Raw genomic sequence first — 288,358 nt, forward strand, 5'->3', positions numbered from 1 at the left:
GAAGTTATTCTGATACCCATACGCCAAGTGGATGTGTCAAGTTTGCTTGGCAAATATCACTTGATGATTTTTTTTGTTGTTGTTACTGGGCATCTAAGACTGAAATCATACTCCTTTCTCATACCTTTTATAGGCCTAGGTCTAAATAGAAAAGATTGAGTTAGGTGGGCATTTGCTAAAGGACTCAGACTTCACACTCAGACTATGAGGTGTTTCTCAGGGTCTGTGCCATGTCTGATTTGATGAGCTAACTCCCAAATCAGTATTCCTTAGTTTGGTTTAAGAGATACAAGTTAGACCTTAACAGCATGCTACAGGAATTTAATGCTTTTTATTTTAAAAAAAAATTATTTGTCTGTTGACAGACCAGATCTATACTATCAGATAAGCACTAGTATGAAGAAGAAAAAAATCTGCAGCCCCTAGGACCAATACAAAATGGTGAGACCATAAAAATCAGCTGCCCATTACAGCTCTATGGTAAAGGAATATTAATCATTTTTTTCATTAGAGTAGTTCTATAAATTAGTGTCTGAAATAATCCTTTTGTAATGAAGACTGCAAAAACATTACCAACAAGGAAAGTCAAATTGCCAAAGTAAAACTAAGGCATGAACTTTAGTTTCTTGAAGTTAAACATGTGAACGGGTTGGGCTTTCCAGCATGAACAAGCACTTCCAGTGAAGTGAAGATTTCCTCAGATGCCTTATGTTACATGGCTAAAGACACCAAAAAAAAGAGAAGATCACTTCTGAGCAGTCTTACACAGCTCCCATATGTTGCCTTTTTAAATCCTTCACGTACACTCATACTTGTCTTTTGCAAGCTTCAGAGATATTTCCACTTAAAAGTCTTAATTTCTACTTTAAAATCAACAGATCAGGAGATGATAACTTTTCAAAAGCATGTGGAAGTTCTTTCTGTGCCCATCACTCCCATTTAACATGAACACGTACAGTTAAGCAGAAAAAGTTCATCCCTACTGCAGTACAACTCCCGTACATCCTATTGCACCATGGGTTGGACAAGCAGATTCATAAACCCCACATTTGGCCAAGAATTTTTTTTTTCCCTGCTGGGGAACTATGGGCCTCATCCTTCTTATGCGCCTCACCCTCCCCACCCAGTGGTGTATAATTCATGAAGCAGTTTAAAGCACTTACCAATTATTGTTGATACGTCACAGGTCCTTAGGGATCCTAAGCAAGGAAGTACCTTATCACAAGATGGAGAACTTGACGTATGCTGACTGGTTAAAAATAGAATAAAATGAAGCGGAAGGGTTAAGCATTATTGAACAGGCTCCAGAACCAGCACACTAGTAGCAAAAGGAAAGCCCTTCAGTTCTGTGCATCTGTATCGGTGAGAAACTGTTTGCACTCTTCTGTGTAGCAAAGACCATATATGAAGTCCAGGTGACAGCCCCTGGTTTACATATCATAAAACCCAGGAAAGTGAAAGTTAGCATACCGACTATTAGGGCTTTCAGTGGTCCTTTCAGGCTTATAAGTAGGACCAGGACAGCACCTTAAGACTCCTTGGTTCTGCACTGAAACACCAACTCACAAACAGTATATGACTGAACTCTCTAGGTCATATCACAATGTGATCAACAGACTGAATCACTGCTCTGTCAGTTTACTGGAGCAAAAATATACATCACGTAAACTAATTACATCAAGTGTTGCTGACTGCCAGACCATGTTTCTTCTGCACTCACTGTAGAACCAAGCCTATTTTCTGTAGTTTGTTGCATATGCTTAGTTTTATGCACTTGAAGCAGCCACAAACACGTCAGCAAAATTACCCACGTGAAGTTCAGCACCTGCTTAAGCAAAAAAACCAAAGCTTGATCAATATATTAGCAGCTGTGCTTAAAACGCTTGAACTGGCATATAGCTTTCACCTGTACCCAGCAGCCAAAGCTTAAACCCAGCTTAGAAAATCAGGTTTTGGATTACCTAAGGAAAACCTGATGTTTTAACCAATTCTAATTACCTTTCTGAAACAGCAGTTATCACAAGGAACCCCAGTAACCACCCTCTTCCCCCTCTCCAACCTCCCAGGGAAAGAAGTCTGCTACTTAACAAAAGATATGTATACAGGGTAAAGAGTGGCTCAGGAAGAAAAAGCTATAATACTATTTCTCAGGGATAAACTGAGAAGAAAGAAAAGTTCCCTACTGCTTACTAGAGAAAGAAAAGATCTTTATCTCCCCAACCTGAGATTATTCTCCACACAACATGCTTTACTAACAGAACTCACCTACACTGCTGAGAAGCCCCAAACTACTCATTAAAAAAAGCTGCTTATGGAAAAGGCACAGTTATTTAGTTGACAACAAAAGAAACCAAAGGGCTTAGCAACATGACCACTACCAACCAGAGACCTCCTGTAAAGCTCTCCATACTGCCTAAAACCAACGGTGAGGTACCACCCACAACTCTTAAGCATCTCTGTAGGCTTTTAGACACCTAGCTCGCTGCTCGCTGCTCCCTAGCCCCTTTTGTTAATTAAACAAAACAACTTTTGAGTTAAAACTCCATCACCTTTCCAGAATTAAGCTACAGCCTACCCCTCCCAACCCCATTATCATGCAAACTCTCTCATACAAGCAAAAATCCTTCCACATGCAGACTTTATGGTAATTGTGCCTAACACCTGCTTGGTCACATATGGGGGAAGGGCTCAGATTGCTTGGGTGCATAATGGTGGCTCTTGTTTGTTCCTTACGAGAGAGTTGTAGAGTAGAAGGTGTTTTGTTGCTAATTTTGTGTTAAATGGTGGGGTAGGTTGTGTTCATTAGCTTTTTTAATATATTGAAGAAATTTTTTCTTTTTTTAAAGTCTTTGACTTTTGTCTTATTCAATTCACTAGCAATTTTGGCATTTTGATTTTATTCTTTTAATTTTGTTTATTTTGTGTTAGTTCACAATACAGAAGACTGAAGCTGTTCTGTATTTCTTGTGGAAAAGGTATTGTAGGCGAATGGCTCATCCAGTGTTGTGGTTTGATGAATACGTTCCAAAGATATGTTGTGTTATTAACTGATATCAGGCTTCAGTTATAGAGGAAAAGAGGCTACTTTTAATCATGACTTATAATATCTTCGATATTTCTAGCTGTTTTGCTTACCTTTTTCTAACTCCTTACTTATGCCTGCAAGAGGCTTACAGAACTGATAAATGGCTTGTTAACCATTTATAAAGTGAAATGTTTTCCAGAGGACTGAATTTATGTGTTTGCTTAAAATAAAAGTAATAACTGACTAAACTTGTTCTCAAAATTAGTCTCTGAAATACTTCAGTTCCTACAATATTTCCCTTCATAATTCTAGTTTCCTAGTTGAAAATATTATAAAAGGTGTTAATTGAGGCTTCAATGAAGGCTGATACTTTCCAATGCTGAGAAATTTATGGACAGGAAAAAGATTCTAAAACTTGGGTTTATCTGGCACTATGGAAGGAGATTTTTCTGACTGTAGGCAATGCTATGTTTAAAACCATAATTTTATTAATTTTCTTGAAGGTTTTAAATTTCTTTAGCCTAGATGCTGGTCTTAATAGTAATTGAAATGGCTCATAAGGGTTAATGATAATTAACTGGGGAAAATTTTAGTACTATTTGAACCTTCTGAAAGGATCAGTTTGAGCATCTCCAGATCTACATGGGCAAGCTGTAGACAACAATTTGGTACAAAGTCAGGTTTTTTTTAATTACATTTGTTGTTTAAAAAAGTACTGGAGGAGGTTTAAATTCAGGTAATAGTGTCCTGCTCTATAACCTCCTTGCTATATACACGTTGCTTAATTTCTAGTTTGACCAGAATAATAGGATAAAAAAAAAGCTTTCAGCAGCTAGTAATACATGTGGTTTCTTAGTTACAGTATCTCTGGTTCTTTTATGTTTTAAACATTAAACAGCATTCTTTTGGAATGTGAAAGTGAGAAGGATTGAAACTATTGGGCAGATCTTGGTTGACTCTCTTCTGCTTGAATGAGAATCCCACTTCTGGTAGCCTAAAAATGATGATGCTTTGCCAAATGTTGTATCTCTAACCTGGCGTGTCAGTGCAATGTGATTTCCAGTTTGCTGGCAGCCTGTCTTGCTCAGAGTAGTTGTAAACAGTGATGCTGGTATTTTTATTGGCTAATTTTACAAGCTGGCATCTGCTGTCAGCAGCTTCATGTAAACACACTCCTGCCACAGCATCTGTTCTGTGGCATATTCCCCTTACCCTAACACTTGCATGGAGCTGGGGAGGGATTGATAAAGCTCTGTTCTGGAAACAGGTATGTGTTGAAAAATGGGAGCTGAACAAAGAGCTCAGACCTTCTCTTGGGACTAAATTTCTGGAAATTGACTACTTGAGCCAGGTCAGGGATAGTGTTTTCTAAATGGCTTTGAAGCCTCCACTTAAGAGTCCAACCCTGTTTAGTGTGTGAGCAAGTACACTCTTTGTTAACATGGAGTCAGGAAACGTGACAGTGATCAGAACAGTGGACTTCTGAATAGAATGGAAGATGATTTTTTGTAGAGGAATGAAGGCGGGTTAATTAACATTGACAATATACAGCTGTGGGCTGGCTTCAGGGGTGTCGGGTTGGCTGATGTAGATAAGGTGCAGCTGTGGCTGGTTCTGTTAAGGTGTTGGGCAGCCAATGAAGAGGGAGCAGCTGAGGAAGAGAGAGGAGGAAGAAGCAGAGAGAAAGGAATGAGTGTTGGTCCTGGAAGAGGAGAGACTACGAGAGGGCAGCAGAGGGACCGGCATGAAGAGCTTGCTGGTATGTGATGGTAAAAGTCCTTGTTGCAGCCGGCTAGTTTGGAAAGTGCTGTGACAATTTTTTTTTTTTGTGGACAGCTGAGATGGCAAGACTGAGGTGCTAGCCAAATGCAGTTAAGCTAAGATTGATCTTGTGGAACCCAGGTATAACCTGGGTACGGGTATCAGGAGAGAACGCATCCCAGTCAAAGCAGGGACTGCTGTGCAAGGAGCCAGGTATATACATGGAGACAAACCTTTGGAGAAGGTAAGAAGTAACTGTGATATGCAGTTTTCCAATGGATTATTAATCTATTTACGTATATTTTAAGACCAGAGCAAATCAGTGGTGATGACACAGGAAGTCTGGCTTGTCTTGGTGTCAGGACAAAGAAAGAATGGACCTAAGTAAAAACTGAATAATTGGATTCAATATAGTATGTTATGACATATTACCATGTTTAAGTGACCTCATCCATCTCCCACTGCTTCTAGTGTAAACATAGCTGCTTTGAGCATGTATTTTTTTTTTCTGTGCTTGTCGCTACTAGTTTCCCTTCCAGCAGAGCACTGAGAGCTGATTCATATATGGATGGTACAGAAAGCAATGACAGAAGTTGGCCTTGTAGTTTCATTGGGAGGTGTTGATGTTTTTTGGCTTTTGAAGTTCACATAAGGTCTTGGATCAGTCCTAGGAAAAAGGTCAGTTGCAGAGTGGAGAGTGTTGTATTGTTTTTTAAACTTGGCCTAGGAAGTAGGAGTCTTTTTCTCCAATGTTCAACAGTGCCCAAGTGAGATCTTATGGCTGGTGTAGCTCTCCTGTCAATTTTTTCTAGTCAGTAAGTTTTTCTGCCCCCAGTGTTTGTGGGGGATGACACCCAAATACTGAGAAAGCAGCTACTAATCTAAAAACAAACTAAGCTTGCTCTGTTCTCCTGGAGGTGTGTGCATACCTTCAGCAGCTTCTTTTCCATGGATGCTGATGCGATGTGAATGTGCTCCCACCTTCCAGATTAAAGGCAAACACTAAACTCGGAACAGGTACCTGATGTGAAGGTGCCCAGGTCCTAGGGCAGTGGTTGTGAAGAAAGTTAGTGGGACAGAGTTTGCTGCAAACAAAATTGGGAGAGCTTGGTATGGAGGAAATTAATTCACAACACCCACCAGCAACAAAGCAGCAGAGAGCAGAAGCAGCTGCTACCCTGTGCAATGATCGGCACCTTTGCTTGTGCTGGCCAGGGGATAATGCTTGGTGCAAATCCCGGTGTCTCTACTAGATGCTTATCTGCAGCTCTGAGGTGCTCGTGTTTTCCTGTACAATCGCTTTTGGCTAGATGACTTGTCCAGAAGGGAGGGACTGTAGATTTTAAGCTTCCCTTGAAGCACAGAGAAAGTTTATTTAGCGTTCAAACGTTTGGTGTGGAATAGTCCTACCTAAATTGTTTGAGAAAGATGAAACATGTAAATGACTGGTCAACTAGTTAGGTTAGCAAGACAGACAGGTGGATTTTCACCTCCTCTTGACTGGACTCTTCCTTCCCCTGTAAATGTTGGTTTTATCTCTCTTTTTTTTTTTTTTTTTTTTTTTCTCCTGTGGGCAGCGTCATGGTTGTCACTTGAAATACGACAAGTTAGCTTGTCATATTAAAACACAACTTGCTTGTTAGTGTTTAAGTGGTTTCGAGCATGTGCAAAACCATGTGTAGCCCCACAAAAATATGATGTTATATTTTAATGCTACATTGAGATGTGAGAGGTATCTGGATACTATGAATATGAAATGGGAGTGAAAATACTGATTCTTGGTTTAATTTACTTAAATTGCAGAGGACAATCTATGCCTAAGATAGGATATGTTTTGAGATGGTTGTTGGTCAATGCATTATCCATATCCATGACAAGAACTAGTCACTGAACAAGAGCCATACTAAGGGTGAATTTTCAGTAAATCTTTATGTAAATGGCCTGATAATGATTTCTGTTCACTTTGCTTATTTTATTATTCACTTCTCTATGTAGCTTCACTGTCCAAAGGAGTTATGCAATCAGTGCATCTGTAATGTTTTTATTAAAGTTTAAATGTTTATACCAGGCTCAGTATTTCCTGAAGTAAATGTCTTTGGGTGACTGTTGCACTCTGGGTAAAATGTCTATTATGTGCCCTAGACCAGAGACCCATTATAAATTCACGTTATGAAGTATTCTGCTCTAGGCTATAGCTGTAATCTGATTGCCACTCCTTTCTTGACTTGCTGTGCATGTGCCCCCATCTCCTTCACCTCCTGATTGAATGAAATTGTAATCACCTACTTCTCTGTTTAGCTGGGGGTGGAATTAAAGGCAGAAAACAGAGGCAGCCAGAAGTGTCTGTGAGTGCAGACATGGGAAGGCAGAACTTACCAAAAGGTGAACTGAGTGGAGGTTGAGCAAAGGTGCCACGGCCCAGAAGATCTTACAAGCGACAGAAAGGGGCATGAAGCTGAGAGCAAGAAGGAGAAGCTATAAAAGGAGAAATAACAGGTAACAAGCCACCAGTTCTCATTTACAGCCATGTCATGATGCACGGTGTGTTTACACCCCAGTACTGTCCAGTGCGCTAGTAATACCTCAGTGGAATCTTTGAGAAATACAAACAGACCATCTGAGCATGCAGAGATGATGTTAGAAAAGCCAGCATCCAGCTGGAATTGGATCTGGCAAGGGATGTCAAAAGTAATGAGAAGGTCTTCTATGAGGAGGTGGGTGACAAGTAGGCATGGCCAAGGGTTAAGTTAAAAGGCAGCCCTGCTTGAAAGAGAAGGCAAAGGGTGTCTGGCAAGGGAATGGGCAGACTCGTAAGAACAGGCAGGTGAAGTAAGGCACACCAATGGCTGCAAGCATTGGATTTGGCTTGTCTGGTTCCCAGGACTACTGCTTATACCACACTGCCAATGAACAGCAATGTGAAAATGCTACTGTGATAGTGATGGTGCAAGAGCCAGGCTGGATGGTAACTCCCTTCAGCCTCACGTCAGGTGTCATGCTGAGCCTTTGAAGCACATCTTTAACAGGACTTAACTTGCACTTATTTGGGACCCTTCACTGAGCACTGAGTAAAGGGATAATCTCAACAGAAAAATAGTTTCCTCAGGATCACTCAGGATGTCTGTTGAAAGCAAAACTTAACGCACCTAAGTCTTGCAGCTTGATTGCAGTACCACCTAACTGCTTCAGCTCTTCTGCTATGGAAAGAACAGTTTTCCCTAGAAATGAGCAGAAGCCTGTCTGGAAGGCTTGCCTCTTTATGGTAGCTAGACCCTGAATTTGTGAAGTTTGTGTATAAAAGGCAGCTGCTGAATTCTTTGCTTTTTCTTTTAATTTTTCAAAATCTAGCACAGGTAAGCTCTTTTGAGTAGTTTTTTGTTTGTAACTCGTGGATGGGATAGGGGAAGAAACACTAAAATCTATGACTGACAGTGGGGAAACACATGGATTATATATCACTGGGCAATATTTGTGTCAGAATTTGTCACATGAGGCAGTCTGTCCCAGAAAGCTGGCCCTGATCCTGCCTTGTCACTCTGTTGTTTAAAAATTACTTAAAACGCATGCCAAAAAAATTTATACTTGCTGAAGCACTTTTCTGAGTAACACTAGAGTTTTGCAAGCTAAGTATTTCTGAGTTTGCAACACAAGGCCTACCTAAAGGCACAACTTGAACACTGCAACGGAAGGAGAGGAATAAATATGCTCCTGCATTTCAAAAACAGTTGCAATTAGCTGATGGAAAGGACTCAAAGACTATAGCTGTGATCCAGATGCCATCTCACAAGAACATAAATGAATGTGTTGGCAGCTGAAATTGCTAAGCATTTGTAAGTATTTGAGACACGAAATGACTGACAATGATGTGATTTATTTAGGAAATCATTAGGGGTAGGTTGAAATGGAGAAGTCTATATCAAACAGCTCTGCCTGGAGGAGTGAGTTGAGACGAAATAGATTTGCTTTCCTCAAACAAAAGGAGAATAGACACGGTTTGCTTTGGTGTGGAATACAAGGCAGTAGCTCGAGTTAAGGAAACTAGTCTATCTATAATCAACAAAATTCGGGGTAGACATCCAGACTGCCCTTTAGAAATTAAAGAAGGCACCACTGACCTTATGAAACATAGTTCAGAAAGGAACTGCGGTCTGGACAGTACTGTGTGCAGGAGATTAATGTACTTCACTGTTAAATCATATCCTAATATAGTGATTTTCATCATTATATCCATTATTGTGTTTGTACCTTGAAAGAATGTGCATTTAATGAGGGAAGTCCTGAATGTGAACCCTTGCACTACAGTAATGTCCACATTTGCTGGCGTAGATCTTGATCCAAAATGACATGCTGGAAAAGGAAAAGTGAGAATGAAAAGCAAACGGATGCTCTAATAGCTTTTGAGTTTGATTCGGGTCTGCCACACACCTTCTGTGTGACCTTGAGCAAGTTACTCAAAGGCCAGGTTTTCACAAAGCACTCGACATGCATATGTACTCAAGTCACTTGCCGAGCTTGTGCAGGGTCTGCTAAAGCTCATGGCTGAATTTCTTGAGGAAATAAACCAGTTCCTCTTAATATCTGCTGATTTTTATTCTAATACAAGAACAAGATTATTTCATTAATATTTTAAGAATATTGTCCCTGATCTACAGGAGCCATAACGAATTCAGTAAGTTTTTTCTGGATCTTTAACATCTCTGCTTCTGTCAATCTGTGCAGGAGCTGTAAAGCTCCCCTTCCTCACAAGGGTGGGCTGGAAAGACTGATCCAAGAGTGTGAGGTGCTGAGCTATTGCAGTTAGTGGGTTCATGTAAACAGTTTACTGTGAGAAATGTGGAAGCAAGTCCGCTATTAAATTTATACAGGGCTAGCAATGTAATCAAATTAGCCTTTGCACTTTCTCCTGTGCTCCACTTTCTGCATTAGAAAATCTCCATAAATCTCTGCAAAGCCATTTCATTTGTTCCCTTTAATGCTCTCTGCTGTGATGCAAAGAATCACCTCAATTCTTACAAAGTAGCGAGTGGGCTGCAAGTACTGCCAGCTTTATCTGCTGCTATTCTGGTGCTCGCCAGTGTGTACTTCCATGTCTGAAGTGGGTTATTTTGCTCATCAGTCTAATCCAGATTGGCACTTGAAGTGGTACGGGTTGAGCCCTCTGGGCTAGGGACCACTCCTTTGCTTGCAGATGGACAGTGGGGTTTTAACACCTGGGATCTGGCTCCATGGGGTCACTACAGGGCAGTGAGAGAGAGAGAAGCAGTGACACAGCACTTGCAAATGGGAGAGCATGCTGCCAGGTCAGGGACCTTTGGAAGAAGTGTTAACAGGACCGAGGGCTGGTAGCAAAGTGCTCCAAAATGTCAGGCTGAAATGGCACGCTTTTCTCTAAGCCTTTTCTGACTGCTACAAATATTCATGCTTTACCCATGGATTTTCACCACTTTGGATCTAGTTTCAGGGTGTAATGGAAGTGAGCAGATTTTCCCCAGTGCACAGTTGCCGGTAGCTCCTGTGTTTTGTGGGGGTGGCAAAAGACAAATCGGTGCTGAGACCATACAGGTGGCTGGGTTGTGAACTTGCACAGGCAACGCTTTATTTACCGCTTGCTCATTTTTCTTCGTGCTAATACTGGTTCATTGGTTAACGTCTTTCTCCACACTGAAGTATGAAGATTTCAGCAGTGACTGAGGACCACAATCACTGATATACCTCGTCTGGCCAAGTGGTGGCCCACCTGCACCTGATGTTTAACTCTCCTGTCCCCGCTGGCTCTTGGTAGAGATTTTTCTGTTGTCTGCTGGGGCTCTGACTACTGTTTTCTGTAGTCCTACGCAGGCGACACTGAACACAATCATTTTGTGTTAAAATTGTAGTTGCATTCATGGTACAATTCCAAATATATCTACTATGCAAAGCTGCTTAGCTGCTCCCAGGTTGCTTTTGCTTTTAATATGCATTTACTTTTTGAACAGAAGGTAATTCTTCTGTTTCAAAGGGCTTGTGGGGGGAAAAACCAAAAAAAAATCACTAAATTTCATGAGGATATTCCTTAAAGGTGTCACCTTCTTTGACCCTTTTGAAAGAAAAGGACTTTTCAAAGGAAAATGGAAATGCTTATATGCATAACTAATTAAACTGTTGCATTACAATGGGGCTTCTATTAATGCAATGAAGGCATGGCTTTAGTGGGAATGTTTACACTTAAATTTAAAACTATGAAACTGAGTCTTTTCACAGATGGTGGCCCTATTGAATACGGAGATGCAATAAGTATTACGCCCTTACGCTTCAGTAAAGGGTAATGATACAGGGAATGGATTTGGTTGGCTGTTTTTTGTTCCCCCAAAAATCTGAAGGATGGACTCATTTATTGTCCAAATGTATCCTGTTGGTGATAGGGTAAGCAGCACGCTAATGAAATGAATTGGCAATGCAGAACTAAAAGCTAGTCAGAACAGAAATTATATGAAGGGAACTACATACACGGGAGAGAAATTAAATTAAACTTGGAAAAATAAGCTTTGAGATACTGCATCTGAAATCCAGTAACTCAAAAGATGTCTGGTTTAATAAATAGTTTAAAATATTTGCTGACAGCAACTTAGATGTAAAGTGGCAAGTTACACAGTACAAAGCTGTCGTTTCAGTTTCAGACCCTACATGCAAAAGCATTTTAGAGATAGTTGTTTGTTATGGCTTTAGTATGATTACACTTCTGGGCAAACTGTTATGAGGGAGATGTTGGGGAAACTGGAAGGAATTTGGAGTGTAACAGCATTACTAACACTGTAGGAATGACTCATGAGAAAGATATAAAGGATGAAATGCAGATCTTAACTGAGCGATGATTAAGAAGGAATACTGTTTGCATAGGTGAAAAGGCATAAATGTAAGGGGAATAAATGAATTAATGATGTGCAAGAAGAAACATTTGAAAGTAACACAAAATACAGGCTGTATATGGGGAGAAATGGCATGAGCCTGAGACGATTCCGGTTCCTGAATAGTTTGCGACACACACCTTATGACTCTTACAGTGAATTTACCCAGGAACAATAAAAGATACACTCTTTGGTGGAAGATAGGAAGGCATCCCATCAGATTGTTCAGCTTCTCGCTGATTACCCATCAAGGCTACCAGGAATGCTGCAGCACTTTGCTAAAATTTCTGTCCTCTCTTTAGGAGCTCCCTGGGTGCACTGATGAAGCAAAGGGTGGGAGAGAATCACTTTCCGCGTATTACTAATAATATTGGTGGTAAAACCAGAAGGAGAATTAAAGACTGAGCCTCCACCAAATAGGATCCACTAGACTGTGCATAAGGTTCCAGTACCCTCCATCTGGGGATAAGGCAATAACCCTTTTATAAGGTTGTATTGAGGTTTTTGTTAGTACTTTTGTTAGTCCTGAGAGATGAGATTGGGACACTTCCTGTGGCACAGACAGGGTGGAGAACAAACTGAATGTCTTGGAATAAGATCTGGTTTCCTGCAGGAAAAAAGGCAGCCAGGATAAAACCTACAGCACAGTGGCTATTCCTAAACAGTTTATGAATCATGTGAAGCTCATCTCTGTGTTTCCTAGAAAATGAAGATGTCACTAACATGTCATCTGAAATGCCTTTAAATTATAAGTCTGGCAGTCCAAACAGCAGTTAGTGACTGTCAAATAGCAGCTGAAAATCGGGAGCAAACAAGTCTGACATGAGATTGTGATAAGAGACTTATCTAGCTACAGCAGTCTGGCCCCTCGGCCAGCGGAGGCTTGCATCCAGCTTGGCATTTTACTTGTTGTTTGCCACCTGATCTTTTTTCCTATGCTAGTAAGCACAAAACTGTGCTGTTTCTGGTGATGTTTTCCTGCATTGCCCTGTTTCTGGGTGGCAAAACTTGCCATCTATAGAAGCAGCGTTAAATGCCTAGAAATTAGAACACCACATGGTGCTACTCCCGTCCTAAATCTGATGCAGGGCTTGAGTTGGATACTCTCAGCTGTGATTTATCGCAGCTGAGGATCTAGCCATGCAGCTTTATGTGGGGGTGGTCTGATGGCAAACCATAGTGCCTTTTTCACTACAAACTAGCAGGGTATTTGAATAGTGAAAATCTGATGCACTGCTGTAAAGAGACACATGCTAATGCTTTTTATTTGGCTAGTGACTTTACTGATGTACCTTATGTTGTAAAGCAAAGCCCCTTCCTTGTCCTCCTGGTGGCAGTAAAAATGTTAAATAGCTTGAGGTAGAAAATCCTCTTGCAAAAGGAGGAAATGCTTTTGAAAATAATACGCATGCACAGCTCAGGAATGTGTCTATATTTTGGTGGTAGCTGAGGTCTGTATACGGTGCAAGCGCACAGAGAAAGACATTGTCCAGCTAATTATGAATAAAAAATGAGTAACAGTGGTGTAGAGAACTGTGTTATTGGCAGTCCACTGGTTGAAGACTACTCATCCTCTTAAAATTGGCTTTGAGGATTTTGTAACTTTTAATTGTAACTCGTTTGGAGCCCTGGTCCTGAGCCTTGTCCTCTGAAGAGACAGCCTTTTGCAGGTGCTCAACCTTCCATTCCTGCTTTTATAATATAAATGAACAGGCCAAAATCGTGGCAGTGGAGTGAAATGGAGGAAGCAGCACCAGGTGAGCAGGGTTTTGGTCAGACTTGGATTGCTGCTGGTGCACCTGCAAGGCTGGCTTTTGTCTTAATTGGCTTATCTGGAGGTAGGCTCCTCAGGAGAGGATCTGTTATAGGCGAGTAAACCTCCAGGAATTAATTTCTGATACACTTGGGATTTGGGGTTTTTTGTTCGCGGTTTTGGTTGGTGGGGGGTTTTTTTGTATGTGTGTGTGGTTTTTGTTGTTTGGAAGATGAAGTGGGTGAAAGCTAGTGAGGGGTGAAAACCCTCTGTGAAAACTTCTGTGAAACTAGGTATCAGAGCTGGATTCAAAGGTGTGCTCTGGTGGTGACCTAAGGTAAAACACACCTGAGAACCATCGTTCTCTTGGCCCCGTTAGGCGGTTTCTGGCACCGATGCTTCCCTGGCCAGGGACGAGCCGCCTTCATGCTCGCCCGCCCTGTGAAACCGCGGCTGCCCCGGCTGCGTGGGCTGGGAGCGGGGCGGCGGGGGGGGGGGGGGTCGGGACCGCGACCGGTGGCGGCTGCGGGGAGCACTGGGGCTGCCCACCCCCTGCGGGCTCCTCGGGCCTGGGGGGGGGGGTCCCGCTGAGCGGCCATTTTAGGTGCGGTCCCCGCTGCGCCCCGGGGTGCCCGGAGGGGCGGCGGACGCCGCTCCCCGCACGGGATGGCGGCGGCAGCGGCGACGACGGCGGCGGGTCCGCCCCGTCGGGGGCGTCTCCGCAGCGGCGCGGGGCCTCCTCCCCCATCCCCGCCCCCCGACTCCCCAGTCGCGTCGGCGGCTGGACGGGAGCGGAGCGGCGCCGCGCTGCTAGCCCGCCCCGTCCTGCGCCGACCCGAGCGGGCACCGCCGGGGGCAGCGGCCGCCCCATGCGCTGAGGGGCGGCGGGATGGGGCCGCGGGGCGCCGGCGGCTGGGCCGGCCGCGCCGGGGCGCCGGCTCCCGGTTGGACGTGCCTCCTGCCGCTGCTGCTGTGCGCTGCGCTCCGGAGTCTGCTGGCCAGCCCCGGCAGCGAGGGTGAGCGGGGACGGGGCGGCCGGGCCGTCGGGGCAGCGCCCGCCGAGGAGGGGGCCTGCCCGCGGGTGCGCTGCGCCGAGCTCGTCAGGCTGGGATTTGGAGCACTTTGAGGGAGGAGGAGGGGGGCTGCGCCGCGGGGAGGTGGGTTCCGCGCCGGAGGGAGCGGGTGACACTGGCCGGTGGGGCTGGGGGCGTCCCGGGGAAGGGGAGGCTCGGGGCGCGGGCAGGCTCGCACGGGTGGGATTGCACAGATGCCCTGGCACGGGCGCGTTTTGCGGTGTTTGGGGTTTTTTTTGGGGGGGGGTGTGGTGGGGGTGGTGATGCTGCATAGGTACCTTTACGCTCGGACGTTTGGGTTGGCACGGCACGCTTCCCAGCGGTTTGCACCGGGAGAGGCGCGCGGGTGGGTTTGCGGGCTGTACCTGCCGGTCTGTGCGGGGGGCTTGCGGGATGCGCGCAGGCGGAGCGGGGCCGGGGCGGGCTGGAGCAGGCTCCCGGCGGGGAGCCCTGCAAGCGCTGACCGCAGTGCGCTTACTTCGTGGCTTAAAATACACACGTAAAAAGGAGGGGAAGCCGCGGAGGTGCCGCTATTTAACCCGCAACGCAGCGGAGCGCGGCCGCTGGGGACGGATTGTTGTGTAATATGTTTGATCGTGTGAGGCTAATAGCCAAAAACGTGTCCAGGTTGCTTGTCTAGCAGAGTACTTCCAGGTTTTCAAACTGGACTGTTGTTTTTTTTTTATTTGGTGTTTTTTGTTGTTTTGTTTTTGTTTGGTTTGTAGTTTTTTTGTGTGTGTTTTGTGGTTGTTTTTTTTTTTGTTGTTGGTGGTGGGTTTTTTTTATATATATATATATACGTGCTGTGGGCACTGCTTGGGGCTTTTTCGTGTTGTTTGTGGATGCGCGGGCAGGCTGTGCTGTGAAAGCATGGGTGGGGAAGTTCGGCATCCGAAGGGAATGCCGGCGGCTCGTAGCAGGCTGGCTTCGTGATGCACCATAATTATTTGTGAAACTCCTTTAGAGGGAGGAGGTATGCAGGGGCTGGGGAAGAAAAACCGTACCAGAATTTCAAAGATGTGGCCTGAGGTGACCAGCTAGCTTTAATTTATTTTGCAGAGTGAAAATAATGTGAGTAGCAGTTTTCTGTTCTTTTCTTTTTTTGTTGTTTGTTTTGTTGTTTAAAGTGCAGAGAAAGGGGAAAATGCAGTTCCTCTGTGTGTGAAGATATCGGATGTTTGGGAGGTGCATTGGTTTGGGGGATGATGGCAATGGCTTTGGCTTTGCCTTGGTTAGGTAACGGTGGGCCCAATCCTTCAGCTCCCACGCGATTTCGGGTGGTTTCACCCTTGGGAGCGGTGCTGGGGAGGTGGCATGGTGCCTTCGAGGGGCTGTCCCTGTGCTCCCCCGCCCCTGGGGAGCCACGCCGTCCTGGCGCTGCGGTGCGGGGCCGGGAAGCCGGCAGGTGCTCCCAGCCCCGTCCCGGGCATCCTTGCCAGATCTTGGAAAATCTGGTGCCGGCGGAGCCAACGGGACTGTTCGCCGAGGGCAGAGGTGTCTCCGTGTGAACGGGAGCTGCAGCGTAGGGCTGTCGCACGGTGGGAAGCGGTGCGGGAGGGGGTTAATGAAGGTGCCTTAGCGAAGGGGCTCAGCGGTGCCGTCACGGGGAGGTTGCAGGGTGATGATGAGCAGCGTGAGCGCTCGCCTCGCCGTCTCTCTGCCCCTACTTCCCTGGCTGCTGCTGCTCTGTAATTTCTGTCTCTTCAGTAAATGCAAAGCTATAAAAGACTGCTGGTGGGAGGGGTCTGACCGTGGACCTGAACTTATTCAATAACCGCTGTCCTTTGCTGCTAGGAGATTTATTTGTAAACAAGCATTATTTGACAAGTGCTTCTCACAGCATGTCTCCTCTGCCAATTACTCCTGAGCAGCTCTGCTCCTGGGAACAGCTCACCCTGCGGTGTGTGAAGCCTAATGCATGAGAACCCTCAGATGCTGGAGCCCGCCTGCCTAGCCGTATGCTGCTGACACTTGTCACCGGGTTTGGTTTGAAAAGTTCAGTTTGGCTGCTTCTGGGCTCTGGTGAGAGAGATCCTCCCCTGGGGTTAGTTGTCATATTCAGCTGGTTAGGAACTTTTCTTCTGCTCAGAGGGAGGTAGCCATCTTAGACCTGAGAATAATATTTTCAGAAGTTGCTGGTGTTGGTTTTTCTGGGTTTTGTTCTTTATTATCTTTCATCTCACCACAGTTAAACTACTAGCTGATACCCTGTGCTGTGTAGGTAGGTAACGTATGTAGTTGCATAGAGAATGACAAATTCGCGTAGTTATGATTTTTCTTTAACCCTGCATCATATTTTTTTTGTTTCTGTAAATCTTTGTCATACACAGTGAGTTCGTAGGATAAGATATATGCAGTTAAGAACTCACAACGCCTGACTTTCTGTTTTACCCTCTAGTGGAGGGACACGTAGGGGGAAAATGCTTTAAAAATCTAGGTTAAGATTTGGAAGAAAAAAAAAAATAAATTCAGTGTTTGGTCTCCTTAGCATGGAAATAGGTTTTTGCAAGGGCAGCTGAGTTTCAGAAGCTCCTGCCATTTTTATGGGGAAGTATCAAGTGCCCAGTATGTATCATAAACCTGGTCACCTTCATAGATACCTCCAGTTATGTACTGAAGGATATACATCAGGAGAACAGAATTAGCGTTTTTTTTCAGGTTTTCCTATAATAGGGAAATAAAAGAGATTTAGACTTCAATCACCTTTGCTCAGTTTATATATTAAAAGCAAAACATGTAGTGAAGGATGAAGACTCAGTGCTATTTTATGCATATGCACATATTGGTTAGCCGATATTTTTAACTCTTTAGCAGAGTTTATTGATTAGAACCAGTGATTTCCTTCTTCCCTTTGACTACTTTTACAATTCAGAAATGAGTCATAAAGAAAATCTTCCAAAGAGTACAGCAAAGGTATTGCACAGTTTTGAAGTGCTGGTATTTCAGAAGTGCATTCTCTATGAGAACAGGGTGTGAGAGGCAGCCCTGCAGTATGTGACAAGGCTTCCTGCACCTCCTGTAGTTTAAAAATGCATGTGCTTTGAATCTTTGTAAGTACTGGGGTTTGGGAAGTGGCTTATGTAAATTATTTATGTAAACCACGGAATGAACGAAGGAATTGTTTAAAGATTCCCCCGTCCACCCTGAAGTTCATGATTTTGTGATGTATTGCCTGTGGGTTTGGGTTGGTTTGCAGATCTCATTTGGACGTCACCCAGATGACCCTAAAAAGTGTTATGCAGGAAAATTATTAAAATAATGGAGTATATTACATCTGATTGCTTGTAACGGTAACTCCACAATGTACTTGCATAATTGTCATTAAATACAAAGTATATCTCACTTTAGGGCTTTTCAGCCGAAGTAAGTGCCGATCAGGCAGTGCTGTATCTATGAAGTATATTGTTAAATCAAAAGAAATAGTTTGAAATAACAACGTTGACTTAGACAAAGGAGAGGAACACGAAATGAGTCTTTGTAACGCATTGTATTTGTTTTTAGACTAGAAGGGTATTATTCTTTAGTTACAAACTCCTGCGTTTGGTCCTCTTCATCTTAATTCTTCCGGGGTTTTTTGAAGCTCACTTCATCTTAATGTATCATTTTTAATTTGAGTGAATGAATAAATGAGCACAATTAAAGGGGTGGGTCTAGTGCATGCAAAAATAAAGGAAGGTTGTAATTTGCAGATTATTCATGCCAGAGCCTGGAGCCTACCTGTTCTCAGTGTGTTGACTTGTGTGGTGTTTCATACTGACATATAATTTGTGTCATGGCACACTGGATAAATGCATATTTAGGTATAACATCACAACATTTATCTTCAATCAGTGAATTAAGTCTTTTTAAGGGATTTTTTTTGTGTTATTTAGTAGAAGCAGGTGTGAAAATAGTCTTAATTTTCATATAATTTTATTTCAGTTAGCCTAATGCTTTGGGTAAAAATACACACAATCAGAACATTTTGCTTATTAGGTTGCCCTTAATGGCTTGGCTTCATATATCATGCGTTCACACAGCTACTGCATTTTGTGTATTTCTGTAGGTATTATGTACTGCCAGCATTCCTTTACCTTGTGTATGCAGAACGAGTAAGTGTGGACGCATTTCGGTCTGCTCACAGTGCTTTGTAAGGAGGCTTTGAGGAGTTATCTGTTCTTTATTTCATGTATTGGAATGGTTCCCCGTGTGCTTTCCATGATAGCAGAGCATAACCTCAGTGCTGTGTGTTTATTTTACTCGCAGGAGTAATCCTATTAACTTTTAGATTTACTGCAGTGGAATTACTGGTATGAGGAAGGACAGCTCACGTCTAATGGTCTTTTTGGGATCAGTCTGATGTGTGATGTATGGCTTTTCAGGAGGTTTAGAATGACTCAATTATGGCTTTAAAATGGAAACTACCATCCTTTTGACAGTAAAACAATATTTGAAATGCAGCACTTTTAAGTATATGACTAAAAGCATTGCTGCCTAATGACATGTTTAAAAAAAAAAAAGGAAATAAACAATAGCAAAGATTGACTCCAAGATAGTACCTGCTTCCTTTTGAAGCTTATATTAAAAATTGTAATAAATAGTGGAAAACAGGCAAACTGTCTTAAATGGAACCACTGTCAGACCATCTGCTTATAGTATCTTAAATGTTGACACCATAATTTGATGTATAAAGCAGCTATTTGCACATCAATTTACAGATGGGTAAACTGGCAGGTACCATGGGAGAAAGGGAAGAGTTAGTGGGCTTGTCTGACAGCTTCTTCCCCTCCACCGTTAACTCTCCCACCACTACCTCCCTTTCTAGCTCCAGTGTACGTTCCATCTCCACGTCTGCTGTTCTCCTTCTGTAAAATAAGAAAAATCTTCCCCATGAAGAGATGTTTATTCTTTGTGCTAAAATGCAAAGTGTTTTGCAGCAGGTTCTGGGGGGAGAGGTGGGAGCAGGATTTCATAAAATCTGGCAGAAATTGCAAAGCCAGGACCGTTTATTATGTGTGGTGCCTTGCTCTGTGATCTCACTGGTTTTAGCTTTATTGTTCCAGGGAATTCTGTGCTGCTTCTGCAGGAATCCCTGTTTCTAGCAACATGCGGGGTGAGCGCAGAACCCTTGACCTGGGGAAGTACAGCTGAGCAATCTCAGCTGAGTGATGGTGTTCATGGTGGCTTTAGGGTCTTGAGCAGAAGTGGGGCTGTTGGATCTCCCCAGCCTTTCTAATTTGGAGCTACGTTTTCAGTGGTCTGTTTCTGTAAGTGTGCAGGTAATGTATATTCTTGAATAGAGATGAGCTTTAAACATAGCTTGGGGATGTCAGGGAAGTGACACGCAGCCCAAAATAAAAAGAAAACAGATTTTTTTTTGGCAATTTTTTTTAACATTCTCACTTCCTCTTTAGGAAATCTAAATCTGTACATGGGTCAAAGGCAAAATGAGATGTAAAAAAAAAAAATGCACACCAATCAGTTGCCTTGTAGAATCACTGAATTTCTTAGTTAATAAGTGCTCATTTCTGTGGAGGAAAGAGTATTCAGTGCAGCTTTCAGCGGATACTCAGCCTAGTATCCATTAAAAACATTAAAAAAAAATAGTCTTGTGCTTATAGTAAAACATCTAAACACAGAATTGAAATACGTGTTGTAAATGCAGCTTTCTCACTGACCATAAGTGCTGGTGGGAGATGGGGCCTCATTTCAACCAGAATGGACTTGAGCTGGGTATTTTTCTTTACTCTGAGAATGTTGCAGAATGATTGCATTGGAATGAACAATTTTTTTAATAACTTTTTACTAAAATGATTTGCTTTGATATCTGTTGTAAAATTGCTGCATATGTTAAAAGCTAGTAGAATATTTTTTTTGCCTTTGAAAATATATTTTGTTCTTAAGATGTCCCTGGTTTTTGGCATAGGCTGAACAGAGATATGGATTGTCCTCTGTGTTCATGTCACGCCTGTCCCTCAGTCTGCTCTGTGACTGGTTGTACATTGAGGTGACAGGTTTTGCTGAGGTGAACAACTGCCCCAGTTGCTTTCACAGCCACACAGTTGCTTTCTATATTGGCAAACTCGAGCACTGGCTTTCAGTAGCTTAGGTCTGTCTAGGGATTTGTTACCCTTTTAGTTGTCTCTTTGACCTATTATATCTCTTACAGTCTCAGTTTTGGTATTTGCTGTGGCTTTGGTCAGTGCAGTATCTGAGCCTCTCTGAAGGCTTAAAGTGCTTATCCTTTTGGAGGCAGAAAGCAATTATCCCTGTCTTCTGCAAGGAAGCTAGTTGAGAGGGGATGGTCTGGAGGTGTAAGCACTGTGATTTGCGGCACTTCTGGGTGTGGGAGGTGATGTGTGGTGGTTTGCAGAGGTCCAGTGGCAAGTTGCCTGCTGTGGACAAGGGTTCTGGGACCTGCTGGCTGCCCTGGGATGCACATACGAGCACAGCCTTCCTGTCTGATTTGCAAAGGGGACTGGAGATGCTTTGGGCCAGAATAATTGCCGTGGGAACATTCAGTGCATGCTGGGGCTGCCTCACTGGGGGTGTTGGTGGTGGGAAACACCTTCCTTTTCTCTCCCTCTTCCCTTGTATTTGAGTTGTGCTGGAGGTACATTAGGACTTTGACCAGATAGAGCTGCTCAGGTGACTGCTAGCTGGAAAGATGAGAGATGCCTCCTGGAGGAGGAGACATAGCATGTACTATCACAGCAGATGGGGGAATACCTGCTTGAGCTGGTCTGGCAGCCCTGAGGGAGAAGGTGACTCCTGTCCCTTGGCTTCCCCTCTGGTAAGCTTCCAAGCATCAGTGGGGGTTCAGCTGGTGTGCTCCAGAGCAAACTGTGCCGTGGGGGTGTGCAAGGAATGGAAGCAGTCCCCTGCAGAAGTGGAGAGCTTCTAGGTTTGGGTGGCTGTGTAGCAGGTATTGAGGCTGTAGGAGAGAGGGTAGGACCCTGGGCTTGCAGGCTTTCCTGCTAGCTACTTCATTTCGGTGCACAAAGAAGTACTTGCAAGACAGGAGTGTCTTGCCAGGGTATTAAATCCGGGCTTCACTAACCTGCATCACTTAATGTTAGAAACAGGTCAGAACAACCAGTTTGAACTTTGTAACTCTTTGAGGGGATAGAGAAACACCTGGGAGGAACTTAATTATTCAGCATCAGTAATATGCATTTCACAATGTTTTTGGGTGGACTTGTATCACTCCGTAATTTTTTTTGCGTGTCCCAAACCAGTAAAACTGCATGGGGAAATTTTGTGCATAATTGCCTTTAAGTTAATTTGTCAAAAAAACCCCATTTTGGTTTATCCATCTTTGCTTTACTAATGTTCGCATGCAATTTCTTCCTAAAGTGCATTGGCAATGTGCTGTTCCCACTAGCAACCTCTTCCCTCAACAGAAATAGAAGAGATAGACTGTCAACCCCTTCTGAAAAGCCAATGGACCATCTTAATGCTTAGATAGGATTTGGGAGGAGGGAAAAAAATATGTTTATGTCAATTCCTTCCCCCACACACACCCCCCTTGAGTGAGCTCATTGGCAGCAGAGCAGTCATTATTGTCAACAGGAAGGCTTTATTGGTGCTGGACAGTGAGGTCTTGTGAGTCCACTGGTAGCTGACAGCCTTGACAGCTCTGGATGTGTCTGTGCAGAGTTTCTTTCCTTTTGTTGAGTTTAGGTTTATGCATAACGGAATTTGATATCTGTGTCTTTTAGGACACCTTTTAGAAACGGAGGCCATATTGCTTTCAGTTGGTAATGCTCTGATTTAGGGAAGGTGGTGAGATTTCATCTCGGCACTGCCAGCAGGTGTTTTGATTGCATTGGGAAGCTGTTGGGATTTTAGGGCTTGACTTTAAGTGTGTGCTTAATAAGGTTCTTGCTTTAATTAGAGTCTTGAAGAAACTGTCTGCCTCCTTCAATGGCTTGCAGATGCCTTGGCAGTGGCTGGAGACCCACTGTCTGTGGGCTGTCAACAGGCAGCACTGGTGGTTTGTTTCTCCACACAGGCTGGTTGACAGATTGCTGGTTGCAGGTGCTACTTGTATCTTACCTTCAGTGGAAGCTTCTTTTTCCTTCCTAATGGCAGGGTGATACTTGCCCAGATAACCATCCCCCAAAGATACGTGCTGCAGCCAGCTTGGAGGTCTGCTATCGTGCTGGTACAGTGTTATTTCCTAGTGGATCTTATGAGTGGGGCTGGAAGCATTTTATTGACTTTATTCACAGTGAATAAATCCTTTTCAATTAAATGGTGATTTTGATGGAAATGAGAGTGTTTGCCATTAAGAAAATAAAGCAAACCATACTGGAGTTCTTAAGTTTCCAGGCACTTTGGGGTCAAGCTAAGAATCTCCTGACTACTTCACTTCTTTTATGTATGGTGGGAAGAACAAATGACTGCCTCTTGTCTTGAGTGCAAGTCATTGTAACAAAAAAACCCCTGTGGTTTCCTGTTTGTTTTAGTGGGTCCGGTTATCGAACTGAGCTTTGGGTCCCGCTCCCTGGTGCCACAGCTAGCACTGTGCCTGTGGGGGAGAAGGTGCAGCCGACCTGAAGAACTTTGTCAAAGGGTGATATCACACCCCTCAAAGAGTGTGTTCAAACAAATTACCGATGTAATGCAGAAATTACTGGGTAAAATTCTCTGGCTGATGTTATGATTGCAGTTGTCCATCTGGCCTTGAAAACCTATGAATCTGTGATGCAGATCCTAGTGTTTTGGCTCTTGCTATAAAGGGAATCATGAGAAGACTTGGAGCAGAATGAAGCCAACATAATAAAATATAAATCTGCAGTTAATATTAGTTTGCGAGTTCATTAAGTAGTGTATATTTTCTTCCTCCAGTGGGCTATAAATAATAGGTACTGCTACAGCTTGCACTCTGCTGTAGCTTGTTTCTACTGATGGAAATATTTCAGAGGTTCTTGCTTGTGTGTGTTTTGTCCCAGCTCTATGTAGCTAATTAATTCAAAACATCTGCTCCCTGATGACTTTGATTTCTTTAAAGAGTTTATCTTTTTCATTTGTTTTTGCTTTCTTGGATTATTTTTGACTGTCACTTGTTGGAGTGCCTTGGATTGATACTTCTTGAAGAAATACTTGGCACAACAAGGAAAACAGTTGGAAACTGAATGGCGACAATACTGCAATAAAACCAGTGAAGATACATGAAGCGGGAAAACTTTGACTCATGATGATGATTTCTCAGCAGTCACGGTGTCTTGGTGGTGCTGTGAACTCCAGGGTTGCGCGGGAAGGATTGGGGGGTATGCAGCGTAAAGAGAAACGAGCTCTGCTGTTTAGCAGCTATACCCCCTGCCTTAGGCAGGGGGGTGAGGAGAGCAGAGGTGTGAAGCCTGGTGGAAAGCCTGTGATACTGTTCAGGAGACCTCTTGATGAGGGTTTGATGCAAAGTGCTACGGTTGCATCTTATTGTGTACCTTGACCTCCATCCAGCAGAGTGTTTCACTTCATGTTTAATTGACAGTGTGTGAGTATTCCCATGAGAGGCTTCTCACAAGTATTTTATGTGTAATTGCTCCCACAAGCTCTAAGTGTTGGGTCAGAGCTGGGGCTACGTTGGTGTAGCTCCGACCTTTCCATGGGTGGCTGCATCCTGTAGAGTGCTGTTCAGAGGGGGTCGGGAGCTGCCGGAGGAGCCTTCAGGGGGGATGTAGGAGCACTTGATTCACACCTTGTTTCATGTGAGAGTTCAGATTCAGGCTACCCAAAACAGTGTTCCAATTGCTGTTCGATTTGTAACAAATGTATTGGAGAAATTCTTGCTTCGGTTGTTTAAAACAAAACATTTTCATTCCAATGGTACTGTTTAAAAATGTGCTACTTGAGAAATTGCGTGAGGTTTTGAAATACTTACGCGGGCTTTAAGGAAGGTTTCTTTACCACTCTTTTGGGAATGAAACTGTAGTTAAAAGGTTTTCATCTGGTCAAAGAGGATGTTCTTTTCCTCCTGCTTTAGGTGTATTTCAGTGAAACAAACAAAAATTCTTATGGCTCTACAGTTTCATGGCATAAACACCATCAGCTTTTGCTATCCTGACTGTTTTGCCTGCTCTACAGCGATTTGTCAGGGTAAATTTTGGTAGAGTATGCCCTGTAAGTCTTAGCTTGCAAATGGTGCAACTGAAGAGCAGGACTACTCTGGTGTATAAGAACTTAATTTTTTAAAGAATTTTATACAAAATCAGCTCAAAGACCATGGCAACCCAGAAAAGTTCAGTCTTGTATGCCTGCAGAGTCTGCCCTGGTGTGAGCAATAAAGGTTTTTCTGGAAGATCCTTAGATTCTGAAATGGCAGCAGGATGTGTGGCAGGTAGGATCAGAAATAAATGTTCAGTGTTTTACCCTGTTAATGGGGGATTTTTGTCTTCTTGGCTTGTTTTTTTTCCCATTTGAAATTGGAGTGAAGAAAATGAAGCTGATCCTGCTCTAGAACAGAGCCAGAGTAGCCATCTCACTTCAGCAGTGTCACAAAAAAACCCAAAAAAAGTACCTATGGATTGGTAGCTGCTTCTTCAGTCATGACAGACCTGTCCTGCTTTTGCCTGGGCAAGCTGATGCTGCGACATGTCACTGGTTTAGGTGGCTGTGTCGGATGGGGTGCTCTGCTCTGTGGGCAGCGATGTTGCTTTAGGTCAGTGTTGAATGCCATCAGCCCTGGTATTTCTTGTGCTTCCTTCCAGCCACAATCCCTGTGTAGCCATGGTGAAGCTGCCGAATGCCAGCTGTGTGAATGTGACGGGGACATTTGAGTCAGAAGCTGTATCTGGTCTCCCTGTCAGAGATTGCTGAGTGAGAAAATATTGTTAATTCACCAACTAGAGTTCAGGGCAAAGGTTTAGATTACTTTGGTTTTATTCTAACTTGATTGCTCACCTGTAGTAACCAGCCTGTCTGAGAATAAGAGCGTATGCAAATTCCCTGGGCTGCTATTCTGTATTAAAAGGAGGGGGGGTCAGAAAAAAAGGCTGTGGTATGACTTTAGACTTAATCATCATTTATCCTACCCTGAAGGCATGGAAGTTAATGATGATATAGATCAGTGCGGTTTTGTGTTCCCCTTGACTGAGCATTAGAAATAATTAGGGCTTGTGGGATGGATGCACTGACGGTGGAGATGAGCAGAAAACATTTTTGAATGTATGCACCTCTTCCAAGTTTGCTGGCAAAGATGCAGGTGCTAAGTGCGTGCTTACGGGCTCTGAGGTTTCTTGCTTGTTCTTTGAGACATAGCTAGCTGGTGCTGAGGAGAAAGGAAGTGGGAATAAATGAGTTCTGTTATTTTGGGGGCTTTTAAGACTACGGGCCAAGCAGAGATGCCAGTGGTTTCTGGAGAGAGTTCTTCAGTGGGGTAAGCTTTCCTGCATCCCAGTTGCTGCTGAATGCAGCTCTGGGTTATGCCAGTGGAGTATCTACAGCACTGGGGCTAGTCCAGGAGTCCTAAGCTAATGCAGGAGATGGCACTAGACTTTTTGAAGTACGGAAGCCTTAAGCATGCAGTTGGAGGCTTTCTGGAATTATTTCCTTCAGTGGCCTGAGTGTTTGGGTTAACTAGTTATTAGACAGCCAGGGCTGAGTGCATTCTGATGGTTGTCACAGGCTGGATGGAGAAGAACTGGTTGTGCTGGTCTGGAGAAGACCTCTGGTCTCTTTCTTGCTGTGGGTCAAACCAAAGGTAGTTTCAGGGGTCCTATTCAAGTGTAAAAAAACTTCATCTCTTCCTAGGTAGCCACACATTGAATTATGGAAGCATCTGTTTGGGATGGTGGCTGCCCTTCTATAAAGTCTCTGCTGAAATGGTTTCCTGAGTGTTGCAGGTACCTACTTGATCTGATGTTTGCTCACTGTTTCATCCCCAACCTGCAGTTCTTTGATGAAAGCCATTTTAGCAAAAATAATGTACTTGCCACCAGGCTGGAAGATGATGGGAAGAGAGGTGCTGCTGAGCCTGTATGGACTTGTGTAGTGGGACTGCGTGCTGGTGGCCTCTCCAGCAGTGTGAGACAGGAGGGCTGTTGTGGTAGCTCTGTTACCCTGTGCTGGGGGGCTTTTGCGGCTGGGATGTTGGAGGAGCCACCCTCTTGCAGAGAGGATGCCAGGGCTCCGGATTGGTTCAAGGCTGAATTGGGGTGGCGTTGGGACCTGACAATGGTGCAAGTAAAAGACAGATGTACTGAAAATGGCTGGGTAGGGTGGTGGTGGGGAAGATGCAGATACCTTGTGTCTAGATGGATCTAGACAAGTGCTAACTTGTGTTTATACCAGAATTCTGGGGATTCTCAAAGCAAAACATTTCTGTCCTTGCAGGCAATTTAGAATAACTACTGGCTAAATGTATTTTTCAGACCAGATTGATGTAGTGCAGTACTTTAGAAGATGTACTGTGAAAGCAGTCCTGGGCAGAAGCTGGTGGGGCAGCCAGAGAGTCTGCTGTGCCTTAGCAGCCACTCACAGCTGTCTGAACTGGTGCTGGGAGCCCCTCTCATCTCCAGAGCAGCCCAGGCACAGGGGGAGCTTAAAGTCACTTGTTGCTTTTTGTCTTCCTGGCGTGTGAATTTTGGGTTTCTGTGTGGTGCCTGTCAAAAGGTGTATCCCATCCTCTCCTATTTATTTTGCTCTGTGCATAATTCCACTAAAGTAAGGGAGGAATAGAGTCTTCTCTAACTGGAGATTTAGTATTCAGCTCTGCCGGCTGACTCACCGGTAGGAAAATTCCCACTGACTTGAGTTAGAGTTGAATGAGTTGTATTATCTTTTCATATGCAGAAAATGATTTTGAAATTGAAGTTAATAACAGCAATTTAAACATTGTCATTGATAGAAAGATAATACAATATTTAGTTGTAGTGTGTTCTTTTTATGATCTGATGTTCAAATAAAAGCACTTTTTCTCCTTTTTTCCTTAATTAGCATGTCATGAAGAAGTTTGTGGCATCAAACACACCATCTAATTACATTCATTAGTAGCATCTCCAGGACAAATTTTAATTAAGTTGTACAATGTAGATCAATACTTGTTTTGCATCCATTGCAACTTAGACCAGGAATATACTGTTCTGCACAGTTTAATTAGTGATTGTAATAGAAGGAATTTGAGTAAACCTGCCATTTTGGCAACTGCACTTCGGTATCTTGCTTTTATAACTCTCTCTTCCTTTTATAGTATGGGACGTGTTATTTATGTGTGTCCTATTTTGATGAATGTTTTAAGGTCTCTCTTTTTATCCCATTAAAAAGAAAATGTAGTGCAGTTCAGGGGCATTTGGGTACTAGTGCTTGACTTCAGCTGCAGCAGGAGAAATTAATGAGCATCTTACCTGACTACTTCAGGAGTGGAAAGGCTGGCCATCACTGGGTGACATATCTAGTGGTAGATGATAGCGATACTTTTATTTCGCATAGACTGTGGGGTGGGAAGCCACCTAATTGTATGTTTACTTACTGTGAATGTAGTTCAGTGTAGTTTGAGTATTGCTTCCACCAAATGTCCTGTAGTTTGGTAGCATTGCCAGCTCCCAACTGTTTTCTGTTTTGGCAGGAGAAAGCAATCCAGACATGAAAACCCTGAGATACCAAATGTTTTTGCTCAACATCACAAAAATGCACTTGACCATGCAGAACACTTATATGCCTTATGATAATATCCTGCCTTAATACTTGCAGACATTGTGTAAATGACTGGATAGACAGTTTTTTATATTTTTTTTAGGTGTTTGATGCCAGAGCTGAGATATGATATATTTTATTTTTTTTCCCCCTACCTCAGTGTTGTATTTTTGTGTTTTGGGCTGGTTTTGTGTACAAGGAACTACAGCAGTCAGTACAGTACAGTGATTAAGACCAAGCCTACTCAGAGAACTTTGTTTTTGCAAACTAAATCTACTGCTTAATTTATTTTTTAAATACTCTTAAAGATTTTAAAGGACCATGACTTTTAGCAGAGTGTACTTCTGGTTTTTTTTACTATGCCTCTGTAAATAATGTGATCCTGTTACCTGAGGTACTCCGTTGGCAGCATTTTTAATTTTGTCTGCAGTGCCCTGCAGCAGAGTGTCCTGGGCTGGTGGAAGGACGGACGGACGGAAGGAAGGGAGGAAGGGTGTCTTGGGCTGGTGGAAGGACGGACAGACGGAAGGAAGGGAGGGTGTCCTGGGCTGGAGGAAGGATGGATGGACGGATGGAAGGAAGGAAGGAAGGGTGTCCTGGGCCGGAGGAAGGATGGACGGACAGAAGGATGGAAGGAAGGGTGTCCTGGGCCGGTGGAAGGATGGATGGATGGACGGACGGAAGGAAGGAAGGGTGTCCTGGGCCGGTGGAAGGACGGACGGACAGAAGGAAGGAAGGAAGGGTGTCCTGGGCCGGTGGAAGGATGGAAGGAAGGGTGTCCTGGGCCGGTGGAAGGATGGACGGATGGATGGAAGGAAGGGAGGAAGGGTGTCCTGGGCCAGTGGAAGGATGGACGGACGGAAGGATGGAAGGAAGGGTGTCCTGGGCCGGTGGAAGGATGGACGGACGGACGGACGGAAGGATGGAAGGAAGGGTGTCCTGGGCCGGTGGAAGGACGGACGGACGGAAGGATGGAAGGAAGGGTGTCCTGGGCTGGTGGAAGGATGGACGGACGGACGGAAGGATGGAAGGAAGGGTGTCCTGGGCCGGTGGAAGGATGGACGGACGGACGGAAGGATGGAAGGAAGGGTGTCCTGGGCCGGTGGAAGGATGGACGGACGGACGGAAGGATGGAAGGAAGGGTGTCCTGGGCCGGTGGAAGAATGGACGGACGGACGGAAGGATGGAAGGAAGGGTGTCCTGGGCCGGTGGAAGGATGGACGGACGGACGGACGGAAGGATGGAAGGAAGGGTGTCCTGGGCCGGTGGAAGGATGGACGGACGGACGGAAGGATGGAAGGAAGGGTGTCCTGGGCCGGTGGAAGGATGGACGGACGGACGGAAGGATGGAAGGAAGGGTGTCCTGGGCCGGTGGAAGGATGGACGGACGGGCGGACGGAAGGATGGAAGGAAGGGTGTCCTGGGCCGGTGGAAGGATGGACGGACGGGCGGACGGAAGGATGGAAGGAAGGGTGTCCTGGGCCGGTGGAAGGACGGACGGACGGAAGGATGGAAGGAAGGGTGTCCGGGGCCGGTGGAAGGACGGACGGACGGAAGGAGGGCAGGAAGGAAGGGTGTCAGGGGCCGGTGGAAGGACGGATGGACGGACGGAAGGAAGGAAGGGTGTCAGGGGCCGGTGGAAGGACGGATGGACGGACGGAAGGAAGGAAGGGTGTCCTGGGCCGGTGGAAGGACGGACGGACGGAAGGAAGGAAGGGTGTCCTGGGCCGGTGGAAGGACGGACGGACGGACGGAAGGAAGGAAGGGTGTCCTGGGCCGGTGGAAGGACGGACGGACGGAAGGAAGGAAGGAAGGGTGTCCTGGGCCGGTGGAAGGACGGACGGACGGAAGGAAGGAAGGGTGTCCGGGGCCGGTGGAAGGACGGACGGACGGAAGGAAGGAAGGGTGTCCGGGGCCGGTGGAAGGACGGACGGACGGAAGGAAGGAAGGGTGTCCGGGGCCGGTGGAAGGACGGACGGAAGGGTGTCCGGGGCCGGTGGAAGGACGGACGGAAAGAGGGACGGAAGGAAGGAAGGAAGGGTGTCCGGGGCCGGTGGAAAGAGGGACGGCAGGATTGAAGGGATGGTGTCCTGGGCCGGAGGAAGGATGGACGGAAGGACGGAAGGATGGAAAGAAGGGTGTCCGGGGCCGCTGGAAGGACGGACGGCAGGAAGGAAGGGTGCCCTGGGCTGGTAGGTGTTTGCACTGGTATATTTGGCTGTGCAGGGGTAGCTCATCAGCCTGATACAACTACTAGGGGTGACATTATGATACTCGCATCATTTGTGCTTTTACATGCAACCTGTTTTGTTTCTCCTTTGTAGCAACCTTTGAGTACCTGCATGTTTGCATTTCTAACGTAGCAAGCGCTAAGCCTCCTTCGTCCATTTCAAGCTTGTTATTGGTCTAAATCATCATGGACTGGAAAGTATTGTAAGTCCAATTGTGGAAACTTCCAGTGGGATTTTTAAAGACCGCATAGAGTGAAGTTCAGGAGTTGAAGACCCAGGGAACTTTATACTTCTGCCCTTCCTGAAAAGGAAGCAAAACTGAGGTATTATTATGCAGACAAGTATACTGTAAGGTGTGCTGTAATCTGAAGAGAAGGAAGCTTGTATTTAAAGTAGAAGAAAGTTCCTCCTAGGCTGAGGCTTTGGATGACAGCTGTTGATTCAGAGACAGCTTTTAACTTGGAGATTTAAAGCCCTGGGTACAGGAGGTGAGAGCTCAGCACCAGAAGCTGCTGTAATTTTTCTTAGCTGATTTAAGTGTGTGTAGAATTAATTACTTCACACTTTTTACTCAGTATTTCAGGCAACGTGAGGGGGAAAAATATTATAAGCTTGGGAATAGTTTTTAGCTATTTAATGTAAATTGTTGATTGCTTATGTGAATTAACAAAGCTATTCTGAATTTTTCTGTGTGGGGATGAAAAGATCCCTTTGATATCTTGTAATGAAGTGTCAAAGGCTTGGGGAAAAATGTGAGAGAGGGAAAAAAGATTTGTGATAACAGTGATAGTGTAATACTTGCTTGTAAAATACTTTAAAAATTGAATTAATGATAATTGGGAAACTCTGCATGTTGTTTCTTCTTTCATTTTTGTCTTGAAGGCCTGATTATGCTAAAAACATGCCACCTTGGAAGAAATGTGTGTATTACACACATACACTCACAAATATCTGTGTGTTATCTATATACTGTAGGTCTTACATGTACACATAGACACACAGCGTGCATTATGTATTTTTTCCTCCCAAAAGACCAGATCCTAAGAACGTGAAGGATCTGGCTCTTACAGAAGTTTAGTGCTTTTGCAGCTTGGTTTTAGTGGCAGATCTCAAAGGAATAAAGTAATGCGTGCGTACAGTTGTTTTCAGCATATGTCGTCATTGTTAGAGGAGTTATTGCGTTGTTATTCTGCTTTTACAAAAATCCCAACTTCCTTGGCTAATGAAAACCAACCTGTTTACTATAGCCACCCAAACCTTGACGTATGTACTGAAATTTGTAATGCATCCACCCTCCTTAACAGTTTTTTCTCTCTTATTTTCAGTGAATTTACTGGACTCACGCACGGTGATGGGGGATCTAGGATGGATAGCCTACCCAAAAAACGGGGTAAGTCTGTGTTGTTGTTTGCTTTCTCTCTCATAAATTATACTAATCGTTTCTATTTGGAAGGTAGACTACTGGGTTTAAAAACTCCCTGGAGTGATTTGTCGGCAATGGAGGGGAAAAAAATAAATAAAACAACAAGCTGTGACTGGAAAAATGGAGCAGTGTGGCTAGGGGATTAATTTATTTATGCAGCAGAGCCAGCCACAAGTATTTAAAAAAACTAAGTGTCAGCCTCCTTACTCTTCCCCTCACCAAGAAAATCCAGGACGTTATTTAAATATTTTTAAAAATATAAATTCCTGTATTTTTCTTCTTGAACCTTTGGAGTGAATGTACAACACAATTTTCTGTGAGTTTTCTTCTGAAACACAGTGCCTGGGACATTGCTGTTAGCTTTAAATGAACAGAGCTGTTCAGAAATACTTCCCAGGCTAACAATAAAATTTTGGGAGCTAATAACACTGGAACAGGAGCTGAGTTTTAAGCACTTTGAAGAGCCTCTGTCCCTTACCATTACCTATACTGAGAACTGAAAGAACCTGGCCTCCTAATTTCATAGCTGAAATAAGTGCTGGAGTTTAGATGCATTAATAACTGCCAGTGTGTCTGCTTGGCCTGACTGCGTCATGCAAGTGGTTATTGCTGTGGCTTTTGGTCTTTGTGTGGGGCATCCTCCATGCTGAACTGTAACAGAACTTTGGTACAGTCTCAAAAGGTTGACTTCTGTGTGGCGCCAAGTATTCCTGTTAGTTCCCGTGAGGCAAGAAAGCATCCCAAGACAGAAATGCTGCACAACTGAGCCCTCCAACAGAGCAGCTCTCAGGAATGCGTTATTCCAGCACTTTAGTCACTGGCTGAAATGGGCTACAGAATTATTTTGGACTCCAGTTGGATTGTAAAAAAAAAAAAAAAACAACTTTTTTTTTTTCCTTTTTGAACACACCTTGTTGTTTTTCCTATGGTATGAAGTAGAGTTACTGCATATCCCAATGTCCTTACGGGAATATCAGTAGAAAAATTAGTAGGACTGAGGAGTTCAGAAGACTTCTGAGTCTGTATGTGTAGGTGAGTAAATGAAAAGCTAAATATCCTATGCATAAGCCTCAGTTGTGTCTTTTCATTATTTAGAGAGACCTTTCTATATTTACAAGCTTAGTTTCCAGGCAGCACCTGGAAGTGCATTCATGAATGCCAAATTAGCAGTTACTAAATCAACAGGGAGATTTTTTTTTCCTTAAATTGACTTCTGCAAATAAAAAGTGAATCGGGCAGTTGGCTTTTGAATTTCTGGAAATGTCGTCTTAATCTTTGTTTTCATGGGACATCATAAAGATTCAGGTTAGTCCAATTGTCTCTTTTTCGGCCTAATATATTTACAGTATTTTACAAGTAGTGAGAAAAGCCTTTCCAGACTTACTTCTCTGCCTTATCTGCTCTGGGATCAGCTATGCTGCAGTTATACTCTGTTTGCTTAAGTTTTTTGAAAGATCTACCCTGTATAAATATTTTAAGCAACTCTCACTTCAGGGTTTGAGTTTGGAAAAGGAGGGAGCTTTAACTGAGGTCAGAAACATGCAAGCTGATGTTTTTTCAGGTATGCTCATACAAATTTGATACCTCGGGATGTCCTCTTAGGGAAGATTTTGGAAGGTCCTTGTATCTGTCTGTGCAGTTCCCCATCAAGGAAAGGAGCAGAAATGTCCTGATGTGTCATAGTTTGCAACGCTACAGTGTGTAGATACCGACCACATGCTGAATTGAGTTTTCTGATGCATGGGATTTTATTGTTGCTATTAACAGTATCCTGTAGAGTCTAGTGACTTTTCAAGTACTTGGTAGCAGTTTCAATGCTGATATAGTTCCGACTGAATATATGTTAGTTTTTGAAGCAGCCTTCAGCTCTTCCAGTGTTGCTGCTTCTCCACTTGATTTTTATTATGAATCTTAAGGAAACCTCTTTTTTGTAGAACCACATCTGCTAGAAGTAGGAGATTGCACAGAGGGCACACCTGTTGTTAAAGAAAGCAAGTGTTTAGTCTTTGTAGTTGTATGGGAATGCTTGGGAGAAGTTACCTATGCATCACGAAGGCTCAAGCTGGTAGGTTTTGAAAAAAATGTCCACATTTATTAAAAAAAAAACAACAAAAAAAACCCAAAACAAACCAAAAACAACAAAACCCAAGCCAAACACAAACAAAAAAAAAATCCCACCAAAACAATGGAGGTAAGAGGTCCAGTCAAGCCAAATGAACTTGCTTTTGGCAGATCCTTTGTAGGTGTCATAGTCTAAATTTTTATTATAGCTGTGTGCCATGGTAATTCTTGTGTATTAAAACTTTAAGATATTCCATGTTCCAGGGAGGTCCAGCTGCCTGCCTGCGGCTCACCTCGTTTTTGCTGAACACAACAGGAAAGTGTGATCTAACTTGGGAAATGAAACCAGCGATAGGTGGGAAGGAGACTGGACCCTCCAGTCTAGAGACAGATTAGACTTAGAGGTAGGCCTGTTTCAAGTCTGTAATTCCAAATAAAGCACTGCAGATACTTTGGTCCCCACAAGGTCGGACCTTGGTCCACTGCTAAACAGTGTGCACCAGCTCTTCTTGTGAGTAATGGGGTTTAGGGGAAGAGAGACGCACCTTAGCCAAGGGTTGCCTCTACAGAGCTTTGTCTAGCTAGGTGTGTTTACTTGGTACAGGGCTTGGTCACGTCCAGTATCCTTGCAGCCTGGCTGGCCTTCGTTTCCCCATTCACAAAGAAGGTAAGAAAAATCCCTCTCTTCCTTCATATGGAATATTGAGGGACCAGTGGAAATGATGTGACTGAAATGTTGTGGCCAAGCAGGGGTTGAAAAAATGTGTCGCAGTGTGAAGAACCGGTTGTTGTCCAGGAGAAGGTGCTTTCTTCTTTCTGCTGCTTTGCTATGAAGGATTAATGAATTGTGGTAGTGTGGCTTCCTGGCTGCCCCGGGAGGCCTTCCCCGGCTGTGTGGGTTCAGCAGCTTGCAGCAGTTGTGCAGTCAGCTCTTAAACCTGCAGTTGTATCTGTCAGAGCATGAGCAGAGTCCTTGTGAGGTCCGCAAGACCATGGAGCTCAGAAAGGGGACTCTCTCGCTACCCGTGGAGCATGGTCAGTGTGGAGATGTTGTCCCTTTCACCGCTCAAGTCAGGAACTGATCCTGTTACTACATGCCAAAGGGATAACTTGGACTTTTTTTTTGCAGCTTATGTAAACTTACTTTAATCTGAAGGAGGTTATTGGAATTACCAGAGGCTGTAAGAGAAAAGCCTGGTCCCCCTTACGTAGTAGGAAGCCCTCCAAGCACATCAACTAAAGCAGTCAGGTTTTGTTGCGCGCTTTTTTTTTTTTAAAAAAAAATTAAAGTCTATGCTTGTACAGCAGGTCTGCAAAGTCTTTTACCTCCAGACTGATTCCTGGGGTGCTGCTTAAGGCTACCCAAACTGAGCACATCAGAGGTTCACACATGCATTATATATGGCTGTGACACCAACTAGGTCTGACCTACAGAAACGGATTGCACTGGCCCGTGATAAACATACATTTTTGTCATATGGAAGCTGACAGAAGTAGGTCCAATGGTAGGTGCTGTGAGAGAAATAGCTGGGTCAGGCTAGGCAGTGTTTGTATTTTCTCCTCTTCTCCCTTGATTTGGCTTGTTCAGTTTTATTTGGTCTGGCCAAGTCAAAATGCAGCCACTTTGAACAATATCCAGGTAACAGCAAAAGTTGCTGATTAAAAGAAATGTTTTCTTTTAGCTGGTTTGATTTATTCAGTGATTATGTCTGATTTTTGGTTTAGTGGCTGTAATAGTGCTGATTTACTTGTCTCAGACCCTCCCTTCTTTCAGGGTTTATTTAAAAAATTATTTCTTTACAGCTTAGAAGTACTCTTCTCTGTCCAAATCAGTGCCGCACACCTGCTTTGCTTTTGTCTAATGGGTCCTCTCCCATCTCCACCACCTCCCGTTGATTTCCCTGACCTTCCTGTAACACAGAACAGGAAAGCCTCTGTGATCCTTGGGGTTTTGGCTCTGTGCTGTGGCTCATTGCACAGCTCCATGTGCTGGGATTATTTTTTTTTATTTATTCTCAGACAGGAAAATAAACATGTACCAAGGAACCTGGTCCTGTGGAGATGTTCGTAATTCTTTATTTGTTGCAGAAAATGAGAGAGCTAGATGACTTCTTCCATGTGAATGACAAGAGGGAAAGCAATTGCCCATGCTTTTGCTCGGTAATAAGGCCAAATACTGAAAGTTGGGTGGTAAATTCAGCCAGATTGATTCTGCAAGTTGCTTCTCATCTATGTAGGACACTGGTGGATTTGACTGTTAATTTTTTTTTATAGTAGCATTTCTGGCGCATTCTTTTGAGCACAGGTACCCTAGGGTGACTCTTTGAAGTTAAAAATAACAGTGGTTTAGATTACTCAGCATGGCTTGTGAATAGATTCATGTTGCTCTCTGTCGATCTTGGTTCAGATAAAGATTTTATACAGGAATCCTGGATTGAAGGCAGTGTTTGCCCTCGGGGATAGAAATAAAATAAAGGGGGAGGGGGTAGTGAAAGGAGGAGGAGGATTCTTGGCACCATTGAGCTGTGTCATGTAGCTATGATTATAATTGGCATTTTCAGGGCAGTACTTTTGGCAGCCTGTAGGGTTTTTTTTTCCTGCAAGTACTGCTACTCAGCTGTGACCAGTGTAGAAGAGGAGTTGGGGGGGATATGATATGGTGGTTTAACCCCAGCTGGCAACTAAGCACCACACAGCTGCTTGCTCACTCCCCCTCAGTGGGATGGGGAACAGAATCAGAATGGTAAAAGTGAGAAAACTCGTGGGTTGAGATAAAGGCAGTTTAACAGGAAAGGCAAAAGCTGCATGTGCAAGGAAAGCAAACCAAGGAATTCATTCACTGCTTCCCATCGGCAGGCAGGTGTTTGGCCATCTCCAAGAGCAGGACTCCATCACATGTAACGGTTACTTGGGGAGACAAATGCTGCAATTGCGAATGTCACTGCCTTCCTTCTTTCCCAGCTTTTTATTGCTGAGAATGACACCATATGATATGGAATATCCCTTCAGTTAGTTGGGATCAGCTGTCCCAGCTCTGTCCCCTGCCAATTTCTTGTGCCCCCCCCCCCAGCCTGCTCACTGGCAGGGTGGTGGGAGAGGGAGAAAAAGCCTTGGCTCTGTGCAAGCGCTGCTCAGCAGTAGCGAAAACATCACTGTATTAACACTGATTTCAGCACAAATCCAAAACATAGCTCCATACTAGCTACTCTAAAGCCAATTAACTCTATACCAGCCAAAATCAGCATGTTCTCCACCCCTTATTCCATACCATTTACATCATACTCAGATCCTGCGCTATGCAATAAATCCTCATTATCCACCGGTCCCCTTCTGTCTTTTGATATAATACACAGATACTGTTCCCTTAGTTTATGGACCACCCTTGTAAAATGTCCACAGAAATGGTTTAGTCCAGGACTTTGGGCTCAGTCTGTTGTGGTGGTCACTCAGGGCAGGAGAGGTGGCGTTATGTGGTATGATTGGGCACCAGAGGCAGCTCAGGTTGGGTCAGTGCTGCACTTCCACTGCTTCTTGTAAAGCTTGTTCTCCATTGGTTCAGGTGGTGCCTGCTACAGTAATTCCTATAATGTGGAACGAAAATCTAAAAGTCTTTCCATTACTATCTCCACCCCTGGTCCCTTTGGACCAGACCACAGGGTTTAAGGTTACAGTGAACTCCTTCCCTTGCCCCTGCTCCGGCCTGGATTTATCCCCAGATTGCAGTCCCTTAGGGTTGTACCTGCTCCAAGTGATGCCTTGTCTCTGAGCCATGGTTTTTTTCAGGGGTGCACCTGCTGTGGCATAGACTTATCCACACCTACAGTCACTTTGAAGTGCACCTGCTCTAGTGTGGCATTATCCATGGGTCACAATGCCTTCAGAGATACACCTGCTCCAGTGTGGACTTACCCACAGTTATAGCCCCTTTAGGAGTGAGCCTGTTTGAACGCTACCTTACTTGTAGCTGCAGTCCCTCCAGAGTTGTACCTGCTCTGTCATGGGCTTATCCATGGCTACATGCTTTGAGGTGCTCCAGCATAACCTCAGGCACAGCCACTGATCCTTCAAGGTGTACCTTCTGCAGTGTGGATTTGTCCTCAGTTCCTTCAGAGGTATACCTGCTGTGGCACAGACCATGGCCACAGACACTTCTAGATACATCTGCTTTGGTGTGGATTTGTCTGTGGCCATAAATGCTTTGGGGCGTCCTGCTCCCACATGGACTCATCCACAGGTCACAGTCCCTTCAGCTCGAGCTCACACTGGAGCTCCAGCCTGTGCAGTACGGCAGCACAGGAACAGCAGCGATGCCCTGGCCACCTGCCAGCCCAGGCACATCGCCATCGCTGTTATCAGAGTGTTCCCGGGCACAGCGCAGTAAGATAAGCAGTACAACAAGCAGCAAAAGAAAAAAGCAGCCACTAACGAGCACTGGACTCTAATGCACAGCAAGGCAAGCAAGCCCCATGGCCAGCACAGAAACCTGCCCTTTAATAGCTGAACAGCAATAACAGCTAGAAATTCCAACTAGCACATTCCAATGAAACCTGTTGTTATCTTGAACCCTCTGAGCCCTGTGTTGGGTGCCAAAAAGGACTGTTGTGGTTTAACCTCGGCCAGGAGCTAAGCCCTGTGCAGCTGCTTGCCTACCTCCCCTTTGTGGGGTGGGGGAGAGAATCAGAAGGATAAAAGTGAGAAAACCCATGGGTTGACATAAAGGCGGTTGCATAGGAAAGGCAAAAGCTGTGCACACAAGAAAAACAAACTAAGGAATTCATTCACTGCTTCCTGTTGGCAGGCAGGTGTTCAGGCATCTCCGGGAAAGCAGGGCTCCATCACACATAATGGTTACTTGGGGAGGCAAATACTGTAACTCTGAATGTCCCTGCCTTCTTTCCCAGCATTTTATTGCTGAGCATGACATCATATGATACGGAATATCCCTTTGGTCAGTTGGGGTCAGTTGTCCCAGTTGTGTCCCCTGCCAAATTCTTGTGTACTGCCAGCCTACTTGCTGGCAGGGTGGTGTGAGGGGGAGAAAAGCGCTGCTCAGCAGTAATGAAAACATCCCTGTATTATTACAAATCCAAAACATAGCTCCATGCAAGCTACTATGAAGAAAATTATCCCAGCCAAAACCTGCACGTATGCTAACGCGGCAAGAATGCAATTGATACTGCAGCAGGGAGCATAACGGAAATAAGTAGTACCTGAGTAGGTGAAGAATGTATTAATGACACCCTAATCCCCTGCAATTTGGCTGATTTGTTTATATGTACATGTACTAGGATTCCTTAAGGTAAAATGCAGTATCTGTGTATATGTAACCTTCTGTCCTGTGTGACCTTACCCCTGGTTCTTTGCGTGCTTACATGGTCTTCTTTGCTCATAGCCCATGGGGCCACAATGGTGTGTTTTCTTTTCGTTATGCTGCCTGTTGTAGTGTGCCAGGGTGATTCATGTATGCTTGTATAGGATAATTATAACAAAAGAGCTTGAGATTTGGGTCTGAAAAGACATCAGAGGTTAAAAACACAGTTGTGCAGGACCCTTCTGGGAACTGAAGTAAACTGTGTTTTAAAGTAGTCCTGAGTTCATATTTCAAAGTCTGAAAGCCCTGGGGTGAGACTCAAGTTGCTGGAGTTGATGCAAGTAGAGGCACTGCCATGAGAGCTGAATTCGGCCAGCTGACTACTGTTCAAATTGGTGGATTTCCCTGGTGAGTTGGTGGCCTTGCCAGTGCTTGGAGAGCTGCATTTGTTCACAGAGCTTGAATATATCAGTCAAAATCTAAACATATCAGCTCTGCAATGGAGATGTGTCTTGTACGGAAAGGCAAATGGAGCTGGGTGTAGCACGGAGTGCTGGACTCGTCCACAACCACCTTGAGGGATGCAGAGAAGAAAGGAATAACATCTTGTCCAGGTTTGCAATGTGTAGAATGAGAAAAATGGGATTTCGTTCAGATAGGCTGATTCAGGTTAAATTTGATGGAAGGTACTTTCTACTGGTGTATCCTTGGGGCAGGTGTGGGGTTTCTTTCACAGGAGGTCTCTGACAGCAGGTCAGACCCTCATCTCTGTTAGTCTGGACAGGGAGAGCTCATCTCCTCTGAAGGAACAAACAAGGTCATCTGTTGTGAACTTTTCTATCCCTGGAAGTTCTGCTGTCTGAAAACTTGTCCTGCGTCCATCTAGGGTGGATCTGTTTTTGTTTCTCTCTGAGCTCTCTGGTTTTTATCTTACCTTGCTTAAAAACCACATTGCTGTTGCTCATCTGACACCCTGTATTTAAGATCCACTCCTCTGATACCTGCAGTGTGTTAGCTATGGCACGTAGGTGCTTCTAAACCGGAGTGCCTCATGCTAGACAACAGTTCTCATTGAATAGCCTCACCATTTTATTCATGTCCTTTCTCGTATCTTCTTTCCTATCTGAAGTTGAATCTTCTCGCTGCATTTGAGAACGCTCTTAAACTTGTTGTCCTGGACTGTCAGCTAGCTGCCCTGTGGTTTTTATGCTGTTGACATGAATCAAACCTTTATTTGGGAGCAGCATCTGGCGAGGCATAAGTCTTATTAAAGATCTAAAATGCCTGGAGTACTCAAAGGTACTGTAAAATAAATTAATACTAGTAAGATTAAGAATAAAGCAAATCTTTATCTCAGCTAGAACTTTATTACTGGAATAATAGGTTACTACCCTGGTCTTGAAAATCCACCACAGGAAAAAACAAAGGCTGATCCTTCAGTATATCGTTTTGTAAATACAGTTGTCAGCATTGAGTTCCTCCGCACAGGCTCATTGGGCAAACAATAATCTCCTTTCATGTGAAAAAGTCTTTTTTTTTTTTTTTTTTTTTCTCTCTAGTGTCTAGGAATTACATTGGGGGATAAAAGAGCTTTGAAGAGCTTTATCTTCTAAAACCGTTGTTTTCTCTGTTACTTTTGTGCCAATTTCAGAAATACTGGTATCCAACAGTTAGTAACCCTACAATTAAAATGTATAAACGTAGTGCTGTCGTGGAGAATCTGAAACTTTGCAGAATAAAATATTATCAGTACAGAATGCATACACAACAGCCCAGGGTTTATAAAACATGCATTAGGATTTTATAGCTTATGTTGATGAATTTTTGTAGTATATTACTTACTACTTCGTATGCTAAATATATGTATCAGTGGGTTACTTATCACTTAATTGCATAATCCTTTTATAAGAGTTAAAATGCATTGGTCTTGCTCTTGCCTCATTTGACAGCATATGTTTTTGTTCAGGTTAATGGCTTTTTGGGGAACTAAATTCAAGAATGCAGTCCTGTTTGGTTTTCTTTTCACGTTACTTATTCAGGAAAGCCAGCTCAAAAAAACATGAAATAAAATGAATGCTGGTTTCAGAAAGGGAAACACATTGTAGGTTTGTGTAGAACATTGTAAATGCAAAATTGCTGAAAATAGTGTTAAGATGGAAGCTGCTGTTTTGTCTTCGTGACCAGTGGTTGCCTTATGTGTTGCACAGTGAATGAAAACAAAAATTAGAGGGCTTTTTTGAAGATACATCACCTAGCTTATAACCAGTAAGGAGAGCATTCTGTTTGACTGGTGTTTTACTGCAAAGTCCTGATATGTGGCTATTCAAGAAACAGTTCAGCAGGTGAACATCTGAAACTGTTAGAACAAACTTGTATCCATTTTTCAAGTTATTAATCAGAATGGTTCAGGATTTTCAGAGATTGAAAATGGTGGCATCATGATGTTTGTTTGCTTGTCCTGGTAGTGAAAATGGGGTGGTTTTCAGTCGTTGAAGGCTGCATGCACATAAGAAAGGGGAAAGTGGGACAGGAGTTTGGCTATGGAAAGAAATTACCAGTATTTTAGTTGGAAGATCTTTTTGCCTCAAAATGTTTTGGTTTTTATAGTCTTAAGATAAATTAAGAAGTCTTAACTTTGGGGGGAAAAGCATGCTGAGTTACATGATTTAGTGTGTTTGACTAAACGAGGCAGTAATCATGAGGCCCGTGCATTTTAATATTGAAGCTACTGTGGCAAAACAGATCAGAGATGAAGTACTGGGAGTACACACGGGTGCAAATACATCCTTTCAGGGGTTGTGTGTTAACTTTTCTTCAAAGAGAAGTGGAAGCTCCTCTTACTAGCTTTTAGGGTCTTCCCAACATGAATGATGAGGCGCTATTGGAGGGAATGTGGGTGATACCCGGCTATCGGTCATCTCCGCGTTACCGCTGTGACATTGTACGCTGCCAAGTGCTGTGATCGATTGTCTGTACCCCGTGAGCTGAACAGTGAATATAAAAGAATTGCAGAACGTTGGCTGCTGCTTCCCCTGCCTGGTTAGAGGGTTTAGGGAGAAAAAAATACCCAAACCCCCTCAAAAAAATAAAGACCCTGCTGTGCTGTGGGGAGTTGTGAGCATTTAAGGAAGAGAGAAAATACTGTTCCTTATTTCTGTTTCAAGATGGTTTACTGAAAGCACATCAGTGATGTAGCAGCGATTTAGGAGGGAGTGACACTTGCATGTTAGTTTAATCCTCACCTACCCCTGTATGATCTTAGTCATCATGGTAAGGAATAATCTGTGGATGAGTTGATGAGTTGCCAGGTTACTGCAGGAAGGGCAGGATCAGGCCCGGGGGGGTGGTAGGAGGCAGCTTTCCCCTCCGCCCCCAACTGTGGGGGCTGTGCATCAGTGTGTTGATGAAGGAGGACAAGGAATTGCCTGCTGAGCTGTGCATCTCTGGGGCAGCTCCCAGGAGACAGGTGGTGATGGTGAGGAGTAGATTGCAATGGCTGTCTGAAAACTGCATCTGCCAGACCAGGCTGAAACACCCCCAGCACAGCCCTTGACTTGCCTCCTTTTGCTGCTTTCCAAGAAGGAAAGTATTATTAGATACCTGTTTCTTGCCAGAATGTTCTCATAAGCATTTTATTTGTGTATTTTTCTTATTTCTCTTTTGTGTTTATTACTCCAGCAAGTGCCAGGTCACTGCTTTGATTATATTAAATAAATTGATTATATTAAATATAAAAATAAATCTAACAAAATGAACAGTAGGAAAAAGAATTTCGATTTTAAGCAAATGTGTTTAAATTGTTAGAAAAGTTATCCATTCCTGAAGCCTGGCTTTACATTAACACTTGTGCATCTTATTGATTTTGGTGTATATGAACTACCTATATATAGAAACACAGAAAATAGTGTCCTGTAGATCTGTTACTGTTCTGAAATAAGATAAACCAGAATCTTGTAAAGATGTGTGCCTTCTGTGGATAATTACCCTCCTTGGGATGCTTTCTTGCAGTATCAAAGATGAGAAATTTTGGCTTTGAAATGGGGGAAGGACTGAGCCTTTATGCTGCAAAAATTTTCATTTGACTTCAGCAAAAATATTTTGGGGCAAGTGAGCTGGCCCTCATCTTCAAAGGTCTTCCCATAAAAGCAATGATTCCTCCTGTAATACTGGCAGTCCATAATGCTGTACAGAAGTTGCAGTGGGCAGGAGAAGATAGTGTGGATTATTTCTTAATGTGATTTGAGATGTTGCACCGTTAATCCATTTGCGGTTCTGGTTGCGAGGAAGACCTGCAGGCTTGGTGTTATTCTTGTCCAACTCAGGCTTGGCCCTGCCTTTGGCTCTGAGTTAGGCTAAGAACTGGTGAGTGAAGGCAGGGTGGGAGAGGCGGTGATGGCAGGACTTTGTAGTTTAAATATTTAGTTATTGAAAGTGATCTTTCAGAATAAATTGATTTTTATTTAGGTGTTTAAATTGATGCATGTGTGCCACTCTTAAGGAGTGATCCTGCTGGGATGATATCCCCAAGACCCAGCTCTACCCAGCAGATATCAAGTGGCATGGGAAAATGGTCTCTTTCTGAAAAGGAGGACTTAAAACTTGCTATTTTTTCTTCCAGCCGTTTATAAAAACCAGCAGCTTCTCCATGTGCTGGCAGTCTTCTTCATTGGGACTTTTTTTTTTTTTTTTTTTTTTTTTTGTGGGGGTGGGGCGGGGGGAGTGGTGGTGGTGTGATGTATGGTGTGGTATGTCTGCATATTCAGCCTGCAGACTTGCAGTTATGGTACTGATGATGTGATTCTCCTGGTTGCCGGCTGGAGCCTGGTAGTCATTCCTGGAGTTTGTCACTTCATGTTGAAGGCCATCAAAGTGGCTTCTGCTCTGTGTGACTTTTGATCAGCATTGCTTGCTCTTGGTTTCAGTCAGCAGTAACGGACACCAAAAATGGGGTCTTTGGACTTCTGTTCAGAAACCTTGGGGATGTTCAGTTTTGTCTTATTTTAACATTATTTTCTTCAAAAATTAGGAAGATTCACACAGAGAACTTTGCTGTGGTTTCAAACCTCCAGACTTTGGATGGACAGCTGTTGGGAGCTCCTTGCAAGACATAATTTGAAGCGCTGTCACAAATTGTGGGGCACGCACTGACTGTTTTAGTTGATTGCAATGTAAATGTGTAGTAAGCCCGTAAATCGTAGCCAGTGCTGTGATTACAAATCATTACAATAATGTGAGATTATTCAGTTTGTTGCAAATCCTTCTAGACTACACAATTAAAGTCATAACTACAAGTATAATCTTGTGAGATAAAGTCACTTGATTATACAATCTCCTTCTGGTTTACTGTTTGCTTTATTTTGGTGCCAGATTGAATAACTGAATGTTCCCCTGTAGTTAACTTCAATGGCAGCATATATGCTTTTTGTGTCTTGTTAATTCTGGAGCTTATTTTACATCCTTAAAAACACGGATATTGATTAATACAATAGTTGGGCAAGGCCCTGATGATTTCGGTTCTAGTGCTGGGAAGATCAACCTAAAAATGATTAAGTTTTGGAAAAGAATTGCTAGTTCTGTCAATCACTATAGATGTCTTGTCAGAGGATCAGAAAATAAATGAGTTGTGGTCGTTGATATGTGGTGTTAGGTGATGGGATAGGTGACTGCGAGCAGGTTGGTGCTGATACCAGAGGAATTTTACCAGTGCGCTTAACTGTAAAAGTTGCAACTAGGTATCCATGACACCTCCAAGCTGTACCACCCTGTGTGCTCGTAGAACACTGCGTTGTATAGTTTAGCTACTAAGTTGCTAAGATCTGGTCCGAAACCAAGACATAAGCCAAGAATGCTGAAACAGGGCCAGAAGAAGAGAAGGTCATGAAAAGGATGAGAAGAGGAGGAAGATGATGATGAAGAGGATGAAGAAAGGATGACGATGTCCCAAACAACCACCAGAGGACCCCCGACCCATTAGGCCACACATGTGTAGTAAGAGTGTATATATGATAAGTAGTTCATGGAACAATAATGAATATGCTAATAGTTTCTCAGAAATTATGTTAATATGTATAAGTTGGCCATATAAAGATAAACAGAGAGCAAAGTCGGTGTGCACGTTGGGCAGAGCTTATCCCCTGTGCATCCCACACCGAAAATAAAGCACGCCTGCTTCCTAATGCTCCAACCCGGGTATTAGAGAGCTTTGTCTTCAATTGTTCAATATCAAATTGGCAACAGGGATGGGATTCTGTTTCTGAGCTCGGACTGAGTACAGGATCATGGGATGTCCAGCTGGCACCCAAGAGGATTTCTCAGGGACACCCTCATCCTGGCTCTGCCAGTCTCATAAGCGGAACCTCACTGGTAAGATAAAGGCATTCTTTTGATTTTGAACTTTGATTTGAAGTCCTACCTATAAGTTGAGGCATGGTATTTATTATAAGATGTCTCGCAGGGCAAGTTAGATGCATCTGTGAATTTGATAGAGTCTGTACCTGTGCTGGCGTGTGCAACACAGGTACCGGAATTAGACTCTCGTTTGTTTGTTTGAGTCTGTACCTGTGTTCATGTGGTGACACGGGTACCTGAATTAGACTCTTGTTTGTTACACGAGCACATGAGTTAGACTCTTGCCTCTTCGTTTGAATCTGTGCCTGCATTTGGGTGAGCAACACAAATACTTGAATTAGACTCCCAATCCGAGTCTGTGCCTGTGTTCTTTTCTCTTAGATTTGTGTTACATGGCTGTTACATTGTTATTTGTGATATTTGTATTCATGAATCTGGGTTGGATATAATACACTAAGATAAAATGGGATGCTACATGTCTAAGGTTGAGAATGATACACAATGTTGGAAAAAGATTACAGGTCCACTGGGAAGTAGTGCCAGGCGAGCAGACTTGATTAAATACTGTAATCAGTGGTGGCCGCTTTATAAGTTAGAAAACAACTTCAGATGGCCAAATAATGGAACCTTAGGTTATGATACTTTGTTATAATTGATGTTGTTTTAAAAAAAGGAAAGAAAATGGGATGAGGTAATATACACTGATAAGTTTTTCAACTTACAGAATCATCCTGAGTGACCAAAATAGTGTGGAATTAATTTGGCACCAAGTGATCCTTTAGTGCTGTCATTAGAGAAAGATGAGAAAATTTGTCAGGAGAGACCTCCAAGGAGGTGGTGTTGTTTTATAATATAGCACAGAGTGTTTAAAATCGAAAACTGGGAGAAGAAAAAGGAAGGGGGGGGGGGGGACGACACACGAACACATCCCACATTATGATGTTTGCCTTCCTGCATAACTGTTATGCGTGATGGAGCCCTGCTCTCCTGGAGATGGCTGAACACCTGCCTGCTGGTGGAAAGTAGTGAATGAATTCCTTGGTTTGCTTTGCTTGTGTGCGCAGCTTTTGCTTTACCTATTGTCTTTATCCTGACCCATGAGTTTTCTCACGTCTCTTCTGATCCTCTCCCACATCCCACTGTTGGGGAGTGAACAAATATCTGCATTGTGCTTAGTTGTTGGCCAGGATTAAACCACAACAGTCCTTTTTGGAGCCCAGTGGTGGGGCACGAAGGTTTTGAGATAACGACAGATTTGATTGGAATGTGTTAATTTGAATTTATAGTTATTATGGGTGTTTAGCTTTAAACTTCAAGTTTCTGTGTGATTTCTGTGCTTGCCATGAGGCTTGCTTGCTGTAGAGGCCAGTGCTCATTAGTGGCTGCTTTTTGCTTTCACTGCTTGCTGTACTGATTATCATCTTACTGTGCTGTGCTCGGTGACGTTCTGATAACAACGATGGTGATGCAACTGGGCTGACAAATGGCCAGGGCATTGCTGCTGTTTCTGTGCTGCTGTACTGGACAGGCTGGAGCTCCAGCATGACAGGAACTGCCTGAACCAGTGGGGGACAAACCTTACAAGAAGCAGTGCAAGTGCATCAGTGACCCAACCAGAGCTGACTTTGATACCCAATAACCCCATACAACACACCACCTCTCTGCTTCTGAGTGACTGCTTTAACAGATGGAGCCCAAAGTCATGGACTAAATGACGTTTTTGGATAGATGTTTTTACAGGGGTGGCCCACAGACTAGGGGAATGGTATCTGTGTGTTATATCAAAGGATGGGAAGGGTGGTGGTTGTTAGTGAGGTTATATTAGAAATGACATGATATAAATGGTATGGAATAAGGGGTGAATACTCTCCTGGTTTTGGCTGGAATGGAGTTAATTTTAGCTGATGCACTGCTGAGTTTTGGATTTGGTGTGAGAACAATTTAATAATATGAAATCAAGGACTTTCCAGTTTCTTGGGTCCTGTCGGCGAGAAGACTGGAGGGGCAGGGGAATCTGGGGGGGGACATGGCCAGGACAGGCGACCTGAACTAGCCAAAGGGATATTCCATACCATATGATGTCATGCAGAGTGTATAAGCTGGGGGAAGATCAAACAAAACTGAAGGTTTTGGTAGATTCTGGGGAAATGTATTCAGTAAACCACGGTATTTGAATTGTTGCTGCAACAGGGAAACCAAAGAAGCATTGTTCTTCAAACCAATATAATCTAAAATAGGAAAACAATGGGTAACTCATTGGGTTTTGTATTTGCCAGGAACCCCCAAACCTTTACAAACAACAATCAGATTTAAGGGTGAAGAAGTTAAAATGACTATTCCTGAAGGTAAATATGTCCATGTGCTAGTACTATCTTTCCAGGAGGATGGAAAAGAGAAAGGGGAAATCCTGGTGGAAGTGGAGGATGCAGTGATTCCCCTGGTCTGGACTGGAGAGAGACCAGGTCAAGCTAGGCTAGCTTGGATATAGAGTGTCAAGAAACACAGCCCAGATTGGAAAGCGGACCATGAAGTACCTGGGGTTTGACTTTTCCCGTAGACAACAAGCTCTCAATGTTGAGTGAAAAGAAACAATTCGCCAACTCCCAGAACCACGGACTGTTCATGAACTAAGAATGTTTCTGGGAATGCTGGGATGGTGCAGATTATGGATGACTGACTGTGGACTATTAGTAAAACCTTTATACAGACTTTTGAATAGATTGATGGGATTGCATCTGGAGTGGAATGCAGCAGGAAGGACAACCTTTAAAGAAACTAAACAGTTCCTCATGAAAGCTCCAGCCTTTGGGCTTCCAGACCTAGAAAAACCTTTTGAACTTTGTTTATGAGAAAGAAGCCATTGCAGTGGCAGTACTGACATAGAGATTAGGCTCCTTCAAAAAAACTCTGGCATATTTTTCTAAACAACTAGACAAAATGAGCAAAAGATGGGCTGGATATGTTTGAGGGCCATGGCTGCCACTGTTTTGATTATTCAAGAAGCTTGAAAATTTACTTGGGGACAAAGAATCACAGTTTATATACACCATGACAGAAAGGGAAAATTGGAAAACAGATCTAGCAGCACAGGCTGCAGCAGAAGAGAATAATCTGCCCTTGTTAGTCCTGGTTCCCTTAAAGTCTCCACAATTACCTGAAACCCCAGAGTATGATACAGAAGGTTGGAAAGTGGTTAATACCCTAAAAACCACAATAAAAGAAAATGGGTGAGCCACTGCTGAAGATAATTGAATTGTTCTTCCACAACAAATAACAACTGCATTAGCCCAGAGAAAACACTTACATATCTACAAAGATCAGTTTTGAGTAAAAATATGTAAAAATTGTAAAGTCAATCACCAAATGATATGAAATATGCCAAAGAAACAACCCAAAGATGACGGAGAACCGCATTCGATTTGGAGTTACCAGGCAAGGACATTCTCCTGGGGATTGCTGGCAAATAATTTTTACTGAGCTACCCTGAAAGAAAAATTATCGCTATTTACAAGTTTTAGTGGATACCTTTTCTGAGTGACCAGAAGCCTTTCCCTGTTGCACCAAGAAAGCTAGGAAATTAGTTAAGGTATTATTGAAAGAAGTTACTTCTCAATTCTAAGTTCCACCAAGCTTATCATCAGATAGAGGATCACACTTTGTTGCAAAATTGTAGAACAAGTAAACAAATTTTTAAGAATTACTTGAAAACTTCATGTCCCATACCACCCACAGTCGAGTGGAAGGTAGAAAGAATGAATCATGCACTAAAATTACAACTTGAAAAAAAATTGTCAAAAAAACAGATTTAAATTGGGTTCTGGCCTTACTGATACTCTGTTAAAAATTAGATTACAACCCAGGGGGGAAGTTAAAACAAACCCCTTTGAAATGATCTATGGAAAACCCTGTCAGGTCCTAGGTGTACCAACAAATGCAGTAATGGAAGGGCAATTCTATTTGAAAAATTATCTGATAACTTCAGTAAAAATAATTTTTGCACTTCAGAAATCTGTTATAGATACTTAGGAGATGGGACTGGATTCTCCAATACACGCCTTCCAGTCAGGAGACTGGGTCTAATTGAAAACCTAGACTTCGGAACCATTGGAAGAAAAGTGGAAAGGACCATAGCAGGTGTTGTTGACTGCAAACACAACAGTAAAATTAGAGGGAAAAGGGCCTTGGATCCATTACTCTAGAGTAAAGAAAGCCCCTGCACCCTGAATCGTAGAACAACAATCGCCAGTGAAGTTAAAATTTGGAAGGCCAAATGTATGATCAGGTATTATTAACTATATAACTTTTAACTCAAGTGATCTGGACTGTAGGGTGGGATCAAAATTTGTATCTAATGTTGGTCCAGGATGTTACTGATGTCTTAAACAGAAGCAACTGTTGGATTGGTACTCAACTGCCAACTTCAAGGAGGGGACAAGACCTACCTTTAATAGGAGTGCTCACACCAATCAATGAAATTAACAATCGAGAATACAGCAAAGTACACCCTATGAATCCTTAGTGGCCAAGTATCTTTCAAAAGAAAGACAACAGGGAAATACAGGTTACAGCGTTGCTAGACGGTCAGAAGTCGACCCTTTGTTTATGTGGACCAGGCAACGATTCTGTAAGCACTAGTGCTTAAGATCAGGAATGCTGGGTGTGATAATCGTGTGGCTAATAGAAACTACCAAACCTTTATAGGCTGCTTCCCTGGATTTAATAGAACAGAGTCATTTTGGAGACCTACGTTAAACTACGTCAACAGAACAAATTATTTTGGTCTCCCGTTCCTGGCAGGAGGTGGTTGGTACTGGCTATGTGGGGAAACTGCTTATAAAACGTTACCCCCGACTGGCAAGGAGCGTGTACTCTTGGAGCCTTAGTTCCTGATCTCACAATAATAGATTGATTATATACCCAAGATAATTAGATTGGAACCTTTTCCAAAAGAACCAAAAGAAGACGAAATGCTATTGCGGACAGACCCACAGCCTTCCATAGCTTTGCTACGTGGTTTGTTCCATGATTTAGGAGCAAGCGAATTAGAAAAGGCAATCGTGAATGTATCAGCAGTAATAGAGAATATTGAAAACAAGACTAGGGATGCCATACAGAAACTACAAGTTGAAGTGTCTAGTTTATCAAAGGTAGCTCTGCAGAACTGAATGGCTCTTGATTTACCTTTAGCCTCACAAGGAGGTGTTTGTACAGTTATTAATACAAGCCATTGTACATATGTGGATCAAAGTGGCACAATTTCTACCAATTTACAGAAAGTTTGGGAACAAACTAAAATTTTACATGAAACAGGTAAAGATGACACTGATTGGGGATTCAAAAAAGTCTGTAACAAACTCACCTCATGGCTACCTAATTTGTCCTGGTTAAAAAATTTGTTCATCTTAATTATTGTAATATTGGGAATTTACCTTCTTTCTTGTGATAAGATTCAGTGCTGTAATTAATGACAGAATTGTGTTGGAGATGCAACTATAAATGAGTAGTTTAAAATAGAATAAGTGTTAGAGGGATGATGATTAGTTTTATACAAATCATCAAAAGAAAAGGAGGGATTGACACCAGAGGAATTTTACCAGTGTGCTTAACTGTAAATGTCGCAATTAGGTATCCATGACATGGCTGAGCTGTACGACTCGTGTATTACGTAGTTTAGCTGCTAGTAGAATGCTGTGTTATATAGTTTAGCTACTAAAGTGAATAAGAACCAGTCTGAAACCCAAGACATGAGCCAAGAGTGCTGAAACAGGGCCAGAAGAAGAGAAGGTCATGAAAAGGACGAGATGAAGAAGATAAAGAAAGGATGAAGATGTCCCAAATGAGCACCAGAGGACCCCTGATCCATTAGGCCACACATGCGTAGTAAGAGTGTAGATATGAAGATATGATAAGTAGTTTATGGAATGGTAATGAATATGCTAATTGTTTCTCAGAAATGACGTTAATATGTATAGGTTGGCCGTATAAAGATAAACAGAGAGCAGAGTTGGTGTGCATGTCAGGCGGAACTTGTCCACCGTGCATCCCACGCTGAAAATAAAGCACGTCTGCTTCCTAATGCTCCAACCCGGGTATTAGAGAGCTTTGTCTCCAATTTTTCAGTATCAGTGCCTCCCTGCAAAAGCAGTGTCTGCAGCTGCTCTGCTGCAGAATTACAGCAAGGCAGAGTACAGCTGCTGAACAGGAATAAAATGAATAGTTCACTTGAAAACGGCTTTCAGATCAGATCAAACCTTTTTGCACAGTTTCAGATATCAGTCTCCTTTCTTGTGCAATACTTGTCTTTGCCAGATGTTGGATGCCATGATGCTTCCAGTGTGAAGGAAAACACAGTGGGCTGAGGAGCAACTTGTGCCCGATGCCAGAGGCCAGCCAGAGCCCAGTGACTCAGTGTGTCAGAGTAATTCTGATAAATACTCAGATTGAAATAATCAAAGTCTGTCAGGGGACTTGGTTGTTGTCCTACTTATTAATTTTAATGATAATTGAATATCTGTGCCGATTACGCAGGCTGTAAGCTCAGCTTCCCAAGCTTTGTATATTAAATTTTAAAAGGCTGCTTATTTCGGAGCCTGGTATATTTATTTCAGAGGGGTGATCTCGATGTGGACAGACGGTACAGATAGGCGGGAGCTCCTGTGTCCTTTGGAATCAGCAGTAACTAAGTCTGGCAGAGCCTGTTTCTCAGAGCTGTATAAGTGTATTGAGCTGGCAAATGTCTTCAGCCCCCAGGGGATTTGGTTATGATGCTGCCTGGATAATGTTTGTAAAAGGCTTTTGCTGTGAAGGTGTCAGAGAGAAAGCAGGGAATCTTAAGCAGCCCTTGCTTGGTGTTTGCAAAGCTATCTTGTTTGATGCCGCTAGCCCAGGTAAACCTTTTGGACTCCTCATTTCCCTGCCCCTTTTGAGCACAGTGCTAGCTCCTGAGGTTTTGTGCTTGCAGGTGTTTTCCCTGAGCACTGCTGTTTGCAGAGGCTGACCTCGCTGAAGCGGGATGTGCAGAAGTCCCTGTGCATATTTTCAGTTGTTGCAGAGGGTCTTTGGCATCTGTGTTGAGCTTTTTTACATGAGAGGGGCTTTTCGCAGGTGAATTCCCTGGTGCATCTGTCCTTACTGGTAGACCACAGTGTCCCCATAGATCAAGGATAAAGCAAGCACCGAAAGCACTGAGACCCAGAATGGGTGCTAGTGCCATAGCGGTGGTGGTGCCTTAGGTTTTCTTGAACTGGGAATAAGCCTAAGTTAGCAATTTTGACTGTTGCCTTTAAAAAAAAACAAAAACAAACAAAAAAAAAACCCCAAAAAAACCACAACAGACTGTCACCTTCCTTTTTTCTAACCTTTATTTTGTTTGTTCGAAAATAAAGCAGCAAAGAGAGAAAATAGAGTGAATGTTTTTTCACACACAGTGCTGTGACCAAAGCTATTACTTGGCAAATTTCCTTTCTTCTCTGTTCTGCATAGTTTTAAATCTGTGAACTGAACTAGTTTTCTCCTGTATTATAGTAAATACATAAGTAATCAAAATTATATTAAGAAAGAAAGTTGGGCAACTCCCCGCTGTTCAAATATGTTAATTGCAAGTCATTGACATTCTAGATGTGCTGTTTCTTACTGAGTTATAGTTCCCTTGCTGGTAGAGTAAAACAATCAATTGGAAAAAAAAAAAAAAAAAAGCACAATATTTGCTAGTTCTTCTTATTTAAAAATAAAAGCAGTTTTGTGAATGTGTGAGCTGGAGGTAATGGTTTTGTAGCTTCATAGGATTTAACACCACTGAGTCTGTTCATGTTATGTAGCTGAATCTCCTGCGGTATGTACCGTGTAGAAACTTGTACATGGGTCCTTGCAGTAGGTCTGTAACCTTGATATGACCTACAGTGCATTTTTTGGAGGGGGATTTCTTCTTTGATTGTCTTCCTTTTACAGCAAGTCTATTATATCCCTTTGTAGCTTGTGCCAATAGCAAGCTGTCCTTGTTACAAGAGAAACTAATCTTTCTAGCTACGCCTCTTGCTGTGTGTCGTCTTGTTAACTTTATGAGTACGTACTAGTTATCTCTCTCCTCCCCACACCCCATTTCGGGCAAATAGAGGCCACGAGCAAGACAGCCATGCCCCAGCCTTCCCTTCATTTATTTTTTTAATGGATTTTTGTGCTGTAATGTAGGATTTTGGTATCTTGAGAAGCTGTGGACTCTCTTTTCTGGGATCTTTACAGTTTGTCCTAGCTGAAGTGTTGCCATTTGAAATGAAAGTGCCTTTCTAGAAGCGGTCTTAGTAAAGAGTTGCATTATCTTTTTGTTTACTCTGTGAAGCAAATGGATCACAAGGAGAAGAAAATAGTCTTTAAGATGGAAGCTAGATAGGAGTGAAGGGGAAATCTTCAGTGACTGCTCAACTGGATGCTGTGGGTGGGAGGAGTTGAGGTATAGTGCCAGATACATCTATGACCTGAAACTGTGTGCTAGAGCTGTACTGAAGCCTCTGTCATCAGTTGACCTGGGCACTTGGTTATTTGGTAAGGGGAGTACATGGGAAATGGACATGCTGCTGCCTAAGTGCATCATGTACATCGTGTTGTGGTGGGAAGCCAGGTTCCTGTTACGGGGGAAGATATAACCCTGCAGCTTAATAAAGCCATAGGAAAGGTGAGATTCAGTCCTGGCTGAGCATCAGCTTTAGTGCAAGTGAAGGCTTCACACCTGCAAAGCCAAATACTTTGCAGCATCTCAGGACTCTGTGTCCCTGACTGGAGGAGACTGCACTGAAATCACTTACTGCTTGGATGGCCTGTCTCTGACTGCTTCAGTTCGCACAAATATGAAAATTCCCCTTTTGTGTGTATGAATCATAGAGTTCTTTGGGTCTGGTCCTATGTCACTCACACCAAAGGTGAGGGGAAGCTATGGAGATGCAAAGACAGGTTTTTGTGTCCTTCCCCTAAATGGCTTATTCCTTTACTTAGTATGAAATTTCTTTGTGCGCAGTAATTGATGGATGAGAGTACACATTATTAGAAAGCTTTGTTTTGTGCACTATGGGGGCAACTTTTCAACACCGGAGTGCCGTTTCTTCAGCGATCTAACTTCCAGTGGATAGGTGTTTTGGTAAGAAGAATAACATCAATTAACTACATAACCTGTAGAAGTGCTGTTTCCTATGCTAATTAGTTCTTCCTCCGAGAACTGTACTTTTATTTCTTAAAGTGCATTCATTCATCCTTTTCCTTTCAAACATCAACACTTTGTGAAACGTGCATCCAGTTTCACCGAGAGACTCTGAAGCTAAAGAGACAAAGATTGAAAGGGGATTGATTTCATAGTTTAACTGCTAAACAATGATGAACCTAGGTTTGTAATTTCATGTTTTTGTGGTCTGTCAGTCTGTTTTGTAGAGTGAGTGTGAGGCCCAGAATATGGATGGATAAGTAATAATCCATAGTTTCTGTGCTGAGTAGTGCCTTTCCTCCCGAGGACTACTGAAAATTATTTAAAACTTTTTTTTTACCAGAAATGCAGGTCACAGGTGAGGATTATCTTGCCTAGCAGTAAAGTGCTGTTGCTGCAATTCAGTTGTGTTACGTCCATAAGCTGCCCAATAAAAAACAAACAAAAAAAAAGTAGCTTGCATTTAGTGATGGGCCTGCTGTGAAAGTGTCTTCTCTTCCATATGTAAGTCCAAGGGAGGTCCTTGCTTGTGGTTTTCTGCCTGGCTGGTAGGGGAGAAGCAGCACTGAAAGGGAGCACCGAAGGCTGGAGCTGTGCAGGACAGCAGGTAGGAGTGCTTGGGGTGGCCAAACCCGGTGGGTCCTTTGCCACCTGGGATGAACGGACTGTGGCTCTGTGTACTTCACTTCCTCTCTTAACCTCAGTCTGGTGCTGCTGGAGGAAGGGCTGGTTGATGGCAGTCTCTTTTCTCGTAAAGAAACATAGCCCCTTCCCACATCTGTATTTCCAGTTGTTCTTTCTACACTACTGCTCCAACTTCTAACCCACCATTAATCCCAGGGTACCTCGGATGGAAAATATCAGCAATATGAGCTTGTAGCTTAATTGTAAAGACCTAACAATAGACCAACTCATTTTCTGTTTCAACTTTTTGTGATAGTTTTTCTTCTGAGGAACTGTGTGGCCTCAGCATTTCTGTGTTCTTCCCTCTGTGCCTCAGGGACTTGGGCCATGGAACAGACCTTCATTGTAACCTGGTAAGAGGAAAATATATGAATCTTTAGTATCTATATATTCAGCCTCTGCTCCCACGTGACATAGACGTGTTGGTGCTAGCTTTGAGCTGCCTAGCTTTGGTGATGGATATATGTGGCTTGCCATGGGCTAGGCGGGCCAAGTCGATATTTTCTTCTGAAACTTCTCCAGATCCCCCCTTGAAGGTTTCAAATGACAGAGATTTGACTCCTGTGGAAAGTTCTCCCTCGTCAGTTACACCACCCCCCACCCTCCCTACAATAACAAGGTATTTGACCTTTTCTTCAAAAGTGTTTCATTTCAATTCCTGAATCTTCTGTTGGTTAGATGAAAAGCAATCTAGTAATAGAAAATTTCTCTTAATGTAGATGTTGCAGTATTACTGTCAAGTTAACACATGGTTTACCTCTTGGTTCGGTAAATAATTTGAATTTTTTTAGTTTCTTCTGGAAACTTCAGCAGCTTTCCTAGACTTTGCATTATCACAGCTGGTTGCTGAAGCAGCATTTTATTTTTTTTTTTTTGCACTGCAGACAGCTCAGGACTTAGTACACAATTGTGTGCTTTCCTAGCCACAGCATGTTGATGTTCAATTGGTTCTTCAGCAGTTGTCAGATGCTGGAAGAGAGTGTAGAGTAGCAGGAGGTTGCAGGTGAGGAAAAATAGCTGATGACATATGAAACCTCTCCCGAAATGTATCTTTTCTGAGATGGTTAGGATGTAGGACATCCATCATAAGCAAGTGAACACATCCATTTTTCTTCAATTCCATATTTAAAGAAACATTGAGGTCCAGGTTGCATCTCTGTCTGACGGATTTCCATCCTTGTAATTCTGGTGCCATATTTAAATGGTAACATAAGCCCTGATGTGATAGGAATTAAATCCCATAGAACAAAAAGTAACTAAAAGTTTCATTATGTTGCGGCATAAGCATAACAAGCATCCACATGTATAATTTATTACCTATAGTGGGTAAGTACTTAACAACAGTCATAATAAACTCATTCTGTTCATTCATTTTTAGATCTTAGCATACTGATTCAGACCTTAACTGAAAGTGAATATACAATCAATGTGAGGCTTTTTATGCTGGTTTAATAATGTAGGGCTGCCGAGGATCTTTAATTAAATAATTATTCTTTGTTCAATCAGGATAGATTGCTTCACTATAGGGATTGCAGGCAATCCACCCTGAACTGATCATGTTTTAGCTGCTTACTGTAATCCTGCATAAGTGATAGTCTTTGTCTCACAAAGCAGTGAGAGCAACCCAAAACCCAGGGAAAAACTGTAGCCAGATATTAAAAATGTAATGCCTAATTCTGAGGCGATCAAAGAAAAGCGTGCTAACACCCAATTTGGTGGTGCTGTGAACGAAGTTATAGCTGTCAGACAAAAGGGAAAAGTGGATTTTCTACAGGGTTCAGCTTCAACAGCCTGCTTTGTGTTTGGTGACAGTTGTAAGGTGCTCAGCATGTAGGGAATCAGAAAATCCAGGTTTCAGTTTTTTACTGGTAACCTCATGTACTGAAAGAGGTGGCAAATGGAGCTGTTAGGAGGAGGTGCGAGAAATTGCACGGCGTAAGTGCCTGCTGTGCATGCCAGTTCCCATAAGAGGGTCTGCAAGCAGGGCAGCCTCCTCATTTCTTCTGTCTGAGTGTGTTGGAAATGCAAAAAAATCTGTGTGGCGTGGGGCTGCTTCTTGGAGCATCGCACAAGGCTGACTTCAGATGGCCCCTGCTGCCACGGCATGTCATTAATGCAGCTCACAGCGGCTGGACTGAGAGGCCTTCACTGTTTATTAGGGGAATATAATCATTTAAGCCTGAATAAGCTTCAAAGCTCTAATGTGGCTGTTTGGCCAACAGAAATGAGATGTAAATTTGTGCTGAATAGCCACTGATTACAGAACGATGATAAATGCAAGATTTAAAATTGATCTATGAGTGCAGTTGTCAGGGCCTAAACTATGAATGTGTTATTATCTCTATGAAGAGCTTTGGGTAGATTAGAGATGAGGGAGCAGGGACAAAATAATGCATTTGCAGGAGGGTCTGATATGGTGTTTGGGCCATCTATAATCCAGTCAAACTTGGTGTATGCCTGAGAGGTTAGGCTTTGCCAGTGCAGCACATGGATAATTGTTATCACTTTGCCTGGAATGTTACAAATTGAGAAGTTTGATCTGTTTTATTTTCATTAAATGCACCTTTTGTTCAAGTATATTTTCTCTTTTACTGGAAACTCTTAAAAATGTTTCCTTGCTTTAAGGAATTTATAGATAGCTGATGACAATGATAAAGATTAAGGATTTAGTTTAGTTTTTGCAAATTTTCAGTGTTTTGTGCATTAAGAATAAGCCAAATGCTTTTTGTTATTCCGAGTATAGCAAACAGTTAGAAGCTCCAAATAAATTTTGATTTATTTAAATGTTGGGGCAACATTAAAGTAACAGGGAAAACTTACTTTCTTGCTGCTTTTGAAAATTGTTTTGTGGACCTCTTGGTATCATCAGATGATGAGTAATGTGAACAATATCCCCAAACCTTTGAAAATCCAAGCATTTGCTTATAAACCTAAAACATATGTCATACTGTGAGTCCTTCTGAAAATCTGGCTCTGTCAGCCTTCCAGTGTTAAACCGTGTGGTGTCAACACTGTTATGGCATTTGTTAAATTGTTCTGCAATGAGTGTTACATTAAGCAGTGAAAAATGATTTAATGGTGTTGTGTTTCTTCATTGCCTCTTTCATGCTCATCTCCGTTGTCTTACCCTGAATTGCTTGACTGTGGTTTGAAATGGATGTTTTAATTCAGTTGTACAGAGAATTTCAAACCTTTTAAAAAAAATTGTAGGGCGGGACGTGGGGTTTGCAAATAACACATGGCTTTGTTCTGGGAAGCAGTTGGAGCAGTCTCTGATTAGCCATGCTAGAGAGGGGCTGATGCTCCTTTTCATTTCAGTTGTGCTAACCTCCAGCTGGGTTCCCCTTCCATTTGGATTCTGCTCCTGACATCTTTCATTGATCATGCAAATGATCAAAGTCTGAGCAAAACTTCTGTCCCGTTTCCATTTTTTTCCACTTGGTTTGCCGCACTGAAAAGTCTAGGTGACTTTTTCCTGATGTTTCTTCATTTTTCAACAGCTTGAATCGTGCAGGTCTCTGAACAGATAATATTATTTCATCATCAGAATGTATTTCAAATAATTTTTAAGGTTTTAAATGCTTTTCTTTCTCACAGGCTTGCTTGGGTGGCAGTTGGTTTAGCAAATTACTGCTTATGTTTTGAGGTGCTATCTCAGCTTTACAGAAACCTGCATTGTTTCTCATCTTGTCAGTAGTGCAGAGCAATCCAGGAATTGTCAAAACTTTTGCATTATGTTACGCCAAGGGATTTTCACTGAGAAGTCTCCTGCACAACCTGCTGCAGAAATAGAAGGCATGGCAGCAAACTTTACATGCATATTGCAAATATAAAATAATATTGGAAAACTGTTCAAGTAGCAAATTCAGACGTTTAAACTATAGGAGCTGATGATTATTAAATTCTCCGTGTAACTTCAAGTGACTGATATGTCTTCACACCTAGCACTTCTTGAGAGGAGCAGTCATGCTCAGTCTTGCAATTTCAGCATGGGTCTTTCCTGTTTGGTGTTTTCCCTCAGCTCTGAGCAGTGTGACTGTGTGAGAAACTTACTTGGCATTACTTCATGGAGGAGGAGGATTTCTAGCAGTCCTGATCACACACAGGACTTTGAGAGCTTGACCCAGGTGGAATGAAAAAGATCCAAAACACTGTGAGGTACAGAAGCATCCACCCAGAAGCTTAAGTTCTCATGTCTAAAAACTGTGTATTTTTTTTAAAGCTGCTTGCTGCTAATGAGTTGTTCTGAGTATTGGAGCATGCAATTGGCAGTAGTGGAGTTGAGATGGAGCGTGATGGTGCTGTTCATTCACCCAGCTCATTTCCAGTGTAGTTCTGTTTATAATGGAGATGAAACACTAATCATTCTCCCATCTTCGTTAATCTCTCTCCTGCCCTCTGTCACAGTGCAAAGCAGTACATAGAACCTTGGCACTGAGTGAAATTGAGCCTTGTTAAATCTTGATGCAGTGGCGAGCAGCCTTTGACATGAAGTAAGGTGGGGTTTTTTTCTTCTCTTAACACCTTTGCTGCCCACACGTTGAAAGAGGTCATTCAGAAGCACATGTATGTCTTTTCCTTTAATGTTGCTGCAGTGAAAAAATTTCTCTTTGACAGGTTTGGTTGGGTTTTGTGGGGAGTGGGATAGGCAGTGGTAGTAATTGAGGTGACCTTTTAAGTCTGATTTCTGCTAAGCAAGTATCACATGTGGGATAGAAGCAAATATGTGAGTGGTTTATACAGAGATAGAAGTTCACTAGTCAGATGTGACATGGCTCAAAAAGGTGCTCTAAACTTCTGGTTCATACCTTTTTGCAATTTATGTTTTAGTTTATGAAGAATGGTCCTTAGCTTCTGCCTGGCAAATCTCCTGTAATGGACGAGGAGACTCACATTTACTCCAAGTAATTCACTTTGGAAATTCTGAGGGTATGTGTTAACCAGACTGTGCAGCTCAGTGGCCGGAGTAGAGTGGCATTGTAAGAAACGGCAGAAAACTGTAATCCAGTAGTGAAATGAGAAGTGCAGCCCAAAAGTTGTGGTATTCTTATTTGGTTTTATTTATTTTCCTAGTTGGACAAATTGCGGTGAATGTGCCAAACCACCAGAAGATGCTGAGTTCCTTCTTTGGAAACATGGCTTTTAAAATTAATTTCATTAGACCAGATTTCTGCCTGAGTAGGGAGATTAATCAGATCCTCTCTATCCTCAGTGTCTGTTGTCCATTATGTTTTTTGCTTGACTAGTAACTGCTGTCAGTAGGAATATATGTCTGTATGTATAAATGTCTTGGTTGTAAAATTGCTGTCCAAATGAGGCTTGAGCCTCAAGTCAGGGGAGTATCAGATGTATGGAAATTGTAAGATCCTGGGTGGTTACGACTGCTTCTGGTATTTAAAGGTTTTAATAAACACTGGGCCTAATTTTGTTTGTATTGAACTCACTGCAGTTTTGATTGGCTCCTGCCCTTAAAATGAGCTCCAAACCCCCAAAACCAGGCTGAGGCTGTGTAGGAGTCTCTTCAGCTTTTGCGCTATTGAAAGTGGATGTTGCTATTGGAAAAGCTTGCCCGTACAAGTAATATAAGGGGGATTTTTGTTGTTGTTTTGGTAGCTGAAATTAAAAAAAGCATGTTTGAGGTTGAGACAATTAGTTTGAGTTACTCTGGAACAGTTTTCATGTTAATTTCTTTTTTTTTCTGTCCTTTATTTTGTTTAAATTCAGGAAGATAAGATGGTAAACACATGGTTTGGGAGGCTGTAAAGATCTCTGTTTTCGCCTTTACTGATGTTTTCCTTTTTGTCCCCTCCCCTCCTTTCCTAATGTGATCCAAGTACATGAATTGCTTTGGTTTCCAGATTATTTTTATTTCAAATTTGTGATTTACTGGGAAAAATCATGCAGCTGTGGCTGGTGTCCTTCCACTGTCTGTCTGGTTGGTGCAGGGGAGGAGGGGGGATGCCGCAGGGCTGTCCCAGTGAGCAGGCATCCTGCCCCAAAGCAGAATTTGAACTTCAAGCCTGAGTTGTCACACTGGCACAAATGCATAAAAATTGTTGCCGAAGAGCTCTGTTTGAAACAGGATGCAGTGACCTGGCAGTGGTAGAAGAGGGCTGGGCAAAGGCATTTTGCTTGCTGTTCAGTCTGGAGGTGGAGCTGCATGCCACGTCTCTGCTCTGCTCCTGGCACTACTCCTCCATGAGGAAGAGCAGACTTGCAGCATTGTGTCAGGTTACTGCATTTCTATTCTGCTTGAGTATGGCCCTTGCTGTGAGGGGACCAGGCTTCCCAAGTGCTCCATCAGGTGCTGGTGGACTGCCATGACTGGTAGGTCATACAGGTTACACATACACCTCTTGCCAATGCCAGCGTTCAAAACAGAGTTGTTTTGCTTCTGCCAGTCCTGAGGTCAGCATCATTTTAGAGGGGGCTACAAATAAGGTGACTTTGGGCACTTTCAATTTTGTCCTTTTGTTCTTTGAGCAAGCAAACCCCTTTTTCTTTTAACGAAGACTGAAACACCCCCAGCAAAAGCAAAGACTCTCCTTTAATCATACAGCTCCAAAGCCAAAAATCTGAGGAATGCTGTGCATCACAGGGCGTGTTGATAAACCTGGCAATATTGGTGGCAGGCTTTGAAGTGATTGAATTTTGGGACTGGTGTATAAGTGGTATTTTGCAAGAGGCAAGATGGTGATGCAGTTGGCCTTATTTTACAGCTAGCACAGCCCTGCAAAACCTGCAGTGCAGAAAAAAAAGATGCATAGTACTTTGCCTGGCTTTCACTCAATATTTACCCTTACGTGACCTCACCAAAACTGCACAGAGGAGAGCTGCTTCTTATTTGCTTGAACTTTGTAATATGATAGGAAGTGGAAAGCCAGCAGCTAGGGGGGAAAAAAAAAAAAAAAAGCAGCAACCCAAGTTTTTGGGTTTTGTGATGGGAGGAGAGCAGCAAAGGGAGGGAAGGAGCAGGCTGTGAGATGAAGTTGAGTAGTGGGAGGGAACGTGTGTGGGAGCTGAGCTGGAGGCTGTCGACTGGCAGCCAGGTCTTACCATCAGCTGCGTAAAAGGAAATTGAAGAGATTGCCCAAATATTACCAGGGTGAAAGTCAGAATAAATAGCACGGAGCTGAACACGGGGCTGGTCGGCTCTTCTGGAAGGGTGGCAGGTCTGCCCTTTTAACGTGGCATGGGGACTGCATAGCCCCACACCATGCTCTCCTCTGCACCAGTGTGTGCGCGCATGCTGGGCTTGACAGCAGGATTTGGGGTAAAATTACCCTCCTCTGTCTGTAGCAAAGCATGCGGAGTGTCTCAGATGTTTCCACACATTCAAAGCCTGGGATCAGATCTGGGCCAAGTTTGCCTGTCTCCAGAAGAAAAAAAGGTGAAAATGTGTAAATGTCTCTGCAATTTTACATCTTTGTGCCTGCACCTGAATGGATGTGCATATGTTGCAGAGCTTCACAGGGTGGGGTGGAAAATGAAATGGGAGGGATGAGGCTTCTTGGTACCCAGGGAGCCTATGAAATAAGTAGTGGGAACAGAGGCAGGTTGCAGAGTCCCTGGAGGGAGGGAGTCCTGCTGGGAATGTTCCAGGTAAATCTTAGGACTTCGCTTAACACTTTTAAGCTCTCTTTCCCTCTTAAGACTCCTAGGATTTTGCTGAATGCCTGATTTCTCTTTCAGCACTGTTAGGATGTGTGGAATTAGGAAAAAGGCTTGAAATTTCCACACCACCTTTAGTGGCTTCTGAAGAGAGTGAGTGAGTTGCTGAAGACCAGTAACAAAAATTTTCCCTGCAGAAGAAAACCCTAAACCCAAACAAACAAAAGCTCTGAAATTTTCATCCCTGCTGTCAGTATTTGTTTTTGGGGCAGCAGCCTTTCACTGTGCTGTGGTAGCAAATTGCAGTCCTGGAATCCCGGAGATTAGAAACAAGCCTGAGTAGCAGACAGCTGGTGAATGTATTTTAAAATTGTTTAACCCAAGGCCACTCCACTGAATGCTTTTTTAGCTCTTACATTTTTAGTGAGATGTGTGATATCTTTGGCCTTTCTATAGGCAGACAGCCTGCATGAATTGCATACTTCCTATTGACGGAGCTGGGTGCAGTCTTTAGCTTCTGCTAACTCACCAGCAGTAGTGTACTGGAAATTTCTGATTCAGAAATAGGTCTTCTATAAATGATTTAATATCAGGCCATTGAAATGCATTTGTGTTTTCCTTCTTAGGGCTATTAAAAGACAGAGAGAAAACATTTAGCACCAAATTAATGGTTGCATTTTTGTTTTAATCCTGCAGATGGGGTTGATTTATATCTCAAAAATATATGCTGCAGAGAGGAATTACAATATTACACAATTTTTCAGTTGTACTTAATTTTTTTCCAAGCCAATATTTTCAGATAGATGCTGTCTCTTTAATGTGGTGAGTTTTCTTCTTCATTAACCGTAAGGCACTGCATTTCATCCTCTAGTTTGTATTCCTTTGTCCATTAAAATAAGTGTCTGAGGTCTGTAGTGATTGGGAAGCTGGGAGCAGGCAGAAGGTACAGGGGCTCTTACCCCCATCCTCTTGTTGTGGAGGGATGTGAAAGCAGAAGGGTGGCAGGCTGCCTGCATTCTCTGGGGGAAGGCAGACCCTGCTGAAAAGAAATAGTGCACTTCTGCATGCAGATAGGAGAGAAGATGGGATTAAATGGCAGAGCCGAGATTTTGTACACAATAGTGGCTGCTCTGATAAAATCTGGTTGGCTTTCCCTTGAGGATTATAGGGAGATAAGCAGCCTTTAGTTTGTCAGCACCTCCCTTTCCTCTTGCTCTCTGGTGATTGCTTTAGGTTTGATGGCAGGTGGCGATGGCAGGACTTGCTCAGATCTGGGGTGCGGTGCTGGAAATGCAGCACATCCTGAAGGCTGAGATGTTAGGTCATGTGCCATTTCTTGCAGCTGAGATTAAACTCTAGCTCAGTTGTGTTTATGTTTGGACCTTTTTCCTCACAGTATTTAGTGCTCTTGGTGCATGAAAACAACCATTAGAATTACTGGATTTAGTTTTTGAACAAATGAGCTTTCTTATACTCACTCCCACTAACACAGCTCCTGGAGCAGTGATGAAAATGAGCTGAACTTTGTAACTCTGGAGAGCATGATGGTTGGGTCTTTGAAAATTCATCTGGCAAGTATTAAAAGAGAAGTGATGTTTTTTGATATGCCTTCCAAGTTAGGTCACTAGTGATATTACTTCAACGTCACAGTCACGGCAAACATCAGTTCTCAGAAAGAAATACACATTGGATGCTCCCTGAATATTGTACAGAGTTACACTGGGTACCATCCATACACAGCCTCACTTGCTAAAATTGGTCTGAGCAATTTCCTGCCCTCCAGATGCTTTTCACCACCTCCTGCTGGAGGCTAACGCTTCACCATATCTGCTGGTTGATGTGTGTGATTGATTGAGTGATCCTCTGACATTCAGCCAGAAAAAACAAAGGTTTGAAGTCATTAAGGTCTTTCCTGGGCTGTACTGGGATGTGTGCACCTGTCCCCCAGGCTCGTTCAGCAGGGAACTCTGCTTGGGATGGGGGGGGGAGCGGAGGGATACCCTCCCTTTTCATCAAATGAAGAATTGCCACTGTGATAAAAATAAGACTTCACATTTATATAGTGCCATGTTAAATGAATCAATCCACTCGGAAGCATGTATGTACAGCATGTTTAGCATGTAAATTAACCACAGTAGTTGAAGAGTGGTGCTTTTCTGCTCTTTAATTTCATGTATCTAAACTCACCCTATTTACTGGAACATAGAGAAGCGATGTGCAGAGTTGTGCTATTTTGCATACTTTCCCTGTGTGTTTTCTCAATGGCTCTACTCTTTGTAATTGTTAATTGCCTCTCCTCAAAGTTAGGCATGAATCCTGCACAGATCTGCCGAGCTTTTGCTGCAGGCATTATCTGGCTAACTCTGTGGCACAACCTGCAAGGGTGAAGTGACAAGTGCATGTTAATCACAGTAGGGTCATGGCCTGTTTAAGCCCAGAGACATAAAAAGGGTTCAGAAATGAAAAGACTGCTTGGCATGACAAAAATGTCCTCAGGTTAGGTTCCTCACTCAGAACACTGGTGGTATATGTGAACTCTGTGCATCACCATGGGCATGTCTTGCTGAAATTGCGGAGAGCCCCGCTTGCACATCCCAGGTCAAGGAGGAGAGGAGATGCTTTTCTGCTGGTTGTATTTTTAACTCATTTTGGACTGTAACATCAGGTTGTGTTTTCATGCCTCTTGTTGCTGCCATTTCAATCTAAAATTCAAGAACAGCATTTCCCTTAAAAAAACTTCATCATTACGGGGACTGTGAGGGTGTTCTCTGTCACTCTGCAAAAATGGCGTCTAGGTTGAGAAGACTCTCAACTTCATCTCAGTCTGTATTTCTGTTGTAGTTTGACCCTGACTGGATCCCAGGTGCCCAACGAAGCCTCTCTATCACTTCTCAGCTGTATGAGGGAAAGAAAATACAACAAAAGGCTTGTGGGTCAAGATAAGGACAGGGAGAGATCACTCGCCAATCACTGTGATCAGGGAAACTAGGGGTCACAGCCTCCTTCAGGCATCCACCTGCTCTGGCGTGGGGTCCTCCGTGGGCTGCAGGGGGGTGTCTGCTCCACCGTTAACCTCCATGGGCTGCAGGGGACAGCCTGCCTCACCATGGTCTTCACCAGGGGCTGCAGGGGAACCTCTGCTGTGGCACCTGGAGCATCTCCTGCTCTCCTCCTGCAGTGGTCTTGATGTCTGCAGGGTTGTTGCTCTCATGCATTCCCACTTCTCTCTTCAGCTGCAATTTGTTGTGCAGGTTTCCCTGCGCCCCGCCCCCCCTTCTTAAATATTCTATTCCAGAGGTGCTACCACCATTGCTGGTGGGCTCAGCCTTGGCCGGTGGTGGGTCCGTCTTGGAGCCAGCTGGCATTGGCTCCATTGGACATAGGGGAAGCTTCTAGCAGCTTCTCACAGAAGCTACCCCTGACCCCCACCCCTGCTCTGCAAACCTCGCTTGGCAAAACCATACAATTTCCAATGGAAGAAAATGGGCTTTTGGCCTTAGAAGATATGCAGCTTGGAGTATAGCTGTTACCTTGTACTGGAACACCTTTAAATTATGCTCTGTGTGTTTGCTTTGTGCTGCATCCACAGCTGTGACTAGATGCGGGCAGCAATGCTGAGCAGAGGAGGGAAGAGCCTTTGGGAATTAAGTCCTTGCAGATGAGTAGGTCAAAAGGAGAAGGGAACAAAAGTGAAACCATCATGGGTTCTCCTGAGTTCTTTGCTCTACTTACGTGGGTTAATCTGATCTCTTAATGGGACGCTACAGTTGTCAAAAGGAGAGAGGAAACATTCATGTCGTGTCTCCATTGTAGGTACCATTCTGGTGCTACTGACTGTGGTGTGCTGGATCAGGAAGAAGCATTTTGCAAGTGATATGCTTCACAGCACGGCCAAAATAAAATGAAAAAACACTTGCTACAGTTCCCACAAACAGTTGTGATAAGTTATCTGGAGCTCTGCTTAAAAACCTGTGTAGTACACAAACAGCTCAAGATTTGCAGATCCCTGTAACCTTTATTGGAAGTAATCTTCTCTTTGCATGAGCAGGCACTCTGACTAGTATGCTTGAGTAGAGCAAAGGCCCATTTATTTCATATATCACACTGCTGATTTTCTGGCAGGCCATTTGGTGGGGGAGAATAGCTTGAAGAAATGTCGTTGTCGTTGTCCTTGTTGTGTTGGGCAGTGATTTGAGGATGTGGCAGAAAGGAGGGTGGGGGAGCGGGGACAGGCAGACTGTAAATGGCTTTTTTTTTTCCTCCTATATGGATACATTGAAAAAGGTTCATTCATGGCACCATCTGCTTTTGTTTTATTCCCTAGCCATGTACTAGTGGACAAACCCAGCAGTATATTTTCCCACTTCTGAAAGGTCTGAAAGAAAAGCTTTTAACTATCATCCTTTCATATTTCTAAAGGGTCTTTTATCTAACTTTATCAGGAATGTATCAAGCATCCAGTATAGAACATTTTGCCATTCAAAACATTGTTTCCCCCCTAAAAGTCTTCCTGGACCTCTGAAACCCAAGGTGCTCTTAGATGGGAAAGCTAAGATTTTGTCAGAGCTGTAACTTTTTTAAAAAGTAATATTTTTTCTTTTTATACAGTGGGAAGAAATTGGTGAGGTGGATGAAAACTATGCTCCAATACACACATACCAAGTATGCAAGGTAATGGAACAGAATCAGAACAACTGGCTTCTGACCAGCTGGATCTCTAATGAAGGGGCATCCCGCATCTTCATTGAGCTCAAATTCACCCTGAGGGACTGTAACAGCCTTCCAGGAGGGCTGGGGACTTGTAAAGAGACTTTTAACATGTATTACTTCGAATCAGATGATGAAGATGGGAGGAACATCAAAGAAAACCAGTACATCAAGATCGACACGATTGCCGCTGATGAGAGCTTCACAGAGTTAGACCTCGGTGACAGAGTTATGAAGCTAAACACAGAGGTGCGAGATGTTGGGCCCCTAACAAAAAAGGGATTTTACCTTGCTTTCCAGGATGTGGGTGCCTGCATTGCCTTGGTCTCCGTGCGCGTGTACTACAAGAAATGCCCGTCGGTGATCCGCAACCTGGCCCGCTTTCCTGACACCATCACAGGAGCAGATTCCTCGCAGCTGCTGGAGGTGTCGGGTGTCTGCGTCAACCACTCAGTGACTGATGAGGCGCCAAAGATGCATTGCAGCGCTGAGGGGGAGTGGTTGGTGCCCATCGGGAAGTGCTTGTGCAAGGCCGGGTACGAGGAGAAGAACAACACCTGCCAAGGTAAGGGTTTGCAGGGAGGGTGCCGTGCTGAGGCTGCTGAGGGGATGTGCGGTCTTCTTGTGCATGTCCTTCATGCCTGGTTTAGTTGACAATGGTGGGTTGGGTGCTCACTGCCACAGGTCCTTTGAGTGACTGTGGCAGGGTGAAGAGAGAGGCCTTGAGTGAATGTGGTGGGACTGGACACCAATGTATGGGTCCTCCCGGTGCTTACTGGGCTGTGCGCAAGGCGAATCTGGCATGTCGCTGTTACCTTTGGAGCGCTGTACTGTTGGTTCCATGAGGTGATCGCAATCTTATCTGTTATTTAAAGCTTTATGGTTTTTTTCCTCAACATCGGAGTTTCCTTATGAATTGTACTTCTAAATTGGTTATTTTCTACTACTTAGTTTCTTTTTGCTCAACTGTACCAGGGAATGCTTGGAGTTAATCTCCCTATGCAAGATGCGTTTTGTTTTTGTATTCAAAAGAGCATGTTTTTCTCTATCGCTCTATGGGGGTATGTGGGAATTTGATGTGGTGTGAGTTGATTGATTTTCCTCAGTGGTAAATAGTTTAATACAAAGCTGCTCAGCTGTTCAGCGTTAAACCTAAAGCCCCACTGATGAAAATGCTTCCATATGTGCTGAAGTTTTCACATACGAAGTAGCTGGCTGAGGTTCTTGAGTTCCTGGTCAGCACAGGTCTCTTGAATCATCAGGGGCCTTGTGCAAGAGATCTAGGCTATCTGAAACTCAAGACCTAAAAAAGAATGCTCCTAAAAAAGAATGCTTTTAAAGAAGTGCAGCATACACTGACAGTGTATAATCTCATTTTATGGTTTGCTATGTTATGTGCTTGCGTATAAAATTTGCCCTTCCGTTGTAAATATCTACAGGTAGCTTAAAACAGATTTGGACATAAAAGAGAAGGGGACAGAATAGAAAATTTCAATATAGTTTGTTTTTTTTTCAAAATTATTATGTGTTGGTCATCAGTCCCATCTTAATTGCCTTGTACTTGCAGCCACTGAGTAATAGATAACTTGTGGGGAAGGCAGAGGGATTCTACTCCAGCTGAAGTTGGTGTTGCATTTTCTTTTCCCCTCATTCCAGACACTCGTTATTGAAGTTTGTAGTGTTGGCGCAAAGGATAGATCAGTGCATATCCAAAGCAGACTGTGGACTTTGTCCTTTGGTCCTCAGTCACACACTGTGCCCCTGAAGATTACATAGTTCAAGTCTCTTCAAGGGTTGACTTGCAGAGAAAATATAGGTATGTTTGGTTTTGGAGAAGCCTCTACTAAACAACATTTGGAGTGTGCTTTTTGACCAGGGTAGTCTCCTTTTTTTGCAGATGTGGTCAACAGAGCAGAATCTGACTTGGTTTTGCTTTTCCTGTACCGATAAAGATACTTTTCTTTCCCATTTAAGGGGGAAGAAGAGTTGGACGCGAAGTTTGATACTGCACAAGGGAAGCTAAGATCAACATTAGCCCAAGCTGAGAAAATCTGGACTGTCACAGATGAGGGATGTGGGTCAGATAGGTCAGCAAGGATCTGCTTCATTATGGCTAAAAATACCATGTCCCAAAATAACATGCACTGGTTGGGTGCTGTGTCTAGAGACTGACTTCAGCCATCTGTAAGAACTTTTGGAAGAAGGGGGTACATCCATTAGTCACCTTTCAAATCCTGCCCTCCCACACTGCCTGAGCAGCATGGGGTATCTCAAAGTGCTTTTAAAGATCTCAAAAACCACCAAGAGCCCCCAAACCAAAAAACTGGACTGGTTTAAACTAGAAATGTGAGACTATCTTTAAAGAGCCTACTGTGCCTACAGAGCGGCTGGGTCTCAGGTAGTGCTGAGATAGCAAGCTGGGGTGTGCCTTCAGAAGATCTTCGTGATTTGAGGTTCTGCTTTGCATTTTGCGGTATGGGTTGTTCTTTTAAATTTATTTTTCTTAGTCAATTGAGAGGACAGGGTCTGGCCCCATAATTTATGACTGTGGTAGGTCTGTGATCGTAGTTTGGAAGTGTAAAGATGCTTTGTGGGGGTGTACCCTTGCCCTTCTCTCTGAAGGCACACCCACGTAAACTACTCTTGCATGTCACCTACAGCCTGCAGGAGTTTATTACTTTAATTGCTCCAGAGCTGTTAAGAGCCCAAAGTTCTCCTTTGTAGGAAAGCCCTAAATTCCACCACCAAATCAATGGGACACCGGGATCCAAGTGCCTACAGCAAGGTTTGTTGGAGGGCCCAGTCTGGATGTCTGGTGTTTAACCCAGGCCATCTGCCAAGCATTTCTTGCTGCTTGGCTCTGAGATGATCAGCTGGTAGATGACAGTTTCTTAGGCAGTTCAGGAGGTCTGCGCCCAGCATGCATGGAATCCACGCTGGTATCCTGTGTGAGTCAAGTGCTTTCTGGTTTGGATATTGTTATATTCACAAGGGTGATATTTCTTCTAGGACAGTAAATTTAAACTTCACAGCCCATAAGCAGAATAAGTAACACCAAGAAAGGTCCTATGTGCTTGTAGCTGACATAATGATGGTCTTGGCACTCTGTGGTGTAGCTTTGACAAGCACCTGAGTAACTTCTGACCTTTTGTTTGTAAATCACTTGGGTGCATCTCACGAGTGGTCTCCCTGCTTGCTTTCACTTAGGCATAAGCAGGTTATTAGTGACCACACTTTGGGAAACTTTTTCAGTCCAAAAGAGCCTGGCTTTGTTTATTAAAATTTCTCCTACAAAAATGACATTTCCAAGCTCTAATGTCATGTCTGGACAGAGCAGGCTACACTCTGTTATTAGCAGTGATGTAAATACCAGTCACCCTCACAAACATATGGGAACTATTGAAATCCCTTCTGCCTACAAATCATTAATTGGCAACGATGTTCTGAATTCATCATCTTGTCAGCAGGGTTCCTGTTTGAAGAAGGCACTGACAGTAACAGCTGAACAGTTTCTTTCGCTGGGGACACTGAGGTTGTAAATATGACATGGTCTAATCTCCTTATATAATGTACTCATTCTCTCAATTAGTATAGGCAGATAAGTAGTAGTTACTGTAAAGAACCCAAACTACCCAGATTTTTACACCTCCTTTGGCAACATGGCCCATTTATCAGCAACTGCTGTGGGACAGCTAGAGGTAAATTGTGACTGTTTTGGGACAAATTTATAAAGGACTGGTGTTGAGGTTCATTATTCACAAGAATAAATTGCTGTACTAGTTAATAAGAGAAATGAAAGTGGTTGCTTTATGAATTTCTACGCTGGTTTCCAGAGTGGTGATTTGGTGCCACTAAAAGACCGGTGGTTATGGACTTCGTCTTGGTTCAGCTGGTGCTGTCTGAACGGGTCTTTGAAGAAAATGCCCAGTTTCAGGTCTGTCCAATTTCAAGTCTCCTAATGGTGGTCTCCTTAGCAGGCGGTATTCAACTGAATTTGAGGGCCACATCCTAAAATGCTGTAAAACTTGATGTAGTGCCACTGAAGCCTCTGACTTTAGGGGTTCACAAGCATCTAAACTTCTGACCTTTGGTTTGTGAATCACTTGGGTGCATCTTGCAAGTGGTCTCCCTGCTTGCTTTCACTTTTCACTTGGGCATTAGTGTTAGGGGTTTGGCCAAACAGTTTGTCTGCCCCAGTCTGTGCTTTCCTTCTCCCTGCACTGGCATAGATGAGTTTTATTGTAACTTCGATTTAAGTTGTTTACTGTATACAGCAGGGCTCACTGTTGGGGTTTGTGTAGGAAATGAATAAAGTCACTATGAAAATGGCACCTTCTCGCACTTCTCTTTGTATTCATCCTCACCTTCAAGCCCAATGTGTTCTCAGTGAGGAGCAAGAAGTGCTTATTTTTATGCCTTTAAAGGCTCTGGAGCACATGCTGCTGGAAGGGAGGGGTTGTTGAGATGTTGAAGTAATGAGAGCCAAATACACTTGCAGTGGTGAGGTTCTGCTAGTGACTGGCTGCAGAGCGGTAACTGCCAGTGTAATTGATTTGCAGAGCCTGATACTTTTCAGCTGCTTTTAGAGCTGAATCACAAATTAATAAAATATTTGAGTAAAAAAAGGAAAAACTGCAATGAATGAGAGCCAAGCTGAAAAGGCGAGTAATGAGGTCGGGAGGTCAGGAGGCTCTCCTTTCCAAGAATCTGTGCATGCTGCTACTTAAAGAGACATCAAAAGGAGTACAGCTGGATATAGCCAGTTAAAAGGTATGGACAAGATTACAGATGTTAAGAGGTGGACAAAATAATGGAGGAAAACTAAGTAAATCTTTCTTCACTCTTGCCTTCTTCTGAGGAAGAACTTTGAAACTGAAGGTTGGAGGGAGGATGGGTTGGGGTATGGTTTTCTGGTTTGAGAAAGGAAAATTGCTGGCAGGGGAAACATTTAGGTTTTGGGAGTTTTTTGTAAAACAACTCTACAATGTTCAAACCCTTCTGCTGTCTTAAATGTTGGTGTTTGTTTGATTATTCTTCCCTTAATCAACTTTGCTAAGCATACATCAGTGCATTTACACAACAATATTTATTTTTGCTGATTGTTACTTGTGTTGGATTCAGCTGAGCTCTTGCTAAGAGAAATGAATATTTCTTACAGAAAACAAAGGCTGCAGAAGAACCTTGTGTTTGTGGGTCTTTTATTCCGGATATAATTAAAACTAATTGACATAGGTGGCTGCCATACATAGATCACAAGTTTACCTGCCAAATCAGTTCTCGGGTGATTTTGTTACTGGGTGATTGGGAGCGGAGCAGAGTTGCTCATCTTCCTCTCAGAGCGATGCAATCAGCACAGACATTTGAAGACACTTTCCCAGAGTGGTGATTGCCCCCCTGTTGATCAGCTATTGGAAGGATATTCAGAGGTAATTGTGTTTTTGCAGCTGTGCGGGAGGAGGCAGGCAGAAGTAGTGACCCTCAGCTGGTGGGTAGCAGAAGACGCTGTCTGTGGAGGCTTGGGAGGCAACTTAGGGCTTGCAAAGGCGGTGATGGTAGAGCCATGCTTGATGACTGTTGTGTTTCTGTGTCTGCACAGCAGCCATCCCAGAGGCCCAAGCTGTGAATGAAACACATAGCTGACACCACAATAAAAAAAAACCCTGTATTTTTCAGAAATTCACTGTGTGGTTTCCTCAGGTAACGCAGTGCTGCAGCTCAGCTGTTGCCTTCCCTGTCCCCTTATTTCTAGGAAATGGAAACATGCTGCTACACAGGTAACCTTATTTTGGAGCTTGGGCTTTTGCTCCAAAGCAGCCAACGTTTTTGTTTTTGCATCTGACGTAGGTGCAGGAGGGGGACAACTTTTCTTCAGCCCCCTCCACAACTTGCTTGCCTGTCTCTCCGCCTCAGCTCAGCTGAACTCTCTCGCTCTAAGCTCCTTGTTACAGATGCTAGATAGACAGGCTAAATCCTGCCTGTCTTGTGGGAGACTTCCCAGCTGGAACTCAGGTGAGTAAGGCAAGTGTGCTTTTACCCTTGTGGTGGAGTAGAAAGCAAGCAAATTCCAGGGATAAAAAACCCCATCTCTTTAATTGTTCTACTGGGAGGTGATTACATGGCAAGAAAAACATTGATGGAAATATTCTGTATATGGAGAATACTGAATTTGGAAATACAGTTGCCCCTCCAGGGAGTTCTTTGCCCATCGTTCATACTTCTTGTGCTTTTTTCTGATTAAAACCAAATTGGCTGGGAGTTTAGCATGGTAGGTGTTTATACAATTATGAGCTGAAGTGCCTAGTTAATTTTAATTAGGCACGAAATCAACCAGTGTCAGAATAGCTGATTTTTTGGCCACACGGTGTGTATTATCTTTTGAAATGTAAAGAAAATCACTTGAATGCTACATTTCAGCAAAAGACAGTTGTCACTGGAGGGGGAATAGGTTTTATTCTGTAGAGAGGTGTGAGCATGTATATATTTAGGTGTTTTGTTCTGCAGCTGAAATAATTAACAAGTGCAGGGGAATGTTTTCCACACAGCAAAACTGTGTCGCCACAGGATTGATTAAATATTACTCTCTTCTTTGTTTTATTTTGCATGTATATTTGCAAATTCGTTATAGAAGGCATGTGTCTGTGTACGTGCAATATATTGTGGTTTGCTAATGAGTTGTAACCTTCTGTACCACCTTGTATGCTGATAACACTGATGACTCTGAAGATCTTTCCTTGTTCTGCAGCGATGCTTTTAGGCTGTTGCTTTGACCAACTTAACCTTACTGTTGTTTGCAGTGTGGCTGCTGTGCAGTCACCTTCCAGAAGGACAGTTAAGAAGTACTTTATTCCCCCCAGAAAGTATAAACTGAGCATCGCAAATACAGTAAGGTTTGGAAATGGTCTGCAAGCGTAAACTCTGAAGGTCGTGTCTGCTTCTTAGCCATATGGTATTTTGGGGCAGATCTTGGAGTATGCTTTTTAGTCTGGTCCTAGATAGCTAACTGATACTTACTTGAACACTGCCTTTGTTTGGTTTTAGCACTCTTGAATATAGGGTATCCATTGGTAGCTTGGGGAGTTTCTTAAATTATGGGATGGGTGATGTGTTACAGGAGAGAGGGAGTGTTAGCCATGGTGATGTTAAGTTCTTTTGATTGCCACCTTCGACTTTGAATTGCTTAGAAACAGCTTGCTTATTAGCTGTGGGTTTTTTAAACAATTAAGGACTCTGGAGAAATACTAAGGATAAAGTACACAAATGCTGGTTGGCAATACAGGGAATTTAATTGCCTTGATTTAAGATACGGATGTTCCCAGCTGCCCACTCTGTCCCATTGCTGGAAGCTGCTGCTGGCTCTGCAGAACTGGATAGTCTGCCCATGAGCTGATGTGACCAGTGGGGGGCTTGTCTTGATGCCCCAGCCTGAGGGCAAAGAAAGACAGACATGGGCACTATTCCTGGGGAGTGATCTTTAGCAGAAGGGTGCCTGCAACCTCATCAACTGCCAAGGGTCTGCCATAACTTCCTTGCCAGAACCCCCATTCCACCTAATTTATATGGGGTATTAAAATTAACTTGTACTACTCTGTTTTGCTCATAATTTGGGTTTTCAGTTTTGTGTTTCTTATTCAGAAACACTTAGCAGTAGTTGATGATGTGTTGACATTTCAGTAATAGGCTTTTCTCTCTGCATGCTTTACATCCTGACCATTTTACCTTGCTTTGGGTTAACACTGAGGCTGAAATCCAGGCTCCACAGACAAAGGCTACAGTTATGCCTTGTATGAACAGATTCACAGCTTACTTTTTATTTCATTTCTTTAGCTGGGTGAACTTGTATACCTTATAAGGTAAGTGTTCAGTATTCTGCAGTAAGAGCAAAGAGACTGCAACACAGATGTCTGCAGAAGGAAGTGAATCTGTTGTTCACGTACACAGAGATTCCCGTTTATTTTGCTGGACGTTTGCTCATTTTCTGTCGCTGAAGAAGTTAATCAAGTATAAACACAGTGGTATCCACGACCAACACATGGTTAAGGTTGTATTGAGCATGGTACTGATGTACTTCCGTTTTTTATTTCCCTCAGGGTGGCTATGAGGTTGTAAATACCAGAACAAACTCAAAGAGCAAGGCTAGGTGTTGTATAAGCCCCAAACAGTATATCCAAAACAGATTAAAGAAGAGAAAAGATACAATGCCAGGCTTGTGAATGTCCTTTATTACTTTCATATAACTGTCCTACCTTTATAAATGTAGAGAAAAGATACAATGCCAGGCTTGTGAATGTTCTTTATTACTTTTATATACCTGTCCTACCTTTATAAATGTATGTCCTTAAAAAAAGCAGCTGAAGTTTGAAGAACTGGGGTTTAAGATGACAACTTTCTTCTTACTGTAAATGACAGTGAATCAAGTTAAAGCCAAGGAAATTTCCCAGCTCCTGAAAATCCAGACTCCAGGAGCTGCAGCTCAGTGGCATTATCAGCACAAACCCACTGGCTGGGTGGTGAAACAAGGCTGTCTGCATGCCTTCCCATGCTGCCCAAGGTCACGTTCCTGGAAGCAGGGTGGGTGGGAGAGGATATGGATCAGCAGAGCATCTTCATCTGTATCTTCAGCCTGGCATCCCACTGTGGTGTGGTGGTGGTGGGCTCAGCTCCCATGGCAGGTTTGCCTGGCCAGTGTGGCACAGGAGATGGTGCTGACTTAGGATGAGACCCATTCTTGCGGTGAGACTTGGGGGTGTATTGAGACATGTTCTCGGGGCAGGCTTAGAGCGGCTTGTGAGTAGTTTTCCTGGCACTTCAGGCATGACTGTTTCAGTGTGAGCAAAGAAATACTTAATGTAGACTATTAAAAACATTTCCAGGTCATACAAAGGGCTTTTCTCTGTTGGATCTTCAAGGATCTATGTACAAAGTAGGTCAGAGTCACTATTCCCCATTTAAAAAATGACAGCCTTGGGCCAGAGGCTGTTGTTCAGTGCCAGCCAGAGGCTAGAGCCTGAACCCAGACTCTAGGTGTCCATGCTGTACTTGACCTCATGTGCTCTTTCTATGATCTTACACTAACCTAAAACCTTTGTAAGATCATCCATCTCCAGGTGGATTCATTAGGTAGTAACAACAAACTTACCCTTCCTGTATAGCTGGAGTTTGAACAGAAGTTGGCTTTGCAAAAGGCTTGCTTTTGTACCTCAATTAGATGTTTTCCTTCAAAAAAGTTTGGCCTGGAGGTGCGTTTCCTGAGTAGGACTCTCACATCAACTGGAGCCTCTGCCTAGTGTGGAAGGTGTTCAAAGAATCCATCTCTGTCACAAGGTCCCTTTCACTGCCAAAGCCTTAGGGTTATTGAGTACCAGACCCTCTTTGTATAGATAAAAAAAGCATGCTCTGCCCCAGCAGACTCTCCAGTCCCTCTACACATGTGACTAGTATTACTGGAATAAAGTGAGCCTGCCTAGGGAGCCAACATAATCTTTATTGAGCTCAGGAGTCACCATTACCATCCACCATGTGAAATGGCTGCCTTCTGTGTGGTCATAAGGGTCGCTCTGCTATGGTACTAATTCCCCAAATAATGCGTTAGAGGTCTTACACTGAGTTGGACGGTCTGTCATTCCGTTGCAACAGTGACAGAGGTCACAGCATTGCCTTCAAAAGCTGCCTGGAAAAGGGAGCTTTTTAATTACTGCAGAGCCAAAGGAAAAGCTGTTTCCTACGAGCGTGGGGAATGTGCTAATTTGGTATTCGGCAAAAGCAGCCTGCGGGTTGCAGCTTCCCAGCTCCGAGCTGCTTTGCAGATAGCATGCAACCCAGGTAGTGACAGAGCCGGGACCGTGGACTTCATTACTGCGGGGGCTCTGTGCGGATTCGAGAAGCACCAGTGATGATGGGATCTTGGGACAGGAGCCAGCAATTTATTAGTATAAATCCAAGGCAACTGGCATGTTAATTACTGGAAGAAATCCACAGCAGGGGAGGAAGGGGTTCAGGATGATGGGGAGGTACCATGGTTAATTGCCAAGGTGCACGGATGCCCTGTGACTCTGTGCAGTGGGATTTCCTGCGTTGCAATGGCTGACTTGCAGCAGGTTATTATCTCCCAAGGAGGAAACCTTTAAGGCAAAGTGTCTACAGAAGGAATTTGTGGTGAAAATGGCTAAAGGCTCTTAGAGTACTGTGGCAAAATCAGTCATGGGACCCTCCAGTACCAGGTCAGGTGTTGCTCAGGGCTTTTGTGCACATATGACTGCTGGTAAGGGGTAAGTGTATCTAGTTGATGGGATTTCACTCTTCCTGTGCTAGCTTGTTTTGGGACTGCTTTTTCGTGAGCACTTGATGCTCTTAGTGCCAGAGCAGGTGATCGGCAGGAGGCTCATCCTAGAAGTGGAATGCGTGGAAATGGCTACAAACCCATGCAGAAATGGGCAGGTGTCTGCCTTGCCCTCTCTGCCTACCCGAAGTCCTCAGTAAGGCTCAGATAAAAGCTTTTCTCTCCTTCCCATGCACAAGGCTGGCCTGTATTATTTATTTATTTGTAAAGCCTGGTTGGTTGGGTTTTTTTTTTAATAGCTTTTGTATTATTTTTCTTTGCTCTCACAGTTCAAGCATGATTTAATATGTCAAAACTAGTTTGCTTAGCTGGCCTTGATTGTCTTGCATACTTCCACTAAAACAGGGCAGTCGTCCTTCCAGGCATGCTGCTGCCCAGACAAATGAAGTGTCACAGCAGCTAGGACCTGCTCTCATGTTGTGACAGCAGTAGCATCCCCCAACAAAGCCGGCAGCAGGGAATTTAGGTATGGGGTTAATGCCTACAGACGTGCCTTGGGTCAGAGCAGTGTGGGCCAACACAAGCAGATTCAGAGACAAGCTTACGCTTGAGGGACTTAATAGATCATTCATGTGCAAAGGCATTTTGGTCCAGATTGAGAGTCTAGCTAGTACCAGAGAGAGATGGGAACTGTCCTGTTGGTGCCTACACTGGTGAGCAAGGCAGAAGTGGCACTCGGAGTCCTTGCTGCAGGGTAGTCCTGCCAGACTAATGCATCTGGGTGCCGGTTTCCTGGCAGAAGTGAGTTGCAGCATGATCTTGTGCTTTCTGTAGTCAGTGGGGATTTTATAATTGATTTTGGTGGGAGAGAGATGATAATCCTTTATAATATATTCTTAACTACTAAATGATTTCCTGGCCTAGATCTTTATTAAGTGTTGCACTGACAGCCAGCAGAGCACAGCCTATAGGGTAGAAATTCAGTTCATAATAATAGATGTAACTCAGATCAGACCTATTTCTCAGCAAACAGTCTGATCCTGATCACCTCCAAACCTTCCAGTACCAGAGTTTCTAGCTCTTTGTGGTTGTCTTTTTCCCATCTCATGCAGGGAGACACAGGCTAAAGTTCATCTGTGTGTTTCTGCACTGTGCTCCGTTGAAAAGAGTTGGGAAGAAGTTTTGAGTCACTCCTCACTCTTATTACAGTTTAAAATGGCATGTCAGCCCTTTGAGCCTGCTTGCAGGACTTGGTGCATCATAGGAAGCCTTTGCTAAGCTGCTGCTGTGGTGCTGTGTCCTCAGACTCTTGCTCTGCGCTTGGTGCCCTCATTCTTGATGGTTTTGGGCTCTCGCTTCCTGGATGCGTCAGTAACACAAAACTCAGCAGTCAGGTCAGACACCTCCTGGTGCTTTTTGCTGGTGTGCTACGTGGGGTTTTCACTCTCTGGTGTGGGGGATGGCTGCCAACTGGAAGTCTGGTGCTTGGGGATGAGTGAAATGATTATATGAGTCTGTTATTGACTGAGCTCTGAGCATGGCTAATGGCATCGACAAGAGCTGTGTCATCTTGATGGTGAAGGTGGTGAGTTACACACTGGCTCTGAAATGTAGCGTGTTAAGTGCACTGGTAGGGGGAGGGGCAGTGCCCCCTGCCAGACCCTGCCCTTCCAAAATATTGTAGGGTACTGTTTGGTTTGGTGGCCTCCCAGCAGTTCCTAAGGCAGAAAGGTGCTTGGAGAGAGCCAAAAAGTCTGCTTTTTTCCTGGTTTTCTGTTTCAAGATGAGACTATGCTGTGTCAGACCTTGGTATACAAAGCAGCTGGCCAGTATTATCTGGAAACTTGATCCCATGACTCTGTAAACCTGTGATTGAATGCACGCTCTTACAGAAGGTGTTTATCAAGATGCCTGTGCATGATGCCTTCTGTGTCTTTGGTCATGCCTGTATGGCTAAGTAGTTTGCTCCACTTCGTGTGTGCTGTGCACATGACTAAGAACACAGTGCTTCTAATGTGGCATGTGCGTTTAATACCATGTGTAGCTTTGGGCTAACAGGAAAATGGGTCTTTTATAAGAAAAGCAAGACCAGCCCAAGCTGAAGTCAGTGTTTTCAGGTGGTGGCATTTGCTTTTAGGTTAGAGGCATAAAAGCATTAGCTTAAAGTTCCGTTGTTCCTTTTCAGTGAGCTTGTTGTAAGCATTTTGCCACTCTGGTCGAGGAGAAACGGAGGCTGTGCAACAGTCGTGCTGCAATTATGTCCGCAGGACGTCTGAGCCTGCAGAGGTGTTGTGTGATTTAGTCAGAGGCATGTTGTCTCTGCCTGTGTGCTGCTGGCAGATGGGTGAGGGCCTGTAGAAAGCCAAGCTAGACCATTTCTGGTTGTGGAATCCCCTTCTGTGTTTTGCATTATGTACGTGCATGCAAACAGCGTGGGCTGTGAATACAGAGAAATAAAAATATTCTTTCTGAAACTTCATTGAGCAAAGGCTTCTGGTTTAACAAATTCAAATTTTACATGTTCCAAAGACTGATTTCCAGATGCCATTGGGAAAAGTGTTGGGCCACATTCAAATTAGCCTTATTGTTCCATAATATCTTACTGGAGTACAAGGTTAATTAGTACCATAGGCAATATGCATTATTCATCACAGCAATCAGGCTTTTCTTCTGTTGGGTTGTTGTATGCTGCAAATGTTTTCCCTTCCAATAAAAAATCCTTGATATATTATTTTCATATTTAATCCTGCCAAACCATATTTTTGATATATAAATTATGTGGGCACTCCAATGCTGATGGAAAACATTTCAGGTGTCAAAAGGACATCTTAATGTTTAACTCCTGGCTTGCTTGGGCATAGGCCTCCAGGACCATGGGAGATACAAGATGATTTTATTAACACCCATCTTCAATATGACCCGAACTGGGGATAGCACTACTGATGTCAGTAGCACTGTGTTTTACATCAGTAGTGTTTTCAGTGCTAGTTATTAGCAGTATCTCATTGCAAAGTGCTGAGGTTGTGTTGCCACTGCAGCGCTGTAGCTGCTTCTAATATCCCAGCACAGATCTCAGGCATCTCCATTCCCACCTCGAGGGTTGTGGCTCGGGAAGGCACTTTCTAGCAGGGCTTCTTCAAGCACAAAGGCTAAATATGAGGTGCCCTTGGCTACCTCTGCTCCGGGGTCCCACGTGGGTTGCAGCAGGGAGTAGGGGGATGCTGGCTGGCTGGTTTGCACAAGGTCTGGTGAATGGTGGCTCTCCCTTGCAGAGCCTGTTTGTGGTGCAGAGGGTTTGGCATGCCTTTCTCCATTTAGGAAACCAGCACAGCCTCATCCTCAGCTGGTAGCGAGTCCGCTACAGAAGAGTCGTGTAGGAGGAATTGTTACACTGTGCTGTGATTCATCTGATCCTTCCTTTCCCTAAAGGCAAGGCACTTTCACCCCTGAGATCCTGCTGCCTGCCTTGTCCAGAATTCAGGAGGCTGAGTCACTCCCATATCCTGAGACTATTGTGCTGCAGGTGCCTGTAGCTTCCAGAGCAGCACTTGGAAAACACAGTGCACTGCAGTGATTCCTCTTTGCCACGGTGCCTGCTTAAAGAATAATATTAATCTGAAAGATGTTTGGGAGGTCTTTCACTGCTGCTTTCTAGCCGACACTTTGCCCTGGCTGCCTTCTGGAGGAGTCTTCAGCCTTCTGTCAGCTGTACGTGTGTTTTAAGTGCATAGATAGGTATCAAGAGGGACAGTTGAGACACAAAGGCCAGGTGACTTGCTGAAGGTCCCACAAACCAATTTTGATGTAGTTGGGAAGCTCAGGCTTCTTGCTTCAGGATTGTGAGCAAGTCCTCTGATCTCTCTTGCTCTCTTGAGAAGGATTTAGGCATATCCCTGCTTTCTAACATAAGATGGTGTAGCCTCCTTGCACAGATGGGCATGCCTTGCAAAACGATGCTGTGCTCTCAGGGCCTGGGGGAGTAATTGGCGCTGACATGACTGGAGGATAAATATGGCAGAGTTTTACCTTAAATAGCCAGCGGCAAGAAATCTATTGCGCTATGCCAGCACCAGCGAGGAATGCTTGAGATTCCTTTGTGTTCAAATCCCAAGCAAATATTTTCCGGCAGCCCTGACTCACTTCCCTCCTGCCCGCCTTGGTCTGTATGTGCATTGTTTTCCCCTCCTGAGTTTCCCTTTAGGAGGAACAGAGCGCTTGGCTTAGGTGACCGCTTTGCTGCTTGTCCCCTCCTGGCTGGGACAGAGAGGAATTTTAAGGGCATAAGTTTTGAAGTCTAATGCAGAACACAGTGTTGGTTTTGTGTCAGATAACGGAAAATGAACACGTGCTTTGAAAGCGAGTACCCTCATGTGTCTGGGGCTCTCTGAACACTTTGGAAACAGCTTTTCAGCAAGAACAGGCAGGTGGATAAATGCCCAAATTACACTTGTCTATCAAACAACTGCATGTCTTTGATCCTTGGCTTAGGCGCTGTTGTGATACAAACAAATGAGCAGTCACAGGATTGTAAAGAGGTGATGATAAGCATTGCCCTTTTCCTTGATTATTACCTGCTGCTTTAAAACAGGTAGCTGAGATGCTTTTCAGGAGACCTCTGCTCTTTCATGAAACTCCATTTGTAGCATAATTTGGATTGCTTCAGGTTAAAACAGAAGGGTATACTTGCAGTATTTGCGTAAAAGTTGATTATAGCCAGCCAAATAATAAGAAAATTGTACCCAAAATATGGTTATGCAAATCACCAAAAGTGGAATGGCTTTGTCAGCTTAGTCTTTAAGAGCCTCATCAATAACTTAGAAGCTTCAGTAAATGTGCAGTGCTTGTATGCTACTTTGTTGCACACTGTTATGACATAAAGGCAAAGGAATTTATTTTTTTTAGGCATTCCTGGGGACAAAAAGAAATATAAAAATTCACAGAAATCAGTGGTGTGTAAATTTATGTTGTGTTGTAGATCAGCATGGTTGAAGGTATTAATGAGACAAAATTTTCTGCAGATGCTGTGTCCGTAGATCTCTGAAATAGCTCATGGGGGCAAAGATTAGACTGTGTGGCTGGTAAATAATAGAAGAGCTTTGCTCCCTCTTCTCCCCTCCCTTTTCTTCGGCTTACATGACATGAACGCTATTTGTAAAAAGTAGTGTGGTGTTTGGTCTGTACCGGAATGTAACAAAAGCCATCGTTGTTCCAGAGAAAAGCTATATTTCTGTTATGTTTTGATTTTTGAAGTAGTTGGTCTATAGGTCTGTTGAGTCTGAAGAGGAGAAAAACTTAATTGTCATGACTGGCTGGCACTGTGAGTGGAAAAAGAGCCATGAAATCAGAGGGTATACATAGTGGGGAAAAAAGCCCATCATTTTTGCTTTGGCCGCATAGATATAACCAGCTGCTTGAGAATTGTCTCAGTTTCAGATGTGCTTAAAAATACAAACAGCAGGTATACCTGATGGTCCTACCAGAGGAAGGGGAGGTCTGTCCCACCGAGCGGCTGCTCAGGAGGGAGCAGGGGCTGGGGCATGGCATACCAGGCAGCCTACTGCCGGGATGTTTGGCAGGTACTGTGGAGACCCTGTGGTATCCTTTCCTGGTACTGTTATCCCATAAATGTTTTACAGCTGCTTGTTAAAGAAGGATGTGGTGCTGGCACTGACCTGTGATTTCCTGAAAAAGACCTCATAAACTCAGGTTTATCCTCCCCCCACCCCCACCCCCCGGTGCTAGATTTTGGGCTTTGTTTTGATTTGTTGGTTGGGTCCCACCCCACCCCACCCCCAGTAGAAGAAGGAGATCAAAGTTTCCTAGATGCTGTAAAAATCACCATGTTTAAAATCATTTGAATCTTCATTATTTGGAGGAAAAGAATTAGGTTCTACTTTAAATAACTTGTTTACATTTTGTAGAAGGCAATAAAGGAAACGTGTGATTTCCTGGGTTTTAAAACAGCAACAACATAATGTTAGTGGCACTAACATGTGGCTAATGTGGCCTTTCCAAAGCCAAGGGAATTTTGCAATTGATGATGAAGAAAAAAGGGCTGAGCAATCGGTGTCAGTTTTGCTTCTTGTATACTTGCCTTTTGGGGCTGGAATTCCTAGGGCTTTTGTCACAGGATCTGTTGTGCATAGGTGATGTTGTTATCCTTATTTTGATGATGAGGAAGCAAAGCAAAGAAAGGAATTGCCAAAAGCATATATATCATTCAGTGGAAAATCAGGCTTCCCAGTTTTGTACTCTACTTGCTAAATAAACCACATGTCCGTGCGGATACAGTGACTGTTACTTCCTCTCATTGGTAAGCGTAGGTATGTATCTACTATATTTCAGCTGATCTGAAGCAGCTTACTGTCCTGGCAGTAGTTAGTTTCAGTGATGTGATTTGTAGTTTACTGTTGAGGGTTGGTTTTTTTTTTTTTTCCCATAGACTAGGCCAGGATTTCAACTGCAGCCCAGTCAAATGCTATTACATTTTGTATTGCACGTTCTCACAGTCTACAGGTTATGCTCAGCTAGGTTAGGGAAGCTGGAGACAGGAGAAATCATTGATGTAGGAGTATTTAATTTCTAATGTCTTAAGCTATTGGGGAAATAGGAGATATTTAACAAGTTACAGAAATTCCACTACAAAGTACATGGTATTACTAAGCTATCTGTATCTTCCCTTCTTGAAAAGGCTGGATTAAATATTTTGCTCTGTGCTGACTTACTAAAAAGGATGATTTGCAGCCTTTTCTCTTTTACTGAAGCACCAAATTCTAAACATGCCTTCCAGCACTTGCTTTAAAATAGCATGCCACTGTGGATGGTGTTTCTACATATTTAATTATCTCTTGAAAAGAGAGTGAAAGTGTGGATTGGTGCCTTACTAAGCAAAATGCCTCTGTTTTGCATCCTGTGGCAACAGGACTAGATCTCTTCCTCTTAAGTAAAAATGAAAACAAAAGCTCCTACTGTCTTCATGCAAAACTGGCAATCTATATTTAGACAAAACCTCTCCACTTGCAGCTTCTACAGGCAAAAGATTAGCGAGGCAAAACAGGCAAGTGCGAAGTTTCCAATAAACGATGAAGAACTACTATGCAGAAGTGAAATCTGCTGTGAGCTTTCAGTCCCTTAAATTGAACTGTTTTATACCATAATGCTATCAGGATATTTCATTGTACACAGAAGGGCAAGGGAATAATAAAATGTATGCACTAGAATTCCTATGTGAGGGTGAGTTCCTTGAATTTATCAATCTTGCTGGTGTGCCTCCAGAAATTTTCCCCAAAATGATGACTAGTTCTTTAATTACACTTAGGGCTGTGTTGTTGGTGGTGTTTGAAACTACAGATTGAATTTAGTAATGTAAGTGTCATTAATCTGGTGAAATAAAAATGCTGAGTTTTTTAATAATTTTTTAATTAAAATTTAATGTTTTTAATTGCTTTGAAGAGATTTAATGCTAAACCAGCTGATATAAATCTGCTAGTCTCCTCTGTAATTGTCTCTCTCAAGCATGTGCCTCTCTTCAAGGGAACTTGGCTCACACTAATTTCAAAGCTGTTTACTGCCTGCATGAATTTGATGGACTCTCACTTTTATTGTTAAAAGTTGTTAACATCAGAGGTGACCAGGAAACTGAAGTGGCAGAGTCTATATAGAGTATTAATTGTCCTATATTTCTTGTAGAGTAGCACAGAAAAGCCCCAGTCTTTCTGTTATGCTCTAGATGCCTTGAGCCTGTCTGAAAGAGTTTGCGGGTTTGAGTCATACTGTCTTTTAAGCCTTACAGGTGAGCTTTTTGCCCCTGTTTTGGGGGACTTGCCAGTGTAACAGACTGTGCCTTACTTTTTGATCTTGTAAAGGCAGGTGTATCAGTGCCACTACTTGGATATTGCTGGTTGTAAGGCATTGGGAGATGCAGCTTTGTAGCTGTATCAACTTGGTGCATTGAGGTTTCAAACAGTTCTAAATGGAGTAAAAATATGCCATTGTTTTCATGACTGCATTTGCCTGAATAAGCTTCTGTCTTTTTCCTGTGGGATTTTGTTTTCCCTTTTTTTTTTTTTTTTTTTTAACCAGACATACTTTTCATAACTAATCGTGTAACTGGTATGTTTCAGATGAGGAAGGGAGAGCATTACTTGAGCTGTGTTCTAATTTATATATATATATATGAAACAAGGTGGATTGGCATTCCTTCTGAAAGAAATCTTTGTGGCTACTTCATTATGTTCATTCAACTTCTTTGGGCCTGTCAGCATTTGTACTGGTGTGAAGTGAGTCCAGATGAACTCCCTTCCATGCTTCGCTTCCTTGCATCGAAGAGCTGAGAAGACCTTGCCCCAGGGGTCAGGATAGAGCTGCCTGCATGTCAGTAAGTGTATTTAGCCATCCTAATAGTAAATATTGTGGTTGAGAGGCAGTGGTAGTCACAGGGGAGCTGAATCATTGCAGTCACTTCAGAGCAACAAAGAGTGGAAACTATACCAGCCTTGAAGATGAATTGGTGCTGCGGTGATTAAAAAGATATATTTTTCCCCATGTTCCATGTAGGAGTCAGCATTGTTTTCCCTGGGGATTTTTGTCAGTCTGTAAATAAAAGATGCTGACGGTTTCCTTGGGGAGCAGCTTAAGGTCTGAGAACATCGTTTGCCATCAGATACTCCTCATTAGGCAGTGGCTCGCATAGGGGAAGGCAGGGAGGGTGCTGAGCGTCGGCACTTTTCTTTCCCTGGTTGAGTCACCCCTTCCCTTTTTGGGCCTTGGTGTCCCACCATCTAGCTGAGATGAGGGAATACCTGTGGATCAGCCTCCCCAGGTCTTTGAGGTGGTGGTGGGGAGAAGGTTTCTTGGGGACTCAATGCTGTGTGAAGTTAGAGAAGTCCGCATAAATACTGTGTGTCTCAGCACGGGGCAGGGAGCCTGTGCATTTGCAAGCGCGGGGCTGGTGGGGCATGGATGCTCCTGGGTACCACAGTGCAGTTAATGAGCACAGTGCAGTTAATGCTGCTTTTCTTCCGTCGATATGTGAGCAGCTTGGCAAGCAGGCCAGGGAAGGCAAGGGGCAGCTCGTGAGCCCAGTTGCTGTCCTGCTCTTTAATTATTACTGTTTTCAAATCCCTTTCAGTATTCACAGCTCAATTTATGTGCTAATTGACCCTTCTAATAATCAGAAGACAGAGACTACAAAAGTCGGGGTGTGCATTCTCCCGGCAGTGCCACTGTGTAGCTGTGATAAATTATCTGTGGCAAACGTTCTGTTGCCTTGTGACACTTGGCCTTTATCAACTGGCACATTTTCTGCTGGGTCTGGTGGCCTTCAATGCGAAAGCTGGTCTGGGAATGAAAAAAGCTGAGGGGAGAGTGGCTACCAAGTTCTGTGGTGCTGCTGGAGCAAGGGGATGCTGAGGCACAGAGAGGTGGGTGCTGGCTCAGGGAGGGTTTCTGCTGCTGGGGATGGTGACAGGGGGATGGAGGTGCATCTCCTGCCCCAGGTGGTGGGTCAGGAGCTCAGCGCTGAGTGCATGTTGAAGCGAGTTAGTTATCCACAGCTCCTTCTAAGGTATAAACATAAATTTTTAAAAAGTCCTACTTTTCACAGCCTCTCTTGGCTTCCTGTGTTTGCCTCCTGCTCCCGTCCCCCATGGGATGCGAGGTGGAGCAAAACCCAGCTTCCTCAGCGTGCTGGCTCTTCTCTCTGCCCTCACATACGCCACAGCATTTTGCTGGAGCTGCTCGGAATGCAGCTATAATTATTGAGTACATATCTGCTCTCATTCCCTCCCACTCACCCTCTGGTTCCTTGTGCCAGGCCCTGCTTTTCCCTGTAAACCCCCTTGCTCATTCCTTGTGCTTCCACCTCCCCTTTCCTTCCTTCCCACAGCTCCTGGGTGTGGGAGAGGGCCCCTCCTGCACCCCACAGCTCTTCCCACACTCTTCCAAGGCCACCACCAGTGGGGAAGCTTTTCTCTGGTATCCATGTCGGGAAGGGGCAGTGTGCTTGGAGTCTGCCCTGCGATGCCAGTTTGCAGTGTCCCCAGGCCCCTTGCAAGTGGAATCATTGCCTTTTTTTTTTTTGGGGGGGGGGGGGGGACGGGACAGGCAGTTTTGCTCTGGCATAGCAGTGCGTACAGGAAGAAGGGAGATGAAACGCCCTTCCTAGCCACCAGCAGCATCCCGGGCGGCTCAGATGGATGGAGAGGCAGGACCCAGCATCTGGGCTTCTGTTACCAGCTGAGTGAGTGAGATTGGAGAAAACCCCAGCTCCCAGCTGCTGGGGAGGATGGGCATAGTGGGATGAGCTCCAGGGGGTGATGGAGGAAAGGGACAGCTTAAGTTGGGAGAGGGATGGCTTTATATTGTGAAGCATATGAGTTTGATTTTCTAGAGCTTTGTCACCGGTGCATGTGAGAGTGAGGAGTGTGGGTACGACCTGGGCCTTGGGGGATGCCACGTCCTCTGCCTTTAAAAAAGATGGCACTTGCAGTTTTTCTTGGTTGCTAGTTTGCTTGTAAACTGCTTATTTATTTTTTGGGCCATCACAGAGCTGATAAACCTTTTTCCATGGAGGTGGTTTGTGATGTTTGTCCTGGTTATCTGGAGTTGAGAAGTATCCATTTGTACCTTTGGAAAAATCAGTCATTTCAGGGGAAGCTGTTTTTGTTGGTCCTTCAGCTTCAGGAAAAATTACCATGTTGTCTGCAAAAAACTAAGAAACTTTTTTTCTCCTGGGTGTTTTTGTTCCACAGATTACCGTTTAGTCTCTGAGGGCAGCCCTTTTAGAGAGAAATCAGACATACTGTGCATTAATTTCTTTTTAATCGTTTTTTTCACATCATTGACAAGAGATGTTCACCATGAAAGAAATATGCAAACCTTCTTTTCACTCTTTGTGGTCATAAAATTGGTAAGAGAGCCTTGAAGTAGAAAATGTTTTCTGAATTTCTTGGTAAGGTTGTGGAAAGTGAAGGGGAGGTTATCTGATTTGTTAACAGGGCTTGGAAAACTCCCTTGAGAGATTCTGCTATCCATTTTGGCTGCATGTCTGTGCGGAAGTAAGAGTCTGCAAAAACAACCAGATGCACCTAGTGCTTTGAAATAAACAGTCATGATACTGTTTTGAATAGTGCAGTACTTGGGGATCTTGCAGGAGGCAAAATAAGATAAAATATGGGAGAATTGAGTGAGTGTTGAAAACTGGGAGGTTTCTAGGTGTAATGCGTAATTACTTAAAAATACCGTATTTTATCTTCTCCACAGGCTTTGATGGATCACAATTTTCTAAAAGCAGCAATTTTTTTCTTTGTTTTCATGGAAAGTAATGAAGTGAACACAAGCTGATATGTTTCAAGAAAGCTTCTACCCTGTTAACTAGGGACATATAAAGAATTCATGCTGAAAATATTATGAGCCTGAGTTGTGTATAGCTCGCAGTTTTCATGTTAACCTGTCCTTTGGCTTTATCTTTTTTCTGGTGGAAGGGATGTTGGTAGGAGAGAAAGATGCTTAGATCTAAAACCTTAAACCACATGGTGCTTAGTAGAACAAAACCAGTGAATTATTAGAAAGCAATGTTTGTCAAAAGTGGTCAGTAAAAACAGAGTTCAGTGGGTTTTCTCAGCTCTCCCTGGAGGCAGGTGGGTGTGTAGTAGGTGGCTGGGGCAGGGCTGGTGTATGGGTCAAGCAGCCAAAAGGGAGATGTCTTGGCAACATCCACATTTGGGGAGAAATGTGACTTGAGATGTGGGCTCAGACTTGCTAATGTAGGCTCATCATGGGAAAGCATACGTTTCAGACTATACCTGTTGCTTTAGGTTTTGGAAAAAACGGGGGGAAAGCCTTGGGATTTAGCAACTGGTGAGGCTTTCTCTCGCCTAACCTTTTCATGTTATGCAATTATTTTAGGGGGTTGGTATTTGTTTCCATTTGATAGGTCCCAGTTTGTCTCAAGCCAAGACTGCCCAGATGTAATTACCATATGGTGGCCGTGTATAAATAGTTATGGGAGTGTGGGAAAAAGAGGGAGATGTGAGGAAATGGGTAGACTGTTGGCTGTGTGTCACTGCTTCTTGCAATTAACAGTATCACAGCATTGGAAATGTATGTGTGCAGAAGTTGTGCAGTTTGCTTGAAAATCATGCATTTAAAATCCTAATTATTTGTTGGAATTCTTTGGTTTGCCTCACCAATTTTGCACCTTCATAGTTTTCATTGTCAAGCTTTGCTTGGCAAACATAAGCCTGCAAACCTAATTAGAAAAAGATGGAGGTTGTCATTCTAATGGGTCATTTAATGTAAAATACCAGATATGATGAAAATAATAGACCTGGCAAGAGTGGCATGAAGATGCAAACAACAAAACAGCTTTTTGCAGCTGATACAGGTTGCTTGATGCTCCAGCTGAGGGGCTTGGTGCCTCAGCTGAGGAGTTTGCTCCAGGAATAACTGGGTTAGGTTTTCTAACTTGAATTCGCTGCTAGGTGAGATGAGATTAGTATAATAAAACCCATTTGGCTTTAACATTTTAGTGCTTTGAATCTAATGTCTTTTTCATCAGAGGGGTAAACATCTGAAGATCAGCCTCACTGTCTGCATCAGTAATAGTCTCTGAGAGGACTTGAAATAATAGAGGTGAGTTTTGAGAGTATGTACCACTTTTACCTAGGCTATATGAATTCTCCATTGGAGAAAAACAAATGTTAGTCCCCAGAACTGCCGTTCTGTCACTTTTCTTTCCCAGCAAATTAAGATATCTGTGGTGTAGTAAGTTATTTAAGATCAATACACTTGGCAAGTTCTTATCTTGTCCAGTAGGCTGAAGATGAAAAATTATACAGCGTATTTCCAAATGAAGTGTTGCACAGATGATAAATAGTCATTAAATTGTGCCTCAAAATGACATCATACCTAATAATACATTAGGGGTGTTTGTATCTATGCAGCTCCCAGGAGTCAATTATTTTGTCAGCTAGTGCTGCCTCATGGAAATAGTAGGATTTTTCCACCAGGGCCAGGCAGCTAGCCGTGAATGAGAAACTAAAGCAGATGTGTTAGTGGGAAATGTGGCATTGCAGGGCCAGTATAGGTGAAGTGAATACTTAGAAGTTGGAGAGAACCTTGAGGCTGATGCTTTTTCCTCTTCACCTTACTGACAGTATCAAATGGCCAAATTGCAGAAGCAAATGTTCAGCTTTAAAAAAAATGGGGAGCAACAGAAATTTTCTAAATGGAGATGTGCACCTCCAAGTTGACCACAGGCTTAATGCTTGTGTAGTGACGTGCCTAGGAGGAAGATTTTAGCTTTTTCAATTTATATTTATTAGCTACCTATTCACTAACAGTATCTACATGAAACTCCAAACTCAGTCCAGGTTAGAAGCTGCTCATGAAAAGTTGAAAGCGGCCTCCTAGTTGTAGTACTATTATTTACACGTTGAGTTACACCATATATTTGTGTCACGTGTGGCGTATATATGCATTAACTGGTTTAGCCCTGTTTTAAAAGTGTTTTTGTTTCCTGTGAATGATAGCGCCGAACATTTCATTATTTTGGGGGATGGTGGGAATGTGCAAATTACAAGACTCTTGCCTAGCTTTTCTTTGCAGCAGTTGCAAGTCTTGACATAGCTGGTAGTTTTTCTTCATAGCTGTAGCTCCTCCTGGAGCTCTATGTAAATGTTTACGTGCTCTTTCTCCTCCCTTCTTAAATAGTTCAGCTTTAAGACTTTGTACTGGGGTGGAGGTGGTCTCTGGTGCCTGTTCTCAAAGCTCATCTATGGCAAACCCTGGAGAGGCAGACTGTTCTAGATCTCTGCGGCAGCCTTTTCCTGCACTACCTGCGTGATGGTGCACCCCAGCTGATGTGGACCTGCAAGCACCCCATCAGCTTGAAACCCTGTCCCTCATCATAGTCTTTCCTTTTATGAGAGCTGTTTGTAAAGTTTTCTCAAAAAAAAAAAAAAAAAAAAAGTACCCAAGGTAATTTCTGCCTTTCGTGTTTCCCTGAACACAGGTGTTAGGATGGTTGTATTCAGTGGATATTGCTGTGAATGGTGTTCTTAGGTTTAAATAGGCTCACAACCTGCTTGGAATCCTGAAGATGCTGATGCAGGCTGGATCCAGTACTGAACTGGCAAAGATGAAAGTGTGGAATAAATATGAAGCAAGGGTTTTGGCACTGGTGTATCCTCACTTGCTGCTAGAACAATCTGTTTGTATGTGTGCAGAGGCCTTTTAGGTAATGAAAATTATCCAGCAGTAGAGTAAAGCTAGAAAATGTGTAGGTAACAAACAGTTTTAAATGAGAATTTCTTATGTCAAAGAAACATTTGTCTTGATTAAAGCAAGACTACCAGTTGAAAAAAATTGTGACTTTGACCTTAATTTCTGGACCCAGTTTACTGTGTAGAGTGTGTTTCAAATGCCTAAATTTTTTGCATCTTTTACTACAAAGGGTACTGTACTACAAAGCCCCAGTAGTCTTGGAGGCTTCCCTAATCTGTCTTAGGCTTTTTTGAGACTGGTTGGGATGTGACCTGGAGAGATCCCGTGCAGTAGATGATCCTTCTAAGAGGAGCCCAGCAGGTTTTGCTGAAATGCATCCTGCTGGGATGAAGGAGAATGAAAAGCATGCAGTGCTCGCTGATGCACAGAAGGATGGTGAGGTGATGAGGAACCATGCTTGTGGCATTGGCAGCACCTGGGGGCTGTGGTGCTCACGGAGAGTGGGCATGACTAACCAACAGATGCTTCTGGCTGTTTCTGTGCCACAGGCTTTCCTAGCTCCTCCACAGCTGCAAATTAATTTGGAGCAGTGCTGTACTGTTTGTTGTGATTTTGCTCAAAAGGAGCTGATAATTGTGTTGAATTGATCCTGCAAACAGTGGGGAACTAAGGTCTCTCTTTTCCATCGTCCCACCTTCAGTCCCAGGGACTGTGTTTCTGTGAGGACCTCCTGAAGTCCTGGGAGCTGTCACCCAAGATAGCTCAGTGCATCTGTGGATTAAGGATTTAACAATTTTGCATGCTCTTTGATGCTGTTGGAGGGTTTTCTTCTGGATGGCTCTGCTGTTGGCCGTTTTGTCCTCAGTCACCCCTTGTTTTGAGTGATGAAACCTCCCAAGCAGATGATGTGTGCTTTTGGACTTTTGTTTTCTGTGGGGCTGCAGGGCAGCGACACTCCTTGGAAGGGAAGGGCCGTCTGAGACCCCCCCCCAGCCTCTTCCTTCAAGTAGATACTTGAAGTTTTTATGATGAAATGGTGAAACTAATTGGGAGTTGGTGTGTTGGAAATGGATCGTGGTTGTGTCGCTTGCCATCAGCAATCACCTCATTCATTTGCTCTGAACTCACCTTACTATGTGTGAATGCAAAAGCTAATTAGTCTTTCTTGCTTTAGCTGTCTAATTCAGTCATCCTTATAAAACACTGTTACTCTAATTCCAGCAACAGGCTTTTGCTTTCTCTCAGGGTTTGTGAGTGTTTCTGTGCAGAAGGGCAGAAAGAGGAGGGGAGAATGTGGGAGCTGAACCATGGTTGCAAGCCAAACAGGAGAAATATGTTTTGAAGAGGAATTTTTAGGATGAGAGGTGGGACAGTCTCAGGTGGCTTATTTGGAAACCAGTGGAAACCTACCTTTTTGACTCTGTTAAGTATTTTTGGTTGGAAGTAAAGGGCTGTAGGGAGAAAGCATAAGAGTTGAGGAATAGTGGCTTGATATGATGGGAGTTAAGAAGGTTTTGTAAAGGAGCTTTTATACAACAACAGAAACTCACTACCTAAGAATAAAGCAAGAATGCTGTTTTACCTGTTAAATAATGTTATTTTCATTACCCATGGCTGGATTTAGTTCACTGCAGTAGTGTTTTAAAACATATATGAGTACAGCCTCATAGGAATGTTACAGCCATCACCCAGTTCAGGTAGGACCCTGCTTCCTGGCAATATTGCGGACAGTAATGAAAACTGTTTTCATCGTGTGTAAAAAAAACATGCTGCTTTCAGGTTAGTGTGGAAATTGTCTGCATTACTTCAGTGCTAGCAATACAACTACAAATTGTGTTCAGAAAACATGACCTTGAAATATCCTTTGTTTTACCCCTTTTGCATGTATACTGTGCTCTACTGATCTCTCTTTCCCCAAAACCCTGTTTTAGGGAAATGATGTATAAGACTCAAGGAGCAATCACAGGTACCACCATGTTCTCCTGCTGCCTGGGTACTTATTTTCCATTGCAATGCTTGAAGTGTGTTAGGATATTATATTATTTTTCATGTTACAACTACTTTCCTTCTGGGTGGATGTGAGGGTATAATAAACCTGTGTCTTTGTTCTGAAAGTGTAGTGCAATGATTCATGGTGTTTTGAGAAGGAATTGGAGCCTTATATTTGTTCATACATTTGAACTTCATGCACTGTGTTTTGAGGGAAATAAGTTGACCCAAACTGTTGAGAGCTTTGTAGGATCCCAGCTGGAGGGTTCTTCTATCTGACTGGTGTCCTAGCAAAAGCTGAGTCCCTATCATCAGAAAACTGGAGCTGTTTTCAGGTCCTTATCTACCTGTAAGAGACATAGTTACTAGCTTTCACAAATCTTACCTCTTCCAATTCAGACCATAAAACTTCAATGTTTTTTCCTATATTCTCTTCTGGCTAGAAATTACCTATGCAGGATCAATGGCAGAAAATGTTGTTCCCTCTCCCTGCGCTCAAAGGAAGCAGAGAAGAGAGGTTTCCAAATCAGAAGCCAGGTTTTAGAAACTTCTCAGTATCTTCTAATGCTCATGGAGATGGAGAGCTTGTTTCAGGATGTGTGTTAGGCCATTTGAAGGTCAGCTATAACTGCACTGTATTGCAGGGAGCTCTTAAAATACCTGGCCAGAGATTTATATTGTCAGTATTAAGTCAGTTCTGTGTTTGGGAAATATGGGCTGGGACTGTGTGTGGGGGTCCTCTCACTGTACTTGGGTGCTGTGCCTGCCCGAACAGCTAAAGCCTATGCTGGGTACTCCAAGAGCTTCACCTTGCCAGGTAAATTCCTTAGAAGTGGAGGTGTTCTTCCTTTTCAGCAAGGGGAACCTCAATTACCTTGTTCTCTGCCAGGCTGGTTAGGGAAGGGGGAATGCTTAGGTGAATAAGGGGAGAGGAAGGAGGACAATCATCTCTTTCTGTGGCTGCTTGCACTGCATTTTCACATGCTGAAATGCAACCAGGATTCAAAGAAAAAGGAAGTGCTGGTTTGGAAAAAGAAAAATTCTGATCTTTTCTTGCCATCATGACAAGCAACCATAGAAATAGCTGAATTATTCCGGAGTGTTCATGCACCATCAGGACAAAATATTAAACAGTAGTTTCTCTGAGTCATCTACATCCCTGTTTCAACTCTTGTGCAATTGCCCTGACGGTCAGTTAGCAGGGAAGTGGGTGGAAGTTGCTAGAGCAGAATAGCTTTTTCTGCTTGGGTGACTTATGTAGGTGCCCAAATAAGCACCGAGAAGACTAATTTCAAGTGAGCCTTGCAAAAGGCAGCACTGGGGGTAAAACTGTATCTCTCTCTGAAAGTTCAGTCTTGCTCTGGAGACTTTATGGCTCGAATGTGTTGTTGAAAGTGCGGTTTTACAAAGAGGCAGAGCCTGGTTCCTGAGGGCTATATAGGAAGTGCAGGGGATGGATGTAAATCTGGGGAAGGCATTGCAGCGTGCTGTGAACATACCCTTCTCTGCATAAAGACTAGAGGCTGGGATGCTTAAAGCAGTGCTTCTGACCTTGGGAAAATCTCTTTTTCTGCTGTTTCCCACCTTTTTGTCGGTTCAGCCTGTTTTTCCTGTCTTTTGGGGCAAGTATACCAAATGGCACAGAGATTTACTAACCTTATATGGGGCATATCGGTACTGCTATATTACACATAACAGTATGCTTGGCACTTGATTTTTGCATACCCATCTGTTTGCCCTCACTAATGTTGGCTATCAACTGAGAATCCAAGAGCATTTTTGCCTTGTCCTGGACATTTGCATCCATTAAAGTATTAATGATAAGAAGGGGGCTGAGCAGTTGGAAAATGAGGTTTGCAATTAGTAGCAGGTGAACCAACCAAGCCTGGAATTTGCTGAAGCTCCTGGGAGATGGTCGGACCTGCTGTCATGCATGCGCTCCCCATGCAGCCACACACAAACACCAGGGTGCGGCACGGGCAGCCCCGGTGACTAATATTTATTGAAAATGAACAGCCTGTGAAATCACTGTGAAAACACTGCATTGTGGAAAGACTGTGGAGAGACCCAAGGGCAGCTGTTGGGACGAGACATCACAGATGCTCCTTTGGAAATGAGTGATTTGCTGCTGAAGAGCAGCCTGGCTCGTTTGCGGAGCGTGCCCTTGGCACTACCCAAACAGGAAAATCCACTGTGCTGGCTGCTTGTGTTGTAGTAGGATGGGGTTGACAAGTTAACTGCTTCCCTTGGAGTTTTTACAATAGGACTTTCAAATGCTCCCTAACAATGCAGAATTGGTGAGCTAATAGTGCTGCTTACTGTATTACGGAAAGCCACATTGCTGTGCATTTATTCACTGCCTGTCTGGCCTTCATCTTGAATTTCACGATATTTGCAGATCAAAACTAGGGGAGGAGGAAGGAAGGATTTGAACTTTTTTCACATTCTAGTGCTGCTGTCCGGAGTTTTGCCCTGGTTCAGTAATTTAAAAACACAAAAGCAATACTTTGCAACTGGACATTTTATGACTCCATAATAAAGCCTGAGCTGGGAATCAAACGCTTTTTTTCCCTAATACAAGCAGTTATCCTCTTGAGATGCTCGCGTTTGAGAGCTTATAAGTCCAGCCATTAACTACCTTAAGAGTTAAAGCAAACATGTTAGCAGCAGATCTTGAAATACTCCCACATCTCATTAGGCTCTCTGCAGGCTGGCTGCTGGGACACGATGTATTTTCTTCCAGGTTCATGTGCTGCTTACTGTGTTTGTGCTGCAGCCCAGAGTTTGGTGGCAGAGTAGGTGGCTGTGCTGACCTGAGCTATGGCCACATTACTAGCCGGTGGTGTAGGTGTATTCTGGAGTCTCTTGGCAGATGGGGTCAAGTCCAAAAATGGATGTCAGCATCCCAAAAGGGATGCAAATGGTCTTCTGGGGCTGAAATCCCAAATCCCTTCCCCACAGTCTTCCATACTGTGGAGGCACCAGGCCTTGTTAGGTACCTCTGACGTGAGCTGAAAAAAAATGTAGGGCCTCTACAGTTATTACTTGATGGAGCAAGTTTGTTACATTACTATGCTGCTGAGACACGAACCAACACCAGCGGATGAGGTTCCTCATACAAAAATGGGAATGTGCCTTTTCTGCCCAGACTCTTGAAAGTCCTCATGGTGCCTGGAGGAGACAGGGATGTTCCTCATAGCTGTGGAGTTCAGTATCTTCCTGATAGGAGGATGCGAAGTGCTGCTCTGGGGGCACGACTGAATGAGTTTGGATTCTCTAATTGTATTTCTTTCCTTAATATGTTGGGATTTCTTATCTGTTTAAACTTGACTGATTGTATTAGGTTTGTTCTGTAAATAACCCCCTTGCCTGTACTGTTGTTGCACACGAGTTAAATAGCAAGTCACTCCTAACTGTAGGACTGTGGAATTGCTAGAACTGTGGGTAGGTGAAACGTCATTCAAAGCAGGTCTGCTATACCAATCCTGACTTTTTCCTCTTGGATATTTAGACGTGAGAGGTTTTTCTGGAAATGCCTGGGGGCTTTTTGGCCATCTCTTAACTGTGCAGGAGGCATCAGGTGTTATTTCTTTGATTTTTGCCTGTGTTTTCTGCATCAGGAAAAGCACATTGCAGGTAACTAATACCTTCAGATATTTGCAGCCAGTGAGTGCCATAGAAAGTCTGCAGCCGAGCTGTTGGATGGAAGAATAGCTTGCCCTTTTTTTTTTTTTAAAAAAAAAAAAAAAGAGGCATTTTACCTCTTACAGAACTCTCATTTATTTAGGTCATCTGTGATGGGGAGGGGGGACCTATTACCCCTGCTATCTTCATGCTGCTTGTGATTTATTTTCAACTTAAGTATCATGCTGGCATCACAGAGGACATTTATGGTTCTGAACCAAGATGCCTCCCTCCCTGCTTGGTGGTAATGCCCTATCAACTCCAAATGGCAATTAATGCCGTTTCCCCAAAATGACTTCTGCAAAAATAAAGTGTAATTGGAAAGTAGTTGCCCATTACAGTAATTTATATTGTCAGTGACTGATTTGTTATTTAACTCTAAAACATTTTATTGATGTCTTTGGAAAGTGACTATGTGACCTAAGTAAAAATGTTTAACTTATTAATCATCATAAGTTTTCTCTGCTGGGTTTGCCATATACATTAATTATCTAGCTTGTAAAATAGGCTGTTTATTATTCTAAGAAAATACAGTGCTGTACTACAGGGAGCACATAGTTTTAATTTTATCATTGTTAAAAATAAAATGTTCAACAGATAAAAAGGTTAAGTGCAAGTTACTTGGTTCATTTTTTATAGAGTTCCTTTGGAGATAAAGATGCTGTGTCCGTAGTGAATAGTACTGTTGTTATTAATTTCCAAAATCTGATGTTCTCATTGAGTTGAAACTGAGAGGAGAATCACCTCTTTCCCTGAGAATACCAGGTGTGATGGATTGCAACCTTTAGGCTTTTCTGAGCCTTAGAGATTCCAGAATTTCTACAAATTTATTATCTGTAATATAAGAAAATAGTCTTTATTATCTATCGGATTTCTTTACACTTCTGGTGGAAAGCAGTGTGACTAATTACGCTCGGCCTCCTCTTTGCTGCGAGAGTAATAACTGCGAAGGTTGGTTTTGAAAGCAGAAATGCCAACCTCGGCTGAGTTGTGGCGTTTCTTACAGAAGCAGGCAGAGTTGAAGAAAAAGATCTGGAATATTTCCGTAGAAAAAAGTAAGAAAAGGAGAGGGAGTGCAGCTTGGCTTGCGACGACTCGCTTCAGATGCCAGAAACAAGCAAAAGGACATTGCATAAGCCCCGGAGGAAGAGTGGCCGCGTTGTACAGGAATACCTGAAGGACAAGGTCTCCATCGTGTGCCTGCTGTCCAAGATAGCACTGGGTTACGTGTGGAGGAGTCAGCTCAACTTTAAATCAATTTTCCCTTCAATAGGAGGATTTTCTGGGACTAATGGGGAAAGATGAACTTGAACCAATTAATTTTGTATGAAGCGGTGCTTGGTGTGAGTTTCTCCTTTGCAATTCGTCCTCCTCGTGGTAAGAGTAGATGCGAGGGCAGTGCTGCAAGTGGGGGCTGTTGCAGGACAGGCACCTTGATGAAACTGAGGGGCAGAAGTCAAAATGCAGATGGTGAAAGTGTCAAACTCCTTCTTGAACCAAGCAACCTGGGAGCAGAAAATTTTGGCACTTAGAAAACCAGCCAGGCAGAATCATGTTTTTTTAGCAGAAATCCTGTGGTAAAAAAAACTAGAGCAAAGTTCTTGACAGTGATTAAAAGCAAACCCCATGGTTAAGAAATCACTGTATTTTTCTGTGCAGTAAGAGCTGCTTCCAACATTTACGTTGCTGGATTGCAAGAGGAATGGACATCACACCATACCAGAGTGAGAAGTCTTTGATTTCCATGTCTGATGGGCACATCTGAGAACAGGCAGAAACTTGGGCATAATCAAATTGGTATTTATTACTCACCTGTTTATGTGCTCCATCTCTGGAGGATCTGAGCAGTTTATTTACAAGACTGTCCACATCCTTTTTCTCCTGCCAGTCCTCTGTGTCACTGCAAGTGATAAAAAGATGCTCTGATTTGGGTCCGAAGACATATGTGTGTTAATATCCTGTTGAATAAAAATGCAGCTCTATAGAACTTTTTCTAATTTCCTTCTATCTGTAATGCCCAAGATATTCATTATATGATCTCATTTTATTTTATTACCTTACTCTTTTTAATTTTTATTTTATTCATAACATAGTATGAGCAGAAAAGATGAAGATCAAGTACAAGACTGGCAACAGATAAAGAACTTTGTAACATGAAGTAGGAAATTTCATGCTATTAATATTCAATTGCACTGGAAGCAGGTAGGGTGATTTGGTCAGGAGGGAGAGAAATCAAAAAGATGTGGGAAGAGCACCCAGTTTGGAAGGGACTCTTCTCCCTGAGAAAGTCTGGATCATGTGATTGTCCTCAAAGCAGCAAAATAGCTGGGAGTGCTGAACTTCACCAACATTTATCTTCATTATGGAAATCTTTTATCCTGTTTCTCTACTGGGATAACAGATGACCAAACCCAGTGCTTTTTAAGAAACAAACACTTGAGGAATTTGTTTTCTTGGCCTCCTGTCCTGCTGCAGGTCTGTGGGAGTGGGGTAATGGCTGGACAGGGTTCACAAACAGCCTCATCTTGTTCCTCACCCATAAATAATACCCCAGATGGGAAGTGCTCTGTGCAGGGTATTCATACAAAGCTGTCACATCACACTTTGGTCCAAACAGGTGCCAATCTGTGATGTAGATGAACAGGAGGAAGCCAAGCTGTATCCCAGCTTGAACATCAACATTGGGATAGGCTTGGAGCAGGGCATGGCTGTTTTTTGTCTGACAGAAAGCTGTGAATGCCTGATGAGGAAGTAAAATACTTGGGTTTTGCAACATACCGCAGTGTGTGATTTGGACAGCGATGATGTGAAATAACAAGAGTCACACTCTCCAAGTGTATGGTCCTGTCCTGATGGATTTCGTTTAAAAGAGCCTTTGCCCTGTGTGCCTGCTTTACTGAGGACATTGAAATCAAGTCAGGTGGTAGGTGCAAAGCACAGTGGTATTGGAATACTGAAGGGCATTGAGATGGGTGCTTTTCACAGACTATTTGACATGCTGTAATCCACTTTTGTACTTTAATAGTTCGTTTCATTAACTTGGCACTCCCTGTCTAAATATAAAAAATGCACGCTGAAAAATCGATTACTGTCACTTGTCAGTGTGCCTCATTTACCCTGCCTCTAATGCCTGGGGATAATTGGCAACAATGGAAGAGTTAACAGCCTCCGACTGTCAGCAAGGTTGTGAAGGCACAAACCAGGGTCTCCTATCATGACATTGGCACGTCAGCTTTGTAGGAGTTTTGAAACTGGGTTTGGATTGGTGGTGCCCATTGCAAGCTTGTCCTTGCTCAGAAAAGCTCCTCTTCTCTGAATTGTTCTCTAGGACAGGACAGACCATCCCTTTTTCCTAGTTCTGCAAACCTGTCTGTAAACAGCTTGCTTTGAAAGTCAGCTCAAAGAGCTGGAAGTGCTGCTCAGGGAAAAAGCCTTCTTGAGCTTTGTAGCTCTGAAATAAGTCCACATGTACAGATATTGAAGTTGGTTCCTTGGCTTGCACGTGTGTTGAAATTTGGATGGAGTCCCTTGAAGGTCCAGTATGTAAAATCTTCCTGACGGGAGGTAAGCCCTGCAAGGCCATGCTTCTTGGGAGACACCGTAGAGTTGGGTATGCTTGAATTGTATACTACAGCCTTTCTTGTCAGAGATGCAGCTTTAGAAATAACTCCAGGCAATTATAGGTACTCTCCAGGGTGCCTTATATTTTAGTCTTCCTAATCTGTAATATTTTCAGACTCTGCATATTGATTTATTTCTCTTTTTTGTTGATGTTAAGAATCATTACCAAAATGAAAACCTTAGTGCTGGGCATCTCTGCTGCTTTTATATATTGTGGGTTTGTTTTAATTCCTGGTTAAACAGCAGTAGGTTGTGGTGGGTTGACCTTGGCCTTGATGCCAGGTGCCCACCAAGCTGCTCTATCATTCCTTTCCTCAGCAGAACAGGGAGAGAGGAAATAAGATGGAGGGGAGGGGGATTGTGGGTCACCATAAAGGCAGTTTAGTGAAGCAGTAGCAAAAGTTGCACATACGGAAGCAAAGGATAACAAAAGATGTTATTCTGTACTTCCCATCAGCAGGTGATGTTCAGCGACCTCCTGGGAAGCAGGGCTTTGGTACGCAGAGCAGTTGCTGTGGAAGACAAACCTTGCAAATAACAAATGCCCCCCAATTCCTCCTCCTTTCCCTTAGCTTTTATATCTGAGCAGACGTCATACAGCATGGAATGCCCCTCTGGTCAGTTTGGGTCAGCTGTCCTGGCGATGTCCCCTTCCAAGATCTTGCCCACCACCCCCAGCCTACTGGAGAGTGGAGGGCAGGGAGGCTGGAGAGCCAGCCCTGATGCTGTGTGACTGGTGCTCAGCAGTGGCCAGAACACCGGTGTGTTATCACCACCGTTTTAGGCACCAACACAAGCACAGCGCTGGGAGGGCTGCTGTGGGGCTCAGCCAGGCCCGATACATAGGTCTCAGGGTGTCAGTGAGTGGTCCTCCATATTGTCAGTTAATACAGCTCTGTGGACAAAACCTTGATGTCTTACAATTTAAAGTATATTACTTGATGGAGCAGCTGAGGTTTTGCCCTATCATTGTGAATGACATTCCATAATACTCTTTAATATGATGTTAACTTTCAACAGGGGCATGACTAAACACTAGAAATTAAATTTTTTGACATTTGTCTGTTGTTCATTATGGTTGATGTACGGTTTGGCACCCTTTTTAAGTAACGCTGCATCTAGCACTGATAACACGCTTGGAACATAATGAGCTGTCAAAAGATTATAGCAATGGAAAGGTCAAATAATCACTTAAACATGGTTAAAAAACAATTCTTGAAAACACTGTCAGGCTACTCCTTCATTTGATTTAGTTAAAATGTTTACAGAAACCCCCCAGCTTCCATAGTTCTGTTTTCCTGGGATAAATACGACAGAAATAGATAACACTGAAGAAGAAGAAACCCACTTATGTTTTAAAGAAATAATACTAAGCACCCTGACTTGACAGGGAGGCACTCTCTGAACATATTTTTTAAGTGTGTTGTGTTTGTGTCTCAGTGCAAATTAATTACCAATTGCTTGTTATGTGATGTGTTAACATTAGCTCTTTCTTCCTTGTCATAGCTTGAGACATCTTTGCGTCCTACTTCTTAAGGAGGTCAGGGCTTCGGCCTCCTCTGGAATCCCAAATGAGGTTTGTCAGTCAAGCGTAGCAAAACCTAATCTCATCTAGAGAAAAAGAAGAAAACAGACCAGAAAATGATCTGATTTTCTGATTTCATGGCCAAGGTTACCCCGGGAAGTGCTGAAAGTGGCATTTAAAGCCCGTAACTAAGGTGGCATGCCAAACTAAGCACTAATAACAGAGCAACCGTGTGGAAAGATACCGCTTTAACAATTTTACAGTTGCTAAGTGTGAAAATTGTAGTGTGGGCAAGCTCCTGGAATCTGTGGCAATTGGCTCAAAGAGCTGGAATTGATGCTCAGCGAGAAAACACTCTGGGCTTCTGTAGCTCTTAAACACCGATGAGGTCAGCTCCTGCTTTTGCTGTTCAAACATAAGGCTGAACAGCTTCATTAAAGAGGCTTCTTTCCCCCCCCCCCCCCCCCCCCCCCCCCCCCTCAGAGAATAAGGAAAAAGCAACACCACCACATAGAAGGGGGTTGGTGGCTTGATAGGGTGGTGTTCTCTGTGATCTTGTGCCACACAGACCTAAAAGAAAAACGATTAGGTGGCTGCACTTAAAAGATGATGTATTTTTGCTTGTTGTAAGTGCTGTTCTGCTTTTGCTTCTCAGACCCACATGCTTCTCATGCACATCTGCACACTCCCCTCTCTTGAGATATGCCTGTGCACAGCTTTACTCGCTGAAAATACCTCCTGATGCAATACGTTAGGCACAATGCATACATGTCTCTGGCATGGGGACTGTGAGGCGACGTGTATCAGAAAGGTGCTGAAGGAGCAGATGGAGAGCAAGTGTATGTTCATGTTTCTGAACTTATCTCTGGGTTGACTTGCGCTAGAGGTGGTAGATGCCTTGGAAGAATAATCTGTTGAATGAGTTTATGCATCAAAGCTGTGGTTACTGCCTAACTAGGTATTAAACCAGCAAAGCCCACTAAATATCTTCTAGAAATTATTAGCCAGCCTTCCTACCCCAGCACAGTGAAATGCTCATACCATGGACTGGATGTAGTGAGTGCTCCAGTTGCCCATGTAAAACTGCGTTGCCAGACCTCCCTCCTCTGATCAGTCTTGGTGCGCTTGCCATCTCATGCAGCAAATGCACAGGGACAGCCCCAGGCACTTGTGTGTTGGCAGACCCACTCCACCAGAGATGTCTGGGCAGCCAAGCCCCTGCAGCTGGGGGAGGCTTTGCTGGGGCTGGAGGTAGCTCTGCAGAGCTCCTGATGGCCCCCAGGGAAACACTGCCAGGAGGAGAGTTGTCTACAGCATAAGGAGAGGTTCTCACCTCCCGTGGCTTCAGGGTATGCCTGAACTTGGACAAGGCACTTTGGGCCAGGCTACAGCACTACGGGTTGATGGACCATCTCTGTGAGGCACTGGGCTAGAAATTGCCATCAGTTAGGTAGGCATCCAGAAGTAATAATTCCAATAGTCCTTTCCATGAATGCAGGAGACCTCTGAGAAGATGCGTCCTCCTGGCTGATCCAGTATCAGCATCTTTGCAACTGATGTCGTTTGAGTGCCTAAATGAGGCTGCAGGGATCAAGTTTTAGGTAGCTGCTAGTTAAGGCTGTGGCTCTCGATCAGCTGGCATTAGTGAGGCATGGGAAATTACCGCTGTTGGTCTTGGCGTAGTGGTGGAAATTTTAAGCCTGATCTATTTGACAGCATATTTGTAACCTGCCATTGAAAAGAGTTTGTCCTGGCCTGTGTGAAGCACAGATAGAGAGCTCTTCAGGGCCAGTGTAATTTTTGTAAGACTTTTGTTATGCATTTTTCCCCCCTCTGTGTTTTTACCATTATAAGCCTTGCAGATCTGTGTGTCCTTTTCTCCTAGGTGGTTTTAACTTTCTCCTTTTAAAAGCAAAGATTTCCCGTGTGATGGCACTAGAGAGGCAAAATGTGTCAGTTGTTGGCTGGGCTGCAACAAGCTATTTATGCACATATTTCTTCTCTCGCCTCATGTTGGTGTCAGCATGTTGTGTTTCCAGAACCAGAAATCTAAAGCAGCTTATATTTAACGCTCTTCGGAGAGAGACTGGAGCATGATGTGCTCATATAATGATGTCTTGTCTTTCAGGGACAACCCAAGAAGATGTCTTGGGGGCCCATGCCCTGGACCACATTGTGCCATGGGCTGCCCAATGCAGGCAGGGGGCATTTGGGCAGGTAAAACCCTTGCTCAGGGGCAGGAGTGAATGGATACTCCAGCACAGGCTTCTGCAGTGGCTGCTCAGACTGGCAGCAAGTGCTCAGAGCTGGCTGACTTGGCCTAAAGATTATGAGTTAGTATTTCTATTTTGTTCTTAGAGAAAAAGCTTAGAAAGCATCAGGGGACTGAAGAGCAGAGAGGACCTCCACTGTTTTCATGCTAGCCCTTGTCTACCGTAAGCACTAAGTCATATAATCTTGCCCATTAACTCATTTTAACATCTTTACTGTACCACCTGCTCCAAAGAAGCTGGAGGTCTGGTTTAACCTCACTTGGAAGCAAAAAGCCGAACTCTAGACTTCCTCCATATGGAGGACTCTTGGTGAAATGAAAGAAAACAAAGGGAAATACTGATTCAGTTCTTTCTTTAGATCCCTGTACAGACAACCTCTCCGTTTTGGAAGAATTACGAGCCATGTGTTGTCCCTGCTAGCGTGCCAAAAAGGAGAAGACTTCTATGGAGAAATTGTGCATATGCAGTGCTCAAGCTTTTCCTCTCAGTGGCTGCACTACCTGCTTGAAATGGGGAAAATAAAACAGCCCCACAGTGTGTCTTTGCAGCCTGTCCCTACCAGCGCCTTCAGGCACGTTGAAGCACTGGGAAGAGTGGGAGAGACTGAAAAAAGCGACCCGCTTTGGGGAGCAGCCTGAGCAGCTCCTGACGCTGGGAGCAGTGGTGTCCTGCTGCCAGCGGCTGTGATGTGGCAAGGCACTGGGTCCTGGCTGGGCTTTTAGGGGTTGGGTTTAGTGGTTTGTGGGGTTTTTTTTCTCTTTTTTTCTTATCAACACAAGGGAATGGAATGTATTTGCAATCAGGCTGCATTGTAATTGTAATCTATAGCAATTGTGGATGTAGATGTGTCAGATCCCCCGTATTTATCTTCTTAAACAAAAAATGTATTTAGATCTGGCTCAGTCTAAAGATGCTGGAAAGGCTGTTGTTGTTTCAATGGCTTTGGCTTCAGAAGTATGTTGTCTGCATGGGTACATAAAACCACATCCACTGGCAAGTACTGCAAGCTTTTTTCTGATGCTGAGAATGCACAATATGTATTTACCTACATAACTGTTTTATAACACATTTTATAAACTTTAACCCTTCACTCACATGTTTTACTGCATCAACCATGTTTCTTGCAGCCAGATATATTTGGAGTCTGGCCTGTCTACCTCCTAAATGAGCAGATGTGACTTCATACATTTGAAGTGCCACCTGGGAGATATTTTGGGGTTTTTCAGTAGCAGAGAGTAAGAATTGTGTACTTTTCTATCTAACCTTTTTGGGTTGCGGGGGAGGAGAGCTGGGGATCCCCATGCTCACTAGTTCAATCTCTCATGTGTCGGAGTCTGAGATGTCACTGCTGGCTGACCTTTGCTATCTCTGCAGGTGGCAGAGGCAGCTGTTAAAGGCTGTGTTAACTTGTGGTTTTAAATCTTTTATATCTCTATCCACCTTCCAAATCCTATGAGAGGGTGGAATGGGAAGCAAATGGCTGGAGCAGGAAGAGGCTTGTGGGGCAGCCTTGGGAGAAGTCAGAGTGCGCTGAGTTCAGTCCTTGACTGGGCTGGAGAAGGGCGCGGGGAAATGATGCTGTTTCTGCAAGATGTTATTTCATTGTTGCATTTTTGATAGAGGCTTTGAAAAAAAGGAAGGAGCCTAGGCTTCCTGCTTCCTTCTCCAACGAAGAAGCAACACAACTCCTTTTAATTCTGCGGACTTTGGTTTATAGCCAGGCAAGTTAGTTCCTCCAGGTTGTCTCCTCTTCTGAACCAGTGGGTAATCCACTAAATAATGAGCCTTTTTTTTTTTTTTTTTTTTTTTATAAAAACCTTCAGATGATGAAGCATTAGCTCCTAAAACACCTAGGGAAGCAGCATCTGGTGTGTCTATTAAGCCATATGCACTCAAATTCAATATAGCAACAGAAAAAGACAGGGTGAACATTAATTAAGAAGTCCACTGATAATAAGAACTGACTCCTTTGTAGAAATGATCTGTACTTGAAATGCAGTTTGGTAAAATCAAACTGGAAAAGCTGAACTTTGAATATTCTAAAAATAAAATAAGGATATTTTGAGGGCAGATTTTAATCTACTTTTAGACGAATAGTATGATGGTTTCTTTCATTTGTGCATCACTGCCTTTTAGCTCAAGACCTGGTACCCAAACATTATGCCCTCCTGAAGATTTTGTCTAGGAAACATCCTCTTTCCACAGCAGCAAGAGTACTGCCTGCTTTTCTCCTCTAAATTACTGGAATGGATGGAACGACCAGGCAAAGTAATGTTTTAAAACCCACAAAAAACAAAACAAAACAAAAAAACCCACCAAAAGACCCCAGCATATTTGGGTTGTGGATGGATGTGTGTTTACGTATGTCTATGTATGTATATGTATATGAGGCTATCTGATACACATTGAAGAGATGACATTTGAATAATGTTTCATAACTAGGCAAGAAGATGGAGATCTAAATATTGGTACTTGGCTGATAAACAGGTGTTGTGCAGTGGTGCTCGGCAGTGGTGGTGTGGGTTTAGTACTGTGGATGGAGGAGAGGGATTTCAGACCTAAGGTCTAGACCTGGTGGATTCCAATACTGGGGTACATTTTGTTCTCTTGGCCATGTCTGCAAGGCCAGCTGGCAGGAAACTTCCCCAGACTAAGAAAGCAAAACCCACGAAAACCCAGATTGCCTTGGCTAGCAAGGGGACTGAATTTCACTGGCAGACATTAGCAGGGTTGCACAAAAAAAATGAATCATTAATTTGCCCTGGTATCTTTGCTGCAGTTTGATGTCCAGTTGTAGCAGCATCAATTGGAGGATGCTGTGTTATTTTTGATGAAAAAAGGTTAATTTATGCATTGTAAGCTATTCTTATGGTTTGGCTTTGTTTCAGTCCTTGCCCCACTCTCCCTTCTGATCTGTTCCCCAGGGGAATTTTGACCAGAAGCCCCAGATGCTGCTATAAATTAACCTAAATGAGCAGCCATGGTGCTGTACGGGAAGAATGCAACTAAATGTTTTGAGGGTATATGAAGTATGTGCATCATCAGCAAAACTCATTGCTGTGGCCATTGTTATTAGAGCAGCTACCAAATGTATTCCATGATTGTTTCTGAATGAAATTAAAAACTTTTAAAATTCTTCTGTTAACTTTGACTAAGATAACCTTTTGCAGAGTGAAAGCATCTGGGTTTTGGACAACCAGTGGAAATTATTTAAGTGCATTAATTATCCAGCAATTCTTAGAGGAAAGATAATTTAGAAAAAAATAGCTTCCAATGAAAAGTTTTGAGTAACCATAATTACAGGCCCATCTCAGTACATTGCTGTAAAGGAATCCAGATGATGAGTAACCAGAGTGTATCCAAGTTCCCCCAGTGCCCACTGCTGCTCTTGGCAAAATAAACTCATGGGTTCTGGTAACTGTTTAGTAGAAGCCTAGCAACTTTACAGATGTGTTGGAGACCATTTATACCTGCTTTTTTCCCCACATGGAGAGCGCTTCTGTGTTAAGGAGGTCCTTTTTTCCATGTGTTTCTTCACAAAAAGTTGTCAATGTGAGTTTCTTGTCATACCGAAGCCAGGAACAAAAGCCAGGAGATAAAGCCTTCTAATCTTCCAGTACAACCAGATACAGAAAGTTGTAACTAACATCTTGATGGGAAAGGAATGGCGTCTGTTACATACATTTCAACATGTGTATGTATACCTGTATGTATACGCTTGTGCATTTGCATAAGTATTCTGATTTTTAAAGAGAGGAAGGAATCCTGAAGGTGAAATGAACACTGGAGATAAACAGAACTGATTTTTTTTTCACCTCTTCCATGGGACTAGCTGAGTGTGTCTTAGTGTAAATCTGTGTTATGAGGCCACAAGTCTGAAAGCGATGCTTTTGCTTTATGGAGTCAGGGTAATGCATACAGTAGTAATTGGAACCTCAACTGATACCCGACTCCTGTGTTCCAGAACTCAAAGAAAAAAAGCAAAGAGAAAATAAAAATATGTTTTTCATGGTCTCTGCATGAAAATGCTTCAGCAGTTCTCCTCTAGATCCCAACGATACAGGATGCACGTTTCTGGTGTAACAAAGGAAGCAGTTTTTCCAGCCAACAGGAGAGAGTAATTGCTGCCTTCATGTTCATGGGGACAGTAGCTACTATATTCCCAGATATGAACAGCATCAAAAGAGTGTCTGGGTTGTGACGGTAAGTGCAATATCCAAGTCCTCAGGCTCGGAGATGTGCAGGATGCGTGCAAGCTCCAGCTTGCCTTGAGATGCAGGCATGTCTGCTTCCTCTTGAAAGGTAAATGTGTTTATCGCAAAGGTTTTCTTGTAGAGCACCGTATGCTAATAGCCAGGGGTCTGACCTACTCAGCAGGACCCTGTTCAGTGCATATGTGATACAGAGATGGCCTCTACGTCGGCATTCAGACTGAGAGCTGAACTACATAGGCTCAAGTGGTTAATCCAGACCTCGTTGCATTCGTCTCATGACAGCTAGCCAAAAACAGAGGTCTTGGATTGTTGTTGACTTTTTTTTGTAGAGTAGGAAGTTATGGAAGGGTTTTGGCTTCCAGTGGTAGACTTGGATATGGTACAGTCTGAAAGTAGCCTTCCTGTGTTGTAGGGAAATACACACCTAGCAGCAGGCTGGAGTCACTGGGGATAAATCACTGCACCACTTGCCCCTGCCTGGAAGGCTTACCTATTAGTCAGGTAAGTGGATTTGCCTTGAAAACATCCAGCAAATTCAACTGTTGATGGTTTTAAACTCAACGAAGCAAACCTGTGCATCTGCAAGAGGACTTCTCTGCTTCGTTCACCTAGAAGCAAGGTTGAAAGTTATTAAAAAGGGTCAGAAAAGCATTTGACATCTGTGGCACAAACACACTCAAATTTTCATCCTGGGGGAGGGAGGGCCTTCAGGTAATGGGATTTAGGAAGTTTCTGTCTTCCTTAAGACCTTGTTAGGTGATGTGATTGCCTTGCCACCTAGTAATAGGCCAATAAGGAGACTTTTGATGGCTGTCACTCAGCAAGGGAAGTGAACGAAGTTAGATGATGGTGATAAATTACTTGCCATGTTGGCAGTAGAAGGGGTTAGGACAGGGCAATTGTCTGCCTGAAGCGATGTGGAGCAGGTGCATTCGCACCTTTGCTCAGTAATGGGAAGTGCATTATATTAGACTTAATCTGTGCATGCATGTGAGAGTGAGTCTGCAAGGTATTGTGGGATTATTGTCATAAAATCATTAAAAAGCAGCAGGGAAAAAAGAAAAAAACAGGCAGTAGGCAGAAACATGTTGATTTCTCTGGCAAGGTCAGTACAGCTCCAGAGAGCAGCATTGCTGTGCTAACTGGCACCAGCAAGTTCCTGGCCCTACATTTCTTTTTCTCCCCTTAATCCCTGTTCCCCACCCCCAGTTTTCTTTATGCAAAGTGCTATTTGCCCCCCTCCAGCAAATGCCCTGCACTTTTCCATCCTTTCTCGCTGTGGCTTTCTTGCTTTCTGCAGTTGCTGCTTGCCTGTGAGAGAGTACCAGATCTGACTTTTGTGCTCAGCATGGGGTGATGCTGCAGGGGAAAATATCTGGGAAAGGATATACCTCTAGGGGTGCAAAGTGCACGTAGTAGAGCAAAGATCACCAGGGATGATGCAGAAAAATGGTACAACTGTGTAAAGGGAATACATCCAGACCTTTCCGAAGGGACCTACTCTTGGGGCTGGAGTTGGAGGATAAGCTAAGCTTTTCCTGACCAAGTCTCTCTTATTGGTAGGATTTTGTTTGCTTCCCTGCTTTCATTGCTGGACAAAGCCACAAGCAGATGCTTCCCCAGGTTGCCAGTTGCTGAGATGTGGTAAGTGGGTTCTCTGAGCTACCTCCATACCACACTTGAGATGAACTGGGCAAACGATCTCCTTGCTTTGGGTGGTATCTGTAATGCAAAGAATGTAAATGTTCGTTTGTTTTTGATTCAGTTTTGAACAGACTTAATTCTGGGTCAAGCAAAATTATAGAGCGAGTCCTAAACCAGCAAATCTTCTTCCAGGTTTTCTTGCTGACTCCTTAGAAATAACCACTCAGCTGTGTACATTGCTGTGTAGCTACGCAAGTCCAGCTAATTTTGGTTTTCTAACTAAATCCTTGTTGGTGTTTTGAATTTTTTGAGTGAGATTTCCAAGAGGAGCAAACTAAAGTTAGGTTTCTAAACCCGTATGCAGGCATGTAAGTGAAAGGCGTGGAGCAAAAGCTCTGTTCCATTGAAGCTAATGGTGAGCCTTTGGTCATTCTTGATTTTCTGGGGGAGGGTTATTAAGTCCTTAGGCATGGCTGGGCACTGACGCAGCAGAGGACAAAAATCCCACACTCATTTCTTGCCGAAGTGTAAGAATTATCAAAGCGGTCAGTGGTGCTGGGAGTGATTTGGACTTGGGTTTCCAAATCATTGAAGATTGGGCTTTTAAATGCATTTAGGTGATTCATGACTGGACATGCAAGACTTCTGAAAACCCAAGTCTAGCTCGGAAAGTTTTCACCCAGCTTCTTGCTTTTAAGAGTAAATGAATGTCTGCGAAGGGTGCTAACTATTTGTTAAATTGGTGCCTTTTTTTTTTCCAAGCCAAATGTTGCCATTTTCTCTCTAGGCAGGAGTGAGCTCTGGTGGCATCTCAAAAACATCCCCTTACTGAATCTAAAGCGATTCAGAGAAATTTGCTGGACTTGGTTATGGAAAAAAAGAAATGCCTGCTTAATTAAGCAGTATTCTTTATTAAATTTGAATTTGTAGCATGGGTTGAAAAATGTCTCTCTTCATAAAGGGCATAATTCTCTGTGATGGTGGTTGATGGGAGCCCTTATACAGAGAGTGTGCATGGGAATTTAGTTTGGGCACAGGCGCAGCTGCAAAATTTCTGGCCAGCAGCAGAAATTTCCTCATGTTTTTCTGTCATGAAATCATTGCAGCAACATTTACCTGCCTTTGTACCTCAGCAGCAAATGCTTGCATAGAAAGGAGGTGAAAAATACAATTCTTCCCCCCACCCCAGGTTACTCTTAAGAAATATTAATTGCTTGTAAAGCTGGAGGTAAACAATGGAGAGGGTGAAAAGGGAAGGGGGTATTTGGAGGGAGTCCAAACAAATACCTGTGTGGCAGCAGGCTGAGCTGAAGGCACTTTCAGGTCAAAAGTAGTCACGCTGTCATGAAACCCATGGGTAAACACCTGGTGTCCTGATAACGAATATTGTCACTGCACAACAAAACCAAAAGGCTTTTGTATGCATGTGCCTTGCTAGGACCCTCACTTGCCTGCAGCCTCTCATTTTCTCAGTTAATCTGAGTGCTGGTGGGTCAGATCCTGCTTTTGGGGCGCACCTGGGGGCTGTGGGGTGCAGGGTTTCTGGCATTGCTGGGGACTGTGGGCACAGGAGCCTGCTGTGCAGTTAGTGCTACGTGTCTCTTGAGATGTACCTTGCAAATAATCAGTTGATATAGTAACACAGTTAGTCAAGATTTTAAAAATACTTTGGTTTCTGAATCACAAATTGCAATGAATTTTATTTTTTTTTTTTTTAGAGCAGGTGTTGTTATGGTGTGAGAAGAGCTGGCTGAAGCAACAGCATGAAATCTTCCAGTGTGTGTAGACCAGCACAATTTCCCATGCATATGGATGGAAAGAGAGGAACTATTTGTATTTTTCCCAATAGACTTTACCGATGTCTGACATATTACCGCAGGTCTTCCAGCAGAATAACAAAGAAAACACTAGTTTTCCTCTGTGGTCTCATCGACTCTCTCTAAGAGGTGTAGCTTGGTATTAACAAGTAAACAATGTTTGCTTCTGCTAGATTGCCTTATGCTATAGAGATAAAATAAAATTACCACGAAGAGAAGGTTTTATAAATGAGTTACTGGTTTGCTGTTTTTGGTTTGGTTTTGTTTTGCTTTTTCCTTTCTGAGAACAACCCAAACCAAATCCTGCCAACTGAAAGGAGCAAGGGGAGAAGTCACTGAAGGAGGAGGTGATTGGATATATATTTATTGCATTTGTAGAAGTACATTATTGCTGATTCAATGAAATAAGAAAATTGTTTAGGCTTGCCTGAATGAACATTACTTTATCTAATCAACCTTTTCTAAATTGGTCTTAATGTACTTGTATAAATACATTATTTCCAAACCCCAGGTTGTGTGGGTAGCATCAATTCTGCTCTGCTGTGGCACTGAAATGTGCCCACCCTTTTATTCCATGTTGGAAAGCATTATACTCCCCCTCCGACAGAGTGGATAGGAAATTGGTTGGAAGGATGATGGATGATGTGTGGCTAAGTGGGATGGGTTATTTAGTGGTGGGCTGCCAGCTTCTCTGTAGGCAGGCTGCTGCATGTAAGCCTGGGCTGCTGCTGGTTTTGGTGACCCTGTGGGGAGCCTTCTCATATCCGTCAGGGCAAGAGCAGTTGGCATTCTTGTGCCCAGGGGGTCTGTGGAGTGAGTTGCTTTTGCAGGGGCTTGGGAAGCCAAAGCGATTTGGCATTTAAATACTGAGAAGATTCTGTGGCTTGGGACTCTTCAGAGTGCTGCCAAGCTTGATCTGGGGTTTTTTAGAAGATAACCTCCAAAATGTGACCCGGAAGGCTGATTTCATGAGGAAAAAGAGGGACGTACTGCCAGAGCTTAGTATAACCTCAAGCAAAGGAACTGCTGTGGTATTGATTCGGGTGCGGGAAAGGGAAGAGCCACAGTCAAACTCCGAAAGGAGCCGTGTGGACTTTGCCCCGAGGAGCTGGGATCAGAGGCTAAGCTCTCCTCCTTGTGCCCATGGGTAAGGAGGTTTCTGGCTAAGCAAGTAAAGGAGGGTTTAAAGGCAGGCTGATGGCTTATGCCTTGCTACCAGAGCATGGAACTTCTCCTTGCTCCTACTGGAAATTAATCTGGGACTGTTCCCTTAAACACATTAAGTGGTTGTAATTGTGTTATTATTAAGCTGAAATTATATATCTAAAGGCCTTCATGCGTAGGTCATGAAAAAGCTAAGTAGCATTACAGGGCTGGAAAGCAATAAACCATGGATTCATACAAAAAAAAAAAAAACCAACAACAACCATTGTCAGTTTTGCCTTTGATAAGCAGTTAATTTAGCTCAGAATTGGCAGAATTCCCTGTAGTTTATGTAGGGGATTTCTAGCTTACGCTGTAAACATCAGAATAGTATTTGGTTATCCGAGACAACTGACGAGTGTTGGAGCATGACAGCTATTGGGAAAGCAAATTCCGAAGACAGGTTAAATCTGAATATATATATATATTTTACGGTAATAAAGGCTGCTCTAGGTGTGTATTGTGGCAGAACAAAAAGCAGGATTGTTTTAGTTAATGATAGTAAAGGGTCTGTGTACGTTAGCAAGTGGGGTGAAGCACTGGGGATGAAGCACCATAGGGTGAAGCAGCATGCTGTGCATCTCGCAAGGGCCCTGCTTTGCGCTGACTGTGGCTTGGCCCCTTGGAAAACCCTTGGGTGTGCAAAGTGCGCTCCTAATTTCATCCCCCCACATACCCATTTTGCACAGGCAGTATTGTGTGCTGAGGAATGGTAAGTTGGGGTAGTTAAGACGTTCACTTCCAAAGTACACTGCTGAACCAAATGCTCAGTGTAAGTACATTTACATTGTATTTTGCAGCATTTCCTTTGTTCACATTTGTCTTATTTAAGCAACTGTCCATTTTGGCAGCAGCACATGGTACAGTCAGTAGCTTTGCTAACCCTGCACTTGTTAACAAGGGTGTCTCTCCTCCATCAAACCATGACTCTTGACTGCGCTGTTATGAAATGTACAGCGTGGTTACAGGATGGTGTTTTGAGGGTCTTGTTGTGAGTGTACGGTTCAGCTAGCCAGCAGGTCTGTCCAAGGAAAAGACCTTTAGCGAACAAAAATACAAGTGCTACAAAGAGGTAATGAAAGCAGCCCAAAATCTGTTTGTCTCATCTAAGGAGAGTTTAGGAGACCTTTATTGTCCCTTCTGTGATGTCCTGGTGTTGCTATGGAGGTATCCTAATGGAGCAATATGGAGAAGATAAGTTATTTTATATGATTTATATCAACTTATTATGTGGGGGAAGGTGTGTGGACTGACATGTGTTTTTGTGACTATAATCAGGATTTTGGTTCATAACCAGTCCAGCAGGGTGCTTCCCACCACACTATAAGACCTCAACTATAAGGGGTTGTGTCCTAGGGGTGTGCAAGAAGCAATCTCATTTGATGCTCAGTGGTTAGAGAGCAGCCCCGGGTAAGACTGTAGGTAATAAGGTATCTTTGCACAAGTCACACTGGTTGGGGAGCTGCGCCTTGAGAAACCCAAAGATAACGCAAAATTAAATCTGTAACTTGGAAACTGCAGCTGAGGACTCATGACTATTCATTTTAGGTGTTAAAATATCTGTGGGGTTGATGATTAGAAGGCAAGATGCTGCAAGGGTTGCAAGGTAAGGTCTCTTGGGGTCAAACTGGTATGTAGTGAGCTGGTAGCTATTACATTGGGGGACTTTGCAGAAAAGCAGGCTTAAGAAATCTGACAACAAACAGACCATATTTGATCCCCGCAAGGCGATATGAGAAGTTTAATGCATAGCTGCCTACAAAAGCAAAAATGTCATCCTTTATAACCTTTTAAGCAGCAAACTCATTGAAGGGAAATAACAGATAGCAATCTGGTTATTTATTTATTTGACATACTTTAAAAAAGATGAGAGCTAGTTTATACATTTGTTCATCCTCAGAATGACATACAGCTTTCCAAGTAAGCCACACATAAGTTTCATAGACCGTGGTGGTATATTTTGGTTTTTTTAAGAACTATCGGGTAAATCCAGAGACTAGCAGATAATATACTCAGCTTGAAAATGATAAGCACGGAGATATGAAAGCCATTCCTTTTCCTGCTGTTGAAATGGGAAGATTAGTGGAAATGTCATGGCTTAGAATTCATGAAGCAATGTTTCCCTAATCAGCCATCAGAATAAATTGCCAGAATACAGTGTATTTGTATGTATTTCTTTTATATGAAAAGACTCTGTCTAAAGGCATCTTCAAACAGGTGTTATAAATACATGTAGAAACCCTTATACATAACATTTGGCATTATAAGGCTTATCTCCTAATTGTGTTATGTCTGATTAGCTACTATAAACTAGATCAGCATACAACTTGGTAAATACTTGCAGTAACATGTTCTGCAGGAGGATTCTGCCAAAATGCAGTGCTGCTCGCTGCCCATTTACCTTGGCTGAGGGTATGGCCTGCTAATGTCTGGTGGTGCTGCGTCCTTTGGCTCAGGAGCAAGTGGGAGGTAAAGGTTTGCTTTGCATCCAAAGGGGTCTTGGCAGTGTCTGCAAGTAATTTGCGTCTTCCAGGTGCAAGTGGTGAAATCTGGGTGGGCATGTCCGTATTGCTTCTGTTGTACTTGGGAGGCATATCTATGCTAGAAAATGGCAGATTTAGGAAGTGTGGGGATAGAATTTGCATAAACATGTCCTATACATACAAATAAATATATATATATATATATATATATACACATGCATGTGCACATATGTGCTCTACTGCTTCTCAGCTGGAGGTTTCTGTCCCTTACGTTCTGGACATTAATTAGAATGAGGGAATTAATGAAAACCATAACCAATTATTTAAACTAATAAGCTTGCTTCACTGAAGCAGGTGAGGGAGTGATCACTCCAGCTGCTCTGCTGGCGGATCTGGAGGGGCAGTAACTTCTGACTAGGGCAGTGTTTGGGGCAAATAAGTGCTTCCCCTGTTACAACTGGGTACAAGAAAGGAAACGGGTGCCCTCGGCTCTTCCCAGGGTGGGACGATCTTTGTGTTTCCCTGTTCTGCAGAGGGAGCAGGCTGGAAAATAGCTTTGCTCACCTCTGATGATGCTGTGTGAGCAGAGAGAGGAGGATGCTCTCTGGTAAAGGGAGCTCACGAGGTAAGCAGGAGATGAGGGACATAAAGCAGAAGAAGCACAAAACTGATGGGACAACATAGGATACCTCACCAGTTAGTGATGTTGTAATGGGAACCCCATGGGCCCAATAAGTGTGCCAAAAAATATTGCATGCTATTTTGAGGTTATATTACCTTTTTTTATCCAGCACAGACAAAATTCATGTTCTCTGGTCTGGGCTGAGATTTATGGCGGTGGAGGATATTAGTACTTTTCCGATTAGAGCGGTGTGGTGGTAGGAGACTTCCGTGCATCGGTCTTGCTGCTAGAAGGCTGACAGCGTGTGCTTATGCCTCCATGTGTATTAGCAATGGTTATTAATTTCTTTTGGATGCAAAACTAGAATTAGTGTCTCTTGGCTTTTTCTTAACTGAAAATGGCTTTTTAAATATGTAAGAATCAGAAATCTTTTTATTTTTGATACCTGGGTCCTTTCCCAAGCCTATCATTCACATGATCATTTCTCATTAGGCACAGTGGGCAGAAGGTTAATTGTAATTGCATGGTCACCTGGACTGTTGTGTGATTTGAAGCAGAATTTCTCTGCTGTGTCAGGTCCAACAGTATATTATTCGAAAGCATTAGTGCCAGGTTGCTCTTTAAATCTGCCAGGGAACTGAAGAAGAAAAGATTTAAGCCTTCGATTTAGTGTTCTCTTCTTGCTGTCCGCTTCAGGCCACTTTACTAGTGATAGCAGAATGTGAGCAGAATTAAAATACAGAATCTTTAAATAAAATAAAATCAAATGTAGCAACCAAGAAGGTGGAGCCCTTCATCTTAGTAACTTAATGCCATGTATCTTTGTTGACAACTCTATATGTAAATCACTAATTATTGTAAACTGTTCAGTTCCCCTCCAGGAAATCCAGACTTCAACATTAAAGGCTAGCTATAAGGAATGAAAGCCTTGTGCCAATTCCCCACAGGTTTTATTAAGCTGCAGAGAAAAACCAAGGGGTTTTTACATCATGAATAACAGTGATAGAGGGGTCAGCAATTTACCTACATCAGTGGAGATTACTGGGTTTGGGGCCATAATTATAAGCACTTCGTGGCTTCAGTAATACATATTTTCTACCTCGGTGGAGCAGCAATGGAAGGAGGGCATGACTGACTCTGCTCAGCTGACATCTCATTTCACCGCTTTACGCCAGAAGTGATGTCCAGGGATGCTGTGAAGGTGCACAACTGGTTGGGGGTGCCTGTCTGGGATGGGTTTTGACACAAATATTTTCCTGGCCTTCCTTTTTTTTGAGATGGCAGGTAATTCGCAGACCCGCCTGGTGGCTGGGACCGAGTTTGGTGGCTTCAGCACTGTCTGGCCCAGCTCTCAGGCTTACGGTTTGGTACCGCTCCTGGACTGAGCTGTAGGTTGCTTGATCTGTGTACGTGGTGGTGTGTACCCTCCTATAGCCATGGGGATGGCTGGTTGTGGTCCATCAATGCATTTGAACAGCACCTGGGGTGGTCCTGTGTGAGCTGGAGGTTGCCGGGGTGCAGGATGAGGGTTGTGGTCTCATGTGTTTCAGACCATGAAAACTGTGTGTTGGGCTGCATGGCCAACGTGGCCTTTGAAGGGAGAGGGCAGGAAGACGATGGCTTTCTGCAGCCTGGTGTACCTGTGGCTTCAGCAGGTGTCATGCGTCTTGGAGGAGGTGACGGCAAGCCGTTGCCTGTTCATGCTGCCTGTAGGCAGCACTGGTGTGGCTGATGCTGTGTGAGGTTCTGTAGTGACTTTGGCATGTGCTGAAAGGTACGGTCTGGCTAAAACCCCACCGCTTCAGCACCTTTGTTCTGGATTTTAACTCAGGTCATACATTTACTTTTCCTTTTAACCCAGTCTTGAAGACAGTCTTGCAGAGATGCAGGAATTGCCCAGACAACCAGAATCCCTTTGTTACCTTCACTCACCAGCCACTTACCTTAAATCTCTGAACTCTGATCACTGTCTTGTTGAAATGCAATGTTAATTTTCTGTTGGTTCATCTTTATAGCTAATTCTTACTGTATTTCACTGTAACCCATCCACATACTTCTGGTCTATCCAAAGTTCTTTGCAGGGAGAGACAAGCTCTGAAGGGTTCTAAATTCGGGGCTCCTTAAGCTGATCATATTCCTACATTATCTCTGGAAGAGACAGCTTAATCACCTTCTGCTTCTTTCCTCAGGCTGGAAAAGGGCAACTTTGGAAAGCAAAACTTCCTATTTAGATTTATCTTTAAATCTAATTTTTCATGAGCAAAGGAGAGCTTTTCTTTTGCTCTCTCTTTTTAAAAAAGAAGTAAGACCAGCCAAAAATATTCCTGTGGATTAGTGTAGTGTACAGTGATCCTGATACTTTCTCCAGCACTGGCCTTTTGTCTTCTTTCTCCTCTGCCTTCTATTTATATTATTCTTGGCCACCTTTCTTGAAGGAGCTATTGATTAAAGGATGCAAACTGCCTCAGATCCTGCATATCAAGCTGGTTTTTTTCGAGTTGCTCGGTATGTGAAGAGCGTCCATTTTTGCACTGCAGTGCAGCTTTACCCAGATACCTGGTCTCTCCAGCTCTCGTTGTTGGTTGTTGTTTTGTTTTTGTTTTTTTTTTTTTCTTTGCCCTTCCATACTGCTAAATGGACATCTTGTCAAATCCTGTTTGCACAGACTGACAGCTATAGAGGTCTTGGAGAAAAAGCCAGATCCCTGCACATATACCCTAACAAACGGAATCAAAATGTGAAGTCACAAGTGAAATATATCACTGTGCTTCCCTGTCAGATTTTGCTAATATCACCTGGATAAATTGACAGAGGAACACCTGCAGCAAGTTAACCTATTTTTATTAGCACTTGTTTCACATATTTATATTTGGTTATGAATATAGGGACTGCTGGGGAGAAAGCTTTCAATTATTTCCTGGCAGGTTGAAATGCCCCCTGTTCTTCACGCCAAAAGACTGTCGGGGCAGTGAAGTCACTTTCGAATAGCACAGCAATTAATAAAGAAAGAAAAAATAATTTCACAGTCTGTTGTTAAATTAGCAATTCTTCAGAGTGTCTGGAGTTCCTGGCAGAATTAATATGCGCTATGAAGCCTTGGGCAGCCTCGGTGCATATCATTTACCCAGCAGCTGTAAGAGCAAAATGCAGAGATGAGGAGAGGTCCTCGACTGCAAGGGAAATACTGGAATTATCTGTCTAGTAATCATTCAGCAGCCTTGTTCACAAATAATCAAGAAACATTTGGATTTGGATTACATCCCTGGTTCTTTTCAAGACAAAAGCAGCAGAAACAGTGGTTGGAAAATAATGTGTTAAGTAACGTGAGGGAGGGAAAAAGGCAAGGAGCAACATATATTTGAGCAGAGAGAAGAAAGTATACACCAAAAGTGCAATAAATTTCCCTTGTATTTTATAGCAGCTTTTTGAAGATTGAATGCATCTGCATAAATAATGTAGCAACACATTTAATTGCAACTATTTGTTTTTAAATTTGGCTGGATGATGAGAGAATTTCTGTGCAGAATAATGAAACTTGTGGTTTTGCCACTTGGCACAACTTTAAAAAAAATAAATTGCGAATGCTATTTTGTGTCATATAAGTGTCAGAGCCTCAGATGTTCCTGGCTGCTCTCTAGTACATCTGAAAAGAAACCACCATCCAGTAGTGCATCCATATGGAATCCATGCTGGATATTGGGGAGGCCAAGAGGTGACAAGGGGGAAAATATTACCAGTCCCTATTGAGTCAAGAAACTCCCATTTAGTCTTCCAGTGCAAAGTGTACCACTTCAAATAAAGGAATAAATACTGGGCTTTTTGCATTTGTCTTCTGATGGTTGAGCTGTTTGTGTTTGCATTTCCAGGCTTTCTTCTCAAGAAGGCTAGAAACCTCTTTTCTTTCTCTGTCTGGTTAGTTGTTTTTTTTAATGACAAGAGTGATTCTTCAGGTTCTCCTGCGGTCTTTACCTTTCAGGGCTGCTGAGAAGGACAAGCAGCACCTTCCTGTGCCACCCTTGCCTGCTGGGTATCACAGGATAGATGCCACGATACCTGACAAGGGTTTGAAAACAAGTGTGGAAGAGGAGCTATGGGATGGTAAACTGTTGGGGGTGGCTGTGTATGAAACATAAGATGAGCAGGTTGCAATCTTTTCTTGCAAGGCGTAGGTACCCCAAACCCAGGGTGCAATGCCCTTGTGTCCACACCAGCTGCTCCCCTTTCTCTCCACTCTCATCTTCTAGTCTCCCCTTGAACAAATTAAACGTGAATGGTCTGTAAAGCAAAAGTGTTGGATTTTTCTTCAGACTGCCTTAGGAAGACTGTTCAAGTTGATGCACTGCGAGGGTGCGGAGATGCAGCAGAAATTACAAATAAAGATAGTGCTGGGTTTCCAGGGCAAACAGGCTCACGCAGGCAATGTTTATTTCTTTGGATGTAGCTAGAGAGCAAGCTAAGCTGTATGTGAGCAGCAGTATCCCCTTGTAATAGTTTGAGAATTAAATCTCCATAAATCAAGCTCTGACAGATCAAAATCTTAAATAAAAAGCCTGTGAGAATGGCCAGCATCGCTGCTGCAAAGTGTGCTTCAGGGTGGTGCTTTATGGTATGGGGAAACGGATTTGGCAGGAAGGAGGGTTGTGATGAGGCTTCCTGTAGCAAGAGGGAAGGCAGTGTTTGCTTTTGCTTTGCTTTACTTCTTGCTTCACATATGAATTTCTGGAGCAATTGCATATGTCAAACAGCCATTTTGGGGCAAGAACAAAGCCCATGAGAAGAGGCAGTGGACAGGGATGCTAGTGGGATATCTTCCTCCTAAAAGTAGGATGATTTTGTCTCAGAAAAATACTGTTTATGGTCTGACAAAGAAAATATCTTCTCAGGATATAACTGCATTTTTTTTTTTCCTCTGGGGTTTTGGTGCTTTTCTGTCTGGTCTGGAGTCATGGCAGTTCTAGCTAGTTCACGGCAAGGATGGTCCATCTCCAGCATACTAAAGCCATCTGCCCAAATAGTTTTGAGAATGGCTCCAAAATCAGGAGGTTTAAAGTGTCAAGTTGTATTGATTTATCATGGATTTGAGCATATTTATTCATATGCAGCAAGTTTTCCTCCAGAAATGGGAGAGATTGTACTGAAGTAAATTATCTTGTTGTTGCAGGGCTGCAGGATTGGAGCTCAAAGAAAAGCTCCCAGTATTGTCAGGCTGACGTGGGAAGAGCCATCAATACCTCAAGTTGCCCTTTGAGCTTGTTCCTAAAAAGGAGCTGTTCAATGGACTTACTCGGCAAGGCAGATGATCTGTGAAGTGTTGCGGTGTCCATCTGACCCAAGAGTAGTTTAGTCAAATAATGTCAGTATTTTTATGTCTGGTTAATTAAACTGAAATCATGGAGTGCTGTATCTGCATGTGATGGGATAACTGCTTGATGCTTCTGCATTTTGTTGTGTGTGTGGAGCTTGCTCAGCTTTCCTCGTTAAATTTCTCAGGGTGTTAATACTTGCATGTCCTCCTTGCACACACCCTTTGATTTGTTGCCTCCTAGCTAAAGCCAAAGCATCTCGTGGTATCAGGGCAGAATTTATCTTCGCAAGACCTGCATCTGTAACTACAAGCAGTGCGCTCCAATGCAAAAGCCCATGAGCCTCTGTGGAAGGAGACATGACTGCACGGAGGCATTCCCTAAGAGACATGTCTGCGTTTCTTTCTATGCACCTCTAAGCCACCTGCCCACCACATAGTTAGCTAGCATCTTAAATTTGCCAAAAAAAAACCCAAAAACCCACTTCCCCAAAGTAATTTTTATGTGCGTCTCATTTAGCACACTTAGTCCAGGCAACTCTGGATAAATCCTTCCTGTCTTTTTTTTTTTTTTTGGTCAGAAGGACTGTAAAAGATCCATCTCCATCGCTGTCTGATGGAATTTGAATAGATGTGTCTGAAGTGACATATGTTCAGCCATAAATTACAGAGGAACAATTTTAAAATAAATTGTCTGCAGCCAGTCCTACCAAATTTACTTCCAGAGATAGATGAACATAAAGCTAAAAGCAAACAAGCCCTTAAACATTTGATGCAGGGTTTGAAAGGATCCTTTTGTGTAGGTGTTAGCATCACTGTAGGTTGGTGGGATGCTGCCTATTTTGGACCAAAGCAGTCAGTGGAGGACAAGCTGATGTTATACCACCTAGAAATCTTGCCCACACAAATGAAGTTAGGCAAGGTAGAGCCAACCAGGAGGAAATGTTTTAAGCATTTTTACTACTGTATTGCCCACATATGTACAGTCTATTAGTTCAAGCTAAAACCTTGAAATGTTGGTAAACACACAGGACATAAATCATCAAAATAAATCCTCCCAAACGTCATATTTCTTAACCACAATGGGTTGAAACTGTCCAAACCACAGCATAATCAGACAAAGTTTCTTTCTTTGCTGGCTGGGCTCCAGATTCCTATGGCAGACTGAACCAGAGGACTAAACCCCATATATTGTAGTATTGTGCCAGCAAACATGCGCCTTTGAAGAACCATGTTTTCCAGGAGATTTTGCTGGCTGGTCTTTGCATTACTGTCCATAACATGTGTACGCAGATGGATATAGGGGGGTTTGGCTGCATCGTTTTCAAGTTTGATCCTGTCCCCCTGTTGCCGTTAGGGATGATGCTTGTTATTGCTATTCAGTCAGCGCTGCTATCAAACTCAAGGGAGTTCTGCAGCTTGTCCATCAATCCTCCTCTCACTTAGTGTGCAATGCAGCTTGAATGTTTAAGTTACCATTCACGTAACAAAGGATGACCTGAGGTGCGTGTCTTTGTGTGCAGAACCCCCCTAAACAGACTCTTGTGCCTCTTGGATTACGCGCAGAGCCAGGCAGCTCAAGTTATGTTTTTGAGCGTGCAGAAACAAATGTGCCCCTGCTGCCTTCTGTATCTGAAATCGTATTTTTCCCTTAGGTGCAACATTGTAAATCATCACTTCCTCTGTTTAAGAGAGTAAAATGATTTCAGTTTGTCTTCGTTAAAAGAAAAGAAAAGACAATAATTTAAGCGTAATTTAAGTACATCTTTGTCCTGCACCTTGGAGAACAACGTAAAGATACACAGATATATTTTTATAGACATAGAGATTTAGAGAGATAGATATTTTATAGCTGCAATAGGCAGAGATGCTGTAGTATCAGCATCCACACTGGGATGTGGACTCCCTTTTTTTATTGTAAGCCAGGTAGCTGGGGCTCAGTGAGACCAGCTTGGATCTGTCCCTTGTAACCAGAGAGTGACAAGGACCACAGGTGCCACCTGGGCTGAGAGCTGAAGGAGCCCTTGTACGTGCTTGCAGGAGCACATGTTTGCTGGTTGCAGAAATTTGGGGTTGCTAAGAAAAGACACTTCATCCGAGCAGTAGATGGGATGTAGATTCTTTAGAAATGTACCAGTTTCTTCCAGGGTTTGTTGTTGTGGGTTTTTTTGAACAAGAAATTCTAGGGAAAAAAAAACACCCCAAAACGAAAGCATGCCCGGCTAACCCTGCCATCAACGTATCCAGTAGGAGCGCACTCACACAGTGCTGAGTGCTTTTGAAAAATCATCTGATTCCCCTAAAAACATTTATTTTCCATAGCTTGCTTGCCTTCTGCAAAATCAAACGCAAATGATAGTGCGGGTTTGCATATATGTCAGAATAAATCTACTTCCCTGCTCCTCTATCACGCTGCTGAGAGTTTAGGCTTGATTCAGGTTTTGCCTCATTGATTGCTTCAAAATCGTCTTTAGAGCAAAGTCGGGATGTGCAGAAATATAGCCCATTAAGATCTTAATGTAATCACGAGCATTTTCAACTGCATTGTGTTCTAGGTATTTTTATGGCTTGCAAATGTAGATGACTTGGGAATTTGATGAATTTTTCAGAGTGATGCCATGTGATGAAGTTTTATACCGTTTAGAAGAAACACATTAATGTCATTAGTGGCAGTTAATTCTTAGTTTTCCAGCAACTACGGTCATGTCATAAATTGCCATGTGACAATTTAGTGAGTCACGTGGCAGAAAAAGGGGTATTTCAGAGGGAGGAACTGAAAGTACTAATTTATTTATATTCTAGTTTTCAAAGTTGTTTTGGTATTCAGAGCTAGAGCTGATTTCAGTGCAGAATGGAGGTAATTCAGCCTGAGTTAGCGTAAGGTTGGACAGAACAGCATCAAAAGACACAATTTTTTGTTAGAACCAAAGAAAAAAACTTGAAAGAGTATTTCCCACTTGAGATGCATGAATCTGCATACATCCAAGGTAAGGGCAAAGTCTCTTTCGCCAAGGTACAAAGCCCTTAGATGCCCCACTTACCCAGCAAGCTCCAGGAACCCATTTAAAAGGACCTTTAGCAGGTCTTGGGCTACACCATTGGGTCTTGGAGTTTCCAAAGGATGCTGACAAGTCTGCTGGATTCAAGCAAACTGGCAGGTTCAAATTGCTATGTTTTATTAGTGGATTTTTATTTAATTCCCTTCAAATCCCCAAGGCGTGCTGCAGGAAGCAACGCAGTGCTATTGCAGAGAGACCAACCCTAAAGGAGATATAATCGGGGCATTTTACGCATTCTTCTGTAGCTTTATAGCTTTGGCAGCAATTTTGGTGTCGGCCTGCAGTTCAAGGAGAGCTGTTAAGGAGGGGCAGGATTAGCTCTTGGGAGCCTGCTTGTAAATTCTGTAGGAGGATGCTCGGTGGTGGGTTGCTGTAGTTCTTGAAATACTTTTTAGAAGAGCATGGAGATCATGTGTTTATATTGGTTGGGAAACATGGAGACAGCCTGCTGTGTTTTTTATTTTGTTTTTTCTTGTAATTAAAAGTGCGTTTCAAGAGCACAAGCCGAGGCTTGGAGCCACTCAGCGGTTTAATTGATTCTGCGTTGTAAGGACCATACCGCTCTATACCTTTCTTTAGGTTTTGGTTGCATCTAAGAGGCAGCAGCCCCCTCTTCTCTGTGCAAACACTTCAAAGCGTGGCAGCTCTGGAGACAAGAACAGGGGTTGTTTTATTTACAGCTTGGTTTTGCTTAAATCCTTCATCTCTCAAGGCATATTCCCCGTGCTGGAGCGATGTGCTGATGAAGGCGGAGTTGATGTGTTCTACCTGCTGGACACCCCCCCCCCCCCCGGCATGTCCTCCTTGTGTTTCAGCAGAGGGCTGTCTTGGTGTGGTTGGTAGGTCTGTCCATGGGGCAGAGAGTTTTATGCTGTGGTTGCTTCTAAAAGCTGTGGTAATTTGTGCTGTGTCCCCCTGCCCGAGGAAGTTTGCAGTCTGAAAGGGAAAATGGGACTAAAGGAGAGGAAGGAGGAGCAAAGAGAGGGGTTGTAGTTTGAGGAGGAAACATCAGTTTCAGCGGATAACCTGTGCTCCATCTAGACTAGTCATCCTTATCTTCATTCATTTTTGTTACATTCTGTCCGTTAGCTTTATTTATGGATTAGTGCCACTGCCTTATCAGTTATATTTGTGGTTTCTGATTACTGTGGAGACTAATTCAATGCTCTGCAAGGGAGGCAGTGTAATTCCTGTTAGAGCTTTATTTTCTGGGATATGTGAAAGCTTGCTTTGCTGATCCTAAGCACTTAAGTACTGTGAGTTTATCCTTCCTGCATCATGAGAGTGTGAAAGGAGTAATAGGTTGGACCTTTTTTATATCTCCTGGGTTTTCAGGTCTTAAAAGGTTGTGTTTCCTAGCTTTTCTCTCTCCAGGGACAAAACTGGAATTCCCACTAATATTACTTGGGTGGATTTACCAATGCAGCCACGTACGTGGCTGTGGATATGGAAACCCTCAGAGGTGGTCCTTGCTTTCAGCACTTGTTGCCTGGGGCTGGTGTGGCATCGAAGGCGTGGGGCAGCTGGAGACAAGCGGAGCCCTACCTGTTGGATGCAGCCTTCAGCTGAAACTAAGGGACAGTCACAGGGATGCAGCTGTGAATCATTTGATGTTCAGGCTTGCAAAAAATAATCTGTCAAGTAGTCCCAGATGTTTGATGTTATTGGCTTGTTCTGCTGGCTTCCACCCCCACCGTACTCACTGTTTCCAGTATTGATATAGCACATAAAGTTCAGCAGATCATTTGGAGAGGCCAGTTTTCATTGTAAGATGACCAGTGATTCCTTACCCATATACCCATGTTCCAAGAGCCAGTTTCTCTCAGCACGGTTCTTGTGGGCTCCTGTCTGCAAGGTATGAAGCCAGTGTCTAATTTGATCGCTGCTGGTTTAAGGGATCAGCTCACACCATTGCTGTCCTTAGAGGCTCTTGCTGCTGTCCGTCATCGCAGCCATCTCTCTCTGGCCCATCCTGAAGCGCACAAGCAAGAGACTGCACAGGCGTTAATGCTCCATGCCTACAGTATTTTGTGGTTGCTACTAAAAATAAAAAGAGTGAAATTAATTTGCTAATAATGGATGTGTTACTAACAGAAACACATCCCACTTCTACCTAATGCCAGCAGGTTGTTTATGGCATATTTGCAGTGTCTAGTCTATTATTTTTTTTCTAGCAACCAATTTAATTAAAAGACTATTTTCACGCATCACTGGCTGTTAATCAGTAAAAGTGTTATCAGTTTTAATATTAGGAACAAAGAAGCAGGTATCAAAGCTTAAAAGTTTATTTCATTTCTTTTCAGCTGGCTTGCAGCAGATTATGAGTCGTCTTAGGCTCATCTTGTTTCTCTTCCTTTTCCCACCCCCTTGAAAAGAGATAGCACCATTATGTCTGTGACTGTACCGTACTAGTTACATATCCTTCCAAGAGCTGTTGAATTAGAAATATTGAAATAGGAATATAAGAAGTCTAAAATAAGATTTAATTAGAAATTAAACCCCAGACACCCATATAATTTTAAATAAAGTAATTATTTATTTATGATAGATAAAATATACTTCATGAAGAAGTTGTAAGGTTGACTGTCGGAAGAGGAATGGTAAGATATAGACCAGAACCCAAGGTACATGCAAGGTAAGCTGTTCATGGCCCTGTTCTGCTCTGAATCGAGTTTCCAAAATATCTGAGACATTGGCCATCAGTGGCAGAAAAATGACACGGTACCAGCTCCTGCATTTGGTTTTTGATCTCAGCCAAGGCTGTACCCATCTGGCTACCGTGATACCTGCTCTGCAGTGTGGAGGCATAAAATGTTCCTGGCTTAGCTTTAATCTAACGGCATCCATTTCATCACAGCATCCCTGTTTATTAGAGGATTGCTACTTGAACCATCTCACCAGCTGTCCTCTCCTTTGTGGTGTTGTCCTGGTTTTGGCTGGGATGGAGTTAATTTTCTTGCTGATGCAGTGCTGAGATTTGGATTTGATGTGAGGACAGTGTTGATAGCACACTGATGTTTTTAGTTGTTGCTGGGTGATGTTTATACTAAGTCAAGGACTTTTCAGCTTTTCAGGCCCTTCCAGTGTGAGGGCTGGAGGGGCACAAGAAGCTGGGAGGGGACACAGCCGGGACAGCTGACCCCAACTGGCCAAAGTGATATTCCATATCGTATGATGTCGTGCTCAATATATAAACTTTGAGAGGTTAGCCAGGGAGGGTGATGGCTGCCTGGGGACTGGCTGGGCATCAGTCAGTGTGTGGTGAGCAGTTGTATTGAGAACCACTTGATTTTTTTCCCTTGAGCTTTGTTTCTCTTTTTGTTATCTCCCTTTTCATTTCAATTAGTAGTAGTAGTAGTAGTAGCAGCATTATATTTTACTTTTATTTCAGTTATTAAACTGTTCTTATCTCAGCCTATGGGGTTTACCTTTTTTCAATTCTCCTTCCCATCTCAGCAGTGGGGGCAGTGAGCCAGCAGCTGTGTGGTATTCAGTTGCTGGCTGGGGTAAACCATGATAGTCATGTACAAAGCAAACACAAAGGAAAGGTACAGAGAAAAGTGTTATAATAGATACTAGTAATGCCTGAAACACCCACGCAACTACAGCTGCTTCTGTCCCTGAGCATGGTAGCGTGAGTGTAATTTCCATCAGGACTGGTCCCCAGGCTGCTGGTCACAAGAGGCTGGAGGGCTGTTCTGGGGGAGCCCTGCAAACCCTTCTCTGTCCTCCTCAAAGCATCTGCTGCAGGGTACACCACCGCTTCCTGTGGCAATTCTTGCATTTATTTTTATTTTCTGTCTTCCCTTTTCTTCCATGTCCCATCTTCTGTCCCTGAATTCTTCCTTTCTAATCGACACAAGAGTATTTCACTTAGATAAGACAGCACGTTGCTCTGCTGGCTGTTTGTTGTAAAGACTCGTGTTGAAATCTTCAGTGTAATTGAATGCTCTTGAATGTTCCTCCTTATTCCTTTTGGATAGAGAAGGGACCTGCCTGACCCATGGGAGCCTGCAGATTATACAAAAATTGGTCCAGTTCAGTTTTATTTCACATCTCTCATTAAAACATGGGTTATTGGTGTTGTACATCTGTTGGCTCGGTACTTATTCATGAAAACCAGACATTCCCTTTGAGCTGAGCTACGTATCATACCGTCATTAACAAGCTGCACCTCGTTGAAAATCTGTCAAGGAAAACTGACTTATTTTGCATTTGCTGCTTTGAACAAAATAGAAGCACGGTAAACTCTTGTGCCGTAATGATTTTCTGTCTGTCTTGATGGGACATAATGAGATAAATTCCAGTCCTTTTTTGAAGGCTAATTACATCGAGTACACACTAGACGTGGGCTGCCCTTGTTATTTTTGTGCTTTCATTTCCCCATCTCTATTGTCTGCGTGTGCAAGTGCGTTTGATTTGGCTTTGAAATACAAACTGTAGGTTAGAGAGGAGCCATTTGGTGGTCTTCTCTCTCAGAAGGCTCTCCAGAGATTGTTTAACAAGTCCTTGCTGTAGGTAGGGCAGCATTTGAAGGTGATTGTGGAGTAAATAAAATAGCTTAACTCTGTGCTAGAAACTGAGGAATGTGCCATACAGCATAAGAGCAGCTCATGGCAACTGTGCTAACAGCCATCAAGAATAAATTCAGCCCTAAGTCTGTTCACCAGTCCTGGTGTAACGACACAAAGCAGATGAGCTGCATCCTGCAGAGCTCACAACCTAGGTATGGAGCACTAGCTGGATGATAAGCAATTTTGGAAATTGGATTTTTAAAACCTGTAAATACCTCCAGTCCCACTAGTTGTTCTCTGCCTGTCTTGTGGGAAGAAGAGGGAACTGGGGGCAGGTGTGGGAGGGTGCCCGGTTCAGACAGGTCAGCAGGGATGCTGGAGATGACCATCCCCTAGAGAAAGCAGATGCATGATGGAGAGCTGGCAGCCTGTGGTGGGCTTGGGAACTGCTTCATGGTTGCATGGCGCTTGCTGTAGGAGCTGCGTGATCCAGGCAAGACTGGAGGTGGGGCCTGCGGGAGGTATATTGGATGCTCTTGGATCACACCTGTTTAGATGCATGAGTGGTCTTTGTCATCAAAGACTTACTGGTTGGCTCTAGGAGTCAGGAGCTGATGTGCAAGTGTCTCACCTTTGGTGAGGAAGCTGGTGACGTAAAAGGAAACATGTCAAGAGAGTTTCTCTGGTACTGCAGGAAGCAGAGCCAACTTCAGAGGCAGTTGTCCTAGTTGGTCCATCAGAGGAAAAGGGATCGCTAGTCAAAACATACTTTATCTACAGTGAAGATGAATTGTGTCATCACTGGCTGAGTTTTAGCACATGACCTTCATGCTATGATTGTCTGGAACATTCCTGATGGGTTAATATTAATGCTTCTGCTGTGAGCTTGCTTTCTTTGCAAACTAATTACAACTGGAAAGTTGGAATGCAGATGGAAGGGCTCTGGGATTTCCAGGTAATATCTGTAAGTCTGATAGCAGACCTGTGTATCGTTGGTATCATACTGGACAGAATTATTTTAGAGCATATCTGAAGGGAAAAAAAAGCAGCACTTTGGAGATGCTTCAACATGTCTCTGTATCAGTGCTTTTTGAGACAAACAGAAAATCAGCTTTTCCTCCTTTTGCTAACTTTGGGTTTGTAATTCCACGTGTAATGCTATGATTACAGGGCCAGCTGTTTTTTCCCTAAAGCTGGGGTGGATACCTGCAAATCTGTGGTTGTCAGTGCTTCTGAGCGAGTGTGCACATGCAGGTGAAATGCAGAGTGCTTTGCTTAAGTGAAAGAGCACTTGTTTCAGGAGGCTGGAAACAAGATATTACTGTATTCACCTCAAATTGCTTAAAAAAAAAAAAGAGTCCCCACACTACCCTTAGCCATATATTATATTTGCATGAACAAAAATAGCTCATGTATCAAGTCTCTGTGCCTTGTCATGTATATATATTGGAGCTGGAAGGGTATCTTGTATGGCAAGCATGCCTGGTTCAGGACATAACCCAGAGTAGTCTGCCTTATATGGAGCACTTGAAAATTCATCACAGGTTTGCAGGGGAAAAGACCCTAGGGAAGCAGCCTTATCACAATGTCTTAAAGCTGTCAATCTTGAGATCCCCTCCACCACTGTGTTGCTATTTGTTTGCTGAGACATTGATTTCTGGGTGTAGAACATCTTAAAATGGAAACCATCAGATGTATTTTACCTGTGTTTCTAAGAACAAATGAAAAAAAAAACCCCAAACACAACGATGTTTTCTAAAGCAGAGCCCAAAAGACGTTACCTCTAACACATTCAGTGCATTCAAAAGGAAATAAATACCCAGCAAAGGTAGATGCTAGGGGGGAAAAATAATCAACATCTTCTCATTCTCTTTTTATGCAGATATTAAGTATGCACTGTCTGTTAGTGGCATAGACTGTTTTAAAATATGCAAACCAAATAGCTCATGAGTGTTTATCTGTTTTCTAGCTGAAGATATGTTGGGGTTTTTTAAAAAGAAAATGTGAAGAGACTAATTTTATGATGGAAGAGCTTAGCTTGTGGTTCTTCTTTTCACAGTATGCAGACCTGGGTTCTTCAAAGCTTCACCCCACAGTCCATCCTGCAGCAAATGTCCCCCTCACAGCTACACGCTTGATGAAGCATCCACATCTTGCCTGTGTGAAGAACACTATTTTAGGAAGGAATCAGACCCACCTTCAATGGCCTGTACAAGTAAGCATGTGCTTATAGGGTTGCATTTAATCCTTTCAAGCTGTTCCTGTACTGTGACTAGGCATTATGATCCTAAATAATGTGCTTTTACAGGCTCTGGTCTGGAGTCTGAACTAGTCTTGACACACTCGTAATGTCACTGGCTTTGTCCACTGTACCCATGGTTACACGAGAACGGACTTTTTGAAGCCTTTTGCTTCAAAAGCTGGCATTAAACCTGCGAAGCATTTTTGTAACAAATGTAACCGATGCTCCATCTCTTGCCGCCTGCTTATGGGTGGACTCAGCCAGCAGCATGGCGTTTAAACATCCGCATCGGTGCATGCGTGGGTACCAGTGTGGGGGCTGCACACAGAGGAGACTGTGGGTTGCACTTGTCAGCGGCAGACACGGACAGAGTCCGCGTGGTACTGCTTAGTACCATCTCTTAGCTTGTTTTCAGTAGACAAGCAGGGAGAGAGCCCTACCTTTCCTATCTGCCTGGAGACAGTCATTCTTCAAGGTAGCCTCAAAACTCTGCAATGGAAACTGCTTCTCCAAACCTGCAGTAAAAACGTAGAGCTTATCCCCTTGGTGTAGGGGGAGGTAGTACAACAAGCAAATTGGGGTACTGGGAGTCCAAGGTTTAGTCGGTGGAATCAGAATTACTCATTTCGCCCTATTCCTACCATCTTTGAGCTATCCTGTGAGCTGTACCTTGAAAGTTTCTTGTTCAGCTTATGTTTCAGATACTTAGGGTCACAATTTGCATGCCCCCAGCTAGTCCCACCGAGTTTAGCACAGACCCCAGGTTTTTGCTGAGCTGGGTTTTCATGCTCTGAATGTGATTCGTGCAGTGCAAAAGTGGTTAAAAAAGACCGAAGAGGAGCTGAACTACTGAGCAGGAGCAGGTAGAACTTCCAAGGAACTTAAGTCATGGAGGAAAAAGTAGGTTTATGAATCCATGCATGCTCAGAGCCACTGGGCAATGGTGTGGAGGTGACTTCCATACTGTTTCCTTGCATAATGCAGGTGTGGCTTTGGGCATGGTAGCGGCTTTTTGTGCCTCCATCCCAGTGAATACAGATGTCCTTTCTAGCTTCCCAAGTTTGCACTTCAAAAAGTGAAAGAAAAAGTTGGAGACATGTTCTCACAAAGGAAATTGCCCTTGGCAGGTCTTTGATTGCCCGCAGGAGGCACTCGGAGCAGAATCTGGGTCCTTAAACTCTGCATTTGCTTTTCTCTAGCCAAAGGAGCATGAATCACATGGCTGTTGGAAGGTGTGCTGCAGGGAAGGAGAAGACCGCCTTAGGCAGCGTATCAGTAGCTGGTGTTGTCGGATCAAAGTGATGTGGGGGGGCAAGTCATGCAAGCACTTCTCACTTTAATAAACAGTTATGCCATTGTCTTTTGGAGTGGTAGCTAGGGTGGGTTACAGCATGAAAAAATTTGATACCAGGGCTTCTTGATGTCCATTGTGCCCCTTGGCCTGATTTAAAAAACATAGGTAAATGAGGGACGATAAGGTGCAGCATGGTATTTCAAAATGGGAATGGAGAGGAGTACTCTGAGCTCTGGAAACACACACAAAATTGGCCTTCCTGTGCAAGCAGAATCAAAGCCAGGGACTGGTGCAGAGTTATGCCAGGCTGCCAGTGTCCACAGTGTTGCTCTCTGTCACTTCTCAGGATGGATGGATACGCTTCCAGTCCGTCCTGCTGGTGAATTAGCACAGGGAAGGAGCTGCCATCCCTGAGGAAGAGGTTTATGCATGTCTGTGACCTGAGCACAGGGCAGAATTTCCAGAGGCACACAAGCAGGCTTGGTGACCTCCTCATGTTAAAAAGAAATGAAATTCCAATGCCTGTCTCCACCAGATTTCTGGTGCAATTTGAATATCCTGTACATAAAGACTATGATTTCTGATTCTGCAAATACCATGGGATTTTCTTTTTATGTTTGGGGGTTTTACGCTTACTTGTTCGGGTTTTTTTAAAGTTTGTTTGGGGGTTTTAATGTTTGGATGGGTTTGATTCTGGGTTTTGGTGGTGGGGTTTTTTTTGTTTTGTTTTGAAAGCTTACTATAAGCTAGTTTAAAGTGCAGGCACGGTGCCTGAAGCTGTATGAGGATATGGCTTGGCAGAGTACCGAGTGCTTCTGGGGCAGGTGAGAGGTTTAATGCTGACCAAGGCACTGCTCAGTTTCTGACACCCACTGCGAACCCCAGGGCAGCAGTTGAGGATGTTGCAGCAGCTCTGCTGGCATTCACTGTTACTACCCCAAAAGCGGGATGGATTGTCTGAGCCTTCTTTGTGTGCTTCAGTCACCCTTGCTTTCCCTGTGCATCCTTTCTTGGGATCTAATCCATATGTATTTGTGCTGAAGGTGATGAGGAGGGCCCCTGTGCTGCCCTAGCTCAGCTGCAGGGGTAGTACATTTTGGAAGGGGCAGTAAAGAGTAGGTAGCAACACTAGTGTTTTAAACCAGTCCAACTAGATCTGGAAGGGAACATCACATTGTGAACTGAAACACAAGCAAGACAGACTTGAGTCATGAGGGTAGAAAAATATTGCAAGTTTTTGATATGTTTTTATTATTTATTACAGCAGAAGTTAATAATATTCATAGGATTCCCTCAACTTGAATCTCTTTAATTTTAGAGAATACATCAATGTCTGGTTTTAGGTCTACACCTGCCAAGTCCCCTTGCCAGTTGGGATAGCTGTAAAATCACATTTTCCTAATTTAAAGCGAATGCTTTTCAGTCCCAAGCTGCATGAGTCTCACCACCACCACCAGCATCACTGAAGAAAACTAACTGCTACACCACCGTCAACTGCTCAGTTAAGAGTGTGTGTGTGTTAGATAAATACATTTTGATTTTTCCAGTTCCTTAAGCTTGTTTTATAAGTAATGATTGGTAATTTTGAAATTAATAGTGCTGTGATGCAGTCTGAAATAATTGTTGCCCTCAGCCAAAAAATGTTCCGTCTTGATGGGCGTTTGAGAATGCTCGTAATATTATTATGTATCTTCCAGGAAGTAATTGTGCTTTATTTCTTCTTAACTAAGTAATCCTAGCTTCAGTTCCTTGCACAACATCTCTTTAAAATGAAAACATAGTTACACCCTTTTTTTCACCCTCCCATCTCTCACAAGTAACCCTACTGCTGTTCAGAGCATCCTGGGGAAATATTTTTAATAGTATGACACGTGGGACAAACTGAAGATTTTATAATATTTATTGTAATATTCTACTGGAGAAAAGCTTATAGTTGACTTTGAGTGCGTACATATATATATATGTATATAAATTGTATCTCAAGGATAATTTGTCTCTCAGGTTATACCTTTAAAATATGTGCATCAGCAAACAAGAGCTTTGCTGTCCCTCAAGAAAAGTATCTTTGTCTTCAGAAAGTATTTGCCTCTGGTCAGTAAATTGTGGTGCAGAAGGGGTGAATTCTACCTAGTTAGGGTATAAAGTAGCAAATTATAAAAGAAATATATATGTATATGGGAAAAAAAAAAGTCAGTAGACTGAAACCTTTGTCCTTGACAAAAGGAGGTTGGCAATTAAAACAGACTTTCTTAGCAGACCTAGCCCCAACTCAACTCCCCCACACACCACATACACCCCCCCCCGCCAAAGGTAAAACCGTTTTTTTCTCCCAGCTGTGATTTATCAAAGTTTTACCCAAGTGAGGTTTCAGGATTCCTCAAGTAGGTCTGTAGACTACTGAAGACCTTTCTCTAAGCCCCTGTGAGAATGTTAATTTTATAGGTTATGAAGTCCCACTAGCTTCAAAGCACTTGCACTGAAGTTGATGTTTTTACTCCTTCAAGAAGAGCAGCTGACTCTTCTGTACTAAGCAAGTAAAAACCTCTGGTGACGTTGCCAAAGTAAATTGCCTAGTAAATGTTTCTTGTCCCAGAGTTCTTTATTTTGTCCTAGAGTACTGGTAGCAGTAGAAGGGCATTCATCCAGTAGAAGAAAACATAGGGCAATTTAACCGGTAAAAAAAACATGTTAAAAAAAACCCTGAGTTCAATATATAACTCCACACAACGCCAGTTATTAATTTTGTAGTTTCTTTATATCAGTATGACAGTGCAGAAAATAGTCCTGACTTAGGCTGTACCTTGGTGTCGTTAGCTAAATAGCACTGTGTCCCTGTGGTGCAGGGTGGTTCTCCTCATACACAGTGGTTTGAAATGTTCACAGAACAAAACAAAGTTGATCTGCCGTTTCTTAAACTAACTTAGCTTTTGTCTTCAATGCTTTTCCCCTGAAGGAAAAAAAAAAAAGGGATTATTTATTTCCTCTGGCAGCAGGTTTCTCATTGAATCGGAACAGCTTGAGTTGAAATCATGATAACGTTTTATCGGTGTTACCAGTTTTATAGACTTAAAGGGGAGTAGGAAAGGGAAATAGAGGAAAATGCTTCTGGTTTATAAGGTAATTTCATTTTTGCAACGCTGCCCGTTTTAAATAACGAATTTAAAATAACAAGTTTAATTATCACAACAAAATGAGAAGACGACAGCTTAAAACAGCCTGTTAAATTCATACAGGTTCCTAGCTGGTGGAGCTACTTGTTGGGCTCTTTTCAAGGAACTGCTCATGGGTTTTGACAGCTTCATTCAAACTACAGGGGAGTGTGTTACCTTCCCTCCTCTACCTCCCTTGGAAAAATCCCAGCCTTTGCTGTATAGCTTCTGGTGGTGTTGTGGCTAAAATCCATCCTGGCTTGCTTTGTTAATTTTTTCCCTTTCTTCCTCATTCATTAGCTTTCCCTGAATATAAAACTTGTGGATCTCATGTATGAGATTCTTGCTTGTCCTTTTGCATTGTCTTCAGGGTGTATCTGCAGCTTACCCTTCATCTCCAACACAAGCCTGTTAAACATAAAAAGCTTCCAGCACCTTCTGCAAGTAAGCAGTCCTGAAGGTATCTCCTTTCCCAGCAGGACAAAGGAAAACAGCTCGCCTTTTACAGGAGCTCTGGTACCTCTGCAGCAGCTGTTCCTCCTTGGATAGCCTTGCCAGCACCACATTGCTATCCTGAGTGGGGAGGCCTGGCGAAATAAGCAAGCACAGTGTGGCTAACCAACTGTGATACAGCTTGGCAGGGACCGAGAAGGCTGCCACTGAGTATCTGGATACAGCCATGTTTCCAGTGGCCCATGTAGATCACCATCTGCTTTGGGCTACATTTGAGTGTCTTGCTTAAATGTGATTTGGATGCCCAAGCTTAGGTTTCACAGTTGCCAAGTAGCTGATGGGGGAAGACGGGTGCACGCGGAGGAAAGATTTGGTGTCTGAGTTGAGTACCTAAGTAATGTGAGTATCCCAGCACGTGTCGTTTTTTAGGGCCTAGGGCTAGTAATATAGGGGCAGCGGGGTGAGGAGGGGGAATCTTGACCCTGGTGAAGATGACAGTGACTTGGGCAGAGCAAGGATTTGCAGCTCCCTTTGCAGGAAGAGCAAGGAGAGCAGCAGAGGCCATGGCCGAGGGTGGAGCGCTTCTCATGTTGGCTTTGAGCCAGCCCCGTGTCTTGTCCTCCTGTGCAGGTGGCTGCATCCCAGTACAGACCCTTTGAGGTGAGGTGGGAGAGCTCAAAACAAATGTCCATTTTCCCAGTTCTTCAGGTGCTGCTGCAACCGGTTCCCATGTACTTTCTGGCACGTGAGCAATGGGGCACCTCTTTTCAGCCTAGAGGGTAGTAGAGAGTAGGATGACTGATAATACTGTTTTTACCATGTGTTTTTCTCACTTTACAAACCAGGACCCCCCTCTGCTCCTCGGAGTGCCATCTCAAATGTTAACGAGACTAGTGTCTTTCTGGAATGGATTCCTCCTGCTGATACTGGTGGAAGGAAAGATGTGTCTTATTATATTGCATGCAAGAAGTGCAGCTCACACTCAGGTCTGTGTGAGGCGTGTGGCAGTCATGTCAGGTACCTCCCCCAGCAAACCGGCTTGAAAAACACCTCTGTCATGATGGTGGATCTGCTTGCTCATACGAACTATACCTTTGAAATTGAGGCAGTGAATGGAGTGTCCGACCAGAACCCCGGAGTCCGGCAGTTTGTGTCTGTAAATGTAACCACAAACCAGGCAGGTAAGTGGATCTTCAACCTGGGGAAATGTCTGGGGTGGGAGCCCAAGCCAGTCAGACCCGGTGCAGACCTCCCTTTGAAATGGGTGGAACCCCAGCGTGGAGGGCTGGACTGTGGCCTTTTCAAATATGTATGTGGGGGTGGTTGTGTCTCATAGGTTATAATTACTGCAGTCTTCAGCATGTTTCCTCCCAGCAGGACATGCTTAGAATTTGTGGCTTTTTCCTTTTACACTAAGCTGCTTGGAGGTCCCTCCACTTCTTTGCATTTTGGTGTATCCACCCACTGAACCAGAAGGAAAACAGTTGCCTCTCCTGTCGGGAAAGGGAAATTTCTAGGAGTTCATTTAGATTCCAAATGCCAGTGGTTAAAGTGCCCTAACTTCACAGTTAGCCTAAGAAAATTGTTCTGAGTGGAAAATTGTTCTGAGTGGCTTTAGGAAATTTAATTCCTTTTCTGCACTGTGGTGCTAAAGTGACTGGGTGCTCAGGCTGGTGAGACATTGCTACTGGTTCTCCAGCAAGGTAGGGCTGAGGTGTCATTGCATACTATGTCCTTCTTGGTTTTGCGCTGTACAGGCAAAGATCATGTAGACTGGTTTGTTCTTTTGTCCAGGGCTCAGATCTGTCTGCCCTTCCCTTTCCCAGTGGCTGAAAAGAGCTCTCACCTTGGAGTTGCTGCTGTCCCCTGCCATTTGGAGGTGTGATGGGAGGCAAAAACATGATTACATATCCTTCTGTGCACATCAACACATCAGGCACATCACATGGCTTCTGTTAGCCCTGGAGACCTTCCTATCCTTCTCTTGTCCCTCGTGCTGTGTGTTTTAGGGTCTCTCCCTTTATCTACCTGGCTTGCTTGCTGCCATTTAATTCAGGGCTCCCCAGTGGCACTTGTCTACTGTGGAGCCCTTCCAGGAAAGTGAACCAGTGGCATTTGGGATCATGAGGTCTGTGCTATCGGATCACCGGGTCCACCCTTTGCCTTCTCCTTACAGACAGGGCTCAGCCAGAAACCCCAGTGTGGTGTGCAGCAATAACAGCTAGATGGAGGTTGGCAGATCCTCACTGCAAAGCAGAAAAATGCTGGCTGGAGCAGGGCTGCGTGTCATTCCCGCTACCCAGGTGCACATGTGTGGGCTTGGCAGCCAGCAGCAAGAGAGTGCAATTGCATCGCACTTCATCAGATACATGTCCTGGTAATTAGACTAGATTGTTGAAATGTTGGACAAATCATTCTGATATATCTCAAGGAGAGGAAATAAAGGCATGCCAGGGCTGCTGCTGATGGATGTGGCAGGAAATCTTCTGGAGGAACATCAGTGGGTGGCAGTATGACACCTGTAGAAGGCACCTGTTTAATGCAGATCAGTAGGTGTCAGGGTCCTAATGCTGTTTACTGTTTTCCTGTTGTGAAGGCTGCTGCCAGTAACTCTGTTGTTGGAAAAAGCATATTTTCCTTTTAGTGGGTTTGCATTAGTATTTAATGGCTAGCATCAAATTTTCCCTGATGTGCAGAGTTAAATCCACATAAACCTCAGTAAATGTAGCTGCATGGGAGGAGGTGATACATTGCTGATCCATGCAGACTTGAGGAAATGGTCCTGGTTTGCAAGTTATGTCCCAAACGCCCCATATTTGCAGCAGGATTTATTCATGTAGCTGCCTTCCTGTGCATCAGGCCAGGAGTAAGCCCCTTGCACAGTTACCACCTCCAGCCTTGTACTGAAAGGTCTGTTTCAGGAAATGGTAGACCTGTGACAAACGTGGCTCATGCTAAGGACAAGCGGGAATGTGTACCTTCTGGTTCAGTCTCGCTGTTTACCCTGGTGGAGCTGCAATCAAGGGAGATAACAGGTCAAGCCATGAGTGTTTAATTCAGTGTGGTGTTGAAATCACATCTGTATGCTCTTGTGTTTGATTCAACAGGAGGTTGAATCAAACCTTTGTCCAAAGCAAGGAGTGGTGACGGTATGTTGGCTCTCTGGCTGGTCCCACCACTGGTTCAGGAGGAGAAGCAGGCCTGTCTGCTGGAGCTCTAATAGCAAGTGTGCTTCCTAGCAATGTGTTGTTTTGGTACTCTCAGGGGTGATCATCATTTTTTCCATGCCAGAAATAAAGCAGCCACAGAGGGGGACTTTGGAAATCAGACTAGCTGCCAAGCATGGAAAGTGGTTATCTGTTTTCTTAAGCTGTCTCCAAAAAGTGTCCTTTGAGGAAAGTAATGGAGGTGTGCAGGTGGAGTGGTCCAAGCCTGGCCATGCCCAAACATGCTGGATATTTCTCTCTGAAAAAGCCTCACCTGCAGCTATCCTTTCCCAAATAAGAGCAGGCAGGGCACATGGGGCTTCAGGGAGTCTCAGCCCACTCATCTTCCCCCTGAAATTACCACCACAAGAGGCAGCTCTGCGGCCTCATCCTTTCCCTCACACAGTTTTTCTGATGGTGTGATTATATTTTTATGAAGGCTGGCATAATGAGGTTGAGTCACTAAAAGTAGTGACACAAGGCCAACTACAGCAGTAGGAGAAATCCTGCTACAAGAACTGCTGGCTGTGGAAAATGGAAAAGTGGCATGCTGTGGGATAGGTCTGGCTGCTGGAGTCCCACTGGCAGGTATTCACTAACCCAGCACTGCAGAGAAATGCCAGTGTCTCTTTTGTTGGTTTGGCTTTTGTCAGTCCCAAAAAGACCATGCTAATTTCAGGACTGCAGAGAATGTGCAGGCAGCAGGGTGCTGGGCACACCACCTCTTCTGTGCATGGGAGCTTTTTGGCAGCAGAAACTACCTCAGGTTTGGGCTTTCGAAGGGATTGCTTCCTCAAAAAAATGTGGTTTTCTCCAAAATAATTCGTCTCCCTTCCTCTCTCCCCAATTTAAAATAATGAGAAAAAGAATTGTAACTGGCAATCAGTCTGGCATGTTCAAACTGATGTAATTTTCCTCTGAACTTTTGAAATCAGATTTGGAAATACAGCAAGGGAACAGTAACATTTTGGGCACAAGAGGAGGCAGATCAATTAATCTTAGCTGGTGACCCCAGCATGCTTCTGCATCCCCAGTCCCTGGGGACCTGAGAGTAGTCGGGATGGGACCGGCCCGCTGCAGGACACAGTGGGCTTAGGCTCTGGATACAGGACTAGTTCCACTGTTGCTTTCTTGCAGTCCCCAAACCTGTGCTGTTTCTGTGGGATTTTGCAGATGTTTTCTGCTGGAAAACATACATCTAGAAAAGGTGAGCGATGCCACAAGCCAGGGGAAGTGGAAAGTGTGCTGGCCTCCATTGTGACTACCCTCGAGCTGCTGCAGGCAGGCAGAGGGCCTGATTCCCTTTGGAGGCACATAGGTTGGCCAAAGCATGGTTCTCCCCTGTGGGATTGCTGCAGAATATGTGCCCAAGGGACCTCCCAGCACAGATGGCAGGGAGCCATCTGTAATGCACTCTCACAGCACATTAAAAAGCGTGTCTCATGCGTGTGGGCTGGAACCCAGTGAATAATTCATAAGTGGCAATGATAGGATTGAGTTAGCCATCCTGTTCTTGTTCATGGTTTTGCTCAAGTTTTTCCCATTTTTGAAACAGCCACCTATTTAGATAGTTTCCAGAGGGCAGTCTGTGTGTGCCGTTAATATTGAAGTTTGCGTTTCAAGTGACAACCGTGTGACAATTTTTTTTTCTCGGTGATTTCACCAAGCCGGAGAATTAAGTAAAGCTGTCACTCTAGACAGAGATGTGCATCTCCCTTGAGGTCTTTTGTCTTACCTACCCTGTATACAGAAAGCACCTACCATGACGTCTTGGTCAGAGATGTGTGTCTCTTAATGGATCCATAGGGAGCAAGCAGTTGCAATCCGTGATTGCCTACACACCCACTGTATCATCATAGAAGCACACTGGGAACATGCAACGTTTAAAACTTTTCTAGGCTTAAAACCTGCCAGGACTATTCACTTTAAGCCACCCTAAACAGCAGAGTGATTTTCTTTGCTTTTCATTTCCAGCATCCCCCTTGCTGAGCATGGCTTCAGGCATGGAGCTGGCCTGGAGGTGGGGGGTGTGAGAGCAGGCCGGTTCTCCTGCTGGCATCCCAAATGCCACAGTCTCCTTTATACTTAGGCTTTATCTGTCTGTGTTTCCAGATAAGCCAGCTGCCTGTTTAGTGTTTGAAAAGTCAGAAGCCAGCATTCATTCCCTTTCTGTGACCTGTATGATGTTTTCAAGCCTTTTTGGGGGAAAGAGGAAGAAAGATCCGGATGTGCTTGTTGACAGAGGAGGAGTTAATGTGTCTAATGCCTCAAGGAATCTGCATGCCTGAGGCCAAACCAGAGATACAAGTTGCATCCTGTGGTGCAGCAACACTATTGAAGCAAAGGTGTTGGAGGACAGGACCTGGCAACTGGTACTGCTGGCTGGGAGGCATGGCTAGATTGTTGCTTGACCAAAGAAAACACTAGATGCTTGGAGCAGCTGGAAAGCTCTTGGAACAGAAGGGTGTACTGAGAGCTGTGATCCTTACTCTGGTTGTGCAGGCTGGGATGCTGCAGTGAGGATGGACCAAGGGAGAAGGTGTTTTCCTTAGCACTGGGGATGGTACCAGTCCTTGAAAAGCAGCCAAGGGCAATTCAGAAAGGGAAACCTGTAATGTGGAGCTTGTTGCAATCTTATGTCAGCAGCTGCATGCTCTTGAAACTGATAGACTGCAGCCCTGCACAGTCTTGGAAAAAAAACCATCAGAATATGAGGCAAAGAGATGGTTGTGCTGGGAAGCATGTTTTCAGAGCTTGCCTTTGGCAATAAACAAGTTCAGGTCCTGTAAGGTTAGAGATCTGCTTCTGGCAACTTTCAAGTCTCACAGGCTTGTTTGGTTTGACTTGGGGAGGTGGGCAGCTTATTATTTTCTTTTAGAATAACAAAAAATTTCCAAGAGGATGCTCCAGTAAATGCAGCATGTTGCACCCATCTCATGTGAGAAGCAAGACTGGTTTTGCAGCTCTGCTTTTCCACCAGAACTGCTGACCTCTAGGGCCTACAAAAGCCTAAGGAGGTGCTTATTTTTTGAAAACTCTTTCCACAACCAAGGTGATGAGGAGGGTTTGCCTGTAAACATCCATTATAACAGTATTTGATCCACTGAGCTGCATCATCTCCCCAGCAGTGGATACCATAGAAGGCGTATGAGCACAAGGCAGATACATACTGATGCTTCCTTAAAGTGCTCTCCAACCTCCAGGGACAACCTCTTTGTGCTTTATAGCCCTTAATGGATTTTTCTCCCATGAATTTGTCTAATCATTTTATGAAGTCTGAGAAAATTTTAGCAGCTGCAGGCAATCCTATATGAATTCAGTATGTCTGATAGTTCAAGCTGTGCTTTGGATTCAGGTTGGTCAGAGAGGAGGTATTAATGGCATGAATAGAGGATTTAAGGCTTGCAATTGCCCATCTATTTGGAAAGCACTGTAATTTAGAGATGCCACTGTAGTTTCCAGTGTGTTAACACAGGTATTGCAGCATCCTTAGAACACTTCTTAAAAGTAAAGCGTAACCTTTCATAACAGGATAGATGAATACAGGAGTATTTTAATAAGCAGAGGCAAACTAGTACTGCCTTAAAAGCCATGGTCTTCATTTAAACCTGGGTACACGCCACACTGTGGTGTGTGGCAGCATGGCTGCACCTTGCAGCAGAATCCTTCTGCTCACTGTGGACATGCTTGATATCTGAGAAGATGTGACAATGAGTACTGAGCTGCCAGTGAGGGTTCAGGCAGAAAGAGAGAATAATTTCATTTGTGAAGTCCCATGCATATGTTGGTAATCAGCGTCAAGTACTTTGCTTTATTTTTGAGTCGTGGTCACATGTAATCAGAGAATGTAACTGTAGGTTGTTAAAAAACACACACTCTGGCAAAGCAAGGTAAAACCTGAAAGCCAGTGTTGCACAAAAGATTTGTTGTTTGAATTTTTTTGTGATAGCTGCATTTATTCTGAATGCAAAATCTTCATCCGCTGTCCTTTTCCAGAGTCATGAGTTCACCCTGGCCCAGATGGCTGGGTGTCTGCTACCAAATGAATTATGGATCAGCTGAATGTTTTACAGTTTTATTTATAACTCCCCAGTCGGTAATTGCTGCTTTTTCATAGTTGTTATAAGCCTTTTTGTTATACATGGAGTATTAGAAATAGATGCTTGAATATTGAAAGAATTCTTTGAAATATGAAAAAAAATCCCCCAAATTACAATATGACTTTTAGTTAGAGGTCATTTTTATTCTTGAAGAATGTGAGACAACCCTGTTGTTGATATAGGACGACATTAAAAGATGAAATAAAAAGCATTTTCCTGCATCTACAGACAGACCTTTTGATTTTGACGTGGAATTAAAACATCTGATTTATAGATTAAAATAAAAATAGTAAGGAATCGTCATCACCATCCATCCTCCTCATAAAACAAGGGAAAGAGAAAGATGCTGAAGTTCTCACAGTCAGATTCAGTCGATGACATCTACTGCGTCTTTTACAGAAGGGTGCAGGCTTTACCATCTCCCAGCGGCAGCGAGACAAATATCTTTATGGTAAAGTGATTAGTCTCCTTCAAACCATGCTTCTTGTGAGGCGGTCGCATGAGTGACGATAAGCAAATGCCAGGTTACACCTGGGGAGATTTTATCCATGGACTGCATCGATGGTGCCGTTCAGCTGGGTACAAGAGCTGCCCAGAGTACCCCACCTGAGGTGCTGCAGCCAACAGGGTTGACACTGATTGCTCTGTAACATCCCAGAGCCACTGGGGTCACCGCTGGCAACGTAGCCTCAGGATTAGGGTAAAGGAACAGAGATTGGGCAGCCTGAGTCTAGATTTTGAGAGGTGTATAAGGAGAAAATATTGATATTTTTCAAAAAACATAGACTAGGCTGTGCTGTGATCGGGCATGGTAAGAGTTTCACAAGGTCAGAGCTGTAAGAAACTTGTGGTTTTGCAGAGCACCACTGATGTTACGTTGCAAGAGTGATAGTGCTGGTTTAAAATTTCATTTCCCATTTTGATGGCATATTTTTAAAGGATTGCCAAGTAATCTTATATTAATCTAATCCTAATCACCTTAAAATACAGTCTTCAGGGCCAAGGAGTTCTCTTTGTATTGTGCTGAGCACAGTACTTGGCAGAGAGCAGAAGTAAAGCATCTAAAATGGTTTGACTACTCAGATGACATCAATGTATAGATTTTTTTTCCCATGAATGCAGCTTCTGAATATTCCTGCTAATAAAATCCTATTCAGCTCTTTAGCGTCAGTCTGCAAGCTGATAATTCCTTTTTCTGATACGTTATTTCTCAGATTTTAGTACAAAAAGTAGTTTTACATTTTTAACACTCTGCATAGATGATACTTCAGAAAGTGCTCTTAAGACACCAGGACTCAAAATCAGCCAAAAAGGTATGTAAAAATACTTCCACTGCTGTTAGAGAAATAGCAAGGGACTCGCAGGCATTTAATAAACATCCCACTTGCTCTCTGGCTGCGGCTTCTTTACTGTACCAAGCAAGTTCGTTATAATAATCTCCCTCAAAAGTTAAATATAGCAGTGGAGGAGCCAGAGTAGTTTGAAGCATTTATGTTTCAGTAATTGTGCATTGAGTGAGCCGTGCTATAGAAACACCACTCAGGGTATAGTGCCTTCACAGGGCATTCCTCCTTTCCCATGCGACTGTGGTGCTGATAATACCAATTTGAGTGAGCACAAAGGTACAAGTACATACGTGGCAGCATGTACACATTTATGTGTGTGCGCACATGCAGGACACATGCTAGGCAAAAGACGGAGGTTATCCACCCTTGCTTTACGTGGATATCTGTGACAGCTTTGTAAAGCTCACGCTGTTCAGATGCATTTCACTGTTGCTGCCCTTGTACCAAATTGCATTGCAAGCCAGGCCCACATTCAGAGAGGGTGGCTCTCTGTGCTGCGAGGCCACCTGACAGTTTTCTGTCCCTATTTTCCTCTTGACTGCCTTCTTTTGCCTTGAGCCTGACCTCTTCTTAATAATCAGTTTGTAATTTATATATTTATTTGTTCATGTGGCCAGATTTTTTCCCCTCGGTTGCTGGTGCACCTGGTGTCTGCGCCCACAGAACAGGCTGGCTTCTGCATCTCGGGAAGGATTTTGCTGTATCCAAGTTGAGTTCCAGTTCACTATGTGCATGAATTACAGGCTCCCAATTAGTATTTAGCAGTATTAGGCTGAAATGCTTTTCTCCCCTCAGTTGCTTGTTATTGGAGAGGCATGTTTTAGCGAGACTAGGAAGGTTTTTCCACATCTTCTGCTGTGGTTTCTATTACAGTGCTATTCAACAGCAAATCCCTTGCTTGATCCTCAAAGGACCTCTGAAATGCTACTTCTGGCACTTGTATTTCTTGCAAAGGGTTAATGTAATAGCAGTAAGAGGGCTGGCAAGTGTATGGGCAGGGGAGGGGGGAGACACTGACACTGGAGAGCTCTACCTGGAGAGCCAAGAGCAGTGCCAAGCTGACAGACAGCCCAGCAATAAACCTTATTTCTTCCACAGCAGCTGGGCCAAAGTTCAGCTACATGCAAATACTACAAAAAGCTCAAGAGTTGGAAGGCTTTAATTAAAATGCACTTCAGATGTGCTCATTTGCTGGCATGGTAGAATGCTTTCTGCATCTCATGGTCCTGGAGGAGCAGGCCTGATCAAAGCGAGTAACTGATGGGATTTCTGGCTAGATCAGTACAATAGAAATCACCAGAAGGAAAGCATTATTATTTATTTATTTTCCTGCATCCCCAGAATACGGAGTATGATCAAAAGGCCCTGTACAAATGGATGTAGGACACCCATTGGCTACGGCGGTGCCGGGTGAGGGATTTTCTGCTGCAATGCAGCATTGCTCTTTGCTGAGAGGTCCCGAGCACGCCGGCCAGATCCTATAAGCGCTTTGGCTTGGGCAAGCCTTGGAGAGAGCACTGCTTGGTAGAAATTGATGGGAAAAGTTGTAAACTCTCTTCTGCATTTGGTGAAGTCCACCCTGTGGGTTTTGGACAGGGGTAGCAGGCAAGTGAAGTGGTAGAAAGGACCTTTTGCTCCTGAAACCTTAGCTCTGCAGGGCAGTTGGCAGAGAGAGATGAAGATGCCTCAAAAGCAAATTTGCAGAATTAGGTGGAAAATGCCAGAGGAGGGCACCAGCACCTACACGCTGCCTTCCCAGGAATCTACATTGGAATTACCCCCCCCACCCCACCCCCCCCCGCGCCTACATCCTGCTGTGCAAAACTTGTGCATCTCTGCTGTTTGCCTGTAAATCAGATGGGAAAAAAAAGCAACGTTGAGTCAGGTAAAAGCAGAAAACTGGGCTTGCCCTCCCTCCTTCGATTTGCAAGGGTTTATTGGACCTGCGTGCAATTCCCTCATAGCTTCTTCCCAGCTTTCTGCAGTCTGCCTCAATCCAAGGAGACAAAGTGGTCTCAGCCAAGTAGAGTATTAATTGTGCAGTCTCCTGAGTTGTCTTTCACAGTTCAGCATTTGTGTGGCTTACTACAGGGGACTGATCTGTACCGCACTGTTATCCTGCCATCGCCAGGGCTCTGCCTTCCCCACGATGGGTTGCTGCCTTGGATCATTAAACCACGCAGCTCCATGGTTCTGCCTTGTACTCCTGAGGGGTAGCACTAAGAGTGTGAAATCGCTCGCTGACCTTGCTGGAGACTTAGTGTGAACCTCTGAACGCTTGGCCGTGCAAGGACAGTTTCCACAGAGAGGTGCTCTCACCCAGTTCAGTAAACTGGAAGACTATCGCTGCAGAAATGAACAAGTTATTTAATTTATTGTACATTTCTTTGTACCAGGTGTGACGCAGTCACTACAAGGAGATGGAAAGGAGCTGGAGGATGGCTGGGCAGGGATGCGCATGAGGGCACAGACCCATCTTCGCCTTTTCCAAAATAGCAAAGCTGGGTGTGCATGAAGGACAAAATGCCCTGTGCTTTCCACAGGGCTGATGAGGACACAACCCTCTGCTATGTGTTGGCTGAGGCTTCGAGGGGGACTTCTGCCAGGGTCAGATAGCCTTGCAGGGCTTCGAGTGCTATTTACATCCCCTGCAGAACATCTCTATAAAACAAAACAAATTGCCATAAAGTTGTCAGGCAGTTGATAGGTATTGCTTGTGCTCAAATAACAATTGTGCATCTGTCATGGCTTCACACTGTTCTGTATCTTCTGATACTAGTCAACGAATGATGACTGCTATTTTAAATGCGGTTTGTATAGTGTCCGGTTCTTCATTTAGGGCAAAATATGGATGGAAAATACATGTTCATTATGCAAATGAATACAGTAAATAAATGCAAGTTGGCTCAGCTTTCTTGTATCCAGACCTGATGGATACAGCATCATTGGAAGGGGTGCCTAATGTCAGTAAATTGCTATTTTATTGCCTACAGCTTATGCACTGCCTTTCATCAGGGAGGTTTTTCAGGCATCTGGTTTGTTGATGGGGAAACTGAGGCATGGAGCATTGGTGTGACTGGCTAGAGGGCATACGCCAGGGCTGGGACTCCTCTTGCTGCTCCTGTGCCCCTGCTGAGCCTTTCCCATAGGGCTGGAGCCCTGAGCTGCATTGGAGATGTTTCCTAACCTGTTTGCCAAATTGGCTTTAAGAGCAGGTAAGAGCGGCTGGTCAGAGTCCACTGGAGATGGGCTGACAGGTGGCTTGTTTGATTTTGGGCTTTTTGGGTGGGGGTTTTTCTCCCCCTGAATTGGTTTCAGTATTACTGTGGTTTCAATTTCACTGCAGCATGAAAAATAGAAATGTCAATCAACAGTATATTCATCCAAAGCGCTTAGTGAGCTGAAGTGTGCTGAATAGCTTGGGGAAAAGCGTGGCATGGGGGCTGTTTGCTCCCAAATCTTAATTGCAGTAGTGACAGTTCCCTTCTTCCCTCTTTTACACCACAGTCAGGAAAGGCAATCTTTGATCTGAGTCCAGCTGAGTGCAAGGTATTGCCTGCAATACATTTGGTTGGTGAACTGTGCTTTGTCTGCTAAAAGCAGAGCTGTTAATAATGTGACAGCGTCCATTCCAAGTGGTTGCAAATTCCAGTACCCAGGGGATTAAATGCAACTACAATCCCTATCCTTTTGACTTTCTATCCAGCAGGAGAGCAATTGCTACCTCTTCAGTAAATATGCTGGGGTTTTTTTTGGCCTTTGGCAGTAATAGTATTTAGAGTAGCTTGGCAACTATTCACTGTTGAGGGTCCAACAAAGGCACTTAACAAAATCAAGTGATAGCAGTAATGAAGTGCTAAAGACACTGACACTTTGTTTATCCTCTTGAGAGCTTAGCAAAGATTTCAGCGGCTTCTCCCCCTTCCTCTGCTTCCCTTAACTGTTGAACTTGGATCATTAGACAGCATCTGACAGGGGCTTGTGAGGGGCTGCCTCCCAGCCAGGGGCATCACCGCTCAGGGCTGCGTCAGGCTGTCCTCCCCTGGGATGCTGCGGTCCGGGGCGGCACATCCCTCTGCTCCCCAGTCCCCATGGCTGAGCCCCAGGCAGGTGCCCGAGGGGCTGCACGAGTGGTTTGCTGGGAGAATATTCAAGTACCTGAAGTACGGGGCTATCGGGTCTCCCGCCTCCGTGTCTCTGGCTCCAGCTGCTCTGCCTCATAGAAGTAATGATGTACTTCTGTGGACAGGGCATGCACGTGGCTTCTAACCCCTCGGACCCTGGCAGGTCTGCGCCCTTTTCCATAGCAGGAGAGATGCGATGCCACATCCAGAGCAGTGCTCCAGCATGCACAGCAGCCACCACCTCCCTTTGCCACGTGGGTGCTTGAAAACGTTAAGAGATGCCTCGAGTCAGACGTTTTTATAGATGCTGTTTGGCTGAATCTAGGAGTGTTTTCCGCTCTGAGAGAAGCAGCAGCTATTTTTCACAGACCAAATTAAGCCACCTGTTGGGTTAACTGGGCTTCATTTGGTCCCTGGGCAGCCCTACACAACCTTTAGGGCCCAAAGGAGGCTTTGAAGTACCACTGAATTTCATTGCTAATGTCTCAGTCGTTTGCCCTGAATGGAAGAGGGTATTACTTTTCACTCGCAGGCATGAATAAACTCCCCAGATTGCACGACATAATCCCTCTTAAAGGAGAGTTAAAAGCGCTGTCTTTTAATATAAGATGGGAGGAGGCAAGAAACAGAAAACCTGGTGCAGAGCTGTGCCCAGGACTCCAGCTCTTCTCAAAAGCACTGGATGTTGTTCAGTCCTTAGAAACAGAATAAATCAGATGAAAGGAAAGGAGCTGGTGACAGGGTGATACATGTGTTGGAGAAGGGGAGGGAGTGGCGAAAGAAAAGCACATAATGTGGGTGACTTTAATTATGTGGAAGGTGGGAAGATTGACTTCCTCATCCTGAGCAGGGTGTGAGAGAAGATACATTAGTCTATATTCTACCAGGGGTTGATGAGGTCTTCTCGAAGATGTTAGTAGCTACTTGGGAAGAAAAAAGGCGCACTAGCTGGCAGTATTTATGAGAGCTTTAATTACATTTCACAGACTGAGTTCCAATTAGAAGGGAAGGGCGGGGGGGGGGGGGGGGGGCGGGGAGAAGGGGAAAGAAAAGATGTACAGCATGTGTTAAGAGCACTGTGATAAATCTGTGACTAAGGATAATGGTAAACAAGGTAACTGTACATCATGGCATCAGTTGCACACTTAGAATTTTAGGTGTTTATTCCAACTTCCCTTCCCACCCACACCATCCCATCATAAGCAAAATGCTCATAAAGGGGTCAAACACAGGCCTCCGTTACTCATCTTCCAAGATGGAAGTCAAAGATCATTTGCAATTGCTGCGATACAAGGTTATTACTTTTTTTTTTTTTGCCAAATCATTAACTGTATCATAAACAGCGCTCCAGAAAAGGCAGACAGAGACAGATCACAACATTTGTCTCTGTGCTTGTGTGAACAGTGGGAAAATACTGCTATCATTAGTGCATCCTTTCACGTTGTGTTTAATGCTGCAGGTTCCCACACTTAGAATCATAGAATGCTTTGGACTTGGTTCACATTATACTTGTTCCAATCTCACCTAGCCAGTTTCTTGCCCAAATGACCATGGTGTCTATTTATTTTGATGTCAGGAGGTAGCACTGAAAGGGGAGATAAATTGTTCAGCGCTGGTTTAATTCTCTTCCCACTGTAGTCAACCAGGGACTTTGCCGTTTCCTTCACTTCAAGGACAGTACCTCCATGTCTGAGTGGCTTTGGCACAACTCTCATTACAGCCCTCTCATGGACCTTGGAAAGAAGCTTTTCTGTACTCTTTACTCGTGGTGTGAGCTGTTTGCCAGTATCTCCACAGACGATGCAGGTAAGAGATGTGTTTTGTCTAATGACATCGGCGTTAAGGCACAGGGAATACCTTGGATCTTGTCGTGGTGTTAATTAAAGTAAAGGTAGGTCTGCAAATAGCTTGTTACAAACACTGAAATCCTGGCTGGAGAATAGCAGGAATTTGCTAGTGAGATTGCTGTCATTTCAGATAACATAATTCCTCCCACTGATTAATAAAGGGGCTAACAGTGTTTCTCAATAGCAGTGAAATGGCTGCGGTGAAGCCCTGGCAATGCTTCATCGAATGGTAGTTTTTGCTTTTCTGTAATTGCACGATCACACTTGGAAAGATGGAATGGATCAAAGGAGAAAGCTCCCTTTTCTTTGGTGATGCTGAAACCAAAATCCTTGTTTATTTAAAAGTAACTGTGTCATGAGTAAGGTGTGATGGAGTATAACTGTAAAATTCTTATTTGGTAATTAGTGTCTTGCAGCCATCTTAATGCTGTTAAGAAACAGGCATAATTGCACACAGGATACGTATATTTATTATGGGAGCTGGCACTTCAGACCATTAGGAAGTATCTGTAGCTTTGCTGTATGCTACACATAGATTAATCTAGTTTAGGAGACTTAAGAGCCTGTCAGAGATGCTTCTGAGTGGTTGTACTGTGAAGTGGTAGGAGAGCACCTGGAGAAGGCACCAGATGTTTCCCATAGCCCTGCTACGATAACATTGTAGGTCTCTGATATTCATGCATTTCCAGAGGTTTGCTGGTTGCTGACTGCAGTATTCACCACTGCCTACTTTAAATACACACATAAAAGAAAAAAAAAAATTGGTGAGGGCCAGGAGGGAGTAGGGTTCATCTCCATTTGAGCTCTGTCACATAGGGTATTTCTGCACGCCAGCATGAGAGGAGAGAAACCTGGACTCCTGGGCGCTTCTGGGAAGAGGCTTGCCTATGGGATAACCCTAGCCACGTGTCACAGGCGCCGGGCTCTGCAGCCTTAAATGAAAAAATTGTTTTCAGGGATTAAGCCTTTTCTCTTGTCAGCCCATGAAAGAAAGTATAGGTACAAGCAGGTCACTGTGGAAATAAGCAAGGCTGGAAGTTGTGGCTAGGAGTAAGACAGGAACAACTTGCCAAGGGAAGAGGATTTTCAGTAAAAGATCATCATTAGCAGCTCAGCACTTAGGGCTTTTTAATTAAATGTGTTTGGGAAGGGGTGGTGGGTAGACAAGGAGGATCTCGGGGTAGAAATTGTTTAAGCCACAGACCTAAAGCTACCACCAAAGGTGAGGTACACGTTTCAGCAGAACATGTTAACTGTGAGCCTTGCGGTGCTTTGCGAGAGACGTAAACATCCCTCCCACACCTCTTCCAGGCTGCAAAAGAGAGTGAAGTGATTTTTCCCGAGCTCACCCAACAGTTCAGCAGCAGGGCTGGAAAGAGACTAAAAGTCACCAGGGTCTGGTGGCACTCCGCTTCACTGGAGTCAAGGTTGAGCCATAAATTTAACTTAGTCTGTTTGTGTCCTCCTTTCTCCCCTGTGTTTCTTGACTTTTTAGTGCTCTGCGCAGGAATACAGGGCTAGGGGTTGAATCTTGGTGTAAATCTGAGCCCTTCCCTGATGAGGACTGCTGAACAGTACAAGATCATAGATAGGATCTCTTCCAAAATAGAAGAGTAGGAGATTTTTTCTGTGTCAATCTGCAGCTGGTCATAGGTCCCAAGCAGTCTTCTGTTTCATTCATGGCTTTGGCTACTTCAGTACCTGGAGGGATGTGTGATGTTTCCCCTTCCCTTAGTGGATCGAATTCTTGTCTTAGTTGTATGGAAGCTACTTCTGATGAAGTCAGAGAGTAGTCTCTCATGCAGGTGAATGCAAGGTGTGGCCTGATGTCTCAGGTAGATTTGATCTTGCCACTTTTTTCTCTGGATGTCTTTACAGCTGCTGCTTGTGTTTCAGTTTGGGCTCTAGAAATTTTGGCTCTAAACGAATTTTTCCCCAGGGTGTTGAGAAAGCAAGTTTCTCTGGTGAATGAAAGCGTAATTGTTTTGATTTTCATTCTTTTAACAATGCAGTGTCTTGCAGAACTGCTTTTTTCTCCACAATTTTCTGAAAATCCCTTTGCCCAGGTCATTAATATATAGTCATAGTGTATGATTTGACGTGCCTTACTGAGGAAAAGATGAAGCAGAGAGCAGCAGATTTATTATTGGGTCAGTGACTGAGATATTTTTCGAGTTCCCGGAGCTTTATCACAGTGACCATCCTGGGTCTTGTCAGTAAAGAGATGGTCTCGAGAATTAGATCACTGAGATTATAATATACTGCTGTGTTAGACAAGATTCATGGTTGAGAGAGGATATGGCATTTAAAGGCCCTTTTAAATGTCACATCCAGGCTTTAAAGGCCATAGTCTCAGAATAAACAAAAGAGAACACAGCTAGCTCCAGCAGCTTTAAAATGAGCAGCACTCAAGTGATGCCAGTGGGAACCCACAGTCCATGTTTATGCAGCAGGTATAAGACTAAGCGGCCACTGGAAGCCATGCAAGGATGATAGCGGTATCTTTCTTGAGATACAAGGTAAGATGTGCCTATGCGGTCAGCATACCTTTCATTTAGCAGGAAAAATAAGTAAGTAATATGAAGTTCTTATCAGGGCAATGCACAAGAAGTTTGACAGGCATTAATGGCTTGAGTAATTTTGGTTGGAGTACGATAAATAAAATGATTGTGTAGTGCATGAAGTAATAGATGTCTCTGCAAGCAGTTGCTTGGCAGCTGTACTACTGGATAGGAATTTTTTTTCTTTTTTCTTAGCTATGTAACATTTTGAATGGATGATAACACTGAGAAAAATGTATTTCCACCTTTCCCAGATGCATTCATCACTGGTAGAAAAAGGCCCATGGGAGGGTAATCCACGGAGTTGAATTCTGTACACTGTGGTGCTATATAGTATGAAAATGTGTGCAGACATATTGCACTGATCAGACGTGGTAGTTCAGTATCTGCAGGCTTTCTTAAAATCAGGCTAGTTTTATAATTTTTATAGACCGATAAATGTTGCCAAATTGCTTGGAAATTCACTGACAGTCTTCAAGGGACATTCAACTTTAAAAAGCATACTTGAAGCATACATTGTTGCTTAAGGCTTTCCTTGATTTTTTTTCTGGATGACTCATGGAAGTGTGCATGTATGTGCATCTATATTTAAAAATGCCCTTTTCTATTTTGTTTTTCAGGTTCTCAGCAAGTAACTTGTATTGATTTTAATATTTTTTTTAGTACTTTTTGTCTTCAGTACTAATTTCTAGAACAAAGTTCAGTTATCTCTTAAAATGTTGTTCTTGCTTCTTTTAAGCAAGTTTACCCCCTTTTTCAAATTGTACCCATCCTTTACTCAAGCAGACATCACTATTAGATATGAACGTGGGTTTCTAATTTAGGACACAGGACAAGGCGGACAGTACTCCAGCAAGTCACTGCATGGTGAAGTTTGGTAATCTGCCCCAGGGGTGAATCATTATTGATTTAAAGGAAGATGAAAACTCAGTGGTGTTTTGCAGAAGGGCTAAATTACCTCTTCTGGACTTAAAAATCTAGGGATATTGATTTAAAATTGATTATCTTGGTTTACCTGCTGCCTATTACTTCGCAAATTCAAGTTGAGTGAGGATAAAACACGTTCTGGTTGAGTTCAGTGTATTTGTACAAAATTTTAACTAAACCGTTTAAAATATTGCTCTTTTTTGTTAAGCCTGCTTAACTGTGTATGGGTTTCTTAGAGTACCTCACATTTTTTTTGAGGGCAGTCTAGCAACGTTTGAATACTTCACTGTAATTGAATCCTGATGCAAACCCAAGTTTTTGTTATTCTTGCATTCACTACAGTGACCTTGATAGTATGAATGCATCACCTTTGCTGCTCCTTGGAAGGTGGTCCTGTAAAAATGGGATCAGTTACGTGCATTGCTAAGATCCTGTTTTCAATGCAACTGAATTAAAACCAGTTAGAGCTAGTTAATGGACTTTCCCTTTGTATAGAAAGGAGGAAATAAACAAAGGAGAATAGAAGCTGAATTGTTTGAGGGGAGGTAATCTCTGGGTTTTTTCTGCCATAGATTAGGGATGATCAATTATCATGTCAGAAGGCGGAGAAGCTAATATACCCCAGAATCTACACACAGTTACTTAATCATCCTGCCTGATGCATAACATTCATCATTCACGTTTTTAATGCCACTTACTGTTATCATCTCACATTTATGCAGGGCACATTTAAGGAGAGAAAAGTCATCCTGATAGGCAGCGTCCTGGGGAATAAAATAGTGGAGAAACCTGTAGGGTTTGATATCTGGCTCTTCAGTCTAAGGAGCTTGAGCCCTGGCCACATGCAGACAAACTATTGTACGCATCTGATCTTGAGATGACAGCCCTGTGGATGACCTAAGTCATCGTCTGAAGGAAAACCTTAATGAACTCCCATCTGTGCTGTGTGGGTAGCCCTCAGTGGTGCTGTAAACTGCTTTTTTCCAAGAGTAAGTGGGAGCTAACATCATCACAGACCAGTGAAGAATGGAGGCAAATGCCTGTGAGCAGCTGGTATTTATGCAGTGAGCTCAAGTAGTCACCCCATCCTGTCACCTGCCTTGTTTGGACTACTTTCAGCCATCTTCAGGGTGCAATTGCAACCAACCACTGGATGAGGTGAGCGCTTGCAGCAGGGAGGTCAGTCAAGGAGGAGTCAGTCATAAACATGCAGGGTGATACCAAACAAGGAAGTGGTTTATGTATTGCACGTATGGAAGCATGCATTATACATATGTTATTTCCTCACTAAACTTTTTGGTGATCTAGTCCACGCACTGAATAAAGATGAATGTGAGTGAGCTGGAAGGAGTAGGGCACTTGTTTAGGTCTGTCCAAGAAATCCCCTGGTTCAAGGTGGAGAACAGAGCCAAGAAACTCCTCTGAAGGAGGAACCACCAGTAACTGATCATGTTGATCCTTTTCCCTTCTAGCAGTTACAAAGCTGAGAGGAGGTGAGTGAACAAAAAGAGAAATCTGGATGCAGTGTCTCCTCCATCTTTCTATAATGAGGTCTTGGGAATGCTGAGTGAGACTGTGTCACCAAAGCCTCAAGATATATTTGAGTGTGCAGCTTCATAAATGCTTACTATGAAGCAGTAAGTTGCTTGATTCCTTTAAGCCTCTTCCTAGCCACATCTAGAAATCGTGAAGCCATTGTTTTCATGTCAGAGCCAGGAGGTGGGTGGATCTAGAATGTGGATTTATGACACATTTTGCTTCAGAGAGTGGCACTATTGGAAATGCAAGCCAAAAAGGCAGCGGATTCCCACTCTGCTATCCTGCGTGCCTATATCTCTCCTAATTTTTGATCAGACGTACCCACAAAGCAGTGAAAAATAGTATTGCGGGAGGACCAGCCACCAACCAGTGTAGGGTGCTAAGCAGTGTGTTGCAGGCAGAAACGTGTTTGGCCACAGTTCTGATGCTGAGGAGAAGCTAAAGACATGTTCATTTATGCATCAGATGTGCAGCCACAATTTAAAACATCTGAAATCTTTGTTGGGACCATTTAGCTTCTGGATGGCAATCCCACCCTTGGAAGCTCAGGCTGTTTTTCTGCTCACGTGGCATCGCCCTGGCTTCCAGAGCATGTTGTGACCCAGCTGAGTGGGCAAGCGCTGAGGACGTACCCCATCAGCAGTAGAGGGGAAAAAATGTGCTGGAGAGTCCCTGTACAGTATGCAGATTGGGGCTTTATGTCAGAAGTGTTCTCGAGTATTCTTGAGTTTGTCTCTAAATCCTTTTCAGCACCTTCAGAAATCAACTGGACTGGAAAAACCTGCCATATTTTGTCAGAAGAAAGTCTGTATTTGCTTCCTGCAGGAAGGTAATACCTCTGCAGGGTGGGAGAGTCAAGAGCTGTGCTTTCCTACACAGCTGCATTTATCCCATGCAAAACACTGATGTTCATCCTGGGCTTTGTGTTGCTCGGTTGTGATCTCTGTAGTTTTGCCTCGGCAAAACAATTTAACACAGCGCTCATCTTTAAGCACACAACTAGTGCTTCTGCTTGGAAACAGAAGTTGGAGAGAGTTATTAAATTATGAAAATGAGCCTTTACCACAAATTTCCCTGTAATTTTCCTTTTTGTCACTCATGTAGGGTTTTTGTTCAATGTTTGAGCTCAGCGTGGTGTCACCAAGTTGCTTGTGATTTAAATAGAAGGAGCCGGCTGCCAGAAGTAATGCTTGCAGGTATTCCGTCTTTTCTTTATTTGCCTTACAGCAGTGCCTGCAGGCCAAAGCAAAGATTGTGCTGGCAGCATCTGAATAGTTAGTTCCTGCCCCTCAAGTCAAAATAGATCAAGGAATTATCATTATCTTCATTGCACAGATAACAGCAGAGAAGGATGAAGTGACTTGCCAATGGTCATGCTATGAGTTTCTGGCAGAGCTGGAAAGCGAAGTATTATTTCCTCTGGTCTGATGCTTTTATCCCAGTGCCATCCTTTAGTGTGACTACCTACTTTCAGCATTTTAGTTTTTTTCCTTAATGTTTCCTGGCGCAAATGTACAGGCTGGTAAATGGCATGAAATGTATGTCTCCCAGATCTCTGCCTTTCAAGATGCTTTTTATTTTTACCACTCATCTTATGATGCCCAGCTGCCTTTGTAGAGCCATGTGTCTGGAAGAATCTCAGGATGTGCTCATCTAACCTGCTTTAGAACCTACAAAGACACAGATGCTACAGGTTCACTGGGTGATTTTTCCTGGTGCTTCATTACTTTTGTCCTTAGAAAGCTGTTTCTAAATGTAATTCTGTTCTTGTCTTGCTCCAGAGACAGCAGCCTTTTACTTATTTGAAGACTCAAATTCTCTTTCAGTCTCTTTTTCCCTGGGAATGAAAAGCTTTGCTTCTTTCTTTCTCTGTTCATAGGTTTCTCAGCTTATGCTTGTTCTCTGATTCCCTCTTGGATTCCCTCAAAATGCACTGTGTTTTTCCCGATGTTCCAAATGCGGCACAGTACAGAGCTGCCAACTCCCTTGGGACCTTTCCCCTTCTCCCCCAGGACCCGGTAGATAACTTCTCTGCCTCCTGGGAAGCCCTGGGTTGAAGCTGCAGCTCTTCTTTCCTTTCAAAGGGGCATTGTATGGTCCCATGTTTCGCACTGCAAAGGTTACCCTTTAGGAAGCTGAAGGTACTGAAATTTCCCTTGGTAGCATCAAGAGATGTTTTCCCAAGCATCTGTAGTGTACTTTGATCTGTGCCGAATTTGCTAGGTAGCTTCATTTCGATGCTTGGAACCTGAGATTTTAGGGCAAATGGTACCTGTGGTCACGCTTAAGTGTCAAAAGACTGTGCAAGATGTCTGGGTTGGCAGCAAGGATGAGATCTGTTAGATTTTGTCTCTGTCTGCCATTTCTCTTAAAAACGGTGATAGCGTGGGCAGTGTTTGCCCTGATCCAGGAGAGCCACTGTCAGTCTGAAACCAAGGACAGGATGGGAGTGGGTTTATGGATCACAGGTATATACAACCACAGGTATACAAACCTTTCCATTTCAGCTCCAGTCACTTTGAGGTTTTGCTATTCTAGGTTTTTGTTCTAATGTAACCCATTTTATTTTTATTTTTTATTTTAAGAATTTTATTTCAAGCCTTCTGGTCCTCACTGGGGAACTTGTTTATGGAAAGGGTCTGGATCATGGTTCTGCAAAGCTGTGGCCAGCTGAGGGCCCTGTCAAAGATGGTGGGTTCATGCTTTTCTCCCATTTATGAATGAGTTGTGAGAGAAGAGCAGTGGTGGTAGGAGGGACCAAGTACCGTAGGAAATCCAAAACTAACTACTACGGGAGTTAAGGACTTTGCCCATTCTTCCCTCTGACATGCTGCACCTCTTCAGTAGCTGTTCTTCAAGTGGAAACACAACGAATCTATTTGGCTGTCTCTGATTTCACTGGAGTGTTTAGTAATTTGGCTTTTAATATTAGAATTCATCAGCAAGACTGATTGGTGTATCATACAGAGTGGCAGGTTTGGCAGAGAAGGAAATTTCCCACGCAGTTTAAAAATGGTCCGTGAATTTAACGCATTTAGGGTTTAATAGCAGCTGGAAGAAGGATGCAGCAAGTCTTGTATAAAGGAAGGAGCCAATACAGGAATTAAGAAAGTGAGGTATGGTAGGGAGCAAGAACATGCACATTTTATGCATTTTATTCAGTAACTATGGTTTTGTTTTGTTTTTAATGGCATGTGGTTTTTAAAAGGAAGCTTTTGCTTAAATGCAAATAAGATATTAGGTTTCTAATGATAGGAGAGGTGCTTATAAGTGTGCTGGAAGCTAACCTGATAAATGCACTTAATAATGAGGATTCTATGGCAAAATGCTGAGCCCTGTGGATATGGTCCAGCAGAGTGCTGATAGGGGTAGTACTCATGTGCTTAAAGTTAAGCATTTTCCCAAAACGCTTGATGGATCAGAGCTGGAGTCCTTATCGCCTTGCTAGGAGTGAATTTTTAGTTTAAGAGTCTTGTGAGTCAATAGCATTTATTCTTAGGCTTCACAACTAAACCACTAATGGAATATAGGGAAATTACAGCTCTTCTGTGGTGTGAAGGAATCTGGCTCAGGTCTTAACCACAAAAGTGTTCCCCAGCTTTGAGAAAATATATCTTGATTTCCAGAGATCCTAGAAAAAACAAAAAACACGTATTGCAACTCCCTGTGGATCTGCACCCTTTAGGAAAATATTCCTTCATGCCTCTCTTCCTTGCTCTGTTAACCTTTCATCTCAGGTATGCCTTGGCCTCAGGTGCAAGCATCTGCCAGGGACAGCAGAGAGCCCTTTTCCCTGAAGCCAGGCAAACAGTGGTGTCCTCATGTCTCCCTCTCCCTTCCTGGGATCGGGATAAATTACAGCCCAACAGGAACTGTCTGTGCAGAACTTAGGGCTGATGCTGCTTTAAGTAGAAATGAACGTATGCTAGGTCTGGCAATTTGAAAGAAGTTTCCCAAACAGCAAATTATGACCATGGCCAGTCCTACTGGGCCAATTTTTAATTATTAAAAAAACAAAAAAAGAACCCAACAAAAAACAGTCTGTAGCTTTATGAAGGGGATTTTGCACCACAGCATCTGTGACTCTTGCCTTAGAGTCCCTGCAAAATACAAGCGTCTGCAAGTGTTCGGGTTTCAAGGGCAAAAAATTACCTTGATTGATGCTACAGCACATGGTGCCCTTTGTAGCCTTCATTATATAGACAGTCCTTAACATTCTCATACACCGATGTTCCTGATAAGGTGCTGAACGTGTTTGTTAAGTGAACAAAGTGGAGGTAATACTTCCCATCCCTCGAGATGAGTGTGCTCAGTATTCTATGGTTGTTGGTGATAAGTCGTCTTGGAAATCACAAAATAAATGAAAATAACAGAGTACAGAGGATTGCTTGACAACTGAAGTGCCAGGACATTTCTCTAAATCCCAAAAGTGGGCATCTCCAGTGATGACCATCCTAGTTAGCTTGCACTGTCTGGACATAAGCTGCCACTAATGCCATTATTCTCATTTAGAATGTTGATGATTTCTGGGGGGTGGGGGGGTCCTATCACCTGCAATTTTCTCTTGTGATGTCTGGTTGTGTTTTCCTAAAGTCCTGTGCCTGCACATCAGACGAATCTGCAGGCAGCTTCGAATCTACCAGGAGCTGAAGGCATGTCTGTACGGCTCTGTAAACAGAAGGCAGATGGCAAGGTTCCAATTCATTTTTTCGAAATCATGTGCTTTTAAGAGTCTTCCCTAAGATTATGTGGTGTTTGGGGGTGGGGGTGGTATATGATAGATTGCATTAAATATTCTGGCTCTGTTCTGTATGGGGTGGTACGCACATGAGGAATGACAAAGTAGTCTTGCCCCAAAGGCTCTGTAGTTTAGTGCCCAGATTCTGTGATGTCTTTAGGTTCTGCTGGTAATCCTGTTGCCATTGCAACGTTAATAGCTATGTCATGGTGTAGCTTCATTATACTAGATTTTTTGAGAAGTTACTTGCTTTTTTTTTGTGGCAAAAGCAGTGATTTTTTGAAACATTCATGTAGTCGGCAGCAGGGCATACAGAAAGGAGTGCTGGAGGTGAGACATTGCTATGCCTGCCTGGGTCGCCTCCACAAAGGTGGGCACTTCAATGAGTCTTAGCAACATTTTGCTAAGGAAAAATACTTGGTGAATGGCAAAACTTGCGTTGGCTGCATCCACTGTGCTTGAAGGAGTGTGTGTTGAGCCCTGCTTTCTTACAATTGAGAGGAAAAGACTGCATACAAATGCTTTAAAGCTATGCGTTTTACCCTTTTCATAACTTACGCATCAATAATCAGCAGTCTTAATAACAAAGTATATTTTATAGGTACATTTTTCTAATACAAGTTAATATAATGGGGATTTGAGTAGTGATTTTGTACATGCAGTGATACTGCTCTTTTGCTATTTGTTCTTTTAATACGTTTTTACAGGAGTAGCCAAGTATCATGGAGTGTTTATCAAAAGATGTGTGGCAAGAAGCAATAGATCCTTATGGGTGGATCAGTTGATGTTAGATAATCACTGTGAAATAGAAGATACCTGGTTTCACTTGTTTTTTCTCTTTGCTGTTTCCCTCCTGGCAACCTCCTCCAGGAGATGCTCAGAGAAAAGGCGGCCTTGAATTAGGTGAATTTAGTGTGCATGCACCCCTTCTTCCCCCAAGCTGTGCTAGCACAGTGGAATTATACAGTAAGAACAGGGTTTTCGGGCACAGTAAATCTTGAAGCCTTAGACCACACTGGTGCATTGTAGTCCCTGTCTCAACCAGGCATATCTCCTGAGCTGTTATACAGATCAGAAGAAAAAGATTAATCATTATCCCTGTGCTAATGCAAATTGCATGCAGATTACATCTGTTATCTGTCTAGTATGAGTATGAATTTAAGTTTTTTTTCTATTTTGTATCTTCCAAGCATGAGCACTTCTCTGTAGTGGGGCTGCTGGTAATTAAACGCATTGGGTTAGTACTGTCCACAAAACCACAGCATCCATCCTGCTCTCTTTGTCTTAGGCAAAAGTACTTTTCTGGTATTTTCGGACTGAGGATTAGAAGTCTAGAGAGAAATTATCTGAGAAAAGCTTTGACAAAGAAAGAACAGGCTCTCCAAGAGATTTAGGCAGCAATTTGGGTTTCACCTTGCTTGAACCCAACGCTGTGTCCAGCTGGGAGGCAGCAAGGTCTGGGAGCACCTCGGCTCTGTGATCGCCTTGGGCTTCAAGTCATGTCTTGCTGTCAAGGAGCCATGTTTAATCTTGTAGGGACTGAAGTGGGAACCACCTGAAAAATCATCCTGTTTCATATGAGATAAGTCTTGTTGCTTGGGTTAGCCATAGACTCATGTTAGAGAAATGGGACCCTGCCTTCTGTCAGGGCCACTGAATGCTTGAATTGGGTTCCTCTCTCTTGTGTGACCTCTTGTTTCAAGGCACATATCAAAGCATCTCAGGTTTTGGAGGCATTCAAAATGGAGGTAGGGAGCAGAGACTGTAAATTGGTCTAAGACCTGGCATTTACCTCACATGTTTGTCTTAGGAGATAAATGATGTGAAAAAACACTATATATTCATTGCCAAGGAAATTTGAAGATTGCTTTCTTGTTTTTATATTTGATGTGTAAAAAGGACCAATGTGAAGTCCCCATTTGACAGAAGATTATCTCCATATATGAACCGGTTTAGGATTGGGCTTGTATTTGGCAAGGTGTTTGGATTTAATCCTGGGGCTAAAATTTACCCCCTAGTACTGTTTAGGATCTGTGCATCATTGATTCCCATGTAAGATCTTAAATAGAATTGAAATGGCATTTAATGCTATGTAGTCCAAGAACCTTTAATTCCCTGGACTTGGTTTTCAGAAGCCCTTACAAGCACCTGCAAATTGGGGCCCATCCTATTTGCCTAACTAGCCAGGCATGGTTTGCAGCTACTTGTCCTCAAGGGACAGAGGCAGACTTGGGTAAGCTTTGGGATATTAAAAATTGCAGCACAAAAGTCAAGTTATGACTTAAACACTAAGTTCTGACCCAGGTATAATATCCACAGTCAAAGTACCCCTAGGGGAGCCATTAGGTGTTGAGCTTTTCTAAAAGTGTGTTATTTCTATACAGATATGCAAAGAGATAATACAGTAAAGTGGTTTTTTGTTTGTTTTGTTTTTTTTTTTCTTCTCAAAACAGTGTTTCTGTCTTAACTAGTGTATCTTGTTTAAAATTATTCTGCTGCTTAAACCTGCTTGCAATTTCATATGCCTTTAGTGTGACTTGTTCAATAATGCAGGTCTTGCTCCAAACTCTGAAGTCACCAAAGGCCTGAGAAAAAACCAAAATAAATCAGTAATATCATTAAGTAGAAACTGAGTGAAAAATGGCCAGAATACAAGCTTTTGAAGTGGAACCAGAATTACTTGTCTTATGGTTACTCTTCTGACACAGGTTTCATTTTCTTCAGTTAAGCCTGGTTTTGTAAGTGCATTAATGGTAGCATAACTGGTTATATGATGACAGGTGAAGGTATTGATTTAATCACAAACATTAATTTGACTTTTAAATCTTCTGGCAAAAACTCAGACTGCAAAAGAAACTTGCCATCTCATGGAGGAAGGAATCCCAAGGTGTATTATGAGGTCTGAAGTGTCAAATACAAAACATTTGCACATACAGGAATGTAATCATAGTAAAAGAAATCGCAAACGCATGAAGAACACATGAAAATCCATAGCATAGATGTCTACAAAAGGTGATGTCTGTATCTGTAGACATCTGTGTCATAGATGTGTATAACAGCAGCCAGGATAGAGATGGCAGCAGCAGGATAACATTAGTTTTTCTTAAAAAATAATTAACATTTTATTCCACTAAGCATCATTGTATGTTAGGCATTAGTAGGACACAGCACAGTATGTTGTAAATATTGGGTTTGGTGCCTTAAATGGCTAATTCCATGCTAATGTCATTATCAAAGGTTGCAGATGAAGAATGGCCTAAAAGGTTTATTCCTTGTGAAATCATCTCCTGTAGTTACTCAGATGTGACTAATGATGCATCTTCTGCAGAAACTTTCATTTATTTATTTGGTATGTCCCTTTATTCTTAAGAAATGTTAGAAATAGAACAACAAAAAAAGGTAGAATCAGTTTTCTATGCTTTTATTTGCTTCCTGATTAATTTTGGTCTCAGAAAAGCAAGAATGTACATTAGCAATTTCACACCTTGTTACATCTTCTGTTTGCTTTCATCACACGCATGGCTGTTTTCATGAATGGCAAACATAAACATAAATGATGTAATATCCCTCTTTGATTTTGAGTGTCTTGCTGAGAAATTAATGCATATGTGCAGATTACTTGTAAAGCAACATGTGAACAATTCACCATGCACATCTACCCTTTGTAGTGTCAAGGCAGAGATTTGAACAAGACTTCTGCCTGCTTACATAAGAAATATGGGAGTTTACAGCTCTATGTATCTTTACTCTTAGGTGAGTTTATTTTTTTACATGTTGTACTCCAAATGGAAGGGCTCCGTGACTTGGCTTCTTTCTATTAAGAGGATGCTGTGCTTGCAGAAGCAGTGACCTTTGAAAAGCAAGTCTCAAGTAATCCTTTTATTTTCCTGAGATCATATAGCACAGTATCCAGTTGCAGGCTTTTAAGATGGAATGATTGCATACTTTGTCTGCTTGCCTGGATTGGATTACATTTTGTTTGACAAAGAAAACTAAAATACTTATACCTTCCTTCCTTCAGTTCAGAGCATCGTGATCTCTGTGTGTTCAGGATGCAGAGTAGTTGCTGTATCATCCCAGCACCACTGGGATTTATTGAATTTACTTAATTGGCCTTTATCTCATGGTTACACTTTAACGCTTCTTTTGAAGGAGATTCAAAAAGGATATGGTTACCCCTTTTCTAATTTACTTTGAGAGTTGGGTTACTCATTTTCTTATCTTCCTTCCTTTTCCTGGTAGATCAGAGCATTCTGCAGAGCCATGATTGAACATGTTAGAGACCTGCATGGTGAGACATTGAAGTCCATGAAGCTGTTAACTACCCAAGCTTTTTACACGCTGATTTTTGAAGAGGATGCTCAGTTTTAGGGGAGTAGGGAGTTTGACGGGCACTTATGGATGGCCGGTGGTGCATTTTCTGTTGTACTGTGCTGATGCATGTGAAGGAGAGCTAAACTCCCCTGAACCTCCCAGGGAAAGATTTTGCAGCAGAGTTCAGGAGCACTTGCATCATTCTCTTGTTTTTAAAGCACTTGTGAGCCTCAGTCCCATAAACACTTCAGGAAACCTCAATAAAGTGGATGAAAAGTCCATTATTTGGTCAGGTGATCTTGATACTGAGAATTGCATGGTTTTCACCTTCCTGAGAGGTGTTCGATACCAGGGAGGGCTGAGGTCTCCCCTCGCTGCACTTCTCAGGTTTGCTTTTGCTAGTAGGAGTTTATAAAGGTTTAATGCTTAGCTCTGACTTTCTCCAGCCTGTCAGACCTTGGCTGCCAGCTCTGCAAGCCTGGTATAGGCGTTGCAGGGATCTGGGGACATGAGTCCTTTCTTCTGAGTACTTTGGTGTCTCCATTCCCTATATATAGCATCTTGAGTGGCTCATGCTAAGAAGTGATCAGTATCATCTATTTAACTAGGGCTGTAGAATCACCTGTTTTTTGGCACCACCCCCCCACAGTGAGACTTGTTTTCCAATGCCTCTGAAAACAGTGTGTAGCGCCCTTTAAAATAGAAGGGAAGTTAATTTTATTTTAATGAAGTTCACTACTAGCTATGCCTTCTCTGGGTTAATGCATCTGACCATACACATGTGCACAGTCTGTGTATCTCACATGTACAACTTGGCTTGCTGTGCACATGCATGCATGACATATATTTAGGCACCTGGATTAATTAATGGTAAGTCCTATACCAGATCAGCAGTTTGAGTGTACGTTGTTACTCACTTTCACATAGACCAGAAGTTTGTGAAGGACATCAGCCCAGGGTAAGGCGACTTTTGTGGATGAAAAATTGTTGGTGATCACCATGCGGTGCCTACGTAAACAACACGATCATTGTTCATATCCAGGTGTTTTTTACTTGCTCAGCAGAGCAGTCGTGAGCACGGTGGTGGATGCCCAGCCAAAAAGCAAGCGTTGCCTGTGCAGCTTGATGCCAGCTCTCCAGCAGAAAACAATATGGAAATAGCCGACACCTTTCAGGATCCTCCAAGAGCCAAGTGGGGGAGAGATTAGTAAACAGGAGTGAGAAGAACTGAGGCTGAAAAGAGACTGAGCTGTGGGAGCTTGCTTTGAAAGAGAAGGCTTGCTGCTAGCCTTCAGTCCAGGGATAATTGTCGGGAGTTCTTTCGTTGCTCATTTTGGCTGATGATCAGGCCTGGCAAAATTAATTTGTTGTTCTTATTTTCCTTAATGGGTTGGGGTTTTTTAGTATTATGATAATTAGCTAGCCCTGCATATAGAAGTCTTTTTTTTCAATAGTTCCAAATACAATTTGGAAGATAAAATGTGGTCATTTGCTACTGCTCTTTGCACTCAGTTCCCCATATGGCCACAAAGGTCTTTTCTGTGGGTCTCCCCAGCCCCCCTGTTATTCTTACCGAGAGCTGGCCTGTCCAGAGGGCGAGTTGAAGGCCCTTGGACAGCCATGGGCTGGTTTTTCCTCTGGAGAAGCTGCTTTTGTCCCTGTAAATTAGAGACTATGAATTGCTCCCATCCCCTTTTCTTTTCACTCAGTGTTGTTTCCTAATCTCTGGCGTGAAATACCTGGGGCATTAGGTTTGCATTGCCCATAGCAACTTTTGCTAGGGAGCTGGAAGAGGTGGTAGCAACCACAACTCAAAAAGTCTCTGCAGATACCAGACAGAAAACAAAGGATCAAGCCTGTTTCTGATGCACGCGTGGTGCTGCAGAGGGCAGATAACCTTTCAAGGCTGCATCTTAAAATAATAAGCGGAGCTGGTATAGCTGCTTTCATGCTGAATCTTCCCCAAACATGCCACAAACTTCCAAGCTGTGATTGCCGTTAAAATCTTGACAGTTGCCATTTGCAAGGATTAGCATCACTGTGTGAGCTGTAACACTCCAGCGATACTTGCGGGGAGCAATTGAATTATAAAGGCTGTGATGGCCTTGCCTACCCTGTCCCTTGCTTCTGGAAAGAGAAGACTGAAAGATGCGTGGGCTTTAGCTACCGTACAAGCCAAAGAAGAAATAGTTAAGGAGCCTATGTAATCTAAGGTCTTCTGAAAAATGCATACCTTCAAAGCAGCTGAAAGCAAGCGGTATGTAATCAATATGTAATTTTGATAGCGTAGCCCCCTGACACGTTTGACAAGTCAAGGTGTGGGGTTGATGTGTTTGAAAAATGCTTGAAAGATAAGGTTGATGTGTAAGCTGCTGATGGCAGTTCACGTTGTTACTTGGCTCAGGTGGGTGATGCTGGTCAGATCCTCAGATGATGAGAATCTGCAAGTCCACGTTAAAAAAGGGCAAGTGTCACTGGGGTGAAAGCCCCGTCAACCTGCAGTAGCTAAGGATTGCCTTGCCTTTGAGGATGCGCTGACGAGTTGAGTTTGACTTCAGCAGGGGCAGACCTCCATCTTACTAACCGTGGTTTTTGTCTATTCTGTTTTTCTCCTGTCTTGCAGCACCTTCTCCAGTCAGTAGTGTGAAAAAAGGGAAGATAACTAAAAATAGCATCTCCCTTTCCTGGCAGGAGCCAGATCGACCCAACGGCATCATCCTGGAATACGAAATCAAATATTTTGAAAAGGTGTGACGGACTGCTTGTTGAGCATCCCCAAGTACCTTCTCTTTGCTGTCCTCTTTTAGTTATAATTATTTGAGTCATGGAAGGGAATGGAGCGATTTTATGCGTAAATCAATGTCAGATTGATTTTGCAGTAAATGATTAGGAAGACTTGAAATGAGGGTGTTGTTTTCCATTAGTGTGCCACTTCTCTTGAACAAATACATTAAATCTGCGTGTCAGATTTCTCTCCAGCCTTATCACATTAAGATAGAGCCTGCTCATTTGTTAAAAATAAGAGGGATTGGGGATCGAGCGTTTTATCTCCTCCCAGAAACATCAGGCTGTCCCTTGCCTTTTGTATTTCAATTTCTGACTTGATTTTGCATCAATGATGTAAAGAGAAAAGAAAGGTTTTGTGGAGAGATTGTTTCTGCTCTGATGTGAAGAAGGGCATCCTGGCTTAAGAGCTTGCCTGGATTTTCCAGCCCTTGCTCTTGGTCTAATGGAAAACACTTTCTCTTCCTACAAAACTTGCCTCTCCTAGTCTTCCTTTCGAATGGCAACTTGTTCTCTTCTGGCAAAATTAATGCAGTTTGAAGGAAAATGGTAACAAATGTGCTTTGTCTGAATAGCATCTTTTAAGTGATGCGGCCTTAGATCTTTGGAAGTTTTACATTTCTAAAAATCAGGTTTGCAGTTGACTGAATAGCAGATTCTTGCCTTAGCTGGGATTGTAAGGTGTTCTTACTTCTGAAACAGTCAGGCTTTCTACATGAAAACAAGATGAAAATAATTAAATTGAGTCATAATTCACTGGTTTGGAGGGTTGAATTTCTATTTTAAAATATTTAATCTTCCATTAGTTCTGTCTATGGCCCAGGTGAAACCACTCAACATGGACCAGGACTAGGTCTTTCCTCCTCCTCCCTTCTTTCTCTGACCATGGGAAGGATCTGCTCAAGCAGTCCATGCAAGCAGAAGATTTCTGAAATTCTTTCCGCTGTATCAGGATAAAATCAACATTATTTTTGCAGATGAGGGAGCTTGGGCTAGGACACAAGATGTGTGAGTGGCTTAAGTAGGGCTGAAGCTTTCAAAAGGATTAAAAAACAAAGCAAGAATCAGGTTATGCTATTGCTGGAAATAATCCATGACTGATTATTTTATTAACTTGTTTGATTAACCATTATGACACATTGAATCCTTACTGTGGAATGGCCTAGGAAGGTTGGGCTCTAGAAACCTTGATAACGAGCAAATAATAAAAGCAAAAAAAACCCCATATATATTTTCATTTTACTTTGTTTTCAAACAAATCAGTGGGAGGGGGAGCTTAAAACGTTGTATTTGTGATCCAGAACTAGTCTCAAGTAGCTTCAGTAAACAGTTCTTCAAGTGCAGGTCCTTCATGGGGAGGTAGCTACAGCCAGTCTGAGTTTTTGCTGTCTTGATTTATTTCGTTCAGGCTGATAACGAAACTGAGTGTTTTTCATAGGAAAGCTCAAGTGTTTAAATGTTTGCAGAAGCCAACAGTGTATTGAAAACCTAACAAGTAAGGATGTGACCTAATATTCACTTACTGCTTTTTAATCAGTCATTGATTTGAATTTTGGGTGTCATCCTTAATTTTTCTTGTTTGTTGCTACTGTCATTTATATATTCTCAGTTTTCAGCCCTTTGTAAGGGTAGATTTGCAGTGTTCATTTCCAAGGGATGAAAGTGGTCTTTATTAAAGGTTTTGGAAAATGGAGTTTTGTCAGATTGCTTTCTTTTAAGAGAAATTGCTCCTTAACAGGAAAAAAAAAGGCATACACACACATATACCCCCTCCAAAAACAGTCTTGCGTAGCTCCAGGCTTCAATGAAAAACCTGTAATCCTACATTTGGAGATTCTCAAGGCCTTATCCAGGCATATTACTGTCTATGGGAAGTTGCCCATTAAATCAAAATGAAAAAAGAAAAATCAGTTCAGATCCTACTAGCTATGTAGAAATCTTCATAGGGAATTACTAAGAATTCCTGTTAACCTCATAATAATTTGCATCTGAGAGGATATTGTGAATAAAAAGCAGTTTCCAAGTTTGTAGACCTTAATTTATGAGCTCTTGTCTAGATTATATGTTACAGTAAATAATTCTAAGAGTAATTACCAAGCATTTCAGTGAAATTTTAATCAAATAACTGGAACTCTTTTGCATTAGAAACTGATGTAAATGAAGATTTATTTCAGCAATTTTTCTTCAAGTTCGTTGCTTTAGAAGAACAATGCAAAATTAGGTATTTTTCTGGAAGTTTGGGTCTTTTTACCCTTCCCAAGGTCTAATTCATGGCTCTAGAAATGCCAGCCTGAAGTTGTACAATGTGCAATATAATATTCTCTTTTAGGCCTAATTACATTACTGGGAAGTCATTTTGGTATAAAGTAAAACCCCTTTCCAAGGCAATGGGACCTTCTTCCTCTCCCCCCCCTTCCCCATGCCTTCGGACTGATCTTTAAAGGATGAACCTTTCTATTGCCCTGGGCTGTTTACATCCCAAACTATGGAAAGCTGCTCCTACTGCAGATGCCAGTTTGGTCCCCGTATTGTCATTTATGGGTGGAAAGTCCCTCTGCTCTGTTTCATACCTCCTAGAGTAACTGATTATAAAAGAGAAAATCAGATCTCACATTTTGTACTGCAGAAAGGGCCTTCAGAAGGGGGGAGTTGAGAAAAGAGATCCTCAAAAATGCATATTCGAGTCACCTTTTGTAACGTTGCTGTGGGCATTGTTAAGAATCTGTCTTCTGTGAGAGTCACTATTTGTCTGTTTGAACATTGTTGTTTTTTTCTGGGGGGTGGGGTGGGAAAAGGACCAGGAGATGAGCTACACCATCATCAAATCCAAAGAGACGACGATTACAGCAGATGGCTTGAAACCAGGCTCAGCGTACATCTTCCAGATCCGAGCCCGGACAGCTGCTGGCTACGGTGGCTTCAGCCGAAGATTTGAGTTTGAAACCAGCCCAGTGTGTAAGTCCTTTTAATTACTGTCAGCCCATGTCTCTGGAATGGTTACCAGAAATGAGTCAGGGGATCGATGCCTTTACAAAGAACTCTTCCTTGTCCTGGCCTTATCCATTGACTTTGGAAATATCAAGCACATCATGACTGTGTACTGGACAGGCTAACACAGAATCACACAGAACCACAGAATGGCCGGGGTTGGAAAGGACCTCTGGAGATCATCTAGTCCAATTGCCCTGCTAAAGCAGGTTCACCTAGAGCAGGTTGCACAAAGTCATGTCCAGGCAGGTTTTCAAGGTCTCCAGAGAAGGAGACTCCACAACCTCTCTGGGCAGCCTGTTCCATGCTCCATCACCCTCAAGGTAAAGATGTTCTTCCTCATATTCAGGTGGAACCTCCTGTGTTTCACTTTGTGCACATTGCCCCTTCTGTCAGTGGGCACCACTGAAAGGAGCCTGGCTCCACCCTCTCGACACTCGCCCTTAAGGTATTTGCATGCATTGCTAAGATCTCCTCTCAGTCCTCTGTTCTCCAGGATAAACAGGCCCAGCCCCCTCAGCCTTTCCTCAGAAGGGAGATGCTGCAGTCCCCTGATCATCTTTGGACCCTCTCCAGTAGTTCCCTGTCTCTCTTGAACTGGAGAGCCCACAACTGGACACAGCACTCCAGATGAGGCCTCACCATTGCAGAGCAGAGGAGTAGAGGGGGAGGATAAGCTCGCTCAACCTGCTGGCCACACTCCTCCTAATGCACCCCAGGATCCCCTTCTTGGCCACAGGGGCACACAGCTGCCTCATGGGCAGCTTGCTGTCCACCAGAACTGCCAGGTCCTTCTCCACAGAGCTGCCTTCCAGCAGGTCAGCCCCTAGTCTGTGCTGGTGCAGGGGGTTGTTCCTCCCCGGGTGCAGGACTTTATACTTGCCTTTATTGAACTTTATTAAGCCCCTCTCCACCCAGCTCTCCAGCCTGTCCAGGTCTCACTGAATGGCAGCGCAGCCTGCTGGTGTATCAGCTGCTCCCCCCAGTTTTGTATCATCAGGAAACTTGCTGAGGGTGCACTCGGGCCCCTCATCCAGGTCACTGATGAAAAGTTGACAAGAGTGGACCCAGCACTGACCCCTGGGAACACCAGTAGCTACAGGCCTCCAGCCAGACTCTGTGCTGTTTATCACAACCCTCTGAGCTCTGCCATTCAGCCCGTTCTCAATCCACCTCACTGTCTACCCATCTAACCCACACTTCCTGAGCTTACCTATGAGGATGTTGTGGGAGACAGTGTCCAAAGCCTTGCTAAGCTCAAGGGAGACAACATCCACCTCCCTCCCTTCATCTGCCCAGATAGTCATTCCGTCATAGAAGGCTCTCAGGTTGGTCAGGCATGATTTCCTCTTAGTTGAATCCATGATGACTGTTGCTTGATAACCTTCTTTTCCTCCACGTGCTTACAGATGACCTCCAGGATGAGCTGTTCCATCACCTTTCCAGGGATGGAGGTGAGGCTGACCAGCCTGTAGTTTCCTGGGCCCTCCTTCTTGCCCTTGTTGAAGACTGGAGTGACATTGGCTTCCTCCAGTCCTCAGGCACCTCTCCTGTCCTTGCTTCCTCAACTCACGTGGTGAGGCAGCAGGTGAAGTCAGGAGGCCTTCAGGCTCCAGAAATTCATAGTGTTCCCTACTTAGAAAAATCCTGTATTTATGAGAGCTGATGCAAGAAAGGACCTGTCCTCCCCGCTCAGGAGGGAAAGAGGGGCTGGAACCTAGTCCTCCACACCTCTTAATGACTGTCTGCAGAGAATGCTGAGCTCTCTTAAATATCTGCATCTGGAGAAAAATCCCTGAAATGGTGCATCTCTGGAAGGGGAAGAATTGAACTCGCATTTGCATATTTTGGTGTGGTTCCTGTTGAGCTAAAAGATGGTTTCCTGTTGGCTGCTGATGCCACAGCCTCAAGGAAAGGAATTTGACTTGTGATCAAAAATGGGAAAAATGTGCACTGCCCGTACAGGGCTTTTGCTTGGCCTGTCACAAACTTAATATGGTTTTAGGGTAGGTTTTTTTGTTGTGGTGTTCGGGGTTTTTTTGTTGTTTGTTTGTGGTTTTTTTTTTGGGGGGGGGGGTGTTGTTTTTTGTTTTTAAATGAATCTGATCATCCAGGTCTGGATTCTGGATATTTTGTGGCAGAGTGAACTCCTGAGGCATGCAGAAGCTCAGCTGCTCTTTCCCCAGTGTTCAGGCACAGCTGTGGAGAAATTCTTATTGTCCCAATTACCAAATTTTTGCAGAGGTGTCAAATATAATTGTCTCCCTCAGAAAATATGTCTTCTCTGTTTCAGTTTGTATAATTTTTTATACTGTTTGCATGGAAGAGAGATTTTTTGGTGGAAATATTCTGTTCATTCCAGTGAGAAAGAGTCTATTTTCTGTATGTTTTCCTTGGAAATTTCAATTTTTCAATATTTTGATTACTGTTACTCCTGTTCATTTAAAATTCATCATCTTTGAGAAGAAGATGCCCAGTTGCCTTTTCAATGCACACTACTTCTGAAGCCATAATAGATTTTAAAAGAATCATTATACACATACAGATGTAGCTGTGGAGCCAGTGATTGAAATAACAGTGCAAATTGCATCACAATACAAACATTAATGCAAGAAGAATGGTCTATTTAATGTATTTCTTATTGTATTAATCATTAATTGTGCCCTACAAGTAGCAACAAAATCATGTTATGCCAAAAATTATTCTATATCATACTAAGGAAATTTTGCTTGCATTTGGAAATTTTCTAGTTTAGAGTCATTTGAGTAATAGTGTTCCAGACTGTTAATAAATAATACATGAAATATATACACACTTGATCAAGTGCTTGGGTACCTATGATCCTGGTCCAAAAATAACAGCACTTCCATAAAGCCTATCATGTAAGTATATGCATTAATCAGGATATTTTTTGCAAACATCATGTGGTAACACCTTTAAATCCCTTGAGTCTGCACCCCAGTCTTTTTAGCGTTTTAAAGGCAGAGGAGTAGGTACATCTCTGATACTAAGGAGCTGCTGGCATAGTTGGAGGAATATCTACTGCATGGTCCCCAGTTCAGGATCTGGGAACTGTTACTCTGTTGGACTTGAGTTCTGGGTGAAGCAGAACTTAACCAGACGTTTAAACGCTTAGTAGAGCAGAAATGCAATGTAAGCTTCAGTATCATGTAAAACGCAGCTCCACTTGATATTTAAAACATTTTAAAAAGCAGTTATTTATTTTTTTTCCCCCAGGGCCCTATATAAAGTCAATATTAGGGCCAGGAGTGTGACCAGACTCACAGTGCTTTCTTGCACATCCCAGGGAATTTGAAAGCAAGCACAGATCGAAATCTCACTGCTACATCGGAGTTCAGATCTGAAACTCTTGTTAGAGCCAAAGCAAATTATTTTAATTCAAGAACAGATGAAAACCTTTCAGTGACTGTTGTGAGAATCAAAGCCAGCCTCCATAATTGTTTGGACCTAACAACAGGTTTTGTTTCCAGTTCAAAGGTTTCTGTAAAGTTATTTTTAATATACTTTGGGGAAATATGAAACAACAGCCTGAGAGATGCAAGGGAGGGGGAAGCCATAACTTGTTTTGAATTTTTCTCTTTTTTTCCAAATTTTGGGGTTTTTTTACATACTACTGCAGGCATCTGCAATTCTGCAAAGCACAGCAATGCAGCCAATGCTGCATTTTTCAGCAGAAGTTTTCTATTTGGGCGGAAGCTGTTGCTAGGTGTATCCACTTGCTGCTGACCTCCTTTCCAAATGCCACCAAGCTCGTCTAAACTGATAAAACTAACCTTGCCAAAAGCTGGTTTTCAGCTGGATTGGTGAGCTAATCCAGCTGGTCAGCTGGATGGGAGTGGGAACATGTCACCAAGTTGAGGAGGGCTAACACAAGTCCCCCCTGGCTTTAAATGGCAGCAAGGTCCCAGCTCGGCTTATGAATTCAGGCTTTTTAGCTGTCGTAGGTCCCAGTTTTATCTCATTTCCCCATCCCTTGAGCTGTGCAAAAAATCACCAGTCACAGCTTAATGTTCTCCTTTAAATGTTTTTCTTTTTAATTATTTTGTCAAGAAAGCAATAAAACATCATCTTAAGGAGCCTCCATAAATTTGTGAGGCTAATAAAATCTCTGGATGATGGCATGGGTTTGGAGCAGTTAACATTAAATATTTAATGTATCGCGGCCAATCCTTCTGAAATCATTTACATTGCTGTAGCAGGTCCGTGCCACTCGCCGTTGAGCGCTGGAGAGCTCCTGTATGAGGAGCTACTTGAAACCCATTGCAGATCAACGTTTAATGCCATACCTTTTCGACCTAACTTTTAACAATTAATATGGGACTATATTCCGTTATTTTATAGCCTCCATAAAGTTAATCCTTGTGCTAAGGAGCCCTTTTCACTTCAGTCATTTAGTTAAAGGCTTCTTCAGTGTGAAATTGATTCTTGCTGCTCCCCGGGGTGGATGAAGCTTCAGCCGGGGCTGGCACAAGGGTAGGAGCTATAATGAGGTTTTTCCCCGCATGGCAGCAGTGCCTGTGCCTGGGAGCTGGGTTTTGCGGGGAGAAAGCCAGTTTTATACCCCGGGGTGGTTAAATATATATGCAATTAAATAAACTGGCAGCAAAGAGGGCAGGGTGAGAAGGCTTTTTCATTCCTGCTTGGGAACCCCATGTGCAGACCCATGGGGAGATGTGGGTGCCTTCCCCTGCAGTGGAAAGCAGATGAACAAGATACGAGTGGTGTTAGCATTTCCGTTTTACAGGCTGCAGGAGCTTGCTGACCTGGTCTTACTTAACCTGTAGCAAACCCCTGTTCTCTAACAGCTTTCCTGACCTTTCCGCTAGCATCTTTATCACAGGACGCATCTCCTGCCTTTTGGCCAGAAGGCTTTTTACAAGGCATGGGCTGGAAGAGTTCTGCTTCCCTTGGCTGATAAAAGGACCAACCAGTGTATGTGTCTTAGCAAATTCCTATTCTACAGAGGGCATCTTCTGGCCGTGTAGTATAGATGCCACAGGAAGCTTTTAATTGTTTATAGCTTTTTGAAGTGCACATAATGCTGCTCATATCTCAGAGATCTTGCTTATGTCTCTTAACAATAACATTCCATAAATGTTCTCTCTGCATATGGGAAGCTGCTGGGGTTTTGTCCTTTATTTCTGAGATTTTTAATGCAGCTAACCCAGGAAGACAAACCTGAGTTTGCAAACTCAGCGGCTGTGTTCTGCAACACTTTGGTTTCTGAATTCAATGATGAGATGCAATTTTGTTGGGGTTTTGGCTTGGGTTTGCATGTGTTTTAGGTTTCTTTCCCCCCATTTCCTTTCCAAACTAGAAACAGGCAGCAAAGGGGGGAAAACACAAACTGTAAAAGAAGAAATGAACTGGTAAGACTTGAAACCTTGCTGACAGCCTTGTTAGAAAGACTCGTGTGAGTGCTGACTATTGTTTTAACCTTAATCTCCATTTTCTGTTTCTCATCTCAGCAGTAGCTGCATCCAGCGACCAGAGCCAGATTCCTATAATTGTTGTGTCTGTAACAGTGGGAGTCATTCTGCTAGCTGTTGTTATCGGTTTCCTTCTCAGCGGAAGGTAAGAGAAGAAGCTGTGTATTTATACTTATCCAACTTTTGTAATAACTTCTATCTGACCAGCTGATTGGTGAGATTTAGGTGAAAGCAGCATGTGAGCAAAGCTGTCGAGCAGTAGCGCTGTAAAGCAGCACGAGGGTGGGATGATTGATCTGTTTGGACAGGCAGGAATGACTAAGGCTCGTTCGCAGATGTCGTTCACTTCCCAATGTTTTTCATCTCTGTATAGACTGGCCCTGATTATTCGACTTGATTCTCACAGGAGTGTTTTTACATTCCTTTAAAAATAAGCGGAACATGTTGTTACAGGTAAAATATCCTGGAGCCCGTATGTTTACACTCAGAGCTCACAATGGCCTTTGTTCACAGACAAAACTTGACTTCAGCAAAACACTGCAACAGTTGCAAATAAAAAGAGAAGAAACCCAACAGAATGGCCAAATGCCCCGAGTTTTGGTCAGATCTGGATTTCATTTCTCATGTGTAGGACGCTAATGTGTTCCCCATGCACTAGTAAATTATACAGAGAGCTCCCCCCATGGAAGGAGATACTCAGTTTCAAACTATCAAGCGATTCCATTGATTTCTCATGTGCTTAAATGTAGGCAAGTGGTGAAGGCCTGGTCTATACAATCTTTGACAGCTCTAATGGAAGTTGATGGAACTTGTTGGTGGACAAGGGATTGTGGTATTGGGAGGAAATCTGGTTTGTATCAGGATCAGTTTGTACTCTGGCACTAAACTTGTGTAGCAGCCAGCACGCAAGGCACTTTTTTCATATACTGCCTGTGTATTAATACCATTTTTCAATGGCATAGTCAAACGATGCAACAGTCTTCATGCAAAGCAGTGGGACGTGCATCTATTGATAAGGCTGATTTTTTTTTTCAGTGCAAAGTAAACATTTATGCTTCTAAGGTTCCCATCAGCCCACTGTTGCTTTCACGATACAGGTCTTTTCTTAAACTCGGGTCTAGCAAGGTGGCTGTAAATTACAGGATATTTTAAATGTTAAGAGTAGCTATAAGATACTCACAGAGGAACTGTGCTGATACCGAACATATTGGCTGAGGGTCTTATTTCCCAGAGGAGGTAGGGTATCAGTCTGTGAAGGCGGCACGGTGAAATCCAGCCAGGCTGAGCAGCTCTGTCCCCAGGCGTAAGGCATCCATGGAAGGACACAGTTATTTCCTGTCTTAAAAGGTAAGTGTGCTGCCAGACTCATCTCCACTCAAGGTCAGAGACTGACAGTCTCTTTCAGCTCAGCCGTTAAGAGTTCCTGTCATCTGCTTTGAGTGATTTGTTGGGCTTAAAAATGGGCAAGTAAATGCTCCTGTCTGCACAAGAAGCATGCAGCGGTGGGGGGCAGTGAATGGCTACGGGCCATTCACACCGGGGGCTGCAGGAAAGCTGTAGCCAGAAAGACTTGGCTCTGAACACTGTAGGCAGGAGTTCAAGTCTCTCCTTAAAGGCTGGAGGTTTTGAGTCAAATCCCTCCTTGAACAGATGTGGGGGGATGTGGACCTTGGCCTCCCCCAGCCTAGATGTGTCCTTGTATCAATGCAAAGAGGAGGATGCACACGCAGCCTTAGGCAAGCTATGGATGTAGCCTGGCACCTCTGCAAGGAGGGGTGGGGGGGGGTGCATTGCAGGTGGAAGGATATATGTTCCTCTATGGCCATAAGGAATTGCAACTGTGTGGCAACCAGCAGCTCTTGCTCTTCCCACAGTTGCTGCCAAGCACTCAGGACCCCTTTGGGGAGGACGTGCCCTTGCAGGTCTCCTTTTTGCTGTTACCCTCTCTGGTCTGAGCAAGCAGTTGCAAAGCCGCAGCCATTTGTCAGCAATTCTTGTTAGTTATGTCTTTCTGTCCTTTGCCCTAATGGGCTTTCCAAGATGTGCTTCCTCTTGGCTCTTTACATCTTGGCATGTTTATAAAAGCCCTTGTCTCCTTTGGCTAGTTTTAGTACCACCTCTGCTGCTGCCTTAATCCTCCTACCTTGTATGCACGCCTCTCTCCATGGACCCCAGGGCAGCTGCAGGTTACTGGGAACTTCTCCTTGGTGCCACACTGGGTGTATGGGAAGGGGTAGGCACAGGGAACTGAGCTTTTGGTCTGTTTTTACCTTTTCAACCCTTCTGCTAAACTGGGAAGAATGCAGTACCTCAGATGGAGGTGGTGGAGCGCCAAGTTTTGATCCATTGTTAGAGAAATGGCTTCAAAACCACAGAGCTTCTTGGCCACTTTGAGTTCCCGTGAATTTTAAAGCCTGTCTAGTGTGTTGAGTGACTCATGAGAACAGAAAAATACACCCCAGAAGCCCAGGAAGCTGACAGCCAATTTGAAATTAAACAAAGCAAAACAAAAAAATTGCTCCTGTTTGGAAGCAGCAGAGATGCCGCTGAAGTGTGTCACTCACGCTGCTTTGCCTTGGATATGATTTTGAGACAATTTGTGGAGTGAATCTCCTGCTGTGACACCGCGGGGTCGATAAACGCATTCCAAGTCATGGGATAATTCCTTTCTGAAGCTGTTAACCTGTTTCTGGAAGACACTTCCCTGTATCTTTAGAGTGGTGATGTTGTTCCAGTGCCTGGTTCCAGGGGGTTAAATTTCCTTTCCTAATTCTTTCCCATACTTGCTTTTAGAAAAACAGACATTTTGAACTCCAGGAGCTGCTCCAGCTGGAATCACCACTGCTTTCCACACCAAGTAAGCTGTGCAAAGCCCAGGCTCTGTCTTTTCTGCTAATGTAGGAAGCAGGTACTGCCCAGCAGCAAAGCCAAGAAGAACCCTCTTGCTGTGCAGCACTGAGGACATAGCCTGGCTGGTTCCTGCAAAGAGGTTCCTCATTGCTGGCTCCATGTTGTTCCCAGGCTCCCTGGGAGGCCCTGGGAACCTCAGAATTAGGATATTCCTCCCTAGGATGCTGTATGGCACCTCTTTGCACCTATCCTCCCAAGTGCTGGGCTGAAGTGAGCAGGGGGTTGAGAGCAGTTCTGTGGTGAGAAGGGGATGTCCTCCCGCTCTTGGCAGCTCGGAAAGTAGTTTCCCAGCCATAGGATTCAGGAGTTTGCTGTGCTCCACAAGCTTTTTATTTTCTGCTAGGTTCCCAGAGGCAGAAGTTTCCACAGCTCTTCCCCCCCCCTTTTTTTTTTTTTTGCTTTTAAGTATGTCTACAGTTTTCTTGCTTCTTTTGAACGAATGTAAGTAACAGCATGGCATTTTCCATTGGCAGCTGGCCCTACACCAAAGGTCAGCTGAATGGTAATCACGGTGGCATTTCCACAGGCCAGCATCCATCTGTGGAAATGCACTTTGTGTCTGAAGCTGGAGGTTCCTGGGAATTTGAAACAAAATGTGCTTTGCCTTAAACAATTAAGCTGCATTTCAGAGCTGATTTACTTGCAGATGCTCCAGAAAACTCTCCCTGTAAATAATGTGTCCTCTGACCAAGGTCATAAATGCCAAGCAAAATAGCTGATCACTTTTAAGTTATCCTGCTCTTTGCATCAAGGGCATATTAATAATATAACGATCAGGATTACAAATCAAAGAGATTCACTAAATCAGACTGTAGTTGTCTCAGCAAAAAAAGAGAAGTGGATTGAAAATCTATTATTAAACCAGCTAGAAGCATTGAATTAAAGAACATGGATTTGTTATTATCTTTGTTTTGTTAGGATTATGTGTTCTTCTTGAAAGTGCAATGCATTTTCAGATAGAGCAAGGCTATAAATTTTACTTTCCTAGCAATGCTTGAACTAGATGCTGCTTGGCATCGTTGTTCCCAATTGAGGTATATATTAATCTAAAACCATTAGAGACTTTTGTTTTACACTCTGTGCCAGACAATGCCAGTCACAAAGATCTTTGCTGTCCGTCTTGCAAGGAGTAATAATGTGCCACAGTCATTATTGTGGCATCAGCCACTTTCTTCCTACAAAATGACATAGGAAGCCAAGTTTGCATCAACCTGGGAAGGAGACTGTTGGGGTCTGCAGCGGATCTGCAGATAAGTTAGTTGACCTCAAAGACTTAGCTGTGTACCTTTAAGACAGCCACAGATTGTCAGGTATGTAAACAGGGTGTGAAGAATCGGAACTTAGAACTGCAGCATACGGGCACCTACAGCAACAGCAAATAACAAGCAAGAAGAAGGACACAAAAACCTATCAGGTGTCTATCAGGTTTAGACACCTGCACTAAGATATATAAATGGTTTGTATAAACAATAAAGGCCATTTTGTCCGAACCCAGCCACGCAGACATAGTGTTTCTTTTAAGTCCGCCTCAACTTGCATCACCGCAGGAGACCTACTGCTTCAGAGCAGTTTCCCCTTTTCTGTCCTTCAAACCAAGCCTTGTTTGCAAAACTGATGGGGTCTTAGGGTGAGTGTTAAGAGGTTCTGGTCCCCCAAGCATTTGAGCTTTGTAACACTAAACAAAGGCATGGACTTCTAACAGAGCAAAATGGGGATGCTATTAGGTCAGTGCTGTGCATGTTTGCAAAAGCTGCCCAGAATAACTAGGAGGTGTATTGTGCATCTGCATTTATAGCCAGCTACCCATTATGGATGACCTTTCCATCTCAAGTGATCTTCCAAAGAACCAGAGGGAGCTTTTTATAGAACTTAAGAAAAAAATAGATTTGAAGCAACAAAAATCTGCCCCTCTCCCTGTGTCATGCATATATAGAAAGTCTCTTTTTAGAAAGGAACTAGCCTTCAGAAGGCAAAGCAAAGACAAATCTTGCCACCTGGATATTGGCAATTAGAGGCTTCTGCACCAGAGTATCCATCCTTGACCTTAGCTGATTTAGACTTTTAAATATCAGCCCCTGCGGTGGCAGAGGGCTACTTTCTGGACACAAGTATGTGCATCTTGTTAAAAAGTGACTTTCAGGGAGTAGAGAGGGTGAAAGGATTGTGGTGTATATCCTAGGTCCTGAGCCAGCGTTTGCAACCTTCTGTGATGTGGAAGGTCAAAATGGATTAATTATTCCACAACCTCCCCCCCCATCCTATTTTCCAAGATGTGTCAGGGCTTAAAATAGTTTGCTTTTTCGACATTTCCGTAGGAAACAGGAGACGGTTTGTAGATAACATTTTTCATAGAGAATTTTTCCAGCATGAGTCACAATTTTTGTTAGTTGTGACTTTTTAAAGGGCTTTTATCTCTACATTCTTGCCTGCTCTTCCTTCTTCCTACAGGATATTGTCTCCCGTGATTTGTAGCCACTTTATGATGGTGCCTACTGCCAAATATTCCCCACAATTCACCTGACAAGAGGAAGGATTTTGTTGGAGAAGCTATTGCTCTGCCAAGTCAAAATTCCCATCCACCAAGAGCAGGCAGAGTCTGGTCCTGCTTCTGTTCAGGACAAGGTCTTTACTACCTCCATTGTGTTACCAGCCTCTTTGCGCTGTGATGGTATGTTTTCCCAGAGAGGATTGTTAGCAGCATTGGTGTACAGGGTCCCTCTGAAAAAAGGGGCTCCAGTGCCTCCTTCTGCACAGGCTGATGCCTTCCCAGGGCCAGTGTGGAAATGTGCTGCCTGTAATCCCCATCTTTAGCATCCTGCCTAGATCAGCTTGGCAAATTTGACTGCTCCAACACCTTTTTACTTTTTTTATTCTAAACACTTTTTGGGTTAGTACTTCTGTGCAAACACATTGGGCTCTGCAAGCCAGTCTGAGCTGCTGCAGTTTCAAGGAGGATTTAGGGACCTGGGCTGATCTGCCTTCAGATGACTTTGGCCCAGACAGGAGGTGGGAATTGACCACATCTGTAATTAAGCTCCAAGCCCATGAAGCATTGCCCTTGAAAGCATCATTTCTGAGTTACTCTGGCAGCAGCCGAGGGAATGGGGCAGGAGGATTGTCATGAACAGATAAGCAGCGGGCGTAAGATTTGTCTGAATAGGGGAAATGTGGGGCAGTGCAGCAGTCAGTGACGAAAGCTCCTCACCTTCGTTCTTCAGATGATCCATTTGACAGCATTGTGCAATTCCCATTTCCACTTCAGGAAGGGAACTGGGCTGCCCTTCAAGCTGAAAATGGAGCCTGACCAGTGGTAGCAGCTCCAGGCTCCTGCTATGCACTGGTGAAAGCCCCATGCGTAAGTAGTGTTTTAAATTGGGGTATTACAGTGTCTTCTCTTGGCTGTGGAGTGGGTAGGGGATGAAGAAAAAAAATCAGTCATCCGTCTGGACTTCTGAATGTGTGGATGTTTTACCTTGCTTTGAATGCTAGAAATAGGAAGTGTGACCTCTCCTGGGGACATGCCATGTTGTGGCACTTGGCCTCTCACCTAGAGAAAAGGGTGTCTGTACTTTCTTTCAGCTTGGACATAGCAAAGTATAATGCCAGAGGTCTTTCCAAGTGCAGTTCTTTTCCCTGGAAGCTTTGCTGTCCTTCCCCGTAGTGACTGCACAGGTACAGTCTGCTCGGGCCTCTGCATTCTCAGTTATTCTAGAGCAGCGCAGAGCCATGCTTTAACACGTGATCTAGGTGTAGCTCAGCAGGAAGAGAAGGTGACTCCTAAAGCATTCATATAGTTCTGAGCAAAGCAGGAATGTACTCCTAGCAGCTCACAGGGTGTAATGCTGCTCCACTGATGTTTGAAGCAAGCATGTTGACTCATGAAGTACTAGGTGCGGTGCTGGCCTCCTGACCTGGAGATGCAGGAAGCAATCATTGCCATCGCTCAAGGCTGTGTGAAGGATTAGAAAAATCTTTCCAGGCACCCTCAAATATTTCAGTCTTTAATTGCAAGCTTCTGAAGAACATCCCATTAGAGCAGCTTATTAAAAGTAACAAACGAGGCTTTCATTTATCATGACTCCAAGTCTTCAACTTAGAACTCTTAAAAACCACAGCTATATGAGGCAGAGCCTCTCAGAGATCTATATGGCCACTGGAAATGTAGTTTAATTCTGAATGCTCTCTGGGTCATCTGCAGACTTGTGGTAAATTAATTACATTGGTTGCAGGCATAGTTGTTGGGGCCATCGTATACATTTCATTAACAAAGCATGTAGCCCAGGGTTTTGAAACAATGCCAAGAGTGTTGATAAGTCCTCCTAGCACAGGTTTATTACAGTTTGCTCTCTGGAAAGTTGGGTTTGCAAGCCACACAGGCATTATGGGGGTCACCTTTGCTAGAACTGGAGTAGTGTCATCTTTGTGTGCCTGAGATAACCAAGAGTGGCAGGGTTGATCTAGCCAAGAAGTGGGACAGTTCCAGGAGGCCACAGAGGTCCAGGAGGTGCTGCTGTATCTCCAGGATCCTCTTTGTTGTCTCTGCCCATCTGCAGGCTGGTCCTTGAAGCCAGGGCTTGAAGCAGAAGTCACACCTTGTTTCAAACCAGCTTGACTTTTGCGGATGCCGCCACCTCAGCATCTTGTTCTTTTCAAGCAAAGGGGATTTAATGCTGCAGGTGTTTTTTCAATAGCCTTCACCATTACATGGATGTGTCACCTGTTAACCTGCAGCAAACTGAAGGGGGTCCTGACTGACAGCTGGAGCCATGGGCAGCCCCCACAAGCTGTCCTTGTAGTCTGCTGGTTGATTCAGTGAGGCTAGAGGAGACTTTGCAGATAATTTTGATGTATACAGTGCTCGGTTCAACTCTTGACTGCTCTGCGATACAGGTCAGCTTGCTGGCTAAAGATCTTAAAACCCTGGAGAGGTCTGGATGTATTTCATTGAGCGGCTATCTCTTATCCTGCCACAGCATTTAATCTCATCTGCAAAGTGTTTGCTTTCAGATCCTCGGTTTCTAGACTGAGAAAGCCCTGTGTGGAACAAAGAGACGGGGAAGATCTGCCCCTCCTAAAAGTCGTCAGCACCCAAATGCGTGGTGGCCATGAGGGCACAGTGGGTTTGCTGGAGTTTAACATCCAGTTTTATTTGCCTCAGAATTTTTATATTCTGAAGTTTATCTGCCAAATCAAGGCATTCTTTTCACACAAGCTGTAATAAACCTTCCATTGCCCTAACTGTTCAGGCCAAGTAGTCCATTCAGTTACCTATCCAAGCACTCCTGGGACTGGAAAGTGAATTTTGTTGTCTGGTGATCCAGTTCAGTTTGGTTCTAAGAGCTTTAGATTCCCCTAATGTTACACCTCTGAGTATTTTGACCCTAAGTGCACAGCATTATGTGATGGATGTGCAGGAGTAAGGCTGCATTGAGGCATATTTCCCTTGCACTTGAGCATGTTTTTCTTCCCTGTAAAGAGGAGCAAGGGAGATCTGAAGCACTCTGCTTTCAGTGCAGGGGGCTGATTTTGTGTCGGAGCAGCCCAGTTGCTGATGAGGTACTCAAAGAGTTTTCTTTGTTTAAAAAAACAGTGAGCTCTTTTCATTTTAAGGAATCTGTTGCTTTTCAGGTTAATTGAACTGTTGTTCCAAAAACTCTGACTTTGCATGCTGAGTAGCGAGGGAAGGTCTGGTGGCAGCAACCGTTAGAAAATGCCTGGGGGGAAAGAGCCTCCTAGCTAAAATGTAAGCTAAGTTGTCACAGCCACAGTGATCTTCTGGAGGCATAGCAGTTCGCTGGGCTCAAATCCTGCAAGGTTAAACCCAGAAAATGGCATAATTGACTCAAAATATATAGTTCTTGGGTTCCCTTTGTGTACTTTTGGACCTCTGGTTTTAACTTGGGTCAGTGGAGAGGTTTAGTGATAGCTGAGCTGCTCCCCTATTAGTATGATTGCAGAAGATGGGGCATTATGAAATGCTGTCAATTATAGTAAAAAAATATTGGCATCACTGTTTAGAAAATGTTAGCAAGTTGTTTTGCTGATGCAAAAGTAGCTTAGAGAGACATTCTTCACCAGTTCTAATTTAAGTAAGCACATAATCCAGTATATAATTCTATAAATCATTGCATGCCTGAAGTTATTTTGCATCATAATTTAAGGCATTGCAGTTGCAGAATGTTAATTTTGTCTAAACAGGCTATTCTAATGTGTTTAGTCATTGTAAGTTATACTTGATAAAAATCTGATGGACACAATTTTTTTTCAAGAAAAACATGTTATGATGATTTGAGAAGAAATGATGAGTGAGATCTTCAGCTGACTTTAACCAGGTTATGTCTGCACTGTTGGGCTCCCAATTGTATATCACACTGAAGTTCTTTCTGTTGTTTCTTCTGCACTATGTTCTTTTCCAGGATGAATTACCTTAATAGATTTGGTAACAGAAAAATGGTCTATGCAAGTTCTCTGACAAGGATAAAGGGCAATTACTGAGGTGCCACCAGCCTTGGGTTATGGACTGATGCCAGGCGAGCCATACTCCGATTAGATTAGAGTAATGGCCCAGCAGCCTTCAAAAGCAAGATGTGGATGCGTGCAGTGCCTTTCAGCTCGCCATATTTTGAGTTTATTTAGGCTGACTGCTCCCACACGACTCACAGGGTCCTGCATCTGCAGATAGGTAACACACATGCAAAGCTTCACTGGTACAAGGAGACTCGGAAAGGGCTGTGTGAGTTGAATACATGCATAAGGGTCTGCCAAAGCAGGGCTCGCATTCATCCAGTGCTTTTTTTAAAAAAACAAAGTGTAACTGAACCGCACATGCAATTTACTTTGCCTGCTCCAAGGCAGGTACTTAAGTTTAAGTACATGGCCCCATTAATCCTAATGGTGGTACTCAAGTACAGGAAGCACATGTTTAATTGCTTTGCAGGACCAGGATCTGTATGCTCTCCCCAAGGCCTTTTTCCCCAATGGTAGCCCATCCCATGAAATTCTTGCAGCCCAGGGTGTTAAAGGTCCAAATAATTGCAATAAGAAGGAAGAAGGGCATATAAAAATGTTGGGAATGTATTTGCACCTTGCCAGGGTGGTGGGATTATTCCTTATCCTGGGCCTTTTTGTTTGCTTTTCAGTTGCTGCGATCATGGCTGTGGGTGGGCTTCTTCTCTGCGTGCTGTTGCCTATCCGAGCCTAACATGGTCAGTGTTCCCACCTGTGCTGGCTCCTATTTCGTGTCCTCCCTCCATGTTTTCTGTGCACAGTCTGCCTCTCCCTCCCTTTCTTGTATTGGCCTGGAAATCACTTTCTCATCCAATTTCTGCACTCTGCTTGTCTATCTCAACAACTGGAAACAGCGTGACCCAAAACAGAGTGTGTCTGCAGCAAGAACAGGGGTCCCAGGAGAAAAAAACCTGATATGTTACGCTGTGATCGATCCAGACACCACACCAGCAATGTCATGTCTCATAATAAAACATCATGTATGCTGGACACTTCATCAAATTCTGCTTCGTGTCACCAAAAGGGGCTGAGAGAGGTAATTTGCCTCCAGAAAGGAGGCAGGGGGCAGGCAGGACTGGAAGGGTATTTAGTGGCATGTAGCATGCATGTCAGTGAAATTAACTGTATGTCATCGACATACATGTCAATGTATGACATACATGGCAATAACATGATGCTGTTTGCCAATGATATGCTCCGGCAGCATTGGATATATCTCTGTGGGCATTGAGAGCTGCGTGTCTGTGCTGCATGCTGCCCCATTCTGCCACCATCTGGGCCTACCTCGCCAGTTTCTGCTCTCTTTATACTCTCCCCTCTTTTCTAACTAATCAAAGGAAGGGTGATTTTAATTTCTGTTGGTTTGACTGGATGCGAGTTGTGTTGCTCCCTGAAGAGAATGTGTTTTAGGCCTCTAAATCAGCTGTAATCTGTGCAGGCAGAGATCTCTCTAAGCCTCCTAGGAGACTCATGAAATTGCCATCAGATATCTGCTTGAGACCGTAGGAGCGCTAAGACGTCCCACACACGTTGTTAAAAGGGAAGGCTTTGCAGCATAGCTGGGCGAGAGGTGTGAAACTCTTCTACTGTGTTTTCTGGAGCTGCTGAGGCTTTGCATGGTAGTAGCTGGGTCACGGTGCAGCCCCTGGCTGTGGGGCACAGCAGTCACCAAGGCGGACTGTTTTGGGGTCCTCTAGTGCTGTTTTGGCTCTGACAGGCCTGAACCAGCGAGGAGTTTGCAAATGCAAATCACAAAGGCCCTACAGCAGAAGACTTTTTAGTATTTTTTTTTTTCTGGTTGAAGCATTTTAAAATTGGTTTTCCTGACTTTTGAGTGCTTAAGAGCAGTGTTAGTGAGCAAGGATGCTCGGCTCAGCATTTGGCTGCAAAATGTTCTTCTGACACATGCAGTCATTCCTGCGAGCCACTGGTTTGACAGTGATTGCACTGAAAGAAAATCTTTTCGTAGTTCTTGTTGTCTGTCGTGCCTGTGCCACCATGCAGAAGCAGTCCCTCACTGGGAGTCATGCTTCAAATGTCCTTAGCAAGACCCCCAGCCAGAGAGTGACAACAATGGAAAATACTGTTCAGAGGAGACCAAGAATGGACTGGAAGGCTATGAAGAAGAGACACACACAGGGAAGACTTGGCTGACCTGGAAAACACTCTCTGCAAGTTTCCTCCTAAGCTGTGTAGAGACTAATGTGGCAGCAATCTGGGAGGGGGAAATGGGAAAAGTGACTTCAAGGCACAGACGCCATCAGCTGTGCTATGGGAAGGCACAACAACCTATTTGGAGAGATCTATGGAGATTACTTCAGAGGGAGCTTCCTGTGAGAGGGAGAAATGGTATCTTGTTTAAATTATTTTTAATTGTTCTGGCGGTGGTTTAGGAAAGCAGGGAGTCATTCAGTGCAAAGGCAGGGAAAGACTATAGGCTAAAAATACTACCGCTGGAATTGTGAAACTTCCTTTGTAAGGCGTCCAGGTTAATAGAGGTCCAAGGCAGGGTCACACCGTGTAGAGGGGACAGCAGTGGCTGGGAAAGCAGCTGAGAGGACAGTTCCTTCGGAAAGGAACCTCCCCGATTCCTCTCCGGCCAGTCTGGTGTATCTCTGAACTGAGCTAAAGGTGTTAGCTGGTCATCTCGAGACCTTTTTCTGCTCTTTTGATCCTCTTCTCCAAGTTACAGGAGTTTGAGAGTAGATACAGGAGTTGAATGAATCAGATTCCCAGCCTGCATGGGTTGCTTCAAGTTAACTCCAGGTGAAAGTTTGGTCCAGTGCAATGGAAGTAATTCATTATAGACATCAAAAAAGCAGGAAGAACAGAAAAATCGGAAACAACTTCCAGTATAAAACCTGTTTGTTTTACACCAGTCCCTTGAATATTCCCTGGTTTTGTGATACTGAATGTATTCTAGGATTGCAGGCAGCAAATGTAAATGCTGAACATGGACCAGCGTTGCTAGAGGTAGATTTTTGCTTCTGTCTCTTTGCTATCGGTGTTGTTTATCCAGGATAAAACTATTTACTGAACAAGTTATTGTCTCCAGACGTGAGCTGAGGCAACAGGATCTTGACTAGAAGGAATGATCCATGTTTGTTTGTTCCTCTGGGTGGAACATGGTCCTGCCCTGCAACACATATGCAACCTTATCACTTTAACATCTTGGAATGTCTGAAATGAGCACTAACCATTGTAAACAACAACCTTGTGGTCCTCACAAACCTCCTGTAAGATGACAGCTTGAGATGGGTTGGATGCATTCCTCAGAGTTGATTTATTGTAAAAGATGTGCTTCTGAGTGAAGGTCTCATCCCTGAAAAGCAAGTGGCATTTTGTCTGTGTTTCAGAGAAGTGCACAGACTTAATTTATCTCATACTTAAGAGATGAAATACATGTATAAATCCCTGCAGGACTGGGATGGGAGCTTGCACGCTGCTTCAGGGCACAAGCCGTTCAATGGCATTGACTGCATCTAGCAAGGTGAGGTCCCTTTCCTCATCAGGAATGTCTAAATGCTGTTCCCATGTACATTTCCAGTAATGCCTTGGCTGTATGCTGAAATGCTTTGGCCGGTGCCTGTAAAAGGAGTATATAAAAACTCTCCCACATCACTGCCTAGGGCTTGGATGTCCAAGGTCCAGTTCAACATCCCCTGACTGTGTCCTGCCTGGGTTGTGAACCACACTGGTTGCCCCAGCTAAGGAGATGGAAACACCTTCCCTTGGGCATTCTATGGTTTTTGGCGATGCCTCGAGTGGCTGAGGGGCCACACGCCACCCAGCAAGGGCACCCTGAAGCACAGGGTCAGACACAAAGTATCTCCATTGGTCCAGGGAGAGCAAGCATCTTCCTGCCTCATTTCTTGAAGGATTTTTCTCTGTGAATTGGCTTGTGCCATGCAAGGCAGTGGGCATTGGCTTCCCAGCTGGATTCTTCATCTTTCTACCTGTCCATTTTATATTTTATAAACCTATCTAGGGATCATTTTACAACTTCACTTTCATAATCTGCCCCATAAATATTTTACGAGCTGCCTGCCAATCTGCAAGTAGTTTTTAAATAAGGCATGATGCCTTAAGAATATTTAAAGTCTCACTTTTTTTTTCCTCTGATACGTTTATTGAAAAACACAGAACTGTGCAAGGAAGACATCTGCTTTCTGGATACAGAAACTGGGACAAATCCACAACAGGAATAAATGAGTTGAGATTCAGGTGTGCTGCTGAATTACATTAACGTTTTGGCCGAGTGTCTCCAGCTCAGTGGGAGATGAAGCGAGCATCAGGATCTTTATGCTTCCCTTGTACATGATACAGAAAAGATACAGAGAATCTATGGTTTGTACGATGACAATAAACTAAAGAATGAGTCTTCCATCAGGAAGCTTTTGACTCACAGCTTTTCCAATAAATATTAAGAGCAAATGCACATGCAGAAATGGATTATTTCACAAACAAGTGGGGGCTTTTTCTTCCCCCAGAATATATTGCAAAGGCACAATATTTAGATACTTTTATCTGCCAGTAAGATTCACGTAGTGAATCAGAACTCTTAATGTGAAAAAGCAGATTTTTATGAGTTTTAGTTGGGGAAGAAAGGAGTAAAAACTACTTGTGTGTGTTCCTTAAAGCATCTGAAGGTCAAGAAAGGCAGAAGTGCAGTTTAGCCTCAATCAGCTTCTGCTTGGCTTGTTTCTCTGGATAGTTTAAGAAAGTGAGCATGCGAAGGGCAGAAGTGATTGCAACAGTCAGGTTTTGCAACAGGCTTTGTTAGTGACACCCAACTGTTCCTTGACAGTCACAGTCCACTAGCTGCCATTTCACTTCGGTGTGTCTTGTCGAGCCTTGTTTTAACGATGCTTTGGGGGTCCCAGAGCCTGATTTCATATGCTAATGTGACTTGCCGCTGTATGTGTTTCCCGGCTTGACAGAGGGGGACAGCCAGAGCCAACTGGTTTGCATTGGCCCTTTGTGTGCCTGGGCAGTAAAACATGGACTGTTATGCATCAAGGTGTGCTTGGATCACTGGATGTAAGCAATGGCATGTTCCCCATTTCTCTCTCCTCCATCTTTATATTCAAAGAATCAGGAGATGCAGGTAGTAAAAAAGATAATGTTCAAAAAGCTTATTTAGCTTTTATTTTTATTTAGAAGTAGTCCAAACATGAGGAAGAGATGAAGGCATTTGCTTTCAAAATGAACAGCAGAAATCTTGTGTATGTAACAGAAAGATGAATTGAAATATTTGTGTATTTTTAAGAGGAACATTGAGTTATATGCCTCAGTATGGAAAATAACTTCTGCGGACAACTGATGTAACATTCGGCAACTTGCAGCAGAAAAAATTGGGGTGGCCAGAAGTGGGAATTGATACTGATACTCCTATCTCTACTTTATATACATAAGGGGGAGGCAGTATGATGAAGAAGGAGAAGAATCTGGTTTCACCCAGGGATTATGAACACCAAAATGTGCTTTGAGATGATGCTTACTCCCAGGGCTTCTGCATACACGTAGTGCTTAGTTTTTGAGTTAATTAGACAGGACCCCATCTCAGGAAATGCCGCTGCGGCTGCTAGAGCAAGGCAGTGAGTACCTACATGCGGACAACTGAGTAGTTTCTCCAAGCACCTCATTGCTGCTCTCATGGGTTTTGCATTCAAAGCGTGATGGTCTCAGCTTAGTTGCTGCTGCTGAAATCATGCCCTGCATGGATGGCATGGCTGCTAATCAAGTGCAATCTACTTACCTCCCTGCCTGTGTCCCCAGATCACCTGTCAGCCTCCCCCCTGGTCTTTTGTGCCTTGTCTCGATCCGTTCCCCTGCACTTGTACAACCTTTGCAGTGTTTTTCCCTCCTCTCCCCTTGGCACGGGTCTCCCCTTCTCCCCAAGGTAAGCTTGCGTGCCAGCTCCCCTTCCCCAGAGTAACCCTGTGAGCTCATGTTGCTTTTGCCCTCCTCAGCCCTGCAGTGTCCAGCTCTGTTGGGGCCAGCTCAGCAGCAGTGCGCACATCCCATCGTGTTGGGGCTTTTATTTGTAATCGTGATCGTTTCACAAATCTGGTGCCAAAATCCTGTAGCCAAAAGGCTGCTTGGCCCCTTGCATCTAGGCAGAAGAAGTTCCCTGTAATAGGACTTCATGCTGAGGGCATGTTTCATGCAGATGCCTATTACTGCCTCCTCTGGATTGCCGTTTTGTTTCTGCTAATTGTATGCTCCTCCTTGCTGTGTGTGCTCGCATCCCCCTATCTCAAAAATCGTGGGCAATGGAAGAGAAGACTCCCAAGTTTCTCAGCTTAAAGTGGCTTCTTGGTGACCTGAGGCTTTCTTTGAGGTGTGCCAGCTAGCAATGCCACTGCACGCTGGCAGGCTTGCAGGTGCCTGTTGCAGGTTTTTCACTCTGCCAGGCAGTGTCCCTGTGTCTCATGTCCATGCAGTTTGCTTTAAGGATCATCCAGTTCCTGTATCCAGTTATCATATCAGGTCCTTGGAAAAACTGGTGTGTATATGTGCATCATACATACCTCATCCCATATTTGAAGATGTGTATATATGTGTGTGTATACTGCAGTTCTCCTTGCTTATGTAGTTACCCTGTGGCTTCCTACATGGTTGTCTAAGTGAAGCAGGTCTCAGAAATGCCACCAAAGCAGCCAGTTAATGTTAGTGCAATAACATCACCTAGAGAACCAGCGAGATGAGTCAGGGAAGAGCAGCCAAAGACTCACAGGAGGATGCCCTGGGGGAGATGCGACTGCCATATGACTGTGGTTGCAACTCTGTGGTAAGATTCCGCAGCATCCTGGCACTGCCTAGTGCTGACATGGGAGCAAGGTAATTCAGGCAGTGAGTGTGTGCCTTCTTCCATCTTTATTGCTGCTGGGAAGGGGGATTCCATGAATGGCAGCTCCCCTGCGTAAAGACAGGAGATGTGCAGGAAATCCCATCAGAGCCAGGAATACATAGGAGACCCTTGAAGGCAGTGAGGCAACAGGTTTGGGGTTTTCTAAGCAATTATTTTGCGTGTGTTTAAGGTGTTAATGTTTACATAAGGCTGTTTTCTAAAGTATTATTAAAGTTCTATGCAAACGACCAGTGGATGAAGAGGAGCATGCAATACATACAACATGGTGCCTGCAAAAGCTCTGCGGTCCGGGAGATCTTGCTTCTGCAGTTCTAATGTTTCATCCCATTCCCCTTCCATTGTCCTTCCTGTTCTTGCTTTTTTTTATTATTATTTCTTTATAATAGCTGAATTAGATGTATGGTAGAGTGGAATTGTTCAAAAGCATCTGTGGGATTTGGAAACACAAGTCCAATTGAAAATCAGTGGGCCTTGGGCCCTGAATCCCGTTAGGGAAATTGCAAGTAGTTTGATGAGCTAAAACTGGGTCAGCAGCAATACAGCCGCTAGAGAGGTTGGATTCGTTGTTGCTCTGGGGTTTTGTGCTTTGTGTGATTTGAAGTGAAGAGCGGGGTTCTGCCATACCAGAGACAAAAACACTGTTCTGGGTTTTTTTCCAGGCGATGTGGCTATAGCAAGGCTAAACAAGATCCAGAAGAAGAAAAGATGCATTTTCATAATGGCCACAGTGAGTAAAGATTGGACATGTATATATTTGGTTTTGGCACTCTGTGGTAACAAGAATACAACTGAGGGGGAGAGAGTTTTGAAAAAAAAAAAATTAAAAAACAAGTAATCTGGTTTTCCTGGTAATTCACAAAAGATCTGTTTGTTCTGTTATTCGGTAAGTCCCCACCTGCCCCTGCTTTAAGCCCTGTGGAGAACTGAATATTTGGACAGTCCTTGTACGTGCCCAGCTATTCACACCTGTAAGCCTGCAGCAGATCTCTCTAGTGAGCCATTTTGTTTTATTCCTCTCTCTTTGCTGTGTGACTCAAGGTGCTATTAATTTTGCCTGGTCAGCACAAAACAGCTCTACATTTTTGTGGTCTGGATGCTTTGGTCCAGAATATCTGTTTAAAACCCTTGCTCCACCCTAGCCAGCCGTGAGGACCAAGCCCACAGCTACTCTTTGCCTTGGATGCCTCTGCAGAGGCATGAGGAACAGCGCCTACTTCTTGCGCCTAGGAAGCTTTCAGAGATGCTGTGTTAATGCCCTTATGTACAAAAAAACTCTGCGGTGATGCTAGAAAGTACCTCTCATGGTTACTGTCAGTCCTTCCGTGCATCCAAAGCCAGTGTTTGAAAAGCCTGCCTTCGCCAAGTGCTGTAGGATCTGGGGATGGGTAACAGCAGGGTGCTTTTTGGGGTGGAAAAGGCAAACGCATCTTGAGTGAAAGTCAGATTTCCATTAGTGCTATGTAATAAAGGCAGCAGGAAGCAAATCAATTAAGAGCCACAGTGTAATGTAGCTGTCTTATTAGACTGATGAGCAGTTCTTCGTGTGAGTAGCCTTAATGATTGTCAAAACAAACTTACAATATGGATAATGAAAATACTTTTTCCCCTCTCAAGTCCTGGAGAAAAAGCCTGCTATTGATTGTATTTATACTGGTACAACCCACAGGCTTTGTTCTGCAAATATTCCATTCATTTCAATCCCAGTAACTCCATCTGAAATAATGTGGCTGATTGATTAGCTAATATGTCAGTGGTAGGACATAATTTATTGCAACTCTCCATCAGCCCCCTTCCATCCAACTTGCTTTGCAAATTGTTCCCTTAACATTTTGCTTTTTGTACTTTTCCTCCTGGCATATCCTTTTCAGATCCAGAAAGGAGTCCTTTTGCAGCAGACCCCCAACCAGCCATTATGCAGTACCAAGAGGGACTTTTAGCGATGCATCGTTCCAACTGAGCACTGTCATGTGCTTTTCTAAATGTGATGAAGTTGCACACGTGTCACATAGAAACTAAATGTCATTTTCCCGGAATACTATTCATTTTTCCCGTAGAAACAGGTTTTCCCTGCTGTAATGTTTTCCAGCAAAGCAGAGTGTAAGGGACACAAGTGTGTATTGCCCATCTTCTGTCATGCTATGTACCATTAATGCTCTTAATTTGTATTTGCAGTTAAGCTGCCTGGAGTAAGGACTTACATTGACCCCCACACCTATGAGGACCCTAATCAAGCTGTCCACGAGTTTGCTAAGGAAATTGAAGCTTCATGCATAACCATTGAAAGAGTTATTGGAGCTGGTATGGAAACATATTTCATGACCCTGAGCAGTGTGGAGGGTTAGCTTTCTTAACACGAGAGATCTGGGAAGGGCCGTGAAATATTTGTGCTGTTAGGTACCCTGCAAGTGATGGGGAGCGTGTTCCAGCTGATGTCTGGGACAAACCTGTCATTGTCTGTGGTTTTAAAATTCAAGGACTGAACTGAAACCAGCAGAAAATGGTCATGTTTGGATCGAGCTGAGTTGTTTTGATGGATGCTAAGGAAAATGAGTCACTTCATTTTCAGGTTCTTTTCACCATTTTAACCTTTTTCTTCCCCCCCCATTAAGGTCAGTCTCAAAGCTAAAATTAAAAATAAGATGTCATCTGGGAGAGAAAAAGCCCCACAAACAAAAGTTAAAAGCCTCTAACTTCCTTGGTTAAAAGAAGAAACTCCCATTTTCTTTCCAGTTAAGCTGGTTGGACTTGTATCCAACCTTAGGAATATTTTCTATCCTCTGAAATTGTGTTTTTGGAGGTAATTTACTGTTCACCAGAAAAAAAGAAGAAAAAAAAGCCATTTGGGTTACTTTTTAAAAAAGGTGGTCATAAAATCAGAAGCGGCTTATAGTCTATAAAAATATATGTTGCTGTGAAAGGCTAACAACACTCCATCTATGTAACTTACCAAAGCAAGGTTAAGAAGCAAGTGGCTTGTATTTTACAGCATCTACACAGGGCGATGATGTAGGATGTGACTAGACGAAAACACGAAATGAGGAAAAAGCCCAATAGAATATAGAGTGTAGCTCTTTAAATACAGGAAAACTGCATTTTTCTTCCTAGTTTTCTTCTGCTTAGGAATTATTTGGCTTGTGGTACACTGGCTATTTGAGATGGCGATCACTGTGATGTTCAGCTTTCCACATGCATGAGTATGGGGCAGCCCTGCGTGCTTTTGGTCAGCTGTCTATAGGGGCCGGGCTGCTGCAGGCAGACGCGCACTGTGTATTCCTTCGACGTGCTGTGATCCCATTCTTTCTGGTTCTTCTCTGAAGGGGAATTTGGCGAAGTCTGCAGTGGACGGCTGAAGCTGCAGGGAAAGCGCGAGTTTCCAGTGGCTATCAAAACGCTGAAGGTGGGCTACACGGAGAAACAGAGGCGAGATTTCTTGGGAGAAGCAAGCATCATGGGGCAGTTCGACCACCCCAACATCATCCACCTGGAAGGCGTCGTCACAAAAAGTAGGTGCAAGTTCCTGTGGTCTGTTGTCCTTGAACTCCGGCTGATGGGAGAGTTGGTTAAGGGAGGAAGACTTGGGCAGCTCACGTTTTGACTGCACCTTTCATAATTTCTCAAAAAACAGTGAACTCCCCTTGCCTAAAATGTCACACTTTGTAGGTCTGGCCAGGAGGTTCCCCAAAATTGTAAAGGGGGTTTGCACCCGAGAGATTTCATTGTTCTTCCAGGTAGAATGGATAGATAATGGCTAAAATAATAAAATACATTAAGTCCTCTGCAAACCTTGCCTCACCTAGGCATAATAAGAATGGGCTAAGAGGAAACCCCTCTTTAAAGGCCCCAAATCGAATGAGACAGAAAGAGGCAATGATATGCCTGGCCAGCCTTAGGCAGGGGGTGAGTGATGGAGACAGGAGTAAGGCTGGGATGTCTGAACACCAAGGGATTGTGCTGCCTGACTTCTGCCCTTGCAAGCAGTTCAGCAGCACCTACTGTCTGCAAAATGCAAGACCATTTTGAACACAGCAATGCCGAGCCACTAGCCAAGATTTTTGGAGCAGGCTTGCTTCTTATTCCTGCCTTTATTTGTTTACTTTTGAAACCACATGATCCCCAGGGTGAGCAAAGGTGTGCCAAGAAGTGGGAAGTGATTTCCCTGGCAGGAAAATAGGGAGGATTCTGCTACCAAGGGTCTGGAAAAAAAACCAAAACCAAACAAAAAAACAACCACAATCCCTGATGATTTCCAGCCATCATCTTTTGAGAAACCACTGAAGCAAAACCCACAGGAGGGTAGTACTGAGCCTTGTGATCGCTCACAGAGGATGTGAGCAGGGAGGGAAGTTAGCTGAAGTTTTGCTTTCCAAAAGCAAGGAAGAATGGTAGTGTAGCTGAAGGTGACAGGACTGTGTAAAAGCACGATTAAGACAAGCTCCCTCTAGGATCTGCTAGTGATGCTGATGGGAACAGTTGCCCCTGGTGCTGGCAAAGAGATTACGAGGGGGGTTGAGGGCTTGGGGAAGATGTGAAAGGGCTGGGAAAACATCCCAGCGTGAGAGTTTCTGAAGTCTGACTGTTCAGTTAGCAAAATAAGCTTCCATAGTTTTCCCAGCCCAGTTCTCCTCCAAATTACTGTATGCACTAAAGATAAGGGCAGGAGGAAGGGACGGCACATCTGAATGTGCCCAACCCAAGCCTCTCCGGATGTTGGTGCTGTGCTGAGGCTGGGGAAAAGTTGCAGAGTTGTCATTACTCTTCCGTTTTAAAGCCTTGGAGGATCTACATTATTTGCATCAAGGATTTTTTTTGTTGAAAACAACTACTCCTTTATTTTGAGACAATATTTTATTTGCATCAAGGGTTTTTTGAAAACAACTACTCCTTTATTTTGAGATAATATTTTAAGTGTTTCAGGAAGTTTTTGCTAGCTGAAGTACAGTCCTGAAGTGTGAATGACTGTCTTCTCTCTTGTCTTCATGACTGGTAGTGTCAGTGCTTAGCTACTACTGTTCAAATGCTGGTGTTTGGGACCACGTGGCTGCTGTTAGTACCATTTGACATTCATCAGTGGCAGTGTCTCCAAAATTAGTTCTTTTTCAGAGCTGCAATAGAGAAGGTACAGAGTTGCTAGCTGTTGTGTTCATATCCTGTAACCTACTCAAAATCAATGCTATTTTGCAATCAACAGCCTTTTCTTGCATTTCCTTGAAATTGCATTTCCTAAAACTTTTAAGAAAAGAAAAAAACAAACCAAGATAGGTTTCTCCCAAAAATTGAATAAATACCAAAATCTCTCGGGATCACCTTGTGTGGCCCTTAATACATAAAAGCTCGCGTTTCTAGCCCTGCAGGGATGTGGGATATTGGGCAGGAAGCGAGTGATGATTATACATCCATAAAAGCTGCTGCTGGCATGGGCTTGAGCCTTTCTGGTTGCCAGGGCCTCAGGGGATGAGTAGGAATTCCACTTTTAGAGAAGGATGCGCCTCCCTAGCAAGTTGCCTTTTATATAAAGTGGCTGTCTGCTCCAAATGCCATGGAAACACTGGGAGCTTTGCTTCTAAATTGAACTTGGGGTGACTGGAGTTTGGGTGCAAGGAGGTACACGCACCCTGAGCTCCTTCATAGCTCAGTAAATGCTTGCTTACTGCACTCAATGTTTTTTTCCATCAGGCATCTGGAGCATCTTCCCAGCTTTTTTCTTTTCTTTTAAATAGACCAAAACAAGCTTTATGAATCCCAAATTGTGCTTCTATCTCAAAGTATTGTTTAACTTATTTTTCCCTTCAGTGTTTCAGTCATTTGCCTAACATAGATTCAGATCTTTAGGGTAAAATGTCTTTGCTGCATCGTGATTTACTTTGGAAGTAAATTAAGTTAAATTGAATTAGGCCATTTTTAATTCTGAATGAGAATATCCACGAAGGGGCTTAATACCATTTAACTAATCTAGTTCAAATGCACACCTTAGTTAATTTGGATTAATCGTCTTCATTGTCCCCATGCAGACAAGCCCTTAGCTATTTCTGCTTTACAAAGGTAATGACAGTGCTGTTTTCATTCACCTACCTTTGGGTGCGCTGACAGTGTGCGCATTGCATTAGTACATTGATATGGATGACATCTACCCACATTTTATGGCCCCGTAATGCCAGTGGGAGGGAGCCCTGCTAACACAGAGAATCAGCCCAGTGCTTTAGAAGGGCTGATGCTTACTTTTAATTTACTTTGTTGAAAGTTGCTCTATTTTTGTCTTTATTTCCATGCTCTTGGATATGGGGCTAATTTATTCCATGGTTACTGTCAACCTGCAGCAGTCAGATAATGAAACATAAGTGCCAGAAATCTTATTTTCTTTTCTCTGATGGCAACCAAAGGTGGGAGTCTGAAGGAGGTCCCCCAGGGTGGTGGCATAACGAGACGCCAGTCTCACTGCAGTGCTGCCTGGAAGTGTCAGAGATAAGGGACCCCATGATACAGTCAGAGGTTTAGTGTTTAAAAGCAAAAAAAATTTATAAACACATCGAGATATACCTGGGATTTTCCTTCCCTGCATAGCCACTGCCATGTTTCTCAACCTATAGCAACATCACCTGAGATCTCTCCTCCCTCCTGCACGCAGCCACATTGTGGCTGTGTCCCTCGAAGATAGGGCCCATTACTTTGTTTGGGACTCAGCAATATTTTTCATGGCCCTGAGGAGTGTTTCTTATATCAAAAGTAATACTTTTTGCAAGCTTCGAGCTCAGACAGGAGCTGAGATGCTGACTTAGAAGAGTTGAAGCAGCGCAGGTCCCTCATGCTGCAAAGACAGTATCTGCACAACAATGAGTGTTTTGTTTGACAAGTTCACAATTACCTTTATTATGTAGATAATTAAGCAGTAAATTAGGCAAATAGTTAAGGTAACAGGAAAGTGGGAAGATTAAGATCCATTTAAATGGTAGAACAAGCGCCGATTTTCAGGAGCATTTACCTTCATGCACATGTTATGACACACAGCAGCTCTCGTTGATCATTTCTATGAAAGACATTTATAATGCACTTTACAAATAATTGACAGCCCTTCTTTTGTCTGTGCTTCATGATAGCTAACAGAAATTGATTTAAATAAAAAATAATTTACATGTTCTTCTAAGATTTCATTGAATTTACAAGGACTGGAGCACACCATATTAATTATTGCTGTGTCATTGTGGCAGGCTAGCGAGAAATTAGTTATAAAAACTGAGCAAAAACTATATATAATTACCATTAAAATGACTCGGGCATGAAAATTAATCAAATGGATTTGGAGAGGCATTATTATTCCTGTCAACAACAGGAGACCAGGTCTTTTGTTAAGAACTTTTGGTTTGATTTCCACTCACACTCATTCCATACTTAACTTGCTTTTGCTGTGCAGCATAAATATTCCTTTTCTTACTTCCAGATGTGTTTATGAGGGTAGTCACATGGGATTATTTGAATTACAAGGGATGTAATCCCTTCCTTTTGTGGTCTTGGTTTTGGTGGTTACCAAGCTCAGGTAGACACTTCAGATCATCCTGGTTGCTCCTGTTGGGCTCCCATTGCTACTTCAGGGTGTTGAAGCCATAGAGAAGAGTTAAAAGAGGACACTGTGTTCAATTTGGCCTCTGCAAGCTTTCAGCTTGTTCACGGAGATGAGGAGAAGGTTGTGCATAGGTTACAACCTCTTTCTCAAACATCTATCCGCTCTAGGGCTTGGTACACCACCCATTATATGGAGTTACTTTTTTGTCCCCCTCCACTTTGATTCCCCTGTTTCTGCATATATTCTGGCAAAAAGTATTGTCATCCTGCTGGGACAGCAGTGTAGATTTACTGTTGCTTGGCTGTATATTCACATTCAGATGCATTATGAAAAGACTGTTTTATTGTTCATGTTTTTTAAATTGCTAACAAACTTGTGCACTTTTTTTCCCAGGCAAACCTGTAATGATAGTCACCGAATACATGGAGAACGGTTCTCTGGATACATTTTTAAAGGTAATGCTTAGATCCTTTTTCCAGGGGTACCTTGTTTAACGTTTGGGTTCTTTGCAGATGGTTAATAGTGATGAAAGTGTTTGCTGGGTGCTGGTCCAGCTGTTGATGCTGTCTGGAGGCAAAAGTAGCTCAGATCTGTTTAATCTATCTTTATACAGCATCATGAAGGACCTGGTTGGTGCATTAATACAAACAGTTAATGAATTGGAGGGTACTATGTTTATTTTAGAAAGCAGTCTGCTGCATGGAAATTTTTAAGTTCTTCTGAGACATTTGATGTGTTTCAAGAGCACATCCACACTGCATCATGGCAAACCCCAGACTTGTCAGGGTTTTTCCGTGAAACATAAGAGGCAGAGAAGGAAGGACAGGGGAAGTAGTTAGAAATGTTATGTAGCAACAAGGGGAAGAGCCCTCACCCCCAAATATTCACATGTGGACCCCTGGAGGTAGGATTTCCATGCAGCTTGATGCCATTCAGTTGGCTAACTCTGAGACAGTCCACCCCAGTGCCTTTACACACATACCTACATGTGTTCACTGCCAGTCGCAGTCTCTTTATCAGTCACCAGTGGAAATAGCTTGCTCCTTGATCTCCAGTTAAAAGAACAACATTTCCTTAGTTTTGTCTCTAGAGATCCTAATCCAAACAGTGAAACCTTGAAAAGCTTTGTGGTCAGAGCATGAGAGTAATGAATTATTAATTTTCCTGGGTTTCTTCCCTGGAGACTTGCCTTTGCATTTTTATTCATGCGCACACAGTGCTGAGGGTGCAGGGATTCTCAACTGATCAAATGGCTCCTTCCTTTTGCAGAAGAACGATGGACAGTTCACGGTCATTCAGCTGGTTGGGATGCTGCGAGGCATCGCATCAGGAATGAAGTACCTGTCTGACATGGGTTACGTACACAGAGATCTGGCTGCCAGGAACATCCTAATCAACAGCAACTTAGTCTGCAAGGTGTCAGACTTTGGCCTCTCCAGAGTCCTAGAAGATGACCCTGAAGCGGCGTACACAACCAGGGTGAGTTACGAGGATACCAAACTGTTGGAGCTCAAGAGAGCTTTGCTCTCTAGCAGAGAGGTTTTTACAAACCCAGAGCCTCTAAACTGTGCATGAGGGTTTGGCCAGATGTTTCAAGTTTATCAGATTAATTTTGCAAACGCCTGTAAATTTTTAGTGGGAATGGCCACATAAGGCAGAACTTAACTAGTAACTTTTAAGTTCATGTTGGGCACATGAGTCAAATACCAGACTCTGCAAAGCTACTGCACTCCTAGCTCTGTTCTGTCCTCTGGTCAATACCAAAGGGAGGAAAGAGCAAGAGCAAGTACTTTTCTTAGGCACCCAGGCAGAGATGTAAGCTATGGTCTTCTGGACGTTTTGACTCTTTTAAAACATTGGTAAGCTTGGAATGCCCATGGCAAATGATGCATATTGCCCTCAACGTTACCTTGTAACCTTCCCCCAACCTGAGAAAGAGCTGCTCCAGCCTCAGTGCTCTGTTCCATCCTTGTTCCATCCTTTCAGGCCATCAGCCCGCCCGTCCCAGTGCAAGGCCACCTGGCCCCAGCGCTGTGGAGAGGGGGTGGACAGGACCCAACCTCAGCAGCACAGGCTTGGAGGGAGCCTCCTGTATTCATAGCAATGATTGGCACACCTGGATGTGTCCTATTAGTGTGTTTTTCCAAGGGTATTGTTTTACGGGTGGTGGGAGCTCTCTGGGTCATGTTTCCAGTTCCTGTGGCGATCTGGGAAAGGCCTTTCAGCTTTTGGCAGTCACGGCCCTGCAACAGGACTCAGTGCACGGCTGGACCAGAGCCTCCCTGCGGGCTAGAGGGCTTGTGGCCAGCCCTGCTGCGGCGGCAGTGTGCTGCCATGTGCTAATTGGCACTGCTGAGAATCTGGCCCTTCAAGGCATGCAGTGATAAGCCTGTGAATAAATAATTATTGGAAGAAGGGACTTTTTAGAATTTGCTTTGAAAACGTGTTCCAAATTCTGCCTTTTTCCAATAACAAACACTGTTAGGGGGCATTCAGGGAGACCTTCCAATATTTAGCTCAATGCTGAGAGGAAGGGACTTCACAGTAAAATACATTCTGATATAAATCAAGGGAGACAACTCTTTAAACCCAATGAGAAAAGTATTCCTTAATCCAAGCTCCCCTTTCCCTCCCCTCTTCCTTCTCAGAGCTGGTCTGAAGTTAGATTTCTAAAATGGTAGAAAGGGGAAAAGGAAACAGCAAAGCACATTTGACAGCTGTGGCATCATTTTCAGTCCCACAGCAGAGGCCAAGCAGGCTGGTTGTTGCACACACAGACTTCTGTGCCTGTTATGCAGATCTCCCTGCAGGATCTGGGACCACATTAAAAAAAAAAAAAGAAAAAGAGGGCATTACTTCCACAGCAATTTGCATGAAACCCTCATTAGATCAAAGTCTTCCTCAGTTGCAGAGCTGTCTGTTCCTCCCCCGCTCGCTCTCAGAAATGGAGGAACCGTATTCCCCTACCAACCCGTGCAACATAATTGAGATGTTGATCCTATACATGTCCCAGCATTCAAACAGCATTCAAACAGCAAACCTTCAGGACAGCCAATTAGCAGGCAGCCTACAAATGCTTATGGGCTGAGATAATGTGGAAAGGGGCCCCATGCTGTCAAACAGATTTACTTTAAAATTCGATGTCTCTTTCCAGAGAGAAAATAACATCCCTCAGTGCTCTAAGAAGGTCTGTTTTGTCCTCTTTTGCATGTTCTCTGCCCTCTGCAATCTGGTTTTGGGGGATTTTTTTCCTTTTCTTTTCCTTCTAGGGAGGGAAGATCCCCATCCGATGGACAGCACCTGAAGCGATTGCCTTCCGCAAATTCACATCAGCCAGTGATGTCTGGAGCTATGGCATCGTGATGTGGGAAGTGATGTCCTACGGCGAGAGGCCTTACTGGGAAATGACAAACCAAGATGTAAGCGTTTGCAGGAGGTGCTGCGCGTTGGGACTTTGAGGGCTCAGTGTTCATTCTGCAATCAGAGAGGCAGGATGGGGACAAGAGGAGGATAACTGCTGTAAAAACGGCTTTGCTCCCCCATGCCAGACAAAAATGATCCTCCTGTTTGATGCTCTTTTTTGCAGCAGCAGCAGCCCAGAACAGACTGTGCACAGAGAGAAATGTGTCTGCACAGAGGCAAGCCTGCTTCCCCCAGCAGACCACTGGAGCTTCACTAATGCTGTTAGAGCTGTAGCCTGTCCCTTCTCTGCTTAATGACAAAGGTCTGCCAGGGGATATATGCTGATAAACTGGCAGCATTTCAATTGTGTGTTCAAACCCCTGCTGCCACGTAAAGCAGAAACTCAAGAGAGTCATGGTAAGAGCTTTGTTTCCCTGCACAAAAGCTGGGTGATTTGATCTAGTGATGGCAGTCTAGAGAGCTGCATCTCAGTTGCCTTTGCACTGCTGATCTCAAGAGCGTAGTTTTGCTCCTGTTGTGAGCATCATGTAAGTCTGTGCTAATGTAAGCTCTCGTGGTTTGTTTGTACAGCACCTTTCAAGTTGGGTTCCCTTGCTTCTGGGCCCCAGTGCCCCCTTGAGCCTCTGACCTCAAGGCCACCCTCTGAAGCATCTCCAAACAAGGAGATGCTTGGGGACACTCTTCCTCCTGACTGCAGCTCTGATCTTAGCCTGTGTAAGGATCTCTTGATCCTATTGTGGGGCTACCTCCTACTCTGAGCTCACCATAAACATCTGTCCTTGTCTAAGGCTAAAAAAAATTAAGCCTGGGGTTGCTGGATTTTCTAGGCCCCTCCTTCCTCTTCACATCTCTAAGAACCATGATGTGCGGAGGTCTCTGAGGATGCCAGCTAATGCATGAGGTCGGGGTCAGCATGAGGCATGCAGGACCCCCAGCGCAGCTCTGTGATGGGAGGGAAACCGCACCACTCTGTGTCTGGCAGAGTCATTCCTTATCCCTCCCACTTCATCTCTGCAGCCCTGCCACCTGCAGAGATGCTGCTGCCGGCTGGGCAAAGCAAGCAGGTCCTTTCTCCACCATGGATTTCCTCTGGTCACACCACCTGATGTTTCATCCATTTTTTCTTTTTTGAGAAGCATCCCTGTCCCCATGGCTTTCTGCTGTTTTGCTGGCAGAAGAGGCTCTGGCTGAGCATTGTTTCCCTTGTGTTTTGTCTGTGGGCCTTTGCCATCAGTGGGTGTTGCTACCTGTCACACTGAGCTGCTGTCTCATCTTGCTTCAAGTCCAGGTGTGGAAATGCGTGGTACCTTTGAGACGGTCACACTGTGCTTCTTGCCAGGGGGACGAGTGCATTGTTTGGCATGAACACCCCACCGCTTCTGCGTTGCTGAGGCTGTCACTTTTGCAGGGAGTTTGGTAAAGCAGCATGTATCTACGCAGGGATTTGTCTCAATCAAATACGAAGACTTTCTTCCATAGCCTGTGTAGAAAATGCAGCAATTGAGGGTCAAGCTTTTTTGGTCACGCTGAGAACTGTAACTGTCTTTAATGCTGATGCATTGGCATAGCCCAGATGTTGTTCAGTAAATGCCAGGCTAAGATTCAGGCTGGTGCCAGTGAAATAACACTCCATGGCCAGGAGAGTCCCTTGTCTGGATCATAATGTTATGAACATCCACACTTTGCAGAACCGTTCTGAAAAGCCCAAATGCTTGTATGCATTGTGGGGAACAGAGTGAATTTCACACTTGCCTGAGAAGAAGCAGATGGGGGACTGGTTTCTTTAGCAGCAGAAAGCAGAGGACTGGTGAGATGTTCATGAGCATCAGTTCCTGCTCAGGCTTTGCTTGGGTTACCTCTCTGCCTATGTGCAGTTGGCAAGTGCCTGGATGGTGGTGGCCTAGGAAACTTCATTCAGTGCTGTGGCATGTTTCTCATGTGATTTATGCCTTCTGTCTTTGTCTTTTGAAGGCTTCCTCTTCTTCTTTCCTCCTTTGCTTGTGTTGGCAGAAGAATCAGTGGTGTTAGGTACAGCATTGGCTTTTATGCAGAGGACCAGGGGGCTCTGCTTACATGAATTTTGGACTCCATTGAACAAGAGCTGCTTGTTGCATGGCGTGTAATTAAAGCACATCATTCACAGGCACAGTCGGTGATGAGCAAAATGTTTCTCACCATGTTACAGCCAGATTGTGTTAAGGAGGTAGTGCCATAGGGCAGGCAGCATTGTAACTGCAAAAGCTACAAACCACATTTTAAAGTAGTGCTGATTTCTGGGCAGCCTTCTAAAAATACGCTTTGACTCAACCACAAGATAAGGCTTTGGTGCAGGAATTGTTGAGAGGAATTTTGTGGCCTGTGTTACACAGGTTGCTAAGCTAAATGGTCACAGTGGCTGCTTTTTAGCCTTCAGACTGGTGATTTTATGAAAACTAAAAATGTTAGAGCTAAAAATGTTGGTTTGGTTTACTGGAATAGACTATCTTAAATCATCCTTTCCCAAACATCCAGTTCAGTTAACCCGATCCATACATGAGTTGTGTTTGTCCGGAAAAGGAACAGGGACAAAAATGCCTCCTTATAGGTGCAAGTTTTAACTCTTCAAGTCTTACAAAGCAGTACGCACCAATGAATGGAACAGCAAATGTGCCATTTTCTTACTTTCTAAATACTGTGGTTGCTACAAGTACTCTGTCTTCATTGTTTCATCCTTTTGCTCCTCTTACAGCCAGACCCCTAAGGCACCTTCAGATGCAAGAGTGTATTTCAGCGTCCTAGCTCCTCGCAGTATTCTGATACCATTTACATTGTATCGCCAGAACGAATGACATCCTGTAAATTGAGTTAACGCTATTGATTGTGATGTTACTGCCGGGAATATCAAACATGCATAACCCCATTGCAGATGTAGTTCAGATATTCTGAGCTGTTGCCAGATGGTCTGCTCCCCGTCTTGCTACTATTTTCTTTCTGCTACAGCTGGAGGATGATCCCTTGTTGTTATAAATACAGACATGGACACAGCAAATAACGTTCTTGTGGCTGTGCCACACTGAGGCTTTTTTAATAGGGCAGCTGCAAATTTGTTAGCAGGGATCAGCTGAAAAGCATGATGTGTAGAACGGACAGCACAGATAGCATAGAGCGTAGCGGGGTGGGGCTGTTTTTTGATGCTGTGAGCAAAAGCCAGGCCCCAGAAGAGATTTATTCGCAAGCACGGGTTGGGTGGAGAGTGGTGCAACTGCTGCACTGACAGATGAAATCTTAGATGGACAGAAAAGGACTGCAGATCTTGTGGGCCACATCTTCAGACATGCTGGCTACCACTGGAGAGGATTACAAATCCTTGCCCAACTTCTTTTCTACTGTGTACATCCTTAGGGAGTTTGAGATTCCCGCTACTGCTGCCCAGCCAGTCTGGCTCATTCCTGGGACTCTTCCACTTGGCAAAAAGCCCTGTGGTGGAGGATGATTTGAAAGCGATCCATGCGGTCCTGGATTTCACAGCCTTCTGAAATGCAATGCCAGCCTGACATGACTGTTCCTGTACTGCTCATATAGGGACTAAAGATCAAGAAAATAACTTCCATGCTAACCACAGACTTTTCTTTTTAAATACAGGATGTTTTCAAATTGTGAGACAGTGCCTAAATGAATGACATCTGAGGTAGTCGTTGGAATCCAACAGTGGGGTCCTGTGGTTTTCCACACAGCAAAGAGCTGCTTCCAGCTCCTTTTGGTCAAGGAGTCTTGGTAGTAGAGGGTGTGAAGATGGGCTGCTGAGATTCTCTTGGCTTGGTCACAGGCCCTTGTGGCTTGAAACACAAGCTCATTCTCCTGAAAATTGTAATGGTTCAAAATGGGAACTGCTGGCCTTGGAGCCCTGCTGTACACTTATCCTAAACCTGGGAAAACAAGTTACTTCAGTTCTGCCCTCATTTATTAATTTCTGCTTTTCGAGAGGGCAGGCAGCGCATGTACATACCACTTGTTTTAGATACAGAATCATAGATGGTTAGTATTTTAAATCAGTGCAACAACCCTCTCCTGGTTTTAATTTACATACTCTTGGGGTGACATTTTAAATTCCTGGCAAAAATGTGGCCACACTAAGAAACGACTAGACCCAGACAGCACTGAATGATATATGAGATGGTTGTTCTGCTTCTGCCTTGAATCCATCCATCAATTAGCATTCAAAGTCTCTTTTGAAATACAGTCAGACTTTTATTACTGTAATACAAATTTGTGGTCTAGCACATGCCTTTTCATTTAAAAAGAAGCCAACGTCTGAATAAACAAAATCACTGTGCTCCAAGAAGATGCCAGAAAGCCTGGTAGGATGCTTTTTGTGGACTTAAGATAGGCTCCGGGAGTTTCTTCGTATATAATGTACGGACCTTGGCTGAGCTTTGAACAAATGCGGCCTGACAGTGTGGCCCCCTGGTTGTAGCACTGCCTTGGCTTTCTAGATTCGTTTTGCAGTGACCAAAAATTAAGTTCTTCAACCCATCCTGTAGAAGATCTGAAAGATAGTGGCATTTACTGGGTTTGCCTCTGGGTGTGCAGAGTTAGGGGGCAGTGGGATTTTTTGTAAGTATATTGCTGGTCCCAAAGTTCTCTAAGTTAATTTGCATTTGGGAAAAAGGTGAAAGGAAAAAAAGCAACCCATCAGCCTCATGTTTTGTCTCCCATAGGTGATCAAAGCTGTGGAGGAAGGCTACCGCCTGCCAAGTCCCATGGACTGCCCTGCTGCTCTCTACCAGTTAATGCTCGACTGTTGGCAGAAGGACCGCAACAGCAGGCCCAAGTTTGACGAAATTGTCAGCATGTTGGACAAGCTCATCCGTAACCCAAGCAGCTTGAAGACGTTGGTTAATGCATCGAGCAGGTACAAACTGAGGCCAAAGCCATGTCTCAAAGCAAGATCCTTGTCTGAATAACCCACCTCTGGGTTGAATTACCACTTACTGTTTATCCCACACTTGTTCATGGGTGGATGTTTCTCCAGCTTCATTATATCCAGGGGAGTTTTCCCAAATCAGCTTTTTCTGTTAAAGCTGGCCGGTATGTGAGCAATTCAGTTACTCTGTAAATGTAGTTCTGCTGCCACAAAGAAAATTATTGTGCCTGCCTTTCAGAAATGGGAGTTTCAGTGGTATTTATAGATCTATGATAAAGCTACCTGTGCTTTACCCCAAGGTTAGAGAGGGCAGGACTTAAGTGCATGAAGCAGGTAGTAAATGCTGCTCTAAATACCTGCTTGTTGACTTTATCTTGGTAATACAAATGAAGAGCATCTCTTGGGGAATCTCTTAGGATGTGCAAAGCTCACGGTGTCCAAGAGAACCCTCCCACAGTTGTTCCCATGTTTGCTAGCCACCACCACCAGTTCTGACAGTCTTGGTAATCGCGAGAGGATCTCTGTGGTTCCCAAAGAGCTGTACACAAAACATTTGCTAAAACAACATTAAGTGAATCGAGCAGCTGGTGTGCAATTAAGCATGAATCTGAATAGCTGCATGGCTACAAGTAAGGTAAATATGGTCAAGAAATAAAGCTGCACTTAGGGAAAAAGAGATTAATATTTTTTAGTGCATTTTAGTACTGGGATCTCCAATATACTGGAGTATTGGAGACAATTTTTCTTTTTTAGCTATAAGCACACAAGTATTACTTCTGAGCCATCTGTGTTGCTAATCACTCAGTCCCTTGCAAGGTCGTGAAGGAGTGATGAATATAAATCATTCACTGATGGCAGTGGAGCTTCCCTGATTAACACGGGAAGAGGCCCTTCAGAAAAGCTTATTCTCAGAGGAAAAAAAAAAAAAAAAAAGACACGTCATTTTCCTTGGCCAGGAATGAGAGGGATGTAAGATGAGGTTAGACTGGTGGTGTGGACCAAAGCAGATGCACTGTTCTGAACTTAGACCCATCTGTCTCCACACCTTCCGAGTGAGTCTTGCACAGCTGCATGTGGTGAGTCTTGCCTGTTGCAGCTGGACCTGACATCCCCATGCTGGCACTACCCCGCGCATGGCATCTCACGCACTGAAAAAGAAGAAACACCAAATCTCTGTTAATTTTTAATTACAAGCTAGATCTGATTCCTCAGGCTATTTTACATGCATCATTTACCATCTGAAGAAGAAATCGCTCTTATTAGCAATTAGATGTAATGTCAATCCCAGCAAACCTGCAGGAAAAGGTTTATGATAGCATAAAATATGTGATGTTTCTCTTTTATTTTCAGTTCAGAACAGTTCTTTTCCAGGCCTGTTATGCAGTGGTTCATGCACTCTTACACCAAACTGTTACGTTAGAAAAGAGGAAAATAAGCAGCAAACCATTTCCTAGAGTTGCTAAGCACTTTGCTGGTGTTTTATTCCATGAACAGGTCCATGCAATTTCAGACCTTTCCTTTTTAAAGCTGCTGTGGGTATTTTCAATGTGAATGGAGCACCTGAACAGCCAGGTTTTGGGTCTGTGTTTCTATAGTCATAGATTGCTGTGCCTGCACCATAGTAATTCCAAATGAATCATAATTTCAACATACAGCAGCTGTAAAGGATTTTTTTATATATGTAATGTATTCTTTATGGAAATTCTCATTAATGCAAATAAGGAAGGAAGTCACTCTCTACATTACTGCGTGTGCATATCAGTAGGTACCTCCTGACATTAGTGATGAAAATCCACTTCTCATTATGATTACTTAGGAGTTTTGAATTCCTCATGTGTATAAAATGTTATGGGAAGCCATTATGTTCTTGGTACTGCAAGTATTCACTTTTTATTGGACCTTTCAGCATTGCTATTAAATAAACAAATAATACTAATGTGCTCATAAAGTATATAAAGATTCCTGAAGTGCTATAGTAATATAATATCCCAGCTCTCCTTCCAGTTGAAAGTCTTTTAAGTGTAATCCTCACCATCAAGAGGCTTGACCCCAAAAAACTTTTTTTTTTTACCTGTAAGTAATAATTTTTATGCAAGACTTACGTTAGCTGTATCCTGCTTTACAAAAGCAGGGGACAAGTGTAGTTTCTTTCCTGGCTGACCTTGGACAAGCTCCCTTTGCTCTCTGCGCATCATTAGTAGTGTGGTGGACCTGTACATAGCACGGGTCACTTGTGCCAGGTACTGTATCTCTGTTTCTGCTGTGGTGAAGGGTTATTATTTGCCCGCATTGCTTCTTCCGTGTACGGCATAACCGAGCAGGTAGCAATTGCCACGGTGAGGTCTTGAGTGAGGGTGCAGGAGCAGGAGTCTGCCTCTGCTTTCAGGTCTGGAGCGTGGTTGGAGCATTGCTGCTCCCTGCAGGGCTCGCCAGATGCTGCCCACATCCAAAATCCCCCTGCGGGAGCAGCCCCCGAAGTGTTGACAGCAGCCTGCCATTGATGGCCACTGCTGGGAAACGTAATTTGGGTTTCGGCTTCCAGGCTCTGGGCTGTCTTAAGTTAATTATGAGCTTTACAGGAGGAGGAGGAGGAAAACAGAGCGGGAAGAGTGAAACCGAAGACTTTGAAGAGTGACCAGGGAGCGTGATAGAAAAGGAGCCTGCTTGTGGGTGAGAGGTGGCAGGGTGGATGCTCGTCCTCTCCTCTCTCTGCTTGCAGTGAGAACAAGAAGTGGCAGGAGGTAACTCAAACGTGGGTGAAGTCACAGGTGAAGTGATATGTTTGATACACTGCGTATCGAGCCTGCTGGGAGGATTTAGGCTGCAGCAATCACTGAAAATGCAACGAAAGAGTCATCTTTACTGTATAAAAATGCAAGCAACTGAGTCACGTTGGGTACATCTCGATACTGATTCTGTTTGCTGCTTTGTTTTTGCTTGCCTTTAGAGTATCAAATCTGTTGGTAGAGCACAGTCCAGTTGGGAGCGGTGCCTACAGGTCGGTGGGTGAGTGGCTGGAAGCCATCAAAATGGGCCGATACACGGAGATCTTCATGGAAAATGGATACAGTTCGATGGATGCTGTGGCTCAGGTGACCCTAGAGTGAGTAGTTGCCCAGATCGTTTTTGTTTGTTGGAATGGGGGGGCAGGGGGAAGTGGTGGGCAGCCAAGGGACAGACAAACAATTAAAAAATACACAGGGATGAGGCTGCAGAAAGGGAAACTCTTACCCTTTGTTTGCAGTCAGCACTTTCTCTTTTAGCATCTGTATTGATGATAACAAATGCAGGCAGGAGTAAAACTTACGGTCACTGCAGCCAGTACTTTGGCTCCTTTGCTCACAGAAATTAATGCTTGAGTTCGAATAATTGCCAGGCCATCCTCTCAACATAATAGAAGCTGATTATTTGGGGTTACCAACAAATAAAAAACCCCACCCTACTCGTAAATGTATAGGAGCTAGAGTCACTACTGAAGTATACTGTCTTTACACTGGATTAGCTGGTTTCACAGTTCATCTGGACATAACCAAGTGGACAGTCAAGCCCAGTAAGGCACAGAAATAGTATTCAGCACTAACAGAAATAGGCACAGATACAGACAATGACAACAGAAGAGCATCGGGAAACCCACAGCTGTAGGGGACAGGGTCCCTGGCCAAGACTTTTCCTTCTTAGTGTGCCCTTGGTTTTTGCACGTAGGTATGACTGCGGTTGGGGTGACAGCATTCAAATGACTTTGTAAATGCCTCAGGGCTGCTGATTTGTTATGCTCCACCTTTAATTGCCTGCCTTGCTTGCATAATTATGTCTGTACTTTCCTCATGCCGCTTACTCAAACCCGCCCCAGAGCCTGCCTTTCTATCTGGGTTAAATTGAGCTTAGTTTACTGCAGGCGTTAAGGCAGAATGGGAAGGATTATGCTCCATGCCACTTTGGAGAAGGTTGTGGCTCCTCTGACCACGTGCAGATTGCCAATGCACATACAGAATCATTGCCGATGTTTAGGACTAAAAGAAGAAAAATCCCCACACCCCAAGGACCACAGCATTTATCCTGTGTGCCGTAGGGCTTGCTGTGGAGTTCACCCTACAGGGTAGGGGGCCCTTGCGCATGATACAAGTCGGTAACATCTCCGTGGAGTTCAGTTTTGTGTTACATGCAGAGAGGGAGGGCAGGACCGTATCTGTTCTTACTCGGGTTTTATTTGTTCCACTCACATCACCAGTATTTGTCCCTTACACCTGAACTCATTCACTCTCCTCAGAGATTCACATTAAAACCCCGAGCTAGAGATTAGCAACTGTCTAGGGAGTCAAGGTGCATGGATTTCTGCATAGATCCTTTTTTGGGTGCCTGAGACTCTTATATGGAGTTTCCCAGCCTAGTCCTGCAATTACGTGCCATGTTACTTTGGCTTTTGAAGACTCCACGGTTCCTTACCTGCTCATCTGATATGGCAGCGCCCAGAAACACCAGGCTTCACAGCTCCATTTAGACTGGTGGTCTACAAACATTGACCAAGGAAGAGGTCCATCCCCAGGGTGGTCAGAGTCCATACATCAGGAAGACCTAGACAGAGGGTGAGTGGGAAGAGGAAGAATAGGGTAAGGCAGTAATTTAAGAGAAAAGGTAAATGCTGGAGCGTTCCCTTCTACTGTGTCACCTCAGTCCTATAACCAAACCAAACCATTTTCCAGTTGAAAATGCAGGTTGTCTAAAATGTATCACAGCCTTGTTGCTGTTTGGCTGAATTAATTATATCAAGGAAGAAAATAGGGTTTCACAAAAGCTTCCAGTTTGTTCCTCATTAGGATTTTATGCAATTTCAAGAGCTCTAAAAGAAGTACTTGGAAGTAAAATGCTGTGGTTTGTGTCAGAGAAAACATTGATTTTGAGCCCAAATTAATGGTAATTTTTGACAGTAAATTAGAAGTTCACTTGCTCATGTAGCTTTAAACAGTCTTAGCGTCCCTCTGTGCTGACACAGTCTTAGTCCCGCTGACAAAACTATTCCTAACGTCCCATTTTCTTGAGTGCAACATTTCAGATTGTGAAATTATCTCCTTAATTTGACTTTAAAATGTAAATACTTCCCTGTATTTACTCTTTGGTATTCCAGACATTTCAAAAGTATCCCCAGAATCTTTTCAGGCTACTCCAAAAGTACTTCAAAATGGTGGGTTTTTTTTCCAGTTGGCAGTGAACCAAGAAATCCATTATCTGTACCATTCTAGCCAGAAAGCGAGTTGGTTTAAAAGTCCTTAAGTAAGGTTATAGCTACCAGAGATGCTCTGACCCTCACCACCTGCAAACCACCTCTAAGGCCCCCTCCACCAGGTCCCAGTGTCTTCTGTATAGCACATATGCCATCCTGCTCTGGTCCTTTACTGGCCCCAGTGGAGACAACATGTCTGAGCTGCTTCAGCTTTCTTCCAGGCTTTTACAGCAGTAAAGCAGTGCAGAGGAGCTGATGCCTAGGAGCCTAGGGAGCTTCTGGATTCGTTTTTTTTTAAGCCTAAAGGAGACATTTCATAAATCCATCTGGTATTTCAATTGAAACTGAAAAAAGGTTGAAACTAACTCCAGCTAGTCAGTTATCCGTGCCAGCAAATGAATTCCTCCCCCAGCTGCCTTGAACAGAGATGCTTGTGTGAGTCAGGCTTGGTTCTTCAGCAGCTCAGCCCGTGCACCTGTGCATTGCGGTGGTGACTTAGCAAGAAGGTTTGACCCCACTTGGGTCTATTGTTGGGAAAGCTGTGAAAGGTTCATTTAATAAGCCATCCAGCCATCCAGATCAAGACCTCTCTCATCCCTCTTAAATAAAGTAAAAAAAAGACAAAAGACTGGATTCTCAGCTATTAAGAAAGGAGAGATCATCATAGTGGCTTAAGAGGAAAGTTGTCCCGTGTTGAAGACCTGAACCACATGCTCAGGCTGATATAAACTGGCAGATTGCTCTTAAAATCAACAAATTAGGGGAGGGAAATGGCTCCTGGGTGGGCTTAGCTGAGACTCTCATGGGTTCTCCAGTAAATAAACACCAGAACAAGCAAAGTTCTTTAAAGGTTAATATGTTGGGGGTGTTGGTTTTCTGGAGGTTTTCATTTTTTCTCCCTGTAAAAGAGAACAACAAAACATTTTGTAGTCTGCAAAGGAGAATTCAGGTTAAATATTCCTTGTCATTTTTAAAAGAGGCAACTGTTCAGTATATTCCAGAGCTGGGACTTGGGGGGATTGGGTGAAAAGATGATCTGAACATCTGAAAGTAGCTTGCTTTCCCCAAATGACATCAGTAAAACATTCTCTGCAATTTAAGAGGTTGCCTTCAAATGCCATCCAAAATGATCTTCCCTGAATTCAAACTGCATTAGGACACATGTGAAAATTAGATAGAGAAAGGAGAACTGGATAATCACTGCCAGAAAAGGCAGAAAAAAAGATGATGAATGTAAAGAATTCCTAAAATCTACTGAAAAAACAATTACTAGTGCTGCAGTAGGGGTTGGCTGTAACGCTGACAGGACTGGTGACTGTGGGCACTCACCTTTGTGGCCTCTTTACAGGACCTGGTTGAGGTGGTAAATGTTCAGCTTTTTTTTCAATCCCCTGCCAACATGCAAAGCAAAATCCTGATTACTGCCCTGCTTCTTTCAAACTGGTGGCTTGATGCATTTATTCCAGAAAAGGGTAGTATTAGTGACAAATTGCTGAAAGCAAAAGATGAAAAAGCTAAAACTGGTGAATATCGCCCCAAGTCCTGAGCTCTGCCTACTTAAGCAAAGACCTAAAAATGTATGTGTTCAAACAAAGAGTGATTTTCTACATTTAGCTCTAATTCTTGCAAAGGGACGAATCACCTTGTGAAAAGTGGAGCCTCACCCTCCACCCCCTCTTTCCAACTGGATATCAGACTTGAAGGCAACCTTTCCAGTGGACCAGACCTGCTCTTTAAACTTGTGGACCACCTAGTGACTTTGAGTGTGTCTGGAGCTCTTTCAATCCACTGCAAGAATAACTTTACCAGGACAATACTCAAGGATAGATAGATCCATGACATGAGTTTCAGTCTGACCCTTGACTGGACCAGTTACTAACCATGTGGACTACATACTTCCACCTTTTGAAAGATCTGTACTCACTGAATCTCAGGACACCCTGTTGTTTGTTATTAGATGAAGAGGTCTGAATATTTGTAATAATATGTGCTGTGTTGCTTTGCATTGTATATTTTTTTTTCTAAAATAAAATAAATTATTTATTAAAAGTTATACTGAATGAAGATGGTTTAAGAGTTCACCTGCTCTAGATGCTTATTCTTAACCTGAAATCTCAATCCTGAGATTGTGATACTGTATCTGCTTCTGAACAAACCAATGCTCATCTCATAATCAAGTAGGACAGGAATAATGAATAAGAGCAGATGAACTCTTAAATATTTTTTTTTTAAAATGTCCTCATTTCATGCCTAAGTCCCTAGCAAGTGGATTCCTTTTTTTCTTTAGCGTCTTCTTTGAGGTTCTTCTTCTTCCCCCTCATTCAAACTGACAACTAACTCACTCCATGAGTAGTCCCAGTCTGCATGGGCAATTGTAGAGCTACACCACATGAAGAAGAGTGGTGAAATCTGGCCTGGGTGGGAGATGAAATACAAAATATCCGTGGTGGGTTGACAACTGCCAGCCGCAGAGATCTTACAGCAACCTGGCCCTTTTGCTTGCATGACTAACTGGCTGATAAAGGGGGTTGTATATTATGTGGCAATCCAGTCCTAGTCTGCACTGTGTTTGACAGACTGGTCCATGGTGTATAAGTAGTTCTGTTCGTGAATAAAATGTTTGAAATATATTTCTTACAACGTGGAGACCATGACTTCAACCCTTGCAAATGGATGTTGCAGGGAAGGGGATACCATGTTGTCCCTGCCATGTTGCAGCTGGGCTTTCGTGCAAGGCAGTGGTAAGAGAGCAGCATGCGTGCAGCTGTATACAGGCTGTTTGGGATGAGCCGACACAAATTTTCCCCTTTATTTCCTCGGCTTTTTGGTGAACTTCGGTCAGCTTCTTGCTACTGTGTTGGCAAGTGATTCAAATTCCTGCCTATTTCTATTTTCAGCCCCATGTGAATGAGAGAGAAGTGAAAAAGGGAGAGTTCTCCCTGAAACAAAGATAAAAGTTGTCTCATTGCTAGGAGGATCAAGTATTTTGAAGCAGGGAGACTCCCCCAGCGCACAGGTTCACGTATGTCCGTGGCCTCAGGGAGCGCCCATGTTGCTGCCGCAGCAGCCCACACAAAACCCAGTGCCGGGGGTCAGGTCACTTGCGGGGCAAGGTGCAGCCTGGGTCCTAATCACAACTGTCATTTGCCCATGGGTCTCAGTTGTGCCTTTTCTTGCAGGGAATTGCAGTTCTATTGCAAAGCCCCGGCAGATACCCATACGCATCTCCTCTGCAGAGCTGAGCCCAGTGAAATTACCAGTTGGCTGCGGTAATGTGAGCCAGGCAGCTCTGGAGTGGAGCTTGAAAACAGTTGTATTGCAGCCCTTTGGCACAAAGTTGATTTTTTTTGTGTCCCAAAACCAGCTGGTTTGCGCACTCAATTTTGTTTAAAATTGGCTTCTGCCTTACACCGCTTTAAGTCCTTCAGCACTGAGTGCACAGGCGCGTGCAACGTGCTGTAAGTAACGCTTGAAAAACGGGAATTAAAGCTGCCTTCTGTAGGTGGTTTGTGAAAAGTTTTGTTCCTGGCTTTGCGACTTGCAAGGTGGCTTTTGAATAAAGCTGCTGATTTTATAGCAGGTAAGCATATGGCAGCTCAGGAGCTGTTGTCTTCTGGTCTGTTGTTGCGCAGGTGAAGGACCCCCCAGTAGTGTTTTTTCCCCTCTCTGAGGAGTCCCCCTGCTTTTGGCCGGTGGCTCTGCATTTGAGGATTTGATATAAAAAAAAAAAAAAAAAATAGACTGGATCCCCTGGTGAGCAGCTAATGGATTGAAACCAGAAACTCCTTTTTCTTCTTTCTCACTTGTAAATCAATGAGGCACTCCTCAAGGATATTGAGTTAATCCCCCCATAAGGGAAAAAAAAGCTGTGTAGTGAGTAGTTTTTTTTTTTTTATTATTGGGCTGGTGGAGCTGCCTGTGAAATGCCAAGACGTACATGCCTTTCTCAAAGTTTCAGGCTGTTTTCTTCTGCATAACATGCAAGAGTATCAGAAAGAATACACCTGTGAAATATGTGGTGCTGGATTTTCAAAAGAGCTCAGCTTGCACTTTAAATACCTGGGGGTGGGGGTGGGGGTGGGGGGAACACCTGAATTTTCAAAAAGTGCCAGCAGAGTAGTGCTCAGCAGGGGGAAGGCAGATGCTGGCTCTTTTAAAAATCAGGTCCTATACTGGCTTGGGTTTTGTTGGGTTTTTTTCATCTTTGGTGTGAACTTCCAACTGTGCTGTGTACATAAAATAAATTGCATGTAACAATAGCACTACTACAATTTCCTTCATTATTAAGATGGCTTGCTGAACTAGTTTCACAATTCAGTGGAGGAAGAAATGAAAGCATGTCCCCCTGAGAAGGTACACACCTTTTGCAGGTGCTGCAGCCTTTTCTTTACGAGGTAAGGAGCATTGCTGATGTGTCTCATTGACCTCCCTTGCTCCATGCCCCTTACATTGTGATTTCCCCTATGCATCAGCAAGATGCATCACTGAAAAATGAATGAAGTGTTTAGTCTGGAGCAGAAAATCTGGTATTTCCTAAATCAAAAGGCTGAAAGTGTGACAATCCTTGGAGAACAACGTATCTAGTTTTTGGCTTCAACCAGCTTATGTGTTAACTTATCAACCTTCACTCAGGATTGCTTTTTATTCAAAGCAATGTTCATCTATGTAATTTTTGGACATGGATGGTTGGTTGTATTTGCATAGGAGTCTTTATCTAGAACGTGAAGCTGCTAAGAGAGGTACACTGCCATGGGTAGCTCATGCAACATCGTGTGAAAGCTCTTTGGTGGTCATTGCTTGTGTTCACCTGCAGTCCAGCACGTAGCAGTGCTGTGAGCTGCAGGCCGGGTTTGCAGTATGTCTCAGGTGATGGTTGGGATCCTGGGTTTTGCTGATGATCCCCAGCCCTTGCACGTGCCCGCCCTGCCAGTGTAGTTTCCAAAAAGCACCTATGTGTTCGAGGAGGTCACATCCTGATGTCTTTCAGTGGAGAGCTTTCTCTTAAAAGACTTGCACAAAGGGTGTCAACAGCTCTGGGAGTCACACGTGTATTGGCAAGACCGTAGAGCCCGACTTTGAAAACATCTTTCATTCAGTCCAGCGTGGAGGTAGAAAGTGAGGGGCTGATATTTCTCTAGTGGAAGTCTTCAGACAAAACACCATGTCTCCTCTAAGTCAAACTGCTTGTCTAACTGCCTCTGTGTCTTGTGTTGGAAACACAGATGCACCTGTCTTGATGTTTCTTCCAAGCTTTTATTCCTATATTTTATTTCTTAACACTTTTCCCCCTAGAAAGAGATCCCTACAATTATACTCTGCCGTAACCATAGCCTTACCCTGGCTGTAGATGTGTCATTGAATCTGATCACCCAAGGTCCCACTCTCCAGGGGACAAATTGTTCCACTCCTGTCTTTAGATGGGATAAATTGTCCACTGGATGTGCCTCTTTCATGCCATCAGCATGAACCTTGGGGATTACCTTTGCCTGTACACCTAAATTTTAGAGAGCTGAGCTTCTGAGAAAACAATCTTCCCTCCTAACCCTGCATTTTACATAAGCTATCTTGTTCTGCAGCTTTCCTGTAATGGCAGCCCAGTAGACAGACTCAACACAAATGCCTTTGGCTTGTAGAATTCATCCCCAAAAATAAGAAACGTGGGTTTATGGGAAGATTTGCAAAGGCCCAGAGAGGAGCTGCATTGCCAGTTCCCATTGATTTTAGGTGGTCATTGGGGCGATGGCCATGCTCAAGGCTTTTGCCCTTCAGCTCGCTGTAAGAGCTGGCTCTAAGATTGCAGTTGGTGTATCTTTGTATTTTCCTCATCCGAAGAGGAAGGAAGCATGGACTGACCTCACTTCTCACTGCTCGTATCTGAGATCAAATACCAGCCTTTCCCAGGAGAAGAGGAAAGTGCAACGCAGGCTTTCTTACATTGCTTTTCTCTTGGAAATAGGACTTTTCACACCTAGCAAAGTCCATGGCCAAAGGCGATGCTGACACTTTGCTGTCCAGCTTTTTTCCTTGGCCAGCAAGGTGATCTCAGTCAAATCCCATCACCTCTCCGAGATGCTGTCAGCCATTAAAAATCAAATAAATTTTAAAAATGGGGGAAAATGAAGCTTGCCAGCTAAGCTTGGCTTTGGGAGCTGCCAATGGTAAGAGATAGATGCTGGCAGCAGCGTCAGTGTGCGCGGCGCGTAGTGTGTGTGGCGGCATGTGCCTGAGAGGTCCCTGGAACCAACGTCTGCTTTCTCCCACAGGGATTTGAGGCGGCTGGGAGTGACACTTGTTGGTCACCAGAAGAAGATAATGAACAGCCTTCAGGAGATGAAGGTCCAGTTGGTGAATGGGATGGTGCCGTTGTAACTTGGTTTTAAAGTCGCTTCCTCAAGTGGGTCGATCCTGCACTTTGTACACTAGCCCTGAGATTTATTTTGACTAAAAAAAAAAAGGAAAAGATAAAAAGGGAAATTCAGTGCTTTCTATAACTGAAGGATGTTGGCCTCTGCCGCAGCATTTCTAAAGCAGTGTTTGACTAAAGTTTTCCTTTTCTTCCTATTTGTGTCCTCATTTTCATGAAGTAAATGTAAGATGCATGGAACATGGAAACGAGTCTGCTGTATGTGGGGTTAACCCGTCTCTTAAGCTTCAGCAACGACAACAAGCCTTCCCAGCACACGTCTGTACATGGGACATATATATATATATACACACACACACACATATATATATATATATATATGTAGCACCTTTATATACTGAATTGCAGCAGCACATGGTAATACTTCCAAGGACTGACTTGAGCAGAGGAGTTTTGTAGCCATTCGTGGGCTCCCAAAAGCTGCAGTTTGCTGAAGTTTAACTTCAAGTCTTACTTGTCTACAGAAGTGTATTGAAGAGCAATATGATTAGATTATTTCTCAATAGATACTTTGTTTTGTAAATTTGAAGAAGAAAAAATGCTGTTACACAGCATTAAGTTATAGAGACTAGTGTATAAACATGTTGCTTGCTCCATGGCAAATACAATACAGGGTGTATATTTTTTTTGTTTCCTCCCTCTGTGTTACCAAGTTATTTTCATTTGCTCTTCTGGGAGGATAATACGTGACTAAGATGTATATACTGTACAGTTTGCTACGCATCAGGTACAAGATTGGGGCTCTTTCCTTGGTTTGTTCTTTTTGTCCCTCCCTCTTTTGCTTCTTTTTGTCTCCCTTTTGTGTTACTGCCATGCTTTGTATTTCTGCTTCTGTTTGGTTTGAGCAACATATAAAGCCTTCAGGAGTTTTGATTATGTGTATGAGGTAGAAGGAATCTGTTTAAATAAAAGATGTCGCCCCTCCCTTTCCACTGTAGACTGGGGATGTCCAGAAGAAAAGTAAAACATCTGGTTCTCAGTGGCCTCACACGGCATTGGGTTTTGCGTGTACGAGTCCTGCCCAAAGGTAGCATGGGATAACATGCCTCCACACTGGTGTTTGATCCCAGTAGCCATCACCCAGTGTGGCCTCTGCCCCTGTCCTTGGCACCCAGGAGAGAAACCACAAGGTGGTTTTAGCTGGAAGGCAGGCATTTTGATGTTCTTATTACAGAGGTTAAGTCCTGGTGTGCGGAGGTGAGCCCACAGTCATGCAGCATGGAGATTTTGCAGTATCTTTCCCCCCAAGTGGTGCTGCTGGTGGGATTATTTTGGGAACTGTGCTGTCCCAGCTTGTCTCTCTGGGCATTTTCATCTGGGTATGGAGCTGGCCACCTTGGGGCAGCGCAGAGAGGAGGGAAGAGCAGACCAGCCCAACTGGTCGCAGCAGTGGCATCCCATGGGCGAGAAGGTCCCACTCATCTGGAGCTGGCGCAGCTAGAGTCAGCACTTGGTTGTAGCTGGTTGTGTCCATTAAAGCTCAGAGCTGCTGTTTTCAGAGGGACCCGAGGACAACCCAGTCCCCTGGGAATCCCACCAAGAAACAGTTTGTGGCTGCCCTCCTCCTTTTGTTGTAGATAGGATTAATCAGCACAGTTGATTTGTTATTCATAGGTTGTGTGAAGGCTTTGGTAAAGATAAGGATTTAAAAATGGCTCAGCAGAAGGCGAGTGTTTGTTGTTTCTCTAGATATATTGCTTCCTTAGAGGTTAAATAGCATCTTGTAGCATCCTTCTTTGGTGATAACATCGACAGAGTGACTTGCTGCAGCTCCCTTCGTCCTTGGTGCTGCAGAGCCAAGCACGAGGAGCTCATCCAGAGCTGAAAGGAGGCCTGCGTCCTTCACATCTTGCAGAAGCAGGTGCTGAATGCCGCCTTCAGCTGTTCCAAAGGTCTTTCTTCCATTTCCCTGAAGCCTTTGGATGAGATTTGATGCAAGGAACGGTTTCTAAAGAAAAGAGGAAGGTCTAGTTGGACAGGGTTGGATGGATTTTATTTTTTTCTTAGCAGCAGGGCTTTGCTTGCTTTCATTGGGGGTTTCTTCAGGCAATATTTGCCTGTTCTGAAATGGCCTCCTCCTCCTCTGTGAGTTGCTGCCGAGCTCTTAGGAATCGGGAGAAATGGGAGGGAGAGGAGCTGCAGCGAGGTCTGACGAATCTTGATGGTGTGATTTCTCATCCTGTTGTTTCATTTTGGCAGCCACTGGACCACAAAAGAGGAAGGGGGAATCAAGACATAACAATTTTGGTGCGGAAAAGAGATTTGTCATATAATAAATAAGATTATTAGAGCTGTCAGCAGAACAGTCTTGGGATTATTTGTGCATCCCTGCCTGCAGCACTTGGGGAAAATAACCTGTAGGAAGACAGAAACAACTCATTTTGTCAGGAGGAATCCTTGAGTTGCTGTCCGCATCCATCGGCCGCACCGGGAGAGATGGTATTAGCAAATATGCAGCATTTTCTGCCTGTCATCTCTGTTCATTCCTTACCTGTTGGGTCTGCAGGAGGAGTTGGGTTTGGTCTCTTTTCCTGGACTTTTAACAGCAAAATCCCCTTTACATCATTTGTGGGGTTTTAAAGGCATATGCAGTATGTCTGGGATGCATACCAGATGCTGGCATAACCTTCAAAATAATTAACTAGTGGAAAGCAAACTGTTCTTAAGCCAGACTGCATTTGTAAATAGGGCACCTCTTCTTAGTCCCTCCAATAAATAAATAACCTCTTCTATTTATTTCAAGAGCTGTTCTTGTTACAGATGTCTGTATAATAGGCTTTGTCTTGGAGCTAAAAATAAAATACGATGGTGTTTTTCACAAGTAGGGTCCAAAAGTTACAGCTTTTATGTCCACAAGCAAATTCCAGAGACAACAGAGGTTTTCAGTTCCCATGCAAGAACTGCAAGTACTCTGTATTTGGGGCATGATCGTATGTAGTGGGGTGCAGCAGAACAAGATGACAGTAATATTTTACTGGTTATGCTCTTTGTAAGGGCTGTAGGTGGATTTCCTGCCTACGATAAGTCCAAGTGCTTTGCTTTTCCAGCTTGCTACTGCTGCAGCTGGTCCAACAAATACTTTTTTTCCGGTCTATTTTGCTGCTAATTGTGAGGAAGATATTTCAAAGGATCTGGGAGGTGAGAAGGCTCTTTTCAATATAGTTTTTCATTTTGGGAGAAGGAAGTGTCCCCAAGCACATCTTGTGTAGACTGACCCCCTTTCATTGTATAGCTACCATTTGGGAAAATTACCTGAGCATAAAAAAGGAAGACTGAATTAAAAGAAAAAAAAAAAGATCAGTTTAAAATTCTATTTATTCTTTCGATATGTTAACAGCAAGAAGAACAAAACATGAAGGTAAAATTCTTTTTTGTCTATTCAGTGTTGAATATAATGTAGAAAGTCCCAGTGGTCAAGAAAGTGTGACTCCTTGGGCTGCTGTGGTCTTGAAATTAGTCGTTAACGCATATGTAAGATACATCAGTAGCAGTCTTAAGAGTAATGCTTAGTTTCCAATCCTTTATTGTAATTCCTTAGGGCAGGTAGGGTGGGAGCTGGTGCATCCAGCGCTGCCAGAGCCGCAGCATCCATCTCAGCTCCTTACATCAGCGTTTGAACTCGTAGGAGACTGTAGCATTGCTGTATTTATTCCTCCCCTTCCCCCGCCCCCAACTCCTTGGATGCTCTCTGTGCATTTTGTTTGTGTACATGGTTTTTTTTGTAGTGTAAGATATGAAATTTTCTATTTTTTCATAAAAATAAAAACCTTTGACTAACAGTGACATCCAGTTGTGGATCACATGCACGCGTGCCCCTTCAGCTTTCCAGGGATCATCAGGAATTTCCCCCTTGGAAAGGAAATAAATTCTATTTATTTTTTCTCTCCTAAACATGGTCTTGGTGCTAATCTTGTGGTCCCTGGGGAAAGAGGGGCCTCTGGGATGTGGGACTCATGTAGACCCCACGTGAGGGCATCCTACCATGTTATGGGCCATTCTGTCTTTCCTCTGTTTTTATTTTGGGAGGGAAGCCTGCGTTGTAGTCTGGTTTGTGGGGCAAAGCACCTGCCAGAGCAACCCCTGGCCACATCATTCCCCCATCCCTCAGAAATACCAATTTTTTGTGATCCCCCCTGAACTGAATTTCTGTGATTTTGGGGGAAAGGGGGGGGGGGGGGGGGGCAGCAGGCCAATGGCCAGCTGGAGCACCTGCCACCACCCACCATCTCCCCTGCCCCATTCCACCCCATTCCTCCCCTGCCCCATGGATTTGGGGGCAACCTCATGCTGTAGAGGGACACGGGCCAGCCTTAAAGAGAGGTGTGAAAAGGCAGGGGTGGGAAAGGCCAAGGGGCAAGGGGGAAAGGTTGGCCTGGAAGAGGTCTTAATGGAGGTGGTGGTGGACAACCAGCATCTTCTGACTCCTGCAAGATGACCACTACTGGAAGACAGAGGGGAGAGCTGTGGATGAAGATGCTGATTCTCCCGACATCATGGGAAGCCACAGCAGATGATGGGTGGTATGTTCATAGCCCGGCCAGGAAAGGCGTGGTAGTCTGGCATACAAGGGGAACACCGCTTTAATAAAGGGAGCACAAGGTCAGTTGGGTTAACAAACTGAGATTGTCAGCAATTTGGATAAAATATCTCTGGATTGACATGAAGTTCCCATGCAGTGTTTTTTTATTCAGCCTGGGGTTATCTGCTGCTGGACCATGATGGTGACAGATGCTGGGAGGCAGCAGAGGGGCTCTGGGGACAGAGGAAAACCAGTATCAACTTGCCCCATGTAGGTAGCATCCTTGATAGCTTTGTGGAGGCTGAGAGCCTGCTAAGGGGAAAACAAAATGGGAAAACTTTGAAGAAGCTGAAGGTGAAATAGCTTTGCAGGTGATCAGGAGGCATCAGACAGCTGAGGCTGGGCTCATGGGGAAAATGGAAAGGTTCACCACCTCTAGCAGCTTCAATGTCAAAAAATGAAAGAAGGCAAGCAAAAATCTTGAGGAACAAGGGTGTTTAAACAAGGTCTCCCTGATTTCAGCTACCACAGAAATAGGGATGGTGCCCTTATGAAGACAAATCCATGAAAGCAGCTGCCTCCTGTCCCTGTTCCTCAGACACCATGAGCAGGAGGGAGAAATGGATTAGGATGCAAAGGGACAAAATTTGCTACTGCTACCAGTAAAGATGAGAGATGGCTGCAAACTCCTTCCATAAGGCTCCATTTTAAGTGTGAATAAGGAATTAGGCAATTTCCTTGAGCCTTTGTGCCTGCCTTGGTTTGGGACCAGCCCTTACACAAATCCCAAATCAGGGTTTGCTTATTATTTTCCACCGCTAGGCTCAGTGTGAGGAGAGGCACTTGCATTCTGCAGCCACTGCCTAGTAAATTTATCTGCTCAGAAAGGTAAGGTGCTTTACCTGCAAAGTGAGTCCTTAAGCATATTCCTATTTTTTGGATGGTTCTTCTGCACAGCCTCCAGCCAGTCCCTGCAATAAATGCACAGCTGCATCTCCAGTTGTGAACACCAACTCTCGAGGATGCTTGACAAGCTGTGAACAGGGTAATATTATTCTCTGCACCACTCTTTTTTCAATAAACCCGAAACAAACTGTAAAGCAAGATGACCTCAGTGCCGGTGACATTGCAGGGCAGCAAAACAGCACCTCTATCACATTTTTCCTATCCAATATCCTAAAAATGGGGCTGGAGAAGGCTCTGAACCCCCACCCCCTCTGCCAGCCTGGCCGGGTTTGACCCTGTGGTGCCAGCCTCCCTGGAGGATGCTGCAGCCCCAGGGCAGGAGCAGCGGGAAAGCTGCTCCCCATCACCCCATAATGCTGAACTGCCGTGCAGAAAGTGATGCAAGATTTATGAAGCCGTGGGGAGAAAGAGCGAGGGACTCTTCATGTATTTTTCATGGGCTGAACTGCATAAATAGCATGCAATGCATAAACTGTGACCGGATACTTCCACAAAAAAAGGACCAGCGAGCAGAAGAAGAGATGAAAGAATGAGATAGATTTATTCAAGTCAACAAGGCCTGTTGAAAGTCACCCTCGAGTGCATTAAGAAGCAGCCGAAACAGCACGGCCTGATTCCAGGGCGATTCGTCTTTGCCAACACGAGGGAGCTGGACCCCAGGGACTGGAGGGCACATGTCATGCCTGCTTGGTAAAATGGATGGGTAGGCGGGGAGAGCTCACCTCATCCGCAATGCCTCGGATGTGGTGTGGGACTTAGGGAGATGCTAGGACAAACTAGTGGCCAGGTCGGTGAGCCAACATCGAGGCATTGCAGAAACAGCTCAGAACAGAGTAAGGCAGGAAAAAAAGGGCTACGCTGGAAAACAGGGATACAGGGATATGCAGGGATACAGGGGAGAGTGCTGCAAAAGTCACATTCCCCATGGCAGGACCCTCAGCAGCTGCACATGTTCTTCCAAGTATGCCTTTTTAATAACACATCAGCTGCCAGAGCTCAAACCTCATGTACATGAAGATGGGTACGGAGGAAGCAATCCCAGGCTGAGGTCAGGTAGGAAATGGGAGCTGGAGCAGCAAAGCCAGCAAAAGGTTTTGCTCATTTTGCACCCCTGAGAGTAAACCAGGGTGTGCTTGCAGTTATTGCATGCCATAGGGTGTCCAGGGAAAAAGCCTCGGAGAAACTGGCAGGGGGTGCTCACTGAAGATATGCATTGCTTCTGTAATGAGACCCAGTTGGAGCATTTGGAGCAAGTCTCTGGGTCCCAGTGGATTTTGGTGGATGAAGACCTCTGCATTACAGTGACCTTTGATAACCTGTTAATGAATGGCTCATTATTTTCCTCCCAGAAAGGCCTATGCGCCAGCTGCAGAGGAAAACAAGGAACCGTGTAGGTGATTTTTTTTACCCCGTCATTTCCTCACCTCCAGCTGGGGTCAGCTCAGCTATTCATAGCATCAACTATTAGTAACATTCAGCAAATAAAGTATAATAAAGAATATGTTTTCTTACACTGACATGCTGCTTTGTTAACCTATTAGCAGCTCTAACCGAGATTTTTTAACTGCAAAACTCTTCAAGGTCCTCCATAAGCAACCAACGGATGCATTTGTGCTGGCGAAGATGACTTATTTCTCTCAAAGTTTATTTTTTTAACTACAAAACCAAAAGAAAAAAATCTTCCAAGCTGAAAAAAAAAAAAAGCAGCAAAACCATGAGATAGGCTGCCAGCCATTTTCTTGATTTGCTCCTAATAAAGGCCATATTTATTACAAGAAAATTGAAATCCTATTGATTTCTCTTCTGAGGCGCTGTGTTTCAAGCTTGACATTTAAACACAAAACTCCAGGCTCCAAAGTTTAATCATTTACTGCTCAAGAAATACAGTGTGTGGAGCTGCTGAGCAAAAGGGCATGCGAAGTAAAACTGGTATTTCATTGGAGGGGAAAAAAAAGAAGATAGGGAAATGATATGTTCATTTAAAAAAGAAGATAGGGAACAACCTCTCCCATCCAGTGGGAAAAATGCTGTCAAAGCAGAGTCCTGTGGTCCCTTTCCATGAGATGTGTAGGAGCTCAGGACTGATGGGCTTCCTAGTATCTTTCAAATTGGATAAAATCCATGGTTGGACCCTGATATTGTAGGAAGAGGGAAAGGAGGCATATGCATATGGATGGATGTGGATGGATGTATGGATGGATGGATATGTGGGCACATGCACGCAGAAGCACCAGGTGATAAACTCTTAATTAAGACAAGGATTAGGGTGTGACTGATAAATGGTGAATAGCAGCAAATAGTCCAGGAGTAAGAATGATTCAGGCTAAAAGGAATGGTATTGGGTCACGCAAGAAGGATAAATGGGGATTGTCAAGGTTTGGCACTGGGAAGTATTTGGCCTCAATTAATGATCCTGGCCCAGGATGAATTAACAATCCTGGGGAGGTGGCTGGGAACGAGGAGATGGAGGCAACACTGGGACTGGTGATCTCACTAGTGCTAAAATCCCATTGAGATCCATCCCAAGAGGCAACCACGAGCTGCCAAAGTGGGATGGAGGGGACTGAATGGACATAAAGTGGCCGGGAATATGCATTTGGCAAGACATTCGGAGAAATTAGGTGGAGGGGAGCCACAGGCACAGCTTTTGGGCTTGAAAGTTACTCATAGACCTAAAGGTCAATCCCCAGTGCTCTGGTGGGGAAGGAATATGTTTCCTTGGCTTTTCTGGGGAGAGTTTAGTGTTTTCCAGTGGAAAACCAGGCTTTCACAGCCAGGGCTTGTGAGCAGCTGGGTGTGCAACGAGCCCTGCACAGAGACCGGTTCACTCAGCACATCCTAAAACCTGCTTTTGGGTGACGTTAGGCCCTGAACATGCTCAAGTGGGTCCTTCTCTTGGCCCATCAAGGAGAGAGGGAAGCGTGAGGGGGCCTTCACCCCTTTGAAATACATAGTTTAGAGAACAGGGCTGTGCAGCCAAAAATCTCAGGTCTTTTTGTAGCAGCAACTACACATATTTATTCCAGCAGAAAACAATAAAGTAAAATAAAAATAAATAAATAAATAACTGTAAATCTTCTGTGTGAGGAAAGGCTGGTAGCCTTAGAAAAGACAAAGCTGGGATGCCAAATAAACATGAATAGTTGCTTCAGGGCACAAAAATCAGCCCTGCAATAGCTTCATCCCTCTCCCAGCCCTAACTAACAGGTGTGGGTCACTGCACTGCCCTCCCATTTTATACAGTAGCCAGAGAGACACCAAACCCTTGGCCCCCATGTTTTGCATCCCAGGGGTGCCTCCAGCCAGGAGCAAAGCCCTCACACACTACCCATCCCTCCCTAACACCCTAAAATAGTTTCTTCATCAGGGAAGGCAATTAGCATTCAGGTGCTGCTGTTAGCATAATCAGAAGGGCAAAAGGCTGACAGTGATAGCTGCAGAGCCAGGGCCGGGGTCAGAAAAGTAATGGAGAAATAAATTATGGCAAGAGAGCGTGTTCAGATCTGGACTTGAGCCACAGTGGGTATGGGGGCAGAAAAGAGCCCTGCCTCCTGCTAGTTTATCATCCATGGTCCAGTGATCCTCATGGCTGTAGCCAGTAAGCAGCTGATAAGCAGCTCAGCTTCTCCAGCAACAGCAGCATCCCTGTGGCTGAAACCCTGGCTACCACCCACAGATGCTGCAAGTCCTTTTGGCACCGCATCCTAGTTGTTTAAAGCCAGGCCTTTCCCTTTTAAAAATCAGCTTCTTGGGGGTGCCTTTGTGGGTGGTTGCCACTGGGGTTTGCAATGAAAGGTATTTAAGGGACCCAGGGTTTTGTAAGCTGCTGGCTGGGGATCTGCACATCCCAAAACTGCTGAAAAGGGGAGAAAAAAAAAAGAGATAGAGCCTGATGACTTGAAGTAGATTTGAGTGTAAGAAGAAACCTAAAAAAATGCCAGTTAATTGTCCTGGTGACCCCTCCAGCCCTGTTAAATTTGGAAATCCTGAGTACAGCTGACTTTTGGGAAGGGAAGGACCAGGCTGTGGCCCTTTCCTTGCAGCCATGGCACTGCAGCAGGAGGCTGTACAATGTGGCACAGCTCTCTTTGAAATTGGGCTCCCCTTGAGCTACCCCACACCACACCCCCCAACAACTACAACCAGGCAAGAAAAGCAAAAAACCTATTTACTTGGAGAAAAAAATGCCAGGAAGCTGAGCAGCGAGCTGAAACACCTCCATCGGTGATAGCATTGAACAGGCGTCTGGTCCCTGGAGATGGCAGGGGACAGTTATCCCACGGTAAGCTCTTTTTTTGATGGTATTATTCACCTGTTCGAGAGGAGGTTTCTTATTTTTTAAAAGAAAGATGAAGCGGATGATACCTGTGTTCCAGGTTATTTTTTATGCTGTGGAAACATCCTACTGATGAAGCAGTGAGTTTGTAGACGCTAACAAAATAGGAGTCAAATGGAAAACAGGTTCTTTATGGTTCCCTTAGCCCTGTGATTTGATTTGATTTTAGCTTTATTTGAAGCTGACCCTTGCAAAACTCTTCTTTTATATTCCCCAGGAAGGTTTACCATAGGGCACTGCAACCTCCCCAGTTTTGACAAATGATGGCATGGAGAGAGGCTGTAAAAATACATAAGATAATATTTTAAAATATATATATATAAATAATAAACATAAAACTTATAAAATTATTTATATATATGTAAAGGAGCCTTTATCAAATCAAAGTTAAAGCTATAGAAATGTGATGTTGTGCTTCCCCAAACAAGGGAAAGCATAATAATCTCTCCATGCCTGCCACACTGAGGACTTATATTTGTGTGTGTATCTGAGTGGTGCAGAAAGGGAGCTGAACTTGTGCTAATAAGCAGCTACTCAATATGCCTTGATGAGTGAATGCATTCAGAGCCTATAGAGAGTGAAATGTTTGCCCTGACGAGAATGGGAGATGATTCCCCTCCTGTAAATTTGCCTAAGTACAAAATAAACACCTACTTTATTTCTGCTTTCCCCCTTTTTCTAAAGCCCAGCTGTCTGTTAATGCATATAATGATGGTCGCGCAGGGGACCGAGCCTGAATTCCTATTCATATGCAAAAATCCTAAGTGAGAAACTTTAGATTTGGCCCAAATAATGCCATGTGCTTCTCCCAATGAAGGAAATTCCAGCTTTCTGTATTTTTCCTGCTCAGTGCATGCCAGATGTCTTAAAAAAAGGGGGGATGATTATCCCTCTGTGTGGAGCCAGAGCTGGTGACAAAGAAAGGATGCTCCTGGCACCCCTGTAATGCGCTGCCTCCAAAGCAGGAGCTTGGAAGGGGAAAGCAGGGGTGGGGAATCACCTTGTTCACACAGCTGTGGTCACGTTCAACACCAACCCTCTCTTAAACGTGTTGTGTTGACCCTGTGAAAGGCAATGGCTGCGTCATGATAGGATGCGTTTAGGGAGCCCTTCAGATACTCTTAAAGATATCCGCCTTTTTCTTGTGGCTGTAGGCTGAGTGGTGTGTGGAAAGGGAGTGAGCTGATGCTGTGTGGTCCAGACGTGGAGAATATAATCTGGCCATTAAGGAATACTAATGTATCTTTAAAAAGTGGAGCAGCAGCCCCTCAGCATTGCAGGGCAAGCAGTGCCCTGTGCATGCTTCCTCCAGCACCTTACAGACAGCAGGGGAGAGGAGGGGGGAAAAGGGATGAATATGACAGCAAAGGGACTGAGGCTGACTGTACTGGGAAAATCAGGTATTTGTGCAAAGCCAGCTCCTGGGTACTCTTTTTTTTCAGGTCGGTCACTCAGTGCTTGCATGCCCGTCAGCACTGGGTCTCTGAAGCCCTGGCTTGAGCCACCCTCTGAAAGCCTATAAAATGTTCATGCTAAGGAAAGCAGAGGCTTAGGAAGCTCTTCTTAGGCTTTGCCAAACCATTTTGCTTTTAAAGGAGGCTATCTGGCATAGCAAAAGAGAACGTGCTGGTTAGAAAGAGGAGGGTGATGTTATTTGCAAAGCTTTGCTGGAGGCAAAGCAGTAGAGCAAGTGCTGGGGCTCACCCCTGGGTGATGGGAACAGGGGATGATCTCATTTTGGACAGAAATAACTATAAACAGCTGGATTGCTACTGGAAAACCAAAACCTCAAATTATTCCTCCTTTGGGAGGCTCAGGCATCACTGCAGGGTTATTTCAGGGTGCTGTGTGGGATGTGTGTGGTGGGCAAGTGATTTTTCGGGCTGGATGCTTGCCTTGGGACTGTGTGCTTCAGAGAGGAAGTGATTTAAGAGGAAGGCAGGCAAATTCGAGGGCTTTCCTTTTTTCCCAGGGAAGGGGAAAGGTCAGGAGAATATTTTTTCCCCACTGTCTTAAGATGAATGGGGGCTTCGCGGCGATGAGGCAGTAGTGGTCTGTTAAGAGACTGGGGGATTTGGGTTGGCGAGGGTTTTATGCTGAGCCTCACAGCTGGTGCAGGTGCATTTCCAGCCATAAGAAGTAATAAAAGTCCCAGTGGAAACATTTGGCTGCGGTAAAAGCAGACAGAAATCTATTATCCATGTGAATGCAATGTCAATATTTACAGAAGGAGGTCAAAGAAGAGAGCTCTGCTTGGGAAATGTCAGGTCTGGAGGAGGAGGAGGCATTAGCGGCATTTGCATTTGTGCTGGAGCAATCCCTGCAAGGCTGGGGAATACTGAGGAGGTTTTGTGACTTCCAGCCCTATTGACCCATCTTCTTGCACTGTCGCACTGTCTACTGCAGCAGTTTCTGGGCATGTCTACGTTGCCTGGAAGCAATGCTAGATGCTTCCTCCTGCTTGGGGGGTGCAAGCCTGGCTGCAGGTGGGTCATCCAGCCACGATGGCTGCTAGCAGCTTTTCTTAGCTGCCATTAATAGAGAATTTTTCAGGGAGGGAAAGCAAGGGGTTACAAATAGAACAGCCAGATGGCACAAAGTAAAGCACTCAGGGTCCAAAAAAGCCCCCAGGTAGAGCCAGGTCAGTACCTGCTGCTGAAAACCTGCCAGCAGGTAAGTGATGCTAGAGCATCCCTCACACAGAGGCTTTCCGACATCAGAGGGGACAGGAGCTGGAAAGCTCTGAGTTTTTTTGCAAGGCTGCCTTTTGACTGTGCACAGTCCCATGAAACACCAGCCCCATGCAGCCAGGCAGGAGCCACGTTTTACCCTGACCAGCTGAGGAGGGCTATGCTATGAAAAGCATTGCTTAAATACCCGACATATATCAAGGCAAGAAATTACAAAATTTTCATTGCTTTTCCTCCAGGGCAGAGGCAGGATTATGGGTTTATCTAAAGAATCTCAGATTACTTTTCTGCAGGTTTATTGCTGAGAGTGGAAAATGCTTGAGATGGGTTTAATCCCCACTGCTCAGTGTTATTAGTAATTATTATTGATAGCACAGGAGTTCTCAGGCCCTCTTAAATGAAGACCAAAGCTGCTTTCTGTGAGCATGGATGGTTCTTGCTTGGGAGGTTCTAGCCGTGGCAGGGGCAGGCAGCAGAAGCATGGGCAAGGGCACAGCCTCAGAAACAGCTTTTTGCTGCTGTATCCAGCTGCTGCCCATGGATGTTGCCCATGAGAATGGCAGGATTCCCAGGTGATGCTCCCAGGTGTGAGAAGGAAGGGGAACTTCACCACCCCACAGAGCAGGTGTCCAGCCCCGTGGCTGCTGGGAGGGGGTAGGGGGTGGGTGTTTCCCCCCAGGAGCACTTTTTCCTGGGGAAGGAGGCTCATGTAATCCCAGAAAAGCTGGAAAACTCCCATGTGTTTGCCAAATGGAAGAAATGCCTCTTGCCAAAGAGAGTGACTTCCTTCCTCTGTCCTTGGGCTGACTTTTTGCCTGTTACTGCTGTCTATGCTTCTAGGCGCTGGTGGCCTGTGAGGATGTGGGATGTGCCAGGCTGTGGTTTTCATGGGCGTGCACTGCATGGTGGTATAAACATGATCATGGCCAAACGATGGGCAACCACCTGGCGAGGCAGCCAGCGATGCACACGGGCAGCAGAACCCCCTTTCTGCTTCCCTGCCACCAGGTGCTGTGCTCATGTCGGACTGGACCCAGAGGCAGGAGATTTGGGGAGCTGAAGGAGTTGAAAGTGGGAAAACCTCTGCTGCAGCACTGAGTTCAAGGGATGGGGCAGCCCTGCACCACGTCTCTGTCCTGTGTGCCTGGGGTGGCAAAGGACACCTCTGCAGCATGCAGAAATCTTGGGTTTTCCAGCTCCCTCCAGGTTAACGGTTATTGTATTTGGGGGTGGGGGGGGTGGGGGGTGGGGGATATTTTGGAGATGTTTCTTTGCTGACCATTTCACTCACAACAGTTTTATTACTAAAACAACATTGGCAACAACCTTTGCCAAGTTAATGCCACTTGGTAATTAAAGCCAGGTGATACGGATTTATTCTGCATGGGATCTTGTGATTTGCCCTGCCTCCAGTGTCACTCAGCTGTAATTGAGTTGATATTAATACCGATTAGGAAAAATAACACTGTGTTCCTAACACCTGCGCACAGAGAAGGATATCACCGTGGGGCGTGCGCATAATAGGGATTCACAGTGCAAACAGAATATCCAGCATCACCTCGGTGGATATTAAGCCCCACTAGCGGTGCCCTTCGTTTCTAGAGGGTCTGCAGACGCCTGCCCCGTCGCCCAGCTTGCCCCAGCGCCCTGGCAAGAGCAAAGGTTCTTTAGGTCTCTCAATTCGCATTCCCGTCTGGAAATCCCCCGCCTGCTTCCTCCCGCGGCTGCCGCGCTGCTGTCGGCCGCACCGCCGTGCCCCAGCGCAGCCGCCAGGGGGCGCTGAGCCCCGCGGTGCCGCTCCGCAGCCGCCAGGTGGCGCCACCGTACGGGGCAGGTGCGCGGCGGCCCCCGCGGCTTCAAAACCCGCCACGGCCGGTGCGGGGAGCGGGGTCGGTGCTGCCGCGTCTCTCCGCCCGGGGCCGAGCGGGCACCGGCGGGGGCCGTGCTCGTGGCCGAGGCGAGGGTGCCGCCGCGCCGGGCCCGGGTATCCCGTCTCCCCGGGGCGGCTCCGGCCGCTGCTCTCACGGTCCCGGCGCGGGGCAGCCGCAGCGGGCGGGCGGGCGGGCGGGAACCGGGGTCACCGCCGTGTCCCGCCCGCCCCGGGCGGCCTCGGGGTCCCCGGACAGGGCCGGGCAGGGGCAACGGGGAAACCGAGGAAAACTGCGGGGGCCCGGGGCGGCTTCTCCCTCCTCCCGCGCTCGCGGGCTGCGGCTTTCCCGGTGGGTTTCGGCACCGACCCCCTGCGGTGCCCTCTCGGGGGCGGCAGCTGCAGCTCAGCCCCTGGCGCTGGGGGTCCCCGGCTGCTCCCGGTTCCCACCACGTCCCGGCGGGGGGGGAGGGGAGGGGCCGTGTCCCCTGGGGAAGGAGGGGGCCCGGCAGGGCTGGGGTCTCCCGGCGTGGCCGGCGACCCCTCCTCGCCCGACTCCCTCCTCCCGCCGCGGGCACCGGCCGGCTGCTTCTCCCCAGCCCTTTCCCAGAGCGGCTGCCGGCGGGACAGACCCCCCCGGCCCGGTGCCGGCTCTGCTGGAGCCGGGGGGTGCGGGAGCAGCTGCCGGGGCACGGGGTCCCGCTGGGCCCAGCCCCGCCCGGCGCCCCCCTACAGGCGGTGCCAGGGGCCGGAGCCGGCAGCGCCGAGCACCGCCACAGCCGGGCCCGGGGCGGCTCCGGGCTCTGCCCCAGGCCCCGCTTCCACCCGAACGCCCGTTCCAGCTCAGAACGCGCCGCGCCGGGAGCAGAGGCCGCTCCAGGGATCCGCACCGGCTCCCGCACCCCGCCGGGGACGCGGCGCAGCCGGGCTGGCCGGGCACGGGGAGCGGTGGCCGCCCCGGTGCCGCCGCCCCCGGGAGCTGCGGGGCCCGGCCCGGGCGGGGACGGTGCCGGCGGGGGGCGGCGGCCCGGCGGCCCCGCACGGTGGGACCGGCCGTGCCGGCAGGGCCCGGGGGTCTCCGGTGCCGCAGGGGCTGGGTCCCGGCAGGGTCCCCGGGGGCAGAGGGGCGGGCAGGGGTCCGGGTCACGTCCCCAGCTGTGGGAGCGGGGTGGGGGCCGCGCCCCGGGGCGCTGGGACCGGGCGGGTGTGGGGGAGCCGGGCCTGGCCAGAGCCTGGGGAGCGGCTGTGCGCCCGGGGCGCTTCGGCTTTGCCCCTCGCCCTGCTGGTGGGGCAGCCGAGGGACAGGGGACGTGGGTGCCAGCCCCCGGCAGGGCTCCCCGTGGGGCCCTTATGGGAAGGAGGGGTCCTGGTGCCGGAGGGGTAGCACTGGTGGGTCACCACAGGTGCCAGTGCATGTCCCTCGGGAGCTCAGGAATATGGGGCCAGGGCCTGCACCCACCAGGGTGGGCTCTTGCCGTGGTTGGAGGCTGGCTGTGGGTGCAGGGGGACCCCAAGGAGCCCTGTGGTTTCCATCCAGCAGCCTACCCTGAGCCAGGGCCAGGCAGGTCGGTGCTGCGTGTTTGCTGGGGGCACGGCCGCAAAGGGCATGTGAGGAGCAGGAGCTGTCAGGGTCCAGCCCAGACTCCGCTGCCCAGTTCTATCCCCAGCCCAGGGCTGCTGGTCACTGGCCTGTGCTGCTGCTGCTGCATGGGATAGATGCATTTTCAGCCAGATCCTGCTCTCTCGCCTGCTCTCATGGGGAGAAACGGGAGGTCTCTGATGTCCCATCTCTGCTTCTCTCTCCCCTCCTGTCACAGGTGTGTTGAACTGGGAAGCTGCTGCCAAAAGCACTGTTGAGGGGCTGGGAAGAGCTGCCTGTGCCTAGAAGGCTGCAGGGGTTTTAGTGGCAGCAGCTCCAGCGGCTCTTAAGGCCACGCTGTAGGGAGCTTGCTCTGACTGCCCCACATCTCTCTCTGTGCAGGGATGGACAGACAGATGGAGGAGTCCCAGGGGATGGACAGACAGATGGAGGAGTCCCAGCCACACCAGGAGCCACACATGCCTGAGACCCGTGTTGAGTGCGGAGCCCCCATGAAGAAACCGGCCTGCCTGTGCTGCATGTGGCTGGGGACAGCCCTGCCTGCCCCCAGCCAGCTCTGCTCACCCAGAGATGCTGTGGGTACTTTGCGGCTCCAGCTCAGTTGCAGCTTCAGGTCGGTTGTTTCAGCCCCCCATTTGTTTTGGGTCCAGCTTGTGGATGGTTCCTGTTCAGTTTGGGCTCTATTTTGTTTGCAGGTCCACCTCATGGATGGCTCCTATTTGTGGACGGCTCCACCTCATTTCAGCTCCAGTTCAGTTCTGCCTTCAGCTCACTCACAGATCCCATTTGTTTCTGCTCTGAGTTTGTTTCAGGTCCAGCTTGTAGATGGCTCCAGTTCATTTCAGCTCAGGTTTGTCCCAAGCCCCTCCTCAGTTCCCATTCATTTCAGCACCAGGTCCAGTTAATTTCTGCTTGTTCAAAATGACCTTGGCTTTTGAGAAGGTTGTAAATCAATCATGATTTACATATTCACGATATGAACATGAACTGTCATAATTGTACAGGGTCTAAATAAGGCCTAAAGAGTTAGTGACTATTCTCATGGTTGTACACACCTTGAATAAAGAGTTGGATGTGAAGATGGTATGAAAAATGCCTTTCCCCCTGTGACTCGAACATTTGCTTTGACTTGGTGCATTCCAGCCTCCCATACTTCGGGGACCGAGTGACCAGTCCCCCACCTCTGGCAGTGGACCACGCACCCTGCCCAGGCCCCAAAACCCTCCCAGCCCCTGCACCAGCGGCCCGTCTGGCCCCTGGGTCTGACCCCCGAAACAGCCGACTCGATCCCCGCTTCTGAGCCCACCCGCGCAGGGCCCGGTCTCCGCTGCGGCCCAGGAGCCCGTTTCGAACCCCGGCAGCGCGGCCCTTGGGCCCCGTGTTCAGGCCCGGGACAGGCCCGACCCGGCCCGCGCTGCGGAGCCCCAGCGCCGGCCCCGAGCCCCGAAGCCCTGGCGGGTGCCCGGCAGCCCCGGGCGGCGCTTGGCACCGGCGGGGGCGACCCGCAGCGCGGCCGCTTTAGTCCCCGGCGCCCCGAGCCCCGCGGAGCCCCTGGCAGCGCGGCCGCCCGGCAACCGGCACCCGCCCGCCCCCGCACTGGCCCCGCCGGGGAAGCCGGGCCCGGCCGCTGCCGCCCCGCGGAGCCGAGGAGGGGCGGGGGGACCGGCGGCCGCCGCGGCCCGAACCGCCTGGGCCCCGCCCCCCCGCTCCGGCCGCCCCAAGCGGGGCGGGCGCCGGTACCGGGGCGCCGGGCGGATCCACCGCCCGGGATGCGGTGCCGCAGCCCCGGGGGAGTCTAGGCCCCGGTGTCCGTCTCTCCCCGGGCGGGCGGAGCCCGACGGCTCCGCTGCCCGGCGCGGCGCCGGGGCCGGGCTCCCCCGAGCGTCCCCAGCCCGCCCTCGCCCTCTGCCGCGGCGCCGCGGGCAGGAGCCGCGCTCCAGGGCCGGGCCCCGGGGCCGACGTGCCGCAATGCCGCCTGCGCGGGGCTCCGGGGGGCGCCGGACACGGGCCCCCCGGGGACGGGGGTCAGCGGGGGGCCGGTGCCACGGAACCGGCGGCTCCGCGCAGACACCGAGGGGGGCTGAGAACCGCCCGCACCGCGGCACCGAGCCCCTGAGCACCGAGCGGCGACCGGCCCGGGAAGGGGCGTCTCGGCTCTCAAAGAGCCTTTGCCCGCCCCATCCCACACGCACAGCGGGAAGCCCTTGGCACCAGCGGGGGGGACCCGCAGACCGGGCCCGGCCCCGTGCGGCCGCGGGCGGTCAGGGGAGCACGGGGACCGCCAGGCTCCGGGCTTTAATCCCCGGCGCCCCGAGCCTCGCCGGCTGCTCCGCGGGGCCACCGGCAGCACCGCAACTTGCCCACTCGCCCCGGTCCCTTTCCCGCTGCCCAGCGCCGGTTCCCCTGGGCGTTGCCAGTCCCTTGGCCGATCCCCTCCTCACCTGGGGCGGGGGGACCCCGCCCCTCCGCCGCCCCGCGGCTCCGAGCGCCGGCGGCTCCCGGCGCGGGCTGGGGCACACCTCCCCGGTCCGCCCGCACCGCCGCAGCCCCGCCCGGTAACCCCGCCCCGCTGGGGGGAGGGCGGGGACAGGAGAGCGGCCGCCAGAGGCCAAAGCTCCTACGGCCCCGCCCCGCCCCGCGAGTCCCATCGGCCGCAGGGTCCCAGTGCCCGCCCTCCCCCGGCCGCTCCCGGCAGCGCGGAGGGTGCTGCGGGCAAGCCCCGGCGGGCAGCGACCCGGCCGCTCGGTTCGTCCCGCGCAGGCGGCCCCGAGCGAGCGCGACGGCGGGAGACCCTCAGCGCGGAGGCGGGGCGGCGAGCACCCCTCACGTCCCAACCCCCGGGGGCTCACGGCGTCCGAGGGGCCGCCCGAGAAAGAGCCCCCCCCGGGGGCGGGAGGAGGCCCGCGGCTCGGCCCCGTCTGCCCCCACGAAGCCTGGCTCACCGGCCCCTGGCCCGCCCGGGGCTCCTGGGTTTGCTGAGGAGGCAGCGGAGTCCCCGAGAGCAGGGCAGACCGGGCGCCCCCCGCTCCCCGGGGCTCCCCACTCCGGAGCATCCCTGCCCGGTCTGTGCTCGGCAGGGGGTCCTGCCCTTCCCTGCCCCTCGGCGGAGAAGGCTCGGTTTCGGCCCCTCGCTGCTCTCAGGCCAGTAGCCCCGGAGCTTGGACATCACAGGGCCAGAACAAGTGCGGGCCAGAACCCCCAGGGCCTCCACCGGTGTCCATTCTCATGTCACCTGTCCCACCCGAAGTGTCCCTCAGCTCCCCAGTTCTGCTGCAGCCACGGGGCACACAGCCCTGTCACCCCTGAGCCACATAGCCAGCCGTGGCTGGAGCTGGGCCAAGTCTCCACAGCCTCTTCCTCAGGGAAGATCTGCTGGGGACAGAACTGGGGGGCTGCCTGTTCCAGCTCTCCCCCCTGGATGCTGCAGGGTGGAAGCCAGAGGCAGCAGCACCCAGGGGACCCCCTGGCCCAAAACAGCTGCATTTCCCCACCTTCCATCACTTCAGCTTGTCCCTGGTCCTCAAATGGTTCCCAGCGATGCCCGATTTCTCAGCACACCGGTCCTGGCTTCTGGCCCCTCAGGTTCCCACCGCCAGGTACCCAAGGGGACATGGTGGCACTGGGACGCCTGGGTCTCAGCTTCCCTCTGCTTTTCTGTCCAGCTTGTACCAGAACGGAGGCTTCTGTGGACAGCCAGCCTCTGCCTGTGTGTGTCTTCCCCTTGTCTCCTCCACAGCCTTTTGCTCCCTTGCTCCAGCCAGAACACAACCAGGCAGGAACTGAAGGACCTCAGGTCCATTCTGGTCCCAATCCTGTCACCACCACTTGCCACCACGCATGGGGTGTTCACCACCCACAAAGCCTTGCTGGCACCCAGGAGCCACCCCTGCCGCTTGGCTGCCTGCAGGGGTGTCCTGTCACACACCCCCCGTCCCCCCACCCCCCCTTAGCTCTTGGGCGCTTTTACTCCCACAAAAAGCAGCACCCCAGGGCTGGCCCTGCTGATGGGGTTAGGAAGTCCGGGCATGATTTTCCTGCCTGCTGCTGTTTTGACTGCTGGGATCAAGAAACCACAGCAAAACCAGGAGCTGCACAACCAGAAAACATAAGCGCCTGTGGTGGAGGACAAAGCCCACCTGGGATGCTTCAGCACCCCCAAGTACCCCGAGCACCCAGGCATCCTGCCCCTTGCTGCTTCTCCCTGTACACACCCTGGTGCCAGGCATGGCAGAGGAGGAGTCCTGCCACTGGCAGCCTTCCCTCAAACCTCACCAAGGGACCATGTCACCACCTGTCTTCACCTGCTGTCCCATGGGCTGCTCACATCCACTGCTTCAGTAGTGTCAGAAGTGGGGTGAACGGCAACAGTGTTGTTCAAGTCAGTGTTGGTGGCCCCCATCTTGAAGGCTAAAGCAAAGCCCCACAGCTTTTCATTGCAGCCCAGCCCTTGCATGTGCAATTGCACCACTTTTGGGGAAGAAGCGAGAAGCTGAATGGGACCCAGCACCAGTGAAATCCCGGCTAAACACTGGGCTTGGTGTTTGGGATCTGGATCCCAGTATAAGACCCAGACTGAGCAGGTCAGAGCAGACCACACAGGGACAAAAGGACAGCTGCCACGGCAGGGGGGAGTCAAGCTAGACCCCTGCAGTGCCCACTTGTCCCCCTTGTCCCCTCCACGCACCTTGACCTTCTCGCCAGTGCACACCAGCTTCATGACATACTTAACCTTCCCCTGGTTGATGATACGGTATGAGGTGGTGAAGGACATATTGGAGATCATCACATTCCCCGTCCTGTGCATGGCCATGGCTTCATCTGCAGCAGAAGATACGACACAGCAGGCACGGAGTGTACTGTAAAAGAGGGAGTTAAAGCACATTTTGCAAGGCTCAGCTGGCCCACTTGCCGGAGATCAGCTTGTTTCCTCAAGCAACAAACCAGCAGCTCTGAGCTGCCATGCCCTGACCCTCTTCCCCCATGCTGCTGCCCCCCGTGCCCTACCTTTGGTGAGGCCCATGGTGTCAATGGTGGTGGGTCAGGGGGTGGCTGACGATGATGGTGGGGGTGTCATGGTAGCCCAGCTGGGAGTCCTGCTTGCCCTCGAAAAGCCTATGTGTCAGCTTTCTGCTGACTGCGATCAGCAGTGTGGGGAGGGATGGGGAGCTTGAGCCACGGCACAGCACAGAGATGAGGGGCTGCAGCGTGGGGGCACAGCGGTGGTACCTGGGGTGAGGAGGGCTGTCTTGCAGACAGCAAGTTTCCTTAATGAAGGTTTAATAGGAAATTAATAAAAATGAAACAAAATTATATTAAAAGACATGAAATGGGATGTTTTCTCAACTGGTCTAAAGGTCTCTCCCCCTGACAGTTCACAGATCTGTACTGCTATTTTTTCCAGCTGGGGATTATGCCTATTTTATCTATTTCCAAACAAAAATATCTATACACAGATAACAGAAGTGTGCATGTGTTTGTGTGCATGCAGACACATACAGATACACGTGAATAAATGCATACAGGCATATAAATGAATATAACAAAGAGAAACCCCAGTTTTCTGAAAGATAATTTAAAATGTTTTGATTTACCTCACAAAATAGACCTTTGCTTAACTGTGACAGCTGGAGGAGTGGTGGTGTCTTAGCTTGGCTGAGAACCTGACACTGGAAAGAGCTCCATGTACACCACCGTCTCTGCTCTTCTTGCAGCAAGTGAACTTCTCAGATTTTTCCTCCTCTTCTACTTTGATCTGTCAGTAACAAGAAAAATGTGACCCTCAAGTTAACTCAAAAGGAAAAGGTAAAGTATGTGACAGACTCACTCTGCCTGTGAATCCTGGCATTGTCCTCCCTGGCTGAGCCCATCACCAAACAGAAAGACCTCAGTTGCTTTCTCAGAATATGCTGTTCACTCATACACCTTGGGGAAAAACATAAAAGCATCTCTACTTTCAGAATCCCTACTTCTGTGTACCTTGTGGACACCTTAACTCCAGTTGTCTCTTTAGACAGCCTTCAAGTACTTTTTTACTCTTCCTCTATGTGAAGTTACAAAGGAGCTGTGCATCAAAAAGAACTGTTTTCTTTCGCTCCTTATCTAGTCCTACACTCACTGGTCATATCCAGCTTTGAATCAGCCTCTTCTCCTCACCATTTGCTTGGACTTACTGTCTTGCTTCTGGCAGGGGGGGGGGGGGGGGAAAGGGCCTTACTCTTCAGTGTTCAACCATGCCAGCAGTTCTTTCAGGGGAAAGCAATGATCAGACTGATTTTCCCCACAATTGGCACAGATCAGCTCCATGAGCCAGCAGAGAGAATCACACCAACATCTTGTTTTCTGTGCACCACAAGAACCACCAAGGAAGTGAAAGGGTTTTGTGGGGTCTGCCTGAGCATCCCTGCTCTGGTCTTCTGTAGGCAGACAAAAGCTCTGAGGAGCATCATCCTCCACCAGCTGCACTGCTCTGGTGCAAGGCTTAACCCAGATATCATCAGACCTGAACTCTTGGAGGTCCAATGCAATTCCTTGGTCTCAACTCATGGTGCCAGATAAAGAACTTATTGTCCCCAAATGCCTCTCCAGTCTTCCTGAGGAAGCTGCTAGGTACAACAGGAATGGCAGAGTGTGACATGTATCCAGGCGCTTAACTCCCAATTCAAATCCTCCTTCACTGGGAGTTCAAGCTGTGATACACTGAAGCAGCTGAGGTGTAGATTCCCCTCTGCTAAGGCTCTCGTGAGAACATCTGTCAAAACCTCTACCTGCTGGAATCTGATTTACTTGTGGAAGCCGGGGATTAATTAACAAGACCATTTCAAAAATTTCCTCTTTACTCAGCCTGAAGTCATGTCTGCAGTAAAATGTCTCTCCAGTCCATGTTGTGTAGCAGTCTTCAGTGAAATGTTCAGCTATCCTCCCCTAAATTTAGGTCTTTAAACTGCTTACTTGATCCTAAATGGTGCTTTGGATGCCCAGATTCCACTGAAAGCAATAGCAGAAATGAATGCTTAAATGCCTACTGGAAACAATGAGTGTAATGAACTCATAAAACTGCTGGAGAACTCAAGGGGAAACTTTTGTTTCAGATCCTAACTGGATTCTAGGGATCTTCTGTTTGAGATGCCTGCTACTGATTCTCCTAGTGGCTTAGCAGAGCCTGGCCAACTTTGGATTCAGCCTTACGTTAGCATGTGAGTCTTAGAAAACCAAAGGGATAATTTCTCTGCAGTATTTTTCTCTGGATAAACAGAGAACATGTCCCTAGGTTCTTCATAGATCAAGAGCATCTCCACACAGCAGTGCAGGTTAAAAATGTCAGCCACCTTTAAATAAGCCCTAATTGACACTTAGTTTCCAGAATAAGGGTTATCAAATGCTAAGGTACAGTGACCTAATTCTAGATTACTAGAGGTTTTATTCATCTAGAAAACCCTAAATTCTAAGGCAGTGACCTAATTCTAAACATCATTAATCTGTTTCACTCTGAAAAGTAACACAGGCATTCCAAAAAGCCCACTAACCTTAAGGGATGTCGCTGGTGCTTTTCTGGAGGTTGGCCATATTGGACTCCTTTGCTAAGAGCCCAGGTCATCTCCCGCAGCCGCTGCTCAGATGATGCTGATGTTCACCATTTGGCTTGCTCCACCATTCACCATTTCTGGCCTGCTGTGTGCTTGGAGCACCCTGCTGTGGAAGGGATCACAACCCTTCCTCTCACACTGCTGCTGATAGGTGAGAGCTTATCCAGATCTCAGCTGCATTCCTCCACCTAGTCTCAAATAGTTGGCAATTTCTCGCTCAGAGTGTGAGTTTGAGCAGCTCCTGCTCTGCTCCAGCATATACTGGACATGTTTAGGCTCAGGTAAGGGTTATGGGCAATGACTCACCTGACTGTAGACTGCACAAAGGACACTGTTATGCACAAGTCCTTTCTCTAGCACTTGGCTCCTCTCCTCTCTTATCCTCTTCATTGTCCTGGGAAGGCGCAGGGCAGCTGCTTTGGGTCCATGACTGAGTGATCCTGCTGTGTGAGCAGAGCTAGCCAGCGTGCTGCCTGAGCATGAAAGCTGTAGTGATCCTCCTGTCCCAGCTCCACATGATTCTCCTCTGCAAGCTGATGCAGCAAACGCTCATCAGACTCTAGCATAGTCAGAAAGTGACCTTCTAGCTGTTAACATACCACTCCAGTGCTGGGGACAGACACCCCCTCAGTTCAGTCCTCCCAGGGATTGTTAGCCCAGATGTTACTGCACAGCCATCCTTGACTAGATCCATTTACTAAAGATCAATAATCCAAAACATTTCATTAGTAAATGAAAACAAGAAATTAAATTGTATTTCCAGATAGAAGAAAGCTGGCTTAACATATTTTCTAATGTCTCAAAAGAAGTTTGTTTATTGCCGACATCTCATCTATGATATAACATTGGTTTTGTTCAGGCTAAAATCATGGGGATAGGAAGGGTCAGCACTGTGTCTTTCTGAACCTGCATCTCACCTGTTGGAGCAGAGCCCTTCTACACTGCAGGCTGTCACCATGACTGGAGTGCCTGGTACTGCTCCCTGTCTGCAGCAGTGCCAGTCTGACACCACTGAGAGCCTGAGAGGACAAGTAAAAGAGGTAGGTGACAAAGGGAGTCAAAGACACATCAGGATCATCTGCCAGAAGCAGGAGGTGGCAGAACAGAGAAAGAGAGCCCTGATCTCCCACAGGAACCTACACATGCTCCCATCAGCCCTTCCACCATCCACCTTTCCTTCTGCAACTAGAAGAAAGGCTTTGGGAAAGCTGTTTTCCCTCCTGTTTAAACAAGACACTAGGAGCACAGATATGATGAGCACCACCTCCCACGACAACTTGTGTCAATTCACTCTCCATGGCTTTGAAAAATAAAGTTACGTTTCTCTCAGGATTATTTTGATATGTGCAGGTACAAAACCAGACCAAGAGATTGCAGATACCACGTATTGAAGGAGTCAAGAAGTTCATGGACACTGCACCTGAGCCACCTAGAGAAATCGTGGATCCATAAAGGACAGCTTTGTATTCTGAGGTTCAAATGCAGAAAGGATGTTTGTTAGGCAAAGTAATAAGGCATGGCTACTGCATGCTTTGCAATCTTTTATATCTGCCATTTATGTACTTCTGCCGAAAGCCAGGAGCTCCGCAGTGTTTGTAGCAGCTAGCTCCTCCTTTTCATCCAACTGCTGGTGCATCACTGGGGCTTAGCAACAGGGATATTTGGACGCTGCCATCATTTTAGTTGATCCATATGTCAGCTTCAAAATTGGTAAACTGAGTATTCAGAGGGAAAGAAAGAGGATGAAAGGAGCAGGAAAACAAAAGCAATTAGCAGTGTAACCTATTATTCAGCCAAGTTCATGTTCATTTTGGTCTTGTGCCCTGCCCAGGAGAAAAAGAAACTTGCTGGAAAAGAGAATATGAGTGTCCTAAAGGAGTGGAAGAAATAAAAGAAACTATCCACAAAACAGATTATTTAAATTGCTTCTTATCCCAGTTATGGAATTAAGCCTCAGGACAAGACACCTCTGCCTATATAAGAACAGCATCACCAGCTCAGACCAAAGATCTCCTCTCTGCTGGAGCCCCAAGCCCATGAGTAGGGAAGAGATGTCAGAGGAAGGGAATATTTAAGTGACTCTTACCTTGGCTTTACCTTTCTCAGGGGCCAACATCTGAAGAGCTTCCTGACCTGGTGGTTATGTTGCTCCACCCCATTTGGCAGCCCTCAGGGCATACATCCCTTACACTTCCCAGAATGTCCTGGGGTGAAGACTGTAGCATACACTACCCTCCCTACTAAACCAGCTTCTAGGCAGGGAAAAATGACTATGTCTAAATTCAGCTGTAACTGATTTTATTTCTGTCCTGTGTGTCAGCTGGGGTTGCAGGTCTGTACACTAATTTGGATACTAATAGCCCAGGAGTAGTGAATATGTACTCTGCATGGCTGCCTGAAAGAGGTCTGCCACAACACACTAAGAGTGAGACTCTCTTTGTCAAGATGTTCACCATCAATGATGAATGGCTGGAGCTGTGTATTAATCTCGGTCTGGTAAAAAACAGCAGAGGACTACTTATAAAGATTTTTCCCAAAGAACACTATTGATATTATTTATCAGTTGAATAGCATGCTCTAGGAGGAAACATAGGATCATAGAATGGTTTAGGTTGGAAAGGACCTTAAAAAGTCATCTAGTTCCGCTCCCCCTGCCATAGTCAGGGACACCTTCCACTAGACCAGGTTGCTCAAAGGAGGTCTGGTTTAGGCTCCTCTTAACTTTCAGTTCAGTAACGCACAGAGCAGTGGGTGTTGTTGAGAAATTCATCGTGCTCACTCCTGTGGGAGAGGCAAAGCATCAATAAGGTACACACAGGTTACCAATTTCAGTTCAGGCTTCCAGTAAATAAGCCTCAGCCTTCTGCTGTACATCAGGGTGATGAAGAGGTGAGTGTTGCCGCTCGATTCCCACAATAGCCATTTCTTTTTTCTTTTGACTTAAAGAAATGTCAGCCTACTCTTGACACATTTGAAATATCTGTACTGTGGCCTGCAAGATCTGTTTCAGGACTTGCTAGTAGATATATTTCATGTTCCTTTTACATTTCTCTCTTTTTTTTTTTCTTTTCCTTTTCCTTAGACTTGAATAAACTGCTTGCTTTAGTGTTTCAGATTATATTGTACAAAAACACCCCTCTTAGTCATACAAAGTAACAGCCAAGTTACAACTGTCTTTCACTAATACTAGCAAGGCTATCCAAGTGAGAACAAAAGAACTCAATAAAGAGTCTCTTCCCAAGTGTCCCCCTATTATTGCCACTTCACTCAACTTCATTTTTCTTTTTCAGAGTTCATGTCTAAAATAAACTCGAAAATCAGGTTCCAGCCATGTCTGTGCATTGAGAAACTGCTCATTCTCTGACCGCCTCTATTTATTTTACTGGAACGACTCAGAATAAAGTGATTTATGCAGGGAAAACACCACTCTTGGACCTCACTCGTTAATATCTTTCTTTTTCCCCTCATGCCAGAAAGGAGGCTAAGCCAGATTTTCTCATGTCAAGGTGTTTTCTGCCAGGGAATCCGGAGACAGTGCAGTTGCCTTTCCAGAAGCTTGGACAGGGACAGCACATGTTGCTGGCCCTGCCTCGCTCCAGCTGCTGCCTTCAGCCAGGGGAAACGATGCCTGGGTCAGCAGCAAATTTGGGAACTGCCAGAAGAGCACCCAAGCACGTTCAGAACACCTCCAATTGTATGAATTGAATCTAGAAACCTGGTGTTTCCCCCCAGTACTCTGTCTTTTGGGCCATTTACAAATCCTGGGACAATCCTTCTCCTCTCAAGCTGACACAGACCCTGAGGGCAGAAGCAGCCTCACCAGTAGAGGGATTTGCTTCTTCTCTGGCACAGCAAAAACAGGTTCCCGATGGGCATTAACAGAGCCGAGGAAGATGCTGCTGGCACTGTGAGGAGGCGCAGCTCTGCAGAGCCCCTAGGCTGCCAGGAGCCAGCAGGCAGGGCTGCTGGGGACCAACGAGCTGCTGGTACCCGAGCTGAGCCCAGACTGAGCCCAAGTCTCTGTGCCTGCCTTGAGAGTCAGCACATGTGTCACATGCCCTAAGCAGAGGTTTCACGCTGGTGAACTTCTGTAGTGTGAGGAAACCTCAGCTGTTTCCACTGTGTGTCTACAAGACATTTCCTGCGCTTGATATTTACATTAAGGATGCTTTGAGAGGATGAGCTGTTAACGCTTGCTCCATCACATTGGTTGACCTGGTCCTTGGCAGATAAACTTTGACCAGAGAAACTACCTGGTTTTGTTCACTGCTGCAAAGCCCCATGGCTGCAGCTGCCCTCTTTCTGGCTCGAGGTTTTTTTTCCAGTCTGGGCCACCACCAGCACCAACCCCATTGGAAGAGAAAAGGCAGAAATGCTGTCAGAGGAGCCTCTTTCCTCGAGGCAGCACAGATAACACCCTGTGCCACTGCAGGGTGTTCACCCCTGTTGCATTACTGCCTTATCAGCATCCAGAAAAGGACTACAGAAGGCTGAAATATGTCCAGATGTTGTCCCGTGGGTGGGTTCGTTACCCACTGCACAGCACCAATTCACACGTCGAGTTATTCCTTATTTCTTTTTTCCTAGTTTGCGCAAAGTAGGGAGCTAGATGGTAACCCACAAATGCCCAGCTCCCTGCTTGTCAAAACTACACTATTGACACAGTTCAGCGTAAAAAGACATCAGCCCTCAATGGCTGAAAGTCACTCAATTCCTTCATTACTGTTTCCCATTTGTCAGATAATTCTCACGCTTCTCCTGTTCATTAGTTCACCTGTTCAATCTCAACTTATTTTGGGTCTGGGGAGTGGTTTGCGTTGGTGGTCAATGAGTCGGTGGCCGTGATCCCCTCCACTGCCAGAAATACCTTTCTCCTGGTTTTGCTGAGGTCAGTTGCTCGTGATGAGTTTCCTACCAGCCCATCCACCCCATGGAGGTGTTTCCTTCATGAAGGTCAACAAAGCGCTTAGCAGGACATACAAGGTGCTTGTAACCTGAGTTAACCCTTAACAACTCATTCGCTCCAACTGTCTCAAAGTCAAACCACCAACACCTTCAACTCCATCGACCAGCCGATGTCACAGATGCATGGGAGGAAAAGAAAATGCAGCTATTTTAAATGTGTAGGACCATTGAATGATACAGCTCACCTGAGAAGATCCTCAAGGTGCTCTAGGCTTATTTTAACTAAAAACTTATTTAACTTATTGTAAGTAAGAAAAAGTGCTTTTTTAGAACTAACAGTTTCACTGGAAAGCTCAAGAAAAAACTCCTCTCCAGCTGAGCATTACCTAAGAGCACAAACTGCTAAGGCTGCAATTTGCACAGTCACAAACAGGGCAGTATCTGATATACTTACAGATGTTAGACTGGAAGTGAGGATTTATAAAGATTACCATTTAAGAAACAAAGATGTGTTAGTGTGGGGCAAAACTCACTTCTTCCTGTGTTGGCATTTTGGCTGAAAACAGCCTAACAATGTTGATTTCTTTATACTACCCCATAAATCAAAAGTGCTCCTGTTCTTTCAGCTAGCTGTTCCACTGATAATTTTAACTTTTATGATATGCTTAATTTATTTTTTTTCTTCTTTTTTTTTTTTAACAGTCTAAAAAGAGCTGAACTCATGTTTTTGTCAGGGGCTTGTTGAAGTGATCTGCTTGTGCCAGTAGAGCTTTTCTCACATCTGCAAAAATTGTTAGCTAGCCATGGTCTGCCTTTAGGTGCACCTCTGTTCCCTGTCTTTTGCTTTCCCTGGGCTTTGTTTCTGGCAAAAAAGGCTTTAAATAGCTCAGAGTGGTACTGCACATTAAAAGATGAATGAACATGCTTCATCTCTGGCAGAAGCAATAACCATGGTGTGAAGGAGAAGACTCTCTCCCAGACCTGCTGAAGAAAGATACACACTTGACCATCACAAAGTGGCACTTTCCTGAGGTGCCCATCATGCTTGCTTTCTCTGACGCACACCAATACTTCATAACTGGCTAGAGAGCAGGGAGGTTAACCTGCATTTTTTTAGTGCTGTTTGAGTTCTCAGTGCTTCAGGATTTGTCTCTGTGGCTGACCCATGAAGATGCCTCCAATGGGAAGATGCTATTGACCAGAAGAAATAGTAGCACAGCCTGGTCCCCAGCGAATCATTTTGCCAGAAAACTGCACCAGAAAAGTGAGGCGACTTTCAATGGACTGAGCCAAATGTGCTAGTTCTGCAGCACAAAGACTGATTTATCCGTAGAGGAGGCATCACCAAAGGCAACCAGCAGCTGATTTCTAGAGACGTGCTGGTTATAACCCAGTAGCTTTCTTACCTGCAAATCACCCAAGGCAGCAGTAGAGCCATCCTAGGGATGCAAGAGCACTTGCCCACCAAGAGGAGACACATCAGTTCTGTTCTCTTCTACATCTTCTTAAAAAACTGCCAAGACCTGTGTAAAAAGAATTACTGTTAGCACAAAGATGCTCCATCCTTGTAACTCTGAACCAAAGCATACATTTTAAAGTCCTCTTAAAGTGCATCTTTCTTAGGAAGAAAAAGATGTAGACTAAGAAAGAGCTGCAATACTTCAGTTCCTAAGGGAGCATACACAATGTAACCAGGGTTGCATGACACCTGTACATGTAATTAGTATTGCAAATTAATAAGTTTAGTTCTATGAACAGGTGGATCACAGGATTCTCTAGCTTTGTATTTCAGGTTGCCTCTGATCATTCTTAAACAAAAGTGTTGTGGGTAATTCTGTAGACAATACACTAAGTGACATGATTAAAAAGAAAAATTTATATAATAAGATAGGTACTTAATTGTACACTCTACCTTAATGAAATAATTATACATAAACTTGCCTCCAATGCGTGTGATTAAAATAATGACAATGAAATCTTTGCACAGCGAGACAGGTAGTTAGGATGCAGCAGCTGTCAGTGAAGGAGTCCCTTTCACTGCTGGGTGCACACCCCCAGCACCTCTGGCAGTCTGGCCATCTCAGGTCAGAAAACAGCACTGAGCTGCAAGGCAAGCCCTGAGAGGGCTTTTGGTGCAATCAGTTGGGGTACTCAGCACTTGAAGCTTGCTGTGCTGTAGTTCTTCTAAGAGAGGGAAAGTATCCTTCCCAGAGAACCAAGGGCTCCTGTCTGGTTGTGGGATGGACTCACTAACAGCTTTGGGAAGGTGGAGACACAGCAGCAGTGAGGTCTGTTGAAAGGGGAACAGGACTGCAGTGAAGGGAACCAAGAACCAGCTGTTCCTTTGAGCCTGGGCATCACTTCTTATTCTCATTCCTCATGTTGTGCTGAGCAAAGAAAAGGTTTTCACCCCCAACAGGACTTTGATGGACTTCAGTCATCTCTCCAGGAAGCTTTTCTTACTGAAGGCATCTACCCTTTTGCTCATTTGTATGTCTCTGCAGCCTGGGCTATCCCGAGAGTGATGACTAGTTTATACTTCTCACACTGCTTATGACAACAGGGCATCCCCAGGGCTGATGTAGGAGAGGAGCCTTTACATGCACTGTGCCATAGAAGAGGCTTGTAGTGAAAATGCTACCAGGGGCTAAATTTATTTAGCTCAGATAAGAACTGTGCCATAAGTGATCTTTTTACATTACCTGAAACATCTCTTATCTACTGATCTTCCAGAGCAGGGAGACTTTGCCAGGCAGAAGTTTATTTCCTCCCATAATTTTCATGATTGCCTTTTTCCATTTTCAGACTCAGAATATTTTTTAGCCTTATCCAGCACTAATCACATCTTCTACAAGAAGATACTACCAATAACAGATAAGGATGACTAAAAATTATTTCTTCCTTTTCTTTCAAATGTGAGGCAGGTAATTCCCCGCTGCGAAGTCCTGCAAAGCAGGACTAAAGACCCTTTCCAAAAGAGTGAAAGTGAAATTAAGCTGGCACAAGAGACAGATTTCTCTTAGTCTCTAGGGAAAAGTCCACCCATACCTCTGTATTTCACAGACACAAGCAGATGGCAGAGCTTCAGCTGAGTCACTGCTTCTCTAAAAAGGCTCAGGAGCAGGGTATTGGTATCTTCAGCTGCAGAGTCACCTCTGCAGGTAAAACCTGACCTGCTCTGGTGCTGCAGAATTTGGCCCAATACTAAGGATGCAACTCCTCAAAACTGTGGGCTTAATTCTCACCCCAGCTTAGACACCTCATGCTCTCCAGCTCCCTCAATGCAGATACCAGCCACTGTTTGATTTACAAATAAACCAGAAACACCTGTAAATCCTTATACACCTTATTTTCCAAACAAGGTTGAGGTAGTTGTTTTTTTTCCTCCGTAACCTGTTTTATGGTACCCTAGAAGGATCACCCAGAGCCTTCAGTCCTTTCCAGACTAAGGCAGAGCTTTTCTTGAAGTCTGAGGAAGCTTTTCTATTTCTTCTTTGGGCTGGGGATCTGTGTAACAGTGGGAGATTGCATGACTCACACATGCAGCAGTTTTTAACACTTACCTTGAGAGATCCAGGAGAGGTTCATCCGAGAAAGTCATGCAGCAGGTGCTTAGCTTTATCAATGGTGTAGTTGGGACCAAAGATCCCCATCTGAAAAATGAAATGCCCACAAATCAGCAAGATAAATACCACAGTCTTTGCAATCCTCGTTGGCAGGGTACTTACAGAGCCAGCCGATTGCTTCAGGGATAGAGGTGCTTCCCTGGCACAAGCATGCTCATGGAGCACTCTGCCAGAGCTCAACAGGCAAAAACCTACATTTAATCATCTTAGGATAGTGGTGAGCTGGGCTGCTCCAAGATGAAATTAAAATGTTACAGTTTGAACATCAGACCTCAAAAAAGTCAACAGTCAGCCCTTGAATATTGGTGCTGGTAGAAATCTTTAAAACTGGGCTGTCCCAGAGCATTTTGCTGGCTCGAGAGCAGTGTGCCAAGGTGCAGGTGGGCAGACAGCATGGCTGGGCGTGCACATCACACCTCCACACTGCAAGCATCTTCTAAGCTAAAAGAGCTCAAATGTTGACTGTGATGTGGGAGCATGGGGAAGGTCATGGAGAAAATCAACCAAATGACATGGCTTCTTTGATATTAAATTTATAACTTGATAGTACTTCTTATGGTTTAAAAAAAAGAAAGTCTGCTGGAATAGCTGGGAAAAGTTCCCTTTCAGAAATTCAAGGAAGATGCAGTGCTACGACAGATCTCCTGATCAGTATTTCCTTTTGTACCAGTGAATTGCCAAAGGCAGTTGAAACCAACCAGAATAGAAGGTTAGACTCTGGTGTACCTGGCTACCCTCATTAAAAATCATTATAAAAATCCATCCTGTCTTGTCATCTAAGTCAGGACTGGTTAAAAAAAATGCACCTGGAAAGCATGCTCTTTTAAAATGTCCATGTCCCCCTATCTTGACTTAGATCTTGATGCATAAAGAATTTGACAAGACTCATCATACTGCTTTTCTCCATCTTTTTAGTGTTCATCTGCTGGTCACAGCTTCTGATTTACATTGGTCTGAAGTTAAGATCAGGTTGGAGAGGTTTTGTCTACCTGTAAGTAAAAAAAAAGAAGAAAAATGTGCTTGTTTGTGAAATACTCGTCTGAGGTCAGGATTAAATTCTTGGCTCTCCTACAGAATCCCAGTGGATGGCTGGGCAAAGCAACTCAGCTCTGGATCCTGGAGATGGACTCCTTTTCCTGTCTTATACAAGCCCTGTCAGGTCTCATGCCTTGTGTGTGTGTATGTTCCAAACAAACTATAAATAAAGGTCTTGTACACTCTGAAGTCTCCCGGACTCTCCTTATAGCGATGTCTATTGTTTAACTTGGTGAAACGCTACAGCATCCAAGTGCTCAAGCTGCTGCTCTAAACCACATTGCTGGAGAGAGCGTGACCTCTGAAAATGAAGCAGAGAGAATAAGATGTAAAGCACTGGGTATCAGGTTTATACCAGAACACAGACAAGAGTTATTGACCAGAAAATGCTGATGGGAATCTGATTATATTTCACTGTTATGCCTGCACATTGTCCCTTTGTGCTATTTGTCTGTTAAGCAACCTCCTTAAGTAGATGACTTCTTCCTGCCTTCTCCCATCCATTTCCACTGTATGCCAGCAGCAAGGCGCATGGGTTAGTGGTGAAGATTCAACATCACCTGCACTCTTTCCACACTCTACCTTTACGTATCACCTCCATTCCCCACTTGTCATTCACTTCAATGCAATGCTTTCTGTCAAAGGCTGTTCCAAGCCAAATGGGGAGTGAAAGGAATTGATGTTCTTGACATGGAGCCTCCTGTTTTGATGTATTTTTTTCAATTTTCCATTAATGCACTGGAAATTGTTCTCTCTGACCATCCATTTGTTTTCTCTGCTGGCAGAGCGGAGAAGCAGCCTCTCATATCACGTTTGGATGGGGGAAAAACCAGTCAGAGCCTAAAGTCACTTCAGTTTTGTTTCCTTCTCAGGTGTGTGCCAGGTTTGTCTAAGTCTGATTTTCTATCCACAGATCACACAAAGAAATTTCCAAAGCCTTATCATGAACCTGGGTGTTCTTACCATCCTCATTTTATTTTCAGACCCAAGAGTCCATGTTTGAATCTTTTGCTTGTTTTGAAAATTTCAGCCCAAGGCACAAAATAAGGGCAAGGGGCTCTGATTTTAAAAGAGAAAAATAACTGCCTCCTGAAATGATCCCACCACAAAAAAATTATTATTTCCACCCTGGGAGATATCTTTAAATATAAAAAGCTGTTTTGACTTAGTTTAAAATATAGAAGCTCTGTCCCGCACGACCATAAAGGTGTCAGATGCCACTACACATTGCATAGGAACCAGGGCTGGAAGGAGCATCAGGAATCCACGGAATCTGTCCTACAGGGTTCACGCTTGTGTGTGCAAAGTGGCTGTAATTCTACCTCCAGACGCAAATCCAAAGTTCAGAGTATCTCTTCTTACCTGAGATTGGAATTCCTTGTTTTGGGCACATTGCCATAAAAATTATCATAATTTGCACTGGAACAGCCAAGGAAGGGCTCAGCAGAGTCCAACAAGAGCACCACATTAACACTCAGAAAGTTTAATCCGCTCCTTCCACTAAAAGTGTACAGTTCCAGCAGCAACCTAGAGGCAACAACTGGAAACATCAAGCAGATGGGAACTGAGGGAACCCAAAGTCACAGCAAGACAATTACTAATGAGCTGCACATCCTTGGCTGGGATAGCACTATGAACAAGAGAGTGGGTTGGTTTCCCTACTATCTTGTGGGCTACATACCCAGCACAGCAAATTGGCTGGAAATGCAGTTTCACACATCAGATGACCTGCTTTATGTCTTGTGCCACTGGAACAAAGTTGAGCATAAAGTGCCTGCCTGTGCATCTAACTCTGTGATATAGGTCCAGGTGGGGAATAAGCTGCAAACACAGTTGAAACATGCACAGAAGTGTGTCCATCTCTAGAAGGATCCTGCAGATGGAGGTGAAGATGGGATAAAAAATATTGGAATGGGGGACAGGTCTCTCCTCTGCACAAGACTATCAAGTCCTATGTACATTTATAAAAGGTTCACCTCTCCTCCTTCGTGCAAACACAGCCAACATCTCATCATCTTGACTTTTATTCTTTCCCCTTATTTTTCCAGTGCTGACTGTCCTTCCCTAGATTAACAAGGCTATTCCAGAGGCTGGAAGACTTCCTTGAGAGAGTCTCATGACTTTTACTGGTGTAAAGAAAAAAAAAAAAAAGAAAAAAAGAAAAAAGCAAGCCAATTTCCCTGCCAGAAGCCTTCCAGAGGCTTGTGCATGGGTGATAAACAGGAACGCTCCTGGGAAGAAAATATATTTCAATGTCAAGTTTATGAAGGATTATTAATATAAACAGAGGACATAAAGTACAAGGATTGCTGAAAATGATGAAAACTACCTCAGCAGTATCCTTCTCGTGTTGCCTGCTCACTGTCTGAGAATTTAAAGGAAAGAATGATCACAGGGATCCAAGAGGCTTACTGGAAACACTCCTGTTTGCCTTCAAGCATGCATTTATTCTCCTGACTGTGGGGTGCATAACTGACCTGCAGCATTTAGCAGCTGTGCTTATCAGAGCAGTTTCCTTCTAGGTAGGGAATGCAGCAGATACAGTTGCCTCGATATTGCTCGTGTTTTGAGGGGAGGGAAGAAATTTTGGTTGAAGTTGCAGGCTGCTCAGTAGAAAGAAACAGTGGAGGAGGGGACTTTTTCCCCTTAGCAGCCCCAAAGAACAGCAGGACTAAGAACAACCACCCTGGCTCTGAGCGCCCAGTTCAGCTACAAGCAAGCTTAGCTGGTAGGCTGGATGGTTTCAACTCATGTTCAAGCAGAGCCCTGGTTTTGGCTCAGCCCTGACTGCAAACACCACGACTGTTGGTTAGAAATGGTGTTTCTTACAGCTGGGGACAACTGAACGGTTAGGCTGAGTTCCCAAAAGAGGCCCGTGTCAGCCATGTTCTTAAGGCAGCCTTTTAAGCAAGTCATTTGAAGGTGAAGATTGGGACATTTTCAATAATTGCATACACATATTTTGGGGAAACATTCTTACATTTGGTTTTTGGGTGCAGCTCAGGAAAGAGAAGCAAAGGTGGTGCTGGGTGGGAAAAAGGGAAACCAGACAATAGCTTTATCTATAAATAGCAGAGCTGAAAGGTTCTTAAGATTAGGGAAATAAAATCACACCTCAGAGGTGGTGAAGACACTGGTTTTGTAAGCCATGGCCATACAGTCCATCACAGGCAATGAGACATTTTACATTCCCACAGAAGGAAACAGGACCTTGCTGTTCTCCTGGCTTGGGCTCCAGCACCAAATCTGGGTTCCAAACCTGTCCCACTGTCCAAAAATTCCAAAAGCAATTATTGTTTTTTGCTTTTTCTTTTTTTATAAACTTGAGGAATATTAGCCTTTTGTCTTCCTACAGCCCATACCAACATCTAAATACAAGACAGAAGTAGGAGAATGGCATGGTGGGGAGGGAGTCTCCTGTAGAAAATTTAATAATAAGCACTGTGGAGAACAGGACTCTAAAGAAAGTGGATGCGGCTTGGTTCTGTGTCCCCGTGATCCTAAAACTCTATTGTATGCCTTCAAGTGGTGTCCAGCAGCCTTTTTAAGAACTTTAACAGCCAGATAAGGCAATGCTTGTATTTCTCTACTCTAGAAAAATTGTTTTCCACCCTTGGAAGCTAGCTACATTTAAAACTGAGAATCAATTTTCCCTCTCCTATCTTAGGAGATGAACATATGCCCCTAGAATTGCCTTTGATAAATTACATTTAAAATGGAGAAGAAAATAAATGGTAGAAGCCACCAAAATTCTGACTTCTATGCTGGCACCTGGCAACGGAACGTGTCAGAAAACGTATGCTCTGAGACTGGATTGCTCTGAATGACAATGAGAAAACAGCGTGCAGGGGTTGTTAAATAGATTTGTTCTGTGCTGGGTGAGACTGTAATAACTTGCTACATCAAGCAAGCACAGCCACAGGTTGAGCTGTTTACACAGCACTATTTTGTTCAATACCTTTCTCAGACTGAAACAAGTGAAAACCATGTTTGATACCCATGGCTATTCTTCTATTTGAAATTATGTTAGCAGAGCATTAGCAGGTACATTTTAAACAGCGAAGCTGATGAGAGTCAAATCCTGAAGATGCACAACCTTTCATTTGACATTCAAGTTTCTCTTCATATATTTGCCTATTATAGTTTTGCTTCGTTGCACATCTACTGATTTATTGACAATACATTCACACTGACACTACAGTCACCTCCATATTTCACAAGTATCTTCTAACTATGGAGAATAACTACAGGATAAAACTGTTGAGGTGCTGTGCATATTTATGAGGAAAAATATAAGGTCCCTGGAAAGCTGAAGTCTAACTCTTCCTCTGTCACAGAAAGTACCGCTTTCTTTGTAGCATCGATAAATCACCCCTTAATCTCCCTCCCCAAACCTCCACATTGATTCTTAAGACAGGGGAAACTTTATGAGATTCCTGACACTCTCCATTGGCACAGCACCTAATGCAAGAAGCTACCAAAGAATCCTGAGCCTCTAGAGCCCAAGTCATAAAAATAACCTTCTCTGAGCAATACTGCATGCCCTGCACTGGTCTTGTCCAGGAGATGCATAACCAGCACCTATTTTCCAGCTCTTCTTGCTGTTGTTTTTTAATAGGAAAAGCCAGAGGTCAGAGAGCAAAAACAGCCAGGGACTAAGGGTGACCGCAGCACAGGCAGAGCGGTGGCCTCGCTGGCCAGGGAGCAGCCCCACATCACCCAGACAAGGTGAACAGAGCACAGACCTGGCAGCAGGATCCTCCAGCAAAGCCAGGTCACAAATCAGTCCTGCAGGCCTTTCAGGGAATTCAGACAGGAGCAGCAGAAGACAAGTATACCCACAACATCACCCAGACATACAGTTTAAATGGAGCTCCTGGAGCTGTGGCAGGGCCAGTGGGTGGGAGTCCCAGGTGATGCTGGTCAAAGCAATTAAGCCCTATTAGCATATAGCAGGGCTGCCTGCTGCCCATCTACTCTTAATTTAAACAGGCAATATACATATAGTACTTGTATGCTGGACAAGAGGAGGCTGGTATGGAGATGCAGCTCATGACAAAGCCTGTGATGCAGATGGGGGTTGTTGTGTTTTGTGGTTTGTGTTTTTTTTTTTTTTTTTTTTTTTGTGCATTTTTGTTGTTGTTTTCTTTTTTTTCCCTCCCATGAGAGAAGTACTGTGGCACCACAATAGCCTGAAATGTTGGTGTTGATTTGCAGTCTGTAGCAGTACAACAGACCTTCCTCATGTTCCCACTAAAAATATCCTACTGCTAAATTATACCAGAAATCCAGATCTGCTCTGTATAACAACAAAAACACCCACAAGGATGGATGTCAGCTACTGAACAATGAGGAACAGAACACAAACTACAGCAGTAGTTGTAACAAATACCAGCACTGTGCCTCTGCTCTTCAGCCATTGTATGTTTAAGGATGACTTACCAAGCTACCCAGCTGATGTATAGTGGTGTTTTTTTTCCTGTTATTAAAGAGTAGATGCTTTTTAAGTGGATCTTTACATGCTTTTTAGTCCCTCACCTGCTTTCTAGATTCAGCGAGTACATACTGAAACACCAACTCCTAAAAGGCTCTTCATATCTGGGGACTTCTGACAGAATTGATTGCTAAAGCAATTCCTCTTGCCCTTACAATTTTTATATGACAGGTTTACTTCTGATACTTCTGGTGCTCCTCTCTCAGCACTGTACTGTAAGCTGGTTCTGATACTGTACATATTCTGTAAGTAGAAGCATGTGATTCGTGCTTACAGAGTTCAAACATGAGGTAGGTCCAAGATCAGGGACACACAGAAATAAGGATTTCATTTGGCTCAGGGAGAATTTCAGGTCCTAGCAAGAACCAGAAGTTGTTTAGTTCTTCTCAATAGTGTCTTGGTCCTACACACAGGAGGAAAGCTTACTTAATTTGGCCTTTGAGGAAGTGTCAGACTGCATGAAACTAACCACGCCGGCTAGTTGTCTTAAAAATCTTTCCAGTTCAAGCATCATAAACCAAAAAAATTATTTGTTTTTAAGAAAATCAGGCACAGGTTTCCACATATGAGAATGCCAGCAAGTGCTAAGAAATGGTCACAACGGATCTGCTTTGCCTTTGGTAGCTGAATCCTGGTCTAGCAATGGAAAACCTGCAAGGTTCCACTGCCAGGGAAGAGAAAATAGAAGTCTGAGGCTGGACATGAGCATCTGGGGACACCAGCTGGGTTCAGAGGTCTGGGCTTTTGTTTATAACACAATATTTTGCCAACAGATGTGGGCTCAGAGCTGACAGTGCTATTGAGCTAATAAGCCTTGATGAGAGGGAGGGCACACAAGCTAGTCAGCAGAAGCCCACTGGGGCCATGTTAACATTGTTCATAGAGCTTATTATCTGTTTGAAGCAAGTGACAGTGACTTGCAGCAGACATATCCCCAGAGAGCTTGGAAAGGCAGCTTCAACCAAGACCATAGGGACATATTTTCAAGAACAACTCCACTGTTAAAACCTGACATCAGGTTTGGCAGAAAGTGAGTTCCTGCAGCTCTAACTGTGACATACTTGGTTGGATTTGCAAAGGAAGCCACCATGAGAAAAAAAAAACCCAAATCATCCGTATTTTGGACCATGTTTTCAAGACTCCATTGCATTTAGCCATGCCTCTCAAAATGTGCTGAGGATTTTTGCTGATCTGCCTGTTAATATCATCAGTGGAAAGCAAATTCTTGTGTAGATCTCACCCTAGTTCTGAGTGCATCTCTGAAAAACTGCATTTATGTGCACACTAATAAATAAAAACAAACCCTGCCTTTAATCAACTTCCAAAAGCAGGGCTCCCAATAAACCACTGAATTATATCCCTCCAGAAATCAGTAATTCTTCAATAAAATAGCATGGAGTTTTATGAATGGGAAACATACAAATGGAACCACTCACTAGGCTTGCCGATGGTCTCCTTGTTTTATTGTTCCATGAGTTAACCAGGCCTGAGAGCCTTTGAAGTATCAGCTGCGATAAGCTGTTTGACACTGCTGTCAGACTTCATCATTCCCAATGAAAAGTGACAGTCCTGAGATTAAACTATTATTTCCTTATAAATAAAAGGAGTCACATTATCTTATAATTAATATGCAAGCTTTGACAGGCCAGACATTCGTAGCACAATTTCAAATTACCAGCAAGAAAAAAAAGACTAACTGCAAATTAATATTTATGAGGATGGTGAGCGGCTCAATTTTACTTCCTTCAGTGGAAGACCGTTCCATAAAGGAATAGTTGTCCTCTTTCCAGGGAAAAACATTCAAAACAAAACTTGTGATTACATGTACGCATTTTGCTTGCATCTGTTATGCTTGTTCAAATGCAGGGGGAACTCACACGCTGTCGGAAAAGTGCTTTGGAAGCTGCTTTCCACAAGTTTATCTCCCACTAAATTGATTAAACTCGGCACAGAGAAATCTCAGGCCAGAAATTAAGAGTTTGAGCAAATCTAAGAGCCTGTTTCAGCTTCCCATAGCAGACAGGAGCTGGTGAGAACAATCACAAGAGGAAGAGCTGATCTGGGAGGTAGACTTAGGTCCCAATCTCTTCCAGGCTGGGCTGCCAGTGGGGAGCAGCCATGTGGTATGGCCTGCAGCTTTGCACAGCAGATGCGATGACAGCATCGCATATAAAGCAAGGCACTTCCCATGCTGTGACAGTGCAGTTTGCCTAGCTGGGAGAACAGTTCATGCCACACCCCTGTTTCACCTGACCTGTGTGCTCTCTGGCATGCAAAGGGATGCCAAGAGAGTCCTGGGACTGTGCAGCACAGAGAATTTGTGCAGACCTCAGTTACAAGCATGCAAGAATATAGCCCTCGTTAGGGTTTCAAACCCTTATTTGAGCTCCTCCAAAATACTTCAAAGGTGTTCAGTCAGCAGTTCCACATCACCATGATCAAATCATTGCTGTGACACCCTTAATTTTATTATCTTTGACAAAAAGCCTAGTATGCATGCATTGTTCTGTGCAATGAGGATGAGAAAGCAGCCTCAAGCTCATGTGCCAGGCCAAGACTTGGGTAGCCATTGATTTAACATTTCCTACAAAGTCCTGGAAAGGCACAGATTGACTGGCTATGGGACTGAATGTGTGACTTACTGTGTTTTCAACCACTCTGCAATCTGCTCCTTCACCGCAGTACAGCAGAGAAAGTCCCCATTCCCACCACCCTTACAGCCAGTCTGGCCTGGAGGGCAGATTCCCAAACACGTACACAACCACGGCATACTGCAGTCTGCTAGGATGGCATTGCACCCAATGGCAGGCAGATTTTGGCTAGCATGGATTACTTCCAGGTACTTATGTGCTGGTAGCCCACACTACGTAGGGCTAAGGAGCCACGCTCCTGTTCCTATTCTGGGAGCCAAGCCTCAGGCTGTAGCACCGTCTGTCTGCTGGCCATCTGAAACCATTGCAGGAGGTATGCCATGGGCCAGGTACGGGTTTGAGTTAGCTGCTTTCTTTTAGACAGAGTGTTTGTGGTCCTACAGGAGGTCTTACAGTCCTGCACAAAAGAAAACGTTAGTGATCAGAGTACCTGGCAAAGAAGAGGTGCAGAGAATCACCAGCAGCAAATGTATGAACTCGGGTTCTCTGAGTCTTGGGACTGCACATGAGCCATTAAGCCAAGCAGGGACAACCTGAATACATTCAAGGAAGCTTCTTTCCCCTTCAAACACAAATACTGTATGAGAACAGACAGAAAATGAACACAGTAATCATCCTGCCATGCCCTATCAAGTGTTATTGCCAGCAAGGCTTTTGCTAACCACTCTAATTCCTGAAATAGCTACTCGAAAATGGGGTCAGTAAAGTGCCAATTGTTCATTTAAATTACAGTGATGGAATCCAGCTCTAACAACATTTTCAGAAACAAGCTTCAAAGAAACACAGGTGGAAATAATTAATTCCCAATTTCCTCCTTTTGCACAGACTGACCTGGATGAAGAAAAATTGTCTGAAGCATGAAAGAATACAAAACTGTTTCTTCACAAGCACCTCTGACGGGGTAAACTGTATCAGGAGAAAGGAATAATTCCGCTCATTCTACCCACATACGAGAAGATGATGACCTTTTGCTTCATTAGTCTGAATCACACCCAGCACGGATAATACTGAAGGACTGTTTATTGAAGAAAGGCTGCCATGTCTGCACATAACTCTTGCAAGGATGAAATAGGAATTAGAAACTGAAAGCAAACAAAGACATCTTTTTGAGATGACATAACTGTACACTGGGAAGGCTGGTAGATTTACCAGGCTATGTGGCAATACCATCCTTTTTTATTTGCTCAGTCACGCAACTAGAATGGTGATACTTAATTCGTCACTTAAATGCTTTTACCTCACACAAGTAATTTTTATATGGTGGAGGCAATTCATTCCATGCTGGATAGCTTTATGATCAAGATTCACCTCAAGTCACATAATTTCTTCTCTTGTTCTCTGGAAGGTACATCAAAAAGTGATCAAGGCCTCCAGCTCTTACCGCAACCCACGGAATACTCATAGTAGTAATAAGTGAATTTCAACAGATGAAGGGCCATAGAATCTTTTTTTTTTCTACCATAACTGCACCTCCTGAAAATGCTATAATTGAAAAAGCAGTAAGCGAGTTCCAAACAGGCATGAGCTACTGAACATTCATTTCATTTAGAAGCCCTGTGCTGTGGCTCTCTCTAAATTAATTTAATTTAGAAGTCACATCAATAACTGTGCCAGCATCAAAACACCTATGGGCTGAGACTCTGCAAACAGCCATTCCATCATGTCAGAGTTTCTTCTCTCTGGAAACTCTGGCTGCTAATTAGCTGCAACACTTCTGACAATGGACCATAATTCACCAAGGTCCTCTGCAAGTGCTTATTTTCTCAGAGTTAGTGCATTTTCAAGGCTTAAAAGTGATTCTAGCCGAGTCTCCATCTTGGTAGTAGTTTGCCTTATCTTGTGCTAGCTGTATTTTGCCAGGTATGTGAAACAGTAAAAATTGATATTAAAGGGATGATGATGGCGTTTGGATCAGTATTTAATCTTGGAAACATCTGCTGTCAATTAGGGAAGTTAGCACATACTCTAGGACAGGTTCTCCATTGGAATACATAGCAAGTGTACTTCCCTGTGAGCTGATTGTGCTATGCTGATTACTGCAACTGAGGCCATGGATCTGGGCAAGAATAAGCTCATTTGCACTAGCAGAGAACTGGTCCCATTTTATAAATAGTTGTTAACAGCCCTGTGCGCTTTAGGATTCACTAGGGTGCCTGGTGCTTCTTGGTCTCATTGTAATTTAGGTGAGCATTCCCATCAACTTCTGTACAGCATATAATCTGAAAGAGGCACTGCCACGCTCAGTCTGGCCAAACCTAACATTTTAGGGTCCACCTCCCCTTCCCCAGTGGAATACCATCTTTTACTATCACCCTTTCCGTCAGTTTTCAAAGTGATGTTGGTGCTACGCAACCCTGATGCGTTGGGAAATCTTGCCCTTAGATACTCAAGCTTCTTGACCTCTAGACAGGAGCTTTTTAAACCACCAAAAATACCCACCTCAAAACGTGATTACTCTTAAAAGTGATTTTTAAACAACTGGTCCCACAAAAGCTGTCTGGTTGTGGTTGGTAATAACAATCTACCCAGAAATACGGATCCTTCTCCTTCTCACTGAAGCTCTTCCTTCTGGCGTGTAAGCTGTATTTACATTAATGACACTTCCTACTTAAGAAAGTTGAGTTCTCACTAATTACTGCTTATTAACATTGTTGCAGTCAGGCACTTCGAAATTTAAAGTTCCATTCCAGTTACGTGCTACCTCTGTCTCTGAAATGCCAAAATGACTGCTAAAAGATACTTCTGAGCACTCCCAACACTTTTAAAAATGCTGCTTTTGACCAAGGTAGGGAGAGATTCTTTTTGATGTTTTGTATTAAACACTCTCCTCAGGATGACTCCGGTTAAAGTGACATGTATCAGGAAGTGTTAAGAGTTGGGTGACCTCTCAAGGGGAGGCAGTCTGGGAGCTGAGGGTGGGTACAACGGGAGCAAGGCAGTGGCCTCACCAGTGGGCATGGCCCCGTGTGTTGAGCTGGGCAGCCCAGGCAGAGCGGTGGCTGTGACAGCTTCTGTCGACAGTCCAGCAATCATAAGAAAAAGTAACAAGTCAGGCCCACGGTCAACCCAGGATACCTGAGCAAGAATCTGGGAACAGGTGCACCTACAACTTTGCTCGGGCCAAGACTGAAGGCCTGGGCTTGAGATTAAGTGGAGCTCTGGGGAAACGAGCAGTCAGTGAGGGTGAAGGACCCTGCTGAGGTCTCTTAGGGTGGTACACTCTGGGCTTTGACAAAATGGGAAAGAACACAGATTTTAATTACAGCACAACCAATCACACAGTAAGAACAACAGATTCAAATGAGTCTTAGTAATTATTTCCTGTAGGCTGAAATATAACTGCAGAAAATTCCTGCTTAATAATTTAGAAAGATGTAAAATATCAGTCTTGCTTACAAACAGTGCAGTACAAAAGTTCAAAGGGGTTAAATTAATCAAATAAATTATTAATTACAATTAGCTCATCCATTAGTGTTATGGCACCATCTCAATGCACCAGCCAGCACCAGGGCTCTTTACTCTGGTCCCAAAAGGGACTTCACAAAGTACAAACAGTCCTACAGGGACTAGGAGAGAGGACCTCCAGTTGAATGTCCCACCACCAGTACGCCAACGTCAAACTACTCTTCTCCTTACCTGGCAGAGTAAATCATTATTTTCTACAAGGAGAACATTCCTTCAGTAAGAGTGACTGTGAATGTTGCTTAGCAAGACACTGCATCCCTGAGGTAAGGCACAGGCTGGAAGGTGGAGGGCAGAAGGACAAGGGGAAGAACATTTTGGGCAAGAGCACAGCTGAACTGAGCCCATTTACTTTTCCTGTAAGGAATTTAACTACTGAATAGGAGCACTAACGGGATGTGTATGTGTGTATGCGTGTTGCTTTTTTTGAATATACTTCAAAAGAAAATAATTCTTTTTGGAAGAGAGTGAACAAGCATTTCCCTTCCAAATGGTGAATAGGGGAGTTGGAAGAAGTCCCCTAGAAGCAGTAAGTCACCCAAGCCCTGTGAAGGTTGGATTCATAGGTTGATGGTTATCTCCCCTTCTGACATCCCTGCCCTGTGTGCCTCCCCCCCCCCCCCCCCCAGTATATGCAGGCAGGCGATGAATCATAGATTGTGTCCTTGGAAAGATGGAGCACAGATCTCAAAGTGAGCATTACAGTACTCAGCCTGGAAGAACTGAGATCAGCAGCTTAGAGTTTCAATGACACAGCAAAAACCAGAGAATTGGTCCCACGAGTCACAGTCCAGTGCGTGATTCACAGGACCACAACCCTGACTGCTTAAAAAAAAAAGCCTTACAATATAAGTAGCATGAAGTTTTACCTATTACTCTATCAGGATCAATAGGACAATTCCATTCTGTAGAACTATGTTCTACCAAAACTCAAAAGACTGATTAGAACAAAAGTTTCAATAGCATATTTTTGTGGTACCATTTATAATCCCACATGGTTTGACACAGTGTAGTATATTGCACCTATAAATCAGTTGCAGCAAATTACTTAATGATGCATTAACTGTGAAATTTCACATATATTACAGTTCTTTAGCCAATGTTGAATGCTTTTTCAACAGCTTAATCCATCCCAGAAGTACTGAAGCAGGCATATTCATCCATCATTAGAATGCACATGGTCTTCTTTTTGCTCTTTTTATTTTATTAAAACTCTTGATCTATAAGCACAGCACTAAATAATTCCACAGAGCTTCATCTGCACAATATTCCCACCACCATCCTCATCGTGCTATCACAAAAAATATTTTCATCCTCTGTTGGATTCTTGCTATCCTCTGGCACAGCTCAAGACTGGCATTGACCTGGGCCACATTGCTGAGAACTGACAGATGACACCACAGCCATACGTGTGGAGGTATTATTGTTATCCCAAATTCAGGTTCTTCACCTGGTATGCAAAAGCCATTCCAGACACGGTGTTGAGATCTTGGCTTATTGCATGTCTGCGCAGAGATGGTCACCAAAATGGGGAATAAGAAAACTCCTTAACACCAATGTAGCATTAAGGAGCAGGCACTCCTGTATTGCAGCGCTGGATGCACGGGGGATCATCTCACCTAACATGCATGCTGTATGTTACATTTAAAAGGCAACATTACGTAGACCGTACATATGTTTATGCATTACATTTCTTGGAAGAGTCATACATATTCATTCATTTCCCAACAATAGGTGGTACTATGTTAACTAAGAGTCACACATGCCTCTTACAGCTATTTAAGAAAACTGCTGGGGGTCTCAAACAATACTTGACCCTCTAGTTACAGCTGACCGAGAACTGAACCCCAATTACCTCTCCCTGTACGGACTTGTCTTGACCACAGTTCAAATTCTTTTGGCAAGTTTGGTTTCAGATCCAGCTTCACAAGAAGCTCTTTTGAGAATGGTCTTTAGGAAAGGAAATTGGGCTAGAACTCTGGCGGCAATAAGGAAACCAAAAGCCCGTAATTCACCAGCATACAGGGAGAAAAGGTCACCCCAGCTGCCTTTCCTAGCAATGCTGCAGAAAGAAGGCAGGGGGGCAAGACCAGGTTTGAAAAGACACAAAACCTCTCCTTTCAGAGGAGTCATGAGGATGTCCCCAGCCAGTGTACTATCCTAGCATCTAACATTGAGCTGAGTTACAGCTGCAGACTTCTTATGTCACCTGTACAGCACGCACACAAAAACACATGCCTAAGTAATGATGCAGTATTGTAGCAACAATGTGGGAAATGTCCATGAAAGACCCTACAGGAAAGGAAAGCGAGTCACGCTGGCACTCTTACGTCACGCACCCAAAGTACTAAGGTGTGTGCACCCAAACAGTCTGTTCAGTATTCAGGCACTAACAGGGTTTTATCTCATGGTCATCGTAGAGAATGAGGGACACTGGCTATTCAGTCCACCTTAATATCTTAAGATGACAGCCACATGTTGGTTTTTGACATGCTTTTTTTTTTAACCCTGCAGAAGTTGGCAGTGATCCCACCATTAATCCATCTCATCTTTCAGGCTTGTGTAAACAGTCAAGAAAATTTCCAAGGACAAGATATTTCTTAAGGAAATTTGCCCTCTTACAATCACTTCTCCCAGATGCACGTACTTCAGTGAGTAGTATCTCAAGAGGTCAGACCTTATCTTTTTGTGCTGAAAACTAAGCAGGTTACAACACTGTCTTTGGAGCCCCTCAAATCATCCCAATACTCAAGCACTTTCTTGAAGGGCAACAGGAAATAATTCAAGGCTCATAGTTTAGAATCAGCTTTTTAAAACCATTAGTTGAAGCTGGTTTACACCAATAACTCTTCCTGCCTCACACAGGATTACATTTTGCACCTTTCCACATGCTCCTGTCTTACCTAATGAAGTAATTTCTAACCTGACAATTGGGCTATTCATGTCAGCTGAGCAACGTGTCACTGAACTGCTAATCAAACTCCTTCTTTCCTTATCACTCAATATGGAATATTTAATAATTGACACTTTGTACGGTCAGTATTAAATAATTTTGGCAGAACTCTTCATTTATTGATCTCAAGACAATCCTTTTTGTTGCCCCTCCCTGTGCAAGGGGTGGAGAAGTAGGGAGAAAGGAGAAGCCAATCCATACCACTGACAGTAATGGGATTTTCCAGTGAAAGGGTGAAAGGAGGGGAACTTGTTCTATTCTTGGGTGAAATCTCAAACCCCATGTAGTAGCAAAATCCTGGCTTGACCTCAGGAAGCACAAGGCACTACCTGCATCTACTTCAGTGCCACAACTTACTTCCTCCAGCCAAGGGTCCACAAATTCAGGGCTGACTCTGACCCTTCCCTCACATGTATCGATGCACTAAGCCTTTGTGCATGAGCAAAAAGAAAAACAGCAGAGCTGTGTAGAAAAGAAAGGAACACAAGAGCTGAAATTAGAGACTCGGTACAGTTTTCTGTCCCTAGCGTGCCAGGCCAGGGAGCACCAGCCTGTGCCCCTCCACCACTGTACCTGCTCTGTTTGCTGCTGCTGTAGGGGTGCCCTTGGTACCAGGCACATCACCTCCCTCCCTGTGCTGGCAGCAGCACTAGCTCACCTCTCATCAGCTGCATGAGAACAGCTGCTTTCTCTCCAGTTACAGCTGTGCAGACTGTATATCTATTGCTATTCCTGTCTCACACCTTTGTCCCCTCTGATCTCTCCGGGCTAACAAGTAAATTTCTTTCACTGCCCACATAAGTTCCATCTTCCCCATGCTCCCTTTCCCTCACAAGCCTGTGATCCCCTTGCACATCTCTCCTTGCATTCACCCTAAGAGGTAAACATCTGCTAGAGGCAGTGGCATCACACCCTGCACCCAAGGTGTCTCCTCTGTCCCGGCTGGGCAGCAGGTGCCCAAACCATGCAGTTCCAGTCTCTCTACAGACACAAATGCATTATTAATTTCTAAATGGGAAGTTCAGGGGAAACCTCTGAAAATGGCACTGTGTTTGAAAGCAAAAGGATCTATTTGTTGCACACCTGCCTGGCCTTAGCACTCAGTTACCTCTGGGAGTCAGTTTTGGATGTTTCCCAGCTGATCATTCCCCTTTAATATCCTCTGTTTGCTGAAAGGCACTGAGATTCTTATCGGGGAACTTACCATTTGAGTCATCTCTCTCCCTAATAAAATTGGCTTTATAGTTTTGCAAACAGGAAGAATTATTTTCCCCTCAAGATAAATATCAATAAACCTACTTCAGTCAATATTTACTATTTGGTTTTGGGAAGAAACAAAGAAGTCTAGCCCAAAGTTTAATAGAGTTTGATACCTTTTTTTTAATCTACACTACAGATGCAGAATCATACTTCTGCCTTGGCAGACACAGGAAAATTTGGTTTTATTCATATTACTGAAATGCTATGGGGCACTTTGTAGTAGGAGAAGGATGGAAGCCTGGGGTTTGTGTCCCAGGTATAGCCACATTTTTTACAGCCAGCAGCATTATGTTGGTTTTGTCTTTCTGGGGGAAATACTGTGGTGTGTGTTAAATGTGACCTGCCATTTCTGTTATAAAAGGCTGCATCTCCATAACACAGAGGCTTTCCTCTCATTCCTGCAGGAGAAGATGTATCATGCACCCTAAATACAACAGCACTTGCTTATGGAGCTGTTCACTGTCCTGTGTGAAAACGTGTGCAATTATTTGACCTGGCATAAATTCATAATTCTTGATGCCTAGAAAATTAACATATTATCTTATTAAATGCTGTTCACTCACAAATGTGCAGACCAGCTGTTTCCTCCCTCCATTTTTGAACTGTAGCAAGCACTTCCTAGAGGAAAATTAAAAGTAATGCTTACAATCAATTAAAAAAATATCAATTTTAATTCTTCTGCTACATAGGGAGCTATAGCATATTTTCAAGAATGGTTTTTTCTTTCTTTTTTAAAAAAGTTCCTGTGTGTTATGTTGCATCTCCTATAGATAAAATATCCTCCTTCAAAAGCACAGGTTTGTTTACTTTGGAGAATGCACTTACACCTAACCAGAAAAAGAACCTGAGTGGAGAAATATGGAACTCTCCTCATCCTAAATCAATCTGATATTGTGGTGAAATATAAACACAAGTATTTCTTCAGGCAGCTATGTGGATGATGACTAAACTCTCCAAAAGACGGCTGAAGTTCAGGCATCCCCTAAACCTGTCTGAGGACTCTGATCGAGTTATAAAATAATTTGGAAAATTCAAGCCATTTCAATCAAGACCAAGCAATTACACTCTTTTGCCAGTTCTGGTAATTTTTCATGGTTCAGCATGGAATACTCTTATTTTGCCCTGCACAAAAAATGTCTTTATATACAGTTTGCACTGCATTGCACCCAAAGAACATTTTCAGTGCAGGCATGGGATGAAAATTATTCCCTTGCAGGGTTACTGATGTAGGCAGGCAGCAGGTGTCATTCCCCTCTCCCTCCCTATTTTTTATTTTTTTTTGCTTTGTAAAGTATTGATTTTTAATGGTTACTTTCCCTTTGTATTTTAGCAGCTTTGATTGTAGAAAGCAGAACACATGCCTTGATAAATACACGTTTTGTGAGAGTGCTTTACCTGGCAGAACAAATCGTTAGCATTGGAGCCAGCATGCAAATCTTGATTTACGACCACCATCAAGGCTTGTGGAGTGACAGCTCTGATGAAGGGAGTCAGAACAACCTTTGTTTGCTGCTCTGTTTTAGACACATCCTTCCTTCCCCTTGCAACTTCTCTTCTGTGTGCATGCATGTGTCAATGTGCGTTCACTAAGATTTGTGTTCCAGTTACTTGGTTTCTATCACATCATGATTGATGCTGGTCCAAAGCACTGACATCTTTTACAGTGTGCTATTCTCCCACTCACTTGACGCTTAGGTGACCTCAGCTTCATTGGTATTCAGTCAGTGTCAGAGATGCGCTTGCTTCAGCTGCCTAGGCCTCGGTGAGCAGGTGGAGAAATGACCGCTTGAAAATGAGTTAAGACCAGTACAGCAAAAAGATTGATGCAAATAATTTTTCATTACATACAGCATCTATGGATTGTAATCAGCTTGGATTGTTCTTCCTCCGAGGCACAAATAAAATGCAAATGGTTTTTGAATGAAAGGAAGTGTTCTTTATGAGGTACTGTGCTATTCAGAGCAGCAAAATGACTTGAAATAAATGGGAATTATGAGGAATGTTTTATGAATCCACCTAGGAGAACTTAATAGAAGTTTCATGCAGTGAAAAGCACAGGTGAGTTTCCCATCAGATGAACATATTACTGCTCAAGCAACTGGAAACAAGAGCGAGCCAAAGTCTTTAAGCCTTATTTAATAATACTAATACCTAGCTCTTTCCACAAGGAGATGTTACTAGACTTTACAGGGAAGGTACTTATCCTATAAATGGGTTAGTATCTTTTCCTCTCTACAGCAAGAAGTAGAAGGCATGTATACTGTGCCCTGCCAAGCCCTTGGCAATACATTGGGTCACGGCAGCGATCAAAGGAGTCCTGAGCAAGCCTATTCACACTGCAAAGCACTCAGATGGACAGAACAGTTGTAATGTAAAATTCTTTCAGAAGCTTGGCCACAGAGTCAGCAAACAAATACCCTCCATACTGGGAGCACAGTACCTGGAGATTGTTTTATAACACGCCTTTCAGAATCAGCTTTCAGAAGCAGACACCAGATATCAGCTGTTCAGTGGTCCCACACTACAGGATAAATGAAATATTTCTCACCTGGGCCAGCAGACCTAGGACTCAGCCCGCCAATAGCCTTCCTATTCAAGGAAGGTGGAGTTTAACTGTGGAAGAAAGGCTCTTGATTTTGGCAGCAGCTCTGAATACTCATGTGTCTCCTGGAGTCTGCACGGTGCTAGTCAGATGGGGATTTAAAGAATAGGGTGGTAGATCTAGAAACAAAATAAAAATTAATTCTGTTAATTATTTTAATTAATTCTGTTAATTAATACAAAACAGGGTGAGAGGGAGATCTTGTTAGGAAGGAAGGAGTAGTTTCCCTGAAGTTAATTACAAGCTCACGCAAGCTGAAAAGAAGTGGAAAGGAATGCAATGAGCTTTTTTATTGCTTGCAAAATACAAATGGCTTTGTCATCAAAGGAATTACCACCAGTGCCGAGGCAAGGGTGTTGCAAAATTTTCCCCTGTATTTAATGCAGTGGTTCTTCTTCCTGGGTATTGCTATAATACATGCACTTTTTATGACTTTTAAGGCAGTGTAAGCTACCAAATACAGAGCTGAAGGGACCACGTGCCTATGGCAGTCAGTTGAGAGCGTTGCGTTACTAGTTCCCTAGTATGGGAAATCCTAGCAATCCTCTTCAGAAGTATGAAGTGACTGGCTGCCATAAGCCCCACACCAGCACACGTGTACTTAAAATCATTAATCAAATCCTGGCGATACCAGTGAGCCATACAACTTCATTCAAAGCTTGGGGATTGTTTTCTTCTGTTGCTTTCTAAGAATTAAGCTGGACGGTCAGGCTAGGAGATGAAAACTCTGACAACTTCATGCACCAGTAACTCCTGCTGGAGGAGCCCAAGTTGTGTGCACCATTGCTCAGGTCAAATGCAACTGGCAGCACCTGCTCATGTGCGCAACAGGGGTTATAACTGTTCAGCGCTAACCAAGAAGTCTGCTCCACTGAAGTCAGTGTTAATTTTCTTGACATGATTCACAGAAGGGCTACAGCAAAGATGACTGACTTGGAAAATGCCAGCACAATTTTTCCCTGGTTTTCATTTTAAGGCACCACCCATTTGGTTGTTCTGCAAGTTTGGGGTTGGTTTTTTACAGTGTATATGAGTTTATATCTGAGTATTTCATTTCAGATGATTATGGGCTAGCCTTTTATCTGAAATCTGATATTTGTGTTTCACAACAAAAGTAGAAACATTTACATCCCTGAATGTTCCAATGCTTTGCTTTCCTTGTTTGCATTCTCAATCCTTGACAACAATCCATGTATATTAGCTGATACAAGGCATTAAGGTCTCCTGAAAATATGCTTACTGGTAACAGAACGATTACCTTTGAAAGATATCACTCAACAGACTAGATGTATCTGGTGTCGGTGCTAGCCTTATGTAGCTCTTGCTAAAGTTTAAACATCAGATAGAAACCAAATTATATCAAGGATATTTTAGCACGATGAAGTCCTCTTCAGGCTTGGAACTTTTGCAAGTCAACATAGCATAACATATAGACCAAAATACCTTGGCCAAAAATTTAAGTACCTAAGCAAAATATTTTGAAATTGCATTTGGCTTACACAAGTACACATTTTCTAGCAGACTGAAGACACTTCATATTCAACAATTCTAAACTATTTAATGTCCTGCAAACAGTGTGTATGACAAAGTCAGTTCACTGCTAAAAAAAGATGCACCTCTTGTGCAGATTAGAAATGAAAAGAGATGGACAGTCAGAATCTAGATTGCTTTGTGTTTTAAATGAAAAATGCACACAGACTTATTCATGATGCCTTTGCAGGTTATATGGCATTTTTCTAAATAGGAAGAAATGAACACTCAGGAGAAAATAGAGGCAGTATGAACCAAATTAAATCTTTAATGGTTGGGAAATCAGAAAGAAAGATGTCAGTCAGCCTAGATAAAGTCAGGGCTGTGAACTGTAACACAGTCCCACCTCTGCCCTGTAAAACCATCAGTCTACCAGCAAGGCCATTAGCCTTTTCTTCATGGTATGATCTTTAATGTGTGTGTTCCTTTTTTTTTTAGTACATGTCTAACCTCATCTGAACTCTTTTCCTTCCCTTCACTCTCCTCTCTTAATTTTCTTTTTATGCTCTCACTTTGCCCTTCAAAACCCCATTTTACTGTGTTTCTGGCCTTAGCCGGAGAGGCTTGCAATGGTTTTTTATCTTGATTTTAATTTTCATTTTAATGATGGGCTTCTTAAAAATGAAGCTCCTTTGTCACAGTCTCTGTTTGTTTGATATCAACCTCGATCAAACAAGCCAACATACATTAGAGCCTCAGATCTGAAAAGATAAAGAGTTAAAGGCTAGAAGCCCTTCAGGACAGGGAGGATATTTCCAGTAGTATTTTTCTGCAGATCAGAAAATTCCTATGTCACCACAATATTTTTTGAGTCCACAAAATACAAAGCAAACATTTTATATTTATGTAGATCTGATTTTAAAGGAAACAGTATGTTATGCCGAAAGAAATAAATCAGCTTGGGCCTACCACTCAGTTATCTTTACAGTTTATATCAAAACTTCTTGACTGACTGTATATAAAATGATGTTAAGTGGCATGAGTGTTTGTTTAGTTTTAAGGATCTAAGTGCAGAGCAAGCATCTGTGAAATTTCTTGCTCTCTGTAATGCAAAAAACTCTGCGTGCTTTTGGAGTGTTTTGGAGAGTGGCCAGCAGCAGATGCCTATATATTAGGATAAGACCAAAGCAAGATCAAAGTCCTATTTCCCAGGTACACTGAAGCTTACAGTAATCCAAGATGTAAGGCCCCTCAAATGGGATGTGGTGATGCGGACTAGCACTCTTCATTCATTTTTCTATTTTTTCTGAATTTATTTAGTCCCTTTTTGAACCTTTGTAAACTCTTAGCATCCACACCATCCCATGGCGATGAGTTCCACAGATTAACAGCATGTTGTATGAGAAAGCATTTCCTTATATTTGCTTTGAACCTGCTCATCCATTACATTGTTCCTCTTAAAAACGCTGTTCTGTACCACTGATCAGACTGTAGAACTTTTCCTGCATGCTACATTTCAGAGGCTGGCATACCATGACACAAGAACCAAGCTTCAAGACAGTGCTGAGCTCCTGCTACATGCCTGGGCTCTTGATACAAACATGTATTGGTGGCATTTCTGATGGGGCCTGGCAAATTTGTTCTTAGATGATGATATGCCAACAGATGTTTCCTGAAACACACAGAATATGTTTAAGCATCTTGCTCTGATCTGAAAGTGTCTGCAGCATAAAACACAAAGAGAAATGATGCCGCCTGTGTGACAGCCAATTGCTGGCAGTTTTAAAGGAGAACATTTACATTCATATTTCTACTTTACTGCTTTGTATAGCCCTACAAAGCAATAAAAGGAAAATCTCAATGTCACAACCCATAAACTAATTTTGCTAATAAAGAAGAGAAAAGGAGAGGTTCAGGAGAAGCAGGATTTCTCTTTCCATTCCTAGGAAGCAGCCATGGTCTTACCCTGACCTTTCTTTAGCCATTTGTTCCTCTCTGCTTCTCCCTCGGATGTGTTTCTGTGTCACTTAGCAGTCACATAAATAATGTCAAGGGGCTTCATGTGATGGAAAGCTGCAGCGAGCCATAAGCCATTCCAGTTTTAATTAGGTACACAAACTAAACCCAGCAGGAATATGTCTGGGGTACCATGAATGTCACAATCTTTCTTGGTGAGGGCAAAACATTGTTAGGAGGAATAAGGAAAGCTACTGTCTATTATAAAAGCAGGTTTTACTTCCACTGGTTCTGTTTCAATTTGCAGATGGTCACTGCTGAATAAAGACCTCAGGGTATTCCTCCTTCCATCCTGCCTTTGCTCACCTGCCAGTTGTTAAGGATGCACTTTTCTAAGAGGATGTGGTGAGTAATGCTCACAACCAGCTGATACACTATCTTGAGGCAAACATGGCATAACTATCTGAGCAGATCAGGCAGCATTCCCGACATAGGAAATACTTTGGAAGAGTTTCTGCTTTTCTGAATAATTTAGAGCTGGTTCAAGGTTCTTTGAACCTTGAGGATTTTTCAGGCTACCCTGTAAACTGCTCAGCTAGACCCCACTCTGCACTTGATGAAATAGTAAGATCCATTCATCCTGTGTTCAGTTATTGCAGATGACAGCTATTTTTGAAAGCGTGGCTCTACAGCACAGCTTTTAAAGCAGCACATCTTTTAAAGAGTAGGGATTAGGGTTACAAAAAGACTTTGGGCCAGCTGCCTACCCTGTCACATGCCTGGCAAGCTGCAGGCCAAACAGTTTTGAAGACAATCTATCAGAAGGCAATGTAAGTAATCAGAAGGCAATGATGAAAGTGAGGACAAATCAAGTGCTTTCATGAAATACTCAGTTCTTGCAAGTCTGCTTGTAGCAAAATTATTTCACAAGTGTGGCTAATACTAACACAAAGCTAACAGTCCCCAGTAGAGGCAGCTGAAAAACAACCCTACAAGCACTTTCATCATTATTAACATTTCATGGAAAATTCATAAGCTACAATATTTTAGGGCAGTTAAAGACACAGGGTTTGTAGCTTCTATGGAAGATATAGGCCTATTTTTTTTTAACTTGAAAAACACTACAGTTATTTCAGTGTTTGTTACAACTTTTGATTACCCTGACAGACCCAGGGGAAATGAACTGAAACCTCATGACTCAACTTAGATGAACTAATTCTTCTTATCAGCCAGCTTTAATTCACATTTATCTTGTGCAGTTTGACCAGTCATTCATTCCTGCGGTTGAGAGAGACAGCTGAAGTTAGGCTTTCCCCCCCCTTCATTTTCCTGGTCAGTTTCTCTCAGTTGTGCGTAAGGGACTTGACTGTGCAGGAGTCCAGTTTTCCGTAAAAGTTTTCTATACAGAGTATTTCTGTTTGAGTCTGCTCCTCTGGAACTTGTCATAAGTATTTAGTGATACGCAAAAAGATGTTAAGAACTGTTGCAGGAGGGCTAGGTGCGTAAGATAGGGAGGGAGACTCTACAACTTTCACTATGGTGTGGATCAGAACACAGGAGGCCAGGTTATAAAATACATTTTTCAGAGGGAGAATTTAATGACCTTATGACCATGGTATGCAGCACATGCTTAGCAATCCTGTAAACAGTACAGGGGCACAAATCAGCTGGTTTCAGTGAAACAGTTTTGCATGAGTGAAAATACTGCTGTTGAAACTGTTTGGAGGAGGCAAGGCAAAGTTTTTTTGACAGATGACAAAAGAACTACATGAATAGATTATTCAGTATCTGGAAACACCAACAAAGTCTATGCTTTGAAGCAACCATCTCTTTAATACAATATCAGAACTGAAGCACTTTTGTTCTCTTCCTTTGCAGAAAGTTCAAAAGTTTAATCTAATTTTGGAATTTTCTCTGAGCTCACTGAGCAGAAACACAATATACTAACTCAGCTGTGCTTTCTGTACTAAAGGATTGACATAATGTACTGTTCAGTGCAATCTCAACAGCTGATCATATCTCACCCAATTCTGGCAAATTTCCTGCCACTTCCATAATTTATATTTAAGGAGATTCTGATTCAGCAAGGTAATTCAAACACGTGCAGCTAAGCATATGCCAAACAGTAAGCATTCGTCTAGTTCCAATACAATCAATGCTAAACTTGAGTTTCAGAGTATAATAAAAACCTCTGATCTGAATTAAAAAAACCTACAAAACTGGTCTTTAACAAGACTTCTTAGTCTATAGTATCAGTTTTGCTCAAAAACTGAATATGGACTTGCTCACAACCGAGCAACAGAGCCTGCATCCTAATCTCAATGAGACAATAGTATGTAGGATAAAACTCACGTCGAGAGAATTTGCATGCTGCACCCCCGGGTTTATCTGCTCTTCTCAGCTTTGGTTGTGGCAAACTGCACTCTGGTGGAACTGAAGCAGAAACACATGCCTCAAACCCTTTGCTTGCCTACAGCTCTGCAGAGATTGGGTGCCTGGCAGATTTCACCGTTCTGGAGGTCACTTAGAGAATACTTCAGCCTGAGATCATCCCAAATGACACACCTGATCCACGGTTAAGACAGCAGTTTGCACACCATTTTTTTCACTGTATGACTACCCACCTCACTGGATTAGAGAATAAAGGCATTCACAAGCTATCCTGTGGGGTCTCTAAACCTCCATGGGGTGCAACACCATTAAACCACCACAACATCTGGGGTTGTCAAGATTATAGACAGGTTACTTTCTCAAAACACCTCAGCGCTGCAGACCCTACTGTTTTCAGTGACCACTAGTGTCTTATTATTTAAAATGTTCACAGATTTTAAGTGCCTTAATAGGACTAGAGTTTTTTATGATACCTGTCCCAAGAGCACCTGGCTTTCAAGCGGGTTAAATCAGCACTGATAACAAAAAGTCAAACAGTAGTGCCAAAGCTGGAGTGACTGCCAGTAACTGCGTTAAAGTGAGGCTAAGATCAGTCCCTGTTATGTGAACAACACAAGGTGCATCTTGAATAATATTGAAATCTCACCTGACAAGAAAATAGACTAGAATTAAGTACATGCTATATGTACATATAAGTACATGGGCTTTTGGCTGCTACATATAGCCAGTAGCCAGAAGAAGGAACCCATTTATGTTACATTAACTTCATTTGCGTGAACCGTACGTTCTGAACCAAAGCCAAAGCTAAAATGAAAGCATAAGAGGACCAACGTAACCATACAAATGACACAGGAATTAGCGTAGACTTATTAAAAAATAAAGGAGGGAACAAATTTGGGGGCTAAACATTACTTACATTGAAATCTATTTGGCTTTACAAGTACAGATACCACCTGAGTTCTGCTGCCGTCTTCTGTCACAAAGGCCAATATGGACACGGTGCCACCAAGTACATCTGGACTCCCATTTGTTGGGTTTGTTGTGCCACAGAGCATGGCAGGCAGTTGGTGAAGATGCCAAAGAAGTTTCTGTTCTCAGATTGAAGTGAAGCTTGGGAACACTTCTAATCAATGGAAATTAAATCTGTTTCATGTTCCAAAATGCATGTAAAATTACAGTTAATTCTGACAAATATTCTTGGCCTGAAAAAGAGAAGTGAGAAAATATTTCTCTTTGGCATTTTTAAAAATTTAATACTTAAAAGACTTTGTGAAGTAACTTTTAGGTTATCTATTACTTTAATTTTATTTTTGAAGACTGAAAAAATAGTAAGGACAATAATATTTAAACCAGAAATTTATTGTTTGACCACTGTTTCCGTAGAAGTACTCATTCTAAAGGTTCTGGAGTTTGTGGGTTGGGCCATGTTTTTGTTGCTGGTAGGCTCTCACCTTTTAGATGAATTTTGCACCAGGCAGGTCATGGTTACATCTTAGATATACCCTTAGTGTGTGCAGAAAAGAGGGCCTTTGAATCTTTTCTACTACCTGTGTGTGCCCCACAAAGCACACATGAACTGTAGACTTGGTTTGATGATCTAGGAGTCACACTAGTACCCCCAATAACAAAGACACATTCACTATCTGTATATCAAGACCACATTTTGTGCTTTACATTTTAACCTGCACACTGAATTGCAGATTGTGTGATAGAGGCAGCACTTCAAGATGCTCGTTTCAAAAATAAAAAGATAGTTTAAAAGCTGTTCACAACTGATTTAGGGAAAAAAAAAAAAAAAAAAAAGAAGAAACACACAAGGGACTGTATTTCCATGATAGCTGTGCCTTCATCTTGACCGTCAGCAATGTGATTCTGTCACAGGTTTTCTTTGCAAAACATCAAAATACCTCCCTTTGCAGGGGAAATGTTAGCTATCTGTTTTTGGAATGGCATCAAGGGAATGTGTTCTTCTAACTTCAATATCCAGAATAAGCAGCTAAGGTTGAGCTCTTCTGCTTGCACTAAAGAACCAAAGTGACTTAATACCTTCTCTTTCAGAGAGGACTCTCCTTTTGTGCTTAATATTCAATTGATCATTACCTTTAAAAAAAAAAACAAACCAAACCCAAAAGAAAGCACCACCACCACCACCCCAGAAAAAAAAAAAAAAAAAGACAACCCCAACAGATCTTTTTTTCCCCTATTATCATAAAGCTGCAGACCATACATCATCAGTCAGGTGCATGAACAAAACATTCTGAAGCAATTCTTCCATGTGCCTTGTCCTGTTTCGTTCCCTGTTCAAGCTGTTGGCTTCAGGCAATAATTTGTTAGTGCAGGTGTGTCATGTTTTCTTGTGACTGCACAGGCTGGAAAAGTGACTGAATAAAGGAGAGTGGAAATTCTGAGGCTGTAACAGAGCTGGGCCTAAAGCTAGGGCTGTGGACTGACAGGGACTACATATACCACTACAAGACTGACATGGTCTTACCGCCATGCCTGTAGAGAGAGGCATTTACCTTCAGAGAAGGGAGAAGGCTTATTTCAGTAGCTGATTGAAACACAGCAGTGTATTCAATAAAGGCGATAGTAATAATAGGGCTTTCGTTTCCTGTCTGTCTTAGGCTTTTCTAAACGTGGGGTTCCGCTGTCCTCTCACACTACCTTCCCATCGTTACGTGGTGAGGCAGAGCAAGGAATGGATCTGGCACTGTGACAGCAGCACCCTACTCAAATTAATTTGTCTTGATAAGGCCACATAACCACAGTCCAAGATATAAATATGTCCATTTTCCCTGGGGTTTCTGAAAGGCTGAGACCTCAAGAAGGGTTTAGAGATTACAAATGGATCTCCAGATGCTGATGCTTTTCTAAATCTTAAGTCCCTATGACTCATTTGCTCCAAAATCTGGCATTGCACACTTTGAATCAGGCCCTAAAATTCTACTTTAATCTTTTTGTAGTGAGCTTTGAGGTGGAAATGTTTGCCTCTTGCAGGAAGGGAAACTGTTGAAATAAAATAGAAGGAGAAATAGAGGGAGAACATCAAAGTTATTCACATTTAAATAAAGCCTATTTTGCAGATGCTAGGGTTAAGGTGCACAACAATCAATACAGCTGACATGTTTTCCTCTAATTGTCATCCTTGATGTTCTTTTATATCAAGCCCACATGCTATGAGAAGTAGTGAAGAGACAATTTCATATCTACTAATTATTATCATGATGTTATTAATTTAGACTAAGGATAATAATAAGATAGGGGGTGTGTAGAAAGAATTCATTATAAAATTAATTGCTCTGATTAAGGTCAACACATAAGATAAGGTTTATAAAGCATTTCAGAAACAATTAGTTTTGATGGTTATTTGGCATTCTAAGACATGTAAATCTACAGCATGTATTTTACATTTCTCCCCCCTCCCCATTCATATGCTAAGTCCTCTGATAAATGCCATTTGTTCCAAAGAAAATTGAAATCAGTGGATTGAAGCAAAGCTGGATAATGAGGTATTATTGATATATTCTGTAAATGCTTCAATTATTCCTGCCTTCGGTTTTGAAATTATTTCAGAGAAACAAAAACTAAATAAAAAATGCCTTTTTACAAAGTCAATTTTAATCTCTCCATTGCATTTGTGGTTGTTGTCTTTTCCCCTTAATAGACATGGAAAGGCCTTGATTATAGTTATCTTTCTGAATATACTGTTGCTCTTTGTAATTCCTTTCTCTTGACTCCTATGGGTTCTCTCACAGAATGGTGCCCCTCAGTTACGTGAGGCACCTGTTCCCAATTCATCTCTGTAAATGAAACTTAACATGGCTTTATCTCCTTGCATCTTAAATGCACTTTATTATTTTCTTTCTTTCTTTTTATCCCCTGAATTCCTAAAGAAAACAATTGACAGAAGGAGTTAGCAGAAATATCCTTAAGATGAAAGAGTGACTGTGCATTCAGGATGTCCTTTACCACAAAGGTCTGCAGCAGTCTACATTCCTTCCTAATGCAGTTGAGTTTTGGCACTTGATTTCAAGGAGATCACACTGGGTCAATCCCGACGACTTTCAAAGATCCTATCCTAAATATGGGCTGTTTACAGCAGAGAGACACTTTAGCTAAGCTAATTGCTTCTGGCCCGGCAACGATCTGATCTTTGTCTGCCACAGCACATGGGCTCTCAGAAGATCATCAGTATAGCTGCCCTGATACTAGATATATCCTTTTTGGTTTTGCTCATTTCCTTTCCTCACTGTCCAGTCACTCAAACTAACAATGGAAGCAATCAGCTCCTCTATGCAACAAATGAGAAGTCATCAAGTTTTTTGTTTTTTTTTTTTTTTAAGAATCAACTGTCATTATCTTTATCACCGAAGATGAGGAAACTGAGGCCCTGAGGTGCATAAGTAATGTCCCCAGAAGACCAAAGTGGTGCTGGTATATAGCCCGTTTCTCCAGAGCCCTGGCACAGAAAGAACATTAGGGAGCTGTGGGTACATAACCACAGCCTATCTTGTTTCCTGAATTCAAGTCTCTGAGAAACACAGGAGGGTGCAATTAGGAAGGGAACTAGAGCTTACTGAAGTCAGTGGAAATCTTTCCAATTATTTCAACAGGTATTTGGCACAAGCCCCTGATGAATCCTGTGGGGCTCCCTGTTGCCTGCTATGCATGGCTCATTAAAATAAAAATTCATCTTGAGCACTTAACTCCTCAACTGGCAGGTTTGCAGGTATCCATGCTTATCTTTCTATTGCAAGCAGCAGCTGATAGAGATGGGATGGAGAAAAGAGTGTAAGTGGGGAGAGATCAGCCATAGCAAGTCACAAGAGGAAGCAGCTTACAGGAATGGCAGGGCCTCTTTTTCCCTTTTGCCTGTCCCGCAGGAGCTTGCCAGAAACCTGACAGCTTTGTGGCAGTTAGTAGAGCAAACACCATTTCTCAGCTTATTTTCTATTGCAAAGATAAGCAGCTTGATACTGTGATTGATCAATGCTCCTTGTGAGTCAATACTCAGATCACATGCAGTAAATCCCAGGAGCAGTGCCAAAACTGGTGAGTGAATATGCCTCAGCGTGCTGCCAAATTCTCCTTCCCCTCTCATACCAGAAACTCACCCAGCCAATGGAGCTGGTGTGAGCTGACATCAGCACACCAGAAGCTGGCTCATTTCAGTCTCTGAGACATCAACATCGGATATACAGGTCCAGTGGAAAGGTCTGGAAAAAGCAGCACATTCTCTAGAAGAGAAAATAGCACTGACAGGAATTGTGGAAAGCTGCAGTAATGCAGTATGCTGCACCAGGTGATATGCCACTCAAACAATGCTCTGTATCACAGCAAGCTAGGCTATTTCATGAGTCTAGTATAATGAGCAGAAAAGAAAAAAAACCCGATTATAAAACAGCAGGCAGCCCTGCCACTCAATACCAAGTAATAAAAATCAATTGAATGATCAATAGGCTTTTCTGTCCACTAGGGCTTTGAAGATTCTGCTGTCATGCTCTCTGCTATAATTAGCACTTGATGAACTTAAAATGTTTAATGACTGTGAAATTGCATTTCTATAGAGACAATGCACATCTGGAATAACAGCATGCAATTCAGGGGTCTATAGAGTCCCACACCATTAAACACAGAACTTCAAATAGAGTTTTCACTGTGAAAATGGAGCAGGCTCTTTGACGTGCTAACAGCAGCTCTGGCTCACTTGCTTCTCAAATCAGTGGCATAGCAGACAAACTTCAGGATATATTTTAAAATGACTACAGCATGTGCTTGTTTAGGAATGAACATACATTCCTGGCAGTAGGATGAAGAGAGCCAGACCACCCTTATCTCAGTTTCACCTTCACAGTCAAAAGGAAGGCAGAATGGGGTGTATCACTATATATATATATATATATGAGAAAGAAAAACTCATAAACCAATGAACCCATTCCAGCTTTAATATAAAATAAGCTGCTTTGTGATATAGATTAGAAAATAGAAGTTTTTGCAGGGAGAAAAAGAAGGAAATGCATTGCAAATGTGATTTACTCCAGCTGACAGTTTTTCAAGGCTGAGAATGCAATGGAGTTGTAACAAAGTAAATTTTTCTTCTCCCGAATCAGTATTTTTTACCATAAGCACTTCTGCCTTGCACACTAAATGAAAAAAGCACTCTCTTGCCTGAGCTGGGGCACACACTTGAAAAGGAAAGTTAAATTGGCAAAAACAAGGCAAAGAGCAAGAAGAGGCTGATATTTTCCTTCCCAAGTTCAGCAGAAACTTGGCTATGTACAGTTCAAAACCGATCTCTTCATAGGGCCAGTATAACCTGGACTAATGTTTCTAGTTGTGCTATTAATTGCTCATCCTGGCAACTAAAACCCCCAAATAGACCCAGTATATCAGTCAGCTATTTCTGAAGAGCATACACACAAGATAGATCAGGTGGTGTCATCAACCTTGCTTTAAGGGCTAATGCCAACAGAGTATGGATGTGACTTTCAGAAGATGTTCACCCTGAGAAGCTGGCGGTCTCACAATGATAACCCATGATATGGGAGCACTATGTGGCAGCTCAAACTGGCCTAAGCTGCCTTTCACACTATGCAAAAATCTTAAAAAATTTTAAAAAAATTAAGGCCTACAAATGGATTTTGTCCTTCAATGGGTTTTTCAAGACTACCGTTCTGAACCAGAACCCTGGCTTTCTACTGTCATGCTGGGCACATACTAAAAGAAGCTGAAGCACAGTCCCCATCAGAATTACTTCCTTTAATGCTGTCTCCTCAATCAGAAAAAAATTCTCTTCTGTCTCCTTATACTTCCCACCACTGGCCCCAGAGTCCAAGGCAACATAAACAAAAGCCTAAATATTGGTAAATATCATTATTTCACTCTGACTATATGTGTGTCTGCACAGAAATTCAACAGGGATTTCTGTTTTAAATCTGATGCTTGATCTCCTCAGTTTTTAAGAGACTACTATGGAAGGCTTATCATGAATGTATTGTGAAGAAAGACAAGAAAAATTGTTAGCACTATGCTAGCATTCATTATGTGGACAAGGTTAATGCATGGTAAGATATGAGGGCTAGATACTAATCTATAAGGCTCAATTTCAAGTTCAAGCTGAACTGCTTAAAGGTTTCTCTGTGCTAACACTGCTAGAATTAGCCATGACACTCCTGTTTCTGATCTGTAAGGTCTGAAAGCTCACAGTTCTCTGCCACACAAAAAAGCAATGAAGATCATACATTGCTGAAATGGAACAGTATCTCTAAAGAAACCTGCAAAAGTATGAAGGAATATGTATTAAAAAAACAACAAAAAAAATCTCATATCACACATGAGAAGTACTGGTGTGTATTTTCTGTCTGCTTTTGTAAGGTGCATGTAAAATCTTTAAAGCCAGGGGTTAAACATTTGACCTTTATTTTGAGCTTTCCCACCTCTGAAGTGTTTCCATAGGTACTTAATATATTAAAACAACCTGACCTTTGAAGGGTGCTTTATAGAGTTTTCAAATATTGTCTGATTGTAACACTTTATCCCTAACCTGTTCTTGGCTTCTGATTCCTATTACTATGATGAATCTCTAGTTTTCACTCTGTAGGAGCAAGGTGGTGTTTTTTTGTTTTTTTTTTTCCCAAACGTCAGTAGCATAGCACAGGAGCCAGCCTTTGCTTCAATTCTCTGATCACCTGAGTTTTCACAGCAGAACTGCAGCAAAACCATAAGTGCTAGAAGAAGCTTTGTGAATTCAAGTCCCTACTCCTCTTAAACACCCCATCCCCTCTTTTTTTTTTTTTTTTTTCCCCTTTTTCCAGAATAAGTGTCATTTTCATTAGATTGTTTGCCACTTCAGCTATGCCAGGCACCAAGACCGCCTGAAGATACAGCACATCTTTGCTTGGCTATTCCTCAACCTGTTAACATGGGTAGCAAAGGTCATCCCAAATTCATGCCCTGTCCTAAGAGCATAGCTCAGCACACAGCCTAGAACATTAGTTACTGATCTGCTGCGCTTGGGTTGTTATGTTAATCTAAAATGACTGGATTATAGTTTATATTTCAGGGAAATAACCCAAGTTACAAGAGCTGGAGGAGATGGGCCATTGACCTCAATGAAGACATGATAATTAACATCAGCCAGTGTAGCAGCTTGGTGGAGCTTTGCTGATGTAAACCAGTGGAGGATTTCACCCATTATCCCTGGAAATGTTCCACAAAAATACAATGTTCCCTCTAGTCCCTGTTGTCATTGTTTTAAGCAATTACTGCACTAGATTCCCAAGAAAGGGTATAGCAATATATGTATTTTAATCTCAAGGTGACTTACTGCCTATTTTTCCATAACAAGAGATTACTGCTTTACTTCAATAGCTTTTATTAGTGGTGAAAAAAGAAAAGGCAGAGATCAGATTTTGTAATTGAATAGAGAAGGTAATTTGCACTCCAGTCTTCTTGGAAATGAGGCTTTTTATTAAAAAAAGGGAAAGGTCTGAAAGGAATAACTCTTTCACGCATTGTGGTACATAAAAAAAGCCAGAGAATAGCGGGGGCTGTCCCTTTCTTGCCTAGCGTACTTTTATCCCAGAGAGAAAACCAGAGCTAACTCCCAGGCAGACCTCTGTGGCACTGCCCAGTCATTTGGCTTACTATCCCTTAGGGGTCCTGAATGTGTGCAGCCCTTGTAAGTACAGGCCTTCTCTCACACCAACAATACCAGAAACGGCACAGGGGAAAAGAGGGATTAGGTTCTGGAAGAGTGTGTGAAGACATCATGAAGACCTCCATCGTGTTTCAGGCCGTACCTAAAGAGACATCCTCTCCACACCCTACCTGCCACCAGCCCACAGGAGCCAGCACTGCAGAAATTATAGAAATGGACAGTAAATACATCCTTCATTGCTGACATATATGAGGCAGAGGCAGTGCTCCTGCAAAAATCAGATGCCATGAAAAATGAGCACTGTGTACTCTAGCTATAGCTCAGGTGGCTAGCTGAAGAAGTAGAAAGCCTCAATTTTAAATAAAGAGCTTTGAATTAAAAATAGTGTTAAGAACTTCATCAATGAGACCAGAATCAGTGGCTCAAAGAGCTACGTTTCCACTTAAGTAGACTGGAAGGTGGTTGAAAGCCCGAAGACTTGTTTTACAAAATGTGGAATAGCAGTTTTTTTACAAAATGTGGAATAGCAGTTTTGACGCCCTTTGGTAAAGTTTCTAGACAAAGCAAACAAGCTGGTTTACAAGTTGAATTTACATTTCCATTGAATTATGAAATCGCAATTTCTTTCCATTTGGCTATGAAAATCCAGAAGAAAACACAAATGGAAGGTGAAAATGCCAACTTAATTTTGGATTTCTTAAATACAGACCCCACTGTCAGAAAAAAACCCTGCTCATCTCCTGATTAAGGAACAAAAGAAAGAACAGTGATATTTTCCGTATTTTTTAAAAAAAACAGAAACTGAAATAGTTTCTTGACTACATGTTATTCAATGGGATGGATTTTCTCACTGTTTTTATCTCAGACTTTTCTTTGCTGGCAGGCCATGCCACATGCCTGCAAAAAACAGATAATGCCACTGATAGAGAAGTAGCGAAGAACTCACTGGAGCATGGAGGTGTGAATGGTTGAACCAGCCCTGACAGAGGCTCAAAAGAACATGATGACCTGTTGTTCAAAGAGGCACTACATGGTTGTGTAAGATTGGGATGGCAGGATCAGCTGCGATTTCAGATTTCAATCTGTCCTGAGTCTGGAACAATCAGAAGCTGTACAACTGCAGAAGAAAACACTTCTTAAGCAACAACTTCCCATTTAGAAATCCTGGGTCATATCCTCTACTGAGACAGTCAGTTTCTTGAGATGAACAGAGCCCAGAATAGGCCCATCTGGACTTTCTGTTCATGTTTTCAGGACATGGGAAATTCAGCAGCAGCCATCATCAGGTGCAGCCGAACAAGTACATTTTAAGCACCATTTCTGTATATATAT

General features: G+C 44.1%; 1 protein-coding gene across 11 annotated transcripts; it reads left to right on the top strand.

The window, feature by feature from the left end:
- The first annotated feature begins 14,202 nt into the window (after window positions 1-14,202).
- On the top strand, window positions 14,203-223,822 carry EPHA5 (EPH receptor A5). Of its 11 annotated transcripts, none has more exons than XM_056354298.1 (18): window positions 14,203-14,439; window positions 31,667-31,731; window positions 67,575-68,238; window positions 132,185-132,340; window positions 138,109-138,444; window positions 168,589-168,713; window positions 171,545-171,704; window positions 177,227-177,332; window positions 187,237-187,302; window positions 194,138-194,205; window positions 195,651-195,776; window positions 196,796-196,981; window positions 201,427-201,488; window positions 202,303-202,512; window positions 204,303-204,452; window positions 209,154-209,347; window positions 212,307-212,462; window positions 220,841-223,822. In XM_056354298.1, exons 1-18 carry the CDS (start codon window positions 14,313-14,315, stop codon window positions 220,944-220,946), a joined length of 3,063 nt encoding a protein of 1,020 aa, XP_056210273.1. In that variant the 5' UTR covers window positions 14,203-14,312; the 3' UTR covers window positions 220,947-223,822. The 11 variants fall into 11 exon arrangements, with proteins under 11 accessions (XP_056210273.1, XP_056210280.1, XP_056210290.1 ...); XM_056354305.1 differs by having other exon boundaries at window positions 177,230-177,332; XM_056354315.1 differs by lacking the exon at window positions 220,841-223,822 and adding an exon at window positions 216,209-220,816.
- The last annotated feature ends 64,536 nt before the right edge of the window (window positions 223,823-288,358 follow it).

Source organism: Falco biarmicus, chromosome 1, assembly GCF_023638135.1.
Source record: "Falco biarmicus isolate bFalBia1 chromosome 1, bFalBia1.pri, whole genome shotgun sequence".
Taxonomy (NCBI): domain Eukaryota; kingdom Metazoa; phylum Chordata; class Aves; order Falconiformes; family Falconidae; genus Falco; species Falco biarmicus.

Coding starts and splice junctions, on each gene's coding strand:
- EPHA5 (XM_056354298.1), top strand. CDS start 14,313: ATGGGGCCGCGGGGCGCCGGCGGCTGGGCCGGCCGCGCCGGGGCGCCG. Junction 194,206..195,650: donor GCATTTTCATAATGGCCACA/GTGAGTAAAGAT, acceptor TTGTATTTGCAG/TTAAGCTGCCTGGAGTAAGG. Junction 195,777..196,795: donor TGAAAGAGTTATTGGAGCTG/GTATGGAAACAT, acceptor TCTTCTCTGAAG/GGGAATTTGGCGAAGTCTGC.